At 36.2% G+C, this 288,358-nt stretch overlaps 1 protein-coding gene across 3 annotated transcripts; it reads left to right on the top strand.

Moving 5' to 3' along the window:
- Positions 1 to 60,373: 60,373 nt before the first annotated feature.
- On the top strand, positions 60,374 to 268,142 carry LOC149538698 (U-box domain-containing protein). 3 transcript variants are annotated; one of them, XM_089800031.1, is made up of 17 exons: positions 60,374 to 60,522; positions 61,476 to 62,292; positions 118,199 to 118,403; positions 118,496 to 118,644; positions 118,786 to 119,098; positions 169,066 to 169,218; positions 208,773 to 208,976; positions 209,063 to 209,175; positions 209,292 to 209,406; positions 264,427 to 264,516; positions 264,689 to 264,892; positions 265,056 to 265,151; positions 265,408 to 265,530; positions 265,671 to 265,763; positions 266,965 to 267,129; positions 267,250 to 267,339; positions 267,479 to 268,142. In XM_089800031.1, the coding sequence occupies exons 2-17, from the start codon at positions 61,478 to 61,480 to the stop codon at positions 267,581 to 267,583; spliced, it is 3,033 nt and encodes a 1,010-aa protein (XP_089656157.1). In that variant the 5' UTR covers positions 60,374 to 60,522; positions 61,476 to 61,477; the 3' UTR covers positions 267,584 to 268,142. The 3 variants fall into 3 exon arrangements, with proteins under 3 accessions (XP_089656157.1, XP_089656158.1, XP_089656159.1); XM_089800032.1 differs by having other exon boundaries at positions 60,498 to 60,614; XM_089800033.1 differs by lacking the exon at positions 60,374 to 60,522 and adding an exon at positions 60,587 to 60,661.
- The last annotated feature ends 20,216 nt before the right edge of the window (positions 268,143 to 288,358 follow it).

The raw sequence follows: 288,358 nt of genomic DNA, 5'->3' as shown, positions 1-288,358 counted from the left end.
GAAATTATAGTTGTAATCAACATGGTCATAGAGCAAGTGAATGTAAAGAGAAACCTAAGTTTGAAGGTAAATGTCATAATTGCAAGAAATAAGGACACAAATCTTCAGAGTGCAAAACCAAGCAATGAAACCCAACAAAACAAATTGTGAAAGAAATATTTGGATGGGATTACAATACATGGTGTAGATGTCACTAATGTGGTAAATTTGGGCACATTGGAGCAAACCGTGTGAAACGTCATATGAGGAAAAGAGATGCTACTAAGAGATGTTTTATTTGTACAGAACTTGGACATCTTGCCAAGAACTATATGAACACAGGTAGAATTGAAGATGAAAAGAAAGCCAAAGCTGACAATATTAGAAAAAAAATGAGGCAATAATGGGTACCAAAATCTCTAGAGAATGCAAACCAAGATCATGAGTGAATGACACCCAAGTAAATGAGTTGGGTGGTTCAATCATTTCAACTTAGTTCCTTATGGAGATCATTGGAGCTATGATTTAGAAGAGGAAATCTAACATTAGTTCTAGTCAGTAAGAAGAAAGATCCAAATCAGCATTCAAGATGCAAAATGGATCACCGAGAATGATGAAAAATAGGAGATCTTACTAAGAAATCTCAGGTCATAAGACCTTACCGAGCAAGGTCAGGTTGCATATTGTTGCAAACACAATTTGATAGTTCCTATCAAGTGATGGTGAATCTACTGAGTTGTAGATGTCTCCTGAGCATTAATGAATAAATTGAGTGGAGGATAGCATGTCACTGAGCAAGTATGGAGTATGAAGCATTAATAGCGATCAATCAAGGGAAAATCATTAAAAGCAAGAAATTGAAGGCATTATTTTCACCGCAAATTTCCAAAGCTATTAGTGCAGAGCAATTTCAAAGCCCCTAAGAAAATTGAGCATTTGTTGTTGAAAAATTTTTCAATTTTTTAGAAACCCTACTGTGTATGGCATCTTCAAGCAGAAAAGTGAAGAAAGGACCTAAAATGTTGGTTCATAAAGTGGACTACAAGGTACCTAATCTCGAGTTGAGTCCAACAATTGTAGAAGTGCTTCACCCAACTGGTGCACAGTCACAAATTTCACCTAAGATATTACTCGTGCACAATATATATTCCTTTTATCACTATTTTATCTAGTAACTCAGAACCCTAGAGATGAATGAAACATTTAGGGAATTGTGTGTGGATGGTGCATTGAAACCTTAACATCAACATTTGGAAACCAAGGGCTTGATGCATATCTCTCATATGCCAAGAGACTTTCAAGTCAAGTGGATGAGATATATTCTAAGTCATGTACACAATGGAAAATTATGGTTGGAATAACCTATTCAAATAACAAAGAAAATTATTCATAAAATCACTAAGCTTCAAATGCTTAATAAAGTGAAGATAACCAAAACCCTAGGTTGGGTTGAATTGGAAAAATGGAGTCTTGCCAAGTGGGATAGAAGAGATATGAATATTAGTGGTGTAACATATATGGATCTAAAATTTAGAATTCATGCAATTACACACAAGATTTATAGTTCTAGTCTGTTGAATAGCATATCATGTGAAGCTATCGATCTTACATACAAGGTTGTGAAGAATAACCTATCCTTTGACATTGCTAAGTTACTGCTGAACTAGTTCAACAAGAATATGGAGAGCATCAGAGGATCAAAGAATAATCCATGTAAGTTTGGATCTCTTTTAACATGTTTATTCATCTTTGTTCAGAAAATTTTCCCTTCCAAAGGTATAATAGTATGGAGGAAAAATGTTCTTATTTTGTATCAAATCAATGAGTATATAGCAGAGATGGGTGAAAAATTTGATAGCATCATGGATAACTACTTTGAAATATTCAACGAGAAGATGAATAATAGATTTAGGATTCCTAAGAAACTTGTAGAAGACTACAAAGATGATATTTTTTTTATGGTGGACTATGATAAAGTATACATTCAGGTAGTCTGACCCAGAGTGGCATTGGATTAAGCCTCTAGAATATGAGGTTAACATTGATGACACCAAGGATATCATAGAGGTTCTATTGAATGAGCCTATGGATCCCAAAGCTACATACTTTGGAACATATGATGAGGAAAAGGAAAGAATAGAGCATGAGATCAAGCTACCTCAAGCAATCAATAAAGGAAAAGATTAGAGAAGATACTAAAAGGCACAAAGCAAGTAGGTTCCCCTCTTATGCTTACTAAGTGAAAAGGTGATGATATAGAAGATGATGATGCAAAGGATGAAGAAGAAGAAGCCAAATATAAGGATGAACAACCTCGCAAGAAGAAAGGTAAGGTTATCATAACCAAACCTACCAAGTCATACCCTAATGTGTTCACTAGAAGGGCAACCAAGTCAAAAAAGAAATTGAAGTTAGGTGAAGATGAAGAGGAGCGGATAATCTTCAAAAGAGATGCAACTACACTTCAGGAAAGATTAAAGAAAATAGAATAAGGAGTTGACATGGAAAATTTCAAATCTCTTAAGTATGAGACTAGGAATGCAAATGAGAAAAAGTAGATTGAGGACATGCTTATGTCAAAATTGGTAAAATGGAAGTACTCACCAAATTAGCTTGCACAAAAAAAAATCCTAATGAACTTCTACAGGTAATCAAACCTAGATGGGAAAGTGCAACAAAGATTGTCAAGGACATCTTTGAGAAGACCTTGAAATAACTCATGCCTAATCTCAGTAAAAATGAGGTAAAGGAATCCTTGAAGAAAAATGAAGACAATTTCACTCTTAAATTCAACACATGTATGATATTGATGAAAGACATTGAATATGTGGTGAAGACAACTACAACTACATGGAAAAACATTTATAAGCTTCACCAACCCAGTGACTTTGTTGTACATGTTGATGACAAGGATGATGATGATGAGGAAGAAGATATAGAAATAAAAGATGATGAAATAGATGATGTCAATCTGGATGATGAGGAGGAGGAACAGGAAGCTACTGGAGGAAGCCTTCTAGAGATATAAGGTATTGAGGAAACTGATGTAGAGAAAATTACAGTAACAGTCATGGCCTCATATCCTCACTCTCTGAGCATAACCTTAGTACAATCTAGCTTAGAGATAGCTTCTACCAAGTTGGTTTTGGATAGCACTATTATACCAAGCACCCAACCAAGCTCTAAATCTGTTCAGCCGAATATTTCATTGACTAAAGTACCCAGTACTTGATTTTTTGAGTAGCAAGTCCCTCCATCATCAAGCTTGACCAAGCAGCAACAAGGTATTTCTATTGTTAGTGTTGTTTCAACATTTGTTGCTAGTCCATCATTTTCCACTATTGTTTCTATTCCAAATGTATCCATAGCAAGTATAATGACAGTTAAGAGCTAGTCTCAACTAAGCATTGAAGTCTTAGACAAGGGTAAACAAATTGTTTCCACCATTTTAAAAGAAAAAGGTGAAGAACCAGAAGCTATTGATCTAGATAAGAATATAGTTATTCCAAATTGGGATATCTCTACCCTCACTCCTAATCGAATGGACACCATGGGTGAATTATTGAAGAAGAGAGCTAAAAAACAAAAGCTCAGAGAAGAAAAGGACAAAGAAAACCAATTTTTTGAAGACATCAAGAGCGCATTTATTGATGCTATAAGTATTAAGGTTGATAGTACTCAACCTATTCTTGATCAGCTAGTAGAAATTTTCCACAAATTCAATGAAGACTTGAATGGACAGGAGAAGCTACTTCAAAGAGTAGAAAGGAAATTTGAGAACAGAGTGTTAGAACGAATTGCACAAAGAATTGCAATAGATCAAGTAGAGTTAGCTACTATTTTTGGTTCATTAGAAACCTCTGTCAATAATGTTGTATCATTATTTGTCAAGTTGAGTGATACATCTATCTTTACAAAGGATATCAAGGAGAAATTGTCCAAGATAGATGAAGACATGAAGGCAAGTGCACACTAACTGTCACTTGAACCAAGCCATAATTCTACACATTAAACAAAGATTAGATATCTGACAAACTTGCAGGCAAAATTATTAAGGGAAGAAACCAAGATTAGGGCCACACTCATAGAAATCCAAGGCATGATTCTTTCAAACATGGATCCATTACAGAAACATGTTGCTCATGCAAAGACACTCATGCATGATAACAAGCTCTCCATAGCTAATCACATGATGGAATTATCAACAAAAGTTTAGATTGCATTTCATGCAAGCAAGGTACTACAAGAAAATTGGGACAAGACAATGGTACTTATTCTAAAGGTACATTCTAAATTCGTGTCACATTTTGGTATTATCATATAGATATTATTCACCTTTGGCATTTATGTCAAAAAGGGGGAGAAGTTTATGTTATATGAATAAGAATGGGGGAGAAGTAATATGTAAAGGAGGAGGAGTATACTATACTCCATTTTGTATGTATATAGGGGAGATATATGTATGGGAGAGCAGTATAAGTATAGATAAGAAGAAAATATCTTTACAAAAGCAATTTTAAAAATTCAAAAAAATAGAGTATGTTACTGAGCCACAATAGATGGAAGTCAAAATCAAGTTGAAGACACAAAATGATGGAAAAGAAAAATTTTGACTTATAGTTTTAATGATCAATTTTTTGTTTTGATAAGTGTTTTTATCAATAATGTCAAAGGGGTAGATTGTTGACATAAAGGTCAATTTGTCTATCAGTGACTCAATGCTTAGTCAATTGGTTACATTGCTACCGAGCTCTGCAGTTGCTACCAAGCTTATCATTCATTTTGCAATGTTAACCAAGTGATTCAGTTGTTCTCAAGCTAAGAAGTCAGAATATAGTGTCTACTTAGCACCTATGTTGGTTTGCAGTGTTTTCTAAGCTACACAGTGTTTACCAAGCTTCAAAGACAAAGTTTAGTACAAACTGAGCATAGCAACGGCTACCGAGCTAGTTAGTAGAAGTGAAGAAAATCATAGTGTTAATCGAGCTCTATAGTGTTAACCAAGTCCAACAGCGTTTACCAAGCTCACAAGGTTAATGAAGTGGATCTAGTGTTGAATGAGTCATATATTGTCAACCAAGTGATCTAGTTGCTACCAAGTTTCTCAGAGTTCACCAAGTCACACAGTGTTGACCGAGTTTAACCTACTTGGAAGTGATTAGTATGGACTGAGCTTCAATTTCAATTGAGTGCCAAAGATTTTCGAGTGTTGACAGTGCTTGTTGTGTATTAAAACATCACCAAGTTTGTCTTCAAAACTTGAGTTAGAGTAGTTGGGCTAACTTTGTGAATTATGATGAAATTAGTATTGTAGCCAACCCCAATAAGTTGTAATTTAGATCAGTATATATGTAATTCATTGTATCATATATATGTAATTCAGATCAGTATATATGTAATTCATTGTATCATATCCAAACAAGTAGAATGTGAAGAGATTTGATAAGCAAAAGTGTGAATTAAAGAAGGCTACAAGTAGTATAAGGGACAACAAAGATTTATCTATTGCATTCAAGTGATCATTGCAATAAGAGGAATCTCAACTAGAAAATCAGAGTTGTAGATCATAGATCAGCCACTAGTTCATCCTAACAGGTGCATTTATCAAATCCTTTAACAAGGTAGACTTAAAAATCTTTTATAAATCTCCTAACTAAGTGCATAGTTCATTTTATGTTTGTAAATCCTTTAACAAGGTGGACCTCATAGTCCTTATTGCTCTTAACAGGGCAGATCACCAAAAGTGGTCAATTGTAAGCCTTAATAGGTTAACTTTATACTGTAGTACTAAAGCTTGTGGGTATCATCCCCACCTTAGTTTTACTTTCTAATTGGAAGGTTTCTGATTTACCATATCTTGTGTTAAAGTGTTAGGAATGTTTATTTAATTTTATTCTTTCATGCATGCAATTAGATCATAATATTATATGAAGGATCAATTAGTAAAGTAAGATAAAGTTTTATTGGTTCTAGATTCACCCCTTCCCTCTCAGTAACCTTGCCTACCTTATATTTCCAACATAAATATGTGTGTGTGTGTGTGTGTGCGTATACATATTTATATGTATATATATGTGTATATATACATACATACACACAAATATGTGTGTTTCTATGCATGTATGTATATATACAAAGAGATCTTGTGGATTGTGGAGATTAGTGGAAATCTAGGATTTCATTGATGTGTCCTTTTTATTGTTGCATTTCATTTTCATGCCCTTGTGATCTTTGCATCTCATTGTTGTGCCCTTGTGATCTCTATATATGTATGTATGTATGTACACACACACACACACACACACACACACACACACACACATATGCATATGTATATATGTGTGTATACATACATACATACACACATGTGTGTGCCTATGTATATATGTATATAAATAGAGAGATCTATGTATATATGCATGCATACACACATAGACACACACATATGTGTGTGTATTTACATATACACGTATATATATACATGAAGAGAAGCTTCTCTAATCACCTACTAGGGAAAATATAAAGAGATACATGTTTAGAAGAAAAGAAAAAAAACATTTACATAAGTACCTCTTCTCCCCTTGAATAAAATCACAAAGAAAGGGCATAGAGATCACAAGGGCATGACAATGAAATGCAATGATCACAAGGGTACAACAATGAAATACAAGATCTCCACTGATCTCCACCAAGGGTATGGCAATGAAATGTGGAGATCATAATGGCACAACAATGAAATGCAGTGATCACAAGGGCAAGACAATGAAATCTCTACCAATGTTCAAAGCTCTCTACCCTTATTTAGAGCTCTCCACCCTCTTTCATGTGTGGCTCTCCACAATCAAAACAAATGGGGAATGACTTATGTCATGTTTTCTTCTTTTTTGTTTATATCTAAATCAACTTCACATTGTGTTGTAACTTTGGCATAGGTGTTTGATCCTCAATAGCTTTCATTTTAGCATTTCAGCATTCAAGTTTTCAATTTTCCTCTTCATTATATATTTTGTTTATCAATGATTTCCTCTAGTTTAATTATAGTGCATCTTAACTAGCTACTCCAATGATGCAATCACCCATCTATCTCCAGATTATGAAAGCACTTGTTATTTTACAAAATCTAGATATATATTGAGAGTTCCAAAGCCATAAACCTGAAGATGTGTGCATCCCACTTTAGGGAAAAATTGAATGTCATGTTCTTGTGCTTATATTTCAATCACTTCCTTCAAACTCAATAGAGGTGCACCCATAGAATTATTCAGGTGAATCTCACTATCCATGGAAGTTGTCGCTTGTTGTTGAGCATAAATTGTTGCTGCTTGTTGCTATTGAATTGCCTTAAATTGATGCTACTCTATCACCCTAAGATAGTTTACATTCTCTCTAGCCCTAGGTTCAGTCATGCCCTCTATAGCTTGATTTATCTTTTCAAGGGCTACATTTAGCTGACTTTTTATCATCTCATTAACAAGAAGCTCAAGGTAAAATAGTATTTCCACCCTAAAAACCACTTTGTTACTTCATTAAAATTAGGAGTTGAAAAAAGCCAATGATACAAAACCTATTGCCACTTTGGAAAAATGATGCCTCCAACATATATGATAAATGGGAATAACACATGCCCGAGCCATAACCCAGTTAAATTGGTCTAGTTGTTGATTAGCTAGGTTGATTACAAATTCCTATGGAACTATCATCAAATTAGGTATGATAAAATGAAAATTAGTTATTCCCATCTAGCAAGATCAAATACAATTTCCAAGGTGATAAAATTGCATATACAGATGCATCACTTACATGCCAAGCATGAAGCACATTCCCAAATTTATAATGAATGATTGGATATAGAGGCTCCATATGTTGGCCCAATAGTGGAAGTCAAGGATGTAACCTTGCATGTATTGGCATAGTCTCCCTACAAGGATCCCAAATATCTACTATTGTTGTTAATTTGGGCATCAATATATGATCTAGAATGTTATGAAGTATTGAAGTCGGTAGTAACTTCTCCCATGTCTCTAGAAAATGTAGCATAGTTTTAGGGTCCCTTGGCTCCTAGGAATTCATTGCATAGGTTCAGGGTAGTAATTCCTTAAACTCAACTCTTCATTGAGGTTATTCTCATTGCCATGATGGTGTTACCTCTAAACCATGCAAGGGATATTGAAATGGTTCCGAACCTTGAAACACTCTTATAAGCAATGGCAAAGAAAATGCGAATGTAATACATATACTACTAATGCTTATGTGTATGTATGTATGTATGTACACAAACACACACACACACACATATATATATATACATTTATATATGTATGTATATATATATATATATATACATACATACATATATATACATATATATATATATACATACATATATATACATATATATATACATACATATATATACATATATATATATATACATACATATATATATATATATATATATATATATATGTATGTATATATATGTATATGTATATATATACATACATATACACATATATGTGTGTGTGGTTGTGCATGTATATATACAAAGAGATCTTGGCACAATAGAAAATTGATCCAGCTACATAAATATTCCAAAATTCAAGTAATAAAATAATAAAACTCACTTGACCCATGCTAAGTGACTTACCTCAAGATCCAACACAAAAATAATGCTGACCGAGAAAAATGGGCAGAGTTCGCAAGAAATTTTACAAAAACATATCATAGCAGGAACAATCAGTTGTTCCCAACTAGCAAGATCAAATACAGTTTTCCAAAGTGATAAAATTGCATATGCATATGTATGTATGTATGTATGTATGTATATGTGCGTATGTATGTATATGTATATATATATATATATATATGTATGTATGTATGTATGTATGTATGTATGTATGTATGTATGTATATACATGTATAAATGTATGTATGTATGCATATATGTATGTATGCATCATACTGGCTTTGAGCCTCTATGTGATGTCCTCGTGGGGAATCTAGGAATACTTATTTAATGTTTCCAGCCAATTTTTTTTAATAATTCAGCAAGTCATCGCAATTGCGATGACCTATTCCAATGGATAGTCATCATTCCCACAACACCACTATTGCATACTCATCGCTCTTCTGATGATCTACTCCAACAGATAGTCATTGGTCCTACAATACAGTCATTACAATTGAGATAACAGACTGAAAGCTTAAGCCATCATATTTGTGATGGTCTACTATTGAAATTGTGATGGCGTCAAGATGAACCCTTTCCCTTGTCATCTTCCAAGTTACGAGAACTTTTTCCATCACAATTGCAATGGATGCCTTTGCCAAAAGTCTGAGCCCATCCGAAAGGAGCCAATTTGTGGTATTGTCACTTAGGCAATGGATGGTTGTCTCAATTGCAATGGTCTTTCATCACAATTTGGGCCCAAATGTAGTAGTGTGAGCTCAACCTTTGTTCTATAGCTTGACTTATGCTTCTATCTAACTTGATAATGGTGTATACTCAACATATATTGTTACTTGGTCTTAGCTAAATAAGTGCACTACTTCATTCATTTGTTTGGCCTATTAAGATGGCTCAGTCGTAGTGATGACTGACCAACTCTGGCTAGAAAATGACTAAGTGTTTGACAATAATAGACAAAATGTCTAAGGGATTCAACAATATCTTCGTTTGACATTAATTGCAAAAACACTTGGTCATGATCAATATGATCACTATAGCAAAAACATCAAAATAGTAAACATTCAAAATTTCAAAACTACTCCCCTATGAATTGAATTCATACCTTACACTTGGTATTCATTATGTACATACTGACTTTGCTCTATCATTTTCTCTATCCATCAAAACTCCATTATTTTCCCCCTTGTTTTTGTCACTTAGGGTTGCTGGTGGGTATGGGTAAAACCATACTTGTCCAAAAATGGTTTGTGAATATGCGATATCATGGCTTAGAAATCATCCCAACTGGTTCTCATAGAAACCAAAACTTGAATCTTAATATCTAGCATAGCTTATAGATCTACCAAACTATCAATAGTAGAGAGATTTAGATCTATTTGCACTACCTCGTTAGTTGATTGTAGCTCTCTCTGCATAATCTCCAAGTGATGTATCAACGTTGTCTAAATGGAGATAAGCTTAGCCCTTATTTTACCATCTACAACCATTAGCTTGGCCAACCTTTCTTAGGAAAATGTTAACTTATTAATATGAAATGAGCTTGTACTTGCATCGATGCTCAATGTACTTCCTAAATACTATAAATATATTTTTAGCTTATCTATGACCTCCTAATTTTTTTTAGTAAAATATGTAACATCACACAATGTTTTATACAAAGAATGAATATTCTTAACAACTTCTTCCAAAATATTTACAAGGTTTGAAAGACTAACTTACCTCAACGCAATTTATATGAAGACTTTCTCCAAAAATTTCTTTTCAAATTTCCTATTTGCCCATTACATAAGTTTCTCATTAGCATCAATGTCAAGAACATTGAGCTTTTCAACAATCTTGACTAACTGCTCCATTATGGGTGTTTGTGCATTGAAATTGTCCACATCGACAATCTCTAGGAAAATATATCTAATCTCATGCAATATTTGATTTTGTTTTTATTCTCTCCTCAACTCTTCTTGCTTAGTTTTTCTATCTAATAACTCCTATAGTATTTTCATCTTCTCATAGGTCAAGTTATTTATGTTCCAATTTAGAATCACAATAACTTTAGCAATTGTTATAGGTTTGTTAGGTGATTTCATCTTATTCTTCTTAATCATCTTACCTTTGGAGTTAGGGGTACTAGAGCTCAAAAAATATAGTTAAAAGCCCTTTTTTTGAAGCACCAAGCATAGTCCCTGAGTCACTGTCAGTGTAGCTTTGGCCCCTTAGACTCAACCTCTATTGATTTGAGTTCGTTAGTGGAACTCAATTGTCCTACCTCCTTTATTCCCTTAATGAGAGGTCACAAGGCTATTGGTCTTGCATCACCAGTAGTAAACTTCTCTTCTTGATCATCTTGGTTCCTTTCTATATTCACTTCCTAAACATTTACATCTTGTGCTTTTGGTCCTTCACTTGCAAACACATCCTGCTCTTCGGTAACAATAACATCATCCTTTGACTATGTTTGTTCTTGAACATTTGTATCAACAAGAATTGTAGATGTGTTAATGACATTAATGGTCACCTGTTAAAATGTGATCTGATTAGGATCTAGGACTATTACAGAGGAATGCTAATTTATTACATAGAGTTAATTTAAAACTTTTAACGAATCAAATTAACTTAAATGAAATAAGAGAACAACAAGATTAAGCTGATAAAAGAGACAATGAGAGAAAGAAGACGCAAACAATTTGATCTCGGAGTTCATCCATATGGACTACGTCTCCGGGTCCAGCTCCAATAGGGGGACCGATCCGATTTGCTCCAAAATCAATTACAAGTGTACAAGATCTTCCCTTCAAGCACAATTGCAACATTACTCTCCAATGTGCAGGAATAATCATCAAGTCTCCAAAATCATAATCTCCTTCTCATCACCTGCATGCCTTTCCAAAGCCTACTACCCCCATTTTATACATCAAATTTAGCCAAAAATGGGCTAAAACAATTAACTAACAAAATCCCCCATTTTGGTTACATATTTCAAATTTACCCCTTTTACCATTATTTGGATATGATTTGACACCAAAATTAAGGGTTTGTTTTCAACAAATACCCCTAATTAAATAAGCTTGGGCGGATTTGTTATGAATAGATAACAACTCTTCCCTTAATATTCTATATACCATGAATAGCCCATTGGTTGGCCTTAATTTTAGGAGGCCTATGGTTAGGAGTTCAACTCCCATTATCTCATTTCTTTAATTCGAATTAAATAGCTATTTTAATTCAAATTTGAATGTTTTCCCTCTCTTTATGATTTCGTGATGTCATGTTGATGTCATCGAAATCCATACTTTTACTGGAATTTGAAACCATCATAACTTTTATATCCGATCTCCGTTCTTGATGAAACGAACGCCATTGGAAAGCTTTTGACGAGCTCTTTCATTTGGAATCCATTGTCAAATACTTTTGAGATGATTATTTTTTCACCCTTTTATGACCTTTGGTCCCAGTTTGACCATTTTGACCAGTCATAATTTTTGCATTTGAACTCCAATTTTGATCATTCGAGTTATGTTGGAGTAAACATTGTGAACACTTGTAATGATGTTGATTCTTGGAGCATTGGGGACATTTTACTTTTCAGTAATTTTCATCCCCTGGATCAAGCCTCCCCACTAAAGAGCTTTCAGACCTCCGAAAGTTTGGATTACTTAGAAAGAAGGTGAGGGTATAGTTCCCTCACTTTACCAATCTCCATCCATCTTGCCTTGCTTGGATGCATCCCCTTCAATCCCACTCGGAGGTATTCAACTGGTCCTCTTCGTGAAGTTCTGACATTCCTGTCAAGGATGACATCTTGTGGCAATTCTGACATGTACTCTGGTGAAAGGTCATCAACTGATGGAACTTGAACACTGATGTCTTCATCCAAGATCATTGGAGGCTCATATAACTTCAGATTCTCAACATTGACAACTGAGTAAATTTGCATGTATGGAGGAAGATTAAGGTGAAAAGCATTAGTACCGATCTTTTCCAAGATCTCAAAAGGACCATACCTGATAGCTTTGAGCTTCCTTCCTTCACCTTGCATTCTTTCCTTGCTAATATGTAACCAAACTCTATCACCAACTTGGAATTGGTGATCAATACGATGCTTATCATGGCGAGCCTTGTATTTTGCTTGGCTCTGCCCCAACTGTGCTTCTACTGCCTGATGGATTGCTTGGACCTTTTGGATGAACTTTAAAGCCTTTTCTGCATCATGGCGTCCATCTACAACATCGTTCTTCCCAAAAGCAAAATCCATTGGTGTCTTAGGCAAGTAACCGAAGCAAGTCTCAAAAGGAGACCTCTTTGTAGAAGAGTGTGCCGCATGGTTGTAAGCATGTTGCACATAATGAAGACTTTCATCCCACAACTTAGGATGTTTGCTGCAGTAGCCTCTAAGTAGATGCACAACTATCCTGTTCACTACCTCTGTCTGTCCGTCGGTTTGCGGATGGAAGGATGTACTCTTCTTCAACTTGGTGTCCATGAGTTCCCACAAAGATGACCAAAATTCCCCTAAGAATTGAGAATCTCGATCTGATACAATAGAAGTGGGTAACCCAAAATGAACCCATACATTTTGAAAGTACATATGAGCTGTCAGTTCAGCAGTAACTTGCTTTTTACAAGGCATTAAAATACACATTTTGCTGAACCGATCAACTACTACATAAAAATAATCATGACCCTTCCTAGACATAGGTAAACCTCCCACAAAGTCCATAGACACACTTTCCCATGGACGAGATGGTACAGGTAATGGTGTGTACAAACCCAATTTCCTATTACTTGGTTTGCTGGTTGCACACATTACACATCCTTTTATATACTTAGTGATAGTTTCCTGCATACGAGGCCAGTAACAATACTTTTGTAATTGAGCTAGTGTCTTACTTACCCCGAAATGTCCTGCAGTCAAAGAGGTGTGTGCTTCACGGATTACATGTGCTTGTTCATTTCTAGGAATACATAATTTTCCCCAAGTGGTACAACAAATTATCCTGCACATAGTAATCTTTCTCTTCTACATGTTTACCCTGGATTAAAGCTGCATAGATATCCTTAAAGTTCTCATCATTAGCATATTGTTCTTGAAAACTTTCATGAACCATAGAACTATTTTGAAGGATTATCAAAGCATTCTGAATAAGAGGTCTAGATAGCATATCTGCTACTTTGTTATCGGAACCCTTCTTATACTTAATTACCAAACGAAACTATTGTAGAAAACCCATCCACCTAAAGTGCCTACTTTGTTGCAACTTAGATTGTGAGTGCAAATATTGGAGTGGTTGGTGATCAGTGTGGATTATAGTTTCCTTTCCCATTAAGTAATGTTTCCACTTTTTAACACTCTGAACTAAAGCATAAAGTTCTTTATCATACGTAGGATAGTTACTTACTGCTCCTGAAAAAGTTTCAGAGTGGTAGCAGACTGGTTTACCTCCTTGCATGAGTACAGCTCCCATGGCAAACCCACTCGCATCTGTCTCGATCTCAAATGGTTGATGTAAATCTGGTAAAGCCAGAACTAGTGCAGTACTCAACTTTTCCTTTAAAGTATCGAAAGCCTTTTGTTGCGGACCTCCCCACTGAAAAGTTGCCTTAGTACTAGTTAATGCATGCAACGATGATGCAATGAAAGAGAAATTTGCAATGAACTTCCTCCAGTACTGAACTGCACCTAAGAAACTCCTAATTTCTGTAATTGTACTTGGCTTAGGCCATTTTACAATACATTCGACCTTTGCAGGGTCTACTTTCAACTGACCATTCCCTACGACATAGCCCAAGTACACTAAAGATGTCTTTGCAAATTCACATTTTGACATCTTTACATATAGTTTTTCTTTTCTCAGTATATCAAATACTTTCTTTACATGAATTACATGATCATCCCAAGACTTACTAAATACAAGAATATCATCTAAATAGACTATGACAAAGTCATCAATAAAGGGACGAAAGACATCATTCATGACTCTCATGAATGTAGCTGGTGCATTACAAAGCCCAAATGGCATGACCAACCACTCAAAAAGTCCCTGTTTTGTCTTAAAAGCAGTTTTCCAAATATCACTTTCTGCAATTCTTATTTGATGATATCCACTATGTAAGTCTAGCTTAGTGAAATAAATTGCATGTTTCAACTGATCAAGTAAATCATCAATTCTAGGAAGAGGGTACCTGTTCTTTACCGTTATCTTGTTCAGAGCCCTGTAGTCAATACACATTCTCCAAGTCCCATATTTCTTTGGAACTAATACAATAGGAGAACCACACGGAGAAGTACTAGGACGGATAACTCCTTTCTCGACCAGCTCTTGAACTTGCTTCTTGATTTCTTCATTCTACAACACTGATAAGCGGTACATGCCAATATTAGGAAGTGGTGCATCTTGCTGCAACTGAATCTCATGTTGTATCTCTCTCTTAGGAGGCAATCCCTTTGGTTCCTGAAACAAGTCATCGTAAGCAGAAACAACTTTGACCATTTCAGCCTTATGTTTTGGATCACATCCCTTAAATGCCTTAGATGTTTCATCTTCTGTGGCTTTTACAAGCATTAACACAAAATTCTTACTAGAGTTGACTAACCTTTTCATTTGACCAGCATTGACTAATGCCAGATTAGTCTTAACCTTATGTGCCCGTACAATGTATTCAATCTTGTCTTTAAACAAATGATATTTATTTTCCCCCCTATAGAAGATAGCTTGGCGATCATACAAATAGGGACTCCCAAGTACAAGACCACAAATATCTAAAGGGACTACATCAGCTTCTATCTCATCCACAAAGTTTGCAGTGATAGCAAATCTTAATTTGCATTGTTTAGTTACTTGTAACTGTGCATCATTGCAAACCCATCCAAGAGGATATGGTTTTGGATGAGGTGTTGTAGTCAAATTAAGCTTTTTAACAACTTCTTCAGATATCAAATTAACTTGAGAACCAGTATCAAATAATGTATCAACCTTAGTATGCTTGATAACAACTCGGATGTGAAATAATTCATTCCTTTGCTTATCATTCTTAAGAGAAGATTCTTTACTTGTACTTGCACTTATGCTAGAAGAACTTGGAGCTGATGAAAGAGATATACCTTTTCCTTTACCTTGAATCCCGGTAGCAACAATCTTTGTCTCATCTCCGGAGTCAGATCCAAGATCTTGTTGAATTACAGCAGCAGTTTTCTGTTTACCTTTATTTCCACCATATCGCTTTGGCCTCTTTTCAGGATGTAACTTCCAGCACTTAGAATCATCATGCCCTTCTTTCTTGCAATGTGAGCATGTGGGTTTCTCACCCTCTTTCTTTACTGTTGCTGTCTTTTTACCCTTTCCTTTTCCTTTGGACTTTTCCTCAGACTTAGATGGATTTTTATCAGACTTATCAATGAAAGTACCCTTACCCCTTGATTCTAAATGTGTTTCCTAGACACATACTTCATCCAAATTACAAGGATTCAGGACGAGAATAGAATGCCTTAGGTAAGAATGAAGACCAGCTATGTACTTGAGTAAAGTGTCCTGGGTATATAATGGGACATTTAATGAAATAGCCTTTTTACGAAATTCATGGGTGTAATCCTGGACAGACTGACCTTTCCCTTGCCTAAAATGTTGCCAGTTCATCATTAAGTGTTGCATATGGCCTAGGGGGTAGAATTGCTTCTTTAAAGCAGTAACAAATTCTGACCAAGACAAATTAAACTTACCATGCTGTGAAGTTTCATCTCGAGACCTACTCTCCCACCAAGTTAAGGCTACACCACCTAACCGAAGAGTGGCTAACTGAATTCTATTAACATCATCTACAAGGTTTTGAACTCTACAGTAGACTTCTACTTGCTGAATCCAATCATCTAGTTTCTCGACATTTAACTCCCCACAATATTTTGGCAAGTCAAATTTTACATCCAACTTGATTCGAGGCTTATGTCCACCCTTAAAAATATTAGAAGACTCAGAATGGGTAGAAGAAAGAGAAGAGGGGGAAGAAGGAGAAGAGGGAGAAGAAGGAGAAGATGGAGGTGTCTTTGGTGGATCACGATTAGCTCCTTTCTTTTTCCCTTTGTCCTTTCATGTTGCACGTCTTTGCATCTTCTCTTCTCTTTCTCGTACCAAAACCTCTACCATTTTATGCAAATTCTGAAGAGTCTTCTGAATACTCTTATCTTGAGAAGCTTGTCCACCTTCGTCTGCCATTTGTGGTGATGGTTTAGTCCTTCATTTTCCAATCTCAGGATTGTATTCCTCAAGCTTTCCTTCGCCTTTCTCAATCCTGGATCTTGTTAACATTCAAATCTGCAATACTAGTCCAACAAAAGCTCTGATACCAAATTTGATCTGATTAGGATCTAGGACTATTACAGAGGAATGCTAATTTATTACATAGAGTTAATTTAAAACTTTTAACGAATCAAATTAACTTAAATGAAATAAGAGAACAACAAGATTAAGCTGATAAAAGAGACAATGAGAGAAAGAAGACGCAAACAATTTGATCTCAGAGTTCATCCGTATGGACTACGTCTCCGGGTCCAGCTCCAATAGGGGGACCGATCCGATTTGCTCCAAAATCAATTACAAGTGTACAAGATCTTCCCTTCAAGCACAATTGCAGCATTACTCTCCAATGTGCAGGAATAATCATCAAGTCTCCAAAATCATAATCTCCTTCTCATCACCTGCATGCCTTTCCAAAGCCTACTACCCCCATTTTATACATCAAATTTAGCCAAAAATGGGCTAAAACAATTAACTAACAAAATCCCCCATTTTGGTTACATATTTCAAATTTACCCCTTTTACCATTATTTGGATATGATTTGACACCAAAATTAAGGGTTTGTTTTCAACAAATACCCCTAATTAAATAAGCTTGGGCGGATTTGTTATGAATAGATAACAACTCTTCCCTTAATATTCTATATACCATGAATAGCCCATTGGTTGGCCTTAATTTTAGGAGGCCTATGGTTAGGAGTTCAACTCCCATTATCTCATTCCTTTAATTCGAATTAAATAGCTATTTTAATTCAAATTTGAATGTTTTCCCTCTCTTTATGATTTTGTGATGTCATGTTGATGTCATCGAAATCCATACTTTTACTGGAATTTGAAACCATCATAACTTTTATATCCGATCTCCGTTCTTGATGAAACAAACGCCATTGGAAAGCTTTTGACGAGCTCTTTCATTTGGAATCCATTGTCAAATACTTTTGAGATGATTATTTTTTCACCCTTTTATGACCTTTGGTCCCAGTTTGACCATTTTGACCAGTCATAATTTTTGCACTTGAACTCCAATTTTGATCGTTCGAGTTATGTTGGAGTAAACATTGTGAACACTTGTAATGATGTTGATTCTTGGAGCATTGGGGACATTTTACTTTTCAGTAATTTTCATCCCCTGGATCAAAATGTCTCCTAACCTCCAATCTTTAGCTATTCTTTGATTTTCACAATTATAGGATTGGGGTTCACTAATGCATCTCTTATTGGCTTTAGATTAGGAGCTTGCTCCTTTATTTTTTGCTTAGCCTTCCCAATTTTTTCTGGCTTTGCTTCAACTTCAATTACATATGTTAATGATTTTCTATGGGCTCATCCTCTATTGTGACTATATCAATTTGCTTCTCACTATCTTCTGTCATTTGATGTATAGTTTCCACTAGAATACCCCTAAATTGGCACATTAGCATCCTAAACCAATTTTAATGCATTAATATCACAACATCTATTTCTTGATCAATTAAGTCCTATCGTGCTAGGAATTTCTGGTTCTAATCATCTTTACTTGACCTAAGTGTCAAATGCAAAAAATCTCTAATTTGTATTAATCACGTACTCTATTTAATTCCTAGATATTGATTGAAATTGGCTAAATTTACCCTCCTAATTCAAATAATTTAATTATAAGTCCTAAGCACTTTAATTAAATTAAATCCACCCTCTTTAGCTAATAGGCATAAAAAGGGAACTAAATACATTGATTTAATTAAATATACATATCATAAGTGTTGAAACTAATTATTTAATTAAATAGAATATTAAATTATGATGTCATGTTTGAATGGATCAATATTCTTTCCTAATTCATCTCATATGAAAAAGAAATTAAATATATTAATTCAATCAAATATGCTCATCATAAATTTTGAAACTAATTATTTAATTAATTAGAATAATAGTTATGAGCACATATTTGAATGGATCAATGTTATCCCCTATTTCATCTCATTCAACTCTATACAAAATGGAGGACTCAATCTCACATTCAATCTGAACCATACACTTGGTTGAATCTTGATTGTTGATCAGATCCATGATTCTATACAAGAGACCCTCGACCACTCATTTGAGAGGATGCAAGTGAAGTGTTGAATCTCTAGTGGATTGATTACTCAAGCATCTTTCATTCAAATTTCTATTGCTTTTATGTGCTCACCATTTAGATTCCAATGCACTAATATAGCTTAATTTTCTTAACATTGTTCTTAGATTAATTTGAAGATCGTCTAGATTAATTTATATCTTTTCATACAAAAATATCAAAAAACATAGATTAATATTGTATTTGCATTCATTCAAATCCTTCATACTAGTTTGGTCTAGTTACTGAACTCTCAATTTTGAGAGTATATAGTAAAACCTCGTCTAGTTAGAAGGCAATAGATTGCCTTCTGCAAACATGCCAGATGAATAATCTTATATTCATTCTATGATGTTACTAACAAACACTGATCATGTTGAAGTGTGTGGTTGAATTAGAGGTTTGCATTTAACACCCATATTTTTGGCACCCACCATGGGGTAGAAAAATCAAATTTATGGCCTCATTTATCTTAATTTTTGACACAAAATAATATATTCTCACACAAGAAATCTAAAACTTTGTGTGCTTACTTGTACTTTTGTGCATGGGATTGTATATGCCCGTACAATGAGAGTGTTCTCTCACACAACACAAAGTATTTCCTCACACGGCTTGGTGCATAGGCTGTACAAGACTTGCCAGCAAAGGCTTAAAAATTTGCATTTTTTTGGTCCATCATTCATGATTTTTGGTCTAACCTCTATTTATGAAGAACTTGTTTTATGATTTCTGATTTCTGAAATAGCTTAATAGTGGTTTATAGGATGATTGTTGAAGATACCTTGAAATGAACATGCAAACTATACTAATGGTTTGATTGTTGGAAGCTCCTCAAAGATCTTCTTATCAAAGAACAAATGCAAACCGACTCAAACAATGGGTCTATTTTCATGCTTTTCAATACACATAATTTAATAGAGCTTGTGAACTTCGTAGGGCTCTAGACAAAGGAATAGGGGAGTATTATTTTTGCTACTTGGAAGTGATGCCCAAGAGTAAATTAGAAACCTAGATGCCTTTGGAAAATCGTACCCAAGGGAATCAAGAAAGATAGTGGTTCTCCCAAGAAAATATTTTAATGAAGGGATGATGTTTTCCTTTTGGGAAAATCAAAATCTTGGAAAAAGACATGTTGGGATTGATAAGCTAGCTCGGTGATGAATATGTTCAGCATGTTTGGGTAAGTTGATGTGGTAGAGGAGTATGCTCTTTTCCCTTTGGGAAAATCAAAAACTTGGACCCTTGAATCTGGCCTAAGTTTGAGTCAACCTTTAGAGGGCTTGCCAAAGTGATTCAACCTTCGAGAATGACCCAAGTGAGCACGCACCTAATGTTGGTGATTCCACCTCACTATAATAAAGAAGCTTTGTAGAGTCAAAAACTCCAAATCTATGTTAATTTTTTTGTCTTGGTTCTGATATCGCATATCAAGAGAAGGCTCTATCTATTGTACTGGGTGGCGATGCCCCTAGTCTTTCTAGTCAAGTGTGTGCACTTTCAGGTGTCGGTGTGTATTGTTAGCCTTAACCTCATTCATGAGGCCACTGGGGATTAATGTGAACGGAAGCCTATTAAAAACTTTGTAGTTAGTTGTTACCCGGTTCACCTCTGAAAGTGGGTATAATCTTTGTGCAAGGAGAGGGAAGAATCTCTCTTACATATCCTCACCATAGCCATGTACCTAGACACTAGAAGGTGATATACGTCATTGACCCCTACCACAAGGGTGATCATTGAACATATATGTTATTGAGTCCTTGGAATACACTTAAAACATAGGCATCCTCTAATGGGGTGACACAACTATGTGAGGTGAACGCATGCACATAAGTTATGAGAAAAAAGATTTTATTACCTATACCATTTTTTGTTATAGGGATAAAAGAGTGTCTTTTTTTAGTCTATAATTATCCAAACTATCCAACCAAAAAGGTCAAGACTCATCCATCCCTCTGAGTTGTTTTGTCCTCATTTGGATTGTTTACGACTACTACTTGTATCCCCTTGTTCATTTTTACAAACAAGTCTGAAAATCAACTGTCTACTTGCCAAAACAATCCAAAATAGTGTCAAATATGAAAAGAGTGTCCTCATCTAACTAAAAACTACAAACAATGTTGGTACTTTGTCCAAAACCTGTCAGATTTTATTAGTATCTCTTCAAATTTAGTCAAAACTTGTCAGTTTTTCTTTTACTCACCTACTTTATTGCACAATTTTGTGTGAGTCGAGACCTTTGGGTCTGTCTATCTATATTTCTTCACATTTTCCTTTATACTTCCTCACATGGGAGGCCAAGTTTTCTTACATGAGAATATACCCAAACACTATCAACTTGTTCCAATTTGGTCAAAAAGTTGTCATAAGTCATTGTCTATGACTTTTGCAACTAGGAGTGGAAACGTGTTTCCTCCCCATAGACTCAAACAAGGTAGAAATAGAGGTAGAAATCACAGTAAAGGTCATTCCCAATTATACATATAATCCAAGTAAAATGAAGGGTCCTCGCGATCTCTTTCACCTATTGGTACACCTAGCACTCAAAGAGTCTTTTCCATAAAATTGCAAAAAGTTAGGAATCCATTATTTCAAGAACATCTAGGCATTGACAAGACACCTATGTCTTTAAATAGAATAGCTAGACTTCTATTCGAAACACCTATGCAACCTAAACAGATTGAAAACTTTTACACCCCTAGAATGGCATATCAAGATCAAGAAATGAGTGAAAATAGTAGGAAAGCAAATAAAGAGGAATTCCAAAGAACCAAAAGGCTCAAGGATCCTTACACCTACACAAATGATTATGGGGATATTGAAGAGATACCCTTAGAAGATATAGAGAAATGTTGTAAAGATAAAACTTCCAAAAAATTATGGAAATATTGCTCAATGATGAAAATGAGAAATCTTTCCTCAAACTAGCTCAATAAGGAGCAAAGTTACCCCAAAAACACAATATAAAAACAATTGTCATACAAGAAGAGGAATATGAAACCTCAAAGTTACAAAAACAACTCCATGCCATGCAAGATAAATGTGCCCAAATGTTGAAAGGCAAAGATAAACTAGCTAAACAATCCACATTAGATGCTATCTATACATTTCCTCTTGACATGGATTTGTACATGCCTCCTTTTCCTAGAGGAATTGAGTTACCCAAATATGAAAAGTACTTAGGAACATCTGATCCCCAAGATCACTTAAGGGAGTTTGGTACTTTGTCCATGGAATTCATGCACAATCAAACATACCTTATGCATTTGTTCCCATGAAGTCTGGTTGGTCAAACCATGGAGTGGTTTTCGTGATTATCTACTAGAATTAAAATGTTTAATGAGATTGCCAATATGTTTATACAATAGTACTCACACAACATCCAACACCCACTAAACATAATAGATCTTTGTAGTTGGAGAACCTTTCCTAACATTTCTCCAGAGATGGAGACAATTGTACACCAAATACTCACATAAGATCCCCGAAACTGAAAAACTTGATATCTTCATGGGTAATATTTTACCTGATTTTGGGTATAAAATAAAACTTCAAGGTCCACATGCCTTCAAAGACATGATTACACAAGTTATCCAAATAGAGGATTTCATGGTAAAGAAAGGCGAGTTAACTCTTCAAAAAGATATCAAACAAGGGTCTACCTCTAACAAATACAAATCCAAGTATATTAAAAAAAACTAAGAGGTAGTACATGATGGAGTGGTGGATGATATCACTCTCAAGACTTCTAAAATGTCATTTAATCTCATAAATTACATGCACACATCTGAAATCATTAAACAATCTACTCTAGATAACAAGACATTTGGGAATGAAGCTAAAAACTCATCCTGGGTTTCTCAACCCAAACGTGAATACACACCTCTGGGTGAGCCTCTCAAAGTGGTCTATAAGAATCTACATCAAAATTATATTATTACTCCACTTGATTTATTGTCATCCTTATGATCCAAAACCATGACCCACATGGTGGAATGAGAACGTGTATTGTAAATACCATCAAACCAAGGGTCACAAAAAATAATTGTATTAACCTGCGACATAAGGTTCAAGACCTCATTGATGCTAGTGAAATAGTTATGGGTGGACATAACAAGAAGTCAGATCACAAAGCTTTTAAGGAACCATTTCCTCTTGATGAAAAAGGAAAAATTTCTAAACAAAAAAATAATAACAATGTCAACTATACATATATTAATGATAATAATGGAATTAACATGGTTGAACCTTTTGACTTTGAATATTGTGATGTTATCACAATTAAAGGAAAAAATGATAATACAAAACCTTAGACTCCATTTGTCTTATGAGGTGCCACATCTCTTACATACAAAACCATAAACTCCATTTTTCTTATGAGGTACCACATCTCTTACATCTGATCATGAGTAGTGACAATTTTCTACTAATGATGTTACATGTTATTGTGCCAAGATAGTACTCAAAGGCCATGTGCCTTCTTCTCCTAGAGTAGATCAACATAAAGACAAACCTATTGTTGGTCCATCCAAAAAAAATACAAAAAGTATAACATCCTCCACAACTACAAACTATAGTATCCTTGAATCATTACAACGAATGAATGCTCAAATAACTGTCTTTGAACTACTTAAAATCTTGCCTGCTCATAGGCAAATTCTTGACAAAGTCCTTCACTGAGGCAAGTGTACCTCAAGATCTTGATATTGACAAGTTTTAATCTATGGTAGGTCACTTGACCTCACCTCATTATTTGTCATTTTCTGAAGAGGGCAATAATTCTTTGAGTCATCCTCATAATCAACCATTTCATATTGAAGTCATGATACACTAGAAACATGTTCGTGGTGTGCTTATAAATAATGGATCTGGTCTTAACATTTGTTTTTCTATTTTTCTCAAACAATTGGATTATGATGAAGAGTTTATTGATCCTCACTACAAAACAACCATCAAAGCATATAATGAAGTAGAACACAAATCCCTAGGTCTTGTTGTGTTGCCTCTTCGAGTTAGTCCTATAGAAAGAGATGTTATATGTTGGTTCCTTGATATTACTTTAGCATACAACATACTGTTTAGATGACCATAGATTCATGAAATGTAAGTAGTACCTTCAACATACCATCAATGCATCAAATTTCCATTCCAAGGATCATAAGTTACTATACCAGCTAATACCAGTTATACATGTAACATGCTCAAGTTTGCTGACAATTTTGTTCCTACTAATAGAAATCCTATAGACAATCACGTCAACAAGCTCAAAGAAATGAAGAAACTTTCAAGTTAGCAAAAACTGGAATGAGCGAATACCACATTGAACTATTTTTATCTTTGACATCTCTTCTTGAATCTCTCCATCATTATGGGAGACCATCTAAAATGAAAAGACCTTATGTGGTATCACCTAAGACTATATTCAATGGTTCCTTTGTAAAGGCCATTATACGTCTAGAATATGAAGATGAAAATAGAGCCATCACTACATGGTTATACAAAGAAGAAGTCCCATCTGATCTCACAAACCAGTCTCGTGAGATAACTCTTGAAAAATATGGACTAGATTTTAAATTGATAAAATGCCTTGGATATGAAGGCAATGGTCCTATATGATGTAGCAACAAAGGATTGATTGATCCATTCAAAGCAACATCTTGAAGGCCTTGTGATACAATATGTCTAGGCTTCAAGAAAGTTCCCTTTTATGTAGGGATCAATAAATTTGTACCAAAATCTGATAGTTCATCTAAACATGAGTCACAAACTAAGTCTAACAATAAAGTGGAAAGTTATTATGATGAAAATACCTTTCCTTATTTTATTCTGTTGGATCTTCCTACATTCTTTGTAGAACCAAATTAACTTGCACCTCGTATCAGTATTGTTGAAGCTGATTGTAATTCCTTTAAGAATACTATTGATACTCCACTAATTCAATAGGAACGGGGTTAGTCTAGTCCTACTATCATTGTTAAACAACTTTGTCAAAATCAAGATGATAATGGAAGTGGAGAATGGGCACCCATGACTATCGAGGAATTCTACAATCTAACTCCATGTAGCATTGATTCTTAAGAGTATGAATTTGTTTCTCTCTTATAGGAAACTTCAAATAAGGATGTTGATCAAGTTCACACATATGAAAATCAACTTGAAATAGGAGAGCAATCTAGGGTTTTTTTGGATGAGTCTCATTCTACTGATGTCAGCTTGTCTTCAATTAATGTTTTTAGAACTCAAAGGAATTTGAACATACCTTTGGACAAAATTGCTTTAGGTCTTGAATTACTTGTCCATGCATTTGATCACTATACTATGAACACAATTGAGCCTGCCACTACTATTTCACTCACTTACCTTGAGCTATTAGACTACAACTCTAATACTACGTCTAGCAAAGTCCCTGCATTCAAGAATGACTATGCTCTTGCTTATTATCTACATGTTGTTGAACTAGTAACATCTTCCACCAATGAACACAATGTCAATATGACTAAAGCTGACATCAAATATCTCATTCATACAATCAAAAGAAAAAAGAATAGATGTTCTAATGGTGAAAACCAAATTGTAGCAGTATCGAAACCAAAAATAGTAAAAATAAAAGACGTATTTGAAGGTGAAAACCTCTTTGAGCCACCTAAGGATGAGATATTTGATGCACATCCAAGTTACTTTTAAGAGAGATCATCAGTGTTGATTGAACTAACACAACCAATTAATCTGGGCACTGAGGAACATCCTCATATTATACATCTCACACAATCTTTATCTACTGAGGAAAAAGAGGAATTAGTTGCTTTCTTCTAGGAAAGAAGATCAACTTTGTATGGACATACTTAGATATGTCAGGTTTAGATCCTAATCTTATAATGCATCATTTTTCTATTGCACTAGGGTGAACTTGTCAAACATAAACTCAGGGAGAGGCACCCTCATGTGGCACTATTTTGCTAAGACTTAACTAGAAAAGCTCTTGAAAGTCAGTTTCATTCATGTCATTGATTGTGTTGAATGGATCTTAAACATAGTTCCAGTATCAAAACATGACAAGTGTATTAGAGTTTGTATTGATTTTCAAGATTTAAAAAAATATGTCTGAAGGAGGACTTTCCACTACCCAACATTGATATGATAGTGGAAATGACAACGAAATATGAAATGTAGTCACTAATGGATGGTTTTTTGGTTATAATCAAATCAAGATTACACCAGATGACCAGAAGAAAATTGCTTTCACTTGTGCATGTGGTATCTTTTGTTTGAATGTAATGCCATTTGGTTTAAAGAATTTTGGTACAACATATCAATCAGTAGTTACTATAATATTCCATGATATGATGCATAAAATGATAGAAGACTATGTTGATGATACTCTAGTCAAGAGTATGCAATAAAACACTCATCTTCAAGCTTTGTGGCCTAGACTAGATCACATGGAAAAATTTAGTCTCAGATTAAATCCTAAGAAATGTGCTTTTGGTGTCACATTAGGGAAGCTACTTGGTTACATTGTGTCTACAAAAGGAATCAAGGTGGACCCAAAAAAGGTTTAAGCTATAATGGAAATGTCTCCACCTCGCAACATTAGTCAAATGAGATGGCTACAACGAAGACTTCAATCTATTCACTGGTTCATATCACAATTAGCTGATAAACATGGGTCATCGAGTTTGACTCAAAATCACACAGTTAAATCCTGATATTCACATCACAAATCATTTTCTTTCAATAAAACTTTGCATAAAGGTGTGAAATATGACTAGAACATGGTTTGTGATCAAAGTTTAACATAGATCCAAAATTATCTTGCTAATCCACCAATACTGATCCCTCCTATTTATGGGAAGCCCCTCATTTTGTACATCTCTACAACAAACTCATCTCTAGGTATCTTACTAGCTCAAGAATACAACAACAATAAGGAACAAGCTATTTACTATCTCAGTCATACATTGATCTCCTATGACATATGACATAAACAACAACATTATTGAGAAAGCTTGCTTGGAAGTTATTTTCACTTCCCAAAATCTGAGACACTACATGCTCGCACTACATGACTGATTGCAAAGATTGGTCCATTAAAGTATTTTTTGAGCAAGGCTACTTTGACAGGACGACTGGCTAAATGGGTTATGATCCTGAGTGAGTTTGACATTGAATATGTCAAACATAAAGCTATCTAAAGATAGGCAATCGCTAATCAACTAGCAAAAGAACCAATGCAAAGTCTTATACCACTAAATATTGAATTCCCTGATGAATCTATTTTATTACTAACACACCAAACATGGGTGATGTTCTTCGAAAGTTCCTTCACACAACAAGGATCTAGTGTTGGACTTATATTTATAACACTACAGAAATATTTTTTTACCTAAGGTGTACAAGATTCTATTTCCTTGTACAAATAATATTGCAAAACATGAAGCCTTAATAAATGACATGAAAATTGTAGTTGAATGGAGGGTAGATGAACTGAATATATTTGGTGACTCATAGTTAGTGATCAATCATGTCAATGATATTTATTAGAGAAAGGATAAGAAGTTGACATCTTACAAGGGAATGGTTGTTGATCTAAAAAATTATTTTGCACATGTCACTTTCCAGTAGATAATAAGGTTGTCAATGCAATGGCCACTCTCACTTCCATGCCACAAATTCCATAAAATGACTTTCGACATGAGTTCCTAGTGGAAATGTTATCCTACCTTGCCTATGATTCCCCTGAATCCCAAATGATTTGTTCTATCATAGGACATGATTCATCTCACTACCATCATATCTACTCTTACTTATGTGACCAAATTTTTCTAGATACTCTAAATCAAAATGAGAAACATCACCTTATTCAAAATGCTTCATGTTATGTCATCATTGCTAATGACTTTTTTGAGAGAGGTCTCGATGGTACACTCCTTGGGTGTCTAGAATCCGATGAGTTAAAATATGTGTTAATTGAGGCACATGAAGGCATTTTTGGATCACACTCAAATGGCTTGACACTAGCTCACAAACTTATTAGAGTTGGTTACTATTGGTTGAAAATGGACAAAGAGGTAATCAAATATGCCAAGTATGTAAACAATGCCAACTTCATGGAAATTTGATTCATGTTCAAGATAGGGAGCTAATTCCTTTCATTGCACTTTGGCCATTCCAACAATGGGCCTTTGATTTGGTGGATTAGATTCATCCATCTTCTTCGAATAGACACAAGTTTAGCATTACCGCTATAGACTACTTCACAAAATGGGTAGAAGTAGTTCCTCTTTTTGAGGCTAATCGAAAAATTGTAGCTCTATTCATTCTCAACTACATCATTTGCATGTATGGTGTACCATCCTCCTTCATTACTGACAATGGGGGACAGTTCAAAAATAAGGATCTCAAAGAGCTGTGTTCAAAGTTCAAAATCATGCAACATTGGTCTTCCCTCTACTACCCCCAGGGTAATGGACAAGTGGAAGCATCTAATAAGGCTATTCTCAAGCTCTTTGTACATATCTAAATGTCCTGAACAAAATTTAAAAATTGCAAAAATCCATAAAAATATCTATTATCCCGGTGAAAACCTAGCAATAGGCACCTTGGTAAATACCAAAAATATTGAAAAAATACAAAATACAAAAAAAATGGAAATATGCAAAAATACAAAAAAATTTAAAAACAAGAAAAGTGTCATTGATGAAAACCTTGTAAACAGGCATCATGGTAGCAAAAATAAAATCTTTCAAGTCAAAGAAGATCTCTTTCACGTCAATCACCAATTGCTCTAGTTATGTCGATATGTTGTTGCTTACTCTACTACTGAGATTTCTCTCAAAGAATATCTCTTTCACATTATTCACAAATTGTTCTAGTTGTATCTTTCTATTGTCACTTACTCTACTACTAAGATTCCTCTCGAAGAAGATCTCTTTCATGTCAGTCACTAGTTGTTCTAGCTATGTTTATCTACTATCACTTACTCTACTACTAAGATTCCTCTCGAAGAAGATCTCTTTCACACCAATCACCAGTTGTTCTAATTATGTCTGTCTATTGTCTCTTACTCTACTACAAAGATTCCTCTCAAAGAAGATCTCTTTCATGTCGGTCACCAATTGTTATATCTATTTTTTTCTATTGTCACTTACTCTACTACTGAGATTCCTCATGAAGAAGATCTCTTTCACGTTAGTCACCAGTTGTTCTAGTTATGTCTGTCTGCTGTCGCTTACTCTACTACTGAGATTCCTCTTGAAGATCTCTTTTACGTTAGTCACTAGTTGTTCTAGCTATGTCTGTCTATTGTTTCTTACTCTACTACTAAGATTCCTCTAAAAGAAGATCTCTTTTTGTGTTAGTCACTAGTTGTTCTAGTTGTGTCTGTCTACTATCGCTTCCTTCTAATATTCTTCTCAACAAAGATTCCTCTTTAACATTAGGAACCAGTTGTCCTAACTCAGTTTATCTAAACTGTTGAGCTATGATGAGATTTTCTTTGTGTGTTTTGCTTTCACTTTTTCCATTTCCCTCTAAGAAACTCGAGGATGTCTAATTTGACTAGAGAAGAAAGGATTGGGGGCATATTTTTTCTTGGTTTTGTGCTTGATGGTTTAGTTCCAATGATCTAAAGGATGCATATAAAAGGGGTGTCCACTATAAGAGACTCTATACTATTTTGGAAGGCCATGTGTACCTCGACTCATTTTATATGAACACTTTAGTGTGGGTGGTTCTTCTCCTTGCCCATTTGAGTGAATTCTCTATGCTACAGTACAATATTGATACTTGTCCTATGAAGTGAAAAAATAGGTCACTGCAAGTATAGTTAGCCAATTTCTATCTTAAGTTATGAACACAAGGGTCATTGCAAAAAAAATACTTACTAATTACTTAGCATGATAAAGATCTCTCACATGTCTAGTGTGCTTGCATGCAACAAAAATTCTGGTCATCCTAGCAGCTTTGATACTTATGTTCGCTTGCTACATTAAAAGGAACATATGTTCTAGTCATTCTGGCTTCTTGTGCCTTAATTCTTACATCTAATTCTGACAAAACTAAGACAAGTGTCATATTCATATTTTTTAGATTGTGGTGAATGATCAGGAAAGTATTGTACATACTTCATAAATTTTTTAGGGTTTGGGGCCCCGAAAAAAAAAATTGGGCCCTATTTTATTAGGATTTTGGGCTGACATGTAATTATTAATTATAACCCTAAAGCGGTTACAATACTTGTATAAAAGGGCTTAGGGTTAGGGATTGTTTCATAAGGTGTGATGCGAAATTGGTTCTTGTGGCGGTATTGAGCTGTAAGGGATTATGGATTGTAATCAGGTTGTAATCACTGGATCATAAAAATATTAGACTTGCTATTTGGTGGATGTAGTCGAGGGATTAGATGAACCACATTAAATCTTGGTGCCTTGTGTTCTTTTCTATGTGATCTATTATTTTTTATTATTGGTTATATTTGCATGTAATTGTTATTTATGTCTGTGGTTTAATCCTAACAAGTGGTATCAGAGCCTAGTTGTTTTTCAATTATCCTCTGCAGGAAAGTTTCATGGTTGAGTGGGAGTCTCACGGTTGAGTGGGAGCAATGGTAGATGAGGGTAAGTTGAGGGTTGATAGGTTTAATGGGCAAAACTTCCAGTTATGGAAGATGCAAATGGAAGACTATCTGTATCAGAAGGATTTATGGAAGCCGTTGGAAGGCAAAGCCAAGAATCAAGGATCTATGTCAAATGATGAACAGGATCTTTTGGATAGAAAGGCACTTGGAAGCATTCAATTATGCTTGGCACCATCAGTGGCATTTAATATTACAAAAGCAAAGACGATAAAAGAATTGATGAAACCCTAGCGACACTATATGAAAAGCCCTCTACTTCAAACAAGGTATTTCTCATGAAGCATTTATTTAATATGAAAATGGAAAAAGGTGGATCTATTATAGATCATTTAAATGAGTTTAATACTATTACTAGTCACTTATCTTTAGTGGGTATCAATTATGAAGAAGAAATTAAGGCTCTCTTGATTTTGTGTTCTTTGCCTGAAAGCTGGAATGGCTTGGTAATGGCTGTGAGTAATTATGTTCCTAGATCTAGTACCCTAAAATATGATGATGCAATAGATGCTATTTTGAGTGAGGAAACTCGTAGGAAAACCTCAGGTGGATCTACATCAGGAAGTGCTTTGAATGCACAAAGCAGGGGCAGAATGACTGAGAGAGGAAGTAATTCTAGAAATCATAGGAAATCAAGAGGAAAGTCAAAGGGGAGGAGGAGAGGACTGAATGATTGTTGGTACTATGGGAAACTAGGGCACAAAAAGAAAGATTGCTAGAGTTGAAAGAAAAATGAAGGGGATAAATCAAATGGAGACAAGGAGGAAAATGTGGTAAGTAACAAATCTAATGAGGATGCTTTGCTTCTATCTTTAGAAAGTGTTGATGATTCATGGGTTTTAGATTCTGGTGCTTCATTTCATGCTACACCTCATAGAGGTTATTTCATTGATTATGTTAAAGGGGATTTTGGGTTTGTTTATTGGGGGGATAATGAACCCAGTCAGATTGTTGAAAAGGGAAAAATTAAGATTAAGTTGCAGAATGGGAACCATTGGCTACTACATGAAGTAAGACATGTTCCAAGGCTAAGTAGGAATTTAATTTTAGCAGGGCAACTAGGTGATGAGGGTTGTGTAGTTACTTTTAATGATAAAAATTGAAAAGTTTCAAAAGGTTCTCTTGTAGTAGCAAAAGGTGTGAAAGTAGGCACTTTATATTCTTGTATAGGTCATATTGTTCCTTCTACTTTAATTGTTTCAGAGAAAAATGAATGTTTAGGAACAATTGCTACAGTTGAGCAAGGAGAACAAATAACTGTTGTAGATTCTGATAAAACACTGTGGCACAAAAAACTTGGGAACATGAGTGAGAAAGGTATGAAAGTACTTCATTCAAAGAAAGTTTTACCCAGTTTGAAATGTGTTAATATGGATTTCTATGAAATTTGTGTGTATGGAAAACAAAAGAGAGTGCATTTTGCAAAGACTAGGAAGGAAAATAAAAGGGAGAAATTAGAGCTTGTGCATACCGATGTATGGGGACCTGCTCAGGTATCTTCCCTTGGTGGCTCTCATTACTATGTTACATTTATTGATGAAACAACTAGAAAAGCATGGGTTTATTTCCTTAGACAGAAATCTGATGTATTTCAAACTTTTAAGAAATAGAAATGCTTGGTTGAAAATGAGACTGGTAAAAAATTAAATGTCTTAGATTTTGATAATGGTGGTGAGTATTGCAGTCATGAATTTGAAGATTATTGCACCACTAATGGTATTCGTAGACAAAAAAACTATTCCAAGGACTCCACAAGAAAATGGAGTGGCTGAACACATGAATAGGACTATAATGGAACGTGCAAGGAGCATGAGGTTGCATGCTAGGTTGCCCTTACACATGTGGGAAAAGGTTATCAATACTACTGTATATTTGGCTAATAGAGGTCCCTCTACTCCTTTGGGTTGTGGTATTCTAGAGGAGGCATGGACTGGTAAGAAGGTAAGTTATACTTTTCTCAAAACCTTTGATTGTGAAGCATTTGCTCACATAGATTCTGAAAATAGAACCGAGCTAGAAGCTAAGTCAAAGAAATGTGTATTTGTTGGATATTGCATTAATGAGTTTGGTTATAGGCTTTGGGATTTTGAAAATCATAAAATTGTAAGAAGTAGGGATGTCATATTCAATGAGAAAGTGTTGTACAAAGATCGGTTGCAGCAATATGAGAAGAAAGAAGATAATTATGTAGTGTTGGATGATACTCCAAAAGCTAATGTTCCAACCATTCCTCATTATGTGCAACAATAGTAACAACAAATACCACACACACTAGTGAATGTTAGATAGTCAACACGACAAATTAGACCTCTACAAAGATTTTCTCCCTCTTTGTATTCTATTTTACTTACTGATGCTGGTGAACCTGAAAGTTATGATGAAGCTATGCAGGTGGATACTAAGATTCAGTGGGAGTCTGCAATGAAAGATGAAATGGACTCTTTGCTGAAGAATAAGACATGAGATTTGTTCAAGTTGCTTGCAGGTAAAAAGGTTTTATAGAATAAGTGGGTTTACAAGTTAAAAGAAGAGGATGGAGGTAAGAAAAGATTTAAAGCCAGGTTAGTTGTAAAAGGATTTGCACAGAAAAAAAGGAATTGATTTTGATGAGATATTTTCTCCTGTTGTTAAAATGACTTCTATCCGTACTATTTTAAGTCTAGTGGCTACTTTCAAAATGCATTTCGAGTAGCTAGATGTTAAAACAACCTTCCTTCATGGTGATTTGGATGAAGAGATATATATGGCTTAGCCATAGGGATTTGCGGTCAAAGGTAAGGAGAACTTAGTGTGAAAATTGAAGAAAAGTTTATATGGCGTGAAGCAAGCACCTTAGCAATGGTATCTGAAATTTGACAAGTTTATGCATGAGCATGGTTACATTTAGTAGCATATACAACAGTAGGTGTCATTTAGATCATTGTGTCTACTTTAAGAGGTTGGATGATGATAGCTACATTATTTTATGTTTATATGTTGATGATATGCTTGTAGCTGGGTCTAACATAGATCAAATTAAGGGGAAAAAAAGCCAATTAGCACATGCATTTGCTATGAAGGATTTGGGGGAAGCAAAACAAATCCTTGGTATGAAGATTTGCAGAGATAGGAAAAATAGAACATTGATGCTATCTCAGGCTGATTATGTTGAGAAGGTGTTGCAACGTTTCTCTATGGAGAATGCTAAAGCTATCAGCACACCTTTACCTAGTCATTTGAAGTTGACTAAGGAGATGTGTCCCAAGACATAAGAAGAGGAGGATAAGATGTCCAAGGTACCCTATGCTTCAATTGTAGGAAGCTTGATGTATGCTATGGTATGTACTAGGCCAGATATTGCACATGCAATGGGAGTTCTTAGAAGATATATAAGTCATCCAGGCATTGAGCATTAGAATGCAGTCAAATGGATTCTCAGATATCTGAGAGGAACATCCAATAAGTGTTTACACTTTAGGGGTTCTACGACTGATTTATAGGGCTATGTTGACTCAGATTTGGCAGGGGATATTGATAGCAGGCAGAGTACTACAAGTTACATCTTTACTATTGGTGGGGCAGCCATGAGTTGGGTTTCTAGGTTACAAAAGGTTAATGCTTTATCCACTACAGAGACAGAGTATGTAGCTGCTACAGAGGCAACCAAGGAGATGATATGGCTTTAGTTCTTCTTGCAAGAATTGGGACATCCTCAGAAGGATAATTATTTGTTCACAGATAGTCAAAGTGCCATTGATCTTGCAAAGAATTCAGCTCTACATTCAAAGACCAAACACATACAATTGTGGTACCATTTCATTGGGTCAGTTTTGGAGGATGGATAGTTAAAGTTGGAGAAGATACATACCAATGGCAATCTAGCAGATATGTTGACAAAGGTAGTAACAAGGGAGAAGTTGAACTCCTCTTCAGCTTTCATTGGTCTTCTATACTGAATATGAATTAAAGAATAATAGAGTCTAGGGTGGTTTGATCCAGTGGGAGCCCCATGTGGTAGCGGTATTGCTACCAAATCAATCTCCAAGTGGGAGATTGTTGTTTAGTGTGGAGCCTGATCAGTCTCCAAGTGGGAGATTGTTAGATTGTGGTCACTGATCAAGAAAGTATTGTACATACTTCATAAATTCTTTGGAGTTTGGGGCATCACCTTGGAAAAAAAAATTGGGCCCTATTTTATCAAGATTTTGGGTCGACATGTAATTATTAATTATAACCCTAAAGCGGTTAAAATACTTGTATAAAAGGGCTTAGGGTTAGGGATTGTTTCATAACATGTGATGCAAAATTGGTTCTTGTAGCGGTATTGAGTTGTAAGGGATTACAAATTGTAATTAGGTTGTAATCACTAGATCATAAAAATATTGGACTTGTTGTTTGGTGGACGTAGCAAAGGGATTGGGTGAACCACGTTAAATCTTGGTGCCTTGTGTTTTTTTCTATGTGATCTATTATTTTTTGTTATTGGTTATATTTGCATGTAATTGTTATTTCTGTCTGTGGTTTAATCCTAACAATTTTCTCATGATTGTAATGTTAGTGAGAATTGTATGGCATTTGATGGCCTAAATAAAAAGCTTTATGATGATAACTATCTTACGGGTTCAGTAACCAGTCTAGGGATTGCATCTAGTATAGCATAAGATTTCATTTCATAATCAAATTACATTAGGAAATAACTTTGGTTACTCCTTTACTTGTATCTTTCGACTTGAGAGGTCACTGATTTCTTCAATGTATCACATCTCATCTTGTCTACACAAGCGTTCGATTCCTTGGTCAATCTTTACGAATTTGCTAGAGCACCTATCATGAGAAAACAACAGTAAATCCTACATGAGATTTTAGTACATATTCATTTTGCATTATCATATCATTCATCTACACATCATCAAAATCATGTCATAAACATACATCACATCTCTATATCTCGTCATATACATTTACATAATAACATCCATCTCATTGATGTTAGATATCCGTATATCATATACATTTGCATAATAACATCCCTCTCATCTACACTGTATCCATACATCATAAACATTTTCATTAATCAAAATAATTTAGCTACACATCTCATGTACAAACAATCATAAGAGAAACAAAGTATGACACATGCAATGGTACCAAAAAAGGTCATATACATATACATATATATATATACATATACATATACATATATATATATATATACATATACATATATATATATATGTATATATATATATATATACATATACATACATATATATATATATATATATGTATGTATATGTATATATATATATATATATACATATATATATATATGTATATGTATATACATATGTATATGTATATATATATATATATGTATATATGTATATATATATATACGTATGTATATATATGTATGTATATACGTATGTATATATACATATGTATACATATATATACATATGTATATACGTGTGTATATATATACACACGTATATACATATGTATATATATGTATACATATGTATATATACATACGTATATACATATATATATACACATACGTATATATGTGTATATATACATACGTATATACGTATATATAGATACATATATACGTATACATATATATATATGTATACGTATATATATGTATATATACATATATATATACATATATATAGGTATATATATGTATATACATGTATATATACATGTATACATGTATATATACATGTATACATGTATATGTATATATAATTCTACATATACATACACACACACACATATATCCCATGCAATCAGAATGTACATTGATACAAAAATAAGTGCTACTCGAGCATTATTTATCTCAAAATGATACAAAAAGATGTTGATACATCCAAAATACATGATCAAAACCAAATAGAAGAGAGTAGGCTAACTACATCCATCTCCTCCATCTCCGAGTGGAGGACACGGAGGAGGCGCATCTACTCTAGTTGTAGGTCGTGCACCCTTTGAAGCTCTTGCATACTTTGAGAAATGAGGCACATGCTCTATTGCCTTAGGGACTATGCTGACATAAGCTGCATAATAATATGTCACTCTCACTATCTATGTCTAGGCTTTATACCACTGGTACTCTAGCTACTCTTAAAGCTCTCAAATTGCTCAATCCTTCTCTGTTGGGCATGTATCTCATACAAAGATATGGCTCTACAAATCTCCAAGCTTTTGTTGTGTCATCCTCACTTGACCTGTCGATCTCCTTAGAGCTTCATATGTCTATGCTAGGATGTCTCCACCCTGTGGCTCAGAAGCAGGCTGATCTTGCATCTCCTCATCACCTCCACCCTACTCGCCTTGTCATGGAGGTTGGTCATCCACTCTCTTCCTCTATGCCTCACTACCAATGGAACCCAAGGTTTCCATCTCTCCCCGAGGTCTCCTCTGACCCGACCCACTCCCACTAGCACCTAGATCTACTCTCATATATCATGGATGGATTGAAATATGCATAGTCCTTTTTTTAGGGCCCTACTGTTGTGGCTACTATGGGGCTTGGACTAGCTTCACTGGTACTATCATCCTCATTAATTTGTAAAACATGGAAATGAATGACTAAAAAAAAGCTCCCTATACTCAAGAGTCACCCCTCCATCTGATACTACTAGGATGTAGTCCCAATGGGTCAGTGTAATATCACATGCATCGATCATTGACCTCCCAAGGTCCAATCTCATTGACCACCCCTTCTTCACCTCCTTGATGTATGTGTAGTACTCGTGTGAAATGTCTTGTGGGTAGTTGTACTGCCTCCACATGCATGTCAAGGGAAACTATTGAATCACCTAAATTGATTGACAAATCAGTAGCTGAGAGGTAAACATATAACCGAGTTGTGCTTGGGCATCTTCCCATGCCTTTGTCTCTCACCAAGGCCACCATACCACTATTATAACATCATCTAACTACTTTTGCCACTACTTAGTCTTACCTAGCACAATTTGGATCATTTGTCCTTGGTACCTACTATTATAATTCTTTAGAATAACTGAGGAGGGGGGGGGGGGGGGGGGGGGGGTGTGAATCAGTTATTCAAGGTCCAAATGCCATAATAAAACTTTTTCTCTTTTCTCTACAAATCCTTAATGGTGCATAACTGAACTTATCATGCATGCAATTTAAATATTGAAACAACTAAGAAAAGTAAACATGCATCACACCATAACACTAAGAATTTGATAACCCAGAAACCCTCCAGGAATAAGAAGGTAAAACTGGGGTGGGGATGATACCCACAAAATAACTGCGCAATTGATTTTAACCTCTTTTGATGATCTACCCTATGAAAAGCCTTCCCTGTTAAACGCTACAACACATTGTTAAATGTGACCTTGTTAGAGGATTTCACCAAACTGTTAGGAATGGGCCTGGTTAAAGGACTTTGGAACATTCACTTGGAATGTCACCCTGTTAAAGGATTTACAACATGGCTATTAAACCAACCTAAGTCCATAGGATTTATCTTAACTATTACAATTTCTAGAAAGTAACAACAATGGCTTTGATCTTATACAACTTACAACATAACTTGCAGATTGCATATCACACTTCAGTTCAATCCTTTGCTTGGCTTTCAATCACTTTAGTTCTGTTAGCTTGTCTTCCTCTCAAGCTTTATTTTCTTGAGTCTTCTTTACTCATCATACCAATGCAATCATATCTGTGGTCATCCAGCGAAACAGAGTATTCTTTGCTTTCTTTCTCCTTGGCACTTTTCTTCAGCAGCTCATGCTTTCATACTTTCTCCCCACCACACTACTGCTTCATGACCTTACGACTTCTTAAATAGAAATCTGAAATATCTTTCTCGCTCAATTCTCCCTCTCCAATTTTATGGTTTCAATGGATTAGGTAGGATACAATGTATCTACCCCATATTTCTTCTTCATCTAGAAACCTTGTCTAGCATCCAATTGTATTCGCTAAAAACCTTTTTACATGGTGTTCTGTGCCACCAGCTCATCACTCTTATCTTCTATCTGGTTTACAAACTTCTAGGTAATAACCTTATCGGCTCAGATCTGGCAAATCTTCGATTTCAAAATAATGTAGCAACTCAACATTATTGGTTTACTGATACTCAATTTGTTCTGTGTTACTCAGCACTTGTATCCTGCTCAGCATCTATATCTTTACTCAGCACCTGTTTCTTGCTCGGCACTTGATATTTACTTGGCACTTGATATTTACTCGACACTTGTTTTCTGCTCGGCACTTGATATTTACTCCGCACACTCTAAAAGTGAACTTGCTCGGCTTCAACTAAGAATCTGTTGGGCACTAACTAGCTTGCTCGACATTCTCTTATGTACTTAGTTAGGCTGTCACAAATAACATAGCTAAACCCTTACATATTTGATATGTTTTAATGTGTCTATTATATGTGTCTTAGAATATGTCAACAATACATTATTTCATCAATGGCTTAGCTGATCCTTGTACTTCATTACAACATCATAACTTCAACCTTTCTCTAGGTACTCTAGTTACATCTTATTGATTGCCGCCTCCTTGTCAATCAACCAATTGATAGTATTTGGATCACTAAAATAATTGTCATTCTTGCAAGTAGCAAGTTTGACATCAATGACAAAACAATGATTGAAAACATTCTTTGCTAGTTCCATCATTCTTATTCAATCATTTGCAACAATCTCCCTCTTTGGCATTGATGGCAAACCAAACTGATCATTTGATCAACTTCGTTACCATCAAAATTACATACATTTTTCTGGCACTTTATATTTCTCATAAGTCTCCCTCTTTCATATATATCTCCTTCATGAGTATCTCTCTCTCATTTTGTTTATTTTGATCAGTTTCTTCATATCCCCCTCTTTGACATAAATGTCAAATATGTAGCATCTTTAACATGTGAAATATAGGCTTTGCATCTCATATTTTCTCCCTCTGTCACCATGCTTGTGACTGATTTGGAGTTTCTTGTTTCTACTGTCATCCTCTACATCACTCTTCTGATATTTCAATGATCTACTCTTGTTGATGTAGGGCAACGTCTTTGTTGTTTTAAACTACTTGAGTTAGGGGCATTACCCCCAATTTTCCTCTTAGATATTCATAAGCATCCTTGGGCAATGGTTTGGTGAAGATATCTGCAATTTGTTCCTTTTTGTGAATATAGTCCATCTTCACTTGTTTGTCTTCTACCAGTTCTCTGACATAGTGATACTTGATTGCAATATGCTTGGTTTTTGCATGCATTACTGGATTCTTGGATATGTTTATAGCACTTGTGTTATCACAATACAATATCACAGGTTTGGTTACCTCTTCTTTCATTCCTTTCAATAAATGTGTGAGCCACACAATGTTTGTGCAATTGACTGCTGCTGCCACGTATTCTGATTCTGTAGCGGACTGAGACATGCATGTTTGCTTCTTGCTAGTCCAAGTAACTAATCTTTTTCCTAAAAATAGTGCTCCTCCACTTGTGCTTTTTCTGTCATCAATGTTACCTCCCCAATCTGCATCTGTGTATGCATTGAGCTCAAACTTTTCATTCTTTTTATAATATAGACCAAAGTCATCAGTTCCTTTAAGATATCTCATTATTCTTTTTACTGCTTTGAGATGGTTCTCTTTCGGATTAGCAGAGAATCTAGCCACTATTCCAACTGCTAGTGCTATGTCTAGTCTGCTATGTACAACATATTATAGTTTTCCAATCATGGATCTATACATTTGTTGATTAACTTTAGCTAATACATCATTTTTGGATAGCTTATGTCCTGCTGCCATTGGTGTGCTGACAGGTTTGAAATCTTCTAATCCAAATGTTTTAAGTATCTCTTTGATGTACTTTGATTGTGTTATAAATATACCATGTTTTAGCTAATGTACTTGTAAACCAACAAAGAATTTGATTTCTCCAAACATAGACATTTCAAATTCATGTTTCATTTTATCAGCAAAAATTTTGCAAAGCACTTCCTTTCCTCCAAACACTATGTCATCTACAAAGATTTCAGATACAATAATGTCCTTACCTTCTTCTGATTTGATGTACATGTTGTTGTTCTCATGAGTTCTTTCAAATCCAATTTGCACTAGATACTTGTGAAGTCTCTCATACCATGCTCTAGGTGCTTGTTTCAGACCATAGAGTGCTTTATGTAGTTTACAAACCATATCTTTGTTGTTTTCATCAACAAAACCATCTGGTTGTTCAATGTAGACTTCCTCTTCCAATATACCATTCAGAAAAGCAGATTTTACATCCATCTGATAGAATTTAAAACCTTTATATGTAGCATATACAAGTAAAGTTCTTACTCCTTCCATTCTTGCAACAGGAGCAAATGTTTCCCCATAGTCTAATCCTTCTTCTTGAGCATAACCTTTACATACTAGTCTGGCTTTTTTTCTGATAATTTCTCCATTCTCATCTAGCTTGTTTCTGAATACCCATTTGGTACCAATCACATTTTTGTCAACTGGTCTGGGAACTAAACTCCAAGTTTTGTTCTTCTTAATTTGATCAATTTCTTCTTCCATAGCTTTATACCAGTCATCATCTTGTAATACATCATACACTATCTTAGGTTCAATTTTGCTTAGTAGACATGATTCATTTCTTAGTCTATTCCTTGTCATTGGTCTTGCATCTTTGTCACCAATTATCTGTTCAGCAGGGTGATGCCTCTTCACATATTTGGACAATCTTGGTTCTGTCCTTGTTTCCATATTTGATCTTTCAGATTTAGGATCACTATGCACTTCATTGTCAGGTAGCTCTACATTTATGTCATGTGTACTGACTTCAGAGTCAGAATGAGCATTTTCTTCATTCTACAACTTGTCTTCTGAATGCAACTCGGCATTCACTGGTTGTGAGTCAGCTAAAACTGAAACTTGTTGTTGAATCCCAGTTTGATTGATGTTATCTTTGTCAATGGGCATTCCTTCATAAGAATACATGAAGGTTCTGTAGTCATCCGTTTTCTTTGGTTTTTCAATTTGGACATTTGCATGCTCATCAAAGTTTACATTTGCACTTTCCACAATTTTGCCAGTGTAAGTATTTAAACACTTGTATGCTTTACTTCTAGTGGAGTAACTAAGGAATATGCCTTCATCACTTTTTACATCAAGTTTTCCATTTCTAGCATCTTTAAGGATAAAACATTTGCAGCCAAATACTTTGAAATGCTTGACATTGGCTAAGTGACCATACCATAATTCAAAAGGTGTTGCATTTGTACCTTTCTTGACTTTTACTCGGTTCAGTGTATGAATAGCCACACTTATAGCTTCTCTCCAATATTTTAGAGCAACAGTCTTTTCCATCATTAATGTTCTGGCACAGTCAATCACAGATCTATTTCTTCTTTTAGCAATTCCATTTTGTGGGGGAGTTCTTGGGGCTGATGTTTGTCTCTTGATTCCTTTGTCATTGCAGAATATCTCGAATTCATTTGATGTAAATTCACCACCTTTGTCCGATCTCAGGCATTTCAAACTTTTTCCTGTTTCCTTTTCAACTCTAGCCACATACCACTTAAACATTTGAAAAGCATCAAATTTTTGCTTTAAAAACATAACAGTCATCATCCTGGAATAATCATCAACAAACAATATTATATATTTCTCTCCTTTGTAGCTTTGTACTTCCATTGGACCACATAAGTTAGTATGGACTAACTCAAGTACTTCTTTAGATATATAGTTTTTACTTTTGAAACTTGACTTGGTCATCTTTCCTAGCTAACATTGTTTACACATGATATTGTCAAGTTTCTTCAGTTTAGGTAAACCTCTAACTTTCTTCATTTTATTGATATTGACTAGATTATCAAAGTTGACATGACATAGCCTTCTATGCCATAACCATACATCATCAAATTTTGCAACAAGACAAGAGGTATTTTCTAGATCAAGATAAAACAGATTACTTCTTGTTTGATCTCCTTTTCCTATCAGTCTACCATCAGTATCATAGATCTTTGCAATTTTATTTCCAAATTCTACTTTACAACCTACATTGCCTAGCTGTGAGACACTTAGCAAATTGTATTTTAGTCCTTCAACATAGTATGCATTATCACATGAAATTTTTTCTGTAAGCTTAATGGAACCTTTTCCTTTGACTTGACATGGAGCATCATTACCAAATCTAACACAATTTTCGTCATACTGAGTAAAGTTAACAAACTTGCTTTTGTCTCCTGTCATGTGATGTGAGCATTCACTGTCTATGATCCATTTATCATTATTGTTCATGCATGTTACCAGTGCTGTTGGATCTTCTTCATCATATTGATCCTTCATGGCCACATAAACAACTTCATCATCATTATCATCAGAATCCTCTTTAGCACTTCTTGCCTTTGTCTTTGTAATCTCTCTTACCATCTTCTCTTCTATTTTTGTACTTGTTGCCTTTCTTGTATTCCTTTTTCTATGTACACCTTGTAGCAATATTTCCTACTTCATTGCAATTAAAACAAATGATAGGCATCTTAGCTTTGAATCTTCCTTTGCCTTTGTGAAATCTTCTAGCTAGTAGTGCTTCCAATTGTTCCACATCTTCCTCATCAGTGCTACTGTCACTGGATACATATTTCATCTTTCTTCTTTCTTTCTTTGATTTCACCTTATCAACATCTTTTAATGATAGCTTGGCTTTGAAAGCAGATTCAACATTCTCAGGTCTGTAGTTGTCAAAGTTAGATAACTCAAATGCAATGAGTCTACCTACTATGCCTTCAAAACTTAGATTGTTTCCTGGCACACATCTTAGCTCTTGTATAGTTGATACTCTAATAGCATAGATAGGGAGCAAGGTTCTTAAAAACTTACTATTAACAGTATCATCATCTAATTGGCCATTCAAGCATCTTATTGCACTTACTACTTCCTTTACTCTAGCAGCATACTGAACAATATTCTCACCTTCTTCCATTTTCATATCATCAAACTTTCCTCTAAGACTTTCTCTTTTTGCTCTTTGGACATTCTGATCTCCTCCATTAATGTCAGACAGGGCTTTCCACATCTTGAATGCAGTGTCACATCCTTTGATATCATCAAATTCAACATAGTTGAGTGCAGAAGCAATCTCCAACATTGTTTGATTGTGTTCCTGTTTGTTTTTTAAATCTTCTGCAGTAGGAGCACCAGTTGGATCAACATGTTCAGTATCAATTGAATTTCGGGCATAATCTCCTAGGGATCCAAGATGTAGCTTCATCAAGCTTTGCCAAGCAATAAAGTTGTCTTTGTTGAGCTTGGGAGCTTCTCTCTTAGGCATTTTGATCTTTTCTGCTTCTGGTCCTTTTAAACTAAATCAGCAGCCGAGGCTCTGATACCAATTGTTATAATTCTTTAGAATAACTGTGTGGGGGGGGGTGAATCAGTTATTCAAGGTCCAAATGCCATAATAAAACTTTTTCTCTTTTCTCTACAAATCCTTAATGGTGCATAACTGAACTTATCATGCATGCAATTTAAATACGGAAACAACTAAGAAAAGTAAACATGCATCACACCATAACACTAGGAATTTGATAACCCATAATCCCTCTAGGAATAAGAAGGTAAAACTGGGGTGGGGATGATACCCACAAAATAACTGCGCAATTGATTTTAACCACTTCTGATGGTCTACCCTGTGAAAAGCCTACCCTGTTAAAGGCTACAACACATTGTTAAATGTGACCTTATTAGAGGATTTCACCAAACTGTTAGGAATGGGCCTGGTTAAAGGACTTTGGAACATTCACTTGGAATGTCACCCTGTTAAAGGATTTACAACATGGCTATTAAACCAACCTAAGTCCATAGGATTTATCTTAACTGTTACAATTGCTAGAAAGTAACAACAATGGCTTTGATCTGATACAACTTACAACATAACTTGCAGATTACAGATCACACTTTAGTTCAATCCTTTGCTTGGCTTTTAATCACTTCAGTTCTGTTAGCTTTTCTTCCTCTCAAGCTTTGTTTCCTTGAGTCTTCTTCACTCATCATACCAATGCAATAATATCTATGGTCATCCAGCGAAATAGAGTATTATTTGCTCTCTTTCTCCTTAGCACTTTTCTTCAGCAGCTCATGCTTTCATACTTTCTCACCACCACACTACTGCTTTGTGACCTTATGACTTCTTAAATAGAAATCTGAAATATCTTTCCCGCTCAATTCTCCCACTCCAATTTTAGGGTTTTAATGGATTAGGTAGGATATAATGTATCTACCCCATATTTTTTCTTCATCTAGAAACCCTGTCTAGCATCCAGTTGTATTCACTAAAAACCTTTTTACATGGTGTTCTGTGCCACCAGCTCATCACTCTTATCTTCTATCTGGTTTACAAACTTCTAGGTAACAACCTTGTCGGCTCAGATCTGGCGAATCTTCGATTTCAAAATAATGTAGCAACTCGGAATTATTGGTTTACTGATACTCGGCTTGTTCTGTGTTACTCAGCACTTGTATCTTGCTTAGCATCTATATCTTTACTCAGCAACTGTTTCTTACTCAACACTTGATATTTACTCGGCACTTGTTTTCTACTCGGCACTTGATATTTACTCCGCACACTCTAAAAGTGAACTTGCTTAGCTCCAACTAAGAATCTGTTCGGCACTAACTAGCTTGCTCGACATTCTCTTATGAACTTAGTTAGGCTGTCATAAATAACATAGCTAAACCCTTACATCTTTGATATGTTTTAATGTGTCTATTATATGTGTCTTAGAATATGTCAACAATACACTATTTCATCAATGGCTTAGCTGATCCTTGTACTTCATTACAACATCATAACTTCAACCTTTCTCTATGTACTCTAGTTACATCTTATTGATTTTCGCCTCCTTGTCAATCAACCAATTGATAGTATTTGGATCACTAAAACAATTGTCATTCCTACAAGTAGCAAGTTTGACATCAATGACAAAACAATGATTGAAAACATTCTTTTCCAGTTCCATCATTTTTATTCAATCATTTGCAACACCTACAAATGTATGGCTTGTGAGACTATCTCTGGTCCTCACATATTGTTCTTATGATGGGCAGGTGCTCCCATGCCCATATCTACAAAACATAAATCCTTGCTGCCATGCTCTTCCTCTCTCTCTACATGATCTTGTACATCTCATGGAACATATGGGCCAACATACACCAACCCCAACCAAAGTGTGTTGGCTGCTCCAACATATGTTGTAAAATCTAATCCCATCTGTACTCTAGGCAACATTGATCTCTATCGGGCATCAAGTAATAGCCAAGGAATGCCCCTAGCACAACTGCCAATCTATTTTTAGGACCATACACCTACAACATCTCCTCCCAGGGGATAGCCCTACCCATAATGATCTCATCATGGAAGATGACCCTTAGTATTAATGTACTAGGTCATGGTTGTGTGTCATACTCAATCCAAGGTCCATGGAATGGGATCTAGAGAATCATGTATATGTCCTTAGGAGTGATAGTGATCTCTATTCATCTCTGAATGGAAATGCTCTACCAAGGTTGTCAACAAACTATGATTCACCTACAGATTGGGGATATCACATCGATGCAACAGACCAAGTGAATCAATATGTGTGAGCTCCACAACATCTAGTTGTCTATTCAATTCCCTGATGGCGAGATAATGTGACTTGAATCCTACATCTAGAAAGCCAACCTGCAAACATGAAAACAACATAACATGATCAGTATTTGATCTCAACATAAACATGTAGTCATATACTACTGCTATTCACACATCCTGAAAACACAATATAACGACCTACAATGATGCAAAACAAGGCAAAAAAAAGTGCTTCTACATCTTATTCACCCCAACATGTTCAAAATCTTGCATGATGTTTTACAATCTCATGCCTAACAGGCATATCCTCATGTGAGGAAACTCTACACATCACATGAGAAGTACCCTCACGTGAGAAAACTTCACCAATATGTGAAATTACATCAATCCTAAGGGTTTCATGCATGAGACATGGGTATGTCTCCCACGTGAAAACCTTAAGACCCACACAAAAAAGTTCTCTAGTAGCACTTCTTTGTGCAAGCTCTCTCAAGGGCTCGCGCGAGAAACTGAGTCCACGTGCAAGGACTCCAATGACAAGAAATTTAAAACAATCCTAAAATGGCTAAAAATTGATTGAAATGCATGAAATTCAAACAAGACTAAAAGGTTTATCAATTACTCATTAGAGTTATGTAGTCTATCGATCATCTATGTCGCTTGGATCACTCGAATCGATGAAGATGCGGACCACCATTTTTGCCTCAAAGCTCCTCCGTAAAAGACAAATGATCAAATGATTTAAAAATGACCCTTTGGGCCCTTATATAGTTTTTGAACTAATTTTTCAAATTGCTTCAATGGACGTGAAAATCAACTCCCTAGCTAATTAGACTGCTCTAAACTTATTTTTGGGATCAAAATCAAAATCTGACACACTTAAACAACTCAAAATCTTAATTAAATTTTTTTGGGACTGATGCGATTAAACACTTGTGCAATCTATCTTTTTTATGCTTTATGAATCTTGGAACATCATTAGTTCAACATTTTCTTAAAATTCTCAACTTTCTCACCAAAAGTCAACCTTGGTCAAACTTGGTTGAACGAACCTCAAAGTCACTCTGAATCAACTCCAAATTTTCTTCATGCTATTTTGATCTATTCTACTTTCTTTTGAATCTTTTCTCACATCAATATCTTCACATATATTGCTTATCATTACTATTATGTTTTGTCATCTTTTGATTCCACTCCTAAGGGGGCAAGATGATTACATCATTAATCCTCTCAAATATGGCTTCAACTTGTCCTAATCGCTAGAGGAATCTCATCACTCAGGGAATCTTTGTTCCCTCTATCTGGAATCATATGCTATTTAATCTTACTTATTGATCAACTGATCAAACTCATAATAATTCTAGTCATAGCTCAATAGACATGTATCTAGGTGTTCTATCTAGACTCCTAAGAATTAAGAATCATTCTGGGGATAATACTATGTCTCATGATTAGGTCTTGTTATCTTTTTTTATGGACTGGTATTCAGGTGTTCTATATAGACTCTAGAGGATTAAGCTTCATTTTGAAGACAATTCTAAGCTTTCTTTCAATCATTATTTAATGGATAGGTATCAGGGCATTCTAACCCTAACTCTTAAGGATTAAGCCTCATTCTAGGGACAATCCTCTGAATCATGATTAATCTTGTCATCTTTTAATGGATAAGTATTAAGGCATTCTAACCCTAAATCCTAAGGATTGAGTCTGCTTTTTGGGAACAATCCTATGAATTTTGATAATCTTTGTTCTATTAGACCAGTATTTAGGTATTTTATCTGGACTTCGAAGGGTTAAGCTTCATTCTAGAGATAACCCTAATAATCTCATCAATTGGTTTTCATGTCATCAAATCTCAATTCTTGTTCTATACTTCAAACTTTTGATTTCTTTGAATCAATGTGTTGCTCGCAAATTTATTTAAAGAGGGGCAAATGCAATACTCCTAAATTGGCACATTGGCATTCTGAACAATTTTTGGTGCATCAATCTCACAACATCTATTTCTTGATCAATTAAGTCATATTGTATTAGGCATTTTTGGTTCTGATCATCTTTACTTGATCTAAGTGTTGAATGCAAAAAATCCTCAATCTATATTAATCACATACTTTATTTAATTCCTAAATATTGATTGAAATTGGCTAAATTAACCTCCTAATTGAATTAATTTAATTATAAGTCCTAAGCAATTTACTTAAATGAAATCCACCCTCTTTAGCTAATATAAGTAAAAAAAGAATTAAATACATTGATTGAATTAAATATACATATAATAAGTGTTGAAATTAATTATTTAATTAATTAGAATATTAAATTATGATGTCATGTTTGAATGGATTAATATTCTTTCCTAATTCATCTCATATGAAAAAGGAATTAAATATATTGATTTAATCAAATATGCTCATCATAATTGTTGAAACTAATTCTTTAATTAAATAGAACAATAATTATGAGCACATATTTGAATGGATCAATGTTATCTCCTATTTCATCTCATTCAACTCCATAAAAAATGGAGGACTCAATCTCACATTCAATCTGAACCATACACTTGGTTTAATCTTGGCAGTTAATCGAATCCAGGATTTTGTAAAAGAGAACCCCAACCTCTCATTTGATAGGATGCAAGTAAAGAGTATCAAATCATCCGTGGATTGATTACTCAAGCATCTTGCATTCAAATTTCTTGCTTTTACATGCTCATCATTTAGATTACAATGCACTCATTTAGCTTAATTTGATTAACATTGTTCTTAGATTAATTTGAAGATCGTTTAGATTAATTTATATCTTTGCATACAAAAATATCAAAAACATAGATTAATATTGCATTTGAATTCATTCAACTCCTTCATACTAGTTTGGTCTGGTTAATGAACTCTCAATTTTGAGAGCATATAGTAAAACCCCATTTAGTCAGAAGGCAATAGATCATCTTCTGTAGACATTCTAGATGAATAATCTCATATTCATTTTGGGATGTTACTAACAAAAAATGATCATGTTGAAGTGTGTGGTTGAATTAGAGGCCCATATTTAACACCCACATCCACTACTACTCGACATCATCATAGATGTCTTATTTATTATCTAGTTCTACTTCTCTAGTCTCCTTCACTTTTTCATCAATTTTCTCCCCATCAACAAGCATTAGACCAAAAGATTTCTTCCAATTTATCTTTCTTTCCTATAAAACTTCTTCAATTTGGTTCTTCAAAATCATATAGGCTCTTCTTTTTGGTAAAAACTTTTTAGCATAATCCTTAAATGTTATAGACATATATTTATTTACCTAAATCAGGCATCACTTGGGCTAATATATCCTCTTTCATCTGTCTCTTTGTTGTTCATGCCCATTTCCATTTAGAACCAACCTTATTATACAATTCTTCAGGTAATCCCTAGCCTAATTCAATTAGTATGTACTTGAAATTCACCATCATGTCAATAACAACCTGTTCTACCTTTTCTTTATTGATCTTATCCAAGGTATCATATTTTATATAATTGAATCCTACTAATCATGTTGTAATCCTCAAATTTTAACATATTTCATCAATATCTTGAAGCTTCTTGTGTAGCCATTCTAAATTGGCTCAAATGATTAAATTTTCTCCTCTTCGCCTCATCTTCATAATCATCATGCTTCACTACAAGTTTTCTTCTTGGTTTCTTCTTAGGCTTGTTCTTCCTGGCCTTTGCAATATATCTTATCCTTTTCTTTTGAATGGGCCTAGTGATCATTCTTTGGTGGATCGATAACTAAAGTGCTAACTACCCTTGATCTCTATCTAATTACCCATAGTGGTGTGGTACTAGGCTTGGTAGCCATATTCTTCAGATTCTTCTTCACCTTTGGGTCTACCACCACAACTTGTTTATCCTTGGTTGTCTTAGGCTTGACAACAACCAATTATTTACCTTTAGCTTTTTGTTCTTTTTGTTCTTCTTCTTCTTCACTACTCGAATCCTCTCCTTTTCCTTCTAAACTCATCAATGGTGTTTTGCCAAATGTACCTTCTAGGTCCTTTATCATCTTTTGTCTTTTTTCTCTCTAATTTTGGAACCTTTGTTTGCATTATCATTTTCACCATGGCTCTCTTATAAGTGTCGAATGCTTCATCATTCTTATCTATCTCTTTAGCTAACAATGCAGTTATAGCAACTAAGACTTCATCAATGTTCACCTCATGATATTGAAGAGGTCTTAACCATGCAACACTAGGTAAAAATAACTTGAACATAAGTATAGGTAGTGTCAACAAGAAAAAACTTGTGATCATAATACTGCACTACAACTGACTTAGGGATTCAAAATTTGTTTCTTATCTTCAGTTTGAAACCCTCAAAATAACAATACATTATAATTTCAAAATTTTCTCCCATTTGGCTGATATATTCACTAATTTTCTTGGCAAATGGCTTTTTTTATCTCACACATCTCCTATGGTAGGAGATGGTTTTCGCACATAAAAGAAAATGTAGACAATAAGAGAACCAAACTTGTATGCACTATTCTTCGCTTTTCTTATTTCTCCTAGGTTATCGACCAATTTTGTGAGTTGACGATCAGCCAAATCATAACTATGGTCTTTCTTCAAAAAAATTTATCCCACATCTGTAGCGACACATGATACCTTCTTTAGTCAGCTAGACTAGTAGAATTTATGAGAAATCATTGAAATAATAAACACAATCACAAGGTCTTCAATGATTGTCATTGACATCACTTTATCATTCCATTTCGTTGGTATTAGCTTTAATCATATCTCTTCCTTGGTATTGAATTGATTTAACTCTATATGTAATAGGGTAGCCTATAACATGTTGCACAATCACCTTAGTAATCCTTATTGGTGTATTCTCAAGCCACAACTTCATGGCATGAATGCGACTCAACACAATCTTGATCCACTCAACTTTAAAATTTCTCAGGAAATTTAGGGCATGTGTTGACTCTTCTTGGCCGTTATCTTGAATTCATCTTTCAATTTGCCATTTTTCCATAGCTTGTTATACACATTCCTTATCTCAAAATCTCTAATTTATCCTATCTTACACATGTAACATGATCTCACATCATGAACCATAATTATTCAAGGTGGAATCAATGATAACGTGCCAAAAGAGTCTCCTATCAATGCAATGTCGGGGTACACCTTGAATTTTGGTGGAGCGAAAGCTTCATTTCGTACAATTTGAGCATTGTTATCCTTCAATGTTACTTTCATCTCACTTGTGGATGCCATTTTCTTACTAGGATAAGAATTTTCAAACTTGACAACTTAGTTCACAATAAACTTCACAGAACTAACCTTGTATTATCAATGACACATAGTAAAATCTTTCACAAATTTACTCAAACTCCCTCTTCAATTGCCTAGTTGCTTGCCCTATAAATTCTCAATCCCTGGGTGAGAGAAATGATCAAAACGATTTCCTATATAGGTTCAAACAATCAAATTAGGTCTTCAATTAATACTTTGTACATAAGGTAAGTGCCCAATAGTTGCCTGGTCAACTCTATGAAATTTGGCAATCATATTACCTCTCATTTCACTTGGTCATTACCTTGACTCGATTCATACTCAATTTCCACTTGTCATTCCAATCTCCACTCGATCATACCAAGTTTTCAATTTGGTATGACAATTCATCTTAGCACAAATATTAAAGTTTGTCCTTGTGCATCTATCATTATGTTGATTTGGACTTACGTGCATATAATATTAGGAACTTGTGTATGATATAGAAATTTGAAACATAGTTCCATACACACCTCTTTTCTTTAGTTTGAGGTGAGGGAATCACCTAATCCATTGGATTCAATGATCATAAATTAATCATTGGAACTTTTGCTTCCATTAGACTTCTTCCTCCATGTTTGATTTATTCCATTACTTACTTCTTCAACATTGACCTTTGCCTTTCCATTGTTCTCCTCAACATTGGGTGTTGATGCTTAATTCATACAACCCTTGCTTAGGTGACTGACCTTTCGATAATTGAAACACACAGGTCCAAAATTTCTCCAATTTCTAGATCTTCCTCTAAGATGTATCCTAGCACAATTTGTTGCAATGTGTCCACATTTTCCACAATATTGATAATGTACCTAGGTATTGTGATCCCAATTTCTGGTATTACCTTGCTTAGGTACTTTGTCTTAACCTTTAGGTGTCCAATTTCTCTTTGCTTTAGATCTACAATCTTGTGTCTTATGACCATACTTTTGACATGTATAGCAGTAACCTTCAATTCTAGAAGTAGTTGGTGTTCTTGATGACCTTGTTTATTGCAATTAAAATAAACTCAATTATATTTGGGTTTAGGGTTTTACTCACCAACCTTGCTCCTGTAAACATTTATTTTATGGTCTAGTTTTCTACAGTAATAACATATAGGCTTCTTGTTCTTTGGTTTTGTAGTAATATGCCTTTGTTCTCCTTGCTTTGATGATTCTCCTTGCTCAACACCTAATAGGAACTCAACATAGCCCAGTCCAAGGGTGTCATGAGGTCTCCTTAATGCATTCATCTATTATTTAAGACATCTAATAGCCTCTTTAGGTTCATTCAATCTCTCAACAAATTCCTTTTCATCTTTCAACTCATTCACCAATCTGTCATTCTTAGATTTTAGATTTGCAATCTCCAACTCTTTTCTTGCAATCTCATGATTTGCACTTAGTAATTGATTAACCATGTCAAATTGATTATGGGTCAATATCTATACTTCATTGATCCTATCATCAAGTCTTGTAGTCATTTGTCTCTTGTCTTCATCATTTGTTTCCTTGCCATCTTTAGCTTTCTTCTTTTGTTCTATGACTTCACATAGCCTTATTGAATGCATCTCATGTTCTCTTTTCAATTCTCTGACTTCTTCATTCAAATCATTGTTCCTCTCCAACATATCTACTATTGTTGCATTAGATTCACTGGAAATTCCTTCATCAAATAGTTCATCACCAATCTCTTCTTTGTATTGGGTGCCATTTTGTTGTATCACCATCTTTTTCTTTCTCTTCAAGGATTGTCTTAATGTCTCCTTTGCAACCTTGACTTGTTCATATGCAACTTGAACATCAATCTTCTAATTTTCAATGATCTATCCCAATTTGCAAGCTTCCATCTTCAAGATCTTTAACTCTCAAGTGGTTAGACTTCTTCCAAGAGTACGCAACTCTAATACTAATTGTTGGAAATCTAATAGGGATAATGAGATGTTGAGCAAGGGTGAATCAGGATCTATAAAACTTTTCATACTTCAAACATGAAACATATTTGTTATCATCACATAAACCCTCATTTGAACATTTATCTCATATCAATATAACCATATACTTTAACATATCATCAAATCTAACTTCTAATTGCGTGAATGAAAACTCATAAACACATTACAAATTAACACACAAATTTTGGTAATACGTAAACCCTCCAAGGTGAAGGTAAAATTGCGGTGGGGATGACACCCACAAAAGCTTCACTACTGCACCAATAAAGTTGTGTTTGTTAAGGATACAACGATTTGATCACTTTTGATAATCTACCCAGTGAGGGGTCTTCCCTATAAATCCTACAAGAATTGTTAGGTTCTACCTTGATTAAAGTATTTTACATCACAACTAAGTGACTACTCTATTAGGAGATTTACAAAATCCTGTTAAAGCTACTCTATTAAGATATTTGAACCATGAAACACCTGTTAAAATGTTCAGTATCTGATCCTTCAATATGCATTGTAATGCTGATAAAAGATCTCCTCTATCCAATTCCTTGATCACTTCCTTTGATATGACATATCTCTTTTACTCTATACTTCATTGCTCACTTGCTACTGTCCTTGCCTCACTGATTCACCTCCTTCACACAACTTCTTTCATCTCTCATGATTAGATTAGGGTTTACCCTTCCTTTGTAATCATCTCTCAAAGTTTCTAGATCTAAATGAATGATCCAGATCTGTCCCTTTTGTCACTTAGCACTTCCAATTTCTGATTGGCTAATTACGTTGCATAAGGATTAATGATCCTTTCATAAATGGGTAATTGGCTCCTTAAATCTCTCCTCAATCCTCTAAACATACTTCCAACTTGGCAAAAATGATTTACATACAATATGTGTCATTATGAACAATTATACAAAACTATCTAAATTGACTTCTATAGTGTTTTAGTGCTTGGCCTTGGCTAATTTCATTTGATGTCCCTTGGCTCATACTAAGCTTGACCTTTTCTATATTGCTCGACTTATGCTTCTATATGACTTGACTTCTTCATTACTCAACTTGAACTATTTTTCTTGGTGATAATTCTGTGTACTCAACATATATTGTAACTCAGTCTTAGCTAAATAAGTATACCACTTCATTCATTTGTTCGGCCTATTAAGATGGCTTAGTTGTAGTGACAACTAACCAACTCTGCCTAGAAAATGACAAAGTGTTTAACACTAATAAACAACATATCTTAGGGGTTCAACACCTTGTTGCCTTCTTCTTCCTTCCCCCGATTCTAGAGAGGGATGTTTTGAGGCTTTTATCATGTAGTAGTTCATTCCAATATTGTTTAGGTCCTTCTAGCTTAATCATTTTCTTCTGTTGTTTCCTTTCTTTAGTAAGATTAATCATCAATTATTAACCTCATCATCCTCATGATATGGATGATCCAAGGAGAAGAATCAAAATTTTAAATACTTTAATAAACATAATCTCCTACCTAGCACCAATAGAGAAGGAGACCACAAAATGAACAAGCTAAGAAATACTTATATCTGATAAAAGAAAGAGATAATGGTATAGGGGTCAGTGGTGCTTGTTTGTTGTGTGTCCCTACCATTTGTGCCCTAGCCACATTTGATAATTCATATCTGATTGTTCCCGTGTATATGCAGGTTGCCGTGAGCTCTTTCATATTTTTTTTGTGTGCTAGGGTGTTTGGTTGCTGCCTTTATGCCTTCTATCACCATTTCATTTGGATCTGGGTCAGCTTCTCCTATGCCTTTAGGGGGTAGGGCCATCTCTTATGCCGATGTGGCTACATTCGAAATGGGTCTTCACGGTGTTGTTCGAGCTACTCTTACTGGGCCTTTTCGTCCTTGTGAAGTTTCCCCTGTAAGTGTATCAAACCCTATAAGGGTACCTTTAGATCTAGATATAGTTGATGATATTTACAGTACAACATAAGAGCTCTATACCTTTGCTGCTATTTTTTGCTTTCGAGGTTTTTGGCCCTCTCTTGCTAATCTTCATGCATGGATCACTGAGCATTGGGAACCAATCTTAGACCGTGATGTCCACATTTTTTCAATGGCTAAAGGATTTTTCATAATTAAGTTTAAAACTGTTAAAGTTAGGAAGACTATTTTGTGTGATAACAATTTTTTATGGGAGGACAAATATCCACTTATGGCCAAACCATGGTATATGAATTTTGATCCACTTATTGAATCTTTTAACAGGGTTCCTGTTTGGGTCCAAATTTTGAATCTCCCTATGCATCTCTGGCTAGATTCTATTTACGGAGCTATTGGGGATGCTATTGGTTATTTTTTATATGTGGACTCTAACACTTTAGATATTCTCCATTCGACATGTGCACAAATTCTTGTAGAGGTGGATATATCGAAGGGCCTTCCAGAGAAGGTTTGTTTGGAATCCTCGAGGGGCTCTTGGACCCAAATATTGGATTATGAAGGTATCCCTTTTCGATGTAGAAAATGTCATAAGATAGGTCACATTGTTGCTCGATGTGCTACTGTGAAGACTAAAACAAGTTGACCACCTTCCGAGTGGTCAAGGGCATCTTTTGAGCACTACACGATGGTTAAGTCCATGGATGCACCTCTGGATCATGCAGATGATCCTATGGATGATCCCCCTATAGATAGTTAGTTGGTGCCAATGATTGCAGAGGATGCCCAGACTCCTGGTTTGGTCCCTACTCCTTCTCCTGTCCCTGCCCCTGTATCAAATGCTCCTCCTAGTCTTGTCGGGGACTAGGACCTTGTTCCCTTTCCTACCCCTATCCCTATATTGGATGTTCCTCTTGGTCCTGTTGGGGGCCAACTAGCTTCAGGCTCTCCTAGGGAGGTTGTTGTTTCTTCTGATTCCACAGGGCTCCATTACTCAATTTCTTCTGGGGATTGGATTGCTGAGGTAGCTAAGGTGGAGGATGGTTGGACTGTGGTAAAAGGAAAGAAATCAAAGACATCTGCTCCTCCTTTCGAAATGTACCTTTGATCGTGCAAGGGAGGATCTAAAACAAAAGGCAAACCATGAGTTCCAATGTAGTTTCATTGTTCGGTCTCTTGCCCTCTAGCTGGTGACAAGGCTTTTTTGTCACCTTGGTTACCCTTTGTTTGGGGGGTGATCAATTTTTCATTTGTCTGTTGGTTTTTTGCTTCTATACTTATTGAAAATCTTTAGGCTTGTACAGGGTTTCAGGCACCCTTCAAAACCTATTTTACTTAATCAAAAACATTATTGGTCCTCTACTACCATAGCTTAAACCATGAAGTAAGAAAATAACTTCTTAGCATAATGGCATATTAATCAAAATATAGTTACGAGAACTTTAAACTCAATTAAGAAATGAAAATATATAGTTAGTAGACTAATTCATTTTAAAACTTTCTATTGAATAAACCCTATCCTAAATAAAGAAAATTAATTAAAACTTTAATATAACTTTAGAGTTAAAAACATTTAATGTATTTTGATATAAATAACCTTAATAGATCTCCTATTGAACTATAACAAATCAAACTTAACACTACATGTCTAAATTATTAATGACAATGATTCACGACAAACAATAAACCAATTTTCTTAATTCTTTTGTCAAATTTCCTATAAATCTACGATTTTCTTTTATGTGATTTTTTTTTAAAATCTAAAAATGATCTTGGTCAAAATGAGTCATGTTTTGCAGATATAACAAGGTAGAGGAAGGAGCTACACTAAATAGGTACATTTTGGCATATTCAAGCATGAATGAGATCAAACATTACTAATTGAAAAATTGAGTATTCCTCCAAAACAAGGAAATCAGAAAAGAAAACAGAAGCCAGAACTCAAAAATAATTCAATAAGAAAAAAACATCAAAGGAGAGAGAAGCGAATAATAGTAAAAAAATGATTAAAAAAACACACATACTTCTCTCTAAAAAAATGAATAATAGTAAACAAGATAATTTTTAGGTTGATTGCTTGTTACTTCACTCCAAAAAACTCTAAGTTCGACAAGGGAAGGGTTCTAAGTGAGGAAGATAAGTATGCATCATTAAAAAATATCTCTCTACTTAGCACCTTGAGAGAGATAATGTTAATGAGAACTTTAATACAAAGGCAATTGATAATAAATATTTGTTATCAAGTAGTGGTCAAAAAGGGGTGAATAAGCCTTTGTGGTTGGAAGAAGGATGTGGTCAATCTTGGAAAAGAGCTTTACAAGATAGTAATGGCGAGTCTCACATTTTGGGGCAGAATTATTGGGGAGGTGTAGTCTATATATGGTTGTTTGCAACAACATGAGAGGATGAATTTTTTTAGGGGTTATTACTTGCAAATTATAATAGTTGAAGTATGGTGGATTGCATTGTTTCCTCTCAAAATCTTACATCTAGAATGCTAAGGTTTGACACTTGGGAATTCCCTATAGAGATGAAATCAGGTCACATGCCACTCTTTGTTAAGTTGGACTTTGTTCCAATTAGCCTACATAATAAACATGATCTCCACATGCAAAATAAAGGAGTTACCAAGATAAAAATCCTTATAAATCAGGAAAACAAGGACATCTTTAATGTTAGTCTAAAGAAACAATTTCATGAGATGAATAATAACTTGGTAGGGTTAATAAGGAGAATGACAATGTTTACAGTACTTTGTTGATTCTTATAATACACAAGGCTTTAAGTTCCTTTAAAAGGTCTTGTAGTAGAAAGAGGGCCTCAAATACTTTTTAGAAAAATCCTTGGTATGATGAAAAGTGTAAGGAAATCTAGAGACCTATGAAAGGAAAATACTTAGGGAAAGAAAACAAAAAGTATGCAAAATTGGTTCAACAAAAAAAGAACACAAATGCAAGAAGGAATGAGTTAATCTCTCTTGAAAAGCACAATCTTAAAGATTTATGAAGGAACTACAATAAAGGAGAAAACAAATGAAGAGCAATATTACATATGTTCAATGAACTCTCCTCCATAATGAACACCTTGGTAAAAATCTTCGTTGTAGATGATATCAAACAAAGAACAAAGAAATTGGCAAGTAGTAAGGCTAGTGATGAGCTTCAAACAATTTTTTTTAGAATGGGAAGTTGATACCCTTGCTCCTTAGATGAAAGGAATCTTTGATAATGTCATTTGAGATGGTAGTCTGGTGAATTTGACAACTAATGTGGTTATCCCCCTCTTTAAAAGTGGAGACATAAATAACTTATTTAACTAACACACTTTTGTGGTCAACCCATGGAACATATGATCAATAGTTGGGAAAAAGATGAAGGAAAAAGAGCAAATGGACAAGTGGGTTTCATGCTTGACATTCCTCTATTGATCATTGCATTAGTCTTCAACATTTGATAGGTAAAATATGGAATCAGGGGGAAGAAGCATTTTGTTATTTTATTGATTTTAAGAAAGCCTTTAACATGACACCTAGAGACAAGCTATAGAACATAATGAAATAATTAGGTATCCCTGACATGTATAGGGTGGAAATGCATAAATTGTATGAGAGAGTTAGAGCCAAAACTGAAACTAGTGAAGGAATGTTAAAAAATTTCAATAGTAATATAAGCATTAAAAAGGATGCCTTTTATCACCTACTTTGTTTGGCTTATATATTGATAAATTAGAAACTTGGTAGGATATGCAACAAAGCTGCTTTTATATGCTAACAATCTTATCTTAATATAAAAAACAACTCATGAATTAAGATATCTTTTAAGAGACATAGACCACTTTTGTCAAGAGGTTGGGATGCACATGAACATTACTAAAACCAAAATCACAATTTTCTCTTTAAAGAGGAAAGAAAAACAAATTACCCTTTCTTTTTGAAGGCAACCCATTAGAAATGGTGAAAAAATACAAATATCGTGGGATCAACTTCCACTATAGAGCAAAAATAATATAGGGGAGTTGAAAATCATCATATCTACTCCAAAATCAGTGCAAAAAAGCTAAACTTTGGGCCTAGGAAATAAAGAAAACTCTTTTTGGTTTGTTGTCATACTAGTTAGTCTTTATGGTTGTGAATTTTAGAAAGATAACATCTCAACATGTGGATGGAGACAATTAGAGAGGATTCGAAAGCACCTAATTACAAGTAATCTTAAAGTTAAAACCTCATAATTGTATGCAACCCTTTTAGTAAAAGCTAGTACTTTTCCATTAGAGGCATCAATGATAACTTGATTGATCAACTCTTTCAAAAAGGCTGAAAACATCGGTAACCAATTGTGGCAAAAAAGAAGTGATGAATCAAAGTCTTGACCATAGGAAGAAAACTTGGATGATACAAAATAATGAGTTGTTGAATAAGTGGAACATCGAGCTACATGAGTGCCATAATACCAACGAGGAAATAAACATGTTTGTTGTAGAAAAGATTTAGACTACTATGTGGACTAATTACATTGGTCAAAAACGATCATTACATCAAAGAGATTAACCCAAGTCAAGAACATGGAGAGAGAAAATATTGAGGATCAGTTATTAAAGAGAAAGCAAGGGTGCTAGTAGCGGTTGAGGACGGGTTCACATCATCTCAGGGGTGAGTCAGGTAGGTGGAAGAGGTCCAAAAAGTCAGGAAAAAGAGAACTTGTATATTCTTTAAGACAAATACAATTGAAACATAAAGACATTTTCTCATCAAGTGCACAATTTATTTGATGAGAATAAGATCAACCAAACTGTTACCGTTCCAATTGGACTTCATAATAGAAAATCTGCCATTAAAAGACATATAAAGAAATCTTGAGAGTAATCAGTCTCATAAACATCATTGAAATAAATCGTCCATTCATTGTCTAATTTCGCCGTTATAAAACTAACTTCTATATTAATATATTTCTAAGAGTTGGCAATCAAAAGATCAAAAAGAAAAAACGAGACGAGCTTTCGGTTATATTGCTTTGCCGGACATTCCAGTTAAATAAGTGGCAGCGAGTGATTTACAAGTTCTCGGTTCAGTCTTAACACGCCAGGTCTAACACGCCAATAGTCAAATCCAACACAGGTACGAGATTTCATCGGTGAATATTTTACCCTGTTCATTTCGACTGTAAATAAATGTCCGAGTTGGCTTATTTTGCGGAGACTGTTCCTGAGGTTTTTTTTCCCTCTCTTAAAGCACACTTGAGTTTGACACAATTGAGGTTATCTTAGGACTGCATGTTTTGATTTGATTTCGTATTTTGGGCCAGTATGGCACTATCATTAATCATTCAATATTAAAAAAAATTGTTCAGCGTTCTGAGATCGATATTTTGGTTGAACTTCTATTTCGTTTCAATTTTTGGGCTTTCATAATTTGTTTCAGTTTTTGCATATTAAATATAGGATTTTGATCGAATTGCTGACAATTCTGTTCCAGAATGCTTTTAATTCCTGTCGCTTTACCTCTTGTGTGTAACCTGTTTTTATGTTCCGAATATCAAATGCCTGAAAACATCATATGAGGTTTTGGGTTGGCTATAAGTACCGGCCAGTCATCCTAATGATCAGTGAAAGGATGCAACCTGGACGGTGGATTCTGTCTTATGATTGCTTTCAATTTTAATCCAAAAGTTTTTTTGGTACCAAATTTAGAATATGCTCTCTCTCTCTCTCTCTCTCTCTCTCTCTCTCTGATTGGATTTCTGGAAACTTTTGTTTGCTGCATTTTTGGTTTTTACAATTGAAGGCATTTAAGATTCTGCCTGTATTGTCTGCAACTGGTACACTGTATTTTTGTTGATTGATGATAACAGTTTCCTATGGTTGAGGTCATAACAAATAATAGACCTGTTTTGTGTTTGTGTCCAAGATTGAATTTCTGGAAACTGTTGATTCCTGCATTTTTTTTGTATCTGCTGTTGGTTTTAGGTAATCCAGATAATGTTTGTATTGTCCGCAACTGGCACATTATATTTGTGCTGATTAATGATGCATATTTTCTACGAGTTTCTTATATTTATTAATATTTTGCAGTGATGGCACAAGCAAAGCCAAACAGAAGCCCTGCGGAGGTGGAGGATATTATACTGCGTCATATATTTCAAGTGACCCTAGAATCTGGAAGGGATCATGTGGTGTATTTAGAGCAGACAGCTGCTGAAGTGCTAAGTGAAGGCAGGCCCTTACTTTTGTCAATGGATATAATGGAGAGAATTTTGATTGACAGACTGTCCATTCCTAACCTTGAACCACCTTTTAAGTATCTGGTCCAGTGCTATGGGAGAGCGCAGGAAGAGCTACGAAAAATACCTTCCATGCGGGATAAAAACATGAGTGTTAAAATGGAAGAGATGACAAAGCAGGCAAGACAATTGGCTGTTTCCTACAGTAGGATTGTTTTGGGAAACCCAGATATGTTTCCTCAGTCTGCTCTTGAAAAGTCGTATCTTTTGGATCTCTTTATGTCCAGAGTTTCGACTAGTTATGATACATTTGGTGAAAGCAGTGCTTCCCGCCTTACTGTACCAGTTGGATTTCTGGAGGAATTTTTAAGAGATTTTGAGGAGGATAGTCTAGATCCTATTTTGAAGCAGCTTTATGATGATCTGAAATTAGCTATGCGCAAGGTGGCATCACCTCTTCAAAGCTGTCAGATCCCCTTGGCAGTCCTTAAACATATGATTGAAATTCCTATTTGTGTGAAAGCCCTTGTGAATCATCCTTCTTGGATTCCCAAAGGTGACCACGTGGATGGCCGGTTTATTGAAGTTGAAAGCATTCTGGGTCCCTTTTTCCATGTCAGCGCTTTACCTGATCATGTCATCTTCACAAGAGAAGAACAGGATGTTGGGTAAGTTCTTGTTTGAGTATTATTCAAATTTTATATACACTTCACCTTATTCCAAATACAAGATGGGTAACTTGCAATTGAAATCTATCCAATTGAAAAGATGTACTGATTAGTGCAGTATGGCTTTAGTCTAGTTCAATGCAACATTTTTGATACCACAACATTTTTTAGCACCTTCTCAGTGATACAGATAAAACATTCACATTAACACAACTGAAGGTAAAATACCAAAATACAAATATCATGACTTTATTCTTTTTTGTTTATCTTCCATCAATGTCTCCTAGGGTTTCTACCTTATCCCTTTTTATCTTAGATGATAGATCTGATCCAGGGTCAGCAAGATTGTGATACTTTTCAACAGTCTTATATTCCTCTTCCTGATTTACTTCCCTATCAATTTCAGTGAATCCACAGGACTAATAGATAGAACACTCATGAGAGAGGGAGAGGGAGAGATGTGGTGTTTCTTTGCTGCTTCAGTCTATGGGGTGAATCAGTGTATTGATTTTGTTTGTTGTTATTACGATGTTTTTGAGGTGTCTAAATGAGTGACAAGTACTGCCCACTTGCTCAATCCTTACCATTCTAACGAGTTTACAGAGTCTACTTTGTTATCTTCTGCTGCAGTAGATCTTGTTAAGTCTTGGCTGATTATTTCACTTCTCCCTGGTGTCTGTTAAGTGTTATACACTCTTGATGCATTTGCCTCCTATCTGAATGTCAAGTTAACAAGGTATCGAGTAAGTGACACGGTCATGAATTCACTCTCTTTTCTTTGTCATTATACAACATAGAAGCTAAACTCTTGGGTCTCCATCTAGTAATTCAACTGGTATACAATTTACAGTTAAATATCAAACAACAATTGGAGGATGAGTAATCTTCAACCTTTGAAACAAACAAACTATCACAAAGGGTCCAAGCAATCAAATAATACTAAATAGTATAAGACAAAATTGATAGTTTTTGATTTACTCCAGTATAAAGCATGCAAGATGACATGTTCAGGAAGAGTTGTAACTCAGAGTAAACCTACAAATTCAATCGGTAACTGATTTTATTCAACAGCTATCTGCAAGTTATCGATAGGTATTAAATTAATGTGTGTGAATATCCTCCTATTTACTTTATTAATGAAGCAAACCTTGGTTCATCTTCACCACCCTTGCAAGCACTAGAATGCTAAACATAGGCAAACATAATTTATTAATTGAAACACAACTGTACAACTATCATTGTAAAAACCAACAGTTTAGCCTGTATAATTGGTTTCTTCCTATCACTTACTGAGAAGAAATTACATACAGTTAACATGTTATGACAGTTGGAGACTGTCTTTTTGTAATATCACTAAGTTGGGATTACCACTTCCTAAAAAATACCTGTTTCTGAATTTCGTTTATTATTGCTATTAGTCTAATACTAGATATACTTATTTTCATAATACTATAGCACATGTTTAGCAATAACATAATAATGAGTGTTCACAGAAACAAAATATAGAGACGAATCTGACCTTTTTAACAACATATTACATTGTACTTATTAAATGGCAACCTTCGGAATACATTCAATACAATAAGTCTCAATGCCCAGCATTGGGATTATCAACAACAACCTCAATATATACCAGACTGGACTTGTGAATGGTGTGCAATAATCAAAGCTCGTGCCTGAACTAGAAACACATATTCACAATTGGCTCATGAGCAGTTTTCATGATGTAAATGTGAATTCTTGTGTTGAAAAGCAGTAAGCATTCAATCAGCTCCTCACACAGTTTCTCCCTTAAGACTCTGCTTGATGATTTCTTGTATATGCTCCAACGGCACAAAGTCTGCTCCCAGGATATTACCTGCCGTATGTCCAATTCATGAACCAATACTGAGATACTTATAGTAGAGCTGCTTCACAATGTTCTCCGACAATGTATTTGAATAAAGTATGATTAGCTGTAGCTCGACTCTTAAAGGGTAGCATAGTCTCTGCACTCTGCTGCAAAAGCTTTACCTAGATAAACAAATGCTGTGCCAGAAGAGCCCTCAAACAGAAATAAGAATCAAAGAATGCCCATGGTGAGATGTTACCAGAATACAGGAGCTATTGTATGGTAGCCATGATAAACCTCAAACAATAATTTCAACCTCCTCTAATAATAATAAATTCAATTATAGGAATCGATAATATATTTCTGCAATTCACCTCTATATACTACATTCATATAATACTTTTCTTGTTTCAAGCAAGGCAACCACTACGCCAAAAGCCTGAACTGATAGTGAGTGGCGCCCACCAGCTTCAAGAGTGGTGTTTTAGTCCCACTAAAGTGCCAGCAGAAGCCAGCCCACTTGTGGCCACATGGCTGCCTGATTGTGGGTGGGTCCCAGCCCTGGGTACACACCCAGCATGAATCCTCACCACTGCAGCATTTAGGCTGGGACCTTCCCACAATCAGGCAGCCATATCCAAACCAAAATCCTCATTTTTATTCCGTGGGAATGATGTAGGGTCTCAGCCTTTCATACAATAATGACTTTTTGATGCAAACAAGTTAAGATTTCACAAATGAAGAACTGATAAAAAGATTTTAAATAACAGATTGAAAAGAGTATTTCAATGATTCCGTTGGACCAGTCAAGAGGGATTTGGGAGCTGCATCGCTTCTACTCAACATTACTTATAAACATTTGCAACAGGATGATTAGTATGGTTGTCACTGGTCACTCCCCTCTATGCCTCACACCCAATGGTTCTGATAAAACTTGTACCCACTCAGTTTCCAGCCAGAGCCATTTTAACAAAAGATAATTTACACTCAAAACACTCGCTTTAGCTTTTACCCAGTCATTATATGTATATGTACATCATATATTCTATCCAAAATTGGTTTTGAAATTTGAAACATCCTAACTGGCTCTAAGGCTGAGAATTGTGGGTTTGTTTGCAATTTGTAGCCTTTGACCAATGTATCATCTAATTTTTTGGATTTTTCTGATGTCTGATTTTTTTTAAAGTTTTGATGTTTTTTCTTTTTTAATATGCTAAATAGTAAATACCGAGATATCAAATCAAACAGTTCAAATACTTCTGAAAACTACAAATCCCACCATGCTGATGCAATGTCAATTTTAATGCTGATGAACACAACTCTAAGTCCCCAAATTGATTACTCGTAGATACAGTGAATTTCTATTTTTTAAATGCAAATGCCCATACAATTCAAACTAGATAAGAATATGGAAATCTATAAGAAGCTGGAGCTGATAAAATTGCTGAGCATATTTTGCTTGCGATGCTTTTCTATTTATAATTGGATCAAATTCCAGGAGACACGATATGGCTGTAGCATGTAATTGAGCTCTTCTTAGCCCATCGAACAACCCAGTATGCATACAATCTGCTCCTATAAATAATTCTGAGTTGAAAAGACTTATTTCTGTGCCTCAATTTGTAGATTTTTTTCACTAATTCCTGTATAGGTGGTTCAAATAGCTTTCTGTGTGAGTCTCAGTCCCTGTTCCTGCTGGCGTGGATCAGCTGGGCTCTCAAATCTCACCCCAAATGGAGTTTACAGCTGCGATCTGCAACTTGGCAGTCAATTGAGTCTTGGAAAACACTGAACTGCTCTAATATCTCTTCAAATTTATCTGTATCTTCTTTCCCACTGAGTTTGCATTCCATACACACACACAAGTAGGATTGGTGTCCAAGCTTGCCAACTGCAGGGTTATTGTCCTTGAGCAAAGTAGAATTCCCTGAAAAAATCAGAGCCTCCACTTGCCAGAATAGTTTCTTTGATAATGCATGAATGATCCAAATGAATTCCCTTCCACCTTTTTTATCATGCCTTAAATCCTAATTCGGATTTGAGGTTAGAGTTGTACTTTTGGCATTATAAAACATGTTAAAATGTTTCTTTTCATTAAAAAATAACTGCCCCTAAGTGGCTTGACCCATTGAGGGTCTAATTCCTCATTAAAAGTGGCCATATTATTAAGTCATAAGCTTAAGCTATAACTATTAGGAAAATGAGCCAAGGGGCCACTTATTCTAAAATAAAGTGATTATTTAACTTTATAATAATTTAACTAACCAAACTTATGAAATATTAAAGAAATATTTTAATATTTCCTTTCTTTTTCATGAAACACTCAAATGAGGTCAGAAAAGAAAACCAAACGAAACCACCGGATTGTGGATGATGCCTGAATTGTCCAAGCCAACTGGCAGTCTTCTCCTAAAATCTAGGAATGCTCATACAGAGTATGAGACTGGGCCTATCACCCTGAAACTGAGTCCTAATGAATATCCTCTGCTGTGTGCAGCTTTGGGATGTCTGTTAGCTAACTGGGAGTTCCTCCTAAACGATAGGAAATGTGTCCAATGTCTCCTAAATGTACATAGTGGTCTCCGAATGCCTTCTGGACAACTTCAAGTCAGTCCCTAAAAAATAGGGATCCTTCCTAAATTTTAGAAACCTGTCATTAACTGCCCAAAATTGCCTGAAAAGCTCGTTTCTGGCTCTATAGGCACTTTATGAGTCCCCTAAACACTCTATTGGCCTATGATATCTCCAATAATAGGCCAACCCTGAACAGTTATCTATCATTCTAGAAAGGGAACATTGCATTCCCCCCTTTTCTGGAGATTCATTGTCCACAAGCAATGCACTGTTGTACCACCTCCATCCCAAACAATGCAGAGGAGGACTCCAACCAACAACCCCTGTACGTAGATAAAGCTCTTGTCATCGTCAAGCCCCATCACATTATAGAGACAACTGCTCCACAAGGAAATTCCTGGATCCTAACTTGGAAAATCATCTCTATATAAATTATATGCTGAGATCTCTACCATCCACTGTATAGAAGACTCTGCCATCCAAGTATTGCAGTAATGCACCCAAAAACAATCTCTACCTGGACCCCATGAATAAACTGGTAGTCCATTAAACCCAACTCCAACTGACTTCTGCTGCACCACTCTGGTCGCAACTGAAATGCCATCACTCCAGGCCACCCTACCTTGAGCTCCCTCGCATCAATCTGAAATAACTGCCTGTATGGCCTGAATACTTTGACCTGTGCTCTCTCCCAATCTGATCCCAGTTGCATAACAAGCTTCTCTTGCATCATTGTGATCATTGCTGGAAGATCCTCCTGTCACCAAACCCACTCATCAAATCAAACTGTGCCCAGATCACCCACTGCCAAGCTACCAGAATCCCAAGTTATCTGGTGAAATGTATTGAAATCAATTCCCAGCACTAACCTGAAGTCACAGCATCCTCCATCCCTGCCTTGTCACTCTATGTTGCAACTGGCACCATCCATGCAATTGATCCCTAGGCTTCTGAGTTATGGGCCAACACAAGTGCCTAAAGAGATGAGTACCTCCCAGTCCATATGCAGCTATCAGTGTCTCATCATGGTTCCAGTCAATATTGCTACAGGAATAGTGCCCTCGACCACAACTGATTAAAAGAGTTGCGTTCAGCCATGTAACTGCTGAGGGTTGATCCCTCATATCCAGGAAATCTATTTGATTAATCCCTGCTCCTCTATCCCGTATACTGACCACATAACCATCCGGGAGAAACAACTGAGGAGTTTTGCTAGATATCGCTCCATCTGTCGTAGAAGAGATCACCCAATACCAAATATTCATCCCATTCTGAAGAGTGAAACGGAACATCAAATCATCCATGAGTGGGCGAATACAAAAGAATGTGCATACCTCACAAAGTACTCACTAAACCTTTAGGCCGGACTCAATACTAGCTGTAATAAAAGTCTCAAGACTTGAAACACGGAATGTAAGATCTGCATCAACATGCAGCAACTACTGGAAAATTGACCAACATTGCTCATCATAGTCAACTGGAACAACTTCACCCAGGTCTATTACTATAATAATGTCATACCCTCCATGATAATAGATCCACTGCTACCACTAGATACCGCACTGTCCAAAACTGATTTTACAATACTCCCATGGCTGCCATCTTCCTTGATTGAGCGAATGTGAATATATTTTTGAATTGCATCACGTGGCTCCTCATCTACATATTCCCTTGTCCACCTCACATGCAAGGTTGTGTGTTTTCTGTTCATCACAAGAAGCTGCTATGAATGACTGATTTTCTGATTTTGTAGGTAAAGCATCGGCTAAACTCAATTCCCTACTCAGTTTTTCAATCTGATTTTCTGCCACGAGGAGAGCTACTTGAGAATTTTCCAAAGCCTCTCTAACATTTACAAGTTCTGAAATAAGCTGGTCAACGTTCTCTTATCTTCCCCTCTAAGCATTAGAAAAAATAACACCAAGATCAAGAAGATGATCTCTGTCTGAAAGGAGATTTAAGTAATTCATTTTCATTGCCTCCATGGCTGTCATAAACACCTGCAAATCAGAAATTGATGAAGCCTCTTCTTTACCTCTATGTCTACCATCAAGCTGGACCTTCCAAATGCAGCTCTCTACTAATTTGTGGGAACTGTCAAAATGTGACAAGGCTGCAATGACCTTTTCTTCTCCAACCGTCAGTTGGCTCTCCAAATTAAGCTTATGGACATGTGTACATTCACCAGTAGAGGATGTGGATTGCCATAGAAGAGCAGGGCTATCTTCAAAATCCTTTTTCGATACCCCCTCAAGATCTTTATCTGGTAATTTCTCTTGCTGGTTTGGAATGAAAACAGCGTTAGTGCCCATTATAATTTCCTCATCATTCTTCTAACTCAATTATTCATCAGATGATGTTGTGGCCTCTTCATGAAAAATGGTAAAATCATTCTCAGGACCTTCAAAGGAGTCCTCACACTGATTTTCAATCAATGCCCACTAGGAAACTCATGCAGCTCCATTCTGTAAGATCAAGTGATTCCTCCTCTCCTTCCTCTATAGAGTCCACCAGACGAAGCTCAACTGCACTATTCCCAGTATCTGCATTGCTGGTCCTTGTTTCCTTCATTGACTTATCTTCTCTTTCAATGCTTTCTATACTCTCCTTTGATTCTTCTTTCCTTCTTTGTTGCTGATATGAACTTGTAGATACCCAGTTATCAGCATCTGCTTTGGCTACACCCATAAATTGTGTGAAGGAAAGGAGGTCACATATCTTCTTAGGAAGAGAACAATACTGATGTTAGCTGCTTGTAACTGCATCGTTGAATGCCTTGGCAGGAGGCATCTTACTTGTATCTGCTGATGGAGATGAAACCTTAGAGCACCCATTTTTAATTCTAGCCATGCAACTGACCCAACAGGCTGGCAGGTTTGATGCTTTGATACCACTGAAATATCCCAATCGGCTCTAGGGCTGATAATTGTGGGTTTGTTTGCAATTTGTACTCCTTGACCAACATATCATATAAGTTTTTGGATTTTTCTGATATTCTGATTTTTTTTTTGTAATTTTGATGTTTTAAGATTTTTTTAAATATGCTAAATGCTGAGATATCAAATCAAAGAATACAAATAATTTTGTAAACTACAAATCCTACTACGCTGATGCAATTTCATTATTAATGCTGATGAACAAACTCTAAGTCCCCAAATTTATTATTTATTGATATGCTTAATTTCTATTTTCAAAAGCTAATGCCCATACAATTCAAACTAGATAAGAACCTGGAAATCTATAAGAACCTGGAGCTGTGAAATTCCTGGGCCTTTCTTGCTTGCAACACTGTTCAATTTATAATGGCATCAATTTCCAGGACATGATATGGCTGTGGCATGTAATTGAGCTCCTCTTAGGCCATTGAGCAACCCAGCATGCATCCGATCTGCTGCTTTAAATAATTCTTAGTTGAAAAGTCTTATTTTTATGCCCCAATTGGTAGATTTCCTTCACTAACCTCTGTATAGACGGCTCAGATAGCTTTCTGTGTGAGTCTCAGCCCCTGTTCTTTCTGGTGTGGATCAGCTGGGCTCTCAAATCTCATACCAAATGGAGTCTGCCTGTTATCTGCAATTTGGAAAGCAATTGAGTCTTGGAAAATACTGAACTGCTCCAATGTCTCTTCAAATCGATCTGTATCTTCTTTCCCACTGAGTTTGCAATGAATTTCGATAGACACATCCAAGCTTGCCAGCTGCAACGCTTATCATCCTTGAGCAAAATCTATAGAAATCCCTGAGAAAATTGGAGTCTCCACTTGCCAGAATAGCTTTTTGGATAATACACGAATGATCCAAACAAATTCCCTTTAACCCTGTTCATCATGCCTCAATCCCTTATTCGAATTTGAGGTCAGGATTCTACTTTTGGCATCAGAAAACATGTTATCTTTCTTTTTATTAAAAAATAACTGAACAAAATGGTTTGACCCATTGAGGGGCGGATTCCTCATTAAGAGTGGCCATATTATTAAGTTATAACTTCTAGGAAAATGAGCCAAGGGACCACTTATTACAAAATAAAGTGATTATACTATTTCACTTTATTGTTATTTAAGTAACCAAATTTAGGAAATATATTGTTATTTCCTTCTTTAGCCATCAAACGCTCAAATGATCTCAGAAACAAAAACCATCTGAAATCTCTGTCGAATAATAAGGGAGAATAGTGATAGAAGAGAAGAACCAACAACAAAATAGAAGTCATTAAGGGAAGGCATCGGAAGTTATCCAGAAAATAAATAAATTGTTCTACTCTCTTTTACATGTCGTTTGAGATATGCACATTTGAGCACTTTCCTATTTTGGGAAATTGGGGGCACAACATACAGTGAGATCGGAGAGAGCACATAGTATTGAGCAGCCAAATATATAAAATTATATGCTGGATGGTAGTAACCATCTTATTGAAAGGCGATATTCTACATCATTAATTCAAGTTCAAAACTTGAGATGTCCTTAAGCGATATGTCCTGCCAATTACTGCATCTATTTAAATATTAATTTGGGAAACAACAATCCAGCTGCCATATAATTGTAGCTAACAGCCTATCTGCCATTATCAAAACTAATATCTTTTAGTATAACTTGCATAAACATTATAGCACATATCAGATATAGTAGTGATCCACATCTTAAGTATGCATTTTTTTATGTGAAGAATATTAGTTTCATATATCTTACTCGCATGGTCATAATAATTCATAATTCATAATTCTTATTTGAGGATTCAGGAGAAATAAGTCTTGTAGCTAAGTTTATAGAGGAATTGTCCCTACTACCCTAGACATACCCAAGGGGGATATAACAGTGGTATCAGAGTATAATTATGCCATCTTGTGAGTAGAGGCTTATGCAAACTTACAAGAGAAGAACAAGGAAAGATACAATGAATGACTTCGCCAATGAAATGAGATTCAATATGGAGCAGACAAACCAAACTTTGATAAGTCAAATGGAAAAATCAAATCAGGCCCTTTTCCAAGCACTGCAAAATATGGGAAATTCAACCAATAATTTGGAAAGTCATCTTAACAATGTGCGAGACACTAGCTCCAATCGCTTAGATAATAATTATGTATCTTCCATGACTAGGATATCTCAACCCCCTTTCTTACCAAGTGGAGAGATACCGAGAGAAGAAGAAGGAATAGGAAAACCAATGACTAGAAGCAAAGACATTGCAAGAACTTATGCAGCTCTAGAACCTCACATTAGAGAAGTTGTATCATTTAGGGAATTTTGTGAAGAAAAGTGAATGGAAACACACAAAAGGCATGCAAACAAAGAGCTCAATGTTGTTGGTAAAATCTATATTGTAGCTGATGGGTAGAATAGTATCCGAATGGGCGTGTGATGATTGAGTCACCCCTTCGAAAAGGTATATGTACACCGTCTGAGATGGACTTTGGAATCATCATTGGATCATTGTATTTGGATTGTAATCATTGAGTGCATATATGAATAAGGTATCTACTTTGTGTTGTATCGTGATATACTACATGTGTTAAGTTTCTTTATCCTGTACGGTAAACATTTGGCGCCGTTGCTAGACGAACTTGGAACGAAAGAATGTGATGAAGATTAATGCCGAATTTGCTTAACAAAGATAGGAACAAGGTAAAGGACAAAGATGAAATACGTACAACACAAGAAGTTTTAATTTTTAGCATAATAGGCAGAAGCTTCAACAGATTGCCGACAGGCACCAAAGGGGTGAAGAGGAATAGACAGAGGGAGTGCACTCACCTAGTAGATTGAAGAGTGCCGAGGAATTGCTGGACGAGACTTGACAACGATTAAATTTGGTGGAAGAAACAAAGGAGGAATTCCTTAACTTGTATACGCTGAGGGGAGAGTGTTTGAACGGAAGGGAAACAACTCGCACGACTTGAAGTGCCGAGGGAGCATGAGCATGGAGTGAACTCTTTGTTCCCGATACACTGGATGAATGGATACAGGCAGAGAATCGAACAACTTCACTTGAAGAAGACCTTTCACTAGGCAGCGCAGTTGTTGGAAGCAAGGTTGTTATCTGAAGCAGTGTGGGTGTGCAGAACAACGTGGGTGCTCAACAAGTACCTAAGAATCAAAAGAAATTAATGATGGCAGGTCTCAAAGAAAAATTACCCAAGTTTAACAGTGATGGTACAATAGATCTAATCCGACATTGCAAAACGTGAGAAACCATATGGATAGCAAATGGCGTGACAAATGAGGACAATTGGGTTAGACAGTTCCTAGCAACCCTGCGGGGTGTGGCAATTGATTGGTTTTCTGATGCCGACCCTCAAAAACTGACTACATGGGCGCATGTTAAAAAAGAGTTCATAGTAGAATTTAGATTGCTTCGGGACGATAATGAAATAGTGGCGGAGATATATAGTATTAAGCAAGGGGAGAATGAAATAGTACGGGCTTATGCCAGACGACTGAAAGCGCTGGTTGGGAAGATGGAAAGTCAACTGGCAGATGGTTTGAAAAAATGATGGTTTGTGGAAGGGCTACGGTTGGCTCTGAAAAGGAAGATGAAGATTGTACTACCGACGTCGTACACTGATGCGTATAGTCGTGCAATGGATTTAGAAAGTGAACAAAAGACAAGTAAGAAGAAAAAGCATAAATCCTTGGATTCAGACATTTCATCATATGAAAGTAGCAGTAGTGACGAGGAATCAAACAAGAAGGTACGAGCACTACAGAAAGATATGCTTGGAATGATGAAAGAATTTAAGAATTTGAAAAAGAATTTGGACACAGTGAAGGGAGAACTGTGGTGCATAGATTGTAAAGAGGATGGCCGTACAAAGAGCTCATGCCCCAAGAAACAGTTATGTGACATCTGTCAGGTGGCGGGACATTCCCTAAAAGAGTGCTTGTTTAACATGAAATCAAAAGGACACTAGCAGGTGTTACTAACATAGGAAGTGTCCAACAACAATAACACAAGCAATGATGCAACTTTCAGTGGATATCGCAACAATAATAGACACGGAAGGGGTGGAAACAACAACAATAACAACGAAGGCCGGAGTCAAATACAATACGATGCGAGTGGACGGTCGATGATACGATGCCGAGCATGCAATCTTTGGGGCCATTTCGCTAGGGACTGTATTGCGAAGGAGATGCCACAACTACTATGTAGATGGTGTGATCTAGGGGACCACGAAGATGCAAAATGTCCAAAACAAGGGGTAAATCTATTAAGCATTGAAACTTGTGATGAGAAAGTACTGGTAGTGACACGGGAGCAGAAGAAAAGGAGAGGTTACAAAAAGCATGAACAGAGATAGAAAAGCAGATGAAAGTAGAGAAATCACAAGTCAAAGACACTACCGAAACTTTGAAAAGGAACTTGGCGGAATAGAACATGATGAGGCAGAGAATGCAAATAGAAGTGCCTATTAAACTAAATGACCTTCTCACAATGCCACAGTTGCGTACAACTATTATGAATATGACACTGTCCCCAAGAGTGACGGAGGAAGTAAGGGATAGTAAGGGAACAATGACAGCAGACCCGATGCTACTGGCACTTACAACAGGAAGACACCCGGTAGTAGTGGAGATGGGCGTTTTGGGTACTGTGCTGACAGATACAATTGTAGACGGAGGATCAAGTGTGAATGTGCTATTGGAAGATATTTGGCAAAAGCTAGGACAACCCACATTGTGGCCACCTACTTTCTAGTTACTCACAACAGATCAACATGGAATAAAACCATCGGGAACCTTGATGGCACAGCCGGTAACAATTGGGACACAACCGTTTTTACTAGATTTTGTGGTCATCCCATTAAATAGAAGAGGGTATGACGCCATCCTTGGACGGGGGTGGTTGGTGCAAGCAAAGATAAAACATGATTGGAAACGGAACACCTTATCCATGGAGCGAGGAGGCAGAAGATTCATAATTGATTTGCAGACACAAATGGTAGGGGAAGAGGCAGCGTCGTCAGACTTAGAAGGCGAAGGTGGGAGTTATGACGAAGGGAAAAAGAGGATGGAACCAAATGAGGAAGGGGTCTTGAGATTAGGAGCGTCGACTGATGACAACCTAGACTCAGTGAATGGATTGCTATGGCAGATGGAAGATAATGAGCTCTTTCCGAGCTGCAACATATTGGGTGTTGAGGAAGAAAAAGGAAGAAATGAGTTCCCGAAGGAGTACAGTGAACTAAAGGAGAGAGAAGTGCAGATAGATGAAACACCAGCCCATACGTTCAGTGAAGATAAACTGATGAAGTACAAAGAGCCTACAGTGAAAACAATGAACTTGGGCAATGAGGAAAATCCAAAAAACATTCTGGTAAGAGATGATTGGAACCCAGTGTTGAAGGTGGCAAAGTTCAAAATATTCATGGAGTACAAGGATGTTTTTGCTTGGACATATAAAGACTTAAAAGGAGTGCCACTGGAGCTATGTGTCCATCGGATACCATCGATCGAAGGTGTAGTACCTGTACGAAAGTGGCTGTACCGAATGAATAAAAACTATGCAGTACGGGTCACGAAAGAAATCGATAGGATGCTGGAGGCATGAATCATTTTTGAAGTGCAGACAAGTGATTGGGTATCACCGATCGTGATATCCCTGAAAAAAGGCACAACACAGATAAGAATATGTGTGGACTTCCGATGTCTAAACACCTTAACAATTAAAGACCCGTTTCCAATACCATATACGGATAGCATTTTGGAGGAAGTAGTAGGGCATGAAATTTATTCATTCATGGATGGATTCTTGGGGTACAATTAGATATCCATCGTTGAGGACAAATAAAAAACGACATTCATTGTGGAAGATGGGGTATATGCATACAACAGGATGTCGTTCGGATTGTGCAATGCCCCGGCAACATTCCAAAGGATTATCTTACACATATTTGATAAAATGTTTGTCGGAAGTTTTAAGGCGTTCCTAGATGATTGGTCAATTTTTAGCACAGAGGAGAAACACATAACAGCGCTTGGAGAATGCATGGAGAGGTGCAGACGAGCAAGATTGGTGTTGAACCCAAAGAAGTGTAGGTTTATGGTGCCACAGGGAAAACTGCTTGGACACATAGTTTGTAAAGAAGGATTGAAGACGGATCTAGACAAGGTCCGCGTAATCTTGGAGATGCCACCTTTGGCGGATGTATCGAAAGTAAAGTCATTTTTAGGGCACATCGGTTATTACTGGAGATTTATTAAAAACTTTGCAAAAGTTTCTTATCCGTTGGACAAACTCACCTGCAAGGGTGAACCTTACAGATGGGAGGCTGAACAGAATGAAGCTTTTGAGGGACTGAAAACAAGGTTGGCCACGGCTCCAATTTTGGCCTATCCGAATTGGGACAAAAAATTTCATGTTCATGTAGATGCATCAAATTATGCTATTGGAGCAATACTGGCGCAGATTGGTGACCACAGATTGGACCATCCAATATGTTTTGCAAGTAGATTGTTATCAAAGGCAGAGAAAAACTATAGTACGACGGAGCGAGAGGTGTTAGGGATGGTGTAGGCAGTGTAGAAGTTCCGATATTACTTGTTGGCCACGCCATTCGTATTCTACGTAGATCATCAAGCACTGCTATACTTGGCAAATAAACCGATTATTCAAGGAAGAATAAGTCGATAGTTGCTATTGTTACAGGAGTTCACATTTAAGATCGTGGTACGGCCAGGAAAAAGTCATGTAAGTGCAGATCACTTGTCGAGAATAAAATTGGGGGAGCCACCTGAGGGAATTAATGATGATTTTCCAAATGCGCAGCTATTTCATGTTACAGTACTACCAACTTGGTACACATGTATTGGAGAATATTTATCGACGGGATAGTTTCCGAGTGACATGCCACCAAATGAATGGGACTTGATCAAATTCTAAGGCGGTGTATCCTAGAGGAGGAAATTCCAAAGGTACTAAAGGAAGCACACAAAGGATCGACATAAGGACACATGGGGCCAGAGACAACGGCGCAGAAGATACTTCTGGCAGGACTATGGTGGTCAATTGTATACAACGATGCCAGGGACTGGGTTGTTGCATGCGACACATGTCAGCGAGTTGGGAAACCACTGAAGAGGGACTTCATGCCTCTGAATCCCTCACACGCATAGGAACTCTTTGAAAGATGGGGTTTTGACTTCATCGGACCTATGAAGGTGAGAAAAACTAGAAGGTGCCGATACATTGTGGTAGCAATGAAGTACTTGACTAAGTGGGTGGAGGCACGCACATTATCGGATAATTCGGCAGTAAACACAACAAGATTTATATATGAGCAAATTATTACAAGGTACGGGATCCCACTGCAGTTGACAAGTGATTGAGGAGGACACTTTGTTAACCATGTTATCCGACTACTCTCTATTGAATTTAAGATCTATCATTCATTTGTCGAGCCTGTACTATCCAAGAGCTAATGGACAAGCCGAAGCAATGAACAAGATCCTAGTCGGAGTAATTTATAAATCCTGTGCAGTTGAGGGAGAAGATTGGGAAGAAAAGTTACCATCAGCCCTATGGGCGTATCGTACTTAATATAAAGTAATTACAGGACATACCCCATTTTAGTTGATGTACGGATAGAAGGTAGTGGTACCAACATAATTCATGGTACCGAGTTTAAGAGTAGCAATCGAGAACAAGTTGGGCGACATGGAAAGCTTAAGGGAGAGATTGTACAATTTGAACAAACTTGATGAGCCACGGCTACAGGTACAATGGGCCATCGAAGTTACACAAAATAGGAGGAAGGCATGGCATGATAAGCACTTAAAACTAAACAAGTTTCAACTGGGCCAGTTAGTATTGGAGTATAACAGACGGAATGAAATCAGCCCTGGAAAGTTCAAAGTTAAATGGGTTAGACCGTACAAGATACGAGAAGTTGGCTATAATGGGGCAATTAAGTTACGGACATTGGACGGAAAAGAAATACTAGATGTAGTGAATGGATCGAAGTTAAAAATATACCATGAAAGAAATGGTCCCCTGTTGACAAACAATTGAGAAAGAAAAAATGACTATAAATAATGTATATATGTATAATAAGTAAATAAAATATGAAGTTAAACATAGTTCTATGTGCTGAGTAATAAAGAATGAAGTATTAAAAGAGCAGTAAAAATTAGAATATGATTGAGAAATCAAAAAACAATGGGAAGTACGGCCTAACGTATGGACTTAAGAGGCACACCCAGAGCTATTAAAACCTCCGTATGGCTAGAGGAAAGCCGAAAGAAGTAAAACTCACATAGACCGTACGGTGTACGGTAAACAAGAAGCACACGAGAGGAGAGAATTCAGAGTCGTATGGTTGGTGGAGAACAACATAGCCATACAATTGAGGGTATATAAAAAGACAATCGTATAGTGTTAAAAAGAGAGGATTGTATAACAATTCAGTGGAATTGGAATTGAGAAGAGGATCGTACGGCCATCTAGGAAGGAAAAGAGATTGATTATAAGGCAAGCTAATAACCGTACGGCCTCAAGAAAGCCTTGCAGGTATATGAAAGCTACCGCATGGAAGAAAAGGAAGGAAAATATTTAAGTTTGGGAATCGTACGGTATTTAGAGGCAAGAAGCTAGGAACCGTACGATATTCAAAGGTAGGAGCTAGGAAGGTAAATAGTGACCGTACGGTGACATAGAATAGGAGTTGGGACGCATACAAAAGCCGTACGGTTGGGAGCATATTAGAAGGCAGCCGTACAGTGTCAAGGAAGAGGAATAAAAAGCTATACGGCTGGGAGCATATTAGAAGTTAGAAGGCAGCCGTACGGCTAGGAGCATATTAGAAGGCAGCCGTACCGTGTCAAGGAAGAGGAATAAAAAGTGAAGACTGTACGACAATCACAACAAAGAGACTAGGCTGGTTGCGTACGGCGTATAAGCCATTCAGAACCATACAGGGTACAGTGGAGACAAATTGTCTTGGCAGGAAAACAACTTGAAGATCTGTATGGAATACGAGATTATTTGAAAGAGACTAATCATTGGTTGAAGACCGTACGACTAAGTCAAAAAGTAAATTCCGTATGGTGACCAGCAGCAGAGAAGGAAAAGACCATACGGTCCCAGATTATAAGATAGAGAGAAGGGTCATATTGCCGAGATAAGTAGAGAAGAAAAACAATCTGTACGGCCAATCAGAGAGGAAGCCAAGCCGTACCATCATAGGAGGAGCCGATACAGTAAGGAAGAGGAATTGCTGTAGTTGATTCACAAAGCTCGAGGGAAAGCTGTACGGATCCGTACAGACAAGTGAAGAAATTTGTAGCAAGTGTGTACTGGAAAATAATTGACCTAACGGTTTGTGATTTATTCAGCAAAACAACAAAGAAGTGATAGTTATGCAATCAGCTAGGGAAAAGGCTTGGAAAAAGAAACTAGACAAAGACATAGCCGTGAACAAGAATGTGAAGACACTACCATCTGGAATCCGTGTAGCAGGAGGGACCAGTAAGAAGACAATAAAGCAACCAAAGCAGCCAACAAACATTCCTAGAGTACAGAGTGTTACATTCGAAGGGTTAAATGGTGTGGAAACTCGAAAGTGGTGGCAGGAGACTCCAAACAACCACCAGGTAAAGGCTAGTATCCAGAAAGCATAGGTAGAATGGGTAGTGCAAATGCCAGTATTTTGCATCAGGGACTATGAAGGGTTTCTATGCATAATGATAGAAACGTATGATAGGTTCTCTCGAACTAGTACGTTTGAATATCTTGGTTGCAATTTAGTAGTGTTATTCAAACCGACTGACTTTACATGGGTATTTGGGATACCTGGTCATGCTCAAGGCAGAAGAAAAATAGAAAGTAATCCAAAAAAGATGAGACGTGAATTAAAGATAAATTTGATATAGCTTCTGTGCAAAGACCTATTGCAGGCGGAACAAGAGACTCTTTTAGACACGTCCACAGGCAGAGGGTTAAAGAAATTAACATTCAGGAGGGTCATTGGTGTTGTTTGATGGACACAGTGAAAAGCCGCTTCACAGGTTTGAGCCGCACTTCGGATATCTCATTCCCACATGTAGCAATGATGAACGAAATTTTGCGCGACAGGGTATATGACTAGGCAACATTATTGGCCGAATGGATGTCAGAATTTATGACATTGTAGCACAAAACGTTTTATATGCCGCATTATGCTATCGGTCTATTCCTGGAGGCAATGACGAGGATGATTCCGAATGATGCACTAAAGGCCAAACCGGGACCACTCACACCTGGTGAACCACCTATTATGTAGTGGAGGCATTTGGATACACTTGGCACCAAAACCATCGGACAGAAACGACCGAGGCCAGACAATGGAAACACAGATAGTGGTCGAGAGGAGACGTCTTCAGAGGAGAGTGGGACCGAGGGAGAAGAGGAAGAGGACGAGGAGGTAGAGGTGATCATTGCTACGCCATTGAGATTTTCGTGGCCTGAACTTTCGGCTACGACACACTTGGCTCCTGTGGGCATACATGGCATTCCAGGATTTGGTCAGTTCAGGCAGCTAGTGGTGTTGACACCAGTTTCAACTGCGACGTAGCCCACCATAGAGACAGGAGCTATTCTAGAGACAATAGCAGAGGCACATCCGTCATAAATGGAGATAGCAGCTCCAGAGGTAACGATAGAGCCGACTCTTGAGACTCTACCAGAGACAGGAGATGAGACTTTGGTACCTGATGCGGAGATGGACATAGAGATAGGGGTAATGGAGGTACCGACAGGTGAGGAGTTGGGGGCATCGGGTGTCCGATTGGATGTAGTGGGTTCTAATGCGGTGGTTATAGTAGATACGACACTACTGGCATCACCTGAGTGAGACAGAGAGAGCCGAACCCAGAAGCTGAGTGCTTACCTGAGTACGCGATTCCATCGAACCCTAGCACCTCGAGTGACGTACTTGCCGACACCCACGCGGGAAGCAGTTCCGGAGAACCCATTGCAGGAGGTTAGGCAAACACAGGCTGAGGGAGTAAAGGTGGAGCTTGGAGTTCATTGTGTTGTTGGATTGCTTGAGGACAAGCAATTTCAAGGAGGGCGGACTGTAATGCCCTAGTCTTTTATTTAATTAATTTTAATTAATTACCATAAGGGAGAAGCTTCTAGAGTGTGTATTAATTATTGGAAAGGGGGAAGCCTCTAGTAATTTAATTTTCTAGAAGCACAATTAATTATTGTATTGCAAGGGAGGAGTTTCTAGAGAGTGCATTAATTATTGGAAGGGTGAGCTTCTAGCACTTGCAATTAATTAATATTTGGTCTCCTTCTAGAAGGGGGTAGGGAAAGTATAAATAGAGGTGGGAGCCTTATTGTTTCGCATCAGATGATTGTGAATTGCATTTGATAAAAGCTTGGAGGTGTGAGTTAGAGATTTGGTCTTTGCATTAGAGGACATTCATCCTCTCTTGTAACATTCTAGACGTCATTCCCTTGGGGTTTGGCCTTTGGAATACATTGCTATGTATTTGATTTTATCATCTTGAGAACTAATAATGTTTCAGCAGTTGGTTCAGTTTTTTGGGCATTTCCAGGGTGCTCATTACAGTGGTATCAGAGCCCATTACATTACAGCAGTATCAGAGCCCATTACATTACAGTGGTATTAGAGCCCATTACATTACAGTGGTATCATAGCCCATTACACTAACTCAGCTCAAACAAACTGAAACAGTGGAAGAACTCGCTCGTAAATTCCAAGGGTTATCAGTTATGGTCCTAGACCTTTCCAAAAAGAAACTCACTTATGTTTATAGAAGGACTTAAAGAGCCCACTAAAAACTTTGTAAAATCACTTGACCTTGAAAACTTGGAATAAGCCATCAGAAAAGCAAGGAAGATTGAATTAAATCTGTCAAAAGAAAAATCTAATAACTTTTCAACAAAGATAGAACATAGGCATGAAGATTCAAAGAAATTACATATAGACAAAGAGTGTTATTTCTGCAAAGGACTATGGAGCACAGGACATCAATGTCAAAGGAAGGAAGCCCTAGAACAAAAAGAGGATGTATTAAGAAATGTATATGTTTCAACAGTAGAGGCCCTTGGGAACTAGGACATAAGTATGACAAGAAGAGTCAACTCCATAAAATAAAAGCAACACCTAAAATAGACAAAGGAGGAACTCCACATAAGATAGCAAGGCATGACCAAGGGAGTTTCAACAATATCCAGTTAGAGAATGAGGGAATAGGAGACTATTGGAGCTTTGAGGAAGTTCAACCATAATCACACCCTTATCGGTAGGGTTATTTTCAAGCATTAAAATAACAAATATTAAATAATATATTTATGTAAATAATTTTTACGATTATTAATAGACATTTAATATACCATTTAATTGAAGGGAAAGAGTGTCAATAATTAAGGGAGAATCGTTAGGGCACCCTATTGTAGTAGCAGTAAGAAGAATCGTTATAAGGGAATTCTACTACACCGTAATTTGGGGAGAATTGCTAGGGCACACTATTGTTAGCACCTTCTTAAGGGAGTCTTACACATAAAAAAGCAAAGCACGACCAAGGGAGTTTCAACAATACCCAATCAGAGAATGAGGGAATATGAGACCATTGGAGCTTTGAGGAAGCTCAACCATAATCACACCCTTATCGGTAGGGTTATTTTCAAGCATTAAAATAACAAATTTTAAATAATATATGTATGTAAATAATTTTTATGATTATTAATAGAAATTTAATATACCATTTAATTGAAGGGAAAGAGTGTTAATTAAGGGAGAATTGCTAGGCACCCTATTGTAGTAGCAATAAGAATTGTTACAAGGGAATCCTATTGCACTATAATTCAAGAACTGTTAGGGCACCTTATTGTTAGCACCTTCCCAAGGCTGCAATTAAGGGAGAATTGCTAGGGCACCCTATTATAGTAACATATAAGGGAGAACCATGACTAGGACACTCTATTGCTTTGTGATTAAGGGAGAACCACTAGGGCATCCTATTGCAGAAGAAACCCAAGCTACATTTAAGGGAGAATCGTGAAGAGCACCTTGTGAGAGTGATAATTAAGGGAGAACTACTATAAGAGCACCCTGTTAGAGCAATAATTAAGGGAGAACTACTATAAGAGCATCTTACCGCATTGTAAATGAGGGAGAATCGCTAAGGGCACCCTATTGCAAAAGTAGTTAAAGGAGAACCACTAAGGGTCCTCTGTCCCAGTAGTAGTTAAGGGAGAATTGCTAGTAGGGCACCCTTCTACACTGTGATTATGGGAGAATTGCTAGGGCACCCCACTATGAGGCAGAGATTGCACCTTTGAAGGCCTAGGAGAGGTAACTTATCTTCTAGGAAGGATGAATATATTAAATTTGGATATCCATAAGACTAGGAAAAGACAATTGTAATGAGATGGTAACATAGCTTGAGGACCATTCTAAAATAGCTATGCAGCAACAATAGCACAAGCATCCTATCAAGAAATTGGGAACTTGATTACTAAGGATTATTTATTAAGACTTCTTACGAAACGAGCAAGAAAGGAAGCTCTACAATGAATCAAGATAAGTTTTATCCTTTGAATTGTTCTTAATTTCACTAATAGGATGAAATATCTTTAGGTTTGATAAATTTATATTTGCAAATATAGCAATTCTAATCTCAAGTTGGAATTAACTTTTTAGGGTCATTGGAATGGATGTCCCAGTTGCACAATAGAAACTAATTATTATAATAATAGATAAGTCGTCTATTTTTAGTTAATGGTTATCTATTGTAAATATCTTAAGCTTTAGGTTGCTTTTGTTTTTTGCTTTCTCTAGAATAGAATGTTTCTATTCTTTATGATCGTTTCCTAAGGAAACATTGTCTCATTCTTTTGTATATATTGACCTTTTGGTCTCTGTTAATATCAAACAAGTTTTTACCATAATATGGTATCAGAGCAACGTTGGATTTTTTTTGAAAATAATAATATCTTACTGAACACACCACAACAGAATAGTGTAGTTGAATGTCGGAACAGGACATCACTGAGATGGCTTGTTCCATGCTTGAACACAAACATGTTCTGAAGTAGTTTTTGGCAGAAGCAGTTAACACTGCAGTTTATCTGTTGAACCGGTCACCCATAATGGCAGTCAAAGGTAAAACTCCGGAAGAGGCTTGGTTAGGTCGCAAGTCCAGAATCAGTCACTTGAAGGTTTTTGGCTCTCTTGCTTTTGTTTGGATCCTTATCCGTCACGCACCAAGTTGGATGCCAAGAGTCGGAGATTGATGCTTGCTGGATATAGCAGTCTTCACAAAGCTTACCGCTTGATTGATGTTGAGACATCTTGTCTCATCTACAGTTGCGATGTAGTCTTTGATGAGCAGTGAGGACCATTCATGCCTGTTTCATCTGTTCTTGATCTAGCAGACCAGCCTATGATGGCTCATGATTTGGGAGTTCGGCTTCCATTAGACCCACCTGATGGGAGGGCTCCAGTAGCTCCTGCAACTCTAGTTATTCTAGTGATACCTGTACAGACTCCTTTGGCTTCTCCTGCAGGATCACCTCGCTTTGTAGATGCTTCACTTGAGTTTGATCTAGATTCTTCTGATGAGGATCCTGCTGATCAAGCATCTTCTGGTACTAATGTTGCTCATTCTCCTATCCGGCCTAAGTGGTGGGCTAAGACACTTGCTGATCTTCATGATGATGAGCTCATTTGATGGGAGAACTGCTCGGAAAAAGAGCAAAACTACAGATTCTATTAACTTTTCTCTCATGGCTAACATTCACAGTGTGTTTGAACCTCAAACATATTCCGAGGCTAAAGGAATTCCAGAGTGGGAATAGGCCATGACATCTAAACACCAGAGCCTGTTGAAGAACAACACTTGGGTCCTATTCTGATCTTACACCAGGGAAGAAACCCATTGGTTGCAAATGGGTCTACAAAATCAAATACAAATCAGATGGTACTTTGGATAAGTACAAAGCTTGTTTAGTGGCGAAGGGCTTTTCTTAGCGTTTGGGCATTGATTATGAGGAGACCTTTGCTCCTACTACAAAGATGAGCACCATCAGATTAGTCCTAGACTCCTAGCCACGGCAACACAATTTGGCTGGAAGGTCCATTAGATGGACGTAAAGAGTGCTTTCCTGAATGGTGATCTCCATGAAGAGGTCTACATGACGTAGCCTTTTGGATTCAAGGTTGCTGGTAAAGACCATCAAGTTCTCAGATTGGTAAAAGCTCTGTATGGCTTGAAGCAGGCCCTTGGGCATGGTACATCAAGATTGATAAGTACCTCAGTGATCAAGGCTTCAAGAGGAGTTCTTTAGACTCAAATCTGTACATCAAGACTACTAGTCGTGACATCACCCTTCTGGTTATCTATGTGGATGATTTTATCATCATTGGCAGTTCAACATCTTTGATTCAGGGAATTAAACAAAATTTATGCCAATCTTTTGATATGATTGACCTTGGGCTCACGCATTATTGCCTAGGTGTTGAAGTTTGGCAACAGTCTTTTGGTATATTCATCTCTCAGTCCAAATATGCCAGGGCCCTGTTAGAAAAATTCTGTATGCAGGATTGCAAGCCTGCATCTACACCTATGGAGAAAGGTTTCAAGTTATCAGCAAAGTCTGATTTTGCTTCCGTTGATGATACTATATACAGGCAACTAGTAGGTAGTCTCATTTACCTCTTTGCTACTAGGCTTGATATCAATTTCATAATCAGCTATATTTCACACTTTATCACAGCTCCTAAGGCTGATCATTGGATGGCAGCAAAGCGTGTGCTTCGTTATGTGAAGGGCACTTCAGATTATGGACTTCTGTACTCTTGAAGTTCTAATCCTAAACTCAGTGGGTTCACAGATTCAAATTGGGCAGGCTTTGTTGATGATTAAAAGTCAACATCTAGATATGTGTTCAGTTTGGGATCTAGTGTAGTCACATGGACTAGCAAGAAGTTTCTCTCTCTTCTACACAGGGACTATTAAGGCAGGATGTGAAGCTGTTTGGCTTCGTCGGATGCTTGGGGATATGCAGATGTCACCAACAAGACCGACTACTTTGTTGATAATGAAGGCGTTATCAAGTGAGCATAGAATCCAGTCTTCCATGAATGAATCAAGCATGTGGATGTTCACTGTCATTACATACGACAGCTGGTTGAAGACGATACTATAGATTTGCAATATGTTCCTACCTCAGATCAAACTGTAGACATTCTCACCAAGCCTCTTGGTCTTGATAAGTTTGTCAAATTCAGAGGACAGCTTGGTGTGTTAGATAGATTAACCATTAAGGGAGGGTATTACAATAATAGATAAGTCATCTATTATTAGTTAATGGTTACCTATTGTAAATATCTTAAGCTTTAGTTTGCTTTCATTTTTTGCTCTCTCTAGAATAGAATGTTTCTATTCTTTACAATCGTTTCCTAAGAAAACATCATCTCATTCTTTTGTATATATTGACTTTTCGGTCTCTGTTAATATCAATCAAGTTTTTACCATAATACTAATCACGTGATATCAAATTTAGGGAAGGGTGGACTGTAATGTCCACATTTCCAATTAAGATTTAGTAATTAATAATTAAAATATAAATAAATGAACCAATAAAAATAATATAATAATATATTATCAATATACAAATAATTTAAAAGGTATTGTATTTTTGTTAAATCCTACTGAAATCTCAAAAAAAAGGGAATGGCTGGTGCTCTGACCGTTTTTGAATTGTCTGGCGCACTTCTAGGCAGGAAAATGGTGGGGAGAATCTTGCAGGAGGAACAGATCTAGGCAGGATAGAAGGGCGATCTCGGGGAAATTTGCTAAGTTCTGTTGGGACAAAAGGGCATTTTGAGAAAAATTTGGCCTATTTTGAAAAATCTACGGATGTTGGTTCCACTAGTTGTGGTGTCTGAGACCTTTCTTTGGATCCTTCTACTACAAATCACATGTTGGGCCAAGTATTCAAGGAAGAGAAAAATCCTTTGGACAGTGTGGAGGCTATTATCGAAAGGAAAGCACAAGATTCATGGAAAGGAGTTGATGATCAAAAGACTTGGTCATCCCTGTTTGGTAGGAAACCAAGTGGAAAATCTACCTTCCCTCTGGTAACATCGAATGCTTGCTGGGAGAAAGGTGAGTTTCAAATTTTTATTCCAGATCCCATTGTTGATTTCTTTCTTTCCTCTATGGAGTTTACTCTTGTGGGAAAATTTATGGGGGCTAGACCAAATATAGAAACTTTGAAAAAAATGGTTAAACGGAAATGGGCTATCTGTAGTCAAGTTGATATTGCTCCTATGTTGAATGGTTTCTTTTCTTTTGTATTTAACTGCAAAGAAGACATGAGTATGGTTCTCTGTGGAGGTCCATGGGCGTTTGGCAAAAGTATTCTCACTATTAAAAATTGGGAGCCAAATATGGATTTATTCGATACCTTCTTCTTAACTACTCCGATCTGTGTTAGACTTCCTGGCCTTCCCTTAGAGTTTTGGCATGAAGATATCTTTAGAGGAATTGCTAGATCCTTTGGGGATCTTATTGCAATGGATTAGGCAATGGCTTCGAAATCTAAACTTCAAAGCGCCAGGTTATATGTGAAAGTGGCAAACTTAAATCACCTCCCTGAAAAAGTGGAACTCATTTCAAAACGGGGGAAAAGAATGCAGGAAGTCATTTATGAAGATCTCCCAAATACATGTTTCGCTTGTAAAAATAGGGCCATTGGGTGAAAAACTGCCCTAACAAAGGAAATAATACTTTTAAGACTGAAAAGGAAGATAAAAAGAAAGAAGTTAAAATCCAAAAGAAACTGTGGAAACCTGAAGTTATTCATGCTAAAGATATGAAGGATAACTTGAACTCGGATTCTTAGAAATTTGGTAAAGTGCCAAATTCAGCTTTGAAGGAAAACTTGAGCAGTGAAAATCAGGAGATTGGGGAGATGCTTGACTTTGCCTCACTTGAGCAAAATACAGAAATCATGACGGATATGATGAAGCAAATAGTTATTTATTAGAAATTTGAGACTAACTGGGAAGATCTGGTAGAGATGGAGGAATTAGAGGAGGGTGAAATTCTATTGGATAGCAGCAAATCGATGGTGCAAGAAGAAGACCAGAATCTTCATGGTATTGAAAATCACTTTGCTTCCCCTAAACTTCTTGAGACACCTTTATGCAAAGAAATTGTTCTCTTTCAGAATGATGCTGAATCTGAGGAGAAAATAGAGGAAGGCAAGGATTTGAAACAAAAACCGAATCAAAGGAAAAAGCTAGAAAAGAAGAATAATTCAGTGCCTAAAAGAGTGGAGACCCGTAGTAGTAAATTGGAACAGCAAGCCAAGGTGAAACCAAATGTTGGAATTCTGGAGAAAATTGGAAGGAAATCTACTAGGAAAGCCACAGAAATGGAAAGTATGTAGAATATTGCTGATGGTCGACAAGCAACTATTCTGGATTTTACCCCCAAAAAACAAATATGAAAATTATTTCTTGGAATATAAGGGGTTTGAATAGTAGTCATAAACTTGATGTTGTTAGGAATTTTGGTAGAGAGCATAAACCGGATTTTCTATTGCTTCAAGAAACCAAAATGGAAAAGGAGAGAGCAAAACAAATTAAGTCTTTTAAAGATTACTGTATAAAAACTAGTAGTTAAGAAGGAGCTTCAGGGGGTACTTTGATGTTATGGAAGAAATCCTATTACTCAGGTTCTATCTTAAATGCTAGTAAACATTTTATGGTGGTCAAAATTACTAGCATTGACCAGAAAAATGTTTGGTATATTGTAAATATGTATGCTTCGAATTTAAAGAACTCTAGGAAAAAGGTTTGGGAAACTCTTTCTCATATAAAGAGTAAAGATTACTTTGGTAGATGAATTTTTTTGGGGGACTTTAATGTTCCTCTCTATGACCATGAAAAAAAGGGAGGTAATGCGAGTCAATTGGATGGTAGATTGGATCTTATGGATTTCATCAATAAAGAAGGTTTAATGGATCTAGATCTTCATGGAATTGAGTTTACCTGGAGTAATAAGAGGCTTGGTAATGAGTGTATTCAAGCCCGATTGGATAGAGTCCTTATTTCCCTTGATTGGTCTAAAGAGTTTAGTTGTAAATTGGAGGCTTTACAGAAAATTGGGTTTGATCATTTCCCTTTGATATTTACTGCGGAAAAGATCAATTTCAAAAAAAACTTTCCTTTTAAGTTTGAAAAAATGTGGATGCAACATCTACAGTTTGAGAGTAAACTGGCTGAATGGTGGAATATAGATATTGAACTGCTCTTTTCAGAGTGGTTGCTAAATTAAGAAATGTTAAAAAGGAGGTTAAAATATGGAACAAAAGATGTTTTGGTAATATTTTTGAGAATAAAGCTACTTTAAAGGAGGACCTCCAAAGTTTTCAGAGCAAGTTACAAAAGGAAGACTATTCTTCTGACCTTGTTAGAGAAGAGAATGAAAAACTGGTTGAGCTTCATGACATTGTCACTAAGGAGGAAATCTATTGGAGACAAAGATCAAGATCGATTTGGCTGAATGGAGATAAGAATACTAAGTTTTTTCATCTTTCCACCCTGAAGCACAGAGCAAAAACTCGTATTGCATATCTTAAAAAAGGTGAACTAAAGATTTCTGAGGAAAAGAATATCTCAAAAGAGATGGTCTCTTTTTTTTCTTCTTTAATGACAGCTGATCCTAATATTCATGCAGGTTACCAAGAAGATCTCTTGGTGGTAATTCCTTCTTTAATCATTGAAGAACAAAACAAATTGTTATGATCCATTCCTAAGGAAGAAGAGATTTTTAAAGCTGTTAGCTCTTTAGGAGGGGATAAGTCTCCGGGACTAGATGGTTTTCCTATGTTCTTTTTTCAGAAGGCATGGTATCTGGTTGGAAGAGATGTATGTGATGCTGTAAAGGAATTCTTTGGGGCTAAGAGAATGCTTAAGGAGATCAACTCTACCTTCCTTTGTCTTATTCCTAAAAAGATTGGGGCTGATTCTCCAGACCAGTTCAGACCTATTAGTCTTTGTAATTCCTTTTATAAGATTATTTCAAAGGTTCTCACCTCTAGGTTGCTTTTGGTGCTTCCTTCTCTTATTCCCGATCAACAAAATGGTTTTATTTCAAGAAGGCAAATTTTTAATTCTGTTATCACTGCTCATGAGCTTATTCATTCTCTATCTTGCTCTAACAATCAAGGATTCATCATGAAAGTTGATATTGCGAAAGCCTATGATAGAGTAGAATGGGGTTTTCTTGTTAAGATTTTGTAGGCTTTTGGGTTTAACCATAAGATTGTAAGAGCCATTTCTTAGCTGATCTCCACTACTTCTATAGCTGTTTTGGTCAATGGATGCTCTTTTGAATTTTTCAGCCCCTCTAGAGGATTAAGACAGGGAGATCCTGTATCCTCTATCCTCTTTATTATTATGGCTGATTGCTTGGGAAGATATATTGGGAAACTGGTTTTGCAAGGGGATATTAAAAGTTTGCAGCCTTCTTCTCAACCTCTTACTTGTTCTCATGGTCAATTTGTTGATGATACTATATTCATGGGTAAAGCTGATGTCAAGGAAGCTAGAAACCTTAAGAAAGCCCTTAATTTGTACTCCTTTGCTTCAGGTCAATTGATTAATTGGAATAAGAGCTCCTTGTTTTTTGTTAACACCCTTGTTCCAAGACAGAACAAAATTGCTAAAATTCTAGGGTGTTCTATAGGGTCTTTTCCTTGTATTTATTTGGGTTTCCCTTTGGGACCTAAAGTTCCAGACTCTTTTTGGGAAGATCTCATAAAGAAGTTTAACAAGAAACTGGCAGGCTGGAATGGCAACCTTTTGAGTCAAGCAGGTAAAATTACCCTTCTTAAAGTTTGCCTTCAAAGTATTCCTACTTATGCTTTGAGTCTTTTTAGAATTCCAGCAAAATTTGCAGATACTATTGATAAAATCCAAAGAAATTTTCTATGGTTTGGAACTGAGGAAAGAAAGAGAATGACTTTGATAGCTTGGGATCAAATCTGTCAACCTATTCGGGAAGGTGGTTTGGGAATCAGATCAATGCGAAGTATAAATAGAGCTCTTTTGGCCAAACAAGGATGGAGAGTATATCATGATGATAAGGAATGGAGTACAATATGGAAACATAAATATCTCTTTTATACTCATTCTTTACCTGAATTTTTGTCTTCTCCTGATGTTCTTTTCCCTTCTGCTATTTGGGGGGTTGTTTAGGGAACTAAGAATATCCTAAGTAAAGGTTGCTCATGGAAAATTGGAAATGGGTTAAAAGTTAGATTTTGGGATGATACTTGGATAAAGGATCACCCCTTGATTGAGGACTTTGAGGATAGAACTCAAGTTGATAGATGCAAACAATTGTTTGGGACTCTTGTGGAACACTACTGGCATAATAATAACTGGGTCAATCTTGTTGCTGTAATCCAGGTTTTTCACAATATCCAGATCATGTTGAATGCCTTTTCCTTGCATCACCTTTAGGAGGATAAGATGATATGGAGTGCTGATCCTAGTGGTCAGTTCAAAGTTTCCTCTGTTTTCAATTCAAAAGAGAAAGGTAATCAACCATTTTGGACAAAAGCTTGGATTAAGGGTCTTATACCAAAAATAAATATCTTTTATTGGATCTTGCTTTAAAATAAAATTCTAACTCTAGACAATCTGCAAAAGAGAGGCATAAATGTGGTTAACAGGTGCAGTCTTTGTAAAGATGGTTTTGAAGACAGAGATCACTTGTTTTTGAATTGCACTTTTAGTCAACAAGTTTGGAGCTCTATTCTCAACTATTGGAATATTTCTTGGGTCTATCAAAACAATGCAGATCTATGTTTAAAAAGTTGGATCTGTCCCTTTAAGAATATTGATGTTGTTTTCCTATGGAAAATTACCCTCCCCCATCTTTGGTGGGGTATTTGGAAAGAAAGAAATAATATAATCTTTCGAAATAAAGAAATGCTAGATTGGGCGCTTGGACAAAACATTATCAGGGCAATAAAGGAAAATTTTAAGGCTCAGAGGAACTATAATAAAGACTTTCAAATTGACAACCCGTTGCTTTCGACAAATTCAAATATAAAGAAAGAAGACCTTAGACTTTAAACTAGATGGAAGGCTCCTCCTACGGGATGGCATAAAGGGAACTTTGATGGTGCTGCTAAGGGAAATTTAGGTAAAGCAGGGTGTGGTGGAGTTTTGAGAGATCATTCAGGAAATATAATAGATGCTATTGCTATATCTATTAGTATATCTAATAGCCATAAAGCTGAGGCCACTGCAACTCTATATACAATGAGGATTGTTGTGGAAACTGGTTTTCGGAATCTCTGGTTGGAAGAAGATTCCTTAAACATTGTTAATATGCTAAATGGTAAAAGTTTGGTCATGTGGTCAATTGAAGATTGTGGAAAAGAAATTAAATCATTAATGAATAAATTTGAGAAAGTTTTTATTTCCCATTCTTTCTATGAAGGTAACGTAGTGGCTGATTGGATCGCCAACAAAGCTGTCCAAGGAGAGTGCAAGATGACGTGGCATGATGATTTAAGTGGGGATATGGATTTGAAATCTCTCATTAATTATGATAGAGTTCAAGATGCTCCTTGCTTCACGCGATGGAGGGAAAGATTTGCCAAGATTAGAAATTTAATGAAACTTGGAGGTGCAGATACGGAAGCCAGAGTTACATTCCCAAGAAAGTACATTAATGTGACTTCAATCCTCGCTTCGCACGTATTTGTTTTTATGAGTGCCTTAGCTGTTATTATGAATACCTTGGTTTTGGTTTTTTCTTTATTTCTTATTCTTCACCCGACTCTGGATTTCCTTAGCATAACAAAATCTTCTGAAATGGGCAGTGAACCATGTAAACAGGAGCCTTATAACTGTAAGGCTTGGAAAGCCAAAAATTTTGTTTGGCAAATTCTGCAGAAGGGGAAGGTCACCAATTATCTGGAGCGACTTCATGGATGTAAACCTCATGTCACTACGACTTTCTTAAAAAACTGGGTGGAGGATAGGGTTTCTCTGCATGGAGTGACGGTGCATTTGACAGAAGAATTTATTGCTGAGGTGACGGGATTGCCAAAGGATGACATAAAATTTAGTAAGGAAATGAGTATTTCAAACGCAACATTTAAGAAGTTCCTGAAAACGGATGAGGAGGAAAAGAACCTGGAGAAAAATGGTGATTTTTACGAACTGGGCCAAATCAAGGTTATTTGGCAGGATGTGCTTTCATGCATTTGTGAGTACTTTATCTTAGATGGCAGAGCTAAATGTGTTCATAAATTTCATTTTGTGTTTTTGAACCACTTTAGGCACAAAGAATCTCATTTCCTTTTTATTTAAGATTTTCTTTACTTCATAGTCTCCAAGCTCATAGAAAAAAAGAATCCTGCCCGATTCTTCATGAAGGGTTAATTTTACTGATTGAGAATTATTGAAAGAACAAGGCTATTGTTTCTTCCCCTCCTTCTGAGAAAAAGAAGGGTTCTATGACTGAGACCTACTCTAGGAAGAGTAAAGGTGAGAAAGGGGTTAGTGGGAAAAGACAAAATCTAAAGCAAGAAGCCCCTCAGAAAAATGTGGAAGAGATTACTGAGTCTGATAACTTAGATAATAATGAAGAAAAAAATGCGGATGAGGAGGAGAATACGGATGTGGGAGATTTCAGCTCTAATTTGGAAGGTTACCCGGGTGGCAAGGGTGAATCTGGTAAGGAGGGGATGGATGAAAGCAATGATAAAAATATTGGGTTGGGTAATTTTGGTGGAGAGGATACCAATCAGAGTGAACAATCCCTAGGGGTGAGGGATGAAGAAGAAATAATGGAGAAGGGAAAGGAGGAACTCTTTAATAATGATGTTGAAAATATGAAGGAAGACATAACTAAAGAGAAGGAGGAGTCAATGGGTATGGAAGTCATGGGGGAGGATAAGGATGATTATGCTGGTAGAGATACTAGGCTTTCTTTCCTGCATACTGCAAAGCTCAAGGCAGACTGTTCCCTTCAAGTTGACTCCTGGGTGTATAATGAATTAATGAACTTGAAAAGAAAAGTCACAACAGTGGAGTAGAACCAAGAAATGGATCGCGCAAAGACCACCCACTTGGAAATTCAGATTGGTAATATACTGGACAAACTAAAGGAATATGAAAACAAGCTCCGGTTATTGATCAAAGAAAATGGTAATAAGATGGAGCAGGTAACTTCCAACATTTGTGCTGTTGCTTCTAGCTTAGGGGAGAGAACTAAAGAAGAAATCATATCTCCAGGTGGTCCAAGTAAATGAACCAGACAGAGCTCTAGGAAAAAAATTGTTGAGGGCACTGTGGGATCTGCAGTTAATACCATCCAAAGTACCGCTGAGGCTGGAAAAGAAGTGGTCCAAATGATCAAAGAACTACAGTAGCAATTTTTCTGTGTTTCTGGTTTCTGGTTGATTGTCGAGGTTTTTTTATCTAGTTTTGTTGTTTTAAAACTAGGTTCCAAGTCCTTGTAAAATGTGGTCTCATTTTTTGGTTTTATCTTGTGGTTTTAGGTCCCTGTAAAACTTGATTTTGAATCTTTTTAAATTGCAAGTTTCAAGTCCTTGTAAAACGTGGTGTTAATGGTTAATCTTTTGATTTTTTGTTAAGGGTTTCGGGTCCCCTTCAAAACTTGTTTTTAGCTTAATCTAAAAATAGACAAATAATTTTTTTTTTGTGGGTGTAGGCAGATCACTTTGGTTCCCATCATTCTGCCCCAAGGCTTCAAAAATAGTTTTTAACTCCACATTCCTTTCTTTACTACTTTCCCCCTCATTCTTAATCGCAAAAATACCCTTGCTTCCAGAGTAACCATCCAGATTAGAGCTAAAATCCCCCATTTCCGTATTATCTTCTTCATCTTCAGTTTTCTCAGATTCTGTAGCTTCCTCAATATTTTTCTTCTTTTTCTCCCACTTAATCTCCTTCTTAGAGCCCTTGCTATCACTAAAACCTTCCTCAGTTTAACCTTAATTTTCTTGGCACTCATCTTTTGATGAGGCTCACTACCAAGCGATATACGCTTCTTCTCCGTAATAAGAGAGGGTTTTACTACATTATTTTTACAGTAATTTTCATTTAATAAAAAATAAGCCCCTCATGGAACACATGTCTAGAATTCTTCTTCCTATGGGCTTGAAGACTATAAAGCAAAGAACTTCAAATAAAAAGGGAAAGACATCCTATCTTTATATCGGAAATGGTTTAAAAATACGAAATGAAATTTATGTACCCTTTTAGATCTTCCATCTAGAATGAAGTATTCACGAATGCAGGATAAGACATCTTGCAACATAGCCTTGAGTTGGTCTAGGTCATAGAAGTCCCCAATCTTCATAAGCCTTTGTAAGGAAACTCAGGTGCGGAAACAACTTCCTACACTAATCTCTTAAGAGAAGTATGGTGCAAATCCTATTAAAATCTTTTACACTTACAGATTCAATATCATGTAAACAACAATATTTCAGCCAACCAAGCATAAAGAAAATAGATAGAGAAAGAAACACATGACACAAAGATTTTCCGGTGGGGAAAAACCTTTTGGTAAAACAACCCCACCCCTCCAGAACCTGCACAATGTATTATCTTCAACACAAAGTTACAATACACTTGCAATGCAAGTTCAACAGCGACAACAAAAGACTCTAGCAGCAACTCACAGTACCAACAATACACTTTCTCGCATTGCATCTCTTCGCAACCCTAAAAACGCTTATAACATGCGCTTCACTTTAGGGCTACTCCCAAAGGTAACCGTATTAGAGTTTTTACCATTCTCCGAGAAAATAGGTACCCCAAAATTTTTTTCGCGGCGATGCCCCGAACCCCACGATTTGGGTAGAGTGTATAGTACTCAAATTTATCAGTTGCCACATGTCTTCACCTGTCATTGAATCTTCTTGACATAGCTCTTACGTGTCATAGGAATTCATCATAGCCGTTTTAGCCATGATCTCCTTATACACAATTCAAGATGCCGACACATCAACATTATTTGCAAGAAATACATTTTACAAAACAAATAATAAGAATAGGAATTATCCAAGGTTGAGACACCTTATTCCTAACAGCCTTTTCTCCTCATCATCATTTTTTAGAAATTTCTTGAATGCTGCATTCAAAATGTTTGTTTCCTTTTTGAATTTTAGCTTAGCCCCCCCATGGGAAGACCGATGATCTCTGCAATGAATTCCTCTGTCAAATTCATTGTAACTCCATGCATAGTAACCCTTTCTTTAGTCCAATTCTTGAAGAAATGCTCAGTGATATGGGGCTTGTAGCCATGTAACTTCTCGATATACTCTGTCACTTTGCCCTTGGAGAGTATATCTCACACTACAGATTTTGCCTTCCACTCCTTGTAGGTCGTCAGCCCTTGTATCCTCAGCTCTCCACCCATCACATAGCCTGCTCTGCAATTTTTTTGAGAAACAGTAACATCGACCGAGAACAAGGTATGTTTAATCTCAAGAAACCGCTTTACCCTTAAAATGTGCCAAGTACTTTTAATGATGACACAATGGTACCTCCTTGAGATGCACAAACAATCTGCAATAAAACCATCACTTATCATAATAAATTACTCAATCTTATGTAATCTTTCCTTCAATAGCATTAGTCATATCATTATTAATAATCGCCATCAACTTACTCTCCTTGCTCAGGTAATCTTCGCATCCCTATTAACCGCTTTATTCGCTATCCAGTCAGTAACTTTATTGCCTTAACAAAAATTATGGGTAATAATAACTTTGTCAAATATTTTAATAAGATCTTTAATTTCCATAATGCTACCATCAATACTCTACGTGGTTGTACTCTTTTTATTCACCATATTGACAATATTAAGAGAATCCCCTTCCAACCATAAATTCCTATATCCAGATTCCATTGCCAACCTAATTGTATATAGAGCCATAGTAGCCTCAACTTTATGACTAGTAAAATGACCAATAGGAATAGCAACATCATCCACCACTCTACTACAATGGTCTCTCAAAACTCCACCACACCCCGCTCTTCTAGGATTCCCTTTTGCCGATCCATGAAAATTAGCTTTCAACCAACCCAAAGGAGGAGATCTCCATTTCACATATTGTCTCTGGTCATCCTGTTTAGTATTAGCTCCTATACCATTCATAGAATTTATTATTTGGACTTCATCACTATTTTTATTCTGAGATCTAAAATTCTCTTTAATGGCTCTGATGATATTTTGACCCACAACCCATTCAAGAGTTTTTTTATTTAGAAAATTCTATGGTTCCTTTCTTTCCAAATACCCTAACAAAGATGGGGAAGAGAGATTTTTCAGAGAAAACCAATTTTGGCTCCTTTAATAGGACAAATCCAATTCATAAAGAATTCATCAATATTATCAGGCTGAACCCACCAAGTATTCCAATATTGAAGGGGATCCCCAAACATTCTGGCTATATCTGCAATTCAAAAAAGGTGATTCCTATCTTCCAAATCCATCTTACAAAGACAACATCTATTCACCAAATAAATGCCTCTTTTTTGCAAATTATCCATAGTTAAAATTTGATGTTGAAGCAAAGTCTAGAAGAAGATAGTAATTTTAGGGATGAGACCCTTAATCCAAGCTCTAGCCCACATGGGGGAGTTGACCTTATCCTCAGTTCTAAACATAGAAGAGACCTTGAAACATCCACTAGATTCAATCCCCCACACCACTAAATCCTCCTAATTAGGATAAAGGCTACAAGTATTAACGGAAAATTGGATGCTGGAAAACTTTGATTAATCTCAGCAATGTTTAACCCAACCATTATTAGACCAATCATTCTCCACGCATTCCCCATAAACTTGTTTACATCTTTCTATTGAAATCATAGTCACAAAATCATCTACCAAAGGGTGATCCAAGAGCCACTTATCTTCCTAGACTCTGACATTACATGCATTACCACCTTTCCACTTACAGCCTTTATTCAATATATGTTTGGCGCCTTGAACACCCAAGAATATTAGAAATTTGGATGCTGGAAAAACTTTGATTAATCTCAGCAATGTTAGCCCAACTGTTATTAGACCAATAATTCTCCACATATTCCCCATAAACCTGTTTACATCTTTCTATTGAAATCATATTCACAAAATCATCTACAAAAGGGTGATCCAAGAGCCACTCATCTTCCCAGAATCGGACTTCACATCCATTACCAACTTTCCACTTACAACCTTTATTCAATATATGTTTGGCACCTTGAATAGCACCCTAGATCACAGAAGAACTAGGGATAATTAGGTAGGATAAAAAATCAGAAATAGAGGGAGCATTATAAAGATACTTATGTTTCCAAATTGAGCTCCATTCCTTATCATCATAATACACTCTCCACCCTTGTTTGGCCAACAAAGCTTTATTCATACTTCTGATAGATCTAATACTCAAACCTCCTTCCATCTTATTACGGAAGTAATTGGTAAATACTCGCTTCTTATTAACAGAGACCAGACGGTCAATTTATACAAAAGAATGAGACGATGTTTCGTTAGTAGACAATCGTAAAGAATAAAAACATTCTATTCTAGAGAAAGCAAAAAACGCAAGCAAACTAAAGCTAATTAGATATTTACAATAGATAACCATTAACTAATAATAGACGACTTCCCTATTATTGTAATACCCTCCCTTAATGGTTAATCTATCTAGACCACCAAGCTGTCCTCTGAATTTGACAAACTTATTAGGACCAAGAGGCTTGGTGAGAATGTCTATAGTTTGATCTATGGTAGGAACATATTGCAAATTTATAGTCCTGTCTTCAACCAGCTGTCATATGTAATGACAGTGAACATCCACATGCTTGGTTCGTTCATGGAAGACTGGATTTCGTGCTAACTTTATAATACCTTCGTTATCAACAAACAGAGTAGTCGGACCTGCTGGTGACATCTGCATATCCCCAAGCATTCGACGAAGCCAAACAACTTCACATCCTGCCTTAACAGTCCCTCTGTATTCGGCCTCTGTAGAAGAGAGAGAAACTACCTGCTACTTTTACTGGTCCATGTGACTGCACTGGATCCCAAATATCCAGATGTTGACTTTTTATCATCAACAGAGTCTGCCCAATTTGAATCTGTGAACCCATTGAGTTCAGGATTAGAACTTTGAGAGTACAGAAGTCCATAATCTGAAGTGCCCTTCACATAACAAAGTACACGCTTTGCTGCCATCCAATGATCAGCCTTAGGAGCTGTCATAAAGCATTAAATATAACTCAGGCCTAGTAGTAGAGAGGTAGATGAGGCTGCCCACTAGTTGCTTGTATGTAGTATCATCAACGGAAGGAGAATTAAACTTTGTTGATAACTTGAGACCTTTCTCCATAGGTGTAGATGCACGTTTGCAATCCTACATATGGAATTTGTCTAACAGGGCCCTGACATATTTGGATTGAGAATTGAATGTATCAGAAGACTGTTGCCAAACTTCAACACCTAGGCAATAATGCATGAGCCCAAGGTCAATCAAATCAAAAGACTGGCATAAATTTTATTTGATTCCCTAAATCAAAGATGCTGAACTGCCAGTGATGATCAGATCATTCACATAAATAACTAGAAGGATGATGTCACTGTCAGTAGTCTTGATGTACAGATTTGATTCTGCAGAACTCTTGAAGCCTTGATCACTGAGGTACTTATCAATTTTTATGTACCATACTCAAGGGGCTTGCTTCAAGCCATAGAGAGCTTTTACCAATTTGAGAACCTGATGGTCTTTACTGGCAACCTTGAAACTAGGAGGTTGCATCATGTAGACCTCTTCATGGAGATCACCATTCAAGAAAGCACTCTTGACGTCCATTTGATGAACCTTCCAACCAAATTGTGCTGCCATGGCTAGGACTAATTTGATGGTGCACATCTTTGTAGTAGAGCAAAGGTCTCCTCATAATCAATGCCCTGATGTTGAGAAAAGCCCTTTGCCACTAAACAAGCTTTGTACTTATCCAAAGTACCATCCGATTTGTATTTGATTTTGAAGACACATTTGCAGCCAATGGGTTTCTTCCCTGGTGGAAGATCAGAAAGGACCCAGGTGTTGTTCTTCAGCAGGCCCTGGTGTTTAGATGTCTACTCCCAATCTGGAATTCTTTTAGCCTTGTAATAAGTTTGAGGTTCAAACACACTGTGAATGTTGGCCATGAGAGCAAAGTTAACAGAATCTTTTGTTTTGCTCTTTTTCCGAGCAATTCTCCCATCAATGAGCTCATCATCACGAAGATTAGCAAGTGTCTTAGCCCACACTTAGGCCGGATAGGAGAATGACCAACATTAGTACCAGGAGATGCTTGATCAGCAGGATCCTCATCAGAAGAATCTAGATCAAACTCAGGTGAAGCATCTACAAAGCGAGGTGATCCTGCAAGAGAAGCCGAAGGTGTTTGTACAGGTATCACTGGTATAACTGGAGTTGCAGGAGCTACTGGAGCCCTCCCATCAGGTGGACCTAATGGAAGCTGAACTCCCAAATCATGAGCCTACATAGGCTGGTCTATTGGATCAGGAATAGGAGAAACATGCATGAAAGGTCCTCATTGCTCATCAAAGACTACATCACGACTGTAGATGAGACGAGATTTCTCAACATTGATCAGGCGGTAGGCTTTGTGAAGATTTCTATATCCAGCAAGCATGAGTTTTTTACTCGTTGCATCCAACTTGGTGTGTGACGCATTAAGGATCCAAACAAAAGCAAGGGAGCCAAAAACCTTTAGGTGATTGATTTTGGGCTTGCGACTTGACAAGGCCTCTTTCGGACTTTGACCTTTGATCGCCACTGTGGGTGACCGGTTCAATAGATAAACTACAACGTTAACTACTTCTACCCAAAACTGCTTCGGAACATGTTTGTGTTCGAGCATGGAATGAGCCATCTCGGTGATTGTCCTGTTCCAATGTTCAATTACACTGTTCTGTTGTGGTGTGTGGGGTGTGGTTAACTGGCGTTTGATGCCATGTGTATCCAAGAAGCTGGAGAAAGCATTAGAACAAAATTCCCCCCATTGTTTGATCTGAGAGTAATAATAGATTTCCCAGACTCTTTGTCAACTAAAGGTTTAAACTTCTGAAATATAGGAAATGCATCTGATTTCTTTTTAAGGAAATACACCCCCATTTTTCTACTAAAATCGTCAGCAAACAATAGAAAATACTTGGACCCAAGAACAAGAGTGGCCATAGGGCCGCAAATATCGGCATGAACAAGCTGAAGTACCTGAGAAGCTTGCCATGAATCGCCATTGGTGAAAGGTGCAATGTTGCTTCCTAGCCTAACGTGCATCACAAACTCCAAGGTGTTGAGTTTGAATCTCTAGCAATCCAAGAACAAGCTCATCCCAAGCAAGCTTTGAGAGATAATACACATTTAAGTGCCCGTATCGTTGATGCCAAAGTATACTGATAGAAGATCGTTGAGCAGCCATAGTTAAGTCCTAAGAATCACCAGAATCAGTAAGTCTAAAAAGACCATGATCCTCAAGACCCACTGCAACAGTAGACTTAGTCGTCCGATCAGTGATGGTGCACTGATGTGAACTGAAGGTCACTACTAAGTGTGGAGAATGTTGCAGCAATTGACTGATTGAGAGTAGATTTAGTTCCATCCCTAGAACATAGTACACATCAAGGCATATGAGATTCCTCCCAATAGACTGAATCTGAATGTTGCCTTTATTGATAACTGTGTACTCTTCTCCGCCACCAAAAATAACCAAGTTTGAATAAGGCTGGTAGTCAGTAAACCAGTTTCTGCGGTGAGTGAAATGACGAGAGGCACCTGAATCAATGTACCAGGTAGACGACTTCACATGATCTACAGGTCTTTTAGCCATGAAGGTGTAAAAGGAAGATTTTGCCTGCTTAGTGTGTTTTGCACTGTTCACTTTGGGCTACGAACCTGATTGCTTAGACTGTGCAGCTAAGCATTTCCGACATTCAACCTTCATGTGTCCAAACTTGTGGTAGTAGTTGCATTGAATGTTTTTCTTTTTGGAACCATCTGATGCTGGAGCAGATGACTTCTACTGAGATGGCTACTGAAACTTGCCTTTATCCTTTTGAAAGGATATCGTAGCAAAGGCTTGCTTTGTGGAGGTGGAACTGGAGCTGCTACCGAACAGTTGTTTCCATTGATCTTGTTGAAGCAGCAGTGTGCAGAGATCAATGAACTTCAAATCAACGCCAGAACATGTGATGTTGAGAGTTTCGATAAAATGTTCATAGGATTTTGGTAAACTCCGAAGAGTGATAACCACAATATCCTCTTCCTCAATCTTGCGACCGATGGCAAATAATTGATCACGGATTTCTTGAATCCGATTTAGGTGTGCCTGGAGCGAGGTGCGCTCATCCATGACAATAGAAAACAGTGCTTTTTCAGAAAGAAGGCTCTTCTTTTGTCAAAAGTCTCATGAAGACCTTTGAGATGTGTCCAAATCGCAACAGTTGTCTTGCCGAATGGAATTTGAGAAAGCTGATCATCAGCCATGGATAATTTGAGACGCATCATTGCCTCTCAATTATTCAGATCCTATATATCTTGATCTGGACTAGGAGAAGTTGGACGCTTTGTAACACCCAAAACAAGTTGATTGGTGTTCCAATATTCAAAAGTTGCGATGATCCACTACTTCTAGTTGCCATAATTTCGACCATTGAATTTGGAGTTACGCTCGAGCTTAAAAAATCGAAGAGTGACCTAGAAGAGAGTTCAAAAAACCCATAAAGAATGTTGTCTTTTTTGAATCCACTGGCTCAAAAATCGAGGCATGAAAAATGAGACACCTAGAAAAAGGGACGACAACCCAACCGAGCTCTTGGAAAACCCACCAAGAATCTGAAATCAAAATATTTTTTCGAGCTCAAAAATTAGGGTGTTCGAAAAAAATACAGTCGGCAGCAATGAAAGCTCAGATTTGCAGAATAGTGGAGTTTTGGAGGCAAAAAAATTGATGTTTTCCGTAGCAGAGAGAGGCGTCAATCTAAGGTGGCATTAATATGTTGTTTTGATGCACAAGGTCGGGTATCTACACTAGAAAAACCATAAAGTAGCGACCTTTCTGAAAAAATGCAAATTTGTGGAGCAAAAACGTGGGTTCTGTGATAAAAAAAAGGTAGATACCACAGATACGGACCGAATAGAAATACTTGTGATTTGGTGCTCCAAAAATACTAGCAAATCATGATTTGCGGATGGAAAAAGTCGTGTTTTTCCAGTCACGAATTGCAAGGAAAAAATTGTGATTTGGAGACGATTTGTAGAGAATAGAACCTTCGATTTTTCCAATCCACGATTTGCTTCAAACCCTAGTTCGTGATTTTATGCTGATTCTAATTTCTCTAGGCAGAAAACCCTAGGCAGGTTTTAGAGAAATTAACAGAAATAGTTTTGAAAAAATTTAAACAAATAATTTCAAGAAGAAATTATAATTTTTTTTGAAAAAAATTTAAGTATCAGCTCTGATACCATATTATGAAAGTAATTGGTAAATACTTGCTTCTTATTAACAAAGACCAGAGGGTCAATTTATACAAAAGAATGAGACGATGTTTTCTTAGGAAACAATTGTAAAGAATAGAAACATTCTATTCTAGAGAAAGCAAAAAACGAAAGCAAACTAAAGCTAATTAGATATTTACAATAGATAACCATTAACTAATAATAGACGACTTATCTATTATTGTAGTACATATTAGGTTTACAGACCTTTTCCTAGGCTTTCAGAGCCAATCTCTTTTTTCCCCCAATTCCATACCATAAAAAATTCCTTTTAATTTTATCAGTTGCATCCGCAAATTTAGCTAGAATCCTAAAAAGACTCAGAGCATAAGTTTGGAGGCTTTGAAGACAAGCTTTGAGAAGAATTACTTTACTTGCTTGACTCAACATGTTACCTTTCCATCCAGCTAATTTCTTATTGAATTTCTTAACAATATCCTCCCAAAAGATTTCAGAATGATTAAGCCCCAAAGGAGGCCTAGATAAGTACTCGGTAAAGAACCTAAAGAACACCCAAGAATGACGTTAAGAGTCGGATGGAGATAGAAACAAAGAAGAATAATGAAGGCAAAGCCCTTGTCATTAAATATCAGTGCTTGAATAAGGAGAATTAGAAGGAGACAATGGAACAAATGGGTTTAAAATCTGAGAATCAGCTCCATCTCAAGGAAACCCAGGAAATTACCAATGATTCTGGGAAAAAGTCTGGTGAAGAGACTAGAGATGAAACTAATTCGGTGAAGCTGTCTTTCCTTCACAACGCCAAGTTGAAAGCGGATGCTTCCCTCCAAGTTGACTCCTAGCCCTATAGCGAAATAATGGTGCTAAAAAAAAATGGGCGACATGCAGAAAGAACTGGATCAAGAAAAAATCAAGAGAACCCAACTAGAAATTCAAGTTGGGAACATACCTGAGAAACTTAATGAGTATGAAATGGAACTTCGACAATTGGTTAAAGATAGTGGGCAAAAAATGGAGATGGTGACTTCCAGCTTATGTGCTGTGGCTGCCAGTTTAGGGAAAAAGAGTAATGAGGAGATCATGTCCCCTGATGTAGTTGTGGCTTAGATTCTAGGTGGTCCGAGCAAAAAAATGAGATAGAGTACGAAGAAGGTGGTTGTTGAGGTTCCTGGTTTTGCTGTGGAAGATATCCTTTACAGCACAGCGGAGGTTGGCAAGGAATAAGCTAAGGTCATTAAAGAGCTAATTTAGTTGTTGGTCTGGTTTGCAGGAGTCTGGTCCTTGGTTGGGTTGCTGGTTCTGGTTTCCTGTTTTTTGTCCTTTCTAGCTTTTTACTATTTTAAATCTAGGTTTTAGGTCCTTGTAAAACCTAGGGTTGCTCTATGTTTAAGACTTTTCTGGTTTCAAGTCCCTGTAAAACTTGACTTTTTGATGCTTTGCTGTGAACTTCAAGTTTCAGGTCCTTGTAAAACCTGGTGATCCTTCTCATATATCTGTTGTTATTGTAAGGGGTTTCGGGTCCCCTCAAATCCAGTTTTTTCTTTAATCTAAAAAAATATACAAATAATTTTATATAATAGAAAATTATAAATATGATTGTATTAATTTATCAATAAAATATAATAATATTAATTAATTTTAATATTCAAAGAAATGCTATTAAGTAAATAAATTATAATAATTAAATATGAAAGTAAATAAATAAATAGTAACCAAATATAATACATATTATAATGACAAATGTACATGTAAAATAAGTTTGAAACGAAAATTTTAAACATAATATTGAACTAATAAAATAAAATAATATTACTTTATTAAATAAATGTTAATTAAATAATAAAATGATTAAATCCTCTTGTAATAGTGAAGCTTTCATTTCTCACAACCAGTAATTTTAGCTTCCTGACCGGAGATAATATTTAGGAATGAAATCAATTCATTTAGTCCCCTAGCCCCAATCTCTGACGTAGTGCAAAGCCAAATTGATGATAAGTTTGCAATTTATATTGAGCAAAGAACATGCAATCATATTAGAGGTTTTAATTGATGATTAGTCAACTTATGAATAACCTATTGTTAATGGTGTTGAAGATAATCATGGTTGATGATTATCAGGATGTCTCTAGATGATTTGATTGTAATGCATATATTACAAATGGAAATGTAATCAAATTAATAATCAATTTGCTAAACGACTAATTCTTATAGGAAACAATGAAAGATTAATGATAACGAAGTCTAAGTGAAGGGGTGCAATTATTGTAAGAAAAAGATGCACTATATCCCTATAACTCCTCTTCAGAACACGATTATAAAGAACCTCTTATCATTCTTTGAAGGTGGAGTAGGAGAAACTAGATTGAATAATAAGGGTGAATATTGATAGAAGTGAAGAACCAATAACGAAATAAAAGTCATTAAGGGAAGGCATTGGAAGTTATCTGGAAAAAAAAGAAAAAAGAAACCTTTCAATCTCTTTTACATCTTTATTGAGATCTGCTCATTTGAGAACTTTCCTATTTTGGGAAATTGGGGATGTAACATATAGCGAGATCAGAGGGAGCACATAGTTGTGAGCAGCCAAATATATAAATTCTATTTTGGAGGGTAGTAGCTATATTATTGAAAGGCGATTTATAGATCATTAATTACAATATCGAAACTTGTGATATCCCTAAGCGATATGTCCTGCCAATTATTGCATCTATTATAATATTAATTTGGGAAACAACAATCCAGCTGCTATATAGTTGTAGCTATCAGCCTATCTACCATTATCAAAACTAATATCTTTTAGTATAACTTGCATAAACATTATAACACATATCAGATATAATAGTGATCCACATCTTACTTATACATTATATATGTGAAAATATTATTGTCATATATCTTACTACTTTGCATGGTCGTAATAATTCATAATTCATAATTCTTATTTGAGGATTGAGGAGAAATAAGTCTTGTAGCTAAGTTATAGAGGAACTGTCCCTACTACCCTAGACATAACCAAGGGGGACATTACAATGATCCACAAGAACCATGACAATAGTAGATTGAATCTCCTGATTAATGATACTACACTGATGTGAAGCGAAGGTTACATCTAGCCGAGGAGAATGTTTCAGAATTGATTGGGTGAGAGAAGGTTGAGTTCCCTACAGGAAGATGGTACACATTGATGAAAGTTAATTTCCTCCCTCCAAATTGAATTTGTATGTTTCCTTTTTGACAAAGTGTACTATTTACCTCCAAAAAATATTAGAATCTAATAGCAACTAAAAGTTGGTAAACCAATCCCTACAATGAGTGAAGTGGCATGAGACACTTGAATCAATACACCAAGTAGAAAATTTCACATGTTCTATGAAGGCGTTAATGGCAAACTCACTCCCCTTAGTGTGCTCTGCTACATTCGCTTTATGCTGTGAACTACTTTGCTTGGCCTCTGTAGACAAGTGTTTATGACACTCAAATTTCATGTGACCATACTGATGCCTGTAGCTGCACTTAATGTTCTTCGCCTTCGATCCTCATGATGCCAGAGTAGAGAATGTTTGCTGAGAAGACTCAGAGATTGAGATTTGGCTGTGAAGGCTTGTTTTTTGGAAGATGAACTGGTACCATTGCCAAATTGTTGTTTCCTATAATCCTGCTATAGAAGCATTGTCTAGGGATTGAAAAACCTCAAGTCAGCATTAGCAGAAGCAATGTTAAGATCTCAACAAAACGCTCATAGGAAGATGATAGGCTTTTCAAGGTGATTACCACCATGTCTTCTTCCATTTTGCATCCAATTGCTTCTGATGTCCTTGATTTTAATGAGAGCATCTTGCAGGGACACCTGTTCATTCATAATGATTGTGAATAGTTTGCTCTTTTAAAAGAATACACGACTCTTATTAGAGGTTTCATGCAAACCTACTAGATGCATCCAAATTTCTGATGTTGGTTTGACAGAAAAAACTTGCAGTACTAGATCAAGAGTAATTGAAAGTTTGATGAGCATAACATTTTCTTGGTTTAGCTTATCAAGTTTATTCTGTGCCTTTGCCTTCATCTGTTAGACGATTAGTCTTGCCCAAAATTGTTTTGTCAAGACATTTGTATTCAAAGATCATCAACATATGCTGTTTCTATGTATTGTAGTTTTTGCTATTGAATTTGTGACTTGCCTCGGGCAAAATATTTGTGAGAGATGCCATCATGTGAATTAGTTCAAAGTTGGGTGATTGGATGATGGTATGAATGTCGAGGCATAAAATGTTTTGTGGGTGTGAGATTGCAGAATGAACAAAATTGAGATAAAAAATAGACATTTATTTTAAGACTGAACAAAATTTTTTTGGGCATTGATCTCGATGCAGGAATTTGAGGAGATCCCCAAAAATCGGCAAACACCCATAAATCTTTCGAAACAACTAGTGTTACTCGGGTGCATGCGCCCGGGATAAAAACCTTGGCGCACTAGGTATGTGTATATCTCGGGTGCAGGTACGTCACGTACTTGCGCTCTGCCACCATTGCTGGAGTGACACCGCATTGTTCGACGCACCTGGCCGATGTGTCGGTGTGTCTCGAGTGTTGGGGTGTGCATTGGGTGCTTTTATGGGACGCACGGGGTGCGCCTGATGCCCATGTTGAAAAGTCAAAATTTTAAAGTTTTTTAATATTATCTTACCCATGAGGAGTCTAGTAGTTCTAGTCATGATGACTTTGGTTTAGGGGATGATTAGAGAGCTCCCACCCTTACATTCTCATTATTGACATTTTGTAGATTGTAGTATTGTACTCACTTTGATATGGCCATGATACATTGTTTTATTTCAATGTTTCATACTACTCTACTTATTGTAATCATGAGCATCTTGATCTTTATGATATATCATATTTCAAATTTAAACAATGAATTTTGAAATTTTCATCTTTATCATTTGATAGTCAATGGTTGACTTACATGGTATTATGTATGATTTATATTTTTTATTTATCATTATCATTATGTTTAAAACTTTAATGTTATTAATGTTTAAACTTACTATGAGTATGTTACTAAGTTCAATGGTCATTGGTTATGAAGTTTCAAGTTTCAAGTTTGAACTTTGGTTTGTGAATTGCATTTCAATTTTCTATATTCATTGTTGAACTATATTTGCATGTTATATTGAAGTATCATTTCATCATTAGCATTTCAAGTCATATATGTATACTATGCAACCTCCCCCCCCCGTGCACCCCTATCATCCCCAAATTGAGGCCTTTTTTTTTCCCGCACTTGAAAAATCCTTGTCAGAAAATAGACAGTTGTTGGTCCTTGATTTTTAATGAGATCATCTTGCAGGGATATCTGTTCAGTCATTGTGATTGTGAAGAATGTTCTTATAGAAGAATGCACAGCTCTTATCAGAGGTTTCATGCAAACATATTTTGGGACTGAATAACAAATTTTTGGGCCTTGATTTTGATGTATTAATTTTAGAAGACCCTGAAAAGGGGCAAAGACCCATAAATCTTTGGAAACAACCCAACAAGAATCTACAATAAAAAATTGAATCTGATTAAAATAGTTGGTGTCTTTGAAGAAACCTTAGTCAGTTACAAATTCTAAAAGAAAAAAATGGTAGATTGATTCAGAGAGCAAAGACAACGTCCAGAAGAAGAATGCACAGCTCTTATCAGAGGTTTCATGCAAACATATTTTGGGACTGAATAACAAATTTTTGGGCCTTGATTTTGATGTATTAATTTTAGAAGACCCTGAAAAGGGGCAAAGACCCATAAATCTTTGGAAACAACCCAACAAGAATCTACAATAAAAAATTGAATCTGATTAAAATAGTTGGTGTCTTTGAAGAAACCTTAGTCAGTTACAAATTCTAAAAGAAAAAAATGGTAGATTGATTCAGAGAGCAAAGACAACGTCCAGAAGAAGAAGAAAGTATTGACCACAGAGAGGATTGAAATTTGGAGAAAACCCTAGATTTTTGTTTGCAAAAAGATAGATGTCCTATTGATCTGCAAATAGCCAAAGATAACAGATAAAATGAGAGCAAAAATTATCCTATGATGAGGAAGACGATGCACAAGAAGATGATGAAGGCGATGCACGAGTAGAACAAGGGTGCCTAAGAGAGCATTGCCTACAAAGGAAGGATGTCAACTGCAAAGAAAAGGTGTTGACTGCAGAGAAAAGTATCTAGCATTGCAGGAGGAAAAATTCCGGTCTTGAGACAAAGTGTGTTGATGGATTTCTTTTGCTGAAAAAATCCTACATGGGCAAGCCACGAAAGTGCACAGAAAGTAGATGGGGTTTGGTTTGTTGTTCGAATCCAACACGGGTTGCAGAGAGAAAAATGGGTCCAAAAACAACACCCAAATTGGTTGCACGACATTGACAGACAAACAATGAACGGAATGCATTTGTTCTTTGCTAAAAGACATAGTTTAAAACCACATAAAGGTGCCACATCAAGAATAGAGTAACAAGAATCTGCAAAAGAACCTTAATCGTGAACAAAAGATCATGATTTTGCAGATCAATGAAAAAAACTCTTGAAGCCACAAATTTAAAAAACTAATAATTTCATAAAGAAATTATAAATTTTGCAAAAAAATTATTAACCTAGCTCTTGTACCATATATATAGGTAATTGGTAAAATATTGGATAGTGTAATGAACGAACAAGATGTTTATGTATAGTAACAAAGAGATGATGTTTCTACAAAGAGACAATATTTCTATTAAGTTTTTACAAAGAGACAATGTTTATAGCTGCATGAGAGATCATTCTCACCTATGTGATCACCTTCTTTTATTATCAATATTTATTGTTCCATGCTGGAGCCTAAATAGAGGAAAGAGTATGCATGACTGGTGAGAAGGAATGGCTTCTTGTAACTGCTGTCCAAGTATTTAATATGCCACAAGTGGTGACTCTTTGTTTATCAAGTGTTACTAATCCTTGTGATGGTGGTGATGAATGAAGAGCTATTATTGGGTCTGCTCTTTGTATTCGACTTCTGTCTGTTGTATCTTGGTGTCTTGCTACAGACATTATGATCTTTTCTTTTTATTGTAATTGGTTTTGTCTATAATTGGGGAGATATATATTATAAACTGTAAAATTCATATCTTTCTGTTGCTATTGTCGGATGCTAAGCAGGCTATGCTCAATCTGCTTAAGGCTTCTGTTGTTGATTGTTAAGAGTTAACAATCTTTGTGAAAGATTCATTTTTAGAGTGAGCTTGTGAAGCTGTGTATTCATTTTTGGTCATTTAATAAAGGATCGTCCTTTTGCATGTGCCTGGGTTATTCGCTTGAGTAGGAGGGTTTTACCAAGGTAAATAATTGTGTCATCTGTTCATATGCTTTTCAGGTTTTCTATATATTGCATATATACTATTTTGGTTCGAAAACATTAACAAGAATTAGAAACATTCTAATATGTAGAAGATTACAATACTGACCATTAAATAAAATAGAAAGATAAACATGGAGATGTTATTCTAATAGAGAGAATCTGATTTCTTTCTCAGTTTCTATTGGTCTTAAAGCATAATACTCATGGAATTGTGAAACAGTCAAGTCTAGGTGTGTCAATCCAATGGAAGCTAGAGGCGCACAATGTTGCTAGATTATTAGTCTTCAAGTGAGAGATTGTTGGTATGTAGCGTTTGATCATGCAAATATTGTACACTTGTTATGTTAACTTGTCAAGTGTTTTTTGGTTAACTCGTAAAGCATTTTTAAGGTTAATTTGATAACTAACCTTTGAAAAACAACATTTGTAAACTGCCTAAAAGGCCTATAAATAAGTGGCAGTGTAATATGAAATTATCAGATTGTAATCTGCTCTTTGATGAATAATAAAATTAGAGGGCAGCTGGTTCTGTGGTGGATGTAGCCCATATTGGGTAAACCATGTTAAATCTGTGTTATTTGTTTTTTTGTCTTCTCTATTTATGCATTATCTTAGTATTGTTTATTGCTCATATATGTTTAAATTTTAAAGTTCCCTAACATGATGGTTGCACTAGTAGCTTTCCCATCTCTTAAGATTTATGTTCCCTCTGTATCAGCCTGAAAACCTTCCATATTAGGTCCCCTTAAGCTTCCAGATTCTTCCATAAGAAGAGACAATTTTTATTTTTTGACCCCTTCACAAAGACCCTGGTAACCGTAGGGTCATACCTGTAGAGCTTGTTTATATAGGGGGTAACCCCGCCACCTTCCAAGATTTTCCATACCCTCTCATTGCTCTTAATTCGTTTGGAGGAAATAGGCTCTAAACAACTCCTATCACCACCCATGATTGTAGCGACTGTGATAACTAGACAAAAATAGAGCATACCTTACCTCCAATAGCAGAGAAAGGAGCTCAAACCGATGCTCTTAATGCATGTGAAGTTCACCTTTAATAACAACTAATCATCATAATAGTTAGAGGTAACACCATATTAACAATGCTGACAATTGCTAGTGTTAATGACCTTAATATTAAGGGGGAGGGGATCATGGGAATCCCACCATTGCTTCCTAGAGTCTGTTACTCCAAGGTTAGCAAAATAATCAGCAAGTTTATTACTTTAGTTAGTTTGTTAACTAATTAAAGTCCTCTCCTTAGTCGCCGATTTTTAGAATTAGTTAGAGGCTGACCTAGGAAAGGACATGTCCCTTCTAGGCACATGCCCTTTAGGTGCATATTAATATAGGGTATATTTGTGGATAAAGAACACACAATAAATATATAGTCTGCTCCTTAGCAAGTCTGCCCTATACAAATTATTGCAAAGACAAACAAGTTTCAGAATAGCATTTAATATTCTGGAAATTACCTCCTACATTTTGAAGAAGAAGAAGATCAGAACAACAACAATAAATAAAAGGTATTATCTCAGATATGAAACCTAGAATTTGCAGAAACTTTACATGGTATCAAAGCTCTGGTAGTCGAACCTAGGCTCTGCAAATTAAATATCAGACTTGATATATATTTAGCATCATTCTCTTATCTTCAATGGCATACACAATCAGACCCGAGGACAGGTTTGATGGGAAAGAACACTTTGATACTTGAAAATTTCAAATCATGATGATTCTTGAAGAAAATGATGTAAAACAATTTGTTGATTCAACATCCAGACAACTTACTGTTGAACCTCATAAAACTATTTGGAGTAAAGGAAATAGGAATGCCATTCATATCATATTAGATAGAGTGAAAAGTGATATAGTACCCATGCTAACGAAACATCAAACAACATTTGATATAATGAATGCATTACTAAAAGCATATGAGGTTAACAATGCAACTAGAGTTCCCACACTAAAAAGGCAACTAAATCACATACAAATAAAGAAGGGAGAATCGGTGAATCCTTACTTCCTAGGGTTGCCAGCCTAAGAGATGAACTTGCAAGTATAGGAACCATCATTAATGGCACCGAACTAACACTGATAGCTATAGATGGATTACCAAATTCATGGGAAACATTTGCACAAGGAGTAAGTGCCAGAGATAATCTTCCTAACTTCAATAGACTTAAGGGAGATTGTCTTCAGGAAGAATCTAGAAAACTTAAGAAAGGAGGAAAATTGAAAATAGAAGATGAAGAACTTCATGTTCTTAATACAAATTCCTATTAAGGCAAGAACAAGCATCTCAAGAAGAAAAGGGGTAATCAAAAAAATGACAAACCTAAGAAAGATCCATCCAAAATAAAATGCTTCAGATGAAGTTTGGACACTATAGATCCAATTGCCCTGAGAATTCTAAACAACAAGAGAACTGTATAAACATTACTAGGGAAGAAGATAACTATGATCCTAAGAATCATGTATTGTATTCGACACTATCAAATGAAGTCTCAAGTAAAGCATGGGTGATTGATAGTGGATCATCTCGACATATTATAGGATACAAAGAAGCACTAGACCCTATATCATAAGAGGTTAATGGTGAAGTCACCATCGGTGATAATTCAACACATTTTGTCAAAGGAATTGGAAATTTCACCTTGAAATTAATGTTGGTAGTTCTGTTCTTCTCGAAGGAGTATTCTATGTACTAGGAAAAAAAAGGAATCTAATCTCGGTTACAACACTTGAAGATGATGGACATAATGTTGCATTCATGGACAGTAAAGTCATAACCTGAGCTAAGAACTCCTCATTTAAGAAAGCAAAATTGATTGGTCAAAGGAAAGGGTATTTGTATGAATTAAATGAGGAACCCAGTCAACCTATTCAAGCCTTAATTCTTGAAGTTGTTGATATAAACAAAATATGGCATAGAAGGTTAGGATATCTAACTTTCAAAACCTTATCAACTATGGAGAAGATGATTACTCGTTTACCTAAACTGAATAAAGATCACTCAAGCATATGCAAAGGATGCGCTTTGGGTAAGAACACCAAAAGTCCATTTCATGATAGCACTAGAAAAAGTAACAATGTTTTTGAATTAATCCACTCAGATTTATGTGGACCTATGTTTGTTCCTTCTCTTGGAGGATTCTGGTACTATATACTTTTTATAGATGACGTCTCAAAGAAAACTTGGATTTACTTCCTAAAATGCAAAGAATTAGAAGAAATCCTAAAGAGATTTAAAGAATTTAAAACCTTAACTGAAAACTTATTAGAACATAAAATTAAAACTCTTAGCACTGATAATGGAGGAGAATACACCTCAGATTTGTTTAAAAGGTTTTGTAAAGAAACAAGAATTAAGGGGGAGTATACTGTTCCTTATAACCCGCAACAGAACAGGGTAGCAAAAAAGAAGAATAGAACAATTACAGAAGCTACAAGAGCTATGATATTTGATCAAAATCTAGAATATTATCTTTGGGCAAAAGCCTCTTGTATTGCTGTCTATATTCAAAACAGAAGTCCTCACTCCTATCTTAGAGATAAAACTCCTGAAAAAGTCTTTGCTAAAGTTAAACCCAATATAAGTCATCTTAGGATTTTTGGGTGCCCAGTATATATACATGTTCCAAAAGAAAAGAGAGTTTGAACCCTCTGAGAGGAAAGGTATTTTTGTAGGGTATAGTGAAACATTTAAAGCATATAGGATTTTCATACTTGGTTAGAAAAATATTGAACTCAGTAGGGATGTAATTTTTGAAGAAGATTTAGCATTCAAAAGAGTCCTAAGTTCTGAAGAACCCTCTCCATTACCTAGTTTTGAAAGAAATATTGAATCTGAGTCTTAGAGGGAGAATATTGAAGAAATTAAAGATAAAATTCAAAATCTCAATCTTGAAGAAACTCAAAATCCTAAGAAAAGACCACTTTGGGCCATTAAGACAGTAGAGGAAGCACAAGTCTTCGCTGCACCATCTGGAACTGTCAGAGAAAGCACAAGACCCAAAATATTTTCTAGTTATATAGCAAACATGAATGATTTGTCTAAATCATAATCAACCAATGTTTCAAATGCTATTAAACATATAGCTTGGAAAGATGCTATGACAGAATAATAACAATCCATTATAAAGAATGATGTTTGGGAAATTCTTCCAAGGCCTAAAGGAAAATTTGTTGTTTTTTCCAAATGGATATTTAAAATAAAGCATGCTGCTGACGGTAGCATTGAAAAATATAAAGCCAGATTTGTAGCCAGGGGATTCTTGCAGAAAGAGGGGATTGATTGTGAAGAAACCTTTGCTCTTGTTGCCAGATACACCTCTATAAGAGTAGTCCTAGCTATTACAACATCGAAGGGATGGAAAGTACATCATATGGATGTAAAAACAACATTCCTAAATGGAAAGATTACAGAAGAGGTATATTTGGAGCAACCTGAAAGATTTGAAACTCATGATTCTAAAGTTTTTGTTTGCAGGCTCAAGAAAGCTCTCTATGGGCTTAAACAAGCTCGAAGGGCTTGGTATGAAAGAATTGATAAGTATCTTAGCGTCTTAGGATTCTCCAAAAATGAAGCAGATCCAAATCTATATTATAAAAGGGATAAAGATGATATGGTAATTTTGATACTGTATGTTGATGATTTACTAATAACAGGTGATGATCATCTCATAGATCAATGCAAGAAAGATCTAATTAGAGAATTCGAGATGAAAGATTTGGGACTCCTTCATTAATTCCTAGGACTGGGAGTACGACAAAGTTCTGACAACATTATACTTAATCAAGGGAAGTATACATTATATATCTTGAAGAGATTTGGAATGTGGAACTACGAGTCTTATGTTTTCTCCAATGGAGACTAATCTACATTAACTTAAAAGAAGCAACAACAAAATCACCTTCTATAGATTCTACTCTCTAGAGACAGATGATTAGGTCCTTTATGTACTTGGTAAATACACAACCTGATATTTGCTATGTCGTCAACACCTTAAGTCAGTTTATGTGTGAGCCAAAGGAGATTTACCTAGTTGCAGTCAAACACATTATGAGATACTTATAAGGCACTCTTAACCTTGGGCTCAAATATGAGAAAGTTGACTTGGATTTACATGGATTCACAGATTGAGATTGGGGTGGGAGTGTTAAGGATAGACAAAGTACTTCAGGATCTTGTTTCAGTTTAGGATCAACAATGATATCTTGGATATGCAGAAAACAGTCTTCAATAGCACAAAGTTCCACAGAAGCCGAATACATTGCAGCAACGATGACCTCTCGAGAAGCAGTTTGGCTTAGAAAGTTACTTGTGAGATTATTTGGTCAAGCCATGAATACTACAATTATTCATTGTGATAATCAAAGTTCCATCAAGTTTTCTGTGAATCCAATTTTCCATGACAGCTCCAAGCATATTGAAATTCCTTACCATTATGTAAGAGATATGGTAGACGAGAATACTGTAAAATTAGAATACATTTATACTGCAGATTAGACAACAGATATTCTTACCAAACCTCTCTCTCGAGTGAAGATAGATCACTTCAGAAAAAGACTTGGTATGGTTGAATTATAAAATTTTTGTATTCTTTAAATTATTAATAAAATAATTTTATTGTTAGGCTATTGACCGTTGTGGGCTCCACTATTTGTATTCATTATTTAAGAGGTGACGATCTCTGAGATAATGAGCACTTGTATGAAAGACATTATGAGAGATGACGATCTCTTAGATAATGTGCTAAACAATAGAGTTCTATTGTCATATCTAGATGAGTTCAAGATCACATTGTGATGTAGACATTGTTATGCCTATAAATCAAAATTTTGATAAAGAGAGAGTTTTATTTTTCTCTGGAGTTTATCTTGTGTTCTGGTAGATCTTAACTTAGGATCATGTTGTGATATAGGAATACTAGTACCTATGAGTCACAACTTGGATAAAGGAAGGATTTTGTAGTTTTATCGTGTATATTGCATTTCATGCAATATCATTATCACCAATATAACTGATATGTAATATCGCAGGTATAGTTATATGACTCAGTATCATGTGTTCGATGATACCACATGCCAAGAAGATTCAGTTAGATATAGAGTATCAATCTCTGCTTATTCATCTTAATTGATGATGCTAGATATGTTATTTCTCAGTATGATTATCAAGTTAAGAGGGAGTGTTAATTCCGTAACTTTGATAGATCACACTGATCTGATTACAGATCGAATAGACTTGTTCTTGCATGATTTAGAGGCCTATATTTAATGGTGCTTATTCTATTAGTAATCGGCTTTCCTAGAAGCATTATCGAGAGTTAAACCATTGTCACTTTAGTTAGTTTGTTTATTAATTAAAGTCCTCTCCTTAGTCACCAATTTTTAGAATTAGTTAGAGGCCGACCTAGTAAAGGACGTTCCCTTCTAGGGACATGCCCTTTAGGTGCATATTATTATAGGGTATATTTGTGGATAAAGAACACACAATAAATATACAGTCTGCTCTCTAGCAAATCTGCCCTATACGAATTATTGCAAAGACAAACAAGTTTCAGAATAGCATTTAATATTTTGGAAATTACCTCCTACATTCTGAAGAAGAAGATCAGAACAGCAACAATAAAGAAAAGGTATAATCTCAGATCTGAAACCTAGAATTTGCAGAAACTTTACAGGAGCTACCTCACTGCTAGGCTTGACCCAATTATCCTTGTTGGGAACTGAGCTCGCCTCTCCAACTCTTCTTAGTTATCATAAAACCTCTATTATCCACATAGCCTACACAAGATCACAGCATTACATAACTTCAGTACTGCTTCTTCATAATATAGCCTGCATGTTTCATGCATCACCTTTACAGGATCACAACGTCTCATCCATAACATGTCATATTATTACCAAGATTCATATACCAATCAGAATAGATGTACTTGTCATGTATCATAGTTTTAATGAATTTTAAAATTAGCAATGCCCGACAAGGGAGTTTAGTAATTTTTTCAAGTCTTGGAAAATATGTCGCCATGCCACCAAGTCACAGAAGAAAAATTATAAAACCAAAACTAAGCGAAATAATGTAAGTCTTTAATAAAACATAGTGAACATAAGAATATCTTTCAGAGATACTCTAGATTGGTCTACAATAGGCTGTTATATTTTTGGGCACTGCAATTTGATTAATGAAATAATACATTTAGCAGCCAGCAACAAAATATGATAAATATAAATTTTAGCACTTGATTTTGTTTCCAGGTTTCATTTATACTGTGATGATGAGTTGCCAGTGCAAGCTGTTAGCAAACACTTCAAATAAGCAAGCAACATCAAATTAATATTTTGTGAAACAGAACTCTTCAAAAGTTGCGGGGAAATTCTATGGACAGTAGAAACATTATATAAAGATGCTAGTTGTTACATATTGAGCCTAGTTGATATGATTATCACTTTTGGAAATCTGTGACATCCTATACATAAATGTTTCTGAGTTGACAATTGTATATATTGTTAGTGCTTATCTTGATGACATTATCTTCTAGCATTTTCCTATTGGCATATAGTTTGTAGTCTGACTGAAATGCTTCTGAAAATGGTAGGCAGCAATGCTTTTCTAATGCAGACACTCGGCGTCCTGCTGATTTATCTTCATCATTCACTACGATAAAGACAGTTATGAATCAGATGTATGAAGGCCTTCATTTTGTCCTTTATGCTCTCCTGAAGAAATCTAATACACGTGAAAAAGTTCTTGAGTACTTGGCAGAAGTTATCGAGAAAAATGCAGGAAGGGCAAAAATGAATGTAGGTTTTTAGCAACCTTTTGGAATATATAATCATGGTGTTGGATTTACTAGCATTTAATTTTCTTGCCGTCTATTTTGTATGGATTGCAGGTGAACCCTTTTAGATGTGCAAGCTCTGGCATGTTTGTCAGTCTCAGTGCCGTTATGCTTAAGCTATGTGCACCATTTTTAGGTGATTTGACAAAAATGAACTTAATTGATGCAAACTACATACTTTATAATGGCCGAATTGATTGTCGGTGAGATATACTGCTATTTTCTTTTCTTTTCAGCATCATTCTTTTTGTGTAGAAAACTGGTATCCCATCTTTGTTTCTTTGTAATGTTTGTGTAAATAAATTTGCTATGAATGGCTTATTTGCTGATGCATTACTCTACAGAGGATTGACAGCAATCCATGCTTCGTCAGAAGAGATTGCAACATGGGTGGATAGAAGGAACTATGCACGAACTGAAGGATATAGACAGCTTCAACATCAGAAGGAACAGGAAGAGCGTCGTGTACTACAGACACAAGGGGCCACAAGCTCTGGCAATACTTCTAATTCCATTGGTGTCAATGCCATACTTAGATCTGCAAGTGATGGAAGGCTCACCAAATATTCTTTTGTTACCGAATGTTTTTTCATGACAGCGAGGATACTGAACTTGGGCCTTTTGAAAGGGGTGTCTGAATTTCAAAGTCTATTGCAAGTAAGCATAAATATTTCTGTCTGTTTCACATCTATGGTTATCATATGTTTATTATGGAATTTATAAATTGGTAACCTAAATGACTTAAGGTATTTGATATGCATCCAGCCTTGTTCATCTGTTGTAAATCTGCATGCTTTTAATTTTTACATTCATGTGAAAGAATATAATTCTAGATATATTTGTTGAAAGTCCGTGTGGCCTAAATGGAACTTGTAATCTTTAAGACTTCTTGATTCTTCCAAAAGAAGTTGGAATTGTATCACATGTTGAGGGGAAGGAGTATAAATGCTAGCAAGTTTTTGAATGACAAGGAATTTGGAATCTGCAAGATATCTTGCTACTGTCAAGGTGCAAATTGTTGTGTGCATGCAGTGGTAAAAAATAGAAGTATTGGCCAATTTTTCAGCAAGTATCTTACACAGGCGGATTACAGAGTAGAACAACTGGTTTGTTATTAATTTGTTTTAAAAGAAAATTGCTACCAGAGCAGCAGCACCTTTTCATTACCCATAAACCAATTATAAAGTTAAATACAGAGAGTGTGCATGATAAAATGAATAGCTACGTGTCCATAGTTTTGTCCTCAAACTCCTCCTGCATGACTTCTACAGTCTCCTTCTTGCCCAAGTCCAGAATCCACAATGGAGGCATCTTCTTCCCTTATCACTATGCTGGTTACTTGCAGACCTGTCCAGACTGAGAAATCATTTGAAATGATTGATGGCACAATTTTATCAATTACATCATTTGAGAGGAAGTCCATTTCTTTTTTTGACTTTGTGGAAAATGTGCCTGATCGTGAAATCTCCAGTCTCTCTTAATAAATGGTGTATCACATCAAGCCACATCTGCGATTTCCAACTTGGGGCTTTGTTTGAAATTACTGCTTTCACCACATTTACAGAATCACCTTCAATATCAATGTTTAAGGTTCATATTTTTACAGCCTCAGGCCACCAAGAAGACCATATTTGGCATCATTGTTTTTCTGTCCAGGAGTTTCACTGAGCCACCCCAAATCAGTTCCTCTTTTTCATTCCTGACAATGAACTGGCGCCAAATGGGCAAGTGTTACCCTTCAAGTCGCCATTGAAGTTCAGTTTCAGACAGCCTTTTGGTGGATCCATTTTGCCTCAGCTTGAACATGATTATTTATAATATCGCCCCCCTCTAGGAGGGATCAAGTGGGGCCATTTCCTCATCATCTGTCCACCTCAACTGGATAAACTTTCAAAATGTTTGCCAGCAACTTTAACATTGAGATGATCATTTATCCCCACTTCTATTTTTATTTATGACTATTCCCAGTGAGGATTTCTTATTATTAAAGACACGCTCATTCCTCTCTCTCCAAATATGTCATACTGCCATTAACCACAATTCTCCCCAATTTGATCCTTTGTGAATTGCCAGCCAGCTTGTGAATATCTCTTTTAACAGATTTGTCAATGCATCATACCAGTTCATCTTCTCTGGTAATGGGTCCAACATTTGTAGGCAAATTCACACTGAACAAAGGGATGATCCAGACTATCTTTTTCTGCACAGCATAATGGACATCTGAAAGGGCCCATGTACAACCCATTCTCTTCAGTCCGTCCCATGCAAATATTTTGTTATGCACAGCAAGCCATATAGATCATGCCTTTTGAAGAATATTCCATTCCATGATAGATCACATCTCCATGAGCATTGTTCAAGTTCTTGATTTGATAGTTCGTACCCAAGTTTTGGTGAATTTTTTCTAGACTTGGCCACACACCAAATGACTTGATCATCTTCCATACCAATCACTATATGGTGCCTGCCATAACTCTTCCAATGGGGTGTCCTTGCTGTTTAGATACTATTATTTTTATTATTTTTAACAAATATTTAGTTCTCAGTCTAGTTTTCTCAAGCCAAAGAGTTTCTCCACCTAAAAACTTGTTTACTGCTCAAGATTTCTGACATCTATATGATGGTTTCAATTGCATTCTAAGTTGTATTTCTAAATGGGTTGTTTGTATTCATGTTTTTGGTGGTTAGAACCATAGTTCACAAAGTCAGAGTCGGCTCAGACTCAACAAGGTCGACTCAACTCATGACTTAGCTATGACTTGGCGAAATGAAAAAACCCTTGAAATTTAGAGATTTAAATGATTTAAAACTTATTTCATGCACCCTTTATTGAATGTAACTTAAAAACGCTATAAAATCATCAAATAGAAGCTAGCATAGATAAACAAGGAACATAAATGATAAATCTATCACATATGTAAGATGTAAATTGTAGCTGAAGTAAAGAGAAAGAACATAGGATCATATGACATAGATATATAAAATTATAAATGTGCAAAGCATAAATGTATGTAAGATCCATGAAACATATGTGTAACTATATAGTGTAAACAGTAACAGTGTAAACAAAAAACTAGTCAAGCTCAAGCCTCATCCTCATCTTCGAGCTCGGCCGTAGCCATAGCTTGAGCCTCTGAGTATCTCATCTGCCTGCTACAAAGGCATCTAAGGTAGGTCCTAGAGGATTGAGTAGCCATAGCCTCTACATGTGAGGTGGACTTATGGACAACATCAATAGGGCGTGCGATTGTCATTGTGTGTGCGTGTGTGTTGTCTGCCAAAATGTGCTCTATCCTCCGCCATAGCCACAACCTCACCCTCTATATTTGCCTAGTCAACCCAGTCAAGGTCCTCAATGAAAGATGGGATCGAAAGTCTCAGTGAGCCTCTTTGACTCTAGATCAATCTCCTCTAGCGTGATCAGGGGGGAGTCGATGTCCAAAATTTGTTTGGTTTTAAGATGAAGGTTGTCATGAACAAAGACAAGATCATTCCTCTTCATAGATTAACCTATTTTGCCTCTTCGAGTGGATGTGCTCAAACATGGACCAGTTGTGCTCACATCCAGAAGCATTGCCTAGATGACTCAAAATACAAATGACAATTTTTTGAAAATTTGGAGTTGAGGGCCCAAACATTTGCTACCATCTATTTGAAATAAGGAAAAGAAAAATAATTAGTCTCATTTACAAGTACAAATTTAAGGCTAAATTACAAAAGCATAAATTAAAATGCGTAAATTATAAGCCATGAACTTATAGTATTATTTTTACCTGGCTATAAATTTGTCCGAGCAGTAGTGTACATCTTGCTAGAGAAAATCACCCCTTCTTGATTATTAAATGTATCTAGCTCAATGGTTGTTGCTGAGGCATTGCCATCACTGCACATCTTATGCATCACTGAATATAGGTCGGTAAAAAATTCTCATCTGCCTTGAAGTTGGGACAATAACAAAATGTTGGATTCAAGTAATAGGCTGCTGCATGGATGGGCCTATGAAGCTGATTCTGACATCTCCTATCAATGATCTCCCAAATGGGGCTATACTGGGATCTAATGGCCTCCTTGGCCCTATTCATGCCATCATATATGTAGCCCATAGAGGGCTTCTCCCCATCAATAACTTTTAAGAGAACTACGAGGGGCTCAATGGCCTGCATACAATGTAAAAAAAAACATTTAAGTCATAAACTAAATTATTAAACAAGTAAATACTAAATACTAAATGTTAAATTGTAATAAACTTACCTCTAATATTTCTTTAGAAGGTGTCCAAAAACCAACCTTATCAAAAGATGCAATTTTCCATATCTATCCCTATAGTGGTTGTAGCAAAGGAAGAGGAAGTCCACTCCTCTCCAACAAACATGGGACTCTAATTTTCCCTTGATGTCAACAAGGATTTCAGTGTGAGAAAATTTGAGACAAACCTCATGATACCAAGATGAGCTAACTCCTTTTTCCTTTTGTATTTCCTTATTATGCTAAGGACTAGTGCATTATTGTAGACAAACTTGCATATATTCTTGGCTCTTGCAATGCATGATTTGACCCACTCGAGCTTACCAATATCCTCCAACACATGGTCAAGGCAATGAGCCACACAAGGAGACCAAAACATTTTGGTGTGCCTCTCCATCAAAAGTTCACTTGCGACAATTTTAAATTAATTAGAAATTTACATATGTTAAGAAACTTAGAAAAGTTAACAGTTAAAAGTTTAATTGCAACAACATAAGTTGTTGCATTATCCATCACCACCTGTACTGCATTTTCTTCCCCCAGCTCTGCTTTGATTACCTTAATAACCTCACACAAGTATGTGGCATTTTTAACATGTGAGGGAGCATCAATAGAATGGTGGATCCTATAAAATTTAAATAGAGCAAAATAACTAATTTTCATGGATCATCATAACATGAGATCTGGTGGTAGCTTGGGAAGTCTCTGTCATCCAGTACATGCAAAGGGAAGCTTGAGAGAGGGCGGTTCCAGAGAGCACGGTACAAGACGAACTTTCAGTGCCACCAGCACTATATGACCTTCTCGGACAAATCCCTCGGTTGCTGGTAAGAAACTTGGTACATGTGGAGGAAGAAAGAGCTGAAGCACAAAGTGAGTGAAGAAGGCAAAAAGTGCTCCAACAATTCACTAAAAGAAGTACACAAGAACTTCAAGAGAGAATTGCCAAGGAAGACAATAAAGGGCATTGCCAAGTTGGCAATCTTAGGAGGACGGGGAAGGAAGAAGGATAGATAGACCTTGAGACCCTGACACGTAGAGAACATCGTGGTACACAGGAACAAAGTTTTAGTTACGAAGATGAGGAACTAGGGAATGCAAGAGAAGCCTCAGAAACAAGCACTCAAGAAACCCTCTTGATAGGAGGGCACACACTCCCAATAGGAGGGAACACACTCCCGACAGGAGGGAAAATAGTCCCGATAGGAGGGAAAAGGATGGCCACTAAAAAACAAAAACTTTCAAGGTTCATAGGAAACGGGATGGAAGACTCTGCTAGGCATTGTAAAACCTGCATAACTATATGGTAGGCGAATGGAGAAAATTACAAATGAATGTCTAAAGGCATTTCATGCCACCCTACGGTGAATGGCTATTGATTGGTACACAGACTTGGAGGTTGGGAAGGCCACATGGAGGGACCTAAGTACTACTTTTGAGGAGGAATTTTGACTATTACGGATGATGATGAGATTGTAACAGAGATATACAACACAAGACAAGAAAAAAGTGAATCTGTAAGAGCATATAGTAGTAGACTGAAGGAGTTGATAGGGAAATCGGATAATATGGATTGAAGAGAAGATGCTTCATTGAAGGGTTAACCTCATCCCTACAAAGGAAAATGAAAATTGTCCTGGGCTAAAGAAAAGACGGTTCATTAAAGGGTTAACCCCGTCCCTACAAAGAAAAATGAAAATTGTCCCACCACCATCATTTGTTGAATCATGTATATGTGCGATGATGATATAGAAAGTGAATGCAAGACTTCTAAAGGAAGGAGGCACGAAAGTGGAAGCGAGAGTTTCAAAGAAAGTGGGGGTGAATCTAAAACCATACGAGCATTGTGGAAAGATATGATGAGGATGATGAAGGAAATAACAAGCAAGGAGGAGAAAAGGGAAGGAAAAGAACTATGGTGTATAGACTGTAAAAAGGAGGGGCGCACGAAGAACACTTACCCTAGGAAGACATTTTTGTGACATATGTCAGGTAATGGGGCATTTAATCAAGGATTGTCCCTATGATTTGTAAGCACGCAATGTTCAATCATTTTTCATGCAAGGAGAACCATCCACACCTCCCTCTACTCCCCCATGCAACACTAACACAAAAGCTTCACTTGGAGGATTCTAAAACAATACGAGGGGTAGCAAAAATAACAGCAATGACGACACACTAAGGAGCCAAATACAATACAATTTCAGAGGACGACCCATGATACAATGTAGGAGATGCAATGAGTGGGGGCACTTTCCCCGTGATTGTTAGAATGGAGGACAAGGTAAGGGGATGCTTTGCAAATGGTGTGGGGTTGAAAATTATGAGGGTGCTAGCTGCTCCAAACAGAAGAGTGTGAATATGTGGGAGGTGGTAGAACCAGAAGAAGAAGTCTTTGCTATCACTTGAATGTAGGCCAAAAACTCACATATTTGGATGTTAGTACGAAAAAAGAGAGGTTGGACAAAGCCAAGAAGGAGATCCAAGAGATGATGGGTAAGGAAGGGAAGGTGAGTACTTCTAAAATCTACTCTACCAAGTCCATTCTAGAAACTAACATCATGAATTGAGTCTTGAGACCACAGTACCAGTAAAGATTGGGGATCTGTTGGAGACCCTATTGCAATTAAGGGTGGCAATAACACATGGAAGTAGTACTAAGGAGGAACCATTGAAGGAGGAAGAAAAAATGGGTAAAGACAGTAACTTTGTATTTACCATAGGAATGGGATGGACTCCAATAGTGGAGGAGATGGAGATCATGGGGTATAAATTGACCAATACTATTGTAGGTGGAGGCTTTGGCTAAATGTCCTTGTAATGTCCCTTCTTTGGGGACATTAGAATTATTAAGAAGGAACGAATTTACAATTTTAAGTTTGACTATGTAAGCTGGAGATTTATTATTAAAGGTCAAATTAATATTCCATATGGTCACAAGAGGACGAGGAGGAATAAGAAAATTTATTAGAGAGAAGTAGAAATCACAAGAATGGGACAAAGGCCAGAGGGGACTTGAAGAGTCTCAGTTTGTGTATTAAAAGGGAAAAGAGACTCATGACTGGGCATGTTTGATTTATTAATCTGATTTTTAGTTCTCTCTTGTGAGAGTCATTTAGAAAGCTTCAGCTTTCAGCCAGTGTGAGGACATAGCTCCTTGTGCAGGCAGGCAGTGGACGCAAACCCATTGTCCGTGGAGATATCATTTCAGGTGTCTCGATTGTGCTTACAGGTTCTTCTCTTGTTTTCCAGTCTGACTATAAAATCTGTATATAAGATTGAATTGTGGTTAGTGGGTTATTGTATTGCTATTGTATAATACAATAACGTTTTAGTTGCTAGTTGTTATTTTAGTGCTGTATAAGGCAATAACGTTGTTTAAGGAATTATAAGAGTTTGCTGGTTTCATCCCATCAGTTTGTAATTCATGGTTATATGTTCGACATCTTGAATGTTATTTTGGAAATAACGAATTGTTGTCTTGTGGAGAACCATTGGTTTTATTGTTGTCTCGTATTGCATGTTCTTATAATTGAATCCGAATATTATATTCCTAAAGAGGCTGGATAAGTGCTGGTTAGTATTTCTACTATTACGATTGTGTTGGAAATTATCCACAAAGTTATATTGCTGATCATATTAGGAAAAGAAAAATCAATAAATATCTGGATCAGGATATTACAGTAGTATCAGAGCTGTGCATCCTGCCAGCCTGTGAAACATATTTTCAGGGAATACCACCTTGTTAGGTCTTATTGGAGGTTTCAATTGTAGTTCGAATTTTAACCTATTTGGAAAAAGGTTATATTATCAACATTTCTTGAAATATTACAAGGGCTGAAGGTATTTGGAGAGTGAGATTTGTTAAGCTGCAAATCATATTACCATGAAATGCTATGTCATTCAATTATCTGAGAAGAAAAGGTGAGCCTGGACGCAAAACTAGCACTCACATGACACTTTCAAAATTAAGGAATGGAATGATTCATCAATATCCAGAGGTTGTAGCTCTAGTACAGAATTGGTGATTAAAGTTATTGAGTTTTAGCACCACACAGGTCGATATCTGCATAAGATAAGGCCGGGACGACTAAGAGTGGCAACAGTTGCATCCACTGTAGTAGATAAAATCTTCAAATTGGCAGACATATGGGTTGGTATCTGCATTTTTGAGAAGAAGAATAGTAGTGACAATACCTCATCCTAGTCAGATAGGACAGAGGTACTAACAGTTAGTTGCAGTGTTATTGTATAGACCAACATTGATTTACGGGTTGAGCCAAAGACGTGATTCACATCATTTCCCATGTAGTGTGACTGCAGTCACAGGAAGTTTAGAAGGCACGGTAGGGAGAATAGAGCGGTGGAGTCTAGAGAGGAATATTCAAAGTTGCCGGTAGCTAGCAGAAGTGTTGAGTGAAGGCGAGATACATCCTCATTGTAGAATCGGACCACCCACCAGCACATGTCAAACAAGTCACGGTGGTATCAGATACCAAGTTCTCTCAAGCGTAATAGCAGATTGGAGTCGGGTCACTCACTTCAGCAGTATCTTCATCCACGTCAAGGAAGGGGCCACGAGTTACAAAGAACAGTAGAAATCAAATTGTTCTTGGTTATAATAGTTCACGGGTCTGCCATCATCAACGACCAATCTCTAGAATAATGAAATTCATAGTGGCGACTGATATTGTGGAGAATGAAACACAATTTGGAATTACGCAAGTTATGTTGTAAGTTCGAGCCTATCAAATTTTGAACAGAGTAATTGGGACATTTCACGGAATTGTCTTTTACAATAATTGAAGTCCAAGTCGATGGAAGGAGATTTATAGAGAAGTGAGGATCGTCTTCTTGACTTTGGGTTTGTGCGTCTTCCGGATGCTAGTGATATTGGAACGATAGTCCTCTTGCAAAAACATTGAAATCTACTGCGGGGTCAGAAAGTTAAGAGGTTGGACATGAGACGTTAAGCATCTGTCAATAATGACTAAGTGTTACTCTTAATCAAGAGCTTCTGAAGATTAGAACTGACACTTGCCAGATACCTGCAAATATCTCAATCTATGCAGAAGCCAATTGGAGTGGATTATTCCAAAGAAAGACAAAATTGAATTTGTGGTAGTATTGTCATTACCAGTTAGCACGTAACTTTGGAGTTGTGGAAAATATTCCTTGCGAAAACTAATTCCGATCACAAAGCATTACTTTATTGGGAAGTTGATCAAGATAATGATGGTTGAATTGATTACAGTAAGTTCACAGCAATGATGCATAAGGGAAATGGTGCAATAGGTAGGAAAAACCATGAGAAATAGTTTAGGATTGAGGGATGCCTTGAGAATTGTTTAAGAACTAGCGAGAAATACTTCTAAATACAATTTCAGAGGAATTTTTTTGTTCCAATCTTTCTCCCTTGCAGTTTATTAATTTGTTAGCCATTTGTCCACCAAATTGCATATTAAGGAAGTTGAAAGAAGCAATCAGGTCCGTCCACAAAAGCAATTCCTTTTTGAACTGTAAGCAGTGGTTCATTCACTGCATAATTGGTAGTGTCATGTTTCATCTATCAATCACGGTTTCTGATAGGTGAAGTGAGTTCCAAATTGGGTTGCTAGTTTTAGCCTTTGTCGATACGAACAAGTTTGGTGTCCTGTAGTAATCTTTTTCGTTCCCATCAAAGATGATGAGATGGATTTTCTATCTTGATACTTAATGTCTTCTAGTTGAACATGAGTGAAGATATATTGAATTCTCCAAAGTATGACATAATAGAGCTGATGAAGCATATGAGACTATTAATGTGTAATTCTTCTAAGGATCTGAACTAAGAAAATGGATAATCATTGAATACATTGTTTTATGTGAATCAAGGTTGGGGAGATAGAAAGCTTACTGTAGTAGTCTCACATCTTCAAGGATTCAAATTTTTATTTCCAAGACACTAGGCAAATGATTACCATTGAGGATTCTAGAAGAGTTTGCAATTAAAGCATCAAGGTTGCAACTGCCAAATGAAAAATTGGTAACTGAAGTTAATGCTATTGTATGAGCTGCATATGATTGGGAACGAAGTGCTAAGAGACTTCTTTGGGCAGACGGTTCTACCTCTGAATATAAGGTTCTAGACAAGAAGTTAGAAGACATGTGTATCCTTACCTACCTTTATGCACATCAAGAATGCTGCTATTTCAGAATATTCCAGTTAGACTATAAGTAGGATAACAACCTTCAGCAATTGGAAAAGATTTGTATAAAATCAAGAAAGATACTATGAAGATACAAGTACAGATAGCCTAGCATTCTGAATTCGATATGAGAGCAGAAATAGTTGACATGTATAGAGTATAAAGAATTTCCTATCCGAATTTAGGATGATTTATTATTCAGTGACTATGTGGATTTTTATCTAGGGCAGCAAAATATGATGGATATGGCAAAAAGAAGGTATATGGAGTTGGTCCAGGATCTCTTTGCAAATGAACAACACACAAGGGTGTACAAAGAATTTCTGATAGTCTAGAATTATCATTTGAATGGACTTGAAATAGAAGAACAGACAACTATCAGAGATTTGTAACCTTCTCGCAATCACGTAGAAGATCTTACACAAGGTATAGGTTTCTTCATTGGTGACTTGGAGGTAAGTTTTGTCAAGCAGAATAATGAAGTAGATTGTACACAAGATAACAATAGTTTGGGACGTTGGCGTCATGAACCATATATTCATGATACTTAGAACATGAATTTAGAGGAACAACCTAAGATGACACTGCAAGACAGCGAATAGTTTCATTAGGGAGATAATGAAACACACGCCTTACAAAATCAACTAAAGGTTAGTAAAGACATGGTTGTGCCATCTTTGGTGCAGTATGACAGTACCCATGAGTTGGTTGAGGAGATCTACCCTGGGGAAGGGGAAGGTGATAGGCTTGTGGCCGAGTTATAGAAGGTCAAAACAACCCTTGAGACTATGAAATCAGATTACTTATATCTGTTGTCCGACAGGGATTATATTCTTAGGGTTGTTGAGATTTATGCAACACAGTCAAATAGGGAAAAGGAGGAGAGTGAGGATCTCAATAAGTCGCTCAAGTATGTTTGGGAGGCACTGAGTGAAATTCAATTATCTCTATAGGGAGCAGCAAATCAAATCAAGCTCATAGAACACTCTCGGGAACATGAGAATAGAATGAGGCAGGAGTTCTTCTAGGAAGTCATTGACGAACTTGAGAACATTTAGCGGGTGTATGACTTGGATAGCTGCCCCAAGTGGTCAATTAGCAAAACTTCAGAACACTTTTAGCTTGTTGACAACCCTTTGTTTGAAGTTGTTGCTGATTGGACGTTCGACAATCCTCTTTTTGTGTTAATTGAGGGATCATCTCTTATTTTCCATGAAGAGGAAGAGTTTGATTTCAAACTTTGGGATCCTGCCTCAGATCCTAGCAGTGAATTCAGATCTCAGCATGGGGATAATGAGTCAACTTCTGTTGCTTATCATTTGATCAGCCCAAACATATTCTATGATTTCACCCCATTCAGGAGTTGGGTGAATTATCTTTTTCAGCCTCTGAACAGTTCTCTGTGGAGTATTTATGTGAGGTTTGTGGTTAGATTCTCAGCATCTTTCATATTCATAACACCTATGCGCTTGGGAATTCTCCAAGTTTATGCTGACAGTATAAATTTTGATGTCCTTGGGCTGGTGGTTTTAGCTTTTGAATAGCTCATTTCTTACATTGTCCATTTAGGTCAGATCTTCACATTCTATTGGATTATACATGGACCCTGGATATATTTCTATCTCATCATAGCAGCGAGGCAACGCAACAGAGTTTGGGATCCAGGTGTTTGTAGATTGTATCTATGGTTGGATGAGGATTTTAAGGTGGTCCTATTTAGTTTGAGGCTGATTATGGTGATGATCAGTGTTGACCTATTTATAGGCGCAACGTTTCTTTGAAGAGTAATATGGGATCCAGGAATTCAGTTGACAGGTGTTTTGCAAAGTGGTACCGTGCTTCACAGTTTTGCTGGATTTGTTGTTAGTTTGGGCTACTGGATTAACTATAGATTTATATGGGATCATGGTACATATTGCTTGAGGGCAATCAATCTCAAGGAAGGGAGATTTGTAATGTCCCTTCTTTGGGGATATTAGAATTATTAAGAAGGAACAAATTTACAATATTAAGTTTGACTATGTAAGCTGGAGATTTATTATTAAAGGTCAAATTAATATTCCATGTGGTCACAAGAGGATGAGGAGGAATAAGACGATTTATTAGAGAGAAGTTGAAGAGTCATAAGAATGGGACAAAGGCTAGAGGGGAGTTGAAGAGTCTCAGTCTGTGTATTAAAAGGGGAAAGAGACTCATGGCTAGGCATGCTTGATTTATTAATCTGATTTTCAATTCTCTCTTGTGAGAGTCATTCAGAAAGCTTTAGCTTTCAGCCAGTATGAGGATGTAGCCCTCAAGCAAGCAAGCAGTGGACGCAAATCCATTGTCCGTGGAGATATTGTTTCAGGTGTCGATTGTGCTTATAGGTTCTTCTCTTGTTTTTTAATCTGACTATAAAATCTGTGTATAAGATTGGATTGTGGTTAGCTGGTTATTGTATTGCTGTTGTAGAATACAATAACGTTTTAGTTGCTGGTTGTTATTTTGCTGCTATATAAGGCAATAACGTTGTTTAAAGAATTATAAGAGTTTGCTCGTTTCACCCCATCAGTTTGTAATTCATGGTTATATGTTTGACATCTTGAATGTTATTTTCGAAATAACAAATTATTGTCTTGTGGAGAACCCTTGGTTTTATTGTTGTCTCATATTGCATGTTCTTATAATTGAATCCAAATATTATATTCCTAAAGAGGCTGGATAAGTGCTAGTTAGTATTTCTACTGTTACGATTGTGCTGGAAATTATTCACAAAGTTTTATTGCTGAATATCAGGAAAAGAAAAATTAGTAAATATTTGGATCAGGATATTACAGTCCTCCATGAAGAAACTTGGAAGGCTCTTGGGAAACCAACCCTAAGGCCACCCACCTTCCAGTTAGTCGAAGCGGATCAACATGGGATCAAGCCCATTGGAACCTTAGTGGGACAGAAAGTGGTGATTCAGACTCAACAATTCTTTCCTGATTTTGTAGTAATTGCCCTGGAGAAGAAGGGGTACAATGCAATATTGGGGAGGGGATGGTTAATCTTAGTAAAAGCTAATCACAACTGGAAGAAAAATGCCCTTTCTATTGAAATTGATGGTAGGCAGTACACTGTTGATCTAAGGAATCAGTTGGTAAGTCAAGAACTTGCCTCCGATTTAGAAGTTGAGGGAGAGGATGGTATTGGAATTGAGCCAGACAAAGAAGGCATTCTACAACTGGGAGAGTGTTCAGAAGATGAAACGAGTTCCATTAATGACTTGTGTCATTGACAAATGGGGGATTATGAAGTATTTCAAACTGAGTGTAATGTGTTACAAGTTTAGGAGATGGAATTTGAGGACGGTTATTCAAGGTGTTATAAGGAGCCCATAGAAGGTATGACTTCAATCGATGATATCCCAACACACACATTCTAGAAGGAGAAACTAATAGAGTACGAAGAGGCTAAACTAGAGATGTTGAATTTAGGTGAAAAGGACCAACCTAAGGAAATCTTTAGACGATTGGGATCCTGTTTTAAAAGCAACGACATTCAGAGTATTTCTTGAGTATAAAGATTTCTTTGCCTATATGTACGAGGACGTAAAATGAGTGCCACTTGAACTGTGCATCCGTCAGATACCTTTGGTACCAAGAGCAAGATCAATATGAAGGAGACCATATTGAATGAATATGAACTATGCGGCTAAGGTTCATGAGGAGATTACAAAGATGCTTGAGGCAAACATAATATTCAATGTTCATACGAATGGTGGGTGTGGCTAGTAGTTATATCCTTGAAAAAAGATGGAAACCAAATCCAGATCTACATGGACTTTAGGTATCTAAATACAATAACTATAAAAGATCCCTTCCCAATCCCGTTTACAAATATTATCTTATAAGAAGTGGCCGAACAAGAGATGTACTCCTACATGTACGGGTTGTCGCAGTACAACCAAATCAGCATTGTGGAGGAGGATAAACTGAAAACCACCTTCGTAGTGGAAGATGGAGTTTATGCTTACAATAGGATGCCATCTGGGTTATGTAATGCACCGGCCACATTTTAAAGGATTATTCTTCACATATTTGATGGGATGTCATTAGGCAATTTCAAGGCCTTTTTGGATGACTGGTCTATCTATAGTAGAAAGGAGCAACACCTAAAGGTTATAGGAGAATGCATGGAATGATGTAGAAGGGTGAGGCTAGTATTAAACCCCAAGAAATGTCAGTTCATGGTTCCCCAAGATAGACTCCTAGGATATATAGTGTGCAAAGAAGGGTTGAAAATGGATCCTGACAAAATTAGTCATTATGGACATGAAGGCCCCCATGGACATGACCGGTGTCAAATCATTTTTGGGACACGTGGGATACTATATGAAATTTATAAAGGGGCTTGCAAGGTCTCCCTACCCTTGGAGAAATCAACTAGAAAAGGGGAGAAATTAGCTTGGGAAAAGGAGCAAGAAGAGGCCTTTCAAGAGTTGAAGAGATTGGTGGGAGCCCAATCGTTATATATCGTGATTGGAACAAGGAATTTCATGTCCATGTGAACGCATCTAAGTATGCTATAGACACCACTTTGGCACAGACGAGAAAAGAGGGATTAGACCACCTGACATACTTTGCTAGCAGGTTACTTTCAAAAGAATAGAATTACAATACTACTGAAAGAGAAGCTCTAGGTACGGTTTACACAGTTCAAAAATCTAGACATTACTTATCAGCCACTCCTTTTACATTTTTGTAGATCATCAAGCTCTTATATATGTGGTTAATAAACTTATTATCAAAGAGTAAGTAGGTGCCTAATCCTTATCCAAGAATTTACCTTCAAAATCATAGTGCAACCACGACATATGATTGCGAATAAGCTATCTAGAATAAAGTCAGGAGAACCTGCTAGGAATGGAGTAAATGAGGACTTTCCAGATGCCCATTTGTTTCAAAGTGCTGTATGTCCACAATGGTACGAAGGAATTGGCTAATACCTATCTACTGCCACATTCCTGAGGGAAATGCCAGTGGCTAAAAGGAGGAAGATTGCATTAAAAAGCAAGACATTCTAGTTGATTAATGAATTATTGTATAAAATGGGGCCAAATGAGGTGTTAAGGAGATGGGTGATGGAGGAAGGGATCTGTGGGGTCCTGAGGGAATCCCATGAACATATGTGACCAGATACTACAGCCTGGAAGATATTGCTAGTAGGACTTTGGCGGCCTATACTGCACGCAAATACTTGAGAATAGGTCCTTAGTTGCAATACTTATTAGAGGGCAGGAAAACTGCTCAAAAGAGACTTCATGCCACTATTTCCCCTGCAGCCACAAGAGCTATTTGAGCATTGGGGTCTACACTGTTGACTAGCAACACTCAAAGATGTAGATACATAGCGGTGGCGATAGAGTACCTTACGAAATTGGTGGAAGTAAGGACACTTTGAGACAATATAATTTTAATTCCTGATAACCTGACAATATAAATATTTTGATTCATCAGATCAGTCTGAACCATATGCATGAATAACCTTGTAATATGGACCTAGAATCATTATACTTCCTCTAGGAATAATTGGCAATTTTCTATGGGTCTTATTAGACCTATTATTGACTAATGTGGTTAGTTGACCACTAATCATTAGTCAAAATAGAATAGGCATTGATTTTGAGGAAGGGACATGATTTGGAAAAGGCTGACATAGGATGGGGTGTGCTTGTTGAAAGGTAAAGACCATTGGGTTATGTATAAGATAGGGGTGTGTTTGTAGATAGAAGGCACACAATTAATACACAAGTTTGCTCGTTCTAGCATTCAGCCCTAGGTGATCTACTAGCAGAATTAATAACAAATTCAGAACTTACTTTCTGGATTGATTATATTCAGTCCAAAATATCTGAAGGTTAGTCTCAGCAAATTATAAGTACTTCATCAACACTCTAATTATCAGAATTTGCAGAAACTTTACATGGTATCAAAGCTCTGGTAGTCTAACCTTGGCTCTGCAAATTGATAATCAGATTTAAAACATATCTAGCAACATCCTTCTACATACAATGGCCAATGTAATCAGACCTGAAGACAAGTTTGATGGAAAAGACCACTTCATTGCATGAAAATTCAGGATTATGATGGCTCTTGAAGAAAATGATGTAACACAGTTTGTTGATAAGGAATCCAAGCAACATGATGCTGATCCTTATAAAACTAATTGGATCAAAGGAAACAGAAAAGCCATGAAAATCATATTAGATGGAATTAAAAATAAAATAGTACCTATGCTAATGAAACTTCAGACAACATTCAATATGATGAGTGCATTAATAAATGCATATGAGGTTAATAATGCAAATACCTTTCACTAAAAAGGCAACTAAATCATATAAAAATAAGGAAGGGAAAATCTATGAATTCATACTTCCTAAGGTTGGCTAGTCTAAGAGATGAACTTACAAGCATTGGGTAAATAATTGATGATGAAGAACTAACATTAATGGCAATAGATGGATTACCAAATTCATTGGAAATATTCTCACAAGGAGTAAGTGCTAGAGACAAACTTCCAGACTTCAATAGACTTAAAGGAGATTGCGTTCAAGAAGAATCTAGGCAACTCAAGAAACGAAGGAAATTGAAAACTAAAGATGAAGAACTTCATGTTCTCAACACAAATTCCTAAAAGGTAAGAAGAAGCACTTCAAGAAGAAGAAGGCTCATCAAAGAAATGACAAACCTAAGAGAGATTTATCCAAATTAAAATGCTTTAAATGTGAGAAATTTGGACACTATAAAGAAAATTGCCCAGAGGATACAAAACAAGTAGTAAAAATTGTACAAACGTTACTAATAAAGAGGAAAATTATGATCTTGAGAAACATGTATTGTATTCAGCGCTATCAAATGAAGTATCAAGCAAAGCATGGGTAATTGATAGTGGATCATCTCGACACATTACAGGATACAAAGAAAACTCAATATTAGAAGAAGTTAATGATGAAGTTACCATAGGTGATAATTCCACTCATCCTACCAAAGGAATTGGGAACTGCACCTTGAAATTGAAGTTGGGTATTTCTCATCTCAAAAGAGTACTCTATGTACCAAGAATCAAGAGGAATCTAATCTCTGTTACAACACTTGAAGATGATGGACATAAGGTTGCATTCATGGATTGTAAAGTAATGACATGGTCTAAGAACTCTTCATTTAAGAAATCAAAGTTGATTGGTCAAAGAAAGGGATACTTGTATGAACTAAATATAGATTCCATTCAAGCCTTAATCCATGAAGCTGCTGATATAAATGAAGTGTGGCATAGAAGGTTAGGGCATCTAAACTTCAAAGCTTTATTGACTATGGAGAAGATGGTTATTGGTTTACCTAAATTAAATAAAGATCATTCTAGCATATGCAAAGGATGTGCACTAGGTAAGAACACCAAAAGTCCATTTCAAATTAGCACTAGAAAATCTGACAATGTTTTAGAATTAGTCCACTCAGATTTATGTGGACCTATGTCTGCTCCTTCTCTTGGAGGATTTTTGTACTATATACTTTTTATAGATGATTTCTCTAAGAAAACATGGATTTACTTATTAAAATGTAAAGAATCAGAAGAAATCCTTAAGAGATTTAAAGAATTTAAAACCTTAACTGAAAACCTATTAGGACATAAAATTAGAACTCTTAGGTCTGATAATGAAGGGGAATATACTTCAGATTTGTTTAAAGATTTATGTAAAGAAGCCGGAAGTAAGGAGTATACTGTTCCTTATAATCCACAACAAAAAGGGGTAGCAGAAAGGAAGAATAAGACAATTTTAGAATCGGCAAGAGCTATGATACTTGATCAAAACTTAGAATTTTATCTTTGGGTAGTAGCCTCATGTATTGCTGTCTATATTCAAAACATAAGTCTTCACTCCTAGCTTAGAGATAAAACTCTTGAAGAAGTCTTTTCTAAGGTTAAACCAAATATAAGTCATTTTAGAATATTTGGGTGCCCTGTATACATACATGTTCCAAAAGAAAAGAGAACTAAGTTAGAACCCTCCAGAAGGAAAGGTTTTTTTGTCGGGTATAATGAAACCTCTAAAGCATATAAAATCTACATACTTGGTCGGAAGAACATTGAACCTAGTAGAGATGTTATCTTCGAAGAAGAGCTTGCATTCAATAGAGCCCTAAGTTCTGAAGACCCCTCTCATACACTTCGTTTTGAATAAAATCATGATCCTGAGTTTCAAAGGGAGAACATTGAAGAAATCGAAGGTGAGATTCAAAAACTTAATCTTGAGGAAACTCAAAATCATAAGAAAAGACCACTTTGGGCTATTAAGACTATAGAGGAAGCACAAGACTTAGCTGCACCATCTGGAACCTTTAGAAAGAGCAAAAGACTCAAAAGATTCTCTAGCTATGCAACAAACATGAGTGACTTATCTAAATTAGAACCAACAAATGTTTCAGATGCTATCAAACATACAGCTTGGAAGGATAACAGAAGAATACCAATCCATTATTAAGAATGATGTTTGGGAAATTGTTCCAAGGTCTGAGGTAAAATTTATTGTTTCTTCTAGGTGGATATTTAAGATCAAGCATGCTACTGACGATAGCATGAAAAATATAAAGCCAAATTCGTAGCTAGAGGATTCTCTCAGAAGGAGGAATTGATTATGAAGAGACCTTTGCTCCAGTTGCTAGATACACCTCTATAAGACCAGTCCTAGCTATTGCAACATCGAAGGGATGGAAAGTACATCAGATGGATCTGAAAACATCATTTTTGAATGGAAAGACTATAAAAGAGGTACATTTTGAACAATTTGAAGGATTTGAAACTCATAATCCTAAAGTCTTTGTTTGCAGACTCAAGAAAGCTCTCTATGGGCTTAAATAGGCTCCAAGGGCATGGTTTGAAAGAATCGATACGCATCTCACCAGTTTAGGATTCTCTAAGAATGAAGCTGATCAAAATCTCTATTATAAAAGGGATAAGGATGATATGATAATTTTGATACTATATATTGATGATTAACTAATAACAGGTGATGATTATCTTATAGATCAATGCAAGAAAGATCTAATCAGAGAATTTAATATGAAAGATTTAGGACTTCTTCATTACTTCCTAAGACTAGAAGTATGGTAAAACTTTGACAGCATCATACTTAATCAAGGAAAGTATACATTAGACATCTTGAAGAGATTTTGAATGTAGAACTACAGACATGTCTTCTGCAATAGAGACTGATCTACACAAACTTAAGGAAGCAGCAACAAAATCACCCTCCATAGATTCTACTCTTTACAAACAGATGATTGGGTCTCTTATGTACTTGGTAAATACAAGACTTGATATTTTCTATGCTCTTAATGCCTTAATTCAGTTTATGTGTGAGCCAAAGGAGATTCACCTGGTTGCAGTCAAACACATTATGAGATAGTTACAAGGCACTCTTAAGCTTGGGCTTAAGTATAAGAAAGTTGACTTGAACTTACATGGATTCATAGACTCAGATTGGGCTGAAAGTGTTACTGATAGGAAAAACATTTCAGGATACTGTTTCAGTTTAGGCTCAACAATGATATCATGGATATGCAGAAAGCAGTCATCAGTAGCACAGAGTTCCACAAAAGTTGAATGCATTGCAGCTGCAATGGCTTCTCGGGAAGCAGTTTGGCTTAGAAAGTTACTTGTGGGATTATTTGATTAACCTATGAATCCCACTATGATTCACTGTGATAATCAAAGTTCCATCAAGTTTTCTGTGAATCCAATTTTTAATGACAGATCCAAGTATATTGTAATTCCTTACCATTATGTAAGAGATATGGTAGATAGGAAAATTGTTAAGTTAGAATGTATTTGCACTGCAGATTAGACAACAGATATCCTTATCAAACCTCTCTCTCAAGTGAAGATAGATCACTTTAGAAAAGGACTTGGTATGGTTGAATAATAATACATTTGTATTTTTTAAATTACGAATGAAATAATTTTGTGTTGAAATTATTATTGTCAGGCTAGTGACTGTTATGGGCTTCACCATTTGTATTCATTATCTAAGAGGTGACGATCTCTGAGATAATGGACACTTGTATAAAATGCATTATGAGAGATGACGATCTCTAAGATAATGTACTAAACAGTAGAGAACTACTAACAAATCTGGATGAGTTCAAGATCACATTGTAATGAAGACATTTTTATACCTATGAGTCACAACTTAGATAAAAGAAGAATTTAATCATTCTCTGAATTTTATCCTGTGTACTGGCAGATTTTAACTCAGGATCATATTGTGATATAGGCCTGTTAGTGCCCATGAGTCACATCTCGGATAAAGGAAGAATTTTATCACTATCTGGATTTTATCCAATATATTGCATTCCATGTAATACTGTTATCACAAGTATAAGTGATAAGTCATATTATAGGTATAGTAATATGACAAAGTATCACATGGTTAGAAGATGCAAATAGATATGTTATCTCTCATTTATATTATCATGTTAAGAGGGAGTGTTAATTCTTGATAACCTAACAATATAAATATTCTGATTTATCAGATCAGTCTGAACTAGATGCATGAATAATCTTATAATATGGACCTAGAATCATTTTACTTCCAATAGGAATAATCTGCAATTTTCTATGGGTCTTATTAGACCTATTATTGACTAATGTGGTTAGTTAACCACTAACCATTAGTCAAAATAAAATGGGTGCCGATTTTGAGAAAGGGACATGATTTGGAAAAGGCCAACCTAGGAAGGGGTGTGCTTGTTGAAAGGTCAAGACCCTTGGGTTATGTATAAGATAGGGGTGTTTGTAGATAGAAGGCACACAATTATTACACAAGTTTGCTCTTTCTCACATTCAGCCCTAGGTGGTCTACTTGCAGAATTAATAACAAATTTAGAACTTACTTTCTGGATTGATTATATTTAGTCCATAATATCTGAAGGTTAGTCTCAGCAAATTATAAGTACTTCATTGGCACTCTAATTATCAGAATTTGCAGAAACTTTACATACATCGATAAGTACAAATAGATAGTGACTCGGTTTGGCCTACCTCGGCAATTAATAAGTGACAAAGGAGTGCACTTTGTTAACTAGACAATCTGGACAATGACAAGCGATTAGAAAATTTTCCATTCTTTTTCCAGCCCATACTATCCTAGAGCCAACAGTCAACAAAAGGCCACAAATAAGTTGTTGGTTACCATTGTGTAAAACTTGTGGAGTGGAAAAAGTAGTTTGGTAAGAAAGGCTTCCACTAGTCTTATGGGCTTATTGGACTACTTATAAGGCCACCACTGGGCAAACCCCTTTCACTTAATGTATGGACAGGAGGCCGTGATTTAAGTGGAATATGCACTACCTTGTCTCAGAATAGTAGTTCAACATAGGTTAGGGGATATGGAAAGTTTGAGAGAACGACTAAATGCCTTAACATAATTGGATGAAAGGAGAACTATGGCTCAGTGGGCAATAGAAGTGGCACAAGGGAGACCAAAATTTTGGCACGATAAACATTTGAAGAAAATGAATTTGAAACAAGGGTAGCTCATACTTGAAGTATAATGGCAAGAATGAAATCAAATTGGGTATGTTCAAAATAAGATGGCGGGGACCCTACAGAATAATGGAAGCAAAGGAAAATGGAGCTATAAAGTTTTCAACATTAGACAATAATCCTCTTAGGGACCTAGTCAATGGGTTTATATTGAAACTTTATAAAGACAAGGAGGAGTTTTCTATTTATTCTATAGACATAAAAGAAGGAAAGTAGGTAGATCAAATAGAGGAGGATATACTAAAAGTAAAGGAGGGGAGGACTAAGGATGGAATAAAAACATTAAAAGCAAAAGCAAATCCAAAGTTACCTTATATGTGACCAAGAGGAGTAGCGCTCAAAAGTTAAGAATTGTGGTACGGAGTGGAGTCGGGTACTTAGGGATGCGATACAAAAGGCACCTAGTGTGATTAGAGTATGGAATAAAGTTGGAATATGAAGAGCACTTGTTGGAGATAGAAGGGAAGTACGTACTACTTTTGGGGGAGTTGTATTAACACAACTCGACGTATAAATGACGTACAGTTTGGAGATAGGGGAGACAGAGTTCAAAGCCAAGCCCTAACTGTTCGAAGCCAAGTCCCAAGCATACAAACTAAAATAGCAAATTGGGGTTACATGTAGATTCCAACCATAGGCATACGTAGTGACCATGTATGGGTGATAGCAACAAGCTTGCGTGGTGTACGAGTACGAGTGACAAGCATACTAGGTCGGAGAAACATAAGCGGGGATTACAAGATTGGAGGCGTACAATGACTACAAGGAGTAAGCAATGAAGTGTACGAGGAGAATTAACTAGAAGCATACACGTGCGAACTTCCTCAATCAATTGGCAAGATTCCACATATAGGAATACAGTGGGGAATTGTAACAATGCCGTTGTCAAGGACACTATTGAAGAGGAGCTGTGAAAAGTACCCTACAGAGTGGCGGGAGAAGTGGTACAAATAGTACTTGGGGGAGAAATCATACCAAGAAGCATTCAGGAAGAAGTGGTATGAGAAGCAATTGGAATTTTACCAAGAAACATTAAGGAAACACATGGAGTTAAAATATGGTTGGAGCCCAAACAAAAATTAAAGTCTCCTTGGAACTAACACAACACCATAAAAATTTAAAATGGTGAAGACGAGCATTGGAAATCCAAGCAGAGGGAAAGTGACTGATTCAAGAAAAGTCAAGGTTTTGCAGGTGAGAAATGGCTACAAAGAATGATAAGGGGAAAAATGTAGAAGAGATTACAGCTGCCAATATCACATTTGAAAGTGTAACAGGAAGTGAGTGTCGGATGTGGTGGAAGATTGCGGAGAAAAACCATATGCTCAAAGAGGCAATACAAAGAACAGAGATGGATAAAATAATTTTTATGCCCATTTTTGATTTAAAGGAATTTGATCTTGTGCTAAGAATGATGGTGGCTGGATACGACAAGAAAGGGCTTAAATCTGTTATTAAATATTTTCAGCAAACCCTCACCATCTCATATTCTCCAAAAGAGATAAATAAAGTATTTGGGGTTCCCAACAAAGGGCACGATGCAACAAAAATTGCAAAAATGACAATAGAAGAAAAGGAGAAATGGCTTCACCTGATGTGCAAGGATAACCTTTCAAGATAGGAATGGAGCAGTATTTTGAGTAAGAATAATAATCGTGGGTTTAAGAAAATATTCATAGCCAATGATGATTGGAGGTGCATTGTAGACCTAGTAAAGAGCAAACATACTTGGGGAAGCCACACGTCTGATATTGTTATCTGGATGCTACCCATAGTAAATGGACCGAATATGGAAAGGGTTTACAATTGGGCACAAGTTTTGGCCAAAAGGTTGAGGGAATCTTTATAGTTAAAACATAAGGCTTTCTACATGTCCCATCATGCTATTGCATTGTTCTTGGAAGCGGTTCAAATGTAGGTAGCCCCAGAGCACAGGAGGATGCTTTCACTAGCAAGCAGAGTAGAACCTTATAGACCAACCATGACATATTGGTTCCATCTTGATATCTTTGGAAAGAGGGCTAGAGGGGGAGAGTCGAGGAAAAAGAAACTAGGGCAAATGGCAGTACTTGGCATTTCTGTACAAACCATAGAGGGAGAAAATGAGAATTCGAGTTTAGATGAAAAAGAAACCACTACAAAGCACCGTCTTCAAATGAATCAGAGAAAGAGGAATTTCGGCCGAGCCATCTCAGGGGCACACCTGGTGAAGTCACATTCTATTGCCAATTGGAGATACCTGTACATTATTGGATGGTACAAAGAAGAGCCTATAGGAAGGGGGTCCTACGGTGAATGAGGGAGGTTGTTCGAAGGAGGAAAGAGTGCACAAAGAAGGTCGTATGATTTCCTGTACGGTGGAGGGAGGAGTACAAGATGGTTGTACGGTTGCTATAGAGACTCGTACAAAGATTAATGGTAGTGGTACAGAAGGGAACATGGAGGTTGTAGAAGGAGTCCATAACGAGAAGGAAGACACAAAAGAGGGGATGCAAGGAGGGGAATACTTCCACAATGGGGTGCTAAACGTATTTCCATTCCAGTGAACTTCGTTTCTCCAAACTAGTTGTCTAACACCAAGATGATAGATCTTTGGGGCCATAGGAAAGCTTCATAGAGTGTTAGACTAGCAACACTTGAAGGTATTGAGGTGGCTCAACCAATTGCCCTATTAGTTCAACCTACTCGCAAGAAGGTGGTGTAGAGCGAGAAGTTCGTGGAGAGAACAAGTACATGTACGCCACTAGTAGCACAAGATGAAAACACACTAATGTTGGTAGATGCAGATAGTTTGTTGGGCAAATTTGAAATGATACCTCCCCCTCCACCAATTCCCTTGGAAAAGATGGCAAAGGACTGTGTGGAACCTCACAAGGGGCCATTAGTGCCAGGTGGGGCAGGAATAATAGTACCTTCATTTGGGGAAAAAGCTGAAAACTTCCTCAAAGAGTTGTAGGACATGGATCAGGCTACTAAGGAGATCATAAGACAAGTTAAGGGGTAGAACTTGGATGCCATTGTCAGGGAAGTAGAGTCGCTAGTGGCATTTATGAGGACCAACTCCCATACAGATTGGAGTGTTCTTATGCAGAGTGGAGTTGTGGATGAACATGCAACAGAGACATGGAACGCTGAACCCATAGTCCCCTCGACACTTGAGTGACTACCTCTCGTGCAATCCCTCGCATGGATGGAGGAAGCATTCCGAGGCACCTTCCTGGAATGTCAATAGGAAAAGGACTTAGCAAGGCAGTTGAAAGAAGAAAAGGAATTGGCAAGGCAAAAGGAGGTAGAATAGAAGGCTGAGAAAGCAGCTTTGGGAGCCAAATTGGCAGAAGCAAAATAGGATAGAATGGGTGCCTTGTGCCTACTTCAAGGAGTTCAAGCTAAGCACATGGCTGCTGAGCGAGAGTTAGCATATTCGTCACCGAGGTTCCAATCCAGGGACGTCCTACCTTACCTCTTGAACTATAGTTTCTTTTTGGTTTTGTTGGACAGTCATTTGGAAGACGACTCTTTTTTTTTTTTTTTGCGGGGGGGGGGGGGGTTAAGATGTAGGGGCTAATAATACAATGTTGTAATTAAAGATAGTTTGGGGATGGGTAGTTATTCGCGAGGGGATGTGTCAATTGGTCTTGCTAACCAACCAACCTCTATTTAAGAATTTGGGAATATGAATGTTGTACTTGCTGTTTTTTGGTAACCAATAAAATATATGGTTTCCCTTGCCTTTGGTACATATGATAATTGCATTATATGTTCTTTTGATTCCTGTACAATTGAATGTATGTTCTTGTATGTCTAGTTATTCTAGTTGATGTCAATTCTACATCTATATTCTATCTCATATGCTCTTGGTTTCCCCTTTATAGAAAAATTGAAACAAATAAATTACATGGAAACAAGACTGTTAATTCTGTAACACTAATATATCATACTGGTCTAATTATAGATCATACAGATTTGTTCTTGCATAAAATCGCTTAGTAAGTTAGTCCTATAAATAATTGTCTACTCCTTAATAGATAATGGCATCTCCTTTGGGCAACATAGTTAAAGACTAAACTAATCATCTTGGTTAGTTTGTATATTAACAATATGTCTCCTTGTAAAGTCGCCAATTTTAAGAGAGCAATTAAGGCCGAATTTGAAAGAGACATGTCCTTTCTAAGGACATGCCCTGTGGGTACTATATTTAAATAGGGTGTGAATATGGATAAAGGACACACAAGAAATACTAAGTCTGCTCCTTTAGCATTCATTGCCTCTTACGAATTATAGTAGATATAAATATATAGTTGCAGAATTATACATCAGATAAAAATACTGTATATACCGGTTGGTGTTGATAAAGACCATCTTCAGCAAAGTACAAAGACTTCCTATGAGATTTGATTTTTTAGAATTTGTAGAAACTTTACATGGCATCGTAGCTCTGGTACTCAAACCTAGGCTCTACAAATTGACAATCAGATTTAAAAAATATAGCAACTCTTTCTACCTTCAATGGCTAGCACAATCGGACCCAAAGATAGGTTTGATGGAAAAGAATACTTCGTTGCTTGGAAATTCAGAATTATGATGATTCTTGAGACGATGTAATACAGTTTGTTGATAAAGAATCCAAGCGACCTGATGTTGATCCTCATAAAACTACATGGATTAAAGGCAACAGGAAAGCAATGCAAATTATATTAGATGGGGTAAAAAATGAACTAGTACCTATGCTAATAATACATCAGACGACATTTAATATGATGAATGCATTATTAAATGCATATGAAGTTAACAATGTGACTAGAACCTTTGCACTAAAGAGGCAACTAAATCATCTATAGATAAAGAAGGGAGAATCTATGAATTCATACTTCTTAAGGGTGGCTAGTCTAAGAGATGAACTTGCAAGTATAGGGACCATAATTGAAGACAGAGCTAACACTTATGTCTATAGATGGGTTACCGAAATCATGGGAAACATTCTTACAAGGAGTAAGTGCTAGAGACAATCTCCTAGACTTCAATAGACTTAAATGAGACTGCCTCCAAGAAGAATCTAAGAAACTTAAGAAAGGAGGAAAATTGAAAACTGAAGATGAAGAACTTCATGTTCTCAACATAAATTCCTATAAAGGTAAAAGAAACACTTCAAGAAGAAGGGTAATCAAAGAAATGACAAACCTAAGAAAGATTTATCCAAAATAAAATGCTTCAAATGCGAAAAATTTGGACACTATAGATCTAATTGCTCTTAGAATACAAAGCAGCAAGTAAACTGTACAAACGTTTCTAGAAAAGAAGAAAACTATGATCTTGAGAATCATGTATTGTATTCTGCACTATAAAGTGAAATATCAATCAAAGCATAGATAATTGATAGTGGATCATCTTGACACATTACAGGATACAAAGAAGTACTAGACTCAATATCAAAAGAAGTTGATGGCGAAGTTACCATAGGTGATAATTCCTCTCATTCAGTCAAAGGAATTGGGAACTGCACCTTGAAACTAAAGTTAGGTATTTCTCTACTTCTCAAAAGAGTACTCTATGTACCAGGAAAAAAGAGGAACCTAACTTCTATTACAACACTTGAAGATGATGGACATAATGTTGCATTCATGGACAATAAAGTAATGACATGGTCTAAAAACTCTTCATTTAAGAAATCAAAGTTGATTGGTCAAAGAAATAGATTCTTGTATGAATTAAATACAGAACCTAGTCAACCTATAAAAGCCTTAATTCATGAAATTGCTGACATAAACAAAATTTGGCACAGAAGGTTAAGGCCTCTAAATTTTGAAGCATTATCGACAATGGAGAAGATGGTTATTGGTTTACCTTAGTTGAATAAAGATCAGTCTTGCATATGCAAAGGATGCTCTTTGTGTAAGAACACCAAAAGTCCATTTCATGATAGCACTAGAAAAACTAAGAATGTTTTGGAATTAGTCCACTTAGATTTATGTGGACCTATGTCTGTTCCTTTTCTTGGAGGATTCTGGTACTATATTCTTTTTATAGATGACTTCTTTAGGAAAACTTGGATTTACTTCTTAAATGTAAAAAATGAGAAGAAATCCTTAAAAGATTTAAAGAATTCAAAACCTTAACTGAAAACATATTGGGACACAAAATTAAAACTCTTAGGACTGATAATGGAGGGGAATATACTTCACATTTGTTTAAAGATTTTTGTAAAGAAATAGGAATTAAGAGGGAGTATATTGTTCCTTATAACCCACAACAAAATAGGGTAGTAGAAAGGAAGAATAGAACAATTATAGAAGCAGCAAGAGCTATGATATTTGATCAAAATTTAGAATATTATCTTTGGGCAAAAGTCTCTTGTACTGTTGTCTATATTCAAAACAAAAGTCCTCAGTCCCACCTTAGAGATAAAACTCCTGAAGAAGTCTTTAGTAAGGTTAAACCTAATATAAGCCATCTTAGGATATTTGGGTGCCTAGTATACATTCATTTTCCAAAAGAAAAGAGAACTAAGTTAGAACCCTCCGGGAGGAAAGATATTTTTGTCGGGTATAGTGAGACATCTAAAGCATACAAAATTTTCATACTTGGTTAGAAAAACATTGAACTTAGTAGGGATGTAATATTTGAAGAAGATTTAGCATTCAAAAGAGCCCTTAGTTCTAAAAATCGCTCACATTTACCTAGTTTTGAAGAAAATCATGAAGCTGAGTTTCAAAGGGAGAACATTGAAGAAATTGAAGATGAAATTCAAAATCTTAATCTTGAAGAAACTCAAAGTCTTAAGAAAAGACCACTTTGGGCTATTAAGACTGTAGAGGAAGTACAAGACTTTGCTGCACCCTTTGGAACCTTCAGAGAAAGCAAAAGAACCAAAAGATTTTCTAGTTTCGCAACAAACATGAGTGATTTATCTAAATCAGAACAAACCAATGTTTTAGATGCTATTAAACATACAACTTGGAATGATGCTATGACGGAAGAATACCAACCCATTATTAAAATGGATGTTTGGGAAATTGTTCCAAGGCCTGAAGGAAAATCTGTTGTTTCTTCTAAGTGGATATTGAAAATCAAGCATGCTGCCGAGGGTAGCATTGAAAAAGATAAAACCAGAGTCGTTGCTAAGGGATTCTGTCAGAAACAGGGAATTGATTATGAAGAAACCTTTGCTCCACTTGCCAGATATACCTCTGTAAGAGCAGTGATAGCTATTGCAACATCGAAGGGATGGAAAGTACATCAGATGGATGTGAAAACAATATTTCTGAATGGAAAGATTATAGAAGAGGTATATTTGGAACAACTTTGAAGGAAAACTCATAACCCTAAAGTTGTTGTTTGCAGGCTCAAGAAAGCTCTTTATGGGCTTAAACAGGCTCCAAGGGCATGGTATGAAAGAATTGATAAGTATCTGTCTAGTTTAGGATTCTCCAAGATTGAAGCTGATCCAAATCTCTATTATAAAAATGATAAAGATGATATGATAATTTTGATACTATATGTTGATAATTTACTAATTACAGGTGATGATCATCTTATAGATCAATGCAAGAAAGATCTAATCAGAGAATTTGAAATGAAAGATTTAGGACTCCTTCATTACTTCCTTGGACTAGAAGTATGGCAGAATTCTTATAGCATCATACTTAATCAAGGAAAGTATACATTAGACATCTTGAAGAGATGTAGAATGTGGAACTGCAGACCTATGTCTTCTCCAATGGAGACTAATCTACACAAACTTAAGGAAGTAGCTGCAGAATCACCCTCCATAGATTCTACTCTTTACAGACAGAGGATTGGGTCTCTTATGTACGTGGTAAATACAAGACCTGATATTTGCTATGTTGTTAATGCTTTAATTTGGTTTATGTGTGAGCCAAAGGAGATTCACCTAGTTGCAGTCAAACACATTATGAGATACTTACAAGGCACTCTTAACCTTGGGCTCAAGTATGAGAAAGTTGACTTGGATTGACATGGGTACACAGACTCAGATTGGGCTGGAAGTGTTACTGATAGGAAGAGCACATCAGGATGCTATTTCAGTTTAGGCTCAGCGATGATATATTGGATATGTAGAAAGCAAGCATTAGTAGCACAGAGTTCCACTGAAGTTGAATACATTGCCGCAACAATAGCCTCTCAGGAGGTAGTTTGGCTTAGAAAGTTACTTGTGGGATTATTTCGTCAACCCATGAATCCTACCATTATTCATTGTGATAATTAGAGTTCCATCAAGCTTTCTGCGAATCTAGTTTTCCATAACAGGTCTAAGCATATTGAAATTCCTTATCATTATGTAAGAGATATGGTAGACAGGAATACTGTAAAATTAGAATACATTTGCACTGCAGATCAAACAACTGATATTCTAACCAAACCTCTCTCTCGAGTGAAGATATATCACTTGAAGAAAAGACATGGTATGGTTGAATTATAATACATTTGTATTCTTTAATTATTAATGAAATAATTTTGAGTTAAAATTATTATTATTATGGTATTGACTGTTATGGGCTCCACCATTTGTATTCATTAAGAGGTGATGATCTCTGAGATAATGAACACTTGTATAAAAGACATTATGAGAGATGGCGATCTCTTAGATAATGTGCTGAATAGTAGAGAACTATTGTCAGATTTGGATGAGTTCAAGATCACATTGTGATAGAAGACATTTATATGCCTATAAGTCACAACTTGGATAAAGGAAGAATTTAATCATTCTCCAAATTTTATCCTGTGAACTAGTAGATCTTAACTCAGAATCATATTGTGATATAGGCCTGCAAGTACCTATGAGTCGCAACTTGGATAAAGGAATAATTTAATCATTCTCTGGATTTTATCCTGTATGTTGCATTCGATGCAATATTGTTATCACTATTATAAGTGATAAATCATATCACAGGTATAGTAATATGACATTGTATCATGTGTTCAATGGTACCACATGCTTATTAGATTCAAATAGATATAGAGTATCAATCTATGCTTATTCATCTTAATTGATGTTGCTAGATATGTTATCTCTCAGTATGATTATCAAGTTAAGAGGGAGTGTTAATTCAGTAACACTGATATATCATACTGGTCTTATTACAGATTGTATAGATTTGTTTTTGTAGAAAATCCCTTTGTAAGTTAGTCCTATAAGTAATTGTCTTTTCCTTAAGATATATCGGTGTCACCTTTAGGCAACATAGTTAACGAGTAAACTAATCATCTTGGTTAGTTTGTATATTAACAATGTCTCCTTGTAATGTTGCCAATTTTAAGAGATCAATTACGACCGACTTTGGAAGGGACATGTCCTTTCTAAGGACATGCCCCTTGGTTGCTATATTTAAATAGGGTGTGAATTTGGATAAAGGGCACAAGAAATAGGAAGTCTCCTCCTTTAGCATTCGTTGCCTCTTACAAATTATAGCAGATATAAATATATAGTTGTGGAATTATATATCAGATAAAGGATACTGTATATACCTGTTGGTGTTGATAAAGATCATCTTCAGCAAAATCCAAAGGCTTCATATCAGATTTGATTGTTCAGAATTTGTTGAAACTTTACAAAGACAACATAAAAACTTTTAAATTGGAACATGCCCCTTGGTTGGGCAAATGTATGTGTGATGATCTCTTCCTCGGACACTTTCTTCATATGTCTTGCTAGTGACCCAACTGGCTTCAAGTATTCCTTAACCCATTCAACAAATTGTGTGTAGGCCATTGATAGTGTAGGACATTTGGCATACGTAGTAGGAAATCCTTCTATCGTTTCCTTGCAATTGCACAATCCTCTACTAGGAACTTAGAGAATTATTCTCAAACATAGTCACCCTCCTAACAACAAGTTATACCTCACCATAATAAATCTCTATCTTGGTGCAGGAGCACCTAAGATCTAGAGTAGATCCTAAAGCATTTTTGGCTTGTAGATGGTTCTAGCCAACCATCAGTGATTAAGGACTATTTATAAAGTCCCATTGGTGTTAGATTGGTAGTTTCATTTGGGTGGATAGGTTTGGTAAAGTGACAGGTTCCTTTTGTGTGTTTTAGTGCATTTGAGACCAAGTTGTACTCATAGGTCAACTGTGGTCAAAGGGTGGTCAAAGTGCTCACAAAGTTTTGAATTGAGCCAAATAGTCATTTTTAGTCATATTGGGCTTTTACAAGTCACAATGGGTGAGTTGAGGTCATAGAACCACGTGTTTGCAAAATTGCAAAAGTTGATAACAACTTTTCATCCTAGGAGCAGAACTACTAAAAAAAAATGTGTTAGGGCACCGTGCCAACCAGCCATCCACTTGAAATAAGAGAAAAACTACCTCATCAATCCCGAGGAGGAGTTGGAAGAAGTCAGTTGTACGACCTGCACTTAGTTTTCGAGAGATTTACTGTGATTGTGATGACAGTTTTTAGAGCAATGGCCTTCTTTCCTTGTTATTGGATTGGAATGGTCAAATGAAATTTGTTTTTACTTAGAGAAATTAAAAGTGAATAAGCATCTGCAATTTTGGAGTTTTGATTTTGAGTTTTGCATTGTCATAGAAAATTATTTCTTTTTAACCAGTCTGCTGTCCTGGACAGAGCTGGGTGTAAATAATCTTGAATAGATGTGAATACACACGTGAATCCTGGAGTTTTCTTGTAAATATTGTAACTAGATACTCCAACCTTCGTAAATATCCTTTTTCAAGTTTTTTAATGCAGGTTTGTGGTGGTTACAAGGAGGCCCTAGGGGAGTGACAGTCATCCGGCTAGGGGACAGCAACATTGAAAATTGAATGTTTGAAACCACAGGTGGATTGAAGGAAACTTGTTTCTCATCTGGTAAGGAGTAATGGATGATGGTGCTTGGTGTGTGAGGAGAAGTCTGGGAGTGGAGTTTTGATGGATAAAAGATAAAACCCTATGAAAGTGCTGTTGCAAAAAGTTGAAACCCTTAGAAATAGGCTCAAATATAGGAAGGAAGTGTACGGCCAAGGTAGGACTCTGAAACCTTGTGAATCTTGTAGAATGGCAAAATGGGTATCTGCATCATCAGTTAGTTTGGTGGGTTGTTTGCCAAGTTTTGGAGTTAATGTCCAAAAACCTCAATAGGAGACCTAATTGGGGCTCTAGGCCTAATAGGCTTAACTAGCAAGATATAGTGTTTGGAGAAGTGGGTTGATGAGTTGAAGCTCGGGATGGGTAGGAGAGCACAAAACCTTCATTTTCATGACAATATGACAGTGCTGGATGCTGCATTGGAGTTTGTGCCCTGTTTTGTGAGATAGAGGGAAATGCCTTCATGGCAAGTTTGGGTGTGTTAGGAGTTGGAGCAACTAAATTGGTATAATAAATCTTTGAGGAAGAGGATGATTGGGAGTGATCCTCTTGGAAATAGGGTCAGGTAGTAACCCTATAGACTTAGGAGAAGCCTTTGGTCAGTTTAGACATAGGTCTAAACTAAGGAGTTTTGGATCTTATTACATCATATCCTCTTTCAAATGGGCAATAATTTTCGGGATCATATCTTTGTATTCTATCCGCCATTCCTCTATGTTCTTTGTCTAACCCTCTTTATCAACAAATTTAGGGACTGTCCAATGTTTACTAATATAAAAAGAAGGCAAATACTCTTCTATTCTCGCTTCCTCCTGCTCGATATAATTTAATTCATTGACGATAATGACAATTTCTTCTGTCTCCTTAATCTTTACAAGGGAATCCGGATCTCAATGTAACATTGCACAGAACCTTTTGAGGTTGAAATGAGATGGCTTCCATCTCATAGAGAGCTCTTCTACTCTTCTAATTGTGTCTTGCTTTTTCTAAATGTTTTTAACATGTTTACCAGAAGGCAGAATATGATAGATCATAGCCATTATCAACATCATTACTTTTGCCAATGACCAAATCAACCTTGAAAGATAATACCTACCCCAATGTACTGAGGAAATGACTAGAAGCTTCTTGCATTACGTTTTCCTTTGCAGTTTCCTCAACTTTTTCGTGTTGAAAAATATCTACTGGACAACTGGCAGGGACTGAAGAAGCACCCTTGTAAATTACCAGGGCCGTCTCTCTAGATTTCAGCTTTTTAATCTCCTGATTTTGTGCTGCAATTTTGGGATATAATTCATTTATTTCTTTGTTCATCTCCATCCCGAAAACTCAATCTTCTCTTGTATATGTTTGATTTGGTCTTTGTGAAACATTGTCATATGCAACAACTCTGTGGCAGATATTAGTGGGTTTTTATCATATATTGTTTGCACAATTGCCATTCCATCAGTGCCCTTAGTGATATCAATCAATTTTGGTTTGTGACTCCCTTTGAAATTGATCCAAGCAGCCAGAGTCTCTGCTTTAGGGTTGTATCTAGACCCTATAATCCTTTCCTCAGTATCAAATTCTGCCACAAAAGTTGTGTCATCTTGCTTTCTCACCTGATCAAGTAAAAATACATGTCTCAGAGAGAGACTTGGTACTAGCAACATATTGCTCTTCTTCCCAAGTGCAATTTACTTCATCTAAGTTCATTTCTTTAAGAAGATGGTTTACACCCTCTTCATGTTGTGATTTGTCAACACCCATTAACCTAAGCTATTTTTTCTCTTTGAAATCTCTCATCTGCAATTGTATCCAAAAATCTTTGAACTCTTGAGTATGAATAAAGTTCTCTACCTCAATAAACCTCATAAAAATAGCTTCCCTTTCATCATTGGTGTCATTGGGCTCTTCTTCTTCAAGAGTTCGAGCATTATATACATGCATTTCTTTTTGAAATACAGAAGGAAAGGACGAAAGACCTATTTCTTCAGAATCTGTCAGAGTCTTTAATGTTTTGGCTGCCTCCTTTGACTCTCCCTCTTCTTTGGAATCCTCATAGGGCGCTATAGGAGTCACCTCATCTATTTTTTGCTTCTTAGGGGCTGGGGAATCCGATTCTGAATAGTTAATTATTAGTTTTCTAGGCTTTTTAGGAGGAAGCTTAACCTCTTGTGTTACACTTTCAACAGACTTCCCATATAGCTTTTCAAGTTCTCTAATACACAACTCCATCCTGAGAGCTTCCTTTGTCTGATCATCATGGACTTGGGGTAGCCCCTTAGCTTGTCTTTCTTCTTATACCCTTGGTAATAAATCCTGCTTCTTCCCCCTTTGTATCACCTCTGTAGGTTTCTTGCAATTCCTACCAATATCTTCATTAGATCTATCTTATGCCTGTATTACTTTATAAAAGACCTGATATGATCCTTAGGATCATAAGGTCTATCATTTCCACTCTCAAGATGATAAAGACTTTTTCAGGTTCTATAATTATTCAAACACATCGGAACCAATTGCAAACCCTACAATTCTAACCACACAAGGCATGGATGTCCCTTTTCTCCTCTGTCTATTTACATCTCTTCAAACCATAACTTTTGACAAATAAGCTCCAGAATTGCCACCCTTTCAGCTATGAAGACAAGCAATTTATGTGGCTTTTGTCTGCATCCATAAACCCTAAGCAAAGTATGGCCCCTTTTACAAATCCAGTTTGCCAAGTTATGTGAAAATCTTTCGTCAGGATGGTTCAACATGGGCCTCAAGATGGTCCTAATGCGAGGAGGAATCCTTTCCACCTGGTGCTCAACAACCCTTATTATCCATACAACAGAGGTATCATAGAAGACCTTTTAATCATAGTCCTTCCTCTTCTTATCCCATGCTATACACCATAATTTCATTGGGAGCCTGGCTTTATGCCCTTCCAATGTGGTTGATATCATAGAATGATAGAAGACTACACTGTTCTGAAATAAATGTAGATGACACAATAGGGAATAATTTTCAAAGCTCCTAGGGCTTTTCAATTGAGTTAATTGTTTATGCAGAATTCTCTCAATTTCTGGGGCAATATCAAACTCGAAACACAAGTTAGGATTCTGAGGCAATATCAAACTCGAAACAGAAGTTTGGATTCTGAATCTGTAATATTCCTCCTTGAAAACTGAAGAAAAGAGTTAAAACTTTTAACCAAGGAATTCTAACAAACGGTTCGCATGCATAATACTGCTGTTAGTTTTAAATGGCTCCATGTAACTGAGTTTAACAATCATAAATTCTCACTGTTCAACAACTTTGATTTAATGTTTACAAGGGTCATAATATTGATTCGTTAGATACATTAAATGACAGGATAAGTTGCATTTGAGGTAATGAAACAACTTATAATGACTGAAAGACAGTCGGCTCACTACATGTATGGAGTATCATAGGACCATCCGAACATTCAGAAATATAACATTCAGTCTGGTTTTACACTGAGATGCAGTTCTCTTTTTATTGGCTAGATGTATTTCTGTCAAATACTTGGTATGTAATCCTGATAATATGTTCTGATGTTGCTGTAAATAATTTGAATCCAGTTTGCATAACAATATGACTACGAAATTTGTATGTAATAAGATAATCTCAGAGAATGATACTACTGAATTTTATTAAATTCCAGATCACAGCAAACTCATACAATGTTTTAAATATCATGCCTAATGTTGAAACATTTACTGAGAGATTTCTTCAACCATTCACTACACTTAAATCTCAAATGTATGCAAGAATAATGATGGAACCTGTGTGTTGCAGAGGCTCACGGCTGTATTGCTCAACTATGATTTACTCCTCCTGACATGATGATACTCCAGCTATATGCAGTCATTGATTATAATGGAGAATGCCCGTGTACTGAAACCGTGACCAACTGATTGATGTTTGATCGGTTCCACTGTTCCTTGCGTGGAGATCCACTATAGTTTCCTTGCAGCCACTGTTGGGATGCAGATATTTATAACAGTACTGCACTACGGTATAAGTCTGAGACACTGTCCACTATTCTTGCTACCCTTATTCTGCTACTTTGTTTGACACCAGAAAACACTAACATCGTATTCTGATACCAGAAGGGACAAAACTTACATTAAAGTGAGTCTCTCTACTGCCAATAGAATGATTCCATTGATTGCTGTCAAACTTTATATTCCAACTGATAGTCTGGGCGCTCAATCACAATGTACCTGTGCGTTGTCTAAAGCTCCTGTACAAACTTCCAAACCTTTAATACGAAGCCGTAGTCCTGTAATTATAACGTGAGCCACTAGGTTTTCGTCTAGTCTCACCAGTTTCCTTAGGGATTTCGTCCTTCGGAAAATATCTAGTCACATTAAAGCAACCATTAAGATTTGAAGAAATATCATATATATTCGTTGTTTCAATCCCAATGCAAATGCTTTCCTTTATAACTTCGAAATGAGGAGAGGTACGAACAACTTAGCAATGTGGGATAAAGACTATTTTGTCTTTTAGTCATTTAAGTTATTTTGTCATAAAGTGACTTTATAACTTTAAAATAACACTAAAATATTAAAATAAATTACTTGAACTTTAATATCTCTTGAAATACTTGTTTGATTGCCATGCTGTCAGAAAAAGGAATCTCTCCTCATAATTCCCCATGTGACCAAATACACTTTCTTAAAATAGAAAGGGTCCATCTCTATTACTTTTGGCATACTATGCATAGTAAGTATGGCAAATGGAGTCCAAAAAATATCGAACGAAGGCCAAATCCATAAATCCCTGAATGCTGGAGATGAATCAATCCTCAGAAGACCCTCTAACCAACCTTATTAGCCTACGAGGATCCAATATTAGGCTAATCCGTGAAATTCTGATGTTGGCAACAAGTGCGGACATTGCAGAATCCTCATAGACATACATTAGGTCTATTGACATCTTGGACTTATATCTTCCCCACACAATTGTGCCCATCCATAATGTCTTGTGGTAAAAGTCCATAAAAGTATTTGTCAAATAGGGGCCTTTGTTATCTAGTCTTACCAACCGATTATTTTCCAGTCATCTCATGAAATATGTAGCTTCCCTAAACCCCATGCTCTTCACCATCTGCTCATAGTCAATTGGAAATTGCTCTCTGTCAATTTTGGTGAGAGCTTGTTTATTCAATTCAAAACATTCTTCAATAGAGGACTCAGTAATAATCAGCAGTGGAGTTCCATCAAATTTTCTCACTGTTGTGGTCTCTAGTTTATAGCTTTGAGCCAGAACATCAATTAGCTCAACATCTATACAAATATTTGGCACAATAACCTTTCCTAGGTCAGATTTCCATGGGTTGGACCAAGGTTCCGTTTCAAATCTGTTTGTATAAAAGACCCAAAAAGGTGTTCTACTTGTGACTGGTAAATTGGCATACCTACGCTCCCACCATTCATTTGTAAACAAAATCTTTGTTCCTGTCTACAGATCCTGACAACAAATCAAGTAAACCTTGCCATGGAGGGACCTTAAGTAGTTCGCTTTTTACTACTTCTTCCTTCTTTCTAGGCATTATAAATCTTACAATGAGCTACACCAAAAAAAAGTCTTAATTTATTGGTTGTTCACACACCAAATCGTTTACAGATGCTGAGCTGTCCTCACATTATTTTTCCACATTAGGTTACCTGTCATAACACCAGTAAAAGCTTTCTTTGGAAACTTCTTTCAAAACAAACCAAAATTACTTATGAATACTTCTGAAAAGCTTAATTAATCAAAATTCATGCCACCTAATTTCCTTTAATAATCCAAATGTGTGAAGTGTGTTCTTGTAAATTAGGCTGTCACCTCCATTAAATGTGGCTGACAATATATCACATGGTTATTTTGACGAGACAAACACTTATTTGTCATATTATGCTCCACCAAATATGTCCGCAAAATAGCGAGAAGTTCGCCATTTTGCACAACTCCCTTTTAGTCTCCTGCAAAATAACGATAGTTTTTCTGTTTTGCGATATTGGTTTTCTTGTTTTTGTGAAATGGCGATTGTTTTGCTATTTCGCGATATTAAATTCATTGATTTGTGATATGGAGATTATTTTTCTATTTCGCAACTCCTTTCTCAGTAACTCCGCAAAGCCATCCAAAAATAAGAGGAAAATATGGCCCGAGGAAAATATGGCACAATCAAAACACCTAACCAAAAATCCCAGATAAAAAAAGGCTCAATTCTTTCTTAAAATGGCAAATTTTATGACACCCCATTGACCCGCTCTAATACCATATTATGGTATATTGATGTTATTATTAATTTGAGGAGATGAAAGTTCCTTATATAAATTTACAAAGATAAAGTTTCTAAACGAAACAATCGTGAACTAAAGACAAAATTAGAAACTACCTAATAAACTAAAGATTAACTAAGATGACCATTAAAGAAACATGTTAATATTCAAATAAGATCAAGAACAAAAACAGTCTCATTAGTTACTTCCAATATAGTGAGTACAACGTTGACGCCTGATCTATAGATGTGGACCTGTGAAGCATTATGTTATTGGACCCCTCTGTGAGATGTGCATCATGATGTACTTTCTACTTAAGTTGTTGGAATAGGGGAAATTGTTGAAACTGTTAAGGCACATGTTAGAAATGCACAGAAGCTACTCTGATTTGTCCATTTCCTTATTAAGTGCACGTTTGAGTGCTCGATGGTTTAGGATAGACTCTGTCAAGAGAAATTACTAGTTGGAAAGTTTGTTGAACCTTCTGTTACACTTCTTAGATGTGTCACATACATCGGTTTGTCCATTTCCTTATTGAGTGCATCTTGTGTGGTCAATGGTTGAGGCAGACTAGAGAATAAAATCATAAGCATATTGCCATGTGCTTTATTGTTAAAGCACCTCACAGAGTTGTTTTGCAGCTATGAATTTAATAGTTTGCAGCAGCTACCACTCCTTGAGGGGATCTCCATTTCCTCACACTTCTCATGACCTGTGCCAAAATTGTGAATAGAAGGCTGTCGTCCTTTGGGTGGAAATTATGGTAAGTGCTTGTGCCGCAGGTAAAACTTCTTTGTAGATATCTGCATAAACAAACAGTGGAAATTGCAAGGAATACCTGGGCAGTGTCAAAGATGTTACTACCTCTTTCAATAAATCTGCTGAACTGGCAGCCTACATATGCATAAATAAATCACAAGTTGATCTTTACAGAAATACCAGTCTGTTTTTGGTCACTGCATCAATCACAACACAGGCCCAGGTTTTCTAATTTATGATGGCTCTAATACCATATTTATGTCATAAGCCTTGCTTATTCTGATCAGAAAATTTAAACTTGTTCTGATGGAATTTTGTCAAACAGTTGATCTGTAGTCTCTGTATTTAACTATGAAGCCACATAAAAATCCGACTCTACTAATGCATGCCAAAGTCCAAGAAGGATTGAATAATGCAGAACTCAAGACAATAGCAATGTTTAGAACCGTGTCATCAGATTATTACTGTATACCAAATACTAACTGAAAGTATGGCAAGGACAATGAGTGGAGTTCAATAACATTACTTGCTGCATGGGATTACAATCTTATAAACATAGACAGAGTAAGGAACCTGGAGTTAGCTGCTGATGGTGAAACTGACCGCGTGACCTGGTACATGAGATCTGTCGAAGACTGTGCCTCCAAGGATAATCAGCAGCCCGTGACTCTTCCCCTTGACGTGGGATCCAAGATAACTGCCGCAGTGAGTTACCTAGGTTCTGTTACTCCTGCTGCGATTGGTGGAACTCCAGCACGTTGTTGACTTCAACTCGCAGACTATATCAGATATACAGACGTCTCTCAACCAGTGATAAGAGAAGCATGCCGAGGAGTGAATGAGCATGTGGTTAACGGTTCAGTCTGTGACTATAATCCCTATGACTTCCTGCTTGGCTGTAGATACCTTCCAACTGCCTTGGGAGAATATGCATACTATCTTCACATACAACCTGTATTCTGAATGCTGTCTTCCTTCTTAGCCGGCAAGCTACTGTCCATAAGTATAGATGAAAAAATGGATACATTTAGCTAATATTCCATTGTGTATTCTAACTGCAACTTACTTCTGATTGTTGAAACTGATGTCATATTCTTCTTATTGATTTCTGCCTGATACTGTACTTTAATCCAAATGAGGGGCTGGGGCGACGTCCAACTTCCTCAAATAACTTGAGGGGTTTTGTCCTCAGAGTTCACCAGTCACATAATAGCAACCGTTGGTAGCAATATTAATATTTATCATATATTCATTGTGTCAATCCCAATGCAAAAAAGCTTCCATTTATCACCTCGAAGTGTGGGGAGATACAAACATCTTAGCAATGTGGGATAAAAGACTATTTTGTCTCTTAGTCACTTAAGTCATTTTGTCCTTAAGTGACTTTAAATAATAGAGTACTTTACATTTCAATCCAATAAAATAAAGTGACTAAGACCTTTAGGATTTCCCATCTTAATCTCCTCAACTGAAACCCAAGCTCTTGTGACTGGCTGACATCCTAAAACATATGTCATTAGCCTATCCGGATGGAAAGATAGACCAACTAGGTGCCATTAAGGCTGGTGTGACATTACAATTTAACATTATATTTGTGAGGCAATGAATTTGTATTGAAGCTTGTTAAATTAGACTTGGAAAATGAACGGGTTCTTTGTAACAAGGAATGTACTCTTCAAATTAAATTTATGTTATTCCCTTAAATATAATAGTTCCTGGTCAATAATAACAGTTCGTACAATTAGTTATAATTATGGGACTAACCCAGAAATTGTATTTTTAAAATTTATTATCTGATTCAGATCTAACAGTTAGAATATATTTGAAAGTTGATTGGACTTATCCTTTGTACCTGCTGTTAACTTGTCCCAAATATGCAGTATAATATCTAATACTGAAATGCCTTTGAAATGTCTCCCAAATCTGCCTAAATCAAGGATATTCACCTACCTACTTAGCAGAAGTTAGGGGTTTTCAACCTCCAATTTCTAACTTGAAGGGTTCTGTCCTCGGATTGTCCGAGCCACATTCCATGCTCTACAAGGAGTAATAATCAGACATAAAATTATATATTCCTTCTAATTGCTCGGTCTCTGTTAAATGCCTTTTTCTCCAATAATATAATTCTTTACATGCTCCTTGATATTATCTTTAATCATAATTTCATTTGACAATTTACTAAATTCTCCCTTAAAGCTGGAAACTGCATCTTTTCTTGTATGAAGGAGATCTTGCCCGTGTTCAAAGTTGTTAAAAAACTTTCTCGTAATAGACAAGCTGTGCTCTGCACATCAAATTTCATCACAGCAATTTTGAGTTTATGATCTTGCAGCAACAATTATGGGGTCATTGTGAAGGGTATTATCATTATGTTAAAGCACTTCATTGCCAAATTTGAAATATCTCTTAGCCTTAGGAAAATATAGTGTGCAAAAATCTGTAAAGAAGTTAAATATATCCCTATACCTTTGCTTTGTATTCTTATCTTGCTCATGATTCTGGATTAACTCTGGATTGACCCTCGGGGGGGGGGGGGCTCTATCCGAAGATGGCCTTCTATGCTGAGCACTTTATTGATATTCGTAATGTGGCCATTGTGCATCTGCCTTTGTGACATGGGGAGGTGGAGATAGAGGCAAACTTAATTGTTTGCTGCTCGACTTATTATGAGTTGAAAGGGAAGTTTTACCCCCTGTTCAAGGGTTGCTGGTTCTTGTCTTCTTTTTTCAGATACACTGACCAGTGGTGCATGGTGCTCTATTTTCAGGAGGATATGCAGCCGCAGAATCACACCTTACAGCTTTACTTCCCGTTGAGACATGGGTCAGACCAGCTCATCACCTCCTTCATGCCTACCACTCTGGCTAGGGGCACCAAGTAGTTGTTGGGCCCCTCTTCTTTGGATCTCACTAAGTCTACGAGACCTCAGAGAGGTTGCACAAGACAAGAATTGTAATATCCTTGTTATTAAATAAAATAAAATAATAATCAATTTATGTATATCTTGAGCACATCTTTAATTTTCCGTAGGTGTAGATGTTTGTTGTGTCAGGCACCAACACGTTATTTCTCCCTTGGGAGTTTTCCTTCGACTTGGTTTATTTTATTTGTACCTCCATTGGGAGTTCTACTTGTTTGCCATTTCAGAAGTGAAAGATCTTTCATGTTTGGCCTCTGCAATTTCGGTGGGATGCACACCTCACTCTACTTTGCTTGTACTAGTGCATTTGGGATTTGGAAAATCTGGAATACCAAATTGTTCGAAATCTTAGTGGAAGTTATTGTGGTGTCAGTTTTAATTGTTCATGTGGAACAACTTTAATCAAATCATAATCTATTACAAAAGAACTCATTTGTACATCTCCAAAGAAAGACATTCCTGTGCGGTCGTACTACCCACGGTTTCTTCCACTCTACACGCCCTCTGTATGAAAGCGGTCAACATCTAGTGTTTATCTTGTACACCCTAGGCCATATGGTGGTTCTGTTCAAACTGTATGATAGAAAACTTGCCTAGCTATATGGGGTAGTGTCTTTGTCAGTCTATACAGTGGGTATCGAATCCATACCATACAGTGCCTCTACACTCCAAATTGTACACCGTCTCCAACTCAACTTGCCATTATATACCCAAGCTATTGTATGCCAAATCTCTCAATATCACCCCTTATCTGGCTCTCAAGTGTACCATGTTCATTAGGCTGTATGATTGTAGATTTTGATTTTTCCAACCCCTACAACAACATATAGGTCTCCTACCAGGCGAAACATTACTGTGGTAGCTAGTGATTCTACCAGCTTTTGGGAGTGAATGCAAGTTTTTTTATAAGAAGAAGGCAGGAACACTCTATTAGTAGAATGGAGGATCCACAAGATCCTACAGAAGAAGTCATGAATCTTCTAAGAGAACTCACTAGAAACCAAGTTTAGATCAACAAAATGTAATGGCTCATGCAAGAAACATTACAGAAATTAGTTGGAGGAAAAGCAATTAGATAACAAAATGGGCATAGTGATAATTTTGTCACAGAAAGGACAAATCCTTAACTCTTTTGTTGTTGACCTTCATTACCAATTTTCGCTCCAAGGATTGAAGTGCCACGAAAAGAATGAGAGCCCACCTTCCAAGGAATGCAAGAACAACTTTGAGAAGATTGGAGGAATGCGAGTATGGAAGGCAATATATCCTATAGAGACTATGTTGATATGAGAATGAGATACTCAAGATTGGGAAATCATGGTTATTTTAATGATAATCTCAAGAGGAAGATTGGTGAAGTGAACTTATCACCTTTTGATGGATTTGGATCAATCTCAGCACAGGCCTAGGTTTTGAAGGCAGACGCATATTTCCAACTCAAGTCGATGCCTGAAGAAGAAGTGATCAAATTTGTTGTGCTTCATTTAGGAGTTGCACATAAATGATGGCATCATGGCTTAGTTACTCTTGGCCATGATTAAGTAACCTCTTATGCTTAGTTACTCTTGGCCATGATCCCAAATTGAACTTCAAAGAACTGATACACTTCAAACAAACCGACCTCGTCGATAACTACATCACAAATTCTAAAGACTATTTGTGCTGGTCATACACATCTTAGAGAGATGATGGATTATGTTATTCATGGATGGGTTGAAGGAACCCTTGAGGGGTTGGGTCAAAAGTTTCAACCTTGACATTCTCAACAAAGCTATAAAAAAGGTGCGTGACATGGCCACATTGTCTTCCTCCAAGAATTATGCACCCTCTCTACCACCTCTACCATAGGATAAAGACAGGGAGATGGCTCAGAAAGTCATTGATGGATGACGATTCACGACAAGAGCTTCAAAGAAAGAAACTTTGCTTCACTTGGAAGGAGCCCTGGGGTTTGGCCATCGCTATCTTGGCAAGGGAAGAATTCACTACAATGACGTGTTAGTTGATAATGAAGAAGAAAATCCAATCTCCAAAGGGAAAGGTGAGGAAAGAGAGAATCACCACACTAGTGCAGAAAGGGGGTTTCTTTGCTACCCTCACTACGATGGCTGGAAGTAGTATCTTCTGAGTCCCTGGTACACTTCATGGAAAACAAGTCAGTCATGATTGATAGTGGCACCACACTCAATTTCATCAATTCATCATTGGTCGCAAGTAAGACTTTGCAAGTAGTAGAGAATGGAGGATTTGAGATTAAGGTGGTGTGAGGATCTCTGATACAGTGCACTCACATGATTCCACGACTCAAAACTACCATGGGAAACTATACCCTAACGAATGATTTCTTTGTCATAGATCTAGTTGACATAGATATCATATTGGGCATCTAATGGATGGAGACCTTTGATTAGCGTACCCATAGTTTCAAGAGGGTGGAATTTCATTTGAGATGGATGTCATGAAGGTGTTGCTAAGAGGGATGTCAAATATGGGACCAAGGAAGTCACAATGAAGAAGATGGAGGTAATTTTCAAACAAAATATAACCCAGTAACTTTAACACTGTGGAGGCATGTAAATGTGACAATCAACATTTTACACCAAACATCTACCCTTAACCCTTTACTTTGGTCCTTGAATGATTAGTGGGCCAATCTATTGGTCGAGTACTCCAAAAACACTTTTCCATGTTAGACGATGGTTGGCTATATGAAGGATGATAGATATAAAGTGATTGATGATATCGTTTACTATGGTGATAAGATCTACTTGGTGCTTGATTCCAAATTGAAGAAGTTGACTACATTAGGTTTATTAGAATGGGGTTTGCAATTGCTTGAGGGCAAGCAATGTTTGGGACAAGAGGACTGTAATTTCTCTGTTATTAACTAAAACAAGTAATAATATTTTTTGTATTTGGGGTCCCAATCAATTTATGTATATCTCAGGCCTATCTTTAATTTTTTCGTAGGAGTAGGTGTTTGTTGTGTCATATGTCGGCAACTTGTTTCTCCCTTGGGAGTTTTCCTTCGACAAGGTATATATGTACGTTAGGTTGGATGTTGTTGGTATGCAACTTGGATTATTTTATTTTTACTGTGAATTCCATTTGGAGTTTTGCTTGTTTGCCATTTTGAAAGTGAAAGATCTTTGGTCTGTGCGGTTTCAATGGGATTCACCCCTCACCCTACTCTGCTTGTATTGCTACATTTGGGATCTAGCAAATCTGGAATACCATCTTGTTTGAAATCTAATTGGAAGTTATTCTGGCGTCAATTTAGTTGTTTGTGTGCCAACTTTAATCACACCATAATCTATTAAGGAAGAATTCGCTTGTACATCCTCGAAGCAAGACATTCTTGTGTGGCCGTGCGACACACAATTTTTCCACTTTGTACACCCTCTGTATGAAAGTAGTCAACATCTAGCATTTATTCCATACACCCTAGGCTGTATTGTGGTTCTGTTCAAACCTTGCAACAAAAAACCTGCCTAGCTGTATAGGGTAGTGTCTTTGCTAGTTCGTATGGTTGGTGTCCAATACATACAGTACAGTGCCCCTACACTCCAGACCATATTTCGTCTCCAGTTCAGCCTTCCACTGTATGCCTAAGCAACTGTACACCAGGTCTCTTAATCTGACCATACAACCCCTATTTGTTTCTCAAGGGTACCATGCTCATTTGGCCATGGCTGTAGATTTTGATATTTCCGACCCACGCTACAACAGACAGGTCTCCTACCAGGTGGAGCATTTCAGCAGCCCCCCACTTACAGCGGTTCACAGAGATGGTCCAGGGTCTCGACCTTATCCTTTGATCCTGGACTACTACTCAGCTCCGAGGAGTGTTTACCTTGCTGGTTTCTACTGCCTCCAGTCTTAGTTGGTTTCTCTCTTTGTTTTGGTTGGTTCTTCTTTATCTTATCTTATCTGCACTATGCTTTGTAATTTGCTTGGTATACTTATCTGGTTCATTATGCTTGACTGTGATATTAACTCTTGATGCCTGTGGGACCTTATTTATCCTTTTACTTCTTCTGCACTAACTAATATTTACATAAGATTCAAATGCAATCTCCCATCTCCATGTTTTTATTTTTCTCAGTTCCCATTGTATAATGTTGATTATATGATCTAGAAGAGAGTCATTGTTACTTGCAACATGCTTAGAATTGACAGTAAATCCCATGTCATAGCAGCACCTTTGGTGACTACAATTAGCTCATGGAAACCAAAATTGTGCACAGCTTATCTGATTATTTTTATGGCGGGTGGTATTTGTAGAAGAATACCTACTTCGGATTGTCTGCAGCCAATATTCAATGCTAACCAGTTTGATATTCTGTATTCATTATTGACCAATTGCTGTGATGTGCCACCATACCATTGTGATTGCTCTCTATTTTCTCACTTCCCTCATAAGCAAAGAGTTTGTTACCACTTTCCAAAGATAATGAAATGAAGCAAAAGATAAGCAAATTTAGAGCTCTCTGTCTCTGATGGGTAAAGATGAGAAATATACGGAAGTTTTAGTAGCAGATGCAATGAACTTGGATCTAGATCTTTAATTCATTTCATATCTGTAATCACCATCTTCACTGCAATACACTAATTAAAGGCAACTGACAGCATAGTATATTTCTGACATATTTAAGTGTATATCTCATTCTGATTGAATAAATAGTTCAAACTGGGAAGTGGTAAATAACAGCCACCTATGGAAGTTTCTTGTTCCTCTCCCTCATTCAATCAAAATGGTTTCTTCCTTTGTCCTTGTGGAATTAAATCTGCATTAGGCCATTGACAGTCTGAATCAAAGTAATTTAAGTGCAGTCCTGCAATGTGAAATTCCATGACTTACAGGAAATGCTAGGCATTAGGGTCTAGTCTTGGTTTAATTTTGAAGGGGGGACATTGCAAGGAAATAAATTCATAACAAATAAACCTCTTTGTTCAATAACATGCTAATGGCAGCACAATAACAACCAAACTAAAAATCCATATCTCTACAATGCTTGTTTTTTGGTCCGTAAATTATAATTTTATTTTAAAGCAAACACTATTTGCAGAAAAATAAGACCATAGTGCAGCTGACATTGGACTTCTCCACATCTAATATTACAGAGACTAATCTCTCTGCAGACTAAACCCTAACCATATAGGAGTCTACCTGGATTGAAAACACTGTACAAAATAACAGAGACACATCTTTCTTAGACTAAATCCTAACCACGTATGACTCTACCTGGAATGGTAATACTGTCCAAAAAGCCTTTACAATTTCATATCCCATGCCTGTCCAAATACATATAGTCAGATGAATATACTCAGACAAAATGACATTCAAAACCTGGGATGCAAGAGGAACAAGAAAAAAGGGATACTGAACCATCCCTGATTAGAGCCGATGCCCTTGACTGCGACTATGTCCTCTTCCACAACCCAGACCACGTCCAAGGGCCATTCTACGTCCCCTCTCATGATACCCACGGCCTCTTACCCTCCTCTGCTCCTGCGTATCTATTCATACTCTAGCCAACTGGAATTTGATCAAGTTTGCATTCATTTGGTCCTTGGGAATGCCCACTACCACTACCAATTCCCAATCATGAACATAATCCACAATTAGAGCGCAATATTTTTGGGCCTCCATCTTCCACTCTGGAATGTTGCCAAGAGCCTTGTGTAAAAAGAAAGGATGCAAATGATTTTGTATGTCCAAAAACCCAAACCAGTCTCCATATGTGGCAGCAAACCATCGACCTGACACCGCACAAGCCACATTTTGGTCAAAACAACGGTGCTATTTTGACCAGATACACCACTCCACCACCCTTATGACCTTTTCCTGTGAACTGAAATGAAGACCCCATGCACAAAACAAGGAAGAAATATCTATGTTTGTGTGGAAACAAAATTTGGACACCAATAATTTAATCCCAAACAAAGCTCGAAGAAGTATGAGGTAGGACTAGTCACGTGTAGCAAAAACATTTTTCAGACATTCCTCCAAAATAGGGCTCCAAAAGGTCAATTTCTATTTCAACGCCTTAAAACAGAAGTTTGCTTCCATATCACCTTCTCACCACTGTCAGTCTGCATATACATGTATGAGTTAGACGGAGACAAACACAATATACATCTTGAACTTGATAAAAGGAATGTAGTTGCATCAAAACATTCATTGACCATTCAATGTGGAGCACTGGCTTGCATGTAAAGTTAGCCTAACACTCCCAACATCTGCCCTAGGCATGCATTTATGTTGCTGATGTCAGCCACCACCTCAAGATCTACTTAACCAAATCTCTGCCAAATTTGATCCAAACCACTTTGCGAATTTCATTTTATCTTGGATATTGAATTCGCCAATGCATCTTGATATTTATGGGTAACTTTGAAGTTTTTGAAGGTGCCAAGGTTGTTTTGAATGATATTAATAATTTTATAAAGTTTTTATACTTGAGCTTTACCACTAGCAATCACATCGACTAACTTGTGAGTCCCCTTCTAGATGCAATTGCTTTACATGTCTCTTGGATGCCCACTCAATTGCAAGTGATGCAGCCTGAACCTTTGCTTCATTGCTTGTTTCTTTTGTCAATTTCTTTGTTTCTATTGTTGAAAAATTGTTAGTTGAGCTGCATGTGATGCTTCTAGTCCCCGATGGGCCCAGGTTTCCCTTTGATGCTCTGACATATATCCATTGTATTATTACCACATATGGCACACCCATAGAAAACTCGTTGAGTTTTTGGGTCTAGCAAGTTTTTTATGACTTACTCACCAATTACTCGCCAAGTTTATACCAAAAACTTGGCAAGATTTTCATTAAAACTCAATGACAATCCAAAATCAATATTTAAAGGCAAAAAGATGGCCTTGGTCAATATCATTTTTTATGAGATGGGGAAAAATAATTCTCGGCTTCCCTTGGACCCCACTAGAGGAGGCATTGCCCCTTGACTCCATCTTGGGGGTGCTACCCCTAAACCCTCATCAAAAAAATCTAGGGGAAACCGCGTTGATGAAAGTGGGGAAAAATTAACCTCCGAGTTTGATTAGGCTCCATATAACAATACAATCAAACCCAGTGCATGCTTCTAGGATTAGACCCTCTAGTCCTACCTCTCCTTTAGTTTTTATGTTTAGTTTTAAATATATCTAGATTCAACCTGTTTCTTTTGTGTTCTCACTAATAAACTCATTGGATGCATCTTCTCATTGATATTTGCAAACAAATGCATTAGTAATTAAATTTAAGTTGTTTTTAAGTTGCTGAGCTTTTTGCTGAGGTTTTTCTGAAAATTGGCCGAGTTTTTCCCGAGTTGTTTTTTCTAGGCCTTGGTGAGTTTTCCAACTATGATTATTATTTTGACAAAGCTATATTAATCTAATATAATTCTACTCATTTTGATTTAAACAAGAGGTAAATTCCAATTCATATTTGGTAAATCACCTTTTTATATTTTCATTGTATAGTCGAAGGGGTTTAGCTTGGTTGAAGCAATGAGTTCTCATTGTGGAGACCCTGGTTCAAATCCAAAGAGGGACATCTTCGTGGAATTCTATGTTGTGACTCTTGGTCTTCTATTGGTTGTATTTGTCTCATTGTAAAAGGTGGATTTTAAGTTGTGACTCTTGGTCTTCCAATTGTCGTTTCTACTGTGGTTGGTCATAAGGAGCTTGAATAAGATTTAAGTCTCATGTTGTTGCTTGAATAAGCACATGATTTGTAAACGATTTCAATATAATATTTTCCTTGTATACATGATGGGGTTTTGAGCAATGTTACAATTATAGATCATAGCTTGTTTTTTATTAATTTAATTTGTTGAATGTGAATTATAGGATCTTAGGAGATGTCAAGATGCACTCGAGACACTTGAAACCCAACATGGTCCAGGAGCTCCTCCACAATTGGAGCAAGAGATAACCAATGCAAAGCTAGAAATAGAGCATCTTTCTCAACAAAGGTTTTGTTATGATGCTCAAATATGCAAGGTATGGTAATACTCAAAAGGTGACAGATCATCTTACCATCAAGATTTTGTGCAGATTGATTTTATGATTTCTACAAATATTTTTATGAAATTAGAAAACTTTACTTCTAGATTTCCAGAAATAGTTTATTTTTTTTGCAAAAGGTTTGGATTTGAGAATAGTGCTTTGTAATGTGGTAAAACATGATGAATGTCTATGAAATATTTTACTTTTAACCAATATAACAGTTTCATACATTTCTTCTTATTAAATGATTGATTATGGCTTGAATATCTAGTTAATCTTTTTACAAAAACTGACAATTATATCATTGTTTGATGTATACATCTAATTTAGATAAGATAAATTTATTAATGTCCAACAAGAGACCAACAAGTGTCTAAGGGACTGTAGAAAAATATTGAAAATAGTTTTACAACTTGAAGATTTGTATATAGTGAAGTGGAAAAGTTGGAAAGAATGGAAAAATAATTTAAAAATTAGGCATTACAGTGCACAGACATCCACAAGAAGTCATAGCTATTGGCATTGAAGGGTTTTAGATATAGCATTTCTATATTGTTGAAAGTTTTGCTCGGTTTCCGAATTTCAGACTGCTCACACATTCCTATTTTAGGTATTGGATTCACTCATTATCCTTAAATAAACTTCTGTGTATATCACCTCAGTTTTCTTACTGTACGTGTCTCTTTATATTCAACTTTTATGCAATTCATGATTTGTGTGCTATGGGGATTTGGTTTATATTTTTCATTTGGGTAATTGGTTATTAGGTTTGTGATTTAAACTAGTGTAGTTTATATGCTACAGTAATAGATTATCTAAATCATTTCTAATTTTCTGGGTAGTTAGATGATTAGGTGCTTGTGCATTCTCACTAGTAGCATTCTATAAGTGTAAAATTCCTCAACAGGCTATATCCTTAACAAACATCAATTTGCTTTTTGCTAATCAACAGTTTGATATTTTGTCAAACATTTGGTAAGGAAATTATTATCACTCAATAAATAATGCTTTAAATTCACAACCAGCTGCTCACAATTTAGTTGATTAAGTCATTTATCAATTTGGACAAATGAACACCACTAAACAATTCAAAAGTAATTCTATAATTATGGCAATGCTACTAAAATCCAATTTAAAAATTGACTTCTAATTGATGGAAATTTACAAGAATGCAATAATGAACCTGGAAATTGACTCCTAACAGATGAAATATGGATTGTAGCTCTCAAGAAATAATCGAATTTACTCGCAGGTTCAGAAATACACGCTTCTCACTTATAATCATAGGTGTTCTAAAACCTGATTGCTGCCCTCCAATAATCGATTGCAGCCTTCCACAAAATCTGAAATTGCTGCCAAATATAGGGACAACAACCATAGTACATTCCTCTTTAACCATGCCAAACAATAGACAATAATGGTGTTCCAAATCACAAATTCTCTAGCCATAATGAAATTCCCAAGTACAGTACATAACAGTTGAGAAATACTATAATTTAATTAAGACAATTCTCAGAATTAATTCACAATACTTCAGCTGTGAATTACCAGGTACTTCTTAATTCCAAACTCTTGTACTTCAACAAGGGCAAAGAAATCGACAAACTCAGAAACTCTTCGCAGGCAACAAAAGAAAATAATCAATCAAATGCTTTACTCATCAAATGGGCTCATATTTATAATCTCCAAGTGGCACAAAGTTTCTCAAATGAACTTCACTTAAGAAGCTTCCCACACACAACATCAAAACCTAATAAAGTGCCATTATAAACTAATTTATTAATTGCTTTTGGCTCCTAAAATGACCTTTTCCACCATTACTTCGAATTCTAACATGTAAGGCCACTGTTTCTTGTTCCCATGATTTAAATTTTTTTGTTGTAACACCCACATCCACATCTCTCGACTTTGTTGTAACACCCATATCACCAACAACATACTTGGGTGACTCCATACGTGCCTTATTCCCACCTAAGGAAACAACTGCCTCTTGTACGGGAGCAACGCTACAATAGCTAACATATAAGTCGCCAACAACAACTCCCTCCTCTAGTGAGTCTGAAAAGTCAGTGGCAACTACATCATCAACTGCCTCTAAACTAACCATAGCGACTACCTTGGGAGCCTCAACCTGCTGAAGCTCAGTGCTGCTATCCATCAAGGGTACTGATACATCTACTGATTTCTGTGAAATGAGTCCATCATCAACACTGCGGATTTGGCTAGCAGGTGCCGTACTAAATATAGGTACATCAGCATCATGGACACCTGTCAGGGAAAACTCAAGCTTCCTTCCTTACAACCTCGATGTCGGCCTTCTTAAGGTGGAAACCATATACCTTGCTGCCTTCTCAATTGTCATGGGATCCGACAAGATCTCCGCCAACCTCTGTTAATGAAGCTTCGGTTTCTCCAAACTCTCCTGCAAGGCATTCGTTTTTATGCTAACTTCCTCATTACTCCATTGACTTCTAGAAATGCCAGTCCTATGTTTGTCCATAGTTGGAGAAAATAAAGTGCTGGTCACTCTAGAAATCAGATCTGAAAATCTTCAAAGTCAGCACCGACCAAAATAAAAATTGAGCCCAATGTTGCAGGTTGGCAAGAAACTGCTTTGATACCACTGTAAAAACCCTCAACAGGAAATATCCTTAACAAACATCAATTTGCTTTTGCTAATCAACAGCTTGATGTTTTGTCAAACATTTGGCAGGCAAATTATTATCACTCAATAAGTAATGCTTTAAATTCATAGCTAGCTGCTCACAATTTTAATTGATTTAAGTGTTTATCAATTTGGACAAATGAACACCACTAAACAATTCAGAAGTAATTCTATAATTGATGGCAATGCTACTAATATCCAATTTAAAAATTGACTTCTAGAAATTTACAAGAATGCAATAATGAACTTGGAAATTGACTTCTAATAGATGAAATATGGATTGCAGTTCTCAAGAAATAATCCAATTTACTCGCAAGTTCAGAAATATATGCTCCTCACTTATAATTGCAGGTGCTCTAAAACTTGATTGCTACCCTCCAATAATTGATTGCAGCCTTCCACAAAGTTTGAAATCACTGTCAAATACAGAGACAACAGCCGTAGTACATTCCTCTTTAACCACGCCAAACAGTAGACGATGATGGCGTTCCAAATCAAAAATTCTCCAGCCACAATGAAATTCCCAGGTACAGTACATAACAGTCGAGAAATACTATAATTTAATTAAGACAATTCTCAAAATTAATTAACAATACCTTAGTTGTGAATTACCAGACACTTCTTAATTTTCAAACCCTTATACTTTAGCAAGGGTGAAGAAATCGACAAACTCAGAAACTCTTCGTAGACAACAAAAGAAATAATCAATTGGATGCTTTACTCATCAAATGGGCTCATATTTATAATCTCCAAATGGCACAAAGTTTCCCAAATGAACTTCACTTAAGAAGCTTCCCACACACAACATTAAAACATAATAAAGTGCCATTATAAACTAATTTATTGATTGCTTTTGGCTCCGAAAATGACCTTTTCCACCATTACTTCAAATTCTGACATGTAAGGCCACTGTTTCTTGTTCCCATGATTTAAAAATTTTCGTCCTGGTTCCAACGAGCTATGATACTGAGGTGACCAACCAACAACATTAACAAAAATAGCAACCTTAGCATATTTTGATGAATAATAATAATTCACCCGTCTTGCGAAAACAACTGAAGAAGCATTAGAATCGAAATCTGACAACACCAAAGTGATCCTGATGATGAAAGATGATGAATGAACCTGATGGGGTGACTTACTATAAATAGATACTCCCTCCAAGATTCTTGGAGCCCAAACCGGAAGCCCGAAATAAAAACTGAGAGCATCCTCCATCTCTTATGACTCAACTAAGCGCATCGGAACCAATAGATTGACTTACTATAAATAGTAAGTCCCTCAAACGGAGCCAAAACACACCATAGGCTGCTGGGAAGCCTATAACCACACAACTGAGACCCTCAAATTCTATTGTTAGCTCATGAGGGTCGTGATAGTGAACTGACTTGGCCAACTGCAAGATCCTATTAGAATTGGGGACATTACAATAAGTTTGTTTTATTCTGTCCATTCTTTCATGAATTTGTCATTGCTGAGTTTGTGGAGACCACATTTTGTCAAACCATTTTATTTAAATGCAACTTTGGAAATTTTGCCCTACAAATACACATATGTTCCTTCAATTCTGTATAAGTGCTTGTAAAGGAACTAGCAATTAGTTTTTTGCTTAAAGTCTGTATTGCAACATGAAAGCTCCAAGTGCAAGTGCCAAAAAGCGCAAATATTGATTTTTTCCCCCTTCGTTTGTGAGCATTTTTTGCCAGAAAAAAAGAAGGAAAACTACTGTGTCTCAATACTGTCATACAAGCATATTTTTCTCTGTTTCCATGTTTTTAGGAAAATAGGGTCACTGGGAGTTTTAATGATTATCTACTATAGGATTCAGATTGTGAAGAGGTGTATTTTGAAGCATGAAAAGAAAGATGGTTTTTGGAATTTGCAGGGACGCCATAAGTTATAAAGTATCATAAGTTCCTGAGATGGATCTTTTCTATTGACATAGAATTACATATTTTGAAGGGTTAGGTTATGTTTCTAAAACTTAAGTAATGTTCTTTTGTGATATCGTAAACCTTATTTTGAGTGCATGAATGTTTGTTTGCTCATCATGGTAAGGTTAATACTCTGTATAAATCTTTTCACGTTCCTTAAATCTTTTCTTGTTTGTAGAGGCAAGTGCTTGTAGCAGGTATATAGAGTTTACTTATTGAGGAGGAATAAAGATTGTAACTTTTTCTATTTGTAACTGAACTGCGGAGCATTGTCAATAATATCTGAATTAAATCCCATGTATTTTGTTTCTGAAGCCAGTAGGGACAACCTAGATGTGTTTCTGGGGCTGTATTGACTGTACTCTGGTGATGGATTTTGCCATTCCAAGACGATGTAGTTTTCCATGGATATGATGTACTTTCGAACTCTGATTTGATTCGTAGATGGTGATCAATTTGTGAGCTATGATAATAATGTTTTTTGATCGCCATATAGCTGGAGACCCTTCAAATTCATGCAACTGGGTATTGATGACCTTCCATGCAGTTGAATTTCTGATAATTTTTTCGTGTAGTTGGGTTAATCAAAGAAATACGATATATGGATATGATGTTCCTTACGTTCTTTGACATAGTTGGATCAATTAGAGATGTATATTACTACAGATGAACCTTAACAAGGTTGGAAAAATAAGCGAGGATTTTGGTACAGAGAGGAGACAGTTGTTAGTCCTTAATGCAGTCGAAGCGTAGAGTAAATGTTCTGATGTTCCACAATACAGGTCCAAATAATGGTACAAGGACTAAAGAATGATAATGAGTTGAGTGAGGTAGACTTGGGTATTAGCTTGCACCTTCTTCTTTTGTATGTTTTCATTGATCATTAATAAAATCTTTCCTTTGTTATATTTTAGGCTTAGTTCCACTCATCCATAGGACTTTTAGCCTTTGAGCTTTTGACACCAACTGTGTATTTGGTAAACCATATTTCTTGCCGCCAAATGTCAAATTGACAAGTTTTATTGTAAATTTTTTGACTCAGTTTCTGTTAATATATTTGCTGTGTTTTTTGCTTAATAATTTCTGATGCAAAAATTCTGTAGTCTAAATTTTGCTACTAATTGCCGATTCCAAGTTCGATTCTGTTTTTCTTGTTAGTTATTCAAACCTACATAGAGCATGAACATTTCATTCAAGTGATCTTGCTTGTGGTCCTACTGAATTTGGATTTTTGCTAGGAGGTTTGTTCTTATAAAAATAGTCTCTTAGCTTTTATTTGTTTTGTTTCCTTTTGGTTTTATTTGATGGATATATCAAGTTGTTTCCAAGCAATACATGAAATAGTATAATGACTAAAATTCGAATTTGGCCTAACCGCTCCAAAAGGAGCTGCATGAACAAAGCTAACAACAAAATGCAGTCCAAATGCAATTAATGTAGCAAATAAGGCGCATGTTTAAGTTTTTGATTAGATTGTATGCAGAGCCACACATCTCTACAATGGTTTTGTCTAGCAACTTTGGTCTATCTACAATGTGAAACTCTTCATCTTCGCTTCATAAGATTTAGAGAAAATTGGCTTTTTCCTAAGCAATCATTTCTATGGTGTCTATGGATTGCTAGAGACAAGGAATTAAACAAACCTTGGACGGTTAGTCACATGACCATGGTGAAGATATTGTTTTATACACAGGAGGCTTCTACAATATGTTTTGACTGTAAGCCCTTTGATCACCAGTTCACTAGTTTTTAGCTTGTAGTAGTTGGTGGTTGCATTCAGTGATAGGGTGATTAACATGATGTTATGTTTGTTTCTATAATGTCAACTATAGGTATTTCTTCTTCCTTGACCCAATTAAAAATTCAACATTCAGTAACAAAATTCATATTGTTTATCCACTTCCTCAATTAATGATTTTTCGTAATCTTAAGTATGATTCTTCACATCCAGGAAAAACTCTTCACAGCTTGATTGTTAGCATCACATCCTCGTCCTTCGTTGCCTTCCATTCATTTAGTGGATTAGTGTGGAGGAAACCCACCTGCTTTCTTTCAGCAATTCCATGCTTCCAATCCAATCTCCTGTCCTCTTTGATTCTAATTCCTCAGCAAGAACATCATCCATGTAGATCACCAGGATCTGAAGCTTGCATCTCCATATGGAGATCCAATAGTAGCAACTGTTGGTGCCTCCTTCCCCTCTAGGTAAAGTTACCATTCAGCATAGATTGATGGATTTGTGACATGTGCTTAACTGCTTCCCATGGATCCTTGTCTCTAGCTGTTGTGACATATATTGATAGCTCAAGCTTTTGGTGTAATGACAGTGGCAATTTCAACAAGTGTTATCAGAGCACTGGTTTACGGGTTCAAATCCCTTAGGTCATGCTAAGGAGGATTGTTGGGAGGTTGGTGCCTCCGTTTTCTCTAGGTGAAGGTACCGTTAAACATAGACCGATGGATTTGTGACATGTGCTTAACCGCCTCATGTGGATCCTTGTCTTTGGCTGTTGTGATGTTCATTGATAGCTCGAGCTTTTGGTGTAACGGCAGTGGTGATTCCAACATGCCCATGACAAAATATTTTTTCTATCCTCTTGCTTGTCAAAACATGAAGTCAGCTGATTGACATTTCTCTCAACATCATCTCCCTTCCTTTAACTTGAAATTTCAGCTCCATTGTTTTTAAATGTTTTCTCTGTAAGAATGGAGCCATTGAATGCCAAGAACAAGGTTAGTGTCTACAATGCTAACCACATAAAAAATCATCTCTGACTTCATAATTGCACAACTATAGACTCAATCTTGAAATTATCCTTGAGCATGGAAGAATGAATCTGGTAGCAAGCATGGCTTTGAAGCCTAAAATTGTTGTTGGTGTTGAGGTCTCTTTATGTTACAACTTCTTTCTCAATGAAGTTGGATGTAACACCCATATCAATGAAAGAAACAATTTTCTGCCCATGTAGCACACCATGAACTCTGAAAGAGTGCACCTTTTGAATGCTTGAGAGTTGGGCAAAGTTTCCCCTAACTTTTCTTCTTCAGATTCTTATAGTGCTTCTTGCTCATTTTCTTCCATTTCAGTTTGTTCTGAATTTTCTGATACAGAATTATCAGTTGAATATACCTCCAGTTGTCGATTTTGATGTTTCTCAAAAGGCTTATGGTTTGGGTCCCATAGCTCTTTGCATGTGAAGCATATTATGTTTCTTGAGCTAAGTTTTGAAGGGAGGTCTTTGGACTTTTTGATTTCTTGTTAGAACACTTCTTATCTTTTTTATGTTGAAAGGTCTTGGGTGAAAATTGATGCTCCATGGGGACTTGTCCCCTACACCGGTACTTTTGACCCCTTGAAATGTTTTAGGGCCTTGGGGACTTGGTGTTCCATTGTTGGAGACAACAACTTATCCTAGTAGTGACTCAAACGTGAGCTCCAATTCTGATGTAGGCCTACCAATTGCATTTGTTGATTAGGTACAACCATATATTTTGTATGTTTTGCCATTTTATATTTGAAACATTTTATTATAATTCTTATATAATATGTAGTCATATTGACTATGAAAGCATTTGAATAGTGTTAAATTTGTTTGTCAATTCTCATGTAAAATAACTTTTCAAGTCTAATGTTATGTGTTAAGCTTCTATAATGTCTACGATGAATGCTTTAACAATGTTATGAGACGGATTTTTGAAATTTCTCTATTTTAAATTTTTTTGTTATTTTTTGATAATCGTGCACTAGAAAATGGCCTAAAAGTAGTTCATACATTCAATTCGTCCCGCCATCCACTGTTGTCCCCATCCTTGAAACTTGGGGGAGCATAGGTGGAAATTTATTCTTGGGAACAGGAAACTCCATGTTTCTTGCTTTCTTGATAAGCTCCTGGAGTGTTTGTGGTTCAAATTCTTTCATCCACACTCTTAGTGGCTGAGTTAGCCATTCGTTGAATAACACAAGAAGTTTTGCCTCTGAAATGTTAGGCAACACCATAGGAAGTCTTCAAAATTAATAATGTAGGCTTCAACTATTCCATGTTGTCTTAACTGTTCAAGTTCTCGAAAGTGTGACTATATGTCCTTTTCAAATCTTTGAATGCGTTTATTGGTAAATTCATAGGTAGTAATGGCCTTGGCTTACCAAGCTATGGTACCACCCATAGTTCAAAATATCATTATTGAAAACTTATTGCCAAGGACAAAAAATAGATATCAAGAAATATCGGAGGTGAGTCAGAAACTTGTCGGGTAATTTTCAGGAACTTAAAAAATTGCTTAAATTTGAGTAGAAATGCATTTTATTTTTCAAAATTCAATGAGGAGATGCATCTAATGAATCGGTGAAAATAACATCCTTATGTGGAATGCTAATGATTGGTAGCCATAGTCCAATAGTTTGAACTCTAAAGAAAACTAAAAATAGAAAATTATCTTTGTAACACTATAAGCAAATACAAGTACAATATCAAAATAGTTTACATTTTCCTCTTCCCCTCCTTAGCAATTCTAGTAAAAATTATTGGAGTGGGAGGGGGTCTAGCCCTAGAAGTCTGTTGTGGATATGTCTCCACCCTCTGCATAACTGGTTGAGTGAACCTCCACCCTGGATGTAGATGGTGCTAGCACTAACAATGATTTAACATTTTTATCCTTCTCACTCCCAATGCCCTTGATGACATGAAATAGATGTCTTTTTGACCATTTTTGTGAACATTTGTTTATAACATGCTGGACTTTGTGATCCTTTAAGTATAGTATTTTGTACTTTTTGATGTATAAGATATGAACATATGGCATAGAAATGATAATTGGAATTATGTATAAAAAGGGTTCATTTTGTTGATAAAAATCTTTCTTCATGAATGTTTGGCGTGGGTAGATCTTCATGCAGTCGAAGAGATTGCAAAGACTATTAATTGAATATTAATGCTTTTTCTTTATAAATCAATAAATATAAATAAATGCTTGTAGGAAGTTTTGTGTGCATTGAATGATGACCGCAGGTATCCAAGCCAAGTCGGAATCGGTCAAAACAGCTCAAGCGAAGGACTAGTGCTGTGGAATCGCAAGTATTAAAGGAGGTGTGTCATGGCACTGTTGTAGCCGAAAACTTAGCAACGAAACTAAAAGGGACTTGTTCCAACAGAATAAGAGGGACCTGATGAAGCGGTTGAGTGGGAAAGCAAGCATCTAGGTGATCAATTAAACATGCAAGGAATTGTTACATGGTACCTAGATTCTTGGAAGCTATTAAAGTCAGATAGCAGAGCAGATTTAGCATCCACTATGCTTTGTATTTATAAGAATTTAAGAAGATAACTGATGTTTTTATGTTGCATGCTTGCATGAATCTTGAGCTGTAACGAACTATCCTTCATAAGGAAGTCGTGATTGTAGGAATCTCTTATTCCCTTCCTTTTAAATAAGACCTTGTCTGTGTCTAAAAGGTCAAATAGTAAGTAGATTGGAGTTGTCAGACATTCTGTTTTTCAAGTAAGTGTAATACTGCCTATTTGAATGAATACATGAGTTTACTGAGTTTCTACACTTCCGTTTGAGTTAATCCTTTCTTCATTCTTCAGTGGGGGTCTACACGGAAGGTGGAGTTTACTTTAGCAATTAGGAGTTAGATTCAGTTTTCTAAGTTAAGTTTAGAACTGCTTTTCCTGTAGCCACTGGAAACAAAACCATTTACTGTTCCTGCAGCAGTAGGTGCATAGATGTATGGTTAAGTAATTAGAGTTTCCTTCCAAGCATTCGATAGTTGTCTTTCTTTTTGATAAAATAGATTTCCTTAATGGTTATTTTATTCAAGGTAGTAGTCACTTTTAGTAGAGGCTAGAGCATATACTTTGCAGACATCATCTCAAGTGCACGCTCCCGGATTGATATTTAATAAAGATCAGCATAGTACTTTGGTAGTAAAAGATGTCCAATCCTTCAACTAAAACGGTGTTATATTGGCTCGACATTCTTGGCGCTGTCGCCGGGGATGGTGTTAGTCTAGTGTTCACTATAGAGTCACTTAGTTTCATTCTTTAATTTTTTGCATGCATAGGAGAAGGGACCACCTTGGAATATTTCTTCCCAACTTCAATCAGGAAGATCCCTTTCATCTTGATCCTAAGGCAGAAGAAAGAGAAGAAGAAGAAGAACTGTTTGAGAATGTGTTTGCTGAAGCACCTGATCAAGTACAATCACCAACCACATTTGAAGGATCCTTTCATTTAAATGATCTTTTTGCTAAGCCAAAATATCAAGATAATCCATTAGCTCTAGTCATTTACCAACCACCTCTAGGAAATCCACAAATGGCAGTTGCTCAGCGTACATTTCCCTTTCTAATTCCCACTCAGTAGGGTAATCAAAATCTGAAAAATATACCCTCAACTGCCGTTCCAAAGTTCTATGGCCTCATTATTGAAGATCCAAAAACCTTTCTCTTTGAGTTTGGCATTCTTTGCCGAAGTTATGATTACATTACAGATGCTCATAACTTGAATTTGTTTCTATCAACTCTAAAAGAAGCTGCCTTGAGATGGTTTATGAGTCTAGGTGTCAATGCTGTGGTGGATTGGCCAACTATGAGTAACATGTTCCTTACTAAATATAAGGAATATTGCAAGGGCCATGACTTAAAAGGAGATGATATTTTCAAAATGTCACAGAGGGAGGATGAGACTTTGGAGGACTATGTTGCACGCTTCATGTTCAACTTGCAGCACAATATTCAACATCAGCTGAATGAGGAGTCCCAAAAGCATCTCTTTTTAAAAGGAGTGCATGAAAGGAGTATGGAAGCCTTAGACTTAATGGCTAGAGGTGACATTACACAAAAGACATGGGCTGAAATCCGGAACATTTGCTTGAACTATTCCAGAGCAACAATAAAAAAGGACGAGGCTTGAGGGACTTACTCCAAAAATCTCTTGGTGCCAGCGTATCCAAGACAGAGCTGTTGAACCTCTTATCAGATTTCAAGCAAGACATCATTAATGATCTCACTACACAACTAGACACCATGCAAGCACGAAGAAAGGAGGATGCTGACATTATGTTAGCAGAATATTGCCCTCACTGTAGAGAAAAGAAACGTAACTGTCGGTGCAAGTTTATTGTTAGTCTGGAGTCATAGCATGTGCCTACTGAATTCAGGGCAATTGATGAAGACAAAGAAGTCCTCTATGTTGCTCAACAAAGGCCTTGGGCTCCAAGATCAGGTATTCCTCAAGACCCACTTCATAATTATGGTGGTAATAGTCAATGGAAACAACAACAACATGGTAGTTATAATAATTGGCAACAACCTAACCAAGGTTGGCAGCAAGCTCAGCAAGGTTGGCAGCAGCCTAACCAGGGTTGGCAACCACCTCAGCAAGGTTGGCAGTAGCCTAACCAGGGATGGCAACAACCCCAGTAAGGTTGTCAGTAACCTTAGCAGGGTTGGCAACAACCCCAAAACTGGCAGCAGCAGTAGCACTAACAAGCCTTGATGCAGCCTCCTCAACAACAAGCCTTAATGCTTCCTGCAGCCAATACAACCCCTCTAAAACAACTACAGTTGCCTGCATAGCATACGCCTAATCCTAATAATGCAAAGCCTTCAACCTAGCAGCAAAGCTATTCCATCACCTTAAATGACATTCATTTACGGTCTGGGACAACACTCGCATTACCTCAGCAGCCCATTATAACAGAAGTTGATGATACCTCTACTGAGTTAGTTCAAGAGCCTGCAACCATTGTCCCTCCTGCAACAAATAAACCACCATTTCCTGGTAGGTTAACAGAGCAAATTCTACTGGTTGAAAATCAAGCCGCACTGGATTTGCTTGAACAACTCAAACAAATGATAGTTGAAATTCCGTTGCTAGATGCAATAAAGGAAGTACCCGTATATACAAAAGTTATCAAAGAAGCCTGTACTAAAAATCCACGTAGGAAAACCCAAAGACTATCCATGTCCTTGGCCAGCTTTTTGATCTTATGTTTGATAACCTTAAGATACCCAAGTATGCAGACCTTGGAAGTCCAGTAGTAACACTTGCCATTCAAGGAATACAAGTGTAGAATGTCCTTAATAGACTTAGGAGCATCCATTAATGTAATGAGCAAGGAAGTCATGTCCAAATTAAATATCATTGGTCTGAGACAAACGCCAACAATCTTGCAATTAGCAGATAGTTTGACCATCATTGACTTTGTGGTACTCTCTCCAAAAATAAGTACTGGAGGATATCCTATCATTCTAGGGCGACCATGCTTAGCCACAATAAATGCTTATATTGCATGCCAATAAGGGAAAATGACCATTTTAGATGGTATGAACACTAAAAACTTAACCTTGTATTCTCTTGCTCAGCCTTTGCTGAAGGATGATCAAGTTATTTGGCGAAATTTAGGTGATTCTGATATGGACATAGATTCTATTAAACAATTGATGATGATCTCAAGGGACTCATTTGTAAGCATTAAAGAGGAGGATGATGTCATCTCTTCTATCATATTGAATGAGTATGGAATACAACTTGAGATAACTTCCAAAGAGGATTGTGTTTTAGAAAATATTTTGCCATTACCATCTGAACTTCACTATTCTGAGTCTGCACAACTTCTACACTTGCTCCTGCTACATGAAATAGACTCACTGCCAGTTGCTCAGATTTCAATGGCTGAAAAAGTAGACAAAACAGCAATTGCCCCAGGGAGAGAACTAAACTTAAGCAAATCCTTATCTTAGGCACAACATTACGATATCTTGCAATTGTTACAAAAACAACAAGATGCTTTTGCTTGGGATTATACAGATATGAAAGGTTTGGACCCAACACTTTGTACTTATAGGATCTATATAAGTCCTAATTGCAAACCCGTTGATGGAACTCTAAAATTTTCCAACTTTTAAAGTCCCAAATATCATACCAAAGGGAGAATTTGCAAGATCTTACCCACTATTGTGTTCAAACAATTGTTGATGAGCTAGATCACACGTGTCAGCAGGAGGACTAGAAAAGATGTAGTTCTTGTATTACAATGGAGGATTCATGTTATTCAACGAGTGGTCTATTTTTAACATACTTATCATCAATAAATGGTTCTAGTAGTTAAATCTACTCAGCAAGTGATATCAGCATGCCTTTAAGGCAGTAATAATCAAATTATGGCATAGAGAATGATGGACCTGTGGGTGATATAGTAGTACACATAACAACAGTAAAAGTAAAATGTCAATTACGTATACAGTGAAATTCGCTAAATTTGTTGTCAGACATATATAAGGCAAACATAATTGATAGGAGTTTATGAGGCAATGATATTGTTTTGAGAAGTTAAGTATGGAGCAGCACGAAATAGCATTAAGTTACAATTAACCAGCATACCAATGAGAGTCCCATAGCTACAGTTGATGACATTATATACAACTTTTAATTCATCTATTCTTATTCACAATGCAACAGATGAGGACTCGTGTGGGCAAATATGTATTGGGACGTGCAAGGTCAGATTTACCAAGTGTATGGAGAGTGGTGAAGGTGTTCCATTTAGATGCTCGTCAAATACAAGGTGCTTCAAAACAAGATGATTGATCAGGAAAGTGAGGAATATCTATTGTGTGGTTGATAAAGCATCCTGATGTTCAGTTACACAGTCATGGCCAGTAAGATAAAGTATATGTTAAGTAAAATTAGATTGTTTTTTGAGAAGCATAAGCAAAACTCGAGAGTTAAGGAGCAAGGTACAGTGCAAACGTGGAAATGATTTCTGTTGTTTTATGTGCGGGCCTTTATCTATGTGTTGCACAGTGTAAACTAGTGGGAACATTCACCAAAGAAGATGTCAAAGTGGGCAAGCCATAGAGATGCTTGGAGGTTGTTTACATTTTTCTTCATCAGACAGAACTTGTATGCAGTATGTAAAAGATTTGAGTCAAGAAGAGACATTCCCAGTAAGTCCAAATGAAGATGGAGATAATATTGCATATCCTACTCGCAGTACTCATTGAGGAATAGTTTTTAAGTGTGCGGGTGCCACTGAGATACAAATGTGAGACCTTCAGTATTACCTGTCACATAACAGGCAGAATCATAAATTTTGAATTGTTCAGAAGCATACGGTTGATAGTGGAGACTTTTATACCTTCTCCTCACAAGGCTTCCTCATCCTGGGATTTAGTTTTCTGTTGTTATTCAATAATTTATCATGTGTTTGTTTGTAGGCAATGAAGCATGAACGTGTATTAAGCGCCAGGGGTGGAAGGAGTATGGTGCACAGACGGTTATGTTTGGCATGGAGTTAGGTATGTGCGCTGCAGGGCAAGCAATTACAAGAAGCGCGGATGGATCGTGGAAGCCGGAACAAGCGATTCACACAATTAATCAATCTGAAGTTTGAATGTTTTACCATGGCGGCAAGAGGCATCGATCATCGATCAGATCAAATTTGCATAGGTACTTGGAAGGAGGTTATGATTTGCACAGAATGTAAAAAAATGAAGAACAGGGGATTGTAGGAGATTCCCGTGCTTTCTCGCAGTGGAACATTAAAGGGATGATTGCAAATGTGTCAAATTGGGAAAAGATATATTCCCAAGGTTTCATAACAAGCTAGAACCAATAATTATTTTATTAATTTACATTGGTTAGTTGATTTATGAAAGGGTGCAATCTTTAGAATGAAACCAACACCCCTTACTCATATTATAAATATGAGATGTAAAAGCCCAACCGGGGTGAGACAAAGATTCATATCCATATTTTTAATTTCTACCTATTGTATACATTATGATATATTTTATTCTTTCAATGGTGAAGAATGAAATTTTGAACTAAATCTGTGGATGCGGATTATTGAACAAATGTATTTCTTATATTCGACTTTGGAGTCAAATGCATTGGATGGATCGTCTGTAAGGATTGTCTCCAATGTATTTTATTTTCGGCATGATCAGTAAGAAGTATTTATTTATTTTATTTGCTTAAAGTTTTTAGAAGTCAAGAATGCTATATAGTTCATCCTTTATGATCATTTCTCAATTTTATAAATAATTTATTGTCAGAGGAAGTAGATCAAATCAATTGTGGCTATTTGAACTCGACAAATACAAATATTGTGAAATATTTTAATTGTTTTCTTATTTGTATCTATTTTTTCCTAATAAGGGTTAAAATATTATAGACTGGTTTAAATATGTGTAAAAACAATTGATTTATTGCATCTTGATGACTAAACTATTTATAAATTCAATGTACATAACATCATATAGTTGTATGTGAAAACTTATAGTTCTGACTCTATCACCCTTAGGCACTGGTCTTTATATTTTTTCATAATTCAAATCTATAGCTGGCAATTATTTCATATCCTTCCTTTAGAGAATTAATATATTCATTTGTTGCAATCATTATTTTTTATTTAAAAAACATTCATATATTCATTTATTATTTCTAACCTGTAATTTGCAAACTAAAAGTTTTCTATTATTCTTGCCATTTGGAAACTTTCACTATATTTGTGTTCTAACCAATCTGCTATAAGGATCTTGGATTTGAGGTTGTTGTCCAGGATCAGGTACACCCACCTCGGTTTTGCAGAGCCAGAAGTGCAGGGGATTTGGATCACATTGATCGATCCCGTCAAGTTGGCCTTAACCAGTTGGATCCCAGCATCGAGCAGGGAAGGCTCGTAGGATTCCAATCTGTGTTTTTGGGAACGAACAGATTGGTGACTCCGCTGGGGAGAGTTGCAAAATAAACCCTGAGAGTTTTTGTTTTGAAGATCAGTAAGAGTTAGCTTCTATTTAATTTGATACATCATTTTGGTATATTTAAAATTCTGAATTGGAAAGTTTTTAATAGTGCATTTAAATTCTTTGAAAGTTTCAATCTCTTGTAATTATTTATAAATGTTAAAAGTTCTTTATGAAGATTTGATCTTGTAGAAGCATTGTATGTTTTTCTTTAAGATTTTTGCCTAGATTCGATCTTTGGTGACATATACTCTACTAGAAGGAAGAACTCAGATTCTTAAAGCTAATTCATGTCCTCCATTTCGAGGTGGCGACTCTATTGTATTTTGATTGGTACTTTAACAAAAGATGCCTAGATAATCAGTGACTCTGCTGAGGGAGTAGACTCAGAAGGAAATGGTAGATGGTTTTTCAAATGTATCGATCATTTGAAAGAAAGCCTTTTATTGCAGATGGCATCAGGCCATTGGACTTCAACAATTTCAATTTTGAACCTAGCAAGTTATTCCCAAAGCTTTCACAGTTGGTACCAAAGTTCCATGGAGAATGGGATGAATCGGCAATTCGACATTTGGATGCATTCTATACATTTATAGAAGATTATGATATTTGTGCGGAAGATCAAGTAATGAAGTTGTTTGCTAGAACTTTAAAGGACAATGCAAGACAAGTGTATGAATCACTTACCACACAATATATTGCATCTTGGAAAGAATTTGAAGGATGGTTCCTATCTGAATTTGATGATGCAAACCATGATGAAGAGATGTATTATGAACAATATGATGATCAAAGCTGCAATATGGAAGAGGATCCTGAGATGTCTCCACTTGATGCCTTCTTCAATTTAGAAAGATATGAAGGTGAAACTTCAACACATTTGTTTTTGAGGGTGATGAACGCTTACCATGAGATTCCATCAAACATAAGACCTCCTTACAAGGAATTTCTAAACAGAATTGTCAAGTTGAAAATTTCGCCAAAGGACCCTGATGTGATACTTCTTCTTCAGATATGGGATCAAGGTATTGAAGATGAAGCGAAAGGTACTAAAGTCAAACAAGAACATAGTAATTTTTCAGATTCAAGGGCAGATGAAATTGAAAAGGGATCCGATCATGATAAGATCGGTGAGGAATTAGATTGTAGAGAGAATGGAAATGATGAAGAGGATTCTCTCAGCATGGATGACATTTCAATCTTGTTAGACATAGAATATCAAAAGTATGTTGAAAAGGGTGGTAAAATGTTTCTTCCTATATACAAACGAAAAGCGTATTGATGAGATAATAGATGTGTCCTATGAAAGTCCAGCCCTTTCTAAAAATCCATATTACTTTCACGAGATGGAAACCAATGAACCCGAAGGATCATACAACTCTCAAAAGGATGACATGTTTGCTGAAGATTAGTATTGTAGTCCAAGTATAGAGAGAGATATGTTTAGATACAATTTCAAAGAATGTTATGATCCTATACATGATGAACTAGCAGAGGGGAATGAAGAATACAGCCCTAATACATTTCTAGATTTTGAGGATAGTGTGAATATGCATGAAGAAGAAGAAAAGACATCCAATGTCTTCAACATCACTTCAGATCATTTATTCAATGAAACAATAGAGAATCTAGACATAGTATCTTGTGAAGATGAAGATGAACAGCATGAGAAAATGTCAGATGAAGGATATCATGGAAATATACTTGAGCATTCTATATTTTTGAGTCCATTGTTGGAGGAACAAATATATCAGCACTATGACAAAAATAATAAAGATATCATGCTTAATGATAATTGTGAAGTCCATAAGATGTCTAGTATATATATTATATTCACAAGGTGGGAATCTTTTTAGTTCATCCCATGAGCCAAAATCATGTCAGATACAAGAGGATGATATGGAGTCAAACAAGTGCAATGAAGACAGTGCGTTGAGCTTGAAGCATAGTTCTGAAATTTTTTCAAGCATCATATCTAATCAGAATCTTGATCACAGGAAGTCTATGTTACCTGAAAGTGACCTGCTTTCAAAACCTTTTTGCGAGGAAGATCAGCATTTAAGGTGTGGAGGTCAAGGAAATTGCGTGCTAGGAGATTTCCAAGCGGAGAAAACTAGTCTAAATATTTGTATGATTGATCAAATGCATGAAGACAAGGATCTTCTGTCCAGCAAAGTTCAAAATATACTTGATGACTTTTCAAGGGCTAAACAAGAGTTAGATGCAAAGGATTGCATTCATAGAGCAGAGACAACAGGTATTACTCATTAGGATGGTAAATTTGATACAGGTATGAAATATATGCAACCTACTGAGGTAAGTATCCTTGAGGACCCTATGGTAACATTTGCTAAAAATATGCTTAGGGAAATGTTTTTAAATTTTTATCATCTTTCTTTAGAAAAATTTTCTTCTGCACATATTGATCGAATAAATGAAATAGGAGGTCAGATATTTGGATTAATTAATAATGAAATTTATTTCTCTTCTATAAATTTTGTTGATAAGGAAATTTATAATTATAAACAAATAATGAAAGAAAAGTACATGTCATATGATGCTTGTTTGTCATCTACTAACAAATCAAATCTTACTAAGGAACAATTTGTTATCATGTGCATGAGATCCATAGTATTGCAGGATCAGAATCAGGTATTTGATCGAGGAAAGAAGTGATGTTTATTTTTGGGAGGCCGGGGGGCCACCCAGCTTCATGTGCATCATGCTAAGCATGGGTACACAGTCTACTCCTCTAGAGATAGCTGAGATCTCGCTATGCTCACAAGGAGCATAAGTCCCCAGAAAGAGCCATTGATGGAACTCTAAAATTTTCCAACTTTTAAAGTCCCAAATATCATACCAAAGGGAGAATTTGCAAGATCTTACCCACTATTGTGTTCAAACAATTGTTGATGAGCTAGATCACACGTGTCAGCAGGAGGACTAGAAAAGATTTAGTTCTTGTATTACAATGGAGGATTCATGTTATTCAACGAGTGGTCTATTTTTAACATACTTATCATCAATAAATGGTTCTAGTAGTTAAATCTACTCAGCAAGTGATATCAGCATGCCTTTAAGGCAGTAATAATCAAATTATGGCATAGAGAATGATGGACCTGTGGGTGATATAGTAGTACACATAACAACAGTAAAAGTAAAATGTCAATTACGTATACAGTGAAATTCACTAAATTTGTTGTCAGACATATATAAGGCAAACATAATTGATAGGAGTTTATGAGGCAATGATATTGTTTTGAGAAGTTAAGTATGGAGCAGCACGAAATAGCATTAAGTTACAATTAACCAGCATACCAATGAGAGTCCCATAGCTACAGTTGATGACATTATATACAACTTTTAATTCATCTATTCTTATTCACAATGCAGCAGATGAGGACTTGTGTGGGCAAATATGTATTGGGACGTGCAAGGTCAGATTTACCAAGTGTATGGAGAGTGGTGAAGGTGTTCCATTTAGATGCTCGTCAAATACAAGGTGCTTCAAAACAAGATGATTGATCAGGAAAGTGAGGAATATCTATTGTGTGGTTGATAAAGCATCCTGATGTTCAGTTACACAGTCATGGCCAGTAAGATAAAGTATATGTTAAGTAAAATTAGATTGTTTTTTGAGAAGCATAAGCAAAACTCGAGAGTTAAGGAGCAAGGTACAGTGCAAACGTGGAAATGATTTCTGTTGTTTTATGTGCGGGCCTTTATCTATGTGTTGCACAGTGTAAACTAGTGGGAACATTCACCAAAGAAGATGTCAAAGTGGGCAAGCCATAGAGATGCTTGGAGGTTGTTTACATTTTTCTTCATCAAACATAACTTGTATGCAGTATGTAAAAGATTTGAGTCAAGAAGAGACATTCCCAGTAAGTCCAAATGAAGATGGAGATTAAATTTGCATATCTTACTCGTAGTACTCATTGAGGAATAGTTTTTAAGTGTGCGGGTGCCACTGAGATACAAATGTGAGACCTTTAGTATTACCTGTCACGTAACAGGCAGAATTAGAAATTTTGAATTGTTCAGAAGCATACGGTTGATAGTGGAGACTTTTATACCTTCTCCTCACAAGGCTTCCTCATCCTGGGATTTAGTTTTCTGTTGTTATTCAATAATTTATCATGTGTTTGTTTGCAGGCAATGAAGCATGAACGTTTATTAAGCGCCAGGGGTGGAAGGAGTATGCTGCATAGACGGTTATGTTTGACATGGAGTTAGGTATATGCGCTGCAGGGCAAGCGATTACAAGAAGCGCGGATGGATCGTGGAAGCCAGAACAAGCGATTCACACAATTAATCAATCTGAAGTTTGAATGTTTTACCATGGCGGTAGGAGGCATCGATCATCGATTAGATCAAATTTGCATAGGTACTTGGAAGGAGGTTATGATTTGCGTAGAATGTAAAAAAATGAAGAACAGGGGATTGTAGGAGATTCACGTGCTTTCTTGCAGCGGAACATTAAAGGGATGATTGCAAATGTGTCAAATTGGGAAAAGATATATTCCCAAGGTTTCATAACAAGCTATAACCAATAATTATTTTATTAATTTACATTGGTTAGTTGATTTATGAAAGGGTGCAATCTTTAGAATGAAACCGACACCCCTTACTCATATTATAAATATGAGATGTAGAAGCCCAACCGGGGTGAGACAAAGATTCATATCCATATTTTTAATTTCTACCTATTGTATACATTATGATATATTTTATTCTTTCAATGGTAAAGAATGAAATTTTGAACTAAATCTGTGGATGCGGATTATTGAACAAATGTATTTCTTATATGCGACTTTGGAGTCAAATGCATTGGATGGATCGTCTGTAAGGATCGTCTCCAGTGTATTTTATTTTCGGCATGATCAGTAAGAAGTATTTATTTATTTTATTTGCTTAAAGTTTTTAGAAGTCAAGAATACTATATAGTTCATCCTTTATGATCATTTCTCAATTTTATAAATAATTTATTGTCAGAGTAAGTAGATCAAATCAATTGTGGCTATTTGAACTCGACAAATACAAATACTGTGAAATATTTTAATTGTTTCCTTATTTGTATCTATTTTGTCCTAATAAGGGTTAAAATATTATAGATTGGTTTAAATATGCTTAAAAGCAATTGATTCATCGCATCTTGATGACTAAACTATTTATAAATTCAATGTACATAACATCATATAGTTGTATGTGAAAACTTATAGTTCTGACTCTATCACCCTTAGGCATTGGTCTTTATATTTTTTCATAATTCAAATCTATAGCTGGCAATTATTTCATATCCTTCCTTTAAAGAATTAATATATTCATTTGTTGCAATCATTATTTTTTATTTAAAAAACATTCATATATTCATTTATTATTTCTAACCTGTAATTTGCAAACTAAAATTTTTCTATTATTCTTGCCATTTGGAAACTTTCACTATATTTGTGTTCTAACCAATCTGCTATAAGGATCTTGGATTTGAGGTTGTTGTCCAGGATCAGGTACACCCACCTCGGTTTTGCAGAGCCAGAAGTGCAGGGGATTTGGATCACATTGATCGATCCCGTCAAGTTGGCCTTAACCAGTTGGATATCCCAGCATCGAGTAGGCAAGGCTCGTAGTTCCAATCTGTGGTTTTGGGAACCAACACCCGTAAGACAACCTTAGCGTAGGATAAACTCAACATTACGGGATATTGTCAAAAATGAGCTCCAAAAATTGCTCAATGCTGGCTTTATCTATCCTGTTTCAGACAGTCAATGGGTTTCACCATTGGTTATCGTTCCAAAAGAGGGGGGAAAATGGCGAGTCTGCATAGATCATGGAGAACTCAATTCAGCTACCAAAGACTATTTCCTGTTGCCATTTGTAGATCAGGTTCTCGATAATCTTGTAGGAAAGAAGTACTTTTCCTTCTTGGATGGGTTTAGTGGCTACAATCAAATACAGATAGTACCTGAGGATCAGGACAAGACCACATTCACGTGTCCATGGGGAATGTTTGCCTACTCAGTCCTACCATTTGGTCTGTACAATGCACCTGCAACTTTCCAAAGAGCTATTATTAGTATTTTTTTTGATATATTTGCAGACTACTTGGAGGTGTATATGGATATGGGCAAACCTTTGAAGAAGCCAAAGAAAACTTGGAAAAGGTTTTTCAAAGATGTAAAGACTAAAACCTGTCCTTAAACAGTGAAAAGGGTTTCATGATGATGCAGGAAGGTGTGGTGTTGGGACATGTAGGGTACTATCGGCGCTTAATCAAAGATTTCAGTCAAATTGTAGCTCCTCTATGTAATTTGCTTCGAAAAGATGCAGAGTTCGTATGGAATTCTGATTGTATAGAGGCTTTCCTATAGCTTAAGGAACTCCTCTCAACAACACCAGTTCTTTGAGGACCAAATTGGGAGCTACCTTTTCACATACATACAGATGCCTCAGACCACGCCATTGGAGCAGTGCTCGGCCAAAAAATGGATTCAGTGGAACATGCAATTTACTAGATCAGTAAAAACCTTTAGGGAGTCAAGTATAATTACATTGTAAGTAAGAAAGAATTGCTCGCTATAATTTATGCTTTGAATAAGTTCAGACATTATGTTACACGCTATTAGATATTTGTACATACAAATCACTCTGCCATAAAATATCTAATGAATAAACCAGCAATCTCTGGACATTTAGCTCGGTGGTTACTATTGATGCAAGAATTTAACATTACCATTGTCGACAAACCAGGTAAGGCAAATGTTGTAGCTGATTTCTTATCTCGTTTTCAAACACCTGATGATCCTGCAGCCATAGAAGACAGCTTTCCCGATGAGCATCTCTTTCTTTTGTCAGTACAAAACCTTTGGTATGCTGACATTGCCAACTGCCTAACAACTGGTAAAACACCTCCACATTTCTCTGCAAAGGAAAAATGGTTGTTGGAAGAGAAGAGTTTCAACTTTTCATGGATCTCTGGGTTCATGTTTTATACTGGACCAGATCAAGTGACATGAAGATGTCTTAGAGAGGATGAGACTTATGATGTTCGTCATCCTTGTCATGATGAGGCTTGTGGTGGCCACTTTGCTTCCAAGAGGACCGCATTGAAGATTTTAAATACAGGCTACTACTGGCCCACACTTCACAAGGATGCAACTCAATATATCAAAAGATGTGACAAATGCTAAAGAATGGGTCAACCAACGAAAACAGATGAAATGCCCCTGCAACCACAGATAGTGGTAGCACCATTTGATAAATGGGGGATCAATTTTGTTGGCCCTATTGAGCCACCTTCATAAGAGAAGAGTTACATTCTGGTATGCACTAATTATTTCACCAAATGGGTAGAAGCCAAACCAATGAAGCATTCTCGTGATAATAATGTTGCAAAGTTCCTGTACAAATGTATCTTTACAAGTTTTGGCGTTCCAAGAGAATTACAATCAGATCAAGCCCTTCAGTTTACATCTAATTTGATAGCTGCTCTCATGGAGGAATACAAAATAAGGCATGGCAAATCTTCCTCATATCATCCACAGGCCACTAGCCAGGTTGAAGTGACAAATAGAGAGCTAGAAAACATACTCACTAAAACAGTGTCCTTGCATAGAAAAGATTGGGCGGCTCGACTTCCTAAAGCCTTATGGGCATACAAAATAGCATGGAAATCTACCACTGGGTTTATGCCCTTTGAACTCCTATATGGGAAGACAGCTGTCATGCCCATTGAATTTGAGCATAAGACTCTATGGACAGCTTTGGAGCTTGGTATTACTCTTTCTACAGCACAACATGATAGAATTTTGCATCTCAATGAGTTGGACGAATGGCGGAAGTCAGCCCTTTACAACATAGAGCTAATTCAGAGTTAGTGGAAGTAGTGGCATGATAAATTTATCAAAGATAGGGAGTTCTCTGTTGGTGATTGGGCGCTCTTGTATGACTGTAGATATCAGCACCATCAAGGGAAATTTCAAACTAGATGGCTTGGTCCATATGAAATTGTAGCAATTTTTAACAATGGAGCAATTCAACTGTCAACAATTGATCCGGTCAAATTCAAACTCCTAGTTAATGGACATCACTTGAAGATATATCACAAACTAGCAACCCGGGAGGAATTTCTTCAATAGTTCAGCACAACAGAAACATCACTTCTTGTAGCCACTCTATCTGAGTCTTCCACTCAGACTTCCACTCAGACGCCTATAGCCCCTTGAATTTATTTTAAGGCCTTTATAATAAAAATTTCGCATTTTATGTGAAATCCATTTCTTTTTCCACCTCACTCCATCTCATCTTCTTGTCTTTTCATTATTACTCCACTTCATTAATTTCTATGTTATGGTACTACTTGGAGCACCCTTCCTATCGCGTATCAGGTCGGTTACACTTGACCCCTTTGCATTTTTTTAATTTATTATTTATTTAGAAAAATGTGTTATTTCAATTTTTAAAATTTGCAATCTCTAAGGTTTGGTGGGAGCCAGTCTTTGATAAGTTGTGGGGAGGGAAAATCAAAATCATAAGTTGATCTTAATTCGACATGTATGATGTACGGGGGAAAGGTCACCTTAGTGATGAGCTGGTGGCCCTTTGTACTTCCGTGGTGTGCGAAAAATAATTAAAAAACAAACCAGCCATTAAATTATGATCTCACAAAGTACATAACCCCTCGTTAATATGGCGTATGTTTTGAGCATGATCTCTATCCTCATTATGTTTTGGTGATTAAAATGTCGTCATGAAGTACTGGAGAATATGATGCTCGAAAGTGCTTAAAAATTGTTTTTTCTCATATGCCATTGTTACACTAAAAACCCTTGTAGCTATTTTTGCTCAAATTTTCAATCACCCACGGTGAACTCATCAACTATAGCATTCTTCAAAGGATAATATGGGTGGAGAACCTCAACGACATGAACCAGCGGATCACAGAGTCCTACTGGCAAACCCAGCAACATGTAGTTTGTTTCAACAATGGGGTTGGTTAGCTTACTGCCTCAGCCTCAAGCAATTTGATCAAGAAATTGTGTTGCAATTTCATAATACGCTACGGGATGGATATCTGGATAGAATTTACAAAACAGGTGGTGGCAAAGGTTACTGGTCTACCTATAGGTGGGGAACGATAGACAAAAGATATGGATGCACAAGCTGCAAAGGCACAATTCACAGTGCATGGAGACCCTCGGCTGGAGGAAAACAAGAAGCAAGGTACGTTACGGTTATCTCTTCCCCTTCAATTCATTCAACCTTCTGAGTTTATCATAAGGTATTTTACCTGTGAAGGGCGGTGTCTAATGATTCAATTGAACTGGGCCCTTTAATCGATTTATCAATGCACCATTGCTTTTATTTCCCCCTCTATGAATGAGGAGCACTACGAGGAGCTATGAATTGGATTGGACCCGACCCAACTAGCTATTCCATCTACGAATTGATTCCCCAGTTGCCACCTGCCTGTAATTAGGTAGGGCATCATGCGATAGTTCGGATCCATCGTGTGCCTGTCTCAGTCGGATAATAGGGTGATTGAACCCTACCCATATACATACGATACGTCAGCAGCCTGACCCAATTAAAAGCCACATAGAAGTAGCCTATTTACATGCTGTTTATTTCAAGATTTTGAGTGGTTTGCGGCATGGTGACTGTCCTGTAAATCTCCCTAGTTTCCTTTACAATATTGTCAAAAGGCAAGCTGCCTATGTGCAACAAGGTAAAACCCAGTCGGTGTCCCACTATTGCTTAATAAGAGCCACAATTGAAAGGGAACTGACTAGGCAACATTTAGGAACATCAGATAATTTTGTAAAACTTAAAACAGTGGGACCCCAAAGGGGTGGACCTAAAGGGCAAGGAATGGGGACAAGAAAGAAAACTGTCATAGGAGTCAGAAATTTAGTATATAAAAGTTTAAAACAGTTCAAGAAGCTTCAACTTCTGTGTCCACACCCAAGACTACGGAATAGAGAATTCCACCTTCAGAGGCTTCAACCTCTAAAAGGAGAAAATCACACGTAGATACCACAGGGAAAGGTTCAGAGGAAGCACCTCCAGTGCCACAGGAAACCGTACTTGACCTTAAGGAAGGAAAATTTGTTGATAATAAGGGTGAACAAACAATCTCTACCCCACGACGAGTTACTAGATTGTCCGGAGTAAGCCTGAATACTGAATCTTCCATTCCACCTGTTGATTTAGAATCTCCAATGCATATGCTTGCACAATCTCTAGAGCATGCAATCCATACCCTTGAACATGGAAATGTTCCTGAGAAGGTTTCTCCAAAGCCAAATAGCCCTAATATTAGCTTTGTTAATATTGATCGAGACACGGACTCTTCAGAGAAAATGATGTTTGGTCTTGAACAGCAGGCACAAGAAACCAAAAATTTGCCACCAGAAGAATACCCATCATTTGCATAGGAAATAGTTCAAGAAATTATTGAGACATTTCAAATCAATACGACTGTGGTGCCCTATCTTGCAGCCGCTGTGCCTTTAAAAAAAGTTGACAGTCCTGTTGTTCATCACCCCTCTGAAGATGACAACCTTGTTGCTCGTCAAAATGACAGTCTTGTTGATCATCACCACTCTAAAAATGATAGACCTGTTGTTCGTCGCCACACACCACCGAACATTTCTACTCCATTAACAGTTAGTCTTAGTTTGTACCAACAGTTTCAATGGGAAAAGTCAAACTGGAACCTGGAGAAGAAACAATTGCTTAGAAGTATAAGGGAATAGGCACAACAAATTGAAGAAAAAGACAGTGAAATCACAGTCCTGTAGCAACGTGTCACAAAGGTGATAGAGCTCATTCTAGAGCTTATGAACTGTAGGTCACCATCCTTAGTTTATACACTATTCTTAAAGGAACAAATGATTAATTTTCAATTGTCTCAAATTACCCGGGGGTTAAATCCTTCTTTGCACACTCCCCATGATTTTTATGCAGCATTCAAATCAGTCCCAATGGCTCTGCAGAATCTCCTTTGTGAGCTATATGCCCATAACCTTGCTGTTCCAGATGAGAGGGATTGGAATTCGTTGTTATATGTGGGGGATGTACAATTCAGAGCGATCATGTCCTGGATGCAGAATGAGATCAGTCCAGAGAATCAGGCCGCCCTTATAGGGAAAAAGAAATGTTGGAACCACTGTACATTCAACCTGAGGTACAAAATACTCACAGGGTGTTCTTTGATTGGCTCTCTATTACTAATAATAAAAGTGGTGCTGCTAAAATTTACGTTGTCCAAGAACAGATATTTCTAGATTGGGAACAACATTGTTCCAAAATTGCTCTTGACACCATAAGGGCTTCTACTCAAAGATGAGTCCGATTGTCAAAGTATCTAAAAACAAGGGAATTACACTCTCCGCAAAACTTGGAGATGGCTATTAACAAGATGCCCAAGTATATGATGCTAAGCAGAAGTCAAAAGAATTATTGGGTTCCTCTTCGTTTCCAACCACCAATACTCTTGCATCCTGTGCTCAGAAAGCATGATTCTTTTGCTGATTATAATATGGCCATTGAAGATTAGAAATGGGAAAGGTTAAAACAGAATCATGGATACTTTAACTACAAAGCTAATGAATCAGGCGAAAAGATTGCCAATGATCTTAGGTTGCGGATGAGGATTAGAAATTTATAGATGCTGAAGGGACTAGCATCGGGTTGGTTGGGGGGAAAAATGATGACATGAAGAAATAGATGTCTTTTTGACCCTTTTCTTGAACATTTGTTTATAACATGCTGAACTTTGTCATCCTTTAAGTATAGTATTTTGTACTTTTTGATGTATAAGATATGAACATATGGCATAGAAATGATAATTGGAATTATGTCAAAAAAGGGTTCATTTTGTTGATAACAATCTTTCTTCATGAATGTTTGGCATGGGTAGATCTTCTTGCAACCAAAGAGATTGCAAAAACTGTTAATTGAATATTAATGCTTTTTCTTTATAAATCAATAAATATAAATAAATGCTTGTAGGAAGTTTTGTGTGCATTGAATGATGACTGTAGGTATCCAAGCCAAGTCAGAATCGGTCAAAACAACTCAAGCGAAGGACTAGCACTGTGGAATCGCAAGTATTAAAGGAGGTGTGTCATGGCACCATTGCAGTCGGAAACTTAGTAGCAAAACTTGAAGGGACCTGTTCGAATGGAATAAGAGGGACCTGATGAAGCAGTTGAGCGGGAAAGAAAGCATCTAGGCGATTAGTTAAACATGCAAGGAATTGTTATACGGTACCTAGATTCCTGGAAGCTATTAAAGTCAGATAGTAGAGCAGATATAGCATCCGCTATGCTTTGTATTTACGAGAATTTAAGAAGATAATTGATGTTTTTATGTTGCATGCTTGCATGAATCTTGAGCTATAACGAACTATCCTTCATGAGGAAGTTGTGATTGTCAGAATTTGTTATTCCCTTGCTTTTAAATAAGATCTTGTCTGTGTCTAAAAGGTCAAGTAGTAAGTAGATTGATAGAGATATCAGACATTCTGTTTTTCAAGCAAGTGTAATACTGCCTATTTGAATGAATAAATGAGTTTATTGAGTTCCTACACTTCTGTTTGAGTTAATCCTTTCTTCATTCTTCCCTGGGGGCCCAGGTGGAAGTTGGAGTTTACTTTAGCAATTAGGAGTTAGGTTTCAGTTTTCTAAGTTAAGTTTAGAACTGCTATTCCTACAGCCATTGGAAACATAACAGTTATTGTTCCTGCAGCAGTAGGTGCATAGATGTATGGTTAAGTAATTAGAGTTTCCTTCCAAGCATTCAATAGTTGTCTTTCCTTTTGATAAAATAGATTTCCTTAATGGTTATTTTATTCAAGGTAGTAGTGACTTTTAGTAGAGGCTAGAGCATATACTTTGCAGACATCATCTCAAGTTCACGCTCTCGGATTGATATTTAATGAAGATCAGCATAGTACTTTGGTAGTAAAGGATTTCCAATCCTTCAACTAAAAAGATGTTATATTGGCTCGACAGCCCTCATCCTCCTAAATGGAATTTTATCTCACTGTGAATCTGCCCTCCATAGGTTGCCTCTCCAAATCATAGATGTCATCCTTTGTGAACAATGGATGTTGCTCTTGTGATGTTCAATCATAGTAAGGATATGTGTCATCCAAATCAAATGGAACAGATGGTGCCAACTCCTCTTTCTTATGCGCAACTTAAGGTTATATTGCACAAAGGCAAGGTCATTGAGGCATTTTTGTCCTAACTTGTTTCTCTTCTTTGTGTGAATAGCTTCGAACAAGCTCCAATTACACTCATAAATGGATGAGCTACAAGGCTGACATAAGATGCGAAGGGAAAGTTCGTGCAAATTTGGGACATTTCCACCCTTATTTTGCCACTAACCATTTGCAAGATAAATATTTAAGAGTTAGAAAACAAGGTGAAAATGCATTTTAATAACTTAGTTTTTATCTACTTATCATCTATGTGAAAGGCTTTGAATATCCTATCATCCAAATATTGTATTTTGGGGTATGTGTGTTTCTTCCCTTGCCAAGTCGGAGGAGAACAACTTGACTGTTGCATTTTGATACACTTCCATCTTGGCCATGATGAGGTCTCTGACCTCAACCTTGGTTACTGTCCTGTACATGAATTAAGTGAGGCCCTCCATGATCTCTCCATTGTGATCCCCTTAGGATGGAAAAAAGTGAAATTGAGTGTTGAGGTAGTACCCCACCACATAAATGGGTTGGTGGTGCTGATTGTTCCACTTCCTATCAATAATTTCATGTATGGGGTCTAATTTGAGGCTATCCCCCTTGTAGTAATTTTTGATAGCCTTTTTGGCCCTATCCATGGCCTCATAAAGATACCACCGATTGGGGTTTGATCCCCATCTACAAAGCAGAGAACTCTAACCAAGAGCTATGTCACCTACAATTCAAAAGTAGAAAAAGAATATCATTAATCATTAGAGACTAGAGTTACAACTTAATAGTGAAAGACTTGATTCTTGAATATAAAAAAACTAAATATTCAACTTTTGAAGTTTACAAGTTACCTTCACAATTTGTGTAGCAGCTTGTAAAAATTGGCTATCAAAGATGATATATCCAACACTCTCTTCTTCAGGCTTCTCTAAGTTACTTAAGTCTAACCATGTTTGATCCCCACACATTTGCTTCAAAGAGGTCACAGAAGTAATAGCACTTTGCAACGTTAAGGAAATCGTCACAAACCTTGTGATTGCAGGTTTAACCCACTCATTTGCTTGGGTTTGTTCTCTCATCAAATAGAGAACCCAAGGGTGATTATAGATATATTTTGTCATGTTTCTTGTATCCTCTACAATCGGTCTCACCTAATCCAATTTTTCTATGTCCTCCAAAAGAAGGTCAAGGACATGCCTTGCACAAAGAGAGAAAAAAAGTGTGGTATACTTGTCTTGGAGGATTGTACCTACTACCACATATGCCATTGCATTGTATGCACCATATTATTAACCTTGCACCATATTATTAACCCCCCCACCTCCATCACTTTCTCTAACATTAGAGACAAAGTTTCAGCCATCTTTACCTTTTCTAAGGCATCCAAGGATTTTATAAAGATCACTTGATCCTTGTAAGAAACCAAAAAGTTGATGATGGTATGGTTTCTTCCATTTGTCCATTCTTCTGAAAGTATGGTGCAACTTGATTGTTTCCATTGTAATTTTTTGTCTTGTACAACATCATTGGCCCTAGAAGCAACACATTTGAGTAGCCTACAAATATGAAGTAAAATTAAGTATACAATTTGATAAAAAAAATCTTACATTTAACACAAATACGTAAACTGTGAAATTGTAAAACATTTAATAATTAAAACAAGTGAACTAACCTCCCACTCAAGTTTGTAGGAGTAGGCACCTTGTAGCCCTTTCCCACCACAACTCTGTCACAAAATTCGGCCACTAGGTACTTTCTCCAACATTGAAGGGGATGTTGTTGAATTGCCAAAAATCAGCCCATTGAATGTTAACTTGCTGATGCACATCATTGTTCCACTTAGTCCCCTCCAATGATGGCTATGCTCTAGGTGTCTTTCTGTGCACAAAGCAACTATCTATGGAAGATGATTGTAGCACATATGGTGGTGGTCTAGTAGAACTAGTGGAAGTGGTGGCTAAGGGGATGGTAGGTTTGTGGATCCATGGGCCACAAAGAGAGCCCACTATGCCCTCAAGTGCTTCTTCTTCTTCTTTAGTTTTGCCTAGGACTCCTGGTCACAACCCTCATTATTTCATTATGATCATTGTTTTAGCAAGATCAAAGCTAATAATGGTGATTAGAAATAATAATTGATTCTTACAAAGGAGACATAGTGAGAAACCTTGAGATTCATAAATGGCTGTCCTCAAGGCCAATTTTGCCCTTTCGCTTTGCAACTTTTTCGCTTCTCTAACAGTGAGTAAGACATTCATCTCTCCGTTACTTCTTTGGTGAACTTACGAATCCTTGTATTGTGCTTTGTGATCCCTCCAAGGTGGTATTTCAAATGACATATGCCTCCATTAATTAGTTTTTCAAATTTTATGCATATCACAATATTATGTTTGGCTTCTTCAAAGTAATATTTGCATGCCTTGTCTCTACCCCCTTTAGCATGCATGCCTACAACATATCTAGATGGACATGCTTCTATTGGGGTATTGGCAGACCCTATAGCTGACCCAGTTGTGGAGCTATACCTATTTGCCATTTTAATGAAGAATCAACCTATACATGTCACTTACAAATTGTTGGCACAAATTTAGAAGCAAACTAAATTAAACTTCAAATAAGTTTAAGCATAGCTGAAACTTGAAAGAAGAAAATAAAAGAAGTGTTAGGCTATAATTGTTTTAAGAAAATATGAAATTATTGAGAAAACTATGAATTATTTGCATAATTGCTAAAACATGGTGTTAGATTTTATTTCTTACACTCTAAAATGAGTTAGAGTACATTGGAAATGGTATTATAGAGTTTGTGTAAACTTAGGTGCAACTAAGACAAGACAAAAATATTTTAAAAAAAAAAAGAAAAAGAAAAGGAATTTTGAAAACTTCTGAATCGAAAGTTGCTTGAAAATATTTTTGAATCTGCTTCAAGTCCACAAGGAATCGCTCAACAACGCTGCCAATGAACTTTCTCCTTTAAACCCTTTCTGTCCTCTCAAAACCTTTTGTCTGTGATATTTTCCTCGTGAAAGTAATACAATTCCTAGCCGTGTATAACATCTCATGATAAATGAACTTATCACAGAGATATCTGAAAATTTTTTAATCTATGGCATCACCATTCATGGGCTTCTCTATTTGGTTGCAATATAGCGAATTTATGGATCTATGCACAAGCAGTGCTCTTATCACCCTCATAAAATGAGGAAGTGAAACCTTCCTTAGAGCACGTTGATGGTCTCTTTGGATGACTGGACCTCTGTTGTCTTCCACCACATCTTATCTTTTGATTCATGAACTGATCAAGAGACAAAATGTCTTAAATCTCAACTGGAAGGGCCACATGCTTTGCATGACTTGCCCACACTTCATCTAGCGTAGGTACTCGTGCCTCTTGAGCAATTTGAACCTCCTCCCTGCAAGCAAATGCAGGTTGGAGGGTTCATGAAATAGACCTGACAGAAGCCTCAATGGTATGACCATTATTGTTTTGTTGGTTGCTGGTTCTCCATTTTGAACTGGAGATGTATGATGTGCTTTTTGATTCAACTTGGCTGGGAGTTATGACAGCATGGCAAGCATGACATTGAATTCTCTTTTCTATAGCATTCTGACTATTTGGAGGGCCATCCCCTGATCTTTCTTTGACATATTTCTTGACTTAACTTAGATATCAGCTGTAGGATTTCGACACACTTCTAGGATTCTTGACAATGTGTTTTCTGCTGCTGTTTTTGGCAACTGATACTGTAGTATTTTCTGTTCTCTGTTTTTGTATCTCAGTTCTCTTTCACTTGCATTCAGAGAGAACAAGCACAAGTTGGCAAGATTATTGGCTTTGTTACCATTGTGATAATCACCCCCAATTGTTTTTTGAAAATTTTCAACTGTAAATGAGATCCGTTGCAATATCCAAGTCACTTTTGATCACCTTGTTTCCATAATGGGCAAAATGAGAGCATACGATAAAAGGACCACTCAACAAACTAAATTGGAACAACTGAAAGGAAAAGTACTAGGTGTCAAGTTGACCAATCCCACTTCTTAAGTGGAGTTTGTGAAACTGAAAGAAAAAAACACTACATGCTTATTCAGTGGAGTGCTTAGTACAATGAAAACAAGTGCTTTATGCTTGTTAGGTACAATCACAAGCTTCCTCTTATTTAGTGGGTAATACTTTTACCACTCTCCACTTATTTAGTAGGGTAAGTAAGTACAAATTCTGCACATGTTTAGCGGGATAAGAAAATCCAAATATTTCCACTTATTCAATGTGTTGAGTATGTACATTGATGAGCAATGACCAAATCCACTGGCGGTATTCCCATCCAGTGTATTCCATTGATATACTAGATGCAATACAATAAAAATGCTGCAATACTTCACAATGAGTTGAATAACATGGATAATCATTGCAATCAAGAAACCAAGTAGAATAACTTAGAGGAAAATAAGTTAGGTTGCAGGATTTATATCAAAATTAATATGCTGTAAACTGGTCTGGACAGCAAGGAAATCACATAGAAACTCAACCAACAAATCAACAATGAACATAAGCTGACTTGTCTCAGCGGAACAACTCTAAATTCTACAACATATTGGAAGAGGAATATATCAGTCCGGTAAGCATAATCAGAAATGCAATTCTAATAAGGCACTGATGCAGCTAGTATTACTCCCAAAGATGTCAAAAGAACAAATCCCACATTGATTTCTCAACCTGAAAAAGACTTGAGAACTTCAAATAAGCTCAAGACATCCCTTGCAAAGTGAACTGAGCACTTCACGCTTCTTTAGGACTGGTACGATTAATAAGGTATATTACTAGCAGCCTTTGACTACTTCTCTCTTCTAAGTGTATGTCTTTCAAGGTCATCGTAATGGTGTCCAAACAGCAGCAAGAAGTATCAGCACAAGTGAAGGACTGCCTGAATGTTTTGGTAGTGACATTGGTGTTAAGCAAGGAAGTCTGTTATTCCTCACTTTGTTTGGTTTATAGTATATACATTGATAAGTTGGACATTGTTAAACACAACAGATGAAGAAGGTGTCCAACTGGCAGGCTCTGTGGTATAAAGCTGGGGAGAGGATAAGGCAATGAAAGAGCTCTACTTGGGAAGGTAGCATTTTTTTATGAATTTTTTTATTTGGTTGATTGATTGTGGGATGATGTTTATCCCTTGCACATGTAGGATCCTGACCTCTTCTTTCAAGTGAGTCATTAAGAGGGAGGCAATAATGAGTGGACGCACATTCATCATATTCTTCCTCCTGTGAAGGCTGTGACTGTGTTTTAGATTTCTTTGAGGAGAATTCCTATGAAAAGGTTCCATAAACTCAGCATTGCAAAAAGGTGCTCTATCATTTGGGAATTCTTGATGTGTTTGGTAGAATGCTTCTTATTGCACAATGGTCTCTCTGATTCCTATATTCACAATCATATTACTCAACATTTGTATAGGTAGAGATAGCCATAGAGCTTGCTGGAGGACTCATAGGGTTAATCATAATCCTTAAAGAGTTTTCAATCCTAATGGGCTCTATGCTTATCTATTTGTTGAGAGACTTCCTTAGGTTACTGTGATGGGGGATTTCCTATGCCTATGTGAATGAGATATACCTTTTGAGATAGAAATTTCGTACAATGGTGTGGGTCTAGGCAAGAAACGTCTTGGTCTGTAAGTGGTCGGAATTCTCACTAATGGGGAAATACCTACGCTCCTAATTAAGTTCAGACAACTTATTATCCAAGATTTCGTAACATACTTGTCTAAAATTCCCTTCAAAGCCTTATCCTTTGGTTCAATCATAGTTTGCGAACTCTGTGAGAACTCTCTATTTTTTTTTGCTCGGTCAGTTTTCACTAGCTTAACTCATGTTTTATTGATGAAAAATATGTGGGTAAAAATATTGACGTAGATAAAATGTTGGCTGAGTTACATTTTCACATGTTTTTTTTTTTGAAAACCATGCATTTTCTATTTTGAGATGTCAATTTTCAATTTATTATACTTTGTAGTTGAATTTTCCCCAAAAAAAATTCTTAAGAGATTTTAATTTGTAGTACTTTCTAAGTTGTGGAGTTTTTGTCAAGTATTTGCCAAGCCTTTGCCAAGCTGAAATTTTTTGGGCTTGTTGAGTATACTGACTCCTAGTCTGCAAACTATCCATGTGTTTGATATCTTCATCACTAGGGCTGGAGAAGTGCCAACCAAGGAGGGTTGGGATCCATGAACACAAATGATAAAATTAAGATAAAAAAATATAGAAACAAAGAAGAGAAGAAGAGACAAAGGCATTTATTTTGAAAAATGACAGATTTGGGTTAGACCAATCCCTAGAATCTCAAATAATAATGAAGTGATAGTGTCTCCAAAACTAAAGATATATCCTGTGTTGCAGTACAGGATGTTGTAAATAAATATGAAAAGTGCAGCATTTTTGTCTGATTTAGGGAAAAATCCGACTTAAGGAAATTGAGCTTTCATATTGTAAAAAATTCTAAGTTGCTGATTCGGGTTCAGGGTTCGGGTTCATGGGTTTGGGCAAATCTTTTTTTTCCCATTTGGGTTTGTGGGTGGGTTCATGTGTGTGTGTGTGTGTGTGTCTATATATATATATATATATATATATATATATATATATATATATGCAAAAAAAAAGAAACTTGCATAGTTGTAAAACTAACTTACTAAGTCATTTCATAGTACGAGTATATCAATGTTACTTGATTATTGATCAATGCCAAATGTTAAAGATAAACATTCAATGCTCACTCATTAATCTATGTTAATGTTGTAAATAATTTTTTACATTGAATTACTAAAATGCAAAGTGGAATTTCAAAACATAGACTACTTCATCAGACTGATAGATAATAATTTAATTTAATAAAGTTTGAAACATGGTGATAAATGAGTCAATAACAAATGTTTAATAGTTTATTGATGATCATAGACTCGTAGACTCAACACTGATTATTTGAAGGATTTGAGATTCCACAAACAATCTCTACAACCTTCTCTTCAAACTTGCAAAATGGCCATACCAAAATGAGAGAGCAAAATGAGAAAGCAAATGAGAGATTAGATGAATGAAAAGTATCTAATATGCCTTCCTTTAGAAGAATTTTTTTAATAAAAAACCTCATTTTTTTGTTTTGTTTTTTTGACCACTTTATGGCCCCACAAGCTGTGGGTCCTCCCGGATTCGCCTGGGCCTGCTGCGGGTCCGGGCCGAGTCTTTGTTTGGGACTCCCAAACAGGGACCCTGCCCGGACTTGGGCTTGAATCCGGACCTAGATGAATCCGGATTTGGACCCGATCTCTAGGGTCCGAACCCGGTAACATAGAAAAAATTTAGAAAAACAATCAAGGTTTTCAACAAGATGTGATTAAGTACTGTTATTCTGAGCTGTGCCATTACATAGCAAGGACATCTGAAATTGAGGTGACAATGCAAAAATAACAAATCAGAAGTTTACATGGTCGAGGTACAATCAGGCAATGCCATATTTGCTAATCTATGCTAATTGCAATGATAGATATAAAGCTAAATGTACAGTACAACAAGATCGAAGAAACCCTATTTCAACCACTTGATATAATGATGTTTTGTTTTATGGTTCCTAGAAATATGAGGTAGAGTACCCTATTTATGGGTTTCCAGTTCCTATATGAAAATATGGAATGGAAGCAATTGAAAATCGCAAAACCCTAGTGTGTATCTAACATGAAAATGACAATTATTCTCTCAATATGCAGAAAGTTGTGATATAATTTTAATACTTTACCTTACTCAGTTTAGGGCTTTTGTAGTCAATTCCAGATGGGCATGTGTGGATACTAATTTTCAAGGATTCTTGGTTTCTGTGATGGTATTATGAGATAGAGTTCCTACTTTTATGGAGTAGATGACTAGCGACTCATTTGCAAAGACCCTAGTCATGATCCCAAAAGGAACATGACTTTCTGTGAAATAAAAAGGCATGGGAGTACAAGGTAGAGATTCTGTGTATGGCTCCTGAAAGAAATGTGTTAATTCTTTTGTGCATGGTTGTAGAGAAGATGAGGGATCTAGTAGATAAAAGTGATTGTGACAGTAGGAGTGATTGTTCAATATGTTTCGGGGGAACCCAAGAGATGGCAGAAATTCATCACCATGTTACTATCCTCAAAATAAGAATCAAATATGCAAAAATTAAAGGAAATAGGCCACTGAGGTGTTAACCATGCCCTGGGACTGAAAGGATGTTAAAAGGTAACATCAATACTTTTTTTTTTTTCAAAAATAAAATAAAAATGTTGCTGATATTCCAAGATCCCCATTGTAGATACATTTTCCTCTCAATAAAGCAGGTAAGTGGCTGTAATTTGAAATAGAAAATCTAGTGATATCTCTGCAGAAAGTGTAATATTCTTAACTGTCCGTCCAGATTGCACTTCCTTGTTGGTGAAATTTAGATTCTATTGACCAGCTTTGTCATTAAGGGATATAAATTTAACACATCATGAAATATTGTTTAGATGCTATGCATTCTTAATTTCTTACTTTAATCTTTGTAGCTTTTACACATTTCATCCTGAAAAGGATTCACCATTCAACAATAGAAACCCTTTTAGTGCATTAAACAAAAAACTATATGCAACGGTAGTATGTTTGTCATTGTTGTAATTTTGTTTAATTACTTGTCATAATTTGCTTTTCTTAAGCTTCAAAGCTGTTCCACAAAACAGAGGGCTGAGGCATGATTTGTTTTCAGAGGGAGCATTTTTATGAGTATTCAACCTGTATGGTACATTACATATTCAATATGTTTGAAAACAGTGAATATTAGTTGATGAAGTGCTAATTTTTCTCTCGTTTATTTTTATTTTTGATAGATCAATGACCTAAGCCTTGATACATCATAAAGTACATAGAAACATCTGGATAATCAGTTTTTAGTCCTAAGTTACATATTTCTGCCTTACTTCTAGGTCATTCCTTGTCCTTCTCTTCTTTTGCATTCAATCAGGAAATGTATATAATCTAAGCACTACATCTTGTACTTATCTTAAGCATAAAGCTCTGAAAAGTCATGAAACATGAATACAGAAAGGGCAGAGAAACAAAATGTAAAGTGATAAAAGCATTTTCTTAAACAAAATTAAGTATACATCTAGATGATCAGAATATACATCTAATAGAGTGAAGTAGTCATTCTTCAGCTGAGAAAACATATCTTTAGTAGTGTTATTATCAGTTTGTTACACCAAAGGGTGTTTTGCCGGCTTAGTTACATAAAAGTACAACAGTAATAAATCTGTGTTACTTTACAAGCATAAAATGGGGGGAAAGAGGCTCCCTATCATTGTGAATGTCCATTGAGTCCAAACTGGAAGATTCCGGAACTTTCAAATTCACCTCAAACTTATTTTCTAGGCTCCAACACCATCTTCCACAACGAATCTATCCATCCAATCATAATGTTTTGGGATGCGAGATGTAGGTTGTGGGTAAAGCTAAAGAAATACCCCTGAATCTTCCCCGGGATAATGAGATGTAAACAATGGTTGAAACTTGAAATTCTGAAAAATCTATAATGTGTGTGTGTGTGTGTGTGTGTATGTATCTATATCTATATCTATATCTCTATCTCTCTCTCTCTCTCTCTATATATATATATATATATATAAAGCAAGAAATATATTCTTCTTTATCTGTACAAGTCGGTTGCATTCTGAAAGTTTGTTTAAGAAATGTTTGGGCACAAGAATTACAATTCAATAATAAAATCATTTTTAGAATTATGAAAGTTGATAATGCACTTGTAGAACTTATTCACAAATAACTATATGTTATTTGATATTTATCATATTTGACTCGAAAACCTGGCATGACAGTAGCACTGGTTTTTAATTTGCATCAGTACTGTATCCTAAATCCTTATGCTTGTTTAGAGAGATGTGTATTATCGAATTAATATAATTCTAATATTGTGACTCTTGATCTTGTATAAAAGGACGTTGAACTTCTTCAGCAAGCTTTAAGCTTCTACAGGTTAATGCTGGTGTGGCTGGTTAATATTGTCGGTGGATTCAGAATGCCTTTGCCAGCTGAATGCCCAATGGAATTTGCCTCTATGCCAGAGCACTTTGTTGATGATGCAATAGAGCTTCTACTCTTTACTTCTCGAATTCCAAAAGCTTTAGATGGTGTTCTATTGGTATGTAGTTGTGTTTTTGGTGCATGAGAAATTTAATTATTCTAAAGACATAGTTATATCTTCTCATGGTTGATTAATCTCTGCAGGACGATTTCTTGAATTTTATTATAATGTTTATGGCTAGTCCACTATATATTAAGAACCCTTATCTGAGGGCCAAGATGGTGAATGTTTTGAATGCCTGGATGCCAGAGAAAAGGTGACAGGAAACTGCCCTGACATTTTTATAAGCTTTACTTTTGCTTGAAATGCATGAATCGATTTAACATGTCCAATTTGCAATCACCTAACCTGACATTCTGTACTGTTGTGTAGTAAATCATCGGCAATGGCCACTCTGTTTGAAGGACACCCTCTCGCTCTTGAGTATCTTGTGTTTAATCTTATGAAGCTCTACGTGGATATTGAATTTACTGGATCTCACACTCAGGTTGTAGCAAATAGCCTTTCAATTTTTAGTATTCGACATATCTACTTAATGGTAGAAAAAGCTTCAAATTCCTGGTTTATATATTTTACCTACTATCTGCCCAATGGTGTGGATATTGTTCAGTAATAATAACTTTTATTTTCTACTGAAATAATCTTTGATAACAATGCTTATTTCAGTATTGGATAAGTAGATTTTCTGCCTTGAAATAATGCTTGTCTTTTTGTTTTTCACTTAACTTATTAATAATGGTATGTGAATGCCTTCCTACCAGTCACTTTAAGAGTATTTTTTACTGGCATCTTTCTTAGAAACAAAGTTGCATAGCTTTGGTAGTAAGATAGGATGACATTTTGTCTTGTTTTGCTGCTCTATAGTTTTGAAAGTGTTACTGATTACTTTCTTTGAGGGAGACTCATGCTTATGGATGTGATGGAGCCCTCAAAATTTTCTAGTCTTCATTAAGGAGCTTGTTAAGATTTTCGCACTTTCAGGGATTGAGAACCAACAGCCCATTTTTGCTATTTTGCAGCTACCCATGATCTTTCTTGCAAAATCATGGAGGCTCGCAAACTAGCAATTTTCCGTGAAATTGTTGGCAGGAAATATCAGGGCTTTGAATTGGCAAAATCTTGGGCAGAAAGGATATTGATCGCAGTTTCGAAATGTATGGACTGGAGGGTTGTGAAATAGCAAAATGATGATCTGTCGGAAGGTCTTGGGAAGTTCAAATCCAAAATTAAATGTTTGTTCAGATGTGACAATATCAGAGCACGAATAAATGTTAAACATGTGGGGAATGTCTTTGAGGGGACTTTTAATTTAAATGATCAATAAATGCATCCGTTATATTACATGAACAGTCTAGGTTGATATCACTGTGAAATATTGAAGTACAGAGATCAAAGATCTTCCATTATCAGGTCACATTTCCGGTTGGCAAATTTACAAAAATGGGATTACCAATGCAGGAGCATCCAGTTGGTGAAGCACCAAAACTAGTCGTGCAGCCTGATTCAACCCTAGAGAAGGAGGATCAATTAGATGTCATTCACAGCATGTATGCAGTTGCATGGGATCTGAGGATTAACTATGCAAGTTATGTCCACAACTGTCATGAACTGGAGTTGTAAGAAGACATGGCCGAGTTACAATAGATATTGGAAGATTTTCAAGATGAACTAGGCAACAACCGATACATTGACAACTTGCTTGAGATGCTTTGAGGACTCGCCAGTTTAATCATGGAAAAATTAAGGGTTTTTATTTTTAGATTCTTATTGTACATATTTGTGTTCGGTTATAATTAATTTTAGTTAGTTATAAAACAATGCAATTGTCTGAAGCTTGTTCGCATCCTTTCGTTTGCTATGAGAAGGATACTAGGGCCATTTCAAAAGAGAGATAATATATAGAAAAATATATACGATAGAGTAGATATCAATAACATATGATTTTTGTAGTTATTGAATAGGTATTGCAACTGGACACCGCTCAATTGTACTTTGAATCAATATAAAGACCCTGTTTCTGTTTCAATTCGGAAAGCAATTTGTTTGAATTTTTGCATTTAATAATTGTCCTCCTGGATTAATGTTGTTGTTGATAGATTGAACTTAATATATACTCTTTATTATTAAAGTTCCTTTGTCTAATTGGTCTTCTTTAGCTGAGGTTAAATACATTTAGACTAGGGTTTTATATTTGAAGTTCTCTGTCCAGTAAGTTGATGGTAGTGCATACTGTCTCCACAGAGTTTGATGATAATAAATTGGTGTAAGTTTGACTTTATTTTCCCGTAACTGGACAAGTGATTGGTCTTAATTGTTTCTCTGAATTGACACACTCTTGCAGCCTAACAATTTACTACCTTATTCACTTGCATATCATAAAATCATCGCTACTTATTTTTTCAATTTACCTTAAAGCATTCCAAAGTATTCAGTGTCAGTTTTGATTTGTCTTGAGAACCTCTTGCCATCTTAAGCGAAATCACCAATCATTCCATAAGCTTTCTTCTATAAAAAGCCTTGGATCATTGTTGAAGGTCAAAGCATAGGTCCACCCGCTTAGGTCCTGCATAGTTTGAAGTGTAGGGGAGTTTGGTCTTTGAGGATCGTTCCCGTCAGTTGGCCAAATTGAGTTTGAAGATCCCATCATTGAGTAAGAAAGCTCATAGGATTTCCAACTAGTCAATTTGAGCACCAACATGATGTCTGCTTCATGCATTGATATTTGGCACTATGTGCATGCATGATGGTGATAAATATTCTCTATTTGAAGCTCATCAATACTAATCTTTTCAAGCATAAATATCACACAGTTCCAAATAGGGCGATAAATATGGACAGCCATCAACACTCACTAGTTTGTGACTCTTACAGGTTTTCTTAAGAAATTCCACTTATTATTGTTAGAGAATAGAATGATCTTAGTAATTTGATTCACTTAGGTTGAAATGATGTAATTGTGATAATAGTAATATAATGGAATAGATCACCATACGAAAGATGCAATTGAACATCGTTTAGACTCGCTATTGTAGTAACAATTTTCCCATTACTACAATAACTAATGTCATATATTGCCATTGTCGGGGAGTACATAAAATCATAGGTGAAAAATTTAGAGTTGGCAAAAGCTTGGCAAGGCACAAAAAAATGACATGGCGAAAATCTGACGACTTAAAAATTTACTTAAATTTCACTAGAAATGCATTTTTTTTGCAAAATTCATTAGATGCTTCCAATGAGTACATAAAAGAAACAAGCTGAGTTTAGTTATATTTGATTGATTTAATTTGTAATCTGAGTACAAAATGGCATACTTATTTGGAATGTTGATGACTAATAATCTAGAACAAAATTAAAATAGCAAATTGTATTTGCAACCAGAGGTAAATACAACATCAAAACGTTTTAGATCCTCCTCCTACCAACTTTAGTAAAAACTAGAGGAGAGGTAGAACTAGAGGGTCTTGCCCTAGGATTTCGTTGTAGCTATACTACCTTTCTTGACTTGACAAGTTATGGTTCAACCTCCATCATGGATGTAGATGCTATTGGCACTAACAATGACTCTTTCTTATCATCGTCAAACCTCCTCTATTACATCCCCTATTTTGCTCAATTTTAAATATTCTATATAGCTGTTGAGACTTCATGTGACATGAATTGATTTTGAATATCAGTTATTCATTATGGTTTCATGTGAAATTGAAGTATTGGTTATCCATTATGATTTCATGGGAATAAGAAATATTGTTTAATCGTTATGGTGTCATATGAATTGGAAACGTTTAGTTGACATGGGTATTTGATTTTGTTAAAATAATTTGGGAAATATGTTACTACCTTGATAAACTTCTTTTGCAGGAATGCGAAAAAGGGGAGAAGCATTACCAGAAAAGGAAAGGGCATGTAGGCACCTCCTACCATTGAGCTAATAGGTATGGTGTTAGAAACAATAGTCCACCAAGATAACTGAGAGGGGGGGGGGGAGGGTGAATCAGTAATTCAACAATCAAAACATTTATCCTCTTTAAACAATCTTAACCATTCAACCAAAATAAACGTCAACCATAAAGATGCACATAAACAATTACACTAGATGTGTTGACTAGGGAAACCCTTGATCAGAGGGAAAACCCTGGGGGTAATGATGCCCACAAGATGATGTACTAATATAAATATTCTTTGTTAGAGGATGGACCCTGTCAGGAGTCTATTACAACATTTAGTACAAAGAGTCCCTGTTAGGAGACTTCGAATCCTTGGTAGGAGATTCCAACCCTGTTAGGAGTTGTGCCAACCTTGTTAGGAGTTGTGGAAGACAGCTGAACCCACTGTTCAAACAACTTCAGGATCAGATCAATGAACCCACTTTCCAATTGACCTCAATACTATTCCTTTCAGAATAAAAGATGTGAAACAAGCTTTTACTTCTTCCTGTGTCCAATACGTTGGACTTCTTCTCCTTCAGACAATGCAATCAGATCTGGAACTCTGTACTCAGTAACAATAACCCTTAAGGTCACTTATACGTATTGGTAAGTCACTTTGCTTCTGTAGTGCTATCCTGCTCAATAATTTGCAAGTCTTATCTGCTCTCTATATGTTAAACATAGAAAACATCTTTCCTTTATACCATGCTCAATAATAAATTGTTGAGTTAGCTTCCCACTTAATTATAATACGTTAATTAAATTAATACACATTTAATTAATGCTGTCGGTTCACAGTCATAAACAAACTTTCACACATGCAACTTCTATACATGTGCACTCTTTGACGTCATCAACGGCTAGTATACCGTCTCCAGTTAACTATGCAACCTTTCATTACATTTGTGATGAACTGTAGCAATCACACAATAGGAACTGCTTTCCTAATACTCTATTTCCATACAGTTCTTTGTAGATCAATCATATCTTCTGTACACTGTCAAATTAGGTTTTGTGCACTTATCCTTGTAACAAAGACATACTATAGTATGTGCTGGAAACTGCGCATTAACAGATAAGTAATATATTGTTCTTAATACAAAACTCACAGCTTGCTGCTCTGTCAGTCTTTACAAACTTATTACTATGTTCTCATCAATGACAAACACAGTCATTAATACATCATATCAATGTTTTGCAATGCTCCCCCATAGCATCAGCATTCATGCTAACATATGGAACCTAAACCACCTTGGTTAAGGGAAAACTGGAATGGGCAAGCAAGGGTATACCATGTGATCACCATGAGCTAAGTTGGTCTACGCATTTGATAAGATAATAAAATTATTGATCTAGAACAAATGGTTACCTTTATATATGTTGGGATAATCTTAGAGCTTCATGTTATAACAGACATGTCTTAATACAAGGACACCATGATACCTACATATACACGTACATGTATATACATATATACACATACATATGCGTAAATTCAATAATGATTTATATCAAGGTATACGCTTACTTAAAACATGACATATACGCAAGGTACGCATACTTAGAATTTTACGTATATGTATATGTATATGTATGTATACATGCATATACATGTATAGGTAGATGCAAGATGATGTCCTTATATTAACACATTGAGAACAAAATTAATGACTCCACCTTTTCGCAATGTTTTAATATTATTATTATTTCGAGTCAATCAGCCTTTATAAATTCCAGCAGTGACATTTTCTTTTTATCTTCATTGGGCCTTTATAATATTTGTGTTGCTATATGTATTATCAATCTTTTGAAGGCTCTTGAATGTAACTCATTTTGTTGTCATCTTTTCTGATCTTGGTCATAACCGAGCATGCATTTGAAACAAAGAGACAAGCTCTTTACACACAATTGCATTTTGATACCAAGTGATCGCATTTGATATCGATGATATTCTATCTGCACGTTGCATTCCATTTAGTATTGCATTCGCATTTCCATAATTCCATTACCATCTACAGCTATGTTTATGAGTGTCATTATTCATATTAAGGTTGCCTTCCATATTGGCTTGTTTTGTCCGTGATTGACACCTATAGTGCCGTGCATCAATACTTGAAAATTGCATTCATATAGTGCATAAATCATTACTTGGAGATTGCATTTCATATTCCTATGTATTGTGATTTCACCTACAGTGTCTTGGGTCAATAATAGTCTTGCTTCTCAACTATCAGTGAGTGCTAGAAACTATGGGCAAGGAGTCGTACCAAGCCTTTTAGCTTCCCACTAGCACAAGGGAGTGATCATACCTTTACCAGGTCGTGTTTTCTTTTTGCACTTTTATTTTCAATTTGTTATATGATAAGGCTCTAGAATTTCAGCTTGTAAATTTGATAAAAAACATTGGAACTATAGATAGAGCCTAGCCTCGAATGGATTGTTTTACTTACATAAGTCCAACTGTATAAAAACATGCATAAGAGTCTAAACTATTTGTTACATATTGTAAGATTATTCTTTTCAGAACTTTGATTTAGATCTCCAACCCATTGAAACACTTGTATAGGGGCATCTTCTATATGCTTTTGAGATAAGACAAGGCATTCTCAGAGTGAGTCAAGAAAAATAGTTTATGAAGTATCAGGAATCTTTTATATAAATGTCACCGTAAGCCTAGGTTAGGAAAAAAGTATTTGGCTGTGATTATTTAATGATTTAGACAGCAACATTGTGATTCATCGAGGATGACCAACAAGGTCAAGATGAAGAGTGTGGGCTGATATGAAATGATCATTGGGTTATATTTGCAAGATAAGAGAAAAAATTAGAAACAAAATAAATAGTTGATGAACTTAACCGAATAAATATTGACTAGGTCAGCTCGTGGTGATTAAATGGTACTAGTCTTGTTGTCAAGTTGAGTGATGGGTGATCGGGTAGCTTGCAGTCAAATAGATGGTCTGATGGGAAGGACTCCACAACCTAGCCGACTGTATAACTAACACTCTTGCACCAAGATTCTCAATGGTAGGACAGGGCTTTTCTCGGTTGAGATTTTTGGGGATACTTAAGGGTCTGTAGTTGTGAGGTTAAGCCCCTGATAATGGTTCTCCTCTCCACTAGATGCTAGGACTTGCGTAGGACAGGGTCAAGATCTACATTCTTAAGCCTTCACGATTGTTGGTATTATTCTTTTATTTGTTATTCAAGTTCAATTAACTATGAAATTATCATGTGATGGTTGCAAATATTTTTCTTCAGTATTAATCAATTGAACTTAGTAGAAAATGATCTCTCTTTCCATTAAGTAATGGTTAGTTATCTTGGAGTTATATATATTGCATTTGTTTGTTGAATGCTCTTCTAATTGTTAGTTAAGATAATTCAGTTAATCAATTATTACTATTAATCTATTTCATATGAACATGTATAATAGCTATTATAATTGCCTTCTCATGCTCATGAATATGAAAAAGTAATTGTGTTCAATGATATTATAGTTCTTAATTAAGGTTGGGAAAATTTGGATGTTACATCCTCATCCTACTCAATGTCATCCATTGCGAACCCAAATCCACTCCCTCCTTTGTGTGCCTCTCCAAATCATAGATGTTATCCTTAGCAAACAATAGAGGCTAGTCCTATGTTGTCCAATCATTGTAAGGATCTATGCCATCCAGATCATCAAGACCATCTATTTTTTTCTATACCTTCCTTATGCACAATTGAAGATGATATTGCACAAAGACGAGGCCATTTAGGTGTTCCCAAGCTATCTTATTCATCTTCTTTGTGTGGATAGCCTTAAACAAGCTCTAGAGTTGCACTCAACTAGATAATCTCTTTCATGTCATAAGTAATCATAACTCAGAGTGACAATAATTAACCCAATAGTCAATACACATACACATAGGCTAAGCTTAGTTGACTTACAGTTGTGTAACCCGGGGCCACAACTATGCATAGTGAACTTAAGGCCTTGGTGTGGAACCAAGAGTTCTAATACTATAGGGTTGGCATATGATGTGAAGAGAAAATCTTCGGAGATTCAGGGTATTTGATCATGTGATTTCATATTTAGAGAAAAGGTCTTTGATTTTTGAAGGATGCATGTACATTTTATGAGTTGCATGTTGCTTGCATGTGCTGTTTTGTGAGTTGCATGTTATTTGCACGTGCTTTTTGTGAGTTGCATGTTGCTTGCATTTGCTATTTACCACTTGAAGACTCATGTTTTCCCGCATGAAGGTTTTTCTAAAAGGTTTTTGTAATTTTTCCCCTTTTAAAATTTCTAATGGGTTTTCATAATTTCTTCGCTTAAAAAATATTTTGATGGGTTCTCAAAATTTTCATGTTTTTTCCTTTTAAAATTTTCTGATGGGTTTTCATTATCTTTTTCCCTTTAAAATTTTTTAGTGGGTTTTGATGTATTTCTTCTTTAAAATTATTATTTTTCAATCTGTTCTGGGACATCGTGCTCTTTTGCAAAATGTTTGGAGTGCTTGCCAATTTTTTGTCAAATCATGGTAGTTGTTCTTGGAGTGTCTGGCTATAGGGAAGGACAATTGTGTTATCTAACATCTCGTTGGATGTTTTGTGATGATTTATGGTTAGAAGTTTTGCAGATTTTGGGAGGGTTAGTGGCAGACTTATCATAGTTGTAGGTTCTTGCTTCTTGTTGCGGAGCATTTTGAAGAAGGGGACTGTTTGTTTTGGACGAATTTTGGCTACTTTTGGTCATTAACATACTACAAATCTAGGGAGGTTCTCAACAAAAGCTGAACGTCTAGAATAATTAATGACCACAAGACACGTACAATCTTCAATAGGGTAGTTAGACGATGATCATTAAGGGAGGGTATTAGAATATTGTAATGTTTCTTTAACGGTCATCTTAGTTAGTGTATAGTTTATTTGGCAATTTCTATTTTTCGTCTTTAGTTCATGATTGTTTCATAATAGAAACATCACCTTTGTAAATCATATAAGGAGCTTCCATCTCCTCTCTTTAATACAACATAGATTTACCATAACATTGCACAAGGTGTCCACATAGCGTTTTGTATTATCAAATTATTATTTGCACCACATTTACAATTGTCACTTACATGACAACTTTCTCCAACATTAAGGCCAAAGTTTTGCATTTTTCACCTTGTTGGAGGCATCCATCAATTTCAAGAAAACCACATTATTATTGCAAGCAATTAAAAACTTAACAATGGTGGGGTTTTTCCGACTCGTCCACCCATCAAATAGAATAGTGCAGCCATATTTTATCCATACCTTTCTTTTCTCTTCCACTATTTTTCTTGGCCTATCAGTTGCATTCACATTAGTGTACAAGTACGAACTGAAATTAAGTACAGAATTTGTTTCTGAAATAACTTGAATTCAACATAAATTACTATAAATAAAAGAATTAATTTAGTCAAAATTTTAAAATCCAACTTAGTAAAGTTTTTATTCAGCTGAGTTAACCTCCACTCAAGTTTGTGTGAGAAGGTGCCTTGTAGTTGTTTCTTGCAAACGTTAATGTAGTAATGGAATTTTACCAATAGGGATTATGATTGATTTGCCGCATTGAAAGGGATGTTAAAGTAGCAAAAATCAATACATGCAATGTTTGCATGGTCAGGTGCCTCATTCCACTTAGTTGCCTCTAATGATGGTTGTGTTCGAGGTGTATTTTTGGGCACACAATTTCTACTATCTGATGATGACACTAATGCTGGTGCTCTACTAGAAGTAGATGAGATTGTGGTTGAGATGGTGGTGGATTTGCAGATGCGTGGGTCACAAAGAGAGCCGACTATACTCGGAAGTGTTTTTCATCAGATTCAAGGTTGATCGGAACATCTTGAGAAGCAGCTATGGCTAGCTTTGTCATCTCCCTTTGTGATTTGTTTCTTTTCCAGGGTTGCAAGCATGACATTCTTTTATCTTTTTATTTCCTCAGTGGTCTCAGGACAATCCTAGACATCATGCTTAGTGATGCCTGCAAGTTGCTATTTGATTTAATGCAAAAAACTGACTCATGTTTCTGATCCTTGGTAGGTGTACTCTCAAGTAGCATCTCTAGTTCCTTTAGGACAAATGCGAACAAATGATGATGGTGTTACTGCTGCCAATGGGACAGATCGTAATGTTGATCAGATGTAGAACCTTCTGTATTAGTCATTATAACTTACGCATACAAACTGAAAGCACAAGTTAATATCTTTAATAAAATAATTAGCAAACTGTTAATGTTATAATTTTGTCGGATAAATTATATTATATATATGAGATATAATATATGACAAATATTATATATGGAATAATTAACTCATATTAAGAGTGATATATATATATATATAAAATCATTATATATTGAGAGTATATTAATTGTGTTATAACTAATGTATGTTAATATATTAAAGAGACAAGTCTCTTCAAGAGGCATGCCTCTTTATATCACATATATATTCATTCGTATAGTAACTTGGAAAACACATAAAATATCCACAAATGCTATTACAAGTTATAGAATAGATTAATCAATCCTATTTCACTAACATGGTATCAGAGCAGAGTTCAATCATGTGCCTATTCTTTCATAAATCTTATTAAAACTTAACATGATATCAAAATCAGGTTAAGCGATCCAATGCTCAATGGAAGATCTGATGGTGATAGAGTGGGTCAGCCATGAATGATAATGGTCTTCTGTAGCTATAGCTTTCATCATCAATGATAAATTATAAATCGTTGTGGTATCAACCATCAGAATTGTTCCTCCTTGGAAGAAAGACTCATCTCACCTTCGCAAATAGGAAGATACCGTTGGTTCTTCACAATGTATATGATGTTTGCATCACCACATTATAGAACATGCGATCTGGAGTATTTCTGACTTATATGTTTGAACTGAGGCGACAATAGAAAATGTGCTGCTAAATTCCTTCTCGTGGTTCCACTCACTGTTATCGGAAAGGGATATGTCGCTCTTTGTTCATGCTGATTTGGTTGGTCCCTGCATGATGCCACCCTGCTACATGCAGTTTATAGATAGTCATTTAACCCCACAATGATATGTGCCTCCAAAGAAGATTTGGCAATGGGGGACGTGAAATCAGACTCATACAAGAGGGGATTCAAATTATTTACAACAACATGGAAATATCTCTTAACAGGAGATGCTGGGAGCTGCTGCAACCTCTTTCAAATGGTTCCTTAACATCTACAAATTTAAACTGATGATATTAATAAATCATCATGATTTTGTCAGAAGGCCAATGGGATTGGACCTACATTTCTACCAAGTCGGTGCAGTCGTTAAAGCAATAGATTAGTATGGAGAAATGATCCTGTTGTGGTACCGTTGATTGCTTTTGCATAGGCTCCACTGATTGAGAAGGCTGCTTCCAGATGAAGACTTTGGTGAGAGGGAATCTTCCTCTGAAATAGAACTTTTAGAAGTAACAATGTTACTTGGAACTGGTGAGAGAGAAGATAAGGACATGCCACTAGAAGAAGAAATGGATGAATCTGGAGCTAACCTCGATGAAACTATATTGGTTGCAGATTGATGATTGCGGGTGGAATTGTACAACCAGAAGTTGCAGAAGGTATCGCATACTCTACAAATAGGAATTTTAGATTGCTTTCAAATCCAATGTTATCAATCCAAACTAAGGCCTTTCTCCATTTCTCCTCTACATAGGTGTTCATGGGGAGAGGTGTTTCTTACAGAAAATAAAGTTATTAACAGCAATATCTCAGTCCCTTTGAGTAATATCTTCAAACTAATCATCGTGGCATATAGGTTATCATAATCCTGGGCATTAAAATTGAAGTAAGGCAATAGGTTCTTCTTGTCAATATGGCATACCACATAGTACATAAATCATGTTCCTCCTGCCGCAGTCTCTCTTATTGATTGGTATTTCATATATCCTTATTTTTGTTCACATTTGAGAATTGACCATCAGGATAGATTGAAGGAGAATTAGAAAATTTCACATCCAGTGATCAACAAAATACCATCGAATGATTACAAGAAATTTGCATAGGAAATGGAAGTGAATGCAATCAATATTGAAAATGATTATGGCGAATGAAGAACTCATTTCTGAGACTGTCAGAATCTCTAATTCAGAAAGTAATATGTGCAAAATTAATTTGAAAAGGTAAAGCAGTACGGGTTCATCAAATTGAAGTTTGGAATAGATAGAGTATATTGTAATTCTTGACATTATGGCAAGTTTCAGATTGTAATAATCTTATAGAGTTTAGAAAAGTAAATCGGATCAGAGATAAGTCAAACTAAGTAATGTTGTGAATTAGAAGTTATCAAAACTTAATCTGAAGTCAGTAATCCACAACCACACAACATAGGGGGACATCTACTGAAAAATCTGATGAGATATATGTGTGATGAGAGTGGATTGTAGAGACTGGGTAACATCGAATTGTCACAGATAATTCAATTGTGTTCATGTCCGGAAGAACAATGAATCTTATTGTTATTGATAGTCATGTTTCTAGTTAATAACACTTTCAAATGAGTCCATAACATAAGGGTAGCTCTACAACTTAAAAAATGGGAGCAATCAAACTCGGTGATATCCTTACGGTCTGAAACTGCCTAATAAGTCTATACAAAAAAATATTAAGTTGACTTTACAGTGGGTTTTCACTTAACGAGATTGTATAAGGCTTCAAGATCAGAACTTCGAGGTTATTCAACCAGTTTAACAGGAAATTTTCATTTTCATGTTCACAGTGGTAATTCTGAAAGCATAGAGATGCTCTTTCCTACATTTCTCAAAATGGACATAATATTTGTTGTGTTTCTACACAAATTCATTTGAGGATCAATTTCTTAACATCATAAAAGGGTTGGGGTTGAGGGTTGAGCAAGGAGTTGAAATATTTTATGCCCTAGAGGTTGGAACATTATATATGACATTTGGATAATTATATCCTTATTGTTCATCTTGGTCAATCTTCTAAATATATTTGGAGGTTCATTAATTTGGAAGACCCATTAATTTTTTAATGGGAATTTTACATTGTGGGGGAAATAATAATGAATGTTCTATTCCCATTGTTTGACAAATGCTTATGTCAAGACATTTTCTGATTTGTTGCATATGGACCCTCATTGGAGCAACTCATATCAAGGATGTGCAGATAAGTACTCATTATCTTTGAGTTTCACATTTTTCATATTTTGTATTTCTATAATTACTATAAAGAGCTATTTGCCTTGATTTTTTCCTTTGCCTCTAAGGATGTTCTTGTAGGAAAAGAAGATTGGTACATTAGGCATGCTACCAAATATTGTCTAGACTCAATCTTATGAAAGTAGCTTCAAAGAAGCTGTGATTTAGGATTCACGAATCATCTGATGATTAGGTTGGATAATGTGAGTTTTTTGAAGCAAATATCCTTGATGATTGAAATTATGAGAGGGAGTTTGACAGTTCATTAGAGGCAAACTTGCAGAAAGAGAGGGAGAAAAAAATAAAATGCTTAAATCGAACTTTTGATGATATTGGTTCAGAAAGAGTAGACCTTGTTGATGGATTCAACACTAGTCAGAAACTATAATAGCTAAAGGACTATGATTCATGGGATAAAGTCTCATGTATGTAGGTTGGAAGGCTTTATGCTATCAGGATACCCATTGAACTAGGGAAGCATGACATGACTTACTTCCAAGAGTTTAGAAGGATGATAATAGATTTAGAGGAAGTCTGACACTTCATTGGAGAGAATCTTGTGCTAAGAGGTCAGAAAAGTTAATATCAAATTAAGAGGGAGAAACCTTATTCTCTGATATGTTTTATGGTGAATGTTATGACAACACCACATAACAATATTCCTTAAGATTCATGTGAATTTTTGATGTCATACATGAATGAGCATGTCCCTTGTGTACATCATGAAGAAGTGACGACTTCTAAATGATTATCACTTGTATTATAAGTTGTTGTAAAGTGACGTCCTTACAATAACTTGTAGCAATTCATTTTGTGAAAATTGTTTCATGTAAAGGCTTTATCTTATAAATCAACAACTAGGCGTTTGATATCATTAATTTGATTATCTACAAGTTGCTTGTATAGATATATTTTTGGTAGTTGGTGAATATTTTGCCTTGATATTTTGATAGGTCAATACCACACTGAGTACTTGGTGATCATCATTAAATTGATGTTTCTAATAGGCCATTACTCTTGAGAGCTTGGTGAATATCATACTGTTGATATTCTGATAGGCCAATGCTCATGTTATCAAACATGATATCAAATAGTAATTGGTGAATACCATATGTTGATATTTTGATAGGCCAATACTTCTATGATATCATATACTGGAAATCTTTTGATCAAAGATTTCCTATATGTATTATTTTTGAAATATTAGCTATGGTGTAATATCTATGTGTTCTATCCTTCTTCATTAAGAGGGAGTGTTAATGTTATAATTCTGTTGGATAAATTATATTATATATATGAGATATATAATATATGACAAATATTATATATGGAATAATTAACTCATATTAAGAGTGATATATATATATATATATATATATATATATATATAAAATAAATCTTATTATATAATCATTATATATTGAGAGTATATTAATTGTGTTATAACTACTGTATGTTAATATATTAAAGAGACATGTCTCTTTAAGAGGCATGCCTCTTTATATCACATATATATTCATTCGTATAGTAACTTGGAAAACACATAAAATATCCACAAGTGCTATTACAAGTTACAGAATAGATTAATCAATCCTATTTCACGAACACAAACAAACTGAATTAGTTTAAATAAATTTAGGTTAGTTGAAATCAATACAAATTTAATCTAATGTAAGATTCTAAACATTTTGTTAAATAGGATTCAAATTAAAAAAAAGGCAGGGTTTGAAAAAATTGTTGAGAACACAATGAAAAAAAAAAAAAAATGTAAAACAGTGGTGATAAATCTTGTTTTTTGGCTAATAAATCAGTGTAGAGACTTAGGGAAGGCCACTGTTGATTTTTTATAAACATATATGCAACAAAAATGTATGATATATATAAAAAGAAAGGAACAAATCAGAAAATCTATCTGTGAATCCAAATTTTCTTTGAATTCCACTCCAAATATGCTTCAAATAGTCACTGCTTTGCACAAAATCACTGCAAATGACCTCATAGAAGGTTGGGAGGTGATTTTTGCTGGAGGAGCAAACAAGAACAGTCAGAATTAAAATGAAATGACTTTCTGACTTGCCAATACATATAAGGCAACTGTGGCCTATTACTTGCTGAACCGAAAAACTTGGGAGTTTTTAAAAACTTGCCGAGTTTATTGTGAGTCTTGCATCCATTCTAAAATTCATGGCAAAGTGAAAGGCTTAGCTGCATAATACAGTCATAGAAGATAAAACAAGTTTGATGTCATGTAAGTGGCATTAGGTATTCTCGTCACAGACCATCACATACAGAGAACACTTTAATAATTCATTTAATAATGGTGCATAATTATCATGTGGACAAGATATGTTTACTGTGAAATTGAAATTTGTATGAGTGAATCAAATTGGAAATTGCACTATACTTGAGAGGGGGGAACAACTGATATTTGGAGGAGAACATTCTTCGTTATGAAGGTTAAAGGTGCATCTTTGTTTTCAGTTTGTCTTCTAGAATCTAAGACTTCCAAATGCAATTTTTTTGGGCTGATATTATCCTCAAGTTGGTTTCAATAATTTTCATTGAATGGTGATTTAGTACATTCAGGTCACATACAACTCCTATTACAATGCATATGTCAACTTTTATTGACAAATCCAATGCTATATATGGTGGATCCAGAGGTTTTTGTGAAACCTAATAGTAGTGCTAATGAGGGACAACCTAAGTTCTATGAAATGTATGACTGTACCCTCAGTGCTCAATCCTATATTATTATTGGCTTAAATGTCTATTTTAAGGCTTGTACATGGAGGTCAAGGAAAAAAAAATCATACAATGGATATACAGCATCAAAGATTGTAAAAGATTTAATGCTTCAAAAATAAAACTAACTTTTTAAGCTATTGAAATAGATGTTAGCAAAAAAAAAGATCAAATACATATGATTGCTAATCTGTTAGTGTCCATTTGCATAATATGTAATGGCTTATCATAGAGTTACTAAATGATGGGAAAGGGTATTGGTATGACACTTTCAAAAAAAGAAAAGAAAGTAAAAGGTTGTTACTTGAGATGAAGTTGAAAAATCGTACATTGGAAATGCAACTTTAAAGATCATAATGCTGCAAAATAAAAAATGACAATTTAAGGTATGGAAATAGCTGTCAGAGGAAGCAAAGATTGATTATATTTATATTTGATAATCATTGCAATGATAAAAGTTTAAATATTAATTTCAGCATTTTATATGCACTGAAAGGATGAATGTGTTTCTGCAACTCAAGTTATGAGAAAGGTGACTAGAAGGTCATTGAAATTGAAGTGAGGCAGATGCATTCTTGTTAATTCCCTAACTCTGAAATCATACTGGTCCGATTCTAACAGATCGTACAGATCTGTATAGTATGAAATCCCTTATTAATAAAGGTCCATATATAATTGTCTTTAGCCTAGTTGTGATCAGCATCTCCTTGAGGCATTGTTGTTAAAGTCTAAACTTGATCAAATTAGTTAGTTTAACGCTAACTAAATGTTTTCTCCATTGGACGCCAATTTCAAGGAAAGCACTTAAGGACGACTAGAGAGGGACATGTCCTTTCAAAGGACATTCCCCTTAGTTGCTATATTTATATAGGGTGTGATTGTGAATAAATGACACACATTGAAACTAAGTCTGGTTCTTTAGCATTCATTGCCTCGTACAAATTATAGCAGATATAAATATATTATTGCAGAACTATACATCACAGGAAGAAGACTTAATATACTGTCTAGTATTGATAAAGACCATCTTCAACAATATTAAAAGCATTACATCAGTTTGATTTATAGTAGAATTTGCAGAAACTTTGCATGGTATCAGAGCTCTGGTAGTTGAACCTTGGCTCTACAAATTAGTAATTAGACTTGATTCATATCTAGCAACATCCTTCTACCTTCAATGGCTAGCACAATCAGACCCGAAGACAGGTTTGATGGAAAAGAATACTTCGTTGCTTGGAAATTCAGAATTATGATGATTCTTGAAGACAATGCTATGAAATAGTTTGTTGATAAAGAATCCAAGCGACCTAATGCTGATCCTTATAAAATTATCTGGATTAAAGGAAACAGGAAAGCCATGCAAATCATATTAGATGGGGTTAAAAATGAAATAGTACTTATGCTAATGAAACACACCATTTAATATGATGAGTGCATTATTAAATGCATATGAGGTTAACAATGCGACTAGAGCCCTTGCACTAAAGGGACAACTAAATCATATATAGATAAAGAAGGGAGAATCTATGAATTCATACTTCTTAAGGGTGGCTAATCTAAGAGATGAACTTGCAAGTATAGGGACCATAATTGAAGACAAAGAGCTAACACTTCTGGCTATAGATGGGTTATTGGATTCATAGGAAACATTCTCACAAGGAGTAAGTGCTAGAGACAATCTTCCAAACTTCAACAGACTTAAAGGAGATTGCCTTCAAGAAGACTCTAGGAAACTTAAGAAAGGAAGAAAATTGAAAAGTGAAGATGAAGAACTTCATGTTCTCAACACAAATTCCTATAAAGGTAAGAAGAAGGCTAATCAAAGAAATGACAAACCTAAGAAAGATTTATCCAAAATAAAATGCTTCAAATGTGAAAAATTTGGACACTAGAGATCTAATTGCCTTGAGAATTCAAAGCAGCAAGTAAACTGTAAACGTTACTAGGAAAGAAGAAAACTATGATCCTGAGAAATGTGTATTTTATTCTGTACTATCAATTGTAGTATCAAGCAAAGCATGGGTAATTGATAGTGGATCATCTCGACACATTACAAGATACAAAGAAGTACTAGACTCAATATCAAAAGAAGTTAATGGTGAAGTTACCATAGGTGATAATTCCAATCATTCAGTCAAAGGAATTGGGAACTGCACTTTGAAACTGAAGTCGGGTATTTCTCTCCATCTCAAAAGAGTACTCTATGTACTAGGAATAAAATGGAATCTAATCTCTATTACAACAGTTGAAGATGATGGACATAATGTTGCATTCATGGACGGTAAAGTAAAGACCTGGTCTAAGAACTCTTCATTTAAGAAATCAAAGTTGATTGGTCAAAGAAAGGGATACTTGTATGAATTAAATATAGAACCTATTCAAGCCTTAATTCATGAAGCTGCTGATATAAACGAAATATGGCATAGAAGGTTAGGACATCTAAACTTCAAAGCCTTATCAACTATGGAGAAGATGGTTATTGGTTTATCTAAGTTGAATAAAGATCATTCAAGCATATGCAAAGGATGCATTCTGGGTAAGAACACCAAAAGTCCATTTCATGATAGCACTAGAAAAACTAACAATGTTTTGGAATTAGTCCACTGAAATTTATGTGGATTTATGTCTGTTCCTTCTCTTGGAGGATTTTGGTACTATATACTTTTTATAGATGACCTCTCTAGGAAAATTTGGATTTACTTCTTAAAATGTAAAGAATTAGAAGAAATCCTTAGGAGATTTAAAGAATTCAAAATCTTAACTGAAAACTTATCAGCATAGAACTTTAAAACTCTTAGGATTGATAATGGAGGGGAATATACTCTAGATTTGTTTAAAGATTTTTGTAAAGAAGCAGGAATTAAGAGGGAGTATACTGTTCCTTATAACCAAAGTAACAAGAATTGGAATCAAATTAGAATCGGCAAGGCCGAATCAAATTGTGAATCGGCCATGAATTGGAATTGAATCAGCCATGAATCGGCAAATTAAAAAACCCTTGAAATTTAGTAACTAATTTCATAAACCCTTTATCGCTGATTCGATTCACCTATTCATAAAAAATTGTTTAGCTTGAATCAAATCATGATGATTCTTGGAACTATGCTTGTAACCATAGTTCTGAGAAATGCGGTGATTCATGCGATTCGTCGATTCGATTCAAGCCAAATGATTTTTTTGTGATTTGGTGAATCGAATCAGTGATGAAGGATTTATGAAATAAGTTACTATTTCAAGGGTTTTTCGTAGCCAATTCAATTCCGATTCATGGTTGATTCACAATTCGATTCGGCCTTGCCAATTCCGATTCTCGTTACTTTGTAGTTATAACCCACAACGAAACGGGGTAGCAAAAAGGAAGAATGGAACAATTATAGAGGCAACAAGAGCTATGATATTTGATTAAAATTTAAAATATTATCTTTGGGTAAAAGCCTTTTGTACTGTTGTCTATATTCAAAACATAAGTCCTCACTTTCACCTTCGAGATAAAACTCCTGAAGAAGTCTTTTTTAAGGTTAAACCAAATATAAGCCATCTTAGGATATTTGGGTGCCTAGTATACATACATGTTCCAAAAGAAAAGAGAACTAAGTTAGAACCCTCTGGGATGAAAGGTATTTTTGTCGGGTATAGTGAAACATTTAAGGCAGATAGAGTTTTCACACCTGGTTAAAACATTGAGCTTAGTAGGGATGTAATATTTGAAAATTTAGCAGTCAAAAGAGCCCTTAGTTCTAAAGATCCTACACATATGCCTAGTTTTGAAGAAAATCATGAATCTAAGTTTTTAAGGGAGAACATTGAAGAAATTGAAGATGAAATTCAACATCTTAATCTTGAGGAAACTCAAAATCCTAAGAAAAGACCACTTTGGGCTATTAAGACTATAGAGGAAGCACAAGACTTTGTTGTACCATCTGGAACCTTTAGAGAAAGCAAAAGACCCAAAAGATTTTCTAATTATGCAACAAACATGAGTGATTTATCTAAATCAGAACCAACCAATGTTTCAGATGCTAGTAAACATACAGCTTGGAAGGATGCTATGACGAAAGAATACTAATCCATTATTAAGAATGATTTTTGTAAAATTGTTAAAAGGCTTGAAGGAAAATTTTTTGTTTCATCTAAGTGGATATTTAAAATCAACCATGCTGTTGATTGTAGCATTGAAAAATATAAAACCAAATTCATAGCTAGAGGATTCTCTCAGAAGAAGGGAATTGATTATGAAGAAACTTTTGCTCCAGTTGCCAAATACACCTTTGTAAGAGCAGTCCTAGCTATTGTAGCATCGAAGGGTTGGAAGGTGCATCAGATGGATGTGAAAACAACATTTTTGAATGGAAAGATTACAAAAGAGGTATATTTGGAACAACCTGAAGGATTTGAAACTCATAACTCTAAAATCTTTGTTTGTAGGCTCAAGAAAGCTCTATATGGGCTTAAATAGGCTCCAAGGGCATGGTATGAAAGAATTGATGAGTATCTCTCTAGTTTAGGATTCTCTAAGAATGAAGCTGATCCAAATCTCTATTATAAAAAGGATAAAGATGATATGATAATTTTGATACTATATGTTGATGATTTACTAATAACAGGTGATGATCATCTTATAGATCAATGCAAGAAAGATCTGATCAGAGAATTTGAAATGAAAGATTTAGGACTCCTTTACTACTTCCTAGGACTGGAAGTATGGCAGAACTCTAACAACATCATACTTAATCAAGGAAAGTATACATTAGATATCTTGAAGAGATTTGGAATGTGGAATTGCAGACCTATGTCTTTTCCAATGGAGACTAATCTATACAAACTTAAGGAAGTAGCTGCAGAATCACCCTCCATAGATTCTACTCTTTACAGACAGATGATTGGGTCTCTTATGTATCTAGTAAATATAAGACCTGATGTTTGCTATGCTGTTAATGCCTTAAGTTAGTTTATGTGTGAGCCAAAGGAGATTCACCTAGTTGCAGTCAAAGACATTATGAGATACTTACAAGGCACTCTTAACCTTGGGCTCAAGTATGAGAAAGTTGACTTGGACTTACATGGGTACACAGACTCAGATTGGGTTGGAAGTGTTACTAGTAGGAAAAACAGTTTAGGATGCTATTTCAGTTTAGGCTCAGCGTTGATATCTTGGATATGCAGAAAACAGGCATTAGTAGCACAGAGTTCCATAGAACCTTAATACATTGCCGTAACAACAGCCTCTCGAGAAGCATTTTGGCATAGAAAGTTACTTGTGGGATTATTTGGTTAACCCATGAATCCTACTATTATTCATTGTGATAATCAGAGTTCCATCAAGCTTTCTGTGAATTTAGTTTTTCATGATAGGTCCAAGCATATTGATATTCCTTACCATTATATAAGAGATATGGTAGACAAGAATACTGTAAAATTAGAATACATTTGCATTGCAGATCAGACAACAAATATTCTTACCAAATGTCTCTCTCTCGTGAAGATAGATCACTTCAGGAAAAGACTTGGTATGGTTGAATTATAATTCATTTGTATTCTTTAATTATTAATGAAATAATTTTGAGTTAAAATTATTATTGTCAGGCTATTGACTGTTATGGGCTCCACCATTTGTATTCATTATTTAAGAGGTGACGATCTCTGAGATAATGAACACTTGTATAAAAGACATTATGAGAGATGACAATCTCTTAGATAATGTACTAAACAATCGAGAACTACTGTCAGATTTGGATGAGTTCAAAATCACATTGTGATATAAACATTTCTATGCCTATGAGTCACAACTTGGATAAAGGAAGAATTTAATCATCCTCCAGATTTTATCCTGTGAACTGGTAGATCCTAACTTAGGATCATATTGTGATATAGGCCTGCCAGTACTTATGAGTCACAACTTGGATAAAGGAAGAATTTGATCATTCTTTGGATTTTATCTTGTATATTGCATTCCAAGCAATACCGTTATCATAAGTATAAGTGATAAGTCATATCATAGGTATAGTAATATGACATAGTATAATGTGTTCAATGATACCACCAGTTCAAAAGATTCAAATAGATATAGAGTATCAGTCTATGTGTATTCATCTTAATTGATGGTGCTAGATATCTTATCTCTTAGTATGATTACCAAGTTAAGAGGGAGTGTTAATTCTGTAAATTTGAAATCACATTGGTCCGATTCTAGCAGATCGTACAGATCTGTTCATGCATGAAATCGCTTATTAATAAAGGTTTATATATAATTGTCTTTAGCCTAGTTGTGATCGGCGTCTCCTTGAGACATTATTGTTAAAGTCTAAACTTGATCAAATTAGTTAGTTTAACACTAACTAAATGTTTTCTCCATTAGACGCCGATTTCAAGGTGTTAATGTTATAATTCTGTCGGATAAATTATATTTTATATATATGAGATATATAATATATGACAGTGCTATATATGAAATAATTAACTTGTATTAAGAGTGATATATATATATATATATATATATATATTTCATTATAATATATTGAGAGTATATTATTGTGTTATAACTATAACTAATGTAAGTTAATATATTAAAGAGACATGTCTCTTCAAGAGGCATGCCTCTTTATATCATATATATATTCATTGGAATAGTAACTTGGAAAACACATAAAACTCCACAAGTGCTATTACAAGTTCAAATCCTTTTTCACTAACATGGTATTAGAGCAAGTTCCCTTCCTGCCTGTAAGGAATGTAGTGTCATAGACTACAATAATCAATGATTATGCTTATGGTGGAAGACTAGAGCATCCGCTAGATCAACCTCTTTACCTTCATTGACTGTCATCTAAATCATGAAATAAATAACAAAGATTATTGATTGGTGATAAGAAATGTATCGCTGACATTTGCTATCGTGTATAGGATACAAATAATGTCACAGGATTGGCGATGATCAATCACATATTGACTATTTTTGATATCAATGTCAAAGTATCTTCAAGTATTAAAGGCCCAATTCTCATGAAAAGTGTTGCAGAAGACTTGATTTTTACGTCTAGAAACATTTATTACAATGACAATGTGAAAATTACGACTCAATCAAAGTGGGTCTTGGTTCCAGGCATCATGTATCGACTTCTCCCCTATGCAAGAAAGATTACAAGGCCTAGGGCAACCTACAAATAGGTCTTTGTGTATTGTGTAAGAGGCGGACTAAAATTTTACAATGCACATAAAGACCCCATTGTTAAGGTACGAAAAGCTTCCATGTGGATCAGTCTGTGGACGGTACAAGGGGAGGTGACCATTGGATAGGAAAGAGAAAGAAAATAACATACATACACTTACTCCGATTGGATTACAATACTCTAGCAAGGCGATTGAAAGGAATGTCATCTAGAATAACTCGGCATTGGTTCCAAAGGGAATTTTTGGAGGATAGATTGGAAAGAAGTCTCAGTAGCGAAACCAAATCTCCACCACGAAATTAGGAAATGGACCACGGGAATACATAATGTGGGTCAAAAGACACTCAGTCCTGAGGGTTGATAGGCCCTCACTTGGTTTGGATGTTGAACAATTCAAACGGAAGACAACCATAGACATTTGTTTGAAATGAGCAAACATATTGAACAATCCAAGGGAAAGTAGCAGGAGATCTCATCTACCTGCGTGCAAAGACCATCAATCATCGAGTGTGGGAAAGACTTTGAAAAGAACATACTAATTTAAGCGCTAACATACACCAAGTATTAATTAAGGGTTTTAGGTATCAAGCACATTACAGCCACAACGAATACAAGAAATACCATATCTATACACGGATATTCTTAAAACCTAAACCTAATATCAAAGAATCTGGAGAGCTTATGGGAGGTAAGTGCAAAGACCTGCGAAAACTCTTTATTTCACAAGGGAAGATATTTTTAGTGAAGGTATCACATGAAATGGAAAGTGAAGGTAAGTATGATTATTTAATTGAAAGAGTATCAATTCAAATAATCTATTTATAATTTTACTCAATGTTAATGATAATATTAATTGGAACAAAATTCTAATAATATTATTAGGTATATGAAATAATTCATTATGGACAATATTGAATATAGATGTTATTTCATATAATAAGAATAAGTTAATTATATTGGTTGATGATAGTGATTAAATTATTTGTTTCATATATTCAAGAGTGGATAATAACAAATGTTATTAACGTAAGAGGATAAATTGATGTGCAACAATCTCTTAAGAATTTAGGTGATTCTAGATTTGGAAACTGATCACCTTAGAAAATAATGTGTTAAAATATAGAATAAAAATATATACTTAGAAGATTGAATGCTTATATGCATATATGTTCAAAGTATATATTTTGGATTTCTATCTATATTTTATTCAAACGGTCTTCTATTATTTGAGTATTCTATTAGTCTCTCTTATTATTTTATGTATTATAAGAGCTATGTGCCTTGATCATTTCCTTCGAGAATGTTCATGTAGGAAAAAGAGGGAGTAGATATGATTCAGCTAAACTTTGGTGAATCCAACCATATCATATGCAATGTTGTTGGCGTACTTATATGTTCAATAATATAAGAGTGGGTATCCAACATTGTAAGGGGTTATGATAACCAATGTTCTATTCCCATTTGAACCATTCTTATATACGTAATCAAATTGTTTAATTCTTACATGGAGGCATTTCCTGATTTGATGCTTATGGACTTTCATTGGAGCAACTTATATTATTATTGCAGATAAGTATTTATTATCCTCGAGTATTGCATGTATCTACTCATTGTAATCTCTCTCTTATTTTGTATTTCTATAATTACTATAAAGAGCTATTTGCCTTGATCTTTTCCTTTGTCTCTGAGGATGTTCTTGCAGGAAAAGAAGATTGGTACATTAGGTATGCTACCAAATATTGTGTAGACTCAATCTTATGATAGTAGCTCTAAAAAAGTTGTGATTTAGGATTCATGAATCATCTGATGATTAGGTTGGATAATGTGAATTCTTGAAGCAAATATCCTTGATGAGTGAAATTATGAGAGGGAGTCTGATAGTTCATTAGAGGCAACCTTGGAAAAAGAGAGGGAGCAGAAAATAAAAATGCTTAAATCAAACTTTTGATGATATTGGTTCAGAAGGAGTAGACCTTATTGATGGATTCAACACTAGTCAGAAACTATAATAGCTAAAAGACTATGATTCATGGGATAAAGTCTCATGTATGTAGGCTGGAAGGCTTTATGCTATCAGGATACCCATTGAACTAGGGAAGCATGACATGACTTGCTACCAAGAGATTAGAAGGATGATAATAGATTCAGATGAAGTCTGATACTTCATCAGAGAGAACCTTGTGCTAAGATGTTAGAAAAGTTGATATCAAACTAAGAGAGAGAAACCTTATTCTCTGATATGCTTATGGTGAATGTTGTGACAACACCATATGATAGTATTCATGGAGACTTCATGTGAACTTTTAATGTCATACATGTATGAGCCTGTCCCCTGTGTACATCATGAAGAAGTGACGACTTCCAAATGATTATCACTTGTATTAGGAGAAGTTGTTGTAAAGTGACGTCCTTACAATAACTTGTAGCATGATTCATTTTTTGCGAAATTGTTTCATGTAAAGGCTTTATCTTATAAATCAACAACTAGGCGGTTGATATCATTAATTTGATCATCTACAAATTGCTTGTATAGATATGTTTTTCGGTACGTGGTGTATATCTTGCCTTGATATTCTGATAGGCCATTACCACATTGAGTACTTGGTGGATATCATATAGTTGATGTTCGGATAGGCCATTACTTAGAGTATTTGATGAATGTCATTTGATTGATATTCTGATAGGCCAATGCTCATGTTACCAAATATGATATCAAATAGTAATTGGTGAATATCATATGTTGATATTCTGATAGACCAATACTTGATATCATATTCTAGAAATCTTCTGATCAAAGATTTCCTATATGTATTATTTTTGAAATATTACCTATGGTGTAATATCTATGTGTTTTATCCTTCTTCATTAAGAGGGAGTGTTAATGTTATAATTCTGTCGGATGAATTATATTTTATATATATAAGATATATAATAAATGACAATGTTATATATGGAATAATTAACTTATATTAAGAGTGATATATATATATATATATATATATATATATATATATATATATATATATATATATATATATATATATATATTATTATTATATATATATTTCACTATAATATATTGAGAGTATATTATTGTGTTATAACTATAACTAATGTAAGTTAATATATTAAAGAGACATGTCTCTTCAAGAGGCATGCCTCTTTATATCATATATATATTCATTGGAATAGTAACTTGGAAAACACATAAAACTCCACAAGTGCTATTAGAAGTTCAAATCCTTTTCCACTAACACAAGGAAAGCAATTAAGGCCGACTAGAGAGGGACATGTCCTTTCAAAGGACATGCCCCTTAGTTGCTATATTTATATAGGGTGTGATTGTAGATAAAGGACACACATTGAAACTAAGTCTACTTGTTTAGCATTCATTGCCTCGTATGAATTAGAGAAGATATAAATATATTATGGCAGAACTGTACATCACAGGAAGAAGACTTAATATACCGTCCAGTATTGATAAAGACCATCTTCAGCAATATTAAAAGCATTACATCAGTTTGATTTATAGGAAAATTTGCAGAAACTTTACAATTCTCACTAGAAATATGGAACAGGAAATTCTAAAATTTTATTTGCAAAGATGATTATGTTCAACAAACTCAGATTTCGATACATATTATTGATCTACTTTTTGTGCGAATTTAAATAAATTTTTGAATATTTTTGAGTATAGAGAAATTACAGAAAATCACTCTGAATATGCACAGAATCTCCAAAAATGACTTAGTTGATTTTTCCTTATTTTCTGTGAAATGAATATGATTAGAAGAATGCAGATTTTGGTACATACGATGCCTCTGAAAAACTTCAAAGACCTTTTAACCCTTGTAAAACCTCCAGAAAACTGTCGCTAGGACTGTCCCATTGTCATTTTTGTTGGTAGCTTCAATGATGCTCAGAAACATGAAGACACCTTGCTGTAGATTATCAAAAGCTATTCTTGATACTCCGAAGTCTGAACTCACCTCTAAAATGGTCTCCAAACCTTATAAAGGATTGCAGCTCTAAAAATGATGTGCTGCATCACAGACCAAAACCCTTTCACCAGCATACTCTTTTGACTAGGGGGAGCCCATATGGTTTTCCAAAACAGGGATTCTCAAGGGTTCCAGACCTTAATCCAGTGATTTCAGTGGCAATAGAGAAAAGATTGATAACACAATGAGCTCCAAGAGAACCTTATAATGGCTCCCAAAGTAATAATCTAATCTCAGCCATTGATCTGTTACAAACTTAATCCAATGCTTCAAATAAAATTTCTAATAATGAGCCAACAGGCTCACCCCCTTCATCTCTTTGTTACATGTTTAATAATTCACTTAAAATAATTGTCTCTTGAGTATTAAAAAGACCTTAAGTCCTAAGACTAACAGTCACTTAAGTTGCATGGAAAGATGTGTGCACAACTTAAAATCAACTAAGTCCATTTAAGTTGCATAAAAAGATGTCCTTGCAACTTAAGAATAGAATACAAGCAAAAGACTTCAACAGTCTTCCAATAATGCTCTATGTTCTCTTCCTCTTGAGTAATCAAAGGAAAGAGCAGCCAATGCACTGTTAAACCTCATGGCCTTAGTTGGGAACAACACATAGTGTTATGCACTGATGAAATAATCAATGATTGTGTGAACCAGTTGCATCCAAAAGGTGCACAAGTAAGGACAAACATTTTTGATGAGGAAAATGGAAGTGTAGAAAGGGAACTTCCTCTGTTCCTTGTTATTAGTGATACCCATCCTGTATCTCATGATACACAAGACACTTGAAAATATGGTGCTTAACACATTTCTATGTTCCAAAGAAATCAAAAGAGAGAAAATTCTATCACCATGTAGATTATGGTGGTCCTACTCAAGTAGGAATGCCAAAAACCTCAATGCATAGAGAGCCTCAATTATGGGAATCTCTCATGACCTGCAATTGAATCACCTAGTGGTTTGACATAGAAAATGAGTTAGCAGAAACCTTTGATGTCTCGGAAAAGATTTAATCTAAGGTCGAATGGCTTTAAACATCACAAATTTCTTGGGGTTAGAGAGAGAGAAAAGTCTTACCAATGACTACATAAGGAGCTTTTAGAGCCTTACTAGATAGTTCCTTTCTTCTATGACTTATAAAATGAAAGATCCCAAAAGGATCTTTTCATTGAACTTTTGTAAATTTTAATTAAAATAATAGATTTTCCTATTCTTTTCTTGTGGTCTTAGAGAATTAGACTGAAGTTGCACAAAGATTGTTTTTTCTTTTTTTTGTATTTTCCAGATATAAGTAAAACAATAATTAACAATAACAACATATAATATAATAGTCAGTCAACCAGAATAGTTACAAATCGTACCAGGCAAGATATTTAATTAGTATGCTAGCAAAGGTGTTTACAAACAAGGAATGAAGATGCCATCTGCAAGAATGGACCAGCCATGCACCAAAAGGGTAGAGATGGCTGACGTAAGCCAACCAACAAATTATGTGCCTGCTGAAAGGTAGTCGTACGGCTGCTATAGTCATGCCATGGCAGCAAGAAGCTCCTAACGTGCCAAACAAGACCCTCAATGTGCAATGCACAAGCACCCCCAAACGCTGAACTTAACAATCTTTGTCAACTGCTGAAACAATACTGTAGAATGCTGCCGAAACCATCTATTGGGGTTTGCATCCCAATAGCCAGGCTCTAGGGTTTGTGTCCCAGTCCTCTAGAATTGCTCCTCAGAGCAAAATCGCAAATACCAAGAATAGAGATGTAAAAGATAATGAAAGAATGAGCCAACATCTCCTTTTGTCTCCCTTTCAAAGCCAATCAAACCCTAAAGAGAGAATATGCCTTTCCCTTTATTATAAAATCACATCTCCTCAATTAAAAGACCTTTATGTATAGGAAAAACACCCCTTTCCTCAAATAACATAACTCTAGGTGCCTGAAGGTCTCTGGATGATGAAAATAAGTTATAATAATTCAAGACTTTTCCAACGAGCTATAAGACATAGGCCTGCTTGACCAGATGAAGCCAAAATCTCCTTATTACTCCAATTAGCTATATAAATAGCTTTATTTTAATTTATTTAAACGCAAACTTAGGAAATATTAAAAAATATTTCCTTTTATTCAACTAGAAAGCCAAATTCAATTGGAAAGCCAAACCAACCAAATAATCAGTGAACGGGTCCTGTCACCTGCCTGTGACTGATGTCAGGCGATGTGGGCCAACTGGCAATCCCATCCCTAAAAACTAAGGAATATACCCTGTCACCTTGAAATTGAAACATATACTGGTCCCGAGTAGCCTCAAATCTAATCACTGCCACAACCTCCTAATCTTTAGGAAAATCCCTATAATAAAAGAACTGCCTAAACTGGCTCTTAGACTGACTGTAGAACCAACTTTGGTTATTGAGTATCCAGTATGAGTCTCTATCCACCACTGCTAGCCTACGAGACTCCAATAATAGGCCAACTCTCATGACTCTGCTAGTCAGACTAGAGATGGGACATGATAGTGCTCCCCTCTTGGAGATGCTTGCCCACAAGCAACTGCAATGTTGGATGCTGCAAAATGGACTCACTTTCCCAGATGGCGTCCTCTATAGGTAGACCTCTCCAGCTCACCAAGTACTTCCGAATCACCCTACTCCTCAGTCGCCTCTCCCTGACCTCCAGAATCTCCTCGGGGACCAAAGGCAATTTACAATCTTCATCCAAAGGAGGTAAATTGTGTGATGCTGTAATATGTTGCCACAGTGCCTTCTTTAGGCATGACACGTGGAACACATTATGAACCTTACTATTTGGTGGTAACTCAATCTCATAGGCTGCCTCTCCAACTCGCCTGAGTACTTTGTAAGGTTCATAAAAATGAGGCTTGAGCTTTTCAACTCCTTGTTTAAGGGTGCTCTGTCTGTAAGGTTGTAGACAAAGGAAAATCATGTTACCCATCTCAAATGTTCTCTCCGTCCTGTGCTGATCAGTGTACATCTTTTGCTGATTCTGAGCATGCTAAAAGTTCTCGCTAAGAGATCTCATGATATCTTGGTTCTCTTGTAACCAATCCTGTGCCAAGGGAACTCTACTATCTCTGAAAGCCAAATCAACAAAAGATAATGCCTCGTAGCGATAAAGAGCTCTGAAGGGAGTCATGTCAATGGACATGTGGTGTGTAGTATTATAACAATATTCACACAAATACAACCTATGCACCCATGCCTTCTACTACCCTGACACATAGTTATGCAAATACCCCTCCACCCACTTATTAACTACCCCAGTCTGTCCATCCGTCTGAGGATGCTAGCTAGTGCTGGGGGTCAACTCTGTGCCTGCTAGCCTGAAAAGTTCTTGCCAAAAGGAACTCAAGAACTTGCTGTCCCTGTTACTCGCTATGGTCGTGGGAGACCATGGAGTCTAAATATCTCTCTAAAAAACAACTCGGCTACCTATAAAGCTGTGAAGTTCGCCGCAATGGGAAAGGGGTGGGCATACTTAGTCAACTTGTCCACCACAACATAAATACAGTCCTTCCCTTGAACTTGAGGAAGACCTCTAATGAAGTCCATAGATATCCTTGTCCACTTTTTCTCTAGTATGGGCAGAGGCTACAACAATCCAGGCAGAAAAGTATGCGTTGACTTGCTCTGCTAACAAGTCATGCATTCACGAACATGGCATAAGACATCATCCTTGAGACCCTTTCAACAAAATCTCTCCCGTACTGCCCTATAGGTTTTACCATAACCTAGATGTCTTGTTGTAGGAGTATCATGGTAAGCATGCAAAATGTGCTCCTTCAACTATGATTCAGGAACAAAGTAGACCTTACTCTTGTAGTAGATGACATCATCCACTACACTATATCCGTCATCCCGTGTCAACCCATCCATGATTTCACAAGCATGCTGATTTTTGAAATACTCAACTAAATGTTGAGCCTTCCAATCTACCGAAATCTCGCTCAATGAACATAGGGTAGCAAATGACGACTTGTTGGAAAGTGCATCAGCAACAATACTGTTCTTCCCCTTGATGAATTCTATGTCAAAATCATATGCCTGCACCTTGCTAACCTACTTTTGTTGCCTATTGTTAAGCGCAGTTTGATCAAGGAAATATTTTAGATTATTATGATCCGTCCTCACCACAAATTTTTTGCCAACAAGATATTGTTTGAATTTGGCTAATGCATGCATGATAGCCAACATTTCCTTATCGTATGTGGAACACAACCTCTCATTATCTCGTAGCTTCCTACTTTCATAGGCAATGGGGTGTCTGTTTTGCATCAACATCGCCTCTATGCCTTCACTTGAAGTATCACACTCAAGTACAAATGGCTGCGAGAAATTAGGGAGTGCCAAAATTGAACAAGTGCTCATAACCTCCTTGAGTCTCTTAAAGACTCCCTGTGTCGACTCTGTCGATCTGAAGGCTCCCTTCTTCGTGAGATCTGTTAAAGGTGCTGCTAACTAAGAGAAACCCCTTACGAACCTCCTATAATAGGCACATAAATCAAGGAACCCACACAACTCAGTAATGTTCCTAGGAGAGGGCCAATCACGAATCCCCTGAATCTTCTCCTCATGCACTTTCACTCCCTCTGCATTGATCACGTGACCCAAGTATAAAATCTCTGAGTCCAAATTCACATTTGGACAATTAGCAAATAGAGATCGACTCTCCATGATGCTAAGCACCTCCTCAATGTGTCTGAGATGATCCTACCATGTCCGGCTGAAAAATCAATGTCATCAAAAAGTACCAGAATCGATTTTCTTAACTGCTTGTTGAAGATGTGATTCATACAGTACCGGAAGGTGGTATGTGCATTAGTAAGGCCAAAAGGCATCACTAGAAACTCATAGTGCCCATAGTGACAACAGAAAGCAGTCTTGTGCACGTCCTCATCTCGCACACGAATCTGATGATAGCCTGAATGGAGATCGATCTTCAAGAAATAGATAGTTGCATGTAGCTCATCTAACAACTCATCAATGTGTGGAATGGATTATCTATTCTTGATTATTTTTTTGTTCAAGGCTCTGTAATCAATACACATCCGCAAAGTCCCATCCTTCTTAACAAGCACCACAGAAGAAGCAAAAGGCCTAGAGCTAGGGTGAATGAATCCCATATCTAGTAACTCATGGATGGTCCTCTCAATCTCATCTTTGTATGCTCTAGGATGATGATATGGGGTAGTAATCATGGGCTTAGCCCAATCCTCCATCTCTATCCCATGCTCGAAACCTCTATCAGAAGGTACACCAGAAGGTATGTCACCAAAGACACGACCATGCTGGTCCATCACTGACTATATGTCTACATGAAAGGCCCTGCCATCCTGAGTTGTAGTTATTTTGGACTTCACAAAAAGTGTAGCCCAAAGTATCTCATCATGACGAATGATAGTCTCCATCCTGCAGGGAGTTACCTCCTTAGGACCATTGTCTAGAGCCACCGTCAAGATAGTCTTCTTCCTTCTAGAAAGAAACTCCATCCACATGCGGTGGTGGCCAATGATGTATTGCCCAATACCTTGTAACCACCGCATGCCCAAAACTACATCATAATCCTCTAGTAGTAGCACATAAAAGTCATATGTCAGAGTATAGTCCCCCATCTAGATGCTAAGCTGAGGAATCCTTCGAGTACAACTCAAAACGACACCATCTGCAACCTTCACTCCAAAACCAACAAACTCCTCGGATGGGAACCCATGCATATCAACTAGCTTCTTGTCAATAAAGTTGTGTGTGGCTGTGTCTACTAAGCTTATATGATGCAGTGCAAGGCAGGAGAATCCCCAAAGGAGATGTCCTAGCCCCCAACAATATAACCACATAGCGAAAACAAAACAACAAGAGACAATAATGCAAAATCTGGTATCAAATCACAACTCTCTAATCATAGATATAATTGATTACATGAAATATGCTCGGCTGTATGGCCTTCCTGGTTAGGGCCAATACAAATAGCAACTACAAAACAATCTGTTCTACAAGACCCAACAAGATCCAACTTACAAACCTAATCCTAGCTCGTCCAGATACACAATTGGATAAGAACACCAAGAAGAATCTGCACTTGTACCCTCAAGTCCACCAAGCAATCCTTCGGTTCCCAAGCCACAGGCCTAGCTTTTCAAAATTCGCATCTCTCTTCCTTCCCCAAAAATTGAACTGCCAAAAGACTCAACAAGACCCTTATTTATTCTTGCCAAAATGGCTTACAAAACATTCTAGAACATACAAAATAGGGAGCTGACCCAACAATGGTTAGGACACATCCAAAGGCAAGATCTCATCATAAACATTGCAATCAAAATAAATCCCGCAAGTCAGCTCGTACCAAAATGCAGAAATCACGTCCAAAATGCTGACACTTAGTATAAACAAGAAAACTCAGCACCCACTAAGTGCTACAGTAACTTGACACCCACTAGAGCTACAATAACTCGGCACCCATCAATTGCTATAGTAACTTGGTACCAACTAGAGCTATAGTAACTCGGCAGCAACTAGAGCTACAGTAACTCGGCAGCAACTAGAGCTACAGTAACTCGGCACCCACTAGGCAGCTTGACAAGAACACAAGATTGAAAACCACTGGCACTCATCACCAACTTGTAGGATTGGAAGAAAGCCTAGGATGCTCCTGCATCAGATCCCCCAGGTTCAAAAAGATGTTCTAATAATTGGAAGAACATCCTTTGGGAGTCAACACATACATCCCAAACTGGTTCTTCACATACATGTCCTCCAAGTCTTCAACTTGCACACTCTTTCCCTTGTTTTTCTTCTTCTTCTTCACATCCACCAGATGTATTCCGTAGGTCTACTTTCCATGTTGATCTCCAACCTTCTCAAAATCTGCCAATTCAACTCGGCTGCCAATACTCAAGTTCCTCCAATTGAGCTCTTCATTTTGCAAAGGAATTAGGGAAAACTTCCTACCACCTTTCACAATAGTAAACACATTTCTAACACAATCATGCACAGCCCTGCAATCATACTGCCAAGGTCTACCAAGTAATACATGACAACTGTTTATATCCATAATATCACACAACACTTGATCCTTATACTGCCCAATCTGTAAATCAACAAGGCATTGGTCTCTCACTTCCAAAGCATGCTCACCTTGCAACCAGCCAATCCTATAAGGATAAGGATGTCTCATTCTCTTCAAACCAAGTTTTTGAACCATCTCCTCAGCAACAAGGTTATTGGTACTACCACCATCCATAATCACCTTGCAGATTTTGCCACTAGACTTGCAACAAGTCTTGAACAAACTAGTCCTTTGTCAAGAATCCAATGTCCTCTCACCAACTAGTACTCGCCAAGCCAACAAACTCTCTCCTTGTTCAGGCTGACTATCTTGGACTGCAACCTCATTCACAATAGTAGTTGTCCTCCCAATCGGACATTCAAAAGATCTATGCCCTTCTTGACCACACTTGAAACAATTACCTTTGAACCCACCTCCACCTATCCTCCTTTTCTATTCAATAGGTTTTGGGTCACCTTGTGCTTTTGGTTTAGCTTGTTTCGAACTATCCTGCTTCTCCTTCCCTCAGGAACTACTTTGATTCTTCCTCTTTAGCTTCTCCTTTGCTCTCAAAGCATACTAATAAGCATCGTCGATGAAATATTCAACATACCAACCTCATCCAAAATATTGAATCTCAAACCATTAATGTACCGCGCTACCTTCTTCTTTGACAATTTTCTATGCCCAGACCAAATAGTCAACTTGTAGAACTCCTCTGTGTAATCTTTCATAGTCATATCCTTTTGCCTCAGATTTTGCAACCTCTTAAACAACTCAAGTTCATAATCAGCAGGAATGAACTTAGCTTTCAACTTAGTCACCATCAATCTCTATCTAGAGATTTCATTTCACCTTCCTCTTCTTTTTCTCTTTGTAGTTCTTTCCACCAAAGAGCAACATGTCCCTTCAGCTTAGTTTGTGCCAACCTTACTCTAAGTGGATCCTCAATATCCTCAAGCTCAAAGTAGTCTTCGAATTCACCAATCCAATCAATCAAGTCTTCAGGATTCGAAGTCTCCGAGAAATTAGAAACCTCCATCTTATGCTTCAGCTTCGACTGAGATCCAAGTTGAGCAAACAAACCAGCCCTAATTCCAATAGGTCTCTCCACATGATTAGTTCTCTCCTCACCACTCGATCCAGCAACTTCAAAGTCTTTGACAACTTCCTCATAACCATCTTCAGTACCCATATGCCTAGGTACACCACCAAAACCACTTACAATTTCAGAAATCATGTCACTCTTCATCAATGCTATTTGAGATCTAAAATTGGCTTTAAACTCCTCCATCACAGATCTGAAATCTGCTTTAACCTTCTCTAAGATCCGTTCTATAGCATCACTAAGATCATCAATTGCCCTAGGGTCCAATCTTCTTGGAGGCATCTTCCAAAGTCTTTGTTTTAGCAAACCCTAAGCAACAAATCCACCAATCCAGAAGATCAATCAGCCACAAGATCAACCTTCTTTGCAAATCTTGGTGTAAATTGCTTCAGCTTCGGCGATCTGTCAACACTTTCAGGAACAACGTTCGCTCTGATATCACTTAATGCACTACATGGCAGGAGAATCCCCAAAGGAGATGTTTGAGCCCCCAACAATATAACCACATAGCGAAAACACAACAACAAGAAATAATAATGCAAAATTTGGTATCAAATCACAACTCTCTAATCATAGATATAACTGATTACATGAAATATGCCCGACTGTAAGGCCTTCTGGGTTAGGGCCAATACAAATAGAAATTACAAAACAATTAGTTCTGCAAGATCCAACAAGATCCAACTTACAAACCCAATCCTAGCTAGTCCAGACACACAACTAGATAAGAACACCAAGAAGAATCCACACTTGTACCCTTAGGTCCACCAAGCCGCAGCCCTAGCTTTTCAAAATTCGCATCTCTCTTCCTTCCCTAAAAACTGAACTGCCAAAAGACTCAATAAGACCTTTATTTATACTTGCCAAAATGGCTTACAGAACATTCTAGAACATACAAAATAGGAAGGCTGACCCAACAACGGTCAGGACACATCCCAAGGCAAGATCTGATCATAAACGTTGCTATAGTAACTCGACACCAACTAGAGCTACAGTAACTCGACACCCACAAGGCAACTCGGCAACAACATAAGATTAAAAACCATTGGCACTCGGCACCAACATGTAGGATTGCAAGAAAGCCTAGGATGCTTGTGCATCATCATAACCCACTAGCCTCTCAATGTAAATTTGGGATAACTGGAGAGAGTAGCCATAGTCACTTTAGCTTATGCCAAAGGCTTCAGAATGTCTAGCTCTAGCCGTGGGTGTTCCTGCTCAACCTCCTATGGGCTATCCTTAGCATCAGTATCAGGTATCTCCTCATCACTTATCTCAGATTGCACCTCTATCAAATGAACCTTGCCTTTACCAAGGCAACAATGTCTAGGCTCCGATGGCTCCTTACAGGAGAAGCATAGTTTCTTCCTCAGCTCATTCCTCGTCCCCTGGTCCATCTTGGGTGGTCTAGAAGGTGGTCCCCCTATGCCCTGGGAAGTGTTGGCCTTCTAGGGAGGCCGAGAATCCCTAAAAGGTTTCTTATCTACCTGATAAGGAATAGGAGGGGTGTCCAGTCTAAATGTAACATCAATGGCCTCCTTGAGGGTGGCTGGCCTGAATGCTCGTACTAATCCCTTCATGCTCCTACCAATCCCTTCAGCTTGTCCTACAAACCCTCTATGAACAACATCACACAACGACTATGAGACATGTTTGGAACCATGACTGCAATACGTTGGAACTCATTCACAAAAGACTCTATGTTCCCTGCCTACCCAATATGTGTCAACTCTTGGTAGTAAAGCTCTGTGTCTTTATGATCAAACCTAGCAATGAGCGGCTCAGTGAATTCAACATAGGAATGAACGATGGTGTGATCCTGGGTGACTAATCCATGGTGCCACCAATCATAGGCAACCTCGTCTAAATCCAAAACCACAAACTGTATAGCCTCTCTCTCAGGCATAGGTCTCAATGATAAATAGATATCCAACTTGTGCACCCAAGCTTGTGCACTCATATCACTCGTGCCATCATAGGTAGCCAGTGTGATCTTCCTAGTGGCTCTACTGAGGTCATTGTTTTGCTGTGGTCTGTAGCCCTTGTCTCCTCTGAACTTGGTGTTATCCCTATGTTGTGCACAATACTATGAAAAAGGAAAAACATCCCTAACCTTTAGGGGTAGGGCTCTCCACTTAGTTGTAGCTGCCATAACTGAATCTTGGAATCCAACCTTAGGTGGCTCCACCTGTGCCAACTGCTCATTTTGCCCAAATTGAGGCAATAATGGTCTATCCAGAGCAGGAATACATGGACGTTCTTGCCGATGGGAATGAAGGGAGCTCTCTGCTATGACATGGGATCGATGACTACGTTGGCTTCCCACAATGGAAACCGACTTGGTCCTTCCCTGCCTTTCTTGTCTACCTTCATGCCTATCCAATTCCATCTGCTCCAGGGTTTTCTGTAATCTGTCTAGTGTCTGGACTATCTTGGGCTGCGAAACAATCAGGGTTCTCATGAACTCTCTCTCCTCTGCCTCTGTAGGTGTGCCGTCACCAGCAACACCCTCTGCCTCACCCATAGTTGGTGTCGCTGCATCTCTGGCGACCTCTGCTTGCCACTGGTTTCTATTGCACTCCTAAAACCTATGTATTTCTCCACTAGGATACATAGAAGATAGATAAAAATAGACGCCAAATGCTGAAATGAATTATCAAATCCTTTTCTGTAACCTATTGTGATAATTTCACTAAAACCTTGCAGGTTGGTAGGATTTAAGCTCTGATACCACCGAAAGATCCCAAAAGGATCCTTTCACTGAACTTCTGTAAATTTTAATTAAAATAATAGATTTTCCTATTCTTTTCTTATGGTCTTAGAGGATTAGACAGAAGTTGCACAAAGATTGTTTTTTCTTTTTTTTGTATTTTCCAGATATAAGTAAAACAATAATTAACAATAACAACATATAATATAATAGTCAGTCAACCAGAATAGTTACAAATCGTACCAGGCAAGATATTTAATTAGTATGCTAGCAAAGGTGTTTACAAACAAGGAATGAAGGCAGCAACTGCAAGAATGGACCAGCCATGCACCAAAAGGGTAGAGATGGCTAACGTAAGCCGACCAACAAATCAATTGCCAGCTGAAAGGCAGCCATATGGCTGCTATAGTCACGTGAAGGCAGCAAGAAGCTCCCAACGTGCCAAACAAGACTCTCAACATGCAATGCACAAGCACCCCCAAACGCTGAACTTAACAATCTTTGTCAACTGCTGAAACAATACTGCTGAAACCATCTATTTGGGTTTGCATCCCAATAGCCAGGCTCTTGGGTTTGCGTCCGAGTCCTCTAGAATCGCTCCTCTGAGCAAAATCGCAAATACGAAGAATGAAGATGTAAAAGATAATGAAAGAATGAGCCAACATGTCCTTTTATCTCCCTCTTTATCCAATCGAACACCAAGGGAGAATATGCCTTTCCTTTTATTATAAAATGATATCTTCTAAATTAAAAGGCTTGTATGTATAGGAAAAGCACCCCTTTCCTCAAATAACATAACTCTAGGTGCCTGAATGTCTCTGAATGATGAAAATAAGTTATAATAATTCAAAACTTTTCCAATGAGCTATAACACATAGGCCTGCCTGACTAGATGAAGCAAAAATCCCCGTATTACTCCAATTAGCTATATAAATAGCTTTATTTTAATTTATTTAAATGCAAACTTAGGAAATAGTAAAAATATTTCCTTTATTCAATTGGAAAGCCAAACCAACCAAATAATCAATGAACGGGTCTTGTCACCTGCCTGTGACTGATGTCGAGCAATGTGGGCCAACTGGCAGTCTCATCTCTAAAACTAGGGATGCTCCTAGAAACTAGGGAATATACCTTGCCAACCTGAAACTGAAATGTATACTGGTCCCGAGTGTAATATCCCTTTTCGGATATTTACTAAAACCCTCGATAAAAACTTACAAATTTTAAATCTGAACAGTAAACCAGAATTTGATACAATTTTCAGAACTTCAATTGATTGGTAACCAGCAAATTTGTATACGAGAGAACTCAGAAAAGATTGTTTATTCCTCCAATATTCAGGAGTACAATATAAACTAGTAATTAATCACCAATGGTTACCTAATAACGTTATTGTATTATACATCAGCAATCCAATAACATGCAACAATTCAAAATATCCAATCTTACAAACAGAAATAACAGTCAGATTGGTAATATAGATAAAACCTGAAAAAATGCTAGGTTTGCATCCAACCTCCAAAGTTTCTTCAAAGGTTTGCGTCCGCAAAGAAATAACCAGCAACTGTTTCCAGCTCCTAGATTAATATTTGTTTGAATATTATAATCTTCATATATATATCCTCTCATGTGGAGCTTGTTGTACCTTTATTACTTTTCCCAATGGGATGCATGCTCATTCAAGCAATGTGGGATGCAACAACTTTTTTGTCCTTTAGTCACTTAAGTGAACATAGTACCTTTTTAAAATAAAGTGACAAATTAAATGAACTTTAATAGTCACTTAGTCAGTAAACCATATAGTCACTAGGCATTAAAATAACTGACCAAATGAACTCTGATGAGCATGTGCAATAGCTCGTGGGAAAACTCTCGTCGAGACACTTCCAACCCAACACTGAGGTACCAAAAATACTGAGCTCTGATTACTTACTAAAAATAGTAAGCATCTGGACAACCTGGCAAAACTATTCCGATGGGTCTAGAACTGGAAATGTCTAGGCCAAATCTTGAACTAAACTTCGTAAAGAACCTTTTCGCCCCCGAAACCTAGGCAAAGTGAGCTGGCCACACAGAATTATAATGTCCCAGAAAAAGGGGACATTACAAAGCGTCCCCTCTCAAAGATTGCTTGCCCTCAAGCAATCCGCTCATACCTGTAGAAACCAAATGCCAGGATCCCATACTCGCCTCGAGAATGCAGTTTTACTCCTCGGTCGATGTACCCCAGCATGCACCTTCCCAAACTTAGAATGGTGAAATAGTACAATAGGAATCAATGTGTCAAATAACTGACTACCACGATCCCAAGTCTCGCCATAAAGGGACACCAACTACTATGTGATGCTGCCTTGTGTGCCAATACCCTCAGTCAGGATGAAAGCCTCACTCCATGAGTGACCCTGTGAGTCTCTACTGTCAAGTGAAGATGGGAGCTCAACAATATACCAATATCTACCCCAAGATGATAGCAACCAAACTCTCCAACATGCTCCTTGATAAAAAGCAATACATAGGGATGCTCCACCTGGATCCCAAGTGAGAACTCGCGCGCTGTCTAAAATACCATTGACTAGTTCTTGTAACATCTGCACCAATGACAATAATAGATCCGGCCAATCTAACTCAATCACTATATCACCTAGGTGAAAACAAAGTAATCCTGATCTCTGGATCTCTGATATGTCAGAAGGCTGAAACACACAGATCATAGTCATAGCATAATCCACTAGATGTAAGATACTGTTAGCACTTGGATCCCCGATCAACCAATACATCGTGTCAAACCTATCACCACCTGGATCCCAAAACAATCGAACCCCACATCCATTTGCCATATAGAGGTAAAAATACCTGGTAGCGTCTATAACACAACATCTCTCTACAGCTCCTGCTAAACTCCCATGGATGTGATAACTAACCAAACCATCATGCCAACTGACACTATAGTCGTCCTGTAACCATGTACCCATAAGAGAACTTTGTGACATAGAAGTAGCAAACCATGTTGGATACATACCAGCATGATGTACAAGCAACAACTTTCCCTGCAAGTAATCCCCCACAATTAGTTGGGTTGGATGCTTGCATCCGCTAATCCCACCTTCCAAAGATGGTGAACACCCATCCTACAAAGGATGATATAATTCTAGTACTAACCCACACCGATGCATCATCAAGTCCTCCATGTGTGGGTCAAAAGAAAAATGATGAGCACTCCTCACTGTGTATTTGCGGTAAAATGCTCCAACCTCTGTCAATGGCTCATCACTAAAAACACTTGAATCAAGCAGCTGATCCCTCTGACTCTGAAAATCAACAAGTCAGCATCCAAAATCAGCTGCATGGAATGAAGTGACAGATTTGCTTCTAGGAGATGGAAACAAATCAACATGAGAGCTATACTCCCAACCGGATGACACTCTGCGAATGCCCTTTGTGGATGACAGAGTAGCGTCGTGTACTACCCCACAACTCTCAGGAGAATCCACCATTGCGACACAAGAGCTACCAGTAAATTGTCCTATATCAACTATCACTGTGTGTAACTGTAGCATATCTGCAATTGCTGGACACTGTGCCAAACTCAACTCCTCTGTAAGCTTCTCAATCTGTAATTGTGACTCTTGAAGGGCCAACTAGGCACTCTGCAAAGAATCCATGGTCACCTCAAGCTCATGAGTGAGCTTATCAACCTTCTCCTTGTTTCCCTACAATGCAACATAACAAATGCTATCCCACTCGAGAAGAAAATCTCTATCTGCAAGTAGTTGTAGGTAATTTTGTTAATCATTCCAATCACTTCTCAGAGTGCATGTATCTTTGCAAGGGAAAAAAACTATCACCATGCTCATCTGTCAAAGGAGTACTCCAACCATAGGTGGCGAACATTTGATGAGCAACATCAAAATGCTTAACGGTTGTGGCAACCATCCTGTCATTAACCTTCAATTGGCTTGCTAAATGATGATCCCCTTGTGAGAAAACAATTGCACACAAATCTTCCAATTTGTCATCCGCAGTATGATATGAGGCTGAATCAATGTCACTCACCATATGATAAGCAACATTGCGTATGCTATCATCTATGCACTCCTCAATATCTAGGGTTTTGTTGCTATGCACCTCATAGGATGGCTCAACTGACGAGGTAGAAGTTGTTGACATAACAATATCTTCACACTCATCCACTTCCAAGGTGGTTGCGTGACCACCCACATCATGATCTTGGGATTCATTGTCATCAAATGAATTTTCTGATCTGTTTTCTAAGGTCTGATTTTTGCCCTCCATAAGCTCAACTATATGATGGTCACTAACTGTTGGGAATTCATCATAGAGGGTTCTAGATACTATAGGGGCCTCTTGTTCCTCTTTCCTTTTAGTACTATTATCAAGTTGATCAATGGCTTACTTATGTAAATTTCTGTACTTGTCCTTTGCAAGGAGATCTTGAGCCAAATCATAGCATTTATTTCTTATCATATCTGTCTTGTTTTGCAGCCCTAGCTGAAAGTCCAAGTAATCAAAATAAAAACTTTCAAACCTTTCATTTTTAAGAGCAGGGAAAGAAACAAACTGGCATGACTCAAATTCAAATGGAACCTGCAAAATCTCCACGGTCTCAAGAAGTCGAAGTTGGTGGTGAACCATCCCAATAGCATCAACGTCGAACTCATTGGTAGTCCAGGCAGGATCAATCTTGGAATCAAGCTCATGAGATATCGTCTTTGGGGGCTTGTCCTTGTGAACAGTGAACCATGAATCCTTGTGAATCTCCTCAAGTGTATCCTCAAAAATCAAGGACTCCTTGATATTCTCCCCATCAAACACCTCTCCAAGTTGCTCAAACACAATATCCAACCGTAGCATCAACCCAAACTGTTCTTTATTTTCCTTTTCCATGGGAGCAACTTGATCATCACTCAACAATCCTTGCATATCCTTGTCAATAGGAGCTTCATCATCTCGCATGTAGTTTCCATTTGAACTCTCTTCAGGAACATCTTGCCATTCTTCATGTAGACTCTTATCAAACATAGCACCTTCAAGACTGATAGGAGAACCATCGTACGTCTTTGTGAAATGCCCATCAACTTCCATTTCAAGTGGCAAAATTTTTGGAGTTCGAAGTTGATGGTGAATCATGCCACTTGCAACAACTTGATCACCTTGAAAGGTCTTGGGCAATGACTCCTTTTGTATTTCTTCTATAGGATCTTCAAGCATCCCCCCCAAAGAATGTGGTGGAGATAGCATCTTGTATTGGTGTATCAAAATTTTCCTTATATCTTGATTCTCTTGTGATGTCTTGTATTTCACTGTTCAACTTTCCTACTTATCTTCCTCTTCAAGGATAATTGAAACTTCTTGCAACCCATCCACAAGAGTCACCTCTTGAATTATACATGAATGCTCACCAAAGATTTCCTTTTCGTCCACCTTTTGATGTTCCGTTTGTAGTTCTTCGTGTGTCTTTACCTGTTGATTTTTGCTTCATCAACTTGTTGAATCTCGACCTTCTGTCTGCCATGTTGATCTTCTCGTTTTAGAGCCCTGGGATTTTCTTTTCTACTTGTTCTAAGGCCACTATACACAAGGAGCAAGATAACTCCGAGTGGAATGCATTGTGAATTCTGCACCAATTGGGTAATAATAAGTTCTCTACTGATAATCGGTTACCCGATTCCATTCCTTGTTGTACATTTCCAGTCACAAAGTTCTTGAAGCTCTCAAACATGCCTTCACCCTCATCGGATGAAGCATCTGTATCTGACTCAATCAAGATCTCGGTAGAATCCTTTCCTTTGCTTACCGTCTCCTCTCTCTCTTGGATAAATTCAATTGTTGCCTCGATTTTCTTGTCAACCACTCCACCTTGTGATATAATGTGTGAAGGTTCATCCACTTGGTTATCTTGAACATCAGAATCAACCACATCATTTTGATATATCTCACCCTCTTCATTCTTTGGTGTCCAACTTCGAAGCTGAAAGAAATGTTTACCACCCCCTACTGATATTTCCTCATACCAACCCAATTGAAACTTGACCAAGTCAATGGTGTCTTGGCAAGATGGGCAAGTAGACTCTAAATATATGAGACTATGTGCAAGGCACCAATAACGTTTTCCACATATGTTCTTTGGTTCCCTAATGATATCTTCTTTGAAAACAAGAAAATCTTCCTCTAAATGGACAAAGACCGCAGGCTCATGTATTTGTGAAAAAGAAAATTTTCCTCTTAACGCCATGTCCACTCTTAAGAGAAACACCAAACAATCCATCTCCCCATGATCCGTAGTACCATGTATTCTACATTTCTTTGATGCTGCAAGTTGAGACAAATTCAATGGATGTAACCTTTTGTTCAAATCAGCTGAAATGGGATGAACGTCCACTCTCCTATCCATTGAGAAACCTTTCTTCTTTTTTATTTTTTTTGAATTTTTTGAATTTTTACTTTTAAAAGAGATCTTTCATCTCAAATGTAACTTGGAAAGCTCATCCCTTGTCATGCTCTGAATTTCCAAGTTGATCCAAGAATGAAAATCATTCAGCCCTCCTTCTAGAGCCAGATAATGTTGATGCACGACGATGGAGGGTGAATGCCTCACCAATGCTCCAATTTTCTCAAGAATGAATTTAAGTTAGCCCTCCTTCTAGCGCCAGATAATGTTGATGCAAGTTTTGTATCACTTACATAACATATTAGGATTTGAATATTCAATATGGGATATCAAACATGCAACTCCTCTCTTGAAAAGTTATTACCTATGAAGACATAAGCAATAGCTCCAATGTTCCTTACACCGTTGGATACTCGCTTAGTTTTATTGATGTGATTTGCTGGTAATCACGTAGGCGGCCTTACATTATTCTTTCGAGGATGACTTGGACTTTGGTGGGATGAAGGAGATGATGATGGGTTTGTGAAATATGCGAGTGGTAGATAATGTTGGTGGTGGTGGTGATGAAGGATGTGTCTGCTAGGGATGATGTTTATGGGAAAGCGATGGTTATGGGAGGTGAATGGATGTGCTCTAATACTTAACTTATCCCTCTAACTTGCTTCTCTAAGCTTCGACTACCCAACAACTTACTATTTTACTCCTACTCCTATGAATGGAAGGTTAGCAAATGGATGGGGATCGAACCTAATGAGAGCTGACCAGTGGCCTCACTTCCACAGGTGCAATGATTCGAAGGAATAATAAACTAGTTTACCACACAAAGCTTCCCAACCAGCCGCTAGGATGCTAGTGGCCTAGTATTGATCCCTATCAAACATTTACCAATGCTACCATACAACTATCCATCCACTTTAACTTCACTTAAACAACTTCAAATGCAACCAACTTTAACAACTTGAAAAGAAATCTAAGTAAGTGGGAGTAGAAAATATGCAATAACACCCAATGTTCTTAATCAACATGCCAATCGCAACAATGAAAAAGAGAGCAATTTTGGTTTTTATCTTCGCAACAATCTCTCCAACCACTTTACAAATGAGAGCAAATGGCCTTTTATAAGGGCTAGAAATACAACAGACGGTGGAGATCAAAACAAGATCAACGATCCAGATTGGATCCTCAAAACGCTAATTAGGGTTGCCACCCTATCGGCCAATGAGAAGCTGCCACGTCATCAATGGACCAATGAAAAAAGTGCAAAAAGTGGCAACCAATGAGAAGGCACCAAAATGGTGGCCAATCAGAAATAGACACTTGTCCTATTCTAGAAGAAAGGAAAATTGCCACTTGGGCTTACATCAAATGATCTTCTAATATAAATCTTCCCTTTTCTTTCATCTTCTTAGCTAAGGCAATGAACTTAGCTAGCCTTTCGTTAACTTCTTCCATAGGAGGACAAGGTGTGTGCTTCGCCTTGAGTTCCGCTGACTTTGTCACACCACTTGTTGCTTGTAGTATCCTTTCGTGATCCTTCTCATATTCTTTCTCAAATCCAATAAAAGCATTGAGAGAGGAAAAGGTGCCCAAATGCTTTTTTTTTGATAGCAACCTTTCCCAACTCATCCAACCTCGATCCAAAACCTGTCTCATTGATATCCTCTTTGCCAAGGGGGATTGTCCTTCATTTAGTCTTTCCTTCATCCGTATCATGTCCACTGTATCGATATTGGTGTCAGTTATTCTTTTCATTTTCGAGGAGGAGGGCGTTTTGGGCATCATATCCTCTTGTCTTTCTTAGTGTTTGCTCGCTTGGGATTCTTACTTGCACTAACATCCTCCATGCTTTTTGCCCTATTACGGGATGGTAGAGTGGTGGACCAAAAGGCAAGAAGAACCAAGAGGAGCAATCCTTAGATTAGAACGAAAGAAGGATGTCAGCTTAAGGACCCCTTGCAACTCTAGATGATGAAAATTCACCTTAACCAATAATCTTACAGCGACTTTTCAGAATTAGGACTTGACCTTAAGAACTTCAAATCCCTTGCAAATCAGAAATTTATCATGCAATTCACCTCCAAATAAAATTACCCAACCTAGGGCAAAAATTGCAGCCTCTTGCAAAAATCAAAATTTTATCTCCTACAAATTTCGGCTCCCACAAATTTCACCCTCCACAAATTTCGGCCCCACAAAATTCGGCTCCCACAAATTTCGCCCTCCACAAAATTCGGCTCCCACAAATTTCAGCTTCCACAAATTTCGCCAAGCAAGAAGAGTGCAGATCTGCTCTTGCAAAATCACCAACACCTTGAGAAGGAGAAGTGAGAAGTGAGGAAGAAATGAGAGAGAGGCCTCCTCTTATACCCAACTTTCTTATTCCCCCCAAGCTGATCGACTTGGAGCCTGGGAGAAAGAAAAACAATAATTAATGCAAAATTATGACCCACAATTAAATACTTAGCTAAATATTAATTTTGCCAAAATGAAAATTGCCTTTTAAAATTGCCAATTAGTTCTAAATTACAAAAAGAAATTGAATGGTGTCTTGGAGATGTTAAATATTTCCATTAAATGAGGATTTAGTAATTAATACATCATTAAAATTGGATTTTGGCTAACCAAAAGCCATTTTTCAATATTAAATTACCAATTTCATTAAAGGCAAAAAGTTTTCAAGGCAATTTTTATCTATTAAAGCCATTTTTTTGCAATTTTTACCCAAATCGATTTTGCTATGCCAATAAATTTTTTTTGACAAAAATAAAATAAAATTTCTTCTAGAGCCAAAAATCGATTTTGCAATTTTATTTCACCATCACAAAAATTAATTTTCTTCACCAAAAAAAATAATTAAGATTTTCCAAAACACCAAATTTAACAAAAATTTCATTTTTTGAAAATTATCCAAATTTATACAATTATATCCAAATTTTCAAAAGAAAATGTCTAAGTGCAAAATTTACAATTTTATCCTGCCAAGTTGGAATTAACTTTGAAATTTGTTCGGCCTAAGGATAGAATTGGTGGCTCTGGAAGATCAAGTTGAAATTGGGTGAAAATAAATTTAACCTTTCTCCCACTGGCCCGAAAGTGTCCAAGGCTCAAAATTCTCAAAATTGTTGGACAATCCAAAAATTTGCCGAGGAGATAAAAAAAAAGGGAACAATTTTGTGATTTCGAATTGATCATCTTACCAAGTTGGAATTAACTTTGAAATTTGTTCGGCCTAAGGATAGAATTGGTGGCTTTGGAAAATCAAGTTGAAACTGGGTGAAAATAAATCTAACCTTTCTCCCATTGGCCTGAAAGTGTCCAAGGCTCAAAATTCTCAAAATTGTTGGACAATCCAAAAATTTGCCGAGGCGATAAAAAAAAAGGGGGGTCCCCAAAATTTTGGGGCAATGGTGTGAAAACCTCACAACAATTCTGTGATTTCGAATTGATCACCATTTAATGTCTTCTCATTACCGGTCATAAAATACACCAAATCATATAAAATTGGGAACAATAGATTTCGATTGATTTTAATCATCCATGTAAACAAAATTCGAAATGTGAAATGGGATGGAAATAGACCCATTTTCCTTACTGCTGGAGGAGTTGGTATTTCAAAACTAGTAAAAATGATTAACACTTGCACATGAAGCGATTAACTTCTAATTCTGAACCTGTGCATATATGAAACAAACCTTGGCGGCTCACATTAAACAAAAACCCACCCGATAGTTTCCACCACTTCAAAATATAATACCCGACTGTTGCCACTGTCGGAGCATGCTGAAAGCGGCTCATGCCAACTTAACCCTACTGTTCGCAATCCCCTTTATTAACATGGACGAAGTCACGAATTTATGGCAATGTTTTTTTTTTTTCCTACTTGAGCCTGGGAATGGTTGACTGTACTCGACCCATGAGGAGTTCCCCTTGAATCCTGTCCAACTTCTTGGTATCGGCCATGTGAACCACTGTAGTATTCTGCACCATAGTTGTATCGTGCTTGAAATACACTGGAAACAACCCACGTTTCAAATGTCTTGAATGGAGCTTCAACCATAAACCCGAACACAGTACTGTGGTAGCAACAAAACTCCTCTAATGTGGACGTGGGATAGACAAATAAGCTTGTAGTTCACCCGAGTTACCACTGCACGTGAATGGTTAAGCCAACCCTCAGACCAAACAACCCATGGAAAACCCTGTGCTGAAACGTCCGACTGGAATAACATTGCCTACATCTGCTCATACACCTGACATTTGACCTGTAAGTTCCATAAAAAAACTTGTCCAATCTCCTTGCTCAACATTTGCTCGTAGCTAAGAAGCTCTTGGGCCGATTTAAACAAATGTCGATATAAATGTCGACCTGCTGTTATTCTGTGTATACATACAAATGAACTCGTACTATTCACACGCCAGTCCCTTCTAAGATTTTTCCATAGAATCTGCTTGCAATCTCAACTTCTTTAATGTATCAAACTGGTGAACAAGAATGGTCATTCAATCCATACCTGCACATTGCTCATTACTGCCAACCTGATTGTGGAAATAAACCTTCAAATGACATCTTCCTATGTGTGACTTTCAGATATAATACTGAGCGATTTTCTTCTGCTTTGGATCTACCTCCAAGCACTCTACTTCCCAGAATCTCACGTCTTCCCTATTCTGTAAAAAATGTGAGTTGCTAGATTGACGTCTAGCTTAGAGCTTTCCTGGACCCCTGATTTCCTATGTTATACTACAACACTTCCCAATGCTAAGTTCTTGAAATCAATAGCTCGGCTCCAACTTAAAGCATTATTCATAGTTTATAACTTCTTCAAATAGGTTTTAAGATCAGTCCTGTACTTCTAATATTCCAGAAATCTATCCAGACTATTATTGAACCTCATAGGTTGGCAAAACCTTTGGCTCTGATACCATTTTAATATCCCTTTCCGGATATTTACTAAAACCCTCGATAAAAACTTACAAATTTTAAATCCGAACAGTAAATCAGTGTTTGATACAATTTTCAGAACTTCAATCGATTGGTAACCAACAAATTTGTATACGAGAGAATTCAAAAAAGATTGTTTATTCCTCCAATATTCAGAAGTACAATATAAACTAATAATTAATCACCAGTGATTGCCTAGTAACGTTACTGTATTATACATAAGCAATACAATAACATGCAACAATTCAAAATATCCAATCTTACAAACAGAAATAACAGTCAGATTGGCAATATAGATAAAAACTGAAAGAAGGCTAGATTTGCGTCCAACCTCCAAAGTTTTTTCAAGGGTTTGCGTCCTCAAAGAAATAACCAGCAACTGTTTTCAGCTCCCAGATTAATATTTGTTTGAATATTATAATCTTCATATATATATCCTCTCATGTGGAGCTTGTTGTACCTTTATTACTTTTCCCAATGGGACACAAGCTCATTCAAGCAATGTGGGATGAAGCAACTTTTTTGTCCTTTAGTCACCTAAGTGAACATAGTACCTTTTTAAAACAAAGTGACAAGTTAAATGAACTTTAATAGTCACTTAGTCAGTAAACCATATAGTCATTAGGCATTAAAATAACTGACCAAATGAACTCTGATGAGCATGTGCAATAGCTCGTTGGAAAGCTCTCAGCGAGACGCTTCCAACCCAACACTGAGGTACTGAAAATACTGAGCTCTGATTACTTACTAAAAATAGTAAGCATCTGGACAACCTGCCAAAACTACTCCGATGGGTCTGGAACTGGAAATGTCTAGCTCAAATCTCGAACTGAACCCTGTAAACAACCTTTTCACCCCCGAAACCTAGGCAAAGTGAGCTGGCCACACAAAATTATAATGCCCTAGAAAAAGGGGACATGACACTGACGAGCTTCAAATTTGATCATTGCCACAACCTCCTAAATTTTAGGAAAATCCCCAAAATTAAGGAACTGCATCGATTGGCCTTCAAACTGACTATGGAACCAATTCTGGTCACTAAGTATCCAATATTAGTCTCTATCCACCATTGCTAGCCTATGAGACTCCAATAATAGGCCAAATCTCATGACTCTAATAGTTAGACTAGAGAGGGGACATGACATAAAAATCCCTGTTTGTTGTTGCCCCGTGATTATTCATGCAGATTGTGATCAAGTTTCATCAAACTTAACGAGTTTTCCTTGCTAACACGTTTAATTTAGTGTACTGTAATTTGTATGAACTATAAATGTAAGGTGGAAACAAGGGCATGTAGCTTCACATGATGAGCGGATGTCTCCTTAAAACTTTCTGCTTTAAAATTTATCTTGATTCAAGCACATGTAAATGTATTAAAATTCTTCATTAGTTTTATGTTAATGTTTGAATGGATTTTCTCCCAAGAAATAGAGGACAATTACCAAACAAAACTGATCTACTTTGTTCGAGTATGACTAATAGGGAAATTGTCTATTGCCTCATTTAAATAGCATCCTTATGCAGCTTGACAACAAGGCAGAATTGAACTGTTTCTATGGCCACCATAAATCTGGTGACAAAATTTATGTTTTCACCTCCAAAAGCTCAAAATTATTGTCATTTTAAAATGCTCCCTAGGAAATTATGAACGCTATAACCAACTTGATTTTTTGCCAATTATTGTTCACTATTATAGGCCTGCCCAGTAAAACTCAAATAAAACAATATTAGTGTTTCTTTACGCTTCAGTATGTATTCTGCTCCTACGGGTTGCCATGGTTCCTTTGGGTGTTTCATCACTAGTATCATTTTTGATGGAGAATCGAGAAAATCTCAAAATCTATAAACAAATATATATTCATTGAAATCAATAAAACTATTACATTGCAATGGTTTATAAATCCTTTCACCCATCTAACCACCCATCTAACCACCCATCACCACCTAATGACTAACAACTAATCCTATGTTAAGCACTATTTCTAACTCCTAATTGCTAACATAGAAATTTTCTGGCTGCCCCACTTCAGTTGGAAAACTCTTATTGGATGTCGGTTTCATTGATATATATGCTTACAATAAATCCTCCAAATCTTTTTCACTTCAAAGATATATTATCTCTCAACTAAATGTGAACTTAGTTTGATATCCAAAGGCATTAAAAATGTAATCTTTGGGCATTCTTTTGATATCCTCAAACACAGATGCCACACCCTTGTCATATTCATATGCTTGGGAGGCTTAACAAATGCTCACATAATGGGTAAATGTAGGCTTGATCAAAGCCTCTTCATATATAAAACCTCGTTTAAAGTATAAACCCATGTTTGAATCCTCCACTCAAATGAGGACATAATCATTTACATAACTAAATTAACTCATTTCCCATTCATTCTGGAGGTGGCTTTGCTTGGACCTGGTTTTTGTGTTTTGCTCTATAGTAGTTGTACAACTTTGAGGAAGATATCCTTTGCTTATTGCAAATCTTTTACACCAAATATAATTTGAAGATATCAATAGTGGAGATAATATTCATTGCAACCTTAACCATGATAAAACTCATGTTTCCAATTTCAGACAATGAAATCCTATTTTAAGCTGTCTTTGGCATGAGAATACTGGAGATAATAGTCATTGCAATCTCAACCCATGATAAAAGTCTTGTTTCCAAATTTAGACTACAAACTCCTATTTTATGCGCTGCCTGCCATGAGTCTTCGGTTCTCTTCTTCAGTTGACCAAGTGGAAAGAAATGCATAACAAAGTCTCATTATAGTCCTGTATCCTTTAGTTATTTGTGAAGTAACCACAGTATTATGTTCCTTGTTTTCATCTATTTCAGCAGGTAAATAATGCATCGCTCCACGAATGGTTTTTCTCTTATGAAACTTCAAAAGTGCGAACAGACCATCCAAATTATGCAATCTTCACTTCACCCCTAAGGCTAACGAGAAAATTTTCTAGCAATATAAAAAACAATGGATGAACATTCACTGCTTTTTCCAAACATGTAACTTAAATATTGTGGAGTTCCATGAAATCACATCTCAATTTGGTATTTTATAAAAAATTTAAAACAAACTTTTCCGCTTCCTCTCCCCTCCCATTTCACACACATCAGCCAATCACTGCATTCCAAGAAATATCTTGCTCAAGCATTTTCTCAAACAAATTTCACAGAGATTTTGATACACCCTGACTTCTTTGGGTATTACTTATATTAACACCTGCGATTCCTGATTGTATTATCATCTGACAACCATGTTCATTGTTATAAAAAGTTACAAACAGATTGTTCGAATTTGAAATAACCAAGAGACTTCATTTTTTCTGGTAGATATTTGTTTCTGCCACTCCAAATTCCTTCATCTTTCTATCTTCTCCAACCGTCATATTAAATATAAATCCTAGGGGATTTTAATGGACAGTAACCAAAATAAATAAATCTAAGCATGAAGACAATGAATGTAATGGAGAAGAACTGCATAAAGAATATACAGAATGGAAGAGAAAGATGATGCACATGAATGCAAGAGAGACTGCAAATGAATGATGGACATTGGATGCCTAGGAGCCTGCTGCAAGGACTGCAGGAACCCAACAAGAATCACTGACATGCAAGAAGGGTTCCATAAACTCCAGATTTTGCACGAGATCCTGCTAGTCCTTTCTTTACAACAAGTGGATGGGCACAGAAGTTAATGGTGTTGTGGAGGAGCGCGGGATCTGCAATCCATTGGCTTAATCAAGTAGACAAAAGGCATGAGTGGAGTGAGAACTAGAGATGCCTTTTGAAACAAGCGCTGATACCAAATATTGGAAAATTGGAAAAATTTCAAATCTACAAACAAATATTTATTCATCAAGATTCAAATTCAATAAAAGTATTAGATTACAATGGCTTATAAAGCCTTTCAATCATCTAACTACCCATAACCAGCTAACAACTAACAACTAACAACTAATAAACAACGAATCCTATGTTAAGCACTATTTTTAATAATATTCAATTAATGAAATTACATGGACAATAATGCTCAGAACTTTTAGGACCTCATCATTTAGACGGAAATTGTCTGGCCTGTCAGGATGATCAAATGTATTATGAAATGTATGACACAACTACAAAACTATCTGGTGAGGCAGGCCCAGAACGGCTGTTGGCTCTGCCCACACTAGTTAATAACCAATGGAACCCATGTTTTTTGGGGAATGGAAGGTGGACTAATTTGAGTCACTTGTTGTCATGTTGAGTGCCAGTTTAACAGTATTGAACATCTAAAGCGTAGGGCTAGAAACAGAGCAGTCAATTTGTGCACCTTCAGCATAGGATCCCCTATGTACATTAGGACTTTATTGCAGGACCATTTCTGATGCTTGTGCGGACTTTTTCATAATTCTCTCTTTTCCTATTATCATGCTACTGATTCCTGTTTACCCTTCTATCACCAATGACCTTCCTGTGTCTGTGGAAGCGCCTCTAGGGTTTCTTTTATCTTGTCAAAATGCACTTTAATGACCTATGAAACCCAGATGTTTTTGGGCAGAGATTCAAACAATGGATTCTCACTGAACAAGCAGTTCTTTGAGTATCATGATTCAATTCTAATCGACATGGTGGCATGTATATACTCCCTACTTATAATTTGCTTGTTATAATTTTGAGTCTCACTTATCTACATTGTCCATTTTTTGCTATCAATATAGTTTTTTGCTAGGTTATCAATTCACAGCTCCCAGGCCTGGAGGTGAAAGTGGATTCTTCTGCAAGCTGATTTGGATTTGGATGGCCTGTGGATGCTCGCAGGAAGTGCATCCAGGGCTCCGGATGGCATCGAGGAAGCATCCAGGTGCGTTGGATGCGCTTACTGTAAGCATCCACAGGGCATCAGGGAGCCTCCGTGAGGAGCATCTTTACTTCCAGATGTCAATTTTGAGTCTCACTTATACTTTGTCCATTTTCTACTATCAATATAGTTTTTTGCTAGGTTATCAATTCACAGCTCCTAAGCCTGGAGGTGGAAGTGGATTCATCTGGAAGCTGATTTGGATCTGGATGGCCTGTGGATACTTGCAGGAAGCGCATCCAGGGCATCCGGATGGCATCCAGAGAGCATCTGGGTGCCTTGGATCGGCTTCCTGTAAGCATCCACAGGGCATCAGGGAGTCTCCGTGAGCATCCACACTTCCAGACCTCAATTTTGATGTTATTTTGAAAAAACAGCTACTTAAAAGCACTTTATAACATGTGCTTTATATCATTTTTATCATGTTTTTGGTCCTAAACCCTAAAATGGCCCTAAAAGAGGCCATTCATTCTTTTTTCGTCTTATTTTGTTTGCACTAGGTGCCCTTCTCATTTGGTGTCCAGTTTGGCTTTTTTGACATTGAATCATGAACTGAATTTTGATTTTGTAATTGTGATGATTTTCTGATTTGCATTGGAATCGCGAACATAGATATATATGATATGGCTTATTTCATATTTATCAGATATGTTGATCAATGGCGAAGTGTCATATTATCAAACAATTTAACTTGGTATATTACTTGCACCCCAAAGAAAATTTGTGCAAAGCACCCGCATCCACATCTGCACCTGATTCGGCAACTTAGGTTTTCTGCATTCTGATGTGGCAGAAATCAAAATCATGCAATCAAAACTGTACAAATTTTAGTCTACACAGGGCTGAACAGGGAGACAAAAAGGAGGAATTTATCATGAGTTGAAATTAGGTCCTGCAGGGTTGTAGTCCTGTGAGTGTTAAACCAAGTAATTTCATAGTGATGGAAACTCCTGTAGTTATTTCCTGGAAATATAGTTGGTGTGTTTATTTAGATCATGTGGTATCATAGGCATTTGCTGCAGGTTCTCAGGAGTTGTCAATTCTGACAATTTTAATTTTATTAATTCTTCTTAGACCGATTATCAAGTTTCCAAAAGAAAGGAAATTTACTTGCTAGACGATAGCTATTTCTCCCAATGGAAAGATAGTATTTTTTGTATTTATATTCTTGCCGTAATTTGTTTTTCTGAAGCACGGGAAATAATTGGTTTTCTGGCCTCCATTAATGCTGATGGATTTTGAGAAGATTGGGTTGACATTAATGTATTTGTAAAACAAAAAAGAAAATATGAAGTTTGTAGCTCCTTTTTTAGTATCACAGTTTCTATTGTAAGTGATACTTATGAGTCTTTGATTAATTGGAATTGCATTGTTCTACAGTTCTATGATAAGTTCAATATACGGCATCATATTGCAGAACTTCTGGAATACTTGTGGCAGGTGCCAAGTCATCGCAATGCATGGAAAGGGGTAACTGTTGCCATCCGACTCTTTTGGCTTTGCTTAATCTTTAGTTTCTCTTGTTTTGTGAATGTTCCTTGATCAGCATTCCTATCTATTTAATTGTTGACTAATGCTCATGTATAGGAAGAGATGTCAAATCTAATGTTAGATTGGACCTTGTCATAATGTTTGTGTGCAGATTGCACGGTCGCAGGAAAAAGGAGTGTATTTGAACTTCTTGAATTTTCTCATCAATGATAGTATCTTTCTTCTTGACGAGAGTTTCAATATGATCTCAGAACTTAAAAAGATGGAAGCAGAAATGAATAATTCTGTAGAATGGGAGCAGCGACCACAGCAAGAGAGACAGGAAAGAACACGTCATTTTCATCAACAAGAGCAAGTCTGTATAAGATTTGAAATTCTTAGTCTTTTCTGGATTGGCATGTTCAAACATTTTTCTCTTTGCTGAGCAATTAATTTGCAGTATGCATACATTTGGAAACAATTTTTGTTAACATCTTAAACTATCTGATGACAAATGTTGATATTTGTGATGTTATTAGTATGTTCGGTGGGACATGACCTTGGCGAATGAGGATGTGGGGATGTTAGCGTACACGTCTGATGAAATTACATCACCTTTTTTGCTTCCAGAAATGGTGGGTTCACTTTTCAATTGCTACATAAAATGCTTTGGAATTTTCAAGTTTGAATTGTTTTGGCTTTTCTTGGTCAGTTTTGAGGAGTTATGCTTATGTGTAATTGCATTTATTTTGTTTTTCATGAAGTATTGTATTGGTCTTAGATGATTAGTGGCAAGTGGCAACCATGATATTGTATGAATAATCTAATCCCCATGGACTCTTTAACACATACCACTTTATTATATAACTTTCTGCTTTTATTATTTTCCAGGTTGAAAGGGTAGCTAATATGCTCAACTATTTCTTGTCGCAACTGGTTGGGCCTCAACGAAAAACTCTTACCCTAAGGGATCCAGAGAAATATGAATTCAGACCAAAGAAACTGTTAAAACAAGTTGAGTTGTTTTCTCTAACCCTTTTTCAACATTTTTATGACCAACCTGTTTGTTCTTTTATTGACATGGATTTTCAAATTCTACATATTTAGTCAATTTTGAAGACACTATTAAGTTAATATAAAATATTTTTGTGAAGATTGTCGAAATATACGTTCATCTTTCCAGAGGGGACAAGGATAATGTATTTCCATCAGCTCTATCAAGTGATGGTCGATCATATAAAGATGAGGTACATATTTGAAATGAAAAATAGCTTGATTGATTGATTTCTCTCTCTTGATTTATCTAACTATGCTTTTGAATTGATCATTGACAAACACAAAGGTGTCTCGTCTATTTCATCAACATTAATGCTAGTTTTTCATAATTTCAAGAAGCTTTGAAGGCAGGTTTATACTCTGTTCATAACATTTTTGAATTTTTCTGTTCGAAAGTAATTTTAGATTCTTGATGTTTCAACTGTTGAAATTTTTGATTTAGCGGACATTTATATTTGGTGGTTGAAGGTAAATATTTTATACCACTATATCCATGCTAATCTACACTGGAAAAACAGATATTCAGAGAATTATACGATATGTTTAATTGAAAATATTCAGAAAGGTAAACAAGAGAACAATTTTGTGAAGGAAATAAATATGCGCACTCAAAAAATAATGTGATCAGGCCCTTGCTAGTGATGCATGTAATAAGAACAATAGGTCTTTAGTTCAAATAGGTCTGAAAACAGATTTATGTTTTTGGAAATGCAACTTTGATGGAGCCCCAAAGGGAAAGCTGGAGAGTGAATAGTTATGGCAAGAGATCATCATAATGTTGTTGCTATACATTTTTACAGTTTTATAATTAATTGCTTTCCTTAGCTATATGATTATTGCCAACTTAAAAATTGGGTTCTAAATAATGTTTTTGTTGAAGAAAGTATATTTGAGCCTTTTTGGTCAACCAAATCAATTAATTATTCCAAGGGACTAGTTTGAGTCTGAAGATTCTAATAAAGTGCAAAGGTTCTTTGATGTTGCATTGGTTGAAAGTTGGTAATGTTTTGAATAATAATATTAACAGACATCCATGATTGTGTTACAAGTTTTCTGAAAGGGCAAATTAATATTAACAATGAAAAAAACTCATTAGGGTCTAGGATTACCATTTTTAACAAAATATGTGATGCTTATGTAAATGAGTATATATTTCAGGACGACTCAGCCTCTTTATGCCAATCTACCAACTGGATCTAACTTTTCAATTGAGTGACATGTTGCTATTGTACTGTTATGTTTAGATTAATGGAATTATGAGTATGAAAATCACCTGATATGTGCATAATGAAATGCATGCTGTGCCGATACCAGATTTTTATTGAAGTAAAAAAGATGATTCCTTAGGACAAAGTTGACTAAAGAATGTTTTATAAAAATGTATGCTTCCAGTTATTTTCAGAAGCAACTGAACTTCTACGAAGGATAGGTGAAGATGGGCGGATAATTCAAGAGTTTGTTGACCTTGGCGCAAAGGCGCGAGCTGCTGCTAGTGAAGCAATGGACACTGAATCTATGCTTGGAGACATACCGGATGATTTCCTTGATCCAATTCAGGTCAGAATTTTTGTTATTTTTCTACTCATACTGTAGAATCTGTTAGTTCCAGGAGAGATCAGTTGCATGGTTATTAAACTATGCTTGACACTTCCTGTAAAATGGTCATCTGTGTGGCAGTTCACTTTGATGAGGGATCCTGTAATCTTGCCTTCATCAAAAACAACTGTGGACCGTCCGACAATACAAAGACATCTATTGAGTGATGCTGTGCGGAAATCCTATCTGATCTTTTAGTCTTTTAATTTTTTAAATTTTTTTTGTCACGATAGTAATTGTTTTTCAATCCACATGATAGTTGTTATATTCTGTACACTAATATCATATAACACTGGTTATACATGTTCAGACTGATCCATTCAATCGATCCCTTCTCACTCCTGAGATGCTGATTCCTAACACAGAGCTGAAGAATAAAATTGAAGAGTTCATCAGGAGCAAGTCAAGGAACTGAGCCTAGTTAATGGATTATTGTTCTTTGTATGTAATTTTAATCTGAGCAATGCTTGGACCAGTAAAAGAAATGCAATCAACTCCTTGGCTCATTATCGTCGAAAGCTCTGTGCGAGTATTAGTTCAGCAGAATCCTTCAGAATAGTGCTATTTGATTCTTTTCATCTCATTGCAGCTGTAAAATTGTGGCTGACTTTGGTGTAAAATATATATGGATACCAGTGACAGTTTTTTTATGGAGAAATTAAGGTAATAATTTGATCTCCACATTTTTCAACATTAGCATACAGATTACTAGCTTGATTCTTGACTGGTGTTACAATCAAAGGAACAGTTTTCCAGCTGTTCGTTGAGTATATTTTATTTCTTCAAGCCAGCTTTTTGGACTGGCTGTGGCAAGTTCTAAAATTCAATCATGATATTATGAAGACTCGAGTCCTAAGTGAAAAATATGAAATATGATGTATGTAAAGATGCATGGAACCTGAAATCTATTTTCTACATTTGTCTTGTAAAGAAAATTATTTCTGTTTATGACAGATTGAATCACATTACCAGAATGTGCCTACAACCGTGACTTGTGAAAAAGACTAGTCATATTGATTCATATATGTCAATCAAAAGGTAAAACCATCATCATTTGAAGATTTACCGGGAAGTTAAGTCTTGTCCTTCAAATAGAGGAGTCCTAGTAGTGATCCATATGTGAATCAAAAGGTAAAATCATCATCATATGAAGATTTGTTGGGAAGTTTAAATATGGTACGGTGAAATCATAAGGTCTTAATTTGATCTTGAATCTGTTTGTGTTTTTTTTAATATCTGTTATGGAATTACATCAAATCCTTGCATCCACCTATAATCCACAAATACTTTAGACATGTCGCTGGGAAATAATTGACCAACCAAACCTTTTGACATTGTTAAGGCAGTTATAAAATTTGTTTATTAACTGCTCCATATGAATTATTCGATTTAGAGGGGGAATTCTCTCTTTCTAATAGTTTCCATAGGATTTTACTATTTGTAGTTATTTGTTGATTGGTTGCACTTCCATAATGGTTATCTTTTATTCAATATAACGTAGGAAATAATATCCTAGTAATATTAGTAACAAAAATGTGAAAATATAAGTAATATTCTGTCGAATCCAAGGTAAAAGGTGAAGCCAAGTAAATGTGTTTACGTGACCACCAACTGGGATGGCAAGTTGTTAAACAAAACGTCCCTAGGACAATCATGCAAGGGGAATATCTAGTTTGAATTGACATGCATTGGTTTGTGGGGAGATTATTTTCGGATTCATTGGGCTTGATTACTCGCTTCAGTAAACTTTAAGATAGGTAGCTGAAATGCTGAAACCTGGCTTTATAAAAATGGAGACTAAATTGCTCTCAATTTTTTTGGTAAACTGAAAAATTAAACACCAAGGGCTGGTGAAGTGAAGATAATTTTTTATGTCACTAGGACACAGGATTTGGATGGAAAGAAAATAAATATGATATATACCTAGAATATGATAATATTATGTCTATACTTGAATGGAGTTGCTGACATGTAGGACCTCTCTTAGGTTGGTTATCATGGACTTTATTAGAGAATTAGTATGCATACATTGTTTAAGTGCAATGCCACTTTGCTATTATGGGGTCTGTATATTGGCATTGTTATTATATATGCTGATTTATTTCCATTTGTATGGAAATTGGTGAAGATTAGGTAACCGAGAGAAACTTTCAAGCAAGATTGAGCTAATTTTTAAAATGTCGATGAGTATGATTGTGTTTGGGATCTCTTGGAGATAGTTTGTAGATTTTTTTGATAATAATAATTCTACTTTGCTATTATAGGGTCTGTATATGGCATTGTTATTAGATATGCTGATTTATTTCCATTTGTATGGGAATTGGTGAAGACTAGGTAACCAAGAGAAACTTTCAAGCAAGATTGAGCTAATTTTTAAAATGTTGGTGAGTATGATTGTGTTTGGGATATCTTGGAGATAGTGTGGAGTAGTTTTTTTAAATAATAATAATTGTATAAAGTTATACTACATCAATAGTTCCATCTTCGCATATATTGGACATTAAAGCATCTTGGCATAAAAATATGTGGGATATATATTCTAGAGTGTCTTAAAATGGAAACACCCATTGACTTGGGGGCTCTTAAGACATTTTAGCTCCTCTTTAGTGACCTCTTAGAACATGGATGCATTCATGCTCAAATTCTTCACTTTCTTGTCTTATTAGGTCTTTTTAATATTATGTATCATCTTTATTAATTTAAATTAACAATGTCTTCTTTTATCAATTTAAATTAATATTAAATATTGAATCAATGGGCTCAAACTTGAGGTTAGCACTTAATGCTACTCTATTTAACAATTAAATAGTTCATTTCATCTCACTGGACTTTTTATTAACTTCAATTAATACAAAATTGGTTGCGTATTTATTTCTCTTAAATATTGCATGTCTTTTTTAAATTAATTTAAATCAAGTAATCGAGCCCTATCTTAATTAATACTTAATATCCCTTTATATATTTATTAATTTAATATTAATACTAATATTACATGTGTCCTCTTATTTTCTAAATTGAGGTAGACCTTTATTAATTTAAATTAATATTTATTTATTGATATTAATCAATATTTAACTTATTCTAGGCCATAATAAATCTTATTATGGCCAATCAATTTATTTTACTACTTTATTGGTCTCACCTTATTTTAAAATTCTAAAATTCTAGGCATTGGCCAATTTGAGATTTCTACATATTTTGCAAGTATCCACTTTGACTATCAAGCAAGACTTTGACATTTAAGGAGTTCAAGCAAGGGTTTGTTGGAGGCTCTTCTTCTATGTTGTGTTTCCTCTTCAAGATCTAGCTTTCTTCATTATTGATAGTGAAGTTGCTCATTAAGGGAGGAGATTTATAGTCACCACCAATGCATCTTCGTTCATTTTCTCCTATTGAGCATGTCTCATCCATGGATCTATGGGATGATTTTGTACTTTTTGGAGATTCAAGCAAGCAAGATGAATAATTAAATTTATCTTGTTTGCATACATTTACCTTTCAGTTTTAAAGGCCGACTCTTCAATCTAAGCCTTGTCCAAGGTAGGCCCTTCCAACAAACAAAACCATTTTTTTCTTATTTGTAGGTTTAGGACCAAAGTTTTAGATGCATTTTAGATGCCTTTTTCGGAGAATTTTTTAGAGTTGTATAATTTCGAGAACCTCATATAGGTTGACTTGATTAACCTATACCTAGAAAGTCAATCTCTACATGGGAAGTCAACCTATACCTAGGAAGTTGACCTATACCTAGACAATATAAAGACCAACCTAGTTGAGGTTTTCAAGTTTTCTATGGCCCACAAAGCTTTCTTAGTTTCAGGACCTTTAGGTTGAGGAAAATCAACATTCTTCTCCATCTTTCTATTTTCCTCTCTTAAGATTTGTATTTTTCCATAGTTTCCACCTTGATGTTTTAGATAAGATCTTTCATGTTCTTAGTCACTAAGTCATTGTTTATGCTTGTAATCTCAAGCAAATTTGTCAATTCAATCTAATTAATTTACCTTCACATTACAAATCTAAGGTGAATGAACATTGCGTGAAAAAGGAACTTGCTTGCATAATTTATTAGTATAAATTGAGTTTTGGATTTACATCCTTTCATCTTTATTCGGTTTTGCTAATCTAGCTTGAGTTATAGTGAGAGTTATGTTTGGAAATTGTTACTTCTCTTGTATTGGATGACTTAGGGTGAAGATGTTTAATGAATGAACTCATCTCATCTAGTTTATATTAACAAATCATTGCTTTCATTTTCCCCTCAAACACAAATGAACCTAACAAGTCATTAATCATCTACAAACACATCACTTGTTATAAAAAACAAATTAAACAACAATAATATATTTAATAACTTATGCTATAAATGAATGAAAGCATTCTTAAGAAAATAATGTTGAAACTTTAAAGAAAGATTAAATTAACGAATTCTAAGTGTCAAATAGTAATGAATGGAACAATGTAAGCTATTATTAGTCTAATTTAATAAAAAGCAAAAACCTATGTTTAGCTAAGTAAAGAATTTAATTAAATAAATGATTATATAATGTCCTAATTACTTTGATTCTAATTATATAACTATTAAGGTCTTTTAATTACTTTATTTAGCATTTTTTTCTTTTATTACATTAGAACAATAACAACTTAAGTTGTTTTTTTCATTATGATTGTGACTAACATTACCTAATTTAGTTTTTCTTTAGGGTTTTCATCTAAGATTCCATACGTTTTTTTCATAAGGATTATTTTATTCTTCTTTTATTCATTTGTAACATATGTTTTTTTGCAATTAATATATAGTTCTTAGGTTGATGAGTATTTTATTCTTACTTGATCTCTTTTTTGTTACAAGTGGTGTCCTTGGAGATCATTCTTTGTGAGGTTATATCATTGATTTCTATGGGGTATCAACCTTGATATGTTGAATTTCTATCCATATACTTGAGGGATCCAACCTCGAGAAATTTTTTTGTGCACTTTGGGTTCATATGGGGGCCATCTTTGCATTTGCAACATGGGCCAACTAAAACATGGGCACATTGTAGAAAATCAATCCCTACCATTGCATTTACAATATCCTAAAGCTAATAGATCAATTAATTTTTAATTAGACTTTGTGTATCTGTTGTTTTGGGTTTTCACTTGAGGGCACATGTTTCAAGGCAAGTTTTGAAGGTCAACAAAAATATTGGCCACTTTGTAGTGAAATGGATATTGCAATCGTACTTGAAATGACAAACCCTAAGATTATTATTTTTTCATTGAAATTAGAAGTTTTTTTGAGCATGAATCAGCTGTGAACAAACATATTAAATCCAAACTTATTAAATTGATCACCATCAATTAAGATAATGATGCACAATAATAGAAATCATACACCATAGCACAATGATTTGTTGACTAGAGAAACCCTTGATCAGTTGGAAAACCTTAATGGGGATGGTACCCATAAGAGAGTGTGTTAATATATAAGTTCTTTGTGAAAGGATGTAACCTTGTTAGGAGTCAAATGCAACTTATTTAGTACAATAGCCACTATTAGAGGACAAATTCCTATTAAGAGACCTTGAACCCTTGTTAGAACATTATAACCCTATTAAAGGATGAAAAAAAAGAGTAGACCCACTGTCTAAATGCTCCATTAGAAATGAAAGATAATGCCTTCAAGATAACATATCTAATGAACATGGTCTAACAAAATAGTTGTATTGAAGTCTACTCAATCATTTAACATCATCACTACTTTTCTTTGATAATCCAACATCAAGGATCACATCTTATACCTTTTGTGCATACCATACATCACATACATACATCTCAAACCAAGGAAAAATCTTTCTTTTATACCCTTAAACACACTACTATATTTGGACCCGAATTGTGATGATAGACCATTGCAATTGTGACATCTACCCGTCACCCAAGCAACAGAGCCACAAATTGCCTCCTGTCAGGATTTTATTGTCACAAATTGTGACGGCTAGGGTATCCATCATAATAGTGATAGATTCCACTGTCGTAGCTTGGAAGAAGGGACAAGAGTTCATGTTCATGACATCGTAATTGCAATAGTTTGTCATCATAATTATGACGTCTTAAGCTTCCAGCCCTCCATCGCAATTGCGACGTCTATGTGACAATTGTGCTATGGAAGCAACACTCATCTGTTGGGACTGGCCATTGTAATTGTGACACTGTTGTGAAAACTGTGCTATGCAAGTGATGTCTAGATGTCAGAACAGATCATTGCAATTGTGATGACTAGTCAAATTATTAAAAAGAATGTTGGTTTTAACGCTTAAACTACTTATGGTGTCAAAGAGGCTTCAAGCTCTCGTCGTCATATGCAAATAGAAGTAAAGTAGGTGAAGAGATCTAAAAATGACATGGAGCTATGTCTCAAAGTTCTCTTTCCAGAAGGGGCTAGGTGGCATGGACAAATGTGATGTTGAAAGGACACCTTCAATGAAAATAAATGTGGTTACAAAACTGGGTCAACATGGTTTAAGTGATTCGGTTGCAATTAATAAGTAGCCTTCCAATCAATTTGGACTACAATCTAGTTTGGGAGTAGATCGTCCATGTGAAGTTGCAAATGATGGAGAGTCTCCAGGGATGCAAGGCATGATGGAGTCTTAGCACAGGTTTTCCTTAGCAAGAAATGTTGTTGATTCAACTAGTCATGACAGTCCTTTTCCAAGCACAAGATTAGGGTCCCTAGATGAAATATAAATATCACATGGATTTAAAATGGGGAAGACTTACACAATAGCAAGAAAGCCTATAGAGTGCCGAGAAATGGATAACCTTGTGAATAGGGATAAGGAAGCTACAGATTTTCACAATGGTCTTTGCTTATTCACTCTAGTAAATCAAATATTAAAATGTAGAAATTACACACCATCAGATGTATGATGGGCTTATCTTTCCTCATACTCTAGTGATCATTGAGAAAACTCCATCAAATGCTAGGGGAATGGATATCCATCAGAGATTGATTATTCAGATTCATTTACCCCTATAGGTGGAATATTATTTGACAGAACTATCACAAATTCCTTGGACACAGACTCCAACTTGTTTGCAAAGCAAGTTCAAGAGCATATTGGATGTTTTCCTATTGAGGAGGAGAATATGGATTATCATACTGCAATGAATACAATACCTTTACCTTGTAATAAAGTCTCAATAGATTCAACATTTATCTTTAAAATTTCTTAAAAAGGTTTGAAGTCTTACCAATCAAACATTTAGTATGAAATTAGTTAAGATACTCATTGCACATTACATAGTGAATAGAGTTTGGTTCTCTTTCTTTGAATCTTCATCAATTGAGTCATTTACTTATTTGTTATACAAATATTCAAAACATTCTAATTTGCAAGTTCATTATATGTCAGTTCCACTAATTCCCATCAATTTTCAAATATAAGGTTTTCATTTTGATAATTCATACTAGTTGTTATAAATAATGTACTATTGCCATGATCTTACTTCCTATGCAATAAGAAATTCTGCAACCTACTGCCACATAAGTTGAAAAGTAAAGTTACAAAAATGCATATAAAAGTAAAACAATTGAACAAAATATGTGGGTAGATTTTTAAGTTCAAAGAAGTTTTTCTTAATAAAAATAAGACCAATATTTTCTTGTTGCAATATACAATAATAAAAACATGCATAATAGGTCTCCATAAATGCTGCCTACATAGTTTAGAAATGGCTTGTTTATTATAAGAAAACAGACATTTATCACTTTTGTTAGACAGAGAAAACAATTGTGCAATATGTAAACTGTAGATGCAAAAAAACTAATTATATTGCAGTTACATACAAGAAAAATGAAGTTATTGCATGATGTTGATTACAAGACTAAAGTTGTACATAGCGTTGACGATTGCATTGATAATACATCATCTTCAATACATTCTTTAAAAATCTATGGAAAGTCAAATTCAAATGCATAAAATGACTGAAAATTGCCATTCTTGAGCTGATGCCTATATAGCCAATTTTGGAGTAGACTTAGTAGTTGCCAAAGTTGGTGAGGTCTTTATCATGTAAAAGAAGAATAACTTTTAGATGCATTTTGTGGTAGCCAATGGAAGGTTTAGCATGTAACTGATCTTAATAATTAGAAAAGACATTTCGTTCATGGTCTCCAAGTTCAAAGATTGTGATACAATTTTCAAATGTTCGTATAATTTAGAATTAACTCTTCTATACTTGAACTTACTAATATTCAAATTAGAAAAAGAAAAAAAAGTAGTAGTTATATTGGATATTGAAGTTTCTTTTCACAGATGGTTTACTTGCTCTTTGATGTTGAATTGAACAATCTGCATTAATTAGCTCTTTGTCAGAGTGACGACAACTTGGACTCAAATTTAAAATTGTCAGATCTTTGTACACTTCAGAATCAACATTGCACATACAAGAAAATAAGTAGTGATACTTTTTAATAACAAAACAATATTGACACAATGCTCAAATAATTTGCATACACCCAAATTATTATCCAACAATTAATGCAAGTAAATTGTGAGCTTACTTTAGAGTAAATCCGCATCATATGAAAAGTACAAGCCATGTGTTTTTTTTGCAGTCCTCAATAGCTTTGTAAACTCTTCCTCAACTTTTTTTTCTGTTAAACCATTAGTTCATAATACATATTGTTGAGAACCTACATTGACATATCAAAATTCAAAAATTGTAGAGAATTAATGTTTACCTCTTATGCTATTGACTTTTGCAAAGAAGAATTGCAAGGCATGAATCACATATCTTGAATCCTAAACCAATAGATTCACAAGTAGTAATTGCCAAAACATATGCCCTTGTACATTACCTTATAAATATTTTAAAAGCATGCAGGGAATGCAGTCTATGCAATTACCTTGAATCACTTTGTTAGCCTTTTAGTCTTTGATAATAGGAAAAATAATTCATCCACTTTCTAAAAATTTTAGAGCCCAAAAGTAAGTTTAAGCACATGTAGTTTGCAACAATAGCCTAGCAATTAACTAAACTTGTTAATGCAAAATTGTAGATGTGAATGACATCACACCATTGATTTGATAAACTTGTGACTTCTAGCCACATCAAAGTTGATAAAACATCATTCAGTGGTGACTGAAAGAAACATCCCAAGTCTAAAGAAAGTTTGAAATTGGGTATGTTCTTCCCACCATGTGATTCTTCAGCCAAGGAAGCTTCTCCAATGGGTAGTAGAGTCGCATCCAAAATAAGATTCTGCCACTCCGAATCGAGAATGCACAAAGCACCTTTTGCATTGCAACCATAGGATCAACGACTCATGCAAAATCAATCGCGAATTCATCTTGCTCATCATGCAGCTCCTGATGGAATACTTTTTCCTTGCCCTTTTCAAAATCAACACTTGTTTGTGAGAACAATATTATTAGTGCTATATTTAACATCAATCCAAAATAGTAATGAAGATTAAAACATAATGAAAAATAAACATTAACATATTTCTTGTATTTAATTTGTACAACAACAATGAATTTTACTTTCTGGGAAGAAGAAGTCTTGTGAGAACCATCGTCGTTGTATGTATCGTGTGGTTGTTTTTGAAATTAAAAGCGACCAAAGCAAGGGGGTCAGCCCATATACAAGCAAAAAGCTGGTAACCGACACATTATCGGTCGAAACCACTAGTAGACAAAAGACTAACTAAACAACATCAAAGTTCCAAATGTCTGTAGAAACAACCAGAGACTAGCAGCTAAGGTAAAACCAAATAAAGGAAACAAGCTAACTACAAAAGTTCCACATAATCAAAAATGGCAACCAGGCCAACCCGAGTCATAATTATAGCTGTAAACCAAGAAAACCAAACTACCAGTAAAACATTAAAAATCTTGGATCTAAAGATCCCAGTAAACTGAAAAAACTTGAAGAACTTAGTTTTCATTTTTTCCTTTCCCCTTCACGTGCAGTAGGATCTAGGCCCAGTCAGTAGCAAGGAACATGAAGAGAAACCTATGGTCCTCCATATCCATACCCGTGTCCTCCTTTTCCTATGCCAACAATTGAAGGGTGGTGGTAGCAACATGAGTAACTTTAAGGCCAAATTTGGAGAAGGTAAAGAACCCCTCCTCCAAAGCTTTAACCCTTCTTTCTAGATTCATATACCGCTCCTCCAGCACCTCAATCCCTTCCTTAGACCCCGCATCAACCTTGGATGCATCCTCCTTAATTTTTTGCACTTGTAAATCATCCTACAAAACTTGTGGGTTAGAGGAAACCTTAGAATTATCCTTAGTAGGGAATGAAATGGTTATGGGGGAATTATCCATCTTGTTGCTCTCCTCACAAAAGGTAATGGGTTTGAGGGAAAAGCTGGCAGACACATGGGTGATCTTTGTTTTCATAGCATTTCCAGCAGATGCCTGGGTCTAAGCATTATCCACCAAATTGTCCCCCAAGTTAAAACTTTTCTCCACATCCTCATTACCATCATCCTTCTTGGAATTGGAATTATCTTCCTCCTCCCTTCTATCACTATTATTTTCAATATTATCTTCCTCAACCTCCTCAACTAGATGTCTAATGGACTTCTATTTGCTCCTAGCCTCAGATTGAGCAAGCCTACCAGATCTCCTCCTAGCCTTACCCCCAGTCTCCTCCTCTGAATCCTCTCCAACAACCTAAACTGGTTTTTCAATTTTCATCTTCTTGTTTCCCTTATGTTTCATGGCTATATTAGATTTTTTCTTTTTCTTATTTTCCTTACCAGGGGATGGCCTGGGGGTGTGAAGTATTAGACAAATATTTAGCCTTCATGATGTTTCCCCAGCCAGTATTTCCTTCAGCCAGTCTCCAACCAATTTTTGTAAGGAGAGCTTTATTAAGGTCCCTCAGCCTTCTCACACCGAACACCCCCTTAATTTTTGGTTTACACACTTCCTCCCAATTGACTAAACTCAATTTATTTTTCTCCTCTGTCCTTGACCAAAAGAAATTTCTTTGTATTCTCTCAATTTTCTCCACCATGTTTTGATTGATTTTGAAAATGGATAGGAAGTAGATAGGGATTCCCTGAAGAGCAACAAAGAGTAGTTGTAATTTTCTAGCATTACTTAATATCTTCCCTTTCCAACCTGCAAGCTTCCTTTGAATTCTCTCCACTATCATATTCCAGAATTCGTTAGTCACTTCCTTAGTAGTAAGGGGTAAACCAAGATGAGTATCCAGGAGGCAAGCGGATTGGCAATCCAGGATTTTCCTTATCCTTCTTTATAATGAAGCTTCAGTATTAAAGAAATAAATCTTACTCTTGTGGTAATTCACATGTTGCCCTAAGCTTTATTCATAATTGTGTTAAATCATCTTCCAAGCTTCTGCCTCCATGAGTGAAGATTCTCCAAATAGGAAAGTGTCATCCACAAACTGCTGTATGACCTTAGTTTTAGCATTAGTAGCAGGGCTAACCCCTTTAACATAGCCCGTATTCACTAATTTATAGAATGACCTCCCTAAAACTTCAACAACCATAATAAAAAGGTAAGGAGAAAGTGGGTCACCCTATCTTAAACCTTTCTCTGCAAAAAAGTTACCCTAGGGGGAACCATTTAGTAGGACAAAATACCGCATTGAGCCAACCATCGTCATGATCAAGTTTATAATCCTATTGCTAAATCCTACTCTTTCTAGCACACCATGAAGGAAGTCCCAATTAACCTTATCATAAGCTTTGGAGATGTCCAACTTGAATGCCATCCTTGGTTGCCTATTCTTTTCCATAGAATGAATAACATCATGGGTGGTTATGGCCGCATCCAATATCTGTCTTCTTGGCACAAATCCTTTCTGAGGACTACCAATAATTCTTTCAAGGAAAGGATTAACTCTATTCACCAAAACCCTGGCAAAGATCTTATAAATAGTATTACATAAACTTATAGGTCTAAAGTCAAGCAGGGTCAGAGGATTTGAATTTTTAGGAACTAAGGCAATGAAGGTCTTGTTTATTCTCCTTAGTAGCTTACCTATTTTGAAAAAATCCCTAGTGGCCCAAATCGATTCTGATTTAACCACCTCCTAGAAATGCTAGAAAAATGCTAGAGGGAACCCATCCGGGCCCAGGGCCTTAAAGGCTTTCATAGAAAACACAACACTTTTCACTTCCTCCTCAGTGATACTACCAAGATTCAGGTTATTTTCATCTACACCAAGAATCCATGGGATTGAATTAATCAAGCTTCTCCTGATTACCGAGTTCCCAACAAAATTGTCTTTAACAAATGCTTTACTAAAGTGTTCCACCACATGTTTACCCATGTGCTCCTACTCTTTCAAAACCCTCCCCCCTTCATCATTCAACCTTGAGATTGTGTTTCTTCTTCTATGGTTAGATGCTGGCTGTGAAAGAAAGTAGTGTTTTTATCCCCTTCCTTAAGCCATTGGATTCTAGATCTTTGTTTCCAGAAGATTTCCTCCATCTAAAATATCTCCTTCCACTTTTTTCTATACTCCTCTTCCTGAATAGCTTCTTCCGAGTTAGTCCCTTCTACAATAACACCTCGAAGTTTTTTGAGCTTTTCCTCCACTTCACCTTTAACTTTAAATAAGTCACCAAATGAACTTTGAGCCCAGACTTTGACATTCCTTCTAATATTATCAATTTTTTGGGTAAGTCTATACATCACAGTACCATCTATCCTTATATTCCACCAATCCTGAATTCTCTCTCTGAATTCTGGGTGAGACTCCCACATTATTTCATATTTGAAAGGTTTATGTCCCCCTTTAAAACCATCCTCCCAATGGAATAAAATAGGGGAGTGATCTGAAACTATTTGGGTGAAGCTCTCAAGGTAGGAGTTGCCCATTCTACTCCAGTTCCTTGTCACCAATAACCTATCTAGCTTAACCTAGATAAGGTCCTTTCCTTGCCTATTATTAGTCCAGGTATATGGGTTTCCTCTCAACTCCACATCCATCAAGTCCAACTTCCTCATCAATTCATTGAGGTCTTGAAAGTTGTCTAGACATTCTCTGTTACCACCCAAATTTTTTGGCTGATAAAGGGTGGTATTGAAATATCCCATACACATCAATTGCTTATCCTTCATATTTTTAGTGATCCTTGCAAGTTTATCATACGTTTCCTTCCTCCCAATTTTGCTATTAGATGCATAGATATTGATCAACCCCCAACATTGACTACTGGATTGGAAATTAGTAATAATGAATTTTTTTTCCTTCCATACCTTAGTACCCTTCATAGAGTTTGGGTTCCACATAGTAGCAATACCCCCGGAAGCTCCATCAACATCCATATGTAAATACCCATCCCCTAGCCAAATATAACTAGCTATTTTATCAAAACTAGCACAAGACATTTTAGTCTCTTGTATTCAAACATAGTCAATTTTATCCTAAAAAATAATTTGTTTTAGAGCATATTGCTTTTGGGTATTATTTAACCCCCTCAAATTCCAAGAAAGGAATTTCATTTCTTACCTTTAGTAATTGTCTCCAGTGTAAGTTGCTTACCACTGGCTACATCCCTAGTTGTTTGCTTTGTCCTAGTTACTCTACTAGATGGTCTTCCAGCTATCCTAGAGGTACCTATATCAAGTTCCCCCTACCTTTTCAATACTTGCTAGTACTTTCGTAGAAATCTCTACTAGGGCAGCTTTAACCTTCCTCAAAGGGGTACAAACCATCTCCCTATTATCATATCCATTGGAAAGAATTTCCTACTAGCTACCCCCTTTTTGTGTTGTTGAGGATATCAGGAGAGAGTGGGACACCTCAATTTCCCCTTCTTCTAGTAACACACCCGTCAAAGGCCTCTCCTTAGGTGAGCACAATAGATCCTCTAAATCCCTTTTGAAAGGGTATTCATCTAAATCCTTCTTATCCTCCAAACTACCCATTCCCCCCTCCCCCCCTCCCCCCCCCATGGTCCAAACTTTCCTGAGTGAGGAGCATAGTGGGAGTAGCCTTAGAAGGGGACTTCACTGCCTTATCAGACACCTCTGAAGGTTCACCCAAGGATTCAATAACAATCCCTGGTGAGCCCTCCTTCTATTTATCTTTTTGCATTTGAGCTTTACAATCCACTATAAGGTAACCAAATTTCCCACATCTCTGGTAGTACAAGCCTACATTCTCATACTCTATGGGCTGAACTCTCTCACCCCATTTAGACCTCAATGTAATAATAGTAGGTAGTGCTCTATTCAAGGCTACATTCACACAGAACCTTGCACTAACTAGTTGAGTTTTTTGCATAGTCACTTTATCAGTTGTGACAAAATGACCAAAAGAATTCCCCACCCACTATAGCCCTATATTTAAAAAATAAATCATTGAGACATATTAAAATACATATTATTATTCTAAGTTAGCAAACAAATAAAATTTAATTTAATTGTGTGTTGGATTCATTGATTGGAGTTGATTTTAAATGTGCATAGTATGTACCACCTTGCCTATGATAGTGGTTTTGTTTCTATCTATGTGATTCAAATTGTAATCAATAAGAAGCTCTTCACCTCCATGTATTGATTTTATTACACATACTAATATGGAATTTTCCTAGCATGCCTCAAATATGCAATTGGGTCACTTCTTAGTTGACATAGGTTGTGTACTATTTATAAAACCTAGAATATTCCCTAATGCTTTTCACCTTCTGTCAATCTATATAGCTATAGTTTACTTTTTTCACTAACTTTTTGCTGCATACAATTTTTCATGAGTTCATATCTACACATAATTTTTTTATATCTAACAATCTGCATCCAACTATTGTAATCATAGCAAGGTCCAACATACTCCATCAATTCAACAACCTTTTTATAAGAGATCTATATGCCCCATGGAAAATAGGCCCAAACCATGTAATGAGGATGGTGTTATGCAATATATCCTCTCTCTAGCACAAAAATTAGTGCTTATTGGAGGAAGTTCATCAGGGACCCATTGTTTCTGTAGATTTTTGTACCTAAAGGGCACAGTGGAGTTGCCTTCACTCTCATCATCATGAGAACATGACCAACCTTGAGCAAGTAAAAAATTCATGCACTTATTGAATTTCTTTTTGATATTTTGACCTTGAGTCAATCTTCTTGATTTAGACATACTAAATGTCTCACTTTCTTCTTCCATTCCTACATTATCCTCATTCGAGGAAGGAAAATCTGACAAATATCTATACGCTAGTACCTACACTCCACAAAATAAGAGAGATAGGTGGCAATGAGAGAGATAGTTTACAAATGGTAAAAGACATTAATCTCTATGGGGTGTATTGACTTATACCTAATGATCCATGAGATTGTGTGGGATGCTCATGAAAGGGCTTCAGGTTTTTGCATATGTAAATCAATTGTCTTATGTTAGCTAAAAAATTCATGATACATGTACTCACAATTACATCAAATATTAGCATCACATATGAATTATAAATAGTAAAAGCTACATGACAAGTTAATAAAATTAATCATTGATCTACCAAGAACTCAATATTGAATAACATAGGCATTGATCATATAATTGTACATTTCCATTCTTGTCATTGATAATCAAACCCCCCTTCAATGTTAGCTATTAAACCTTCCCTCCATTAATAGTATTCTTCATCCATCTCATCATCAAGATCATCATCATCGTCAACATCGTCACTACCACTATCATGGTAGTGGTCATCATCATCATCATCCTCATCATCATGATCAGTAAAAGTATCATCATCATGATCAGTAGCATCATCAAATACATCAGAAGCATAATCAACTAACTCTCGATCATGATCCATTTCTTCCTCTTCCTTGATATCTTCTTCTTCCATCACATTATACTTTATCATCCTTCCTCTTTGATCATGTCTAACAACAAATGACCAACTTGGTTTATGTGGAACCTCTGAGTAAAATCTCTTCTCACATTGGCTCGGAAGAACATAGGGATCAACCCCAACTCGCTCAAAAAACCTTGTATTAATCATTGGAAATCCATTCTCATGCTGAATAATAGTTCTATTATGATCGTTTTGATTGAGTTGTATTCTATACCATTTGATGAAAAATAGAACTAATTTGAAGGCATTAAAGTCACAATCAAATATATCAACCACAATGCCATAGTATCAATTTTGAGATTCTTGAGGATGTAAGCCATTTATAGATGAAATGTTGGTCACCTGAAAGATTGCACTTATCCCAAAATCACAAGTTCTCCTTGTGTCATCAAAATTTTTGATGCAAAATTTATAACCATTGCATAACATATCCTTTTGGTGTTTTACCTACAATAATATCAAACTTGTATAAAGTATTGCATCACAAGTTCAAAAACATACCGTAGATTAACAAACTTATAAGTACTTGGAGATCTCTTTAACCATATACTAAATCTATTTCCTTTTGTGTAACATTGAGATCTCCATTACAATGAACTTTTATAACCAATGAAGACATAGATTCCATTTTAATCCATGACTAGAATGTTGAAATCGTTAAATCCATACCATCATCCAATCTTGATTGTTTGCAATAAACAAATGTATTGCATCCCATGCTTTAGCAATTCTACAAAAGTAACTAGATGACCTACAAAAGATTTATTTTTAAGATTAAGAATTGACTACAATAACATCTCATAATTTATTACCTTTCACTTTCCTAAATCTACCATTCCCACCCAAGTACTCCCCTTCAAATTTTTTAGTGGAGTCGAGATCCCAAATGAAATCTATATGGGTCTTTGCTATGAGATTAGGAAGACATTGAGTAACATACACCATCATCTGGTATACCATATATCCCTCAACCATAGAACCCTCAACCATAGAACCCTCAAGACGTTCCCTTTATTGAATCAAACCCTTCAAAAATTTCAAGTGTCTCTCAACCATCCACATTGACCTTGGTGTATGAGGTAGTGTTCTTGTGCACTAAAAAAAGTTGAAGGTAAACACTTTTGCATTTCACACATTAGTAGACGAATTCTTTTCTTCAAATATTTTTTTTATCTTCTTTATGGATTTCTTTAGATGACAACCACCTTCAAGGGATTCAAGACAAAAAAACCTATAAATATGAGACTTTACAATATATTGCTTGTTTTATATATTGAATAGATATCACTGCTTACATCATGTATTTTCCAAGATCATATATCACTTTTTTTATATTATTATCAAAGTTATCTGGGAGCGTGTTGCCATGATTTCAGTCCCCTATATTTTTCAAACTTCTACGATTAGGATTGAGTCAATATGATGTCATGTCTGTGTCTAGATTTCCTTTAAGGAACTTCTTTTCTCATCTATTCCTTTATGTACACCTAGGTGGGCATTCAAAATATATCTAATGCATTGGTTCATATTAGGTGATTAAGAAAGGGAGGGTAAGTTTATGCATTTCCCAAATGAGAAGAAAGTTGTTCTAAAATCCTAACTCTATGATAAAGTATTTAATTGAAGACATGATACATCTTAAAGAAGATCACATTGCATTCAAAATAGATGGTGACTAAAAATATTTTGATTGAAGCTCAGGACCAAGGTGCAGATCGCAAGATTATCATGAAAACTAGAGAAGTCGAATCAACTGCAGGAGAAATAGACAAATCCTTAGAAATGATGAAAGAACTTGATCAAAGGTGGTATGATTCTCTTTGAAATTTAATCAATGGATTATATTTAATCCTTGCATCTACATTGCAAAGTTGACAAATCAAATAGCTCACAGATTATATTCAAATCATCAAATGAAGACCAAATTAATGAATGACATTTTAAGATGGAATTATAATCATCCTTAGAGATGTATCTTCCCAACTATCAGATCTAAGAACATCAATGCTTATCGTATGTTTGCTAGTGATTAAAGGTAACCTAGAGTTAACCTGGTGAAGTCGCAAAAACCAGTGATGGCATGGTTGTAGGCAAGTTAAGTTAATCACAAGTCAAGGTAGTGAAACAATGAATAAAAAGAAATTGCACTGGTGGTTAGATGTAGCTCAAAGTTAAGGCAACAACAGAGCGAAAGTGTATAAATTCCATGATCACATGGTTGCAAGTGATTAAAGATAACCCAAAGTTAAGGTATTGACAAAGTGAAAGTCATGAGCGCATGGTCGTAGGGTTAAATGAAGAATTAAGATTCAAGTCACAAAAATGTGAAAGCAAAACATACAGTCAAATTTTAATCAGTTGCATGGTTACTGGCAGTTAAGGAGAACCTAAATCTAATGCTGTGAAGCAGTGATTTCTCTAGTTGCACGATCACAAATGTTTAAGCTAACTCTCAAATTTGACCCATGGAGCTATGAAAAGTGATCTTGATAGTTAAGTGTGAGATGATTGCAACATCTCTAGTAGTAAAACAATAAAAAAATTTAAGTGGTGAAACTGGAAAAAGTAATCCAAGATCAACAATTTTGAATTGTCACACAGTGCGAGTGGGTAAAGATAACCCAGAGTCAGCTCAACAAAGTTGAGAATACCAAAGTTTGCAAGGTTGTAGGAAGTTGATGGTAACCTAAGGTTAATGTTGTGAAGGTGTGATCATGTTAGTGTGTAGTTTTCACTAAGTCATTGTGGTTAGTAAAATAGAGACATGTCAAGCTACGAAGTGAGAAATTAGAGGAGTTACAAGGTCGCAGGCTAAAAAGGATTCAAAATAGTTTAAGTGGTGAAATTGTGAAATGAAATAATAATTGTTGATCACATCGTCACATTAGAAAAATACATCATATGAATGAAAGTAGCAAAGATGTGAGCACTGGAAACATGTGTACAGAGGGACTCACACAGGAAATCATAAAGGAAAAATAAAGAAAGGTTTATTATGTTTTAATCGTGATCATTTATTCAAGATCAATGATGAGAATTCAAAACTGCAGTGATTGTTGAGATTCAAAATTATATGAATTTGGTGCCAAAAGATCATAGAAGAATATGAACCATTTTGAGATATTCTAATCCTTTTTTCTTTCATTCTCTAATGTATTGAATTTTAAAGATGACTGTTGGATTTATGAGCGATTCAAATGCTTTGTTAATGTAACCAATGAATATGTAATTGGCCAAGAACCCTAAGAGGGGGCCCATATATGTAATTTTAAAAGTTAATAGAAAGAATCAAAAAAATTATGCAACTTCTCCCCCTATACTTCCTAACACCGAGTGAGAATTGAGAGGTTGTATGAAATGGAGGATTTAATTGATATTTGGAAGTAGGTTTTGTGTTTGATCTTAATTCCATTTAGGATCAACATTGCTAATTTTCTATTTATTGTCTCCTCTAGATAACCTAACCATGCATAGTAAAGTAGTCTCTATTGGATTGTAGGACAGATGTATTTGAAGATTAGGATAGCTTACTAGATTCCATTTTTGTGGAGGGTTATTAGTCATGGTGGATTCTATTTTAACTTTCATGTGCATCTCTGCTCTCTTCCTAGATTGCTTTTTAGTAGGACTAATCTACATTTAGACTAGATTGGGAGTACTATTAAAAGGGCTTTAAGATATCTTGTGATATCCATTCCATTGGGTGTTATAAGTTGCCCAAATCTATTTCTTCCTAGGGCGTTTGTAGTTATGAGAATCCTAGTTTATTCTCTTTTGCTCTTAGGTTAAGAGCATACCTCCCATCCCAATGATCTATTAAAAACACAATTCAATGCATATATTTCATATAAGGGAGATGTACCTTATAATTCAGAGGGTAGTGATATAACACATACATTGACCCATTTTTTGGCGACATCCTTTTGTTTCCTCACATTCTAGGCATCTACAGTCAAGGTAAAGCCAAGTTAGCAAGAGGGACAAACTGTTAACCAATAGATTTTGGTAACTTTACTAGGGATTGGAATCTAAGCCCAAAAATTGGTTTCTCATTCTTAGAAATATAAAGGTGTCTTCCCAAGCATGAAGACTGGTGACTCTAGATGAAGGACCTAATTTATTTGGTCTGAGAAGTTCCAATGTAACTCAATGGCCATGCTAAATTCAAAGACTAGGAGAAGGCCAAGGCCTAAACCCACTTTCTAAGAACTTAATGAGATTACTGACAAGCTACTACAAGAGTGTGTACTTCTATATAAAGAAAGCATCTCCCATGCCATTCAAAAGAATATTAACATTGAAAATAATCATCTTTTTGCATCCTTGTGGAAATGTGTGTGCTCTAGATTCTACAAACTAAAAGAAATGCAAAGAGAAGAGCTAAGGTTGAAGCTCATTCCTACCCTTGAAGAACTTCACACCAAAAATGACAAGGTTCTTCATGAGATTTTTCAATAGTATAGAGAAAGAATCTCCTATGTAGTTTAGGAAAATATTAGCATATAAGACAATCATATGTCAAAGATGTTTTGGAACCACATCTGTGCCCATTTCCAAAGACTCAAGGAACTATAAGAAAGTGAAAGAAGGAAGCCAAAACAAGTACAAATAGTTGAACATGAAAACACTTTGGTAAGGTCATCTAAATCTATTCCTTATGGTTTTCAAATGTTTAAAGAGAAGGTGAACATTCCTAATGTGAGCACCAAGGAAAGCCTAAGGCCTGAACCTACTCTTAAAGAGCTCCATACAACTAAGGGCAACGTCTTTTAGAAGATCTTGTTAAATCTTGCAAAGAGCCTCAACAAATGAGATGACCCTAAAGTAAGGAAGATATAGGACCACCTCTGCAATTAATTCCACAAGTTGAAGGATCACCAAAAGGACAAGAGAAAGGAGCTAAAGTTGAAGATATCATCTACACCTTATTATGAAGTTCCCATGGTAATGTCACTTGATTCCAGATATCATATTATTGCAGTCTTTGGTAGACAAGAGGCTATTCTTGATGCTGTAGATCAAGGTGAAAATACTCCATTAGAGCCCTTTGAAGAAGAATCTTCTAATGATCATCTTCTTGCATTAGATCATTCCACTTATGATCTGCCAATACCTATACTTCTGACCCCAATTGAAGAAAGAAGCAATGAAGTGCAACTTGAAGAATGGTTGTGTCAGCATGAGTAGGAACTTCATGAACCCACTCATAATTTTTTTAATCCTTGATAAGTATATGATTGAAGAAAAGAGTCTTGAGATCAATTATCAATTTGTAGAAGATTCAATTCCATTGGTAGACACAACTTTCTCTTATAGTGAGGGAGACGAGATTTTCTATGAGTACCTATCACT

Source organism: Cupressus sempervirens, chromosome 9 (genome assembly GCF_028749045.1).
Source record: "Cupressus sempervirens isolate cs-2001-9-10 chromosome 9, ASM2874904v1, whole genome shotgun sequence".
NCBI lineage: Eukaryota > Viridiplantae > Streptophyta > Pinopsida > Cupressales > Cupressaceae > Cupressus > Cupressus sempervirens.
This window is presented reverse-complemented; position numbering and strand designations above follow the sequence as displayed.

What these genes read in the sequence shown, in the direction of transcription:
- LOC149538698 (XM_089800031.1), top strand. Translation starts at nt 61,478, where the DNA reads ATGGCACAAGCAAAGCCAAACAGAAGCCCTGCGGAGGTGGAGGATATT. An exon ending in AATGGCCGAATTGATTGTCG is followed by an intron (nt 118,645 to 118,785) that starts GTGAGATATACT and finishes ATTACTCTACAG; the next exon opens with AGGATTGACAGCAATCCATG. An exon ending in CAAAGAAACTGTTAAAACAA is followed by an intron (nt 265,531 to 265,670) that starts GTTGAGTTGTTT and finishes ATTTTTGTGAAG; the next exon opens with ATTGTCGAAATATACGTTCA.